Source organism: Cololabis saira, chromosome 16 (assembly GCF_033807715.1).
Source record: "Cololabis saira isolate AMF1-May2022 chromosome 16, fColSai1.1, whole genome shotgun sequence".
Taxonomy (NCBI): Eukaryota; Metazoa; Chordata; class Actinopteri; order Beloniformes; family Belonidae; genus Cololabis; species Cololabis saira.
In genome coordinates this window covers 21,902,471-22,183,988 of record NC_084602.1, presented here as the reverse complement: position 1 = coordinate 22,183,988, position 281,518 = coordinate 21,902,471, and the positions used below count along the sequence as shown (strand labels likewise).

Genomic DNA, 281,518 nt, shown 5'->3' with positions numbered 1-281,518 from the left:
GCTCCAGGCAGACAGACAGACAGACAACTACTCAGCGCGACAGTTGGATGGGTCTGCAAACTGAGACGCCTCTGTCCTTGAGACAGGCCAACTAAACGTCTGGCTACTCTTCACAGGCTCTCAGGTGTGACCGGCCTGTCTCCTGTGTACGGCAGCCAGGACGGCAGACAGACACAGGGGTGTTTCAGCAGGCCTAGAGTCGAGTGAATATCTGCTCTATCTCCCTCGTCGCACAGGCTGCATACGCTGCTGTGAGCAGCTCTAACACAAGCCAGATCTTCTTTCCTGCAGAACTATGCAGGCTTTCATTGACTTAATGCATATTTTTAGTCTGAGCGCGGGTCAAACGTTTTGCCAAAGACCTGGCTGACACATAATTTTTCCCAGCAGCTGTGGTTTCCAGCTCTTGATGACTAACTTTGCATTTGAATCAAAGAGTTCAGCGAGGCCACAAATCCATCGCATAAAGGATTTTAAGAGTAGATGAGGAAAGCTTTGATTCTCAACTTTAGTTGAACGCGTCATTCTCTCAGCACTGAGACGGTAACATCGGTGGGGTCTGAACCCCAAGAAGGAAGGCCCCGACGTTCCCCCCGGTGCACAAGCATACACACATATGCACACTCAACTCTTCCCTAAAATTGCTGATGGCTTGTTTTCATGAACTGATATTATTTCCAGATGGAGGTCATGAATAAAACCTGACGGAAACAAGTAGGGTGAAACTGGAAACTTAAAAAAACAGAAATGGAGGGGCACGGAGCTGAGTAGAAAAAACAATCATTCTCCTCCCCCGCTCATTCCCTGAGCCTTTCAAAAAGACCAGCTTGTCAATTACACGCTTAACAAACAGAGGAACACTGTACCACACATGAGCACGAGGGCAGGAGTGCAAGACGTCTTTCATCACAGTGGAAATGTGACAAACATCCATATAGTTAAAAAAAAAAGGGACCTTCATAACAGGACAAAGAAGGAAAGAAAAAGAAGCGCAGAGCCTTCAAACCTCCACACATGGTTTTGGCTAAAATGAAAAAGCAAAACAAGTTTGGGAAGGAAAGGGAATAATTTCAGATTCAACTGAGAGGACAAAGAAAACGTGCTGGGAACAACCGCAAAGCATGGTGACGATCCGCCAACCCCGGTTGATGTTAAAAATAAAGAAGAATCATTGTCATGGTGTAGATTTACACGACACACAAGAGAAAAAACGTCTAGTCTTCAAGCCTCAAACCTTCAGCACTCTCATTACATATTTACCCTTCGCTCACATGTACGCGCTAGAAGTGTCCTCCGCATCGCTGTCTTCTCACTTTGAATGAAGTGATGTCTAGCTTGGCTGAAATAAATTGTAGTGGTTGAAGTAAAACTTTAGTCAAAACCTATGGGATTTTTGGAAAGAAATTTGAATGGTAGTTTATATTTTGAAAAAGGTACATCACAAAGACCTGTGGTGCAGCATTGCTCCTGACTAGAATGTGAGCTTGAGGTTGAAACACTCGATGGTGAGTGTCTCCATCAATACCATTAAACAACCATTTTTTCCTGCTCTACAAACACAACCTGTGTGTGGTTTGAAACAGTCCTGCCTTCGTGTATGACTTCATTTGCTAGCACTAGCGGCCTAGCTGAGGCTTGATTGGCTTTTTTTACTTTATTTCTGTAGCTCAGAGACAGCAATGGAACAAATAAAGCATGTTATATGAGCTGGAGCTGATTAATGTCGATCATCAGTAACTTCCTCTGACATTACAGCAGTATATCTGGTTTAAAAACAACAAAAAAAGCCTTAGAAGAAAACACAATGTGACCAAGCAGATCAGTTACCTTTGTTGTGGTCTGCATTGGCCTGATGGGCATTCACGTGCATGCAGAGGTGCACGTGGCTGTAGGGGAGAGGATATGGACACGGTTCCCTGCGATTGCAGGCGAATGTTGTTGGTTAAACACTGGAACAAAATCCATGGTTTAATGTTTGGATGAAAAGAATCCAATCAAATGTATACTCAGTTTAAATTGGCATTATTGGGTTTTTCAAAAAAAAGATGCCCTTTTTCGCCTAAATTTTGCAAACACACCTTAAAAGGTCTGGGAAAGGAAAGCTCTGTGGGAAAATCCATATATCCATCCATTTTCAACAACTGGATGGACTGGGGAACACCTGGATCAAACCTTCACAAGTCCATCACAAGATAAAATACTTGATTAAAAAGGAGCTCCTGCGTAAAAAATCAGACACAATTTTACAATGCACATCCCTATTGGAACTTAAGAAAGCCTAAACAAAACAAAGCTGTATTCACCAATGTAAACTAAAACCCTTCCATCCACAAAGGAAGCACATATATATACAACTGAAACGCTCACCTTCTCTATATTAAACTTTATGCAGAACCTTAAAATAAGAATAATAAACAAAACCGTCCTTGGACAAAGAATAGAGGCTTGTTATCAGCATAGAGTCAAAAGGAAAGCATTGTGGTGGTATCCATGGTAAAGTGCATAAAGCACAGATAACGTTCACATACATGCATGCACACATCTGCACATCTATGTACAGCATGTACAGCATGTACTATGTACTATGTACTATGTACAGCATGTATGTGGATGAGAGATCTTACCAGCAGTAGCTGAGATGCTTCGTCACTTTCATAACTGGACCTCTACATCTGAAAACATTTACCAAGTATTGTTAAAAACAGAGATACAGTGTAAACATTCATGTCCCAGCTGCTTCTTATCTTTGCAGTTGGCATCAAATTTATAATTCGCTTTCTACTATCTGTTTTTCAATAAAACAGTAAATGTATGTTTCAACATGTTTTTCATATTTCATATTGTTTTTATTTACATAAAAATTGTTCAAATGATATTCAGATAATTGTGTTCTGTTTTTTAATGTGTATTTAACTTTACACAGCACCTCACCTTTTTCAGAAACATACATTTATGATTTATTTTCAGAATGTTTGACCATTAAAAACACATGTGAGTGTCGTATGAAGCCAAAGCATTCATTAGCTCTGTCAAACAGGCTGCCAAGACAAACCAGCCTGACGCCAGATAATTCATCCTCCAAATTGTTGCAGAGTGAAGGATGATCCACAGCTGTACGTTTTAATACACTGCAGCTTTCACCTCGGGAAACTTGAGAGATAGTTATATGAAACCTTGTTCAAAAAATGTGTTTCTTTTCCATTTTTCTCCTCGGATATATTCGAGTACGTTTTAGCAATAATTTGAAAACTATGGGGTTTTTTTCTACGCAGGGAGAGGTTAAGCCGCTGAAGGCTAGCTAGTTAGTTCCTTTATCGGACAGAAAAACAATATGGCTGCAAATGTTTTCTTGCTTAATGAATAGCAATGAAATGCACAAGATCCCCTGCAAACTATACTTTATTGATCTGAGTATAAAACTGAGTAGTTTTCTCAGTTTTTTAAGATTTCTTAGACTGCTACCATCTTACCTGTGGTAGCTTCTTCTTCACCAGGTGCAAATAATCTTCCTTTACCAATTTATTCTGGTTCTTGCTATTTCATAGAAAACTAGTCTTTGTAAATATTAAAGGGAAAAATACAACCCTGAGCAGCCAGTCCTTCTAATCAGTCTGGCAATGTTCGTGAGCTGGCTTTAGCTCATCTAAAACACTCTTCTTATCTGCATGATCAAGACTAATCAGCCTGCTTTGTCCAGACAACAAGGGGCCAACATCAGGCAAAGAAGACCCTGAGGCGTCCTTGCTGCCTTTGTCATAAAACCATAGTTTCTAGACAGGGACAAGTTCTTTCAAGTCAGTGGTAGTGGTATGGCTGAATGGTAAAAGGACTCACCACATAGATATGTGGAATTTTGTGTTGACTGTTATCGATATGATCTAGATTTTGTTTTATGAGGAATTTCTGGTCATTTTCTCCCCCTTTTTTGGTATATTCTGAAATGTATATGACCAACATTGGATAAAGCTGGGAGCTGAAATTGAATGCTACAAATCTTGACTTTCCAAAAGCAGCAGCCAGCCGCCCTGCAGATCTGCCCTTATCTCAGCCTCACCAGGTTCCTTCTGGCAGGCACAGATGGCGGCCTATTCGTGTGCAAACCAGAGGCCGAGAGGCCCATGCACTGCCTTTGTCTTACAGTAATGCCCCCAACTTCACCAGGAGAAAGGGCTGGTAAGTAAGCTCATTTACATGTATTAATTAAGGCTTATAATGAGCTCAGCATGACGGGGCATTTGAATGCATTCCTCTGGTATTGTGAATACTCCATGGAGCTCTGCAGGTTTTGCAATCTCAGCTATCCAGATGAGCTGTAGATTATAGATGTGGGGGCATGCGAGCAGATAAAGGACAAACACACACACAGAGACACACACACACACACACACACACACACACACAGGTCATTATACCAATGGAAAGTCCCCTCCCCCCACCGAAACACACACACGAAGGTGCTAATGAGAAATAAACAGGCTGTTAGCTGCAGTTACAATAAAAAATGCAAATGCTCACAAGTAGAAACATTAAGTTTATGCAAACTGTACAGTTACAAGTGAAGTATAAAAAAAACACTTAAGTGAAAAATTTTTCATTGAAAATAAAAGTTTCACCCACAAGGTGCACATAAGCCATAATGCACAAACATATAAGAACAATTACATTTCATTTGATCATCACATAAATATTTATGACCTAAACAAAAAAGCTAAGAATACAAAAACTATGTTAAAAACTGGAATGGTTTTAATGATCTTTGCCTCATGTTGATGTGTAAATGCTTCTATGGTTGTTGCCATCACATACCACACTGCGGTTTCAGTCAGAGAACCATGAAAAAAACAGTCCCAACTTCACCACATTAACATCAAAGTGTATTTGTATAAGAGCTTGTTTTCTGTTCTCGTCCTCGGGCTTCAAACACTGAACTGTGGCGACTGCTCTTATTGCTTGCTCAGGTTTAAAAATCTGTCTATGGGGACATGGCCTCGCGATGAAAGTCAACACTCATGGTGCACGGAGGCAAGGTAAAGAGGAAAAAAAACATCTTGTCGAGGGCACAAGACTCTCCCTCCTTAATTGTACCTGAAGGGAAATCCCTTTAAATAGTAGTTGGCGGAGGCAGCGAGTTGGCAGGCAGATCAAACAGTCGCCGAGCAGAAGCCGTTTAAATACATCACATTCAGTTGCACACTTCAAACAAGCTGGACGCTCCGCACGCTGCCTCTCATCACAAGCTGAGCTGCGCTCAACATGTTCTCCACGAGTGCACGGTTCCCTTCACAGTCGCAACACTTCTGCTTTACTTTCAGCCGCCGAGCCGTGTTTTGGATCTCGTTCCAATCCCCTAGTAACTTCAGATCAAATGTGGATTCATACTTCTAGAAGTCACAATGAAGGAGCTTCAGGAACTTTGGTTTTCTTCACATAAACTTCTGATGTCTCATCAGGCACCAGGTGACTAAAGCTGCTCCTGAAAGAGGCGAGAAGGCGGCCTGAAAAGCACAAAAAGAAAAAACATCCATGAGTTCGGTAACATCACTAAACAGGTAACGTGTTTTGACTCATTGTCTTTAACAACTTTGTATGTTAAAACTTTAGAAAACTTCATCAGCACATTAAAAAGCAGAAGATTATCATTATTTTATACTCTCAGTAATATTTTAGGTAGGATTTTAGGCACTTATGATGCCGGATTTTGCACAAATACTGTGCATCATCAGATAAGTTAAATCTGTGTGAATTTTCTGGTAATAAGAAACACTATTCACATGGTCAACTTCTGCTTCTACGCATAGGGTATTCTTACGAGCTCATTTAGTAGAGCAAACCTCTTAAGAGATGACGAGAGGGACCATGAAACTGCTCAACACTGACAGCTCTTCACCAGGAGCAAAATATTGCTTACATAGGGAAAAAAACAGGTCCCAGAGATCCTAAAGGCACTTAACATCTTTGCAGCATTCCACTTCTGACCTAAAAAATGCAGATCTGTGTCCCCTGGCCATAAGAATAAACATCTATGCATCAAAGGATTTGCCTCAAACAACCAATAAGTTTCTCAATTTTATATGTAAACTATGTCATACAATTATGCTAAATAATATATATATATATATATATATATATATATATATATATATATATATATATATATATATATATATATATATATATATATATCTCATGTTTTTTCGTGTGTTGGCGATAACTGTTGTTTCTTTTAAACATGGGAGATTGTAAAATAGCATTGTCATGAACATTTTTACCTACTCAGCCCAAGGAAACTAACATTAAAGCCATGATGTTTATAATAAAAAGAGTGCAGAAATATAGTCAATGGCAATTTTTAAATAAAAAAAAAAACAGCATTTTGAGCATTTTTGAAAAAGATTTAATTCAGAAACATTGTACATTGAACATGTACAAACAAGGAAGCTTTGTTTCCACTTTCCCTAGGTCAATAATTATGAGATACGGATCACGTCCCCTGGTATGAAGGTTAGTCCTTTACCGATGCAGAGGTTCGGTGCTAATGCTACCAATGCCAACATGTTGCCTTCAAGGGAAAAGACGATTATACTCGAGTTTCTAACAGTCTACACTTGTATCCTACACTATTTCACTACATAGGGGATAGCCTATCTGAAATAAGTTTGTTTTGCAAAGGCCTGCTAGTTATTCACACCATGATTGCTGGCACTGCTAACACAGTGAATATTCTCTCTTTCAAATCCACTGCACAAGTTGACATTTTTCAAGAGCACCAAGCTGCAGAATGAGCATGGAGTGGCCGGAACCATGTGACCCCGCGAGTGGTTGGGGTTACTGTTAGATGGCAGGGAAAGGTTGGCTGGAAGTCACGTGTCCAGAGTGGAGGTCAGTGGACTGTCCACACAGTCTGCAGCCACATCCCTGCCCCCCCCATGCAGCACATTTTAAACACACGTTGAGCAAACTGCACTCTGAGAACCACAGGAAGGAGAAGTTTCTCAACTACGTCAGAGATTACAGAAGTTTCCGTGGGAATGACTCCACAATGAGTGCACAGAACTGGAAATGTATAAATCAAGTAACAAAAATGTTATGATTAAATTATTTAATGATAGGGAGATGATTTAAGACGTAAGAAGTTCACTCACCCGTCCACGTTTTCTTCCCCGTCAGAGTGAAGCTGGTGCACTGGGAGTGGGTGTTGCAGATGTACGCGGCCTCTCTGGCGCTGTGGACCGACAGCACGCAGCCCTGCTGGCTGTACGACGGCCAGCAGCGGTACTCCACGTTCTCAGAGGTCCCCATGCCGCGCATCACACTGTAATCTAACCACAGAAGAGGAGATGCCACTTCAGTACACAAGCCCGCTGAGAGGTTCTCAAGCACTCTGAGGATAACACGGAAATTTAATCCTCCCTGTGGGGGGAAACTAAGCTCCACACTAGAAGACACACAAGGATAAGCTAGAAAGAAAAAAAAAAGACTGAATGTGAAAATATAACTGTATAACTGGATTCCCAATATAAAAAAATTAAATACCTTGATATTATTTCTATAATGATTAAAAGTCTTGGTGGAAAAATCAGGATAGGCTTTTGATGTTAACATTGTTAATGTTACTATGACTGCAGTTTTTTTTTTTTTTTTTCATTTTTCTGACAAACTATTACCTCACACCATACATTTTAAAAGGTATAATAAACTATTGGTATAAAAATGGCTTTAAAAAAAAACAACTCAATTTTCAACATGTTAAAATCTCATTTTTTAACAGACACAAAACAGCAGTTGAAAATCTCTTTGAAAAATGACCAATGACCAAAAAAAAAGAAGCTGTTTTTTTGTTTAAAATATGAACCAAAACCTTTAAGTCTGATTAATCCATACATGACACCAGTTTACGTTTATTCTCCCGAAAACTACTGCTCTACACTCGAGAGAAAGGGAGAAAAATAAATACACATTCACTTCCCCAACATTTGCGTTACATTCATCATTATAACTCCTTCCGTCAGACATCTAGTGGATCTGGCCTTAAATCATCTGCTACACATTAGCGGGACCCATGAGAGAGAAGCCTGCACACATACGTCTGCACACACACAACACACTCCAGAAATGGACAAAAGCTTCGTCTGTGAGCCTGTACAGACGAGGCACACGGTTACGAACTGTTAACCTTCCTAAATGGCAGGAGGCGGCCTGTTTGTGTGAGTGTGTGTGTGTGTGTGTGTGTGTGTGTGTGTGTGTGTGTGTGTGTGTGTGTGTGTGTGTGTGTGTGTGTGTGTGTGTGTGTGTGTGTGTGTGTGTGTGTGTGTGTGTGTGTGTGTGTGTGTGTGTGTGTGTGTGTGTGTGTGTGTGTGTGTGTGTGTGTGTGTGTGTGTGTGTGTGTGTGTGTGTGTGTGTGTGTGTGTGTGTGTGTGTGTGTGTGTGTGTGTGTGTGGTGGGGGGTGTATTGCTGAGAGGAAAAAGACACCAGGATTTGCCTCCTGGGTCTGTGAAGAGGGAACAAGGAGAAGGGGTGTTCAGAAGATCCTGTTAGGGGGAAAAGTCCTGTTGGGGTGTTAAGGGGATGCTGACCTCAGCTGTTGAGACAAAGACTTATGACTGTCGGGTTTCTGTGTGTAAGATGATAAAGTGGACTTCCTTTTCATATTGATATATGGAATATATAATATATCTTGAGTCATGACAACGCCTCAGTGGTCACACATGAATTTGGCTTTTTCATTTCTGCACACAACTAAAGAAGCTGGATCTTCACCACATTCAGCCTCCTCGATTGCATAACAGATGATCTCAGCTGTGGAAAAATTACATCCACATTAGTGATGATCTCCATCTGTCAGCAATTTCAAATTAGGACTTCAGGCCTTATGAGTAGCTTTCCTTTCACACTCGCACATACACACACTCCCACACTTTGGCTGTTCCATGAACCAAAGCATGAGCGGTAATCATAACCAATCCTTGGCGAAGCATGACAATCTGACTATTGTTTGTTACTTGTTTTTTCAGTTTCAGAACCCCACAAGACGACTTGACAGGAGACTTTTTTCCACCAATTTCGTGCTCTTTTATATTTAATCATTTTTGGAATGGGTCTTCAAACTCTCATTATCCCCAATTCCTACTACTATCAGCAAATAACAGACAAAATAACGCAGGGCTCCCGTCCCGGGATTTTTTCTGGCGACAACTGCTTATAACTTTTCAGCAGAACGTTAAAGTTCAACAACGATGAAACTAGGTCTCAGAACTACAGCTGGTGCAGTATCATGGCAGAGGCAAAGAACACTTGGTCTCCAGGCCTATAGGCCAACAAGCAAGTTTCTTAGCGGTGCTTAAACCCAAAAAGCACGAATGGAAGAACAGGAGGGGAAAAGATGGCTTGTTTTGTAAAAAAAATGAAAATGATTTCATGCGTCCCAAAAATCAAAGTTAGCTGTGTCTAGCAGTTCCTTCAGTGAAATAGTTGCTGAAATAGCTAACTCAATGGAGAAATGAAAAACTACTGCTGTGTTTAGCTGGCATGGGTTAGTGTAAACTAAGCCATTGGCTGAACCGACTGTCAATATTAGAAATACATTCTTTGCTGAATATAAATTCTCCTGTGGTGATACAAAACAATTCTTCACTCTTAGAGTTATCATGGGTGTGAAATCAAAGGATTGAGACCAAAACATGTTTATTTCTGCTGTAAAGTTGGAGATTTTAAGATGGGAGTCAATGGAGATTGGTCAGCTTCCACAGCCAGCCTCTAGTGGCCAGATGAGGAACTGCAACAGATCTTCCACATGGGATTCAGCCTTCGGTGGTTGGTGCTTGGTTGGAGAGTGTTACTGATTTCAGGGAGTGTTTCAACTCTTAAAGTTGCCCAAAAATTCAGGAGAAACTCGAGTTCTCCTATGACAATGTTTGTTTTTATTTTTTCGTATCTTTTTTTACGTTTTTCTGTGGGGCCTTCCCATCATTTAGTGAAGTAAATTGAGAATCGTTTTATCCAGGGAATTGCTTTTTTCTTCCCTCCTCATGCATTTTTCTTATATGTTTTAAAATGTGGAAAAAAAATATTAAACAATTTTCTGATTTAAGTCTAAAAAGAAAACAAAATACAAAATACAAAGATTTGCCCTAATTTCACATTTTATCGGTAGTCTTAACTAGGCAGTCAGTGATTCTTCCACACTACAACCCCTCTTTGGACTCCAAACTACTATTTTGACTTTTACATAAAGTGTATCTTAGGTTGCCCCCCCCCCCCCCCCTTTTTTTTTAGTTTAATCATTTATAATTACAGTTCCACATTTTGGGTAACTTACACTTCTAAAATGTACTATTTGCTGAAATAAATATCAGATCCCCGACTAGGTGACCAGTGGCTCCATGCATGAACTCAGCGACTGGACAAAGCTTTGTTAAATTCAACTAAAAACAAACAACTGAATTGAAAACAACCAGGCCGTTTCTCCACTCCTTTAATGTCTGTGTCTCAGCTAAGCTAAAAATATGTCGAAATAATAAACAGACACATTTTTTGAGCCTTATCACACGCACGCTCGGCGGCAGCAGCAGCCGACTCCTGGCACCTCCTTGTTAAGCTGGAACTTTCCTTCCCAGTGTCCGCCTCGGTAACTAGGCCTCTTTACCCTGAACCCGTGCTTAAATTCACAAAGTGCTGCTATATAAACAGTCCTGCATCTGGGGGACGGAAAAATCTCCACACAGGAACGCAGCCAGTCATTCTGTTATTAATATTTCATACGGCTGAGAGGAACGCCGGGCTGGCGAGGGGGTTGCGGCGTAATGAGTGGAGAGTTGGAGAGAAGAAAAGGGAGGGGCTGTCTGTGCTTGTGTGGGGGGAGACTACAGAAGTTTAACGGTTTTTATGCGTTTTCTGAGAGTTAAATGTCATATTTTTATATAATGACTATGCAACATTTCCACAAAAAAAGCTCTTCTAGGATCCTAAAGGGTAAAATAAATCCCAGCACTGTTTATCTTAAAAGACAACGAGTGCGTTTTCTCCATGTAGGATTAATCCCACTTTGTTGGTCTTGCCCCCTCATTCCAGCTGCCTAATAAACCTGTCAAAACAGCCTAAGCAGGAGAACCCCCCCCCCCCCCAGATATGTATGAAGACAGAGGTGCAGATTGTCTCCCTATCTCTAAAAGTGGATCAAAACACATTCTCGGCAAAGGCAGAAAGAAGAAAAGGGTCTTCAAGAGAGTTTTATGAAAAGCAGCCTTCATTCCGCGAGCTCTTACCTCTGATTATTAATGCAGGCAGGTTGTCCAGGTGTAGGCCCGACTTGTATAGCACGAGAATATGTTCAAAGGCCTCCAGAGTCTGATTGATGTTCGCTTTCAGCTCCCCTGGACACACACATTCCTTCTGGTCAAAGATTTAAGCGACTGCACACAAAGTTAGCTAATAAGGCTGATGAGTTGTTGGTTTTTTTTCTTCCTTTTTTAATGCTACACTGTTTAATCCCAGTCATGAGATGTCAAGATAACATCTTGTATTTATTGCCACATGTCAAGAAGCATCTTGTCGAGCTCATTTAAATGCAGCAGCTCAACAGAGGCATGCCATTACAAGACTGCTGTGAGGGGAATGATTTGCTTTTCTGATCTTCAATAGTTAATCATGTCAGGATGATTCCCGTCCCCACCTGTTGTGTTCATGATGCGGTCTACCAGGTGTGTGAGGCCAGGCGGGGCCTGGTGAGGCAGCAGGTAGGTGAAGAAATACCTTCAGAGACACAGAGAGACAGACAAGTCTCGTCAAATCATTCCCACTGAACATGACTTTTCTCACTCAGCTGTGACAACAAACATTAACCATAAAGCTGTCACAAATCTGAAGCACTTTAAACGAGAAACACTCCCCCCTTTCCTCAGAAACTAACAATGTAATCATCAGATTTCCATCAAACGGAACATTTCCAGCTGTATGTCTTTACCTTGATCCTTTTAGGTGTCAGCTTAGCCTCTTTTTTACCCTCATCCATCCTGCGCACATGTATCACGCCGTAAAACTGTCACTTTTTTTTTTTTTTTTTTTTACCTGTAAGCATTGTAAATATTCCTCTTCTCGTTCAGTCCATCGCAGGAGCCCCGGGACGTGCAGGGCAGGGTAAAGTTTCTGTGGGGGAACTGGAGAGTGCAGTCTGCGTCCGCCTGGCAGGCCGTCTCCTCCGTGCTGACGTCGTCCAGGTCCGTGAGCTTCAGCTCGCCAGACACGGTGACGAACTGCCGCGGCTGGAAGTCCAGGAGCCCCACGGAGCCCAGAGGAGACCGGGAGAGGAAGTGCAGGAGCCTGACCAGGTCAAGACACACCTGGAGATCCCACACGTCAAAAACCTGATTAACTGGGCTCACAAGAGAAACTAAAAGTCTTTGAAACGTAAAGGCTTAAAACAACAATCAAGTAAAATATGATTTAGAAGGCGAGGCAAGTATATTTGTATAACACAAAACAAAACCAAATAAATTAGCAATCTAAGAAACAGAAATGACTTATTGAACCCTTACATTTTCTTTTACGATTAAAACCGTTGTAAAACTTGTAGCCAAATATCAATGAGTTTTTTCAGACCTAAATGTATTCACTTTCGCCGGCGAAGGCCTAGTTATGCAGTTCTTGGACATCAAACCAGCCACAATTGCCAGCTGTTTTACGAGGTTAATTTCTTGTATTCATCAAAAATAAAAAAATAGAAATAATTAGGAAATGGGAAGGTGAAACAAAAAGCATTAGTCTGCCGCTGACAGAGCATGAAACGCTCCTGTCACATCATAAACATAGCTGCAGGGTTAGGTAATGCTCTGAGTCTCATGGACTCTTGGTGGGATCGGACTGCTGCTGCTGCAAAAAAAAAAGGGTGCCGGGTGAAACCGAACACCCCTGGATTACTGTAGCCTGCACAGATGCAACGTAGCAGAAGGGGGCCCAAGTAGCTGCAGAGGGGTATTATGAGCGGCTATTTGGGTGATGCAGCAAAATGAGACCCACAGTTGAGATGACACTTTCAGAAGACCGCTATCCTATCTGTTAATCCAAAAAGGAAAACATGCACGCTTAGACATTTCCCCCCCGCCTCCACCTCCTACCCATTTTTTCCTTTCAAACACATCCATGCGCAAAGACGGGCACATATCTGGATGACTGGAGTGAAAATTCAGCTCGGTTGACTCCCTCAGTGAGCATACCTGCGATGGGGGTTGAGCTGAAACTGTGACTGTGTGTGTGTGTGTGTGTGTGTGTGTGTGCGTGTGTGTCTGTGTGTGTGTGTGTGTGTCTGTTTTGGGGATGAGGCGACATCCCCGGCCAGAAGTGGATTAACTCCACAGCCCACCTCCATTCCAGCCAGGGCCTGATCAAACACACTAAAGGGCAGATGTCAGACCTCCAGAAGCTTCAAATGTCTGTCTGCCTCCCTCATCTTTTAACCTCTGCATGCTGGAGCATCAGCTTGCACAATTGACAAAGACTTCCATTTCCTTGTAAAGAAATCAATAAATGATAAGCTGAGGAGCAGGAGCTGGAAGGCGTACCCTGAATCTGTCCTCCCAGGGGCTCTGGAGCAGCTGGATCATCTGGAGAGGATTTCCCTGCTCCAGAATGACTGCAACTCTTCCTCCCTCTATCCCTCTTCCTCCCTGGACTCCTGCACAGTGACCCATGAGCTGTGGAGAAGAGGGGGAAAAAGAGAGAAAATTATAGTATTTGTTTTTGCAACGGTAAATAAACACAGTAAAAAATGGGCCTAAATGTTATGAGGAGGAGTGAGCTGAGTGTACAGCTTGTTCTGCCAATCTAGCTGTCTGCAGCTCTAACATGTGACAATAAAATCGCATTACATTACTGCCAACACTTGTGAAATGAATTTACCGAGTTGTCAGACAACGGCTGGTTTTGAGAAACAAACCCATCGCTTTGTTTCGAACCTTGCTCCAAAATTGCGTTGCAGTGGTTTGAGTGAATAAGCGCTCAGGGTTTCAGATGAACCCAGGGATAACCGGGAGGACAGAGGCACATTGTGTGCTCCTGCCAAACTGGACGTAAAGGTCAGAGTGGGGTCAGTGAATTTAATTTAATTACATGGGAAGGCCCTGCAGAGCCTGCTAAACCTTTCATCCAGCTGGCTGTGGTTGAGACAAAGGAAAATGTGAGCAGTGGCACATGGATTATGAAGTCTTAATAACATCCAGCAGTAGTTTCACAACTCAGAAGTCATTAAAAAAAAAAAACGCCCCATATATTCCAAAAATATACAGTAAAACGTACTGATTACAATGCTGGGGTTTGAGGCTTCTTTTTTTGAGTTACTTTGCAACTCAAAAACTTTTAAAGGAACTTTACACAGAGCAAAAAGTGAGACTCTTACCTAGGGCTGCACGATTAATCGTTAAAAAAATTGCGATCTCGATTCATGCTTGAACGCAATCTCATTTCCAAATGACGACGATTTAAAGATATTTTTTATTTTTTTTTTATGTTTATTGTTTTTATGTTCAATGTCAGCTGTTACAAAGTTGATGCCAGTCTTTTATCAGGCACCATCATGTTTTTTGTAACGTTTACCTTTTGTATCGGCAGCTTCTTAATAGCAGCAAAAGGCAATGGGGGGTTCATCCCAGCCAGAGGAATAATTTGTTGCCTCAGAACTACAGGATCTGTTACAAGTCCCCTTTCTGAAAGGGTGTTCAACTCAGGGAGGAACAAATATTGTTCAAAATTGTTATTATTGTTTAAATTATTCAAAGGTTTGTGTAAAGAAGACAAGAGATGTTTATTGTTATTATATTTTTGTTCAGCTGTTGCAAAGTTAAAGTAATAAGTGCAATAAATTTTATATTGGAAAAAAATCGTGAGAGAATCGTGATCTCAATTCTAAGCAAAAAAATCGTGATTCTCATTTTGTCCAGAATCGTGCAGCCCTACTCTTACCTCTATGACGTTTGGATGGCGCAGCTTCTGCAACAGGACCATTTCTTTCCTCAGCTTGTAGGAAACCAGCTCTCGGCAGCCCTGCGGGTCCCTAAACTCCTCCAAACACTTGCCCATGTCGATGCCCTGCTCGTTGACGAGTTTTAACGCCACGGGCTGTCCTCCAACCAGACTAACTTTGACAACCAGCTTGGTGTATCCAGATCCCAGCACCTCCAGAGCCCGCATGTTCACCAGAGACTCGCAGCCCATTTGATCCAGATGCGCGTTCCTGCTGGAGCCAAGTGTGATCTCATTCCACAAACTGTAGTCCAAAATCGAGTCTTGAAGGGAATGTCGATTTTCCTCTGACAGTCCATTTATTTCCCCATCATCATCCTCATCATCATCAGGTAAAAGCAGCGGGATCATTTCTTTTCGCCTCTCCTTGAGCTGGTAAATCAACGCCCCGCGGAGCGACGCCAACCCTTCCTCATCACCGGAGACAGTTGCGTTGGAAAAGCGTGATACGGTCGCTCCAAACTGCTGCACGCTGCTGATTAAAAGTGACACCAGGACAGAGAGAACCACGAAAGCCAGGAGGGCAGCCGCGCGTAAAGAGTTGCCCATAGCGGGCATTTCCCTTCCTCGGCACGGCCACCGCTGCCGGAGAGACGCGCTTTGCTCCTGAGGACTTTCTTTCTGCAGGAGCAAGGAGGGTCGCTCGGCTCCTCGTTTCCACCTCCTCGGGAACTCCCTCTAGAGGTGTGTCCTGTCCCTCGTAAAGCTTGAGTTATGGTTCTGCGTTAAATCGACGCCGTAGGGTACGCGGCTACGCGCACCGTACGGTGCGCGTCGCCGCGTAACCTACGGCGTCGATTTAACGCAGAACCATAAATCAGTCGTAACTTTACACCCGCCGGACAACTTTGCAGGACCTCCGATTGCCACTCAGTGCTGCCCTCAGCAGATGAAATTACAGGCTCGGATATAATTATACACTTTAAAAAAATACACGTTGCATTATTTAAACAGCTTATCCCTTATGATAATAAAAACGAGACAAATATTGATATATTTTTCTATTTTCTAGCTGTTGGCACCATCCTGTGTTAAACTAATTGATATAAACTTAATTTTAGATATGGTCTTACATAATGATAGTGTTAGTCTTTTGCTCATACATACCTATGCTTTCTTTTTGCACGTAAAAGACGAAAAATACTACGTAGCGGATTGTGGCAGTCTTACAGACTCTCCACCAGGTGACAGCAAACACCTTTAAGGTTTTGCTTGCAGAAAACGTGCGTGTTTTCACTCTTCTCAGTTTAAAATGTGTGAAGGACTGTGGCCTTAACTGAACCTATAAAAAACTCTGCAACTCAACAAAGCAAAACGCACAAAAAGACAAAACAGAAGACATAACTTTTGATATTTAATAAATGTATGTATAATACATAAAAAATAGATAAATCAGTAACTCAACAGGACACTCAATCTAACGATTGTGTCCGTTGTTTTGGGGTTTTTATCTTTAGTTAAAATATAATATTTTTTATCTTCGTATTAAAATATAAGGGAAAATACCACAGCTTAATACAAATAAAACAACAAAACAGAAATTACACCAGTAGTTACACAAGTCTATTTCACCAAAAACAACAAAATAAAACACAAAATAGCAATTTGGGAACACAACTCAATCCCACAACACATTTCAAATACTATTTGTTTTGTCTTCTGAAATGAAACATTTTTGTGTGATTTTTTAATGTTTTCTCTTACAGTAGACCAATTGTACTATTATTAGCATGTGCCTGTCTCATCTGTGCTTTAATGTAAAATGTTTCAGCATAGACTGTAGAAAAGATTGGAGGAGACATGTGATCCGTGGGTTACTGAGGTCTCTTTTTACCTAATGATAATAATAATGCTGCGTGGCGTCAAGCACATCTATCAAACTTCCAGTTTGAGGCTCAGGCAGAACTAAGAATTGTTACAGTTCCTCGACTGGCTGCTAGAGGTTGACTACAAAAGAGAGTCACTCTCCATTGACTCCCATGTTAAAATGTCCAACTTTGAGCAAAAATAAACATGGTTTATTGCGGTTCAAAAGAATGTAATTTTTTTTTGTACCACACCAGGAGAGTTTATATAAAGCAATACATTTATTTCTTAAATATATTGCTTTGTATAAACTCATCTAATGTGGTAAAAGAAAATTCACTTCCCTCCTACTTATCATGGATGTAAAAATCAAAGGATTGAGCCCAAAACAGTTCATGTAATGTGTTTATTTCTGCTGTAAAGTTGGACATTTTAACATGGGAGTCAATGAAGATTGACTGGCTTTCAGAGCCAGTGTTCTGCGGCCGGTTGAGGAACTGCAACAAATCTTACTTACCGACAGGGTTCAACCTGGAAGTTAGATGGTTGGGCCTCGGTTGGCAAGTGTTCCAACCAAATATCCAGGAAAAACTTGAGTTCTGCCATGAAAATGACATTTTTTCTTTGTTGTTTGTTTCTTTTCACATGAATATTTTTTTAATTTATTCATGTGTGACTGTACCAACATTTAGTGTTGGTAAATGGAATATTTTTTACTCCAGTGAATTTATTTTCGTCCCCCTTCATCCATTTTTCTTATATGGTTTTTAAATGGGGAAAATTTATTATTTTATTTTTCTGATTTGACTCCATAAAACAAACAAACAAAAACCGGACCTAATTTCACACATTACCGGTAATCTTAACTAGGCAGTCAGTGATTTTTCCACATAACCCCACTTTGGCCTCAAAACTTCTATTTTGCCTTTTACATAAAGCCCAGTGTGCCTTTGGTTGCCCTTACGTTTCCTCCCTCTATTTGTTTAATCATTCAAAATTACAGTTCCACATTTCTGGTAACTTAGACTTGCTTAATCTACAATTTACTACTAATTCACTAATAAAATAAGATCCACTGCAGTCAGATATTAGCATTATAACCAGTGGCTATATGCATGAACTTAGTGTCTGGACAAAGCTTTGTTAAATTCAACTAAAAACAAACAACTCAACCCAAAACAACTAGGCTTTTTTCCACCCAGTAAGGTCTCTGTTTCAGTTAAGCTAAAAATACTTTGAAATGATAAATGCACATATTTTTTTTAGCCTTAGCATTTTAACATGAGGGGCAGTAAATGACCCACTCAGCTCTCCAGCGGCCAGCCGAGGAACTGCAACTGTGTCATTCCTGCTGTGGATCCACTCGCGAGATTAGATGGTTGGTGTTTGGTTAAAACCACAAGTGACAACACAGACGCTAAAAACGGCAGTTTCAGTGGTCATGTGACGGGTTTAAACCTCTTACTGTAATGGTTTAATACAGGGTTAAAATGTAAACCTCGGTGAAGATAATGACAGTACCGCTGTCTCAATGTGTTTTCTGAAATGTGTGTTTTTGAACGCTCTAAAACTTGTTTTTTTGCTGTTTTTAATAAATGCCTAAGTTATGTTTCCTATTTGTGTCCCCACAGTCTTCCTCTTGTATCTCTGTGTGTCCCACTGGCTTTTTGTGTCGAACATCTTGAAGCAGCACTGCAGCTTTAATGAAGCGTTTTCCTTCCCATCACCATTCACAGGCAGAAATCTGCCACAGGAAATTACCATGGCTGCCACCCGAGCACCCGCCACAAGCCGAACCCTTCCCTCAGCTTCTTATTATATCTGCGCCTAAGTGTGTCTGGTATCCAGTGTGTGTGTGTGTGTGTGTGTGTGTGTGTGTGTGTGTGTGTGTGTGTGTGTGTGTGTGTGTGTGTGTGTGTGCGTGTGTGTGTGTGTGTGTGTGTGTGTGTGTGTGTGTGTGTGTGTGTGTGTGTTAGAGCCTATGCAGCCAAACAGTGTAAGTTAATCAGTGTTTGAAGTCAACAAGGCATTAGCCGTGTCAGCTGGCTCACAGGCTCCTCAGAAAACTCCAAGCTTCCCACCAACACAGCTGGCTTTCGTTGAGTTAAAGGACCTCATTTCACAAAAACACCCAAAAGGACCCACATGATCAGTTGCAGTTTAAGTAATTCAGCTTACACAATGCAGCCTCGCAGCAGAAGGCGTAACAGCCGTGTTGATACACCGTGCAAAATGTAGGCTTTTCATAATAAAAGTGTCAAAAATTGTTAGATTACTACTATTTCCCGGCTGCAAAATAGCATGTCTTGGGCTGCCTTTTAAAATCATAACATGTCTTTGTTTTCAATTCTGTGAAACTGTTGCACATGCTCAGGAACTGTAAAATAACATTAATAACTTCGAGTACCATCTGATCCCATTTTATCCAAAGTCCTTTTACTTTTAACTTCACTATTAATCACAGTTTAGTGGAGTAAAAATACGTGAGTAGTTAGATATTAATAAGAAACATCTAGGAGTGGTCTTGTGTCATGGGTTGATGGTGTCACATTTCCACCCAGGATGGATGGCATCAGTTCCAGGCTTCTCAAGTCTTGTGCAGACCAGCTGTGCAGGTTTTTGGTACATAACTTCAACCCGAGCCTGATCCTGGGAAATGTACCTCAACTATGAAAGAGCTGCTTTGTACCAGTACCAAAAATGTCACATCCAATAGAGCTCAGCAGCTATAGACTGGTGGTGTTGACATCCATCTGATGAAGACTGTGGAGAGGGTGCTTCTGGCCCATTTCTGCCCTCTGGTGGCGTCAACCAGGAAAACCTTCTGATTGCTTATCCACCTGGTATTGGGGGGAAACAGAGAGTTTTTTTTTCTCACCTGGAGAAGCCTGACAGCACTGTGAGAATATTTTTGTTGTTGTTAAATATGTACAGTAAGTGCGTTTAATACCACCCAGTGATTACCTCTCGGGCAAAAACTGGAACAGCTGAATTACCATCTTCGGCTCTAAATCCTGGATTACCTCACACAGATTGTGAGGGCAGGTGACTATATGCTTGACTGGGTGTTTTGCAGTAAAGGGGTCCCATGGTGAACAGTCTTTGCACCATTTTTCTCTACAATTTGAACACTGCAGGCCTTACGTACAATTCAACAAGATGTCATCTAGGTTTTCTGATGAGTCAGCAATCATTGGACTGACCATGGACAAGGATGGCGGGGAGTACAGAGAGCTGACCCCGGCCAAGGAAACTGTCTCCATATCAATGCAGGCAAAGATAGGAGAGTTACCGGTGCAGGAGAGTTTCTGCTCCACACCGACAGTGAACATCAGGTACAGACGTTGAGATAGTTGACCTCAAGTACCTCATGTTCAGCTCTGTTTACTCAGAGGAGGCGGTGAGAGAGAGGATGATGTTTTCCAGGCTAACATCCATGATGGACAATGACCCTTACCCCACGCAGGACGTTCTCATGACACAGAGCAGCTCCTTTTGCGACAACCTCCTTCACCGCAAGAGTATGAAGAAGAGATACATGTCTTTACTTCCTGCTGCTATCATCAGCACAGCTCCCAATAGACCAACCATTTTTCTCTTTTTTGTATATTGTATATTGTATATTTGCTCTTATTATGAAGAAATTAATAATGTTATGAAATATTATGAAATATTATGAAATATTTTTGAGATCAAGACCTCTTTCACAAGGGTGACCTGGCCAAAGAATGCAGCAGCACACGTCCACAAATAAAACACAAATAACAGCAATCACAAAATAAACATTAAAATGAGAGTGCAAACTGTTTTAGCAAATAAAGTGCAGTAGTGGTGACTTCAGTAACATGTAGAGAACAACAACTTCAGTAATAATTTAAAAAACACGGGCACAGTTTAAAAACACAGGCACTACCTAAAGGATTCTGGTTGTCGGTCTTTTAGAAAAGAGCGAAAGGTTTCAAGTGAAATAAAATCAGGCATTTTCAGTTCAAATTGGAGGATATTCCAAGCAGAGGGTGCAGAGAAACTAAAAGCTTTTTTCCCCAAGTTAGTCCGAACACGAGGAACAGCCAGGTGCAAAATGTCATTTACATATGTGCTGGGTAAAGTAAACTTAAATTAATTGATGGAGGCCATCATGATAAGAGATAAGAGATAAGATAAGATATTCCTTTATTAGTCCCACAGCGGGGAAATTTGCAGATGATGGATCAATAAAGAAAAATTAGAATACTTTTTTAAGGAAGTCACCTCCTCTGTCCCTTTTTCTAATTTGAGACTGTGAAACATGACTTTCAACTCCTCTTAAAAACATTTTCAATCCTTCGTTTTCTTGATCTAAGGCCTTTCTTCCAATAAACCATTCACTTCAGAGTGGTGGTTCCTCAGAGACAAGGGCCCACAAAATGATTCATATTTATGACCAAGGCCGGACGAAAAGTCGCCCCACTGGAAGCAAGTCAGTTTTCATTTATCTTTAAGACTTAATTTCTTTAAATGAGATGATTATATGTTACACATATAAAACAAACACGGATACAATATTCAAACTTCAAAAAAGAGCAATAAGAATTGTAAATAAAGCGGCCTTTAGAGAATCAACAAACCCACTCTTCATCAAACTGAGAACACTCAAATTCAAGGATCTGGTCGACTTCAAAACTTTACAAATCATGCACAAAGCAAATCATCATCAGTTGCCCCAAGACATCCAGAAGTTGTTTCAAATAAAAGAAAATAAACACAATCTCAGGGGAATATGCAATTTTAAAAAACAACATGTACGAACAAACATCAAAACCCATTGTGTATCAGTGAAGGGAGTCAAATTGTGGAATAACTGTAAAGTTGAAATGAAATCATGCAAATCACTAAGTAAGTTTAAACAAATCTTTAAAAACACTACTCTTAATGGATACAAAATGGAAATGGACACATGAACTGACAGCCAATGACCAAAGTGCCTTGCTCAGCTGAACCACTTTTTCTTTTCTTTTATGCTTTTCTTTTGAAGTTGTGTGAAATGAAGAAACGGTAAAAACAGAACATTAGAAGGGGTAGGACTAGAAAAGTTTTTTGAAACTTCATCCTACACCCTTTCAAACAGGAAATATTTATTTACATATAGATTTGTCTCTTTAATTTGCTTTGTTTTGCTTATGGTTTTCTTTGTTGTTCTTTGTTTTTTTGTTTTTTTCGGTATATACATTTTATGCATTCTGATTATTTTGTTTTTGTTTTAACCTGTTTGAATAAATAAATAAATGAAATGAAAAATGAAAATAAATTAAATTATTAAACTGCTGATGTCACAGAGAAGCAGCAGATTTCACCTGATATGACCTCGCCAGGCTCGGCTAGGGCTCCACTTTCTATCCTTCTCTGCTCTCAGCAGCTGGAAGACACTAATCATGATAATGATAACTGACCAGCAGATGTAGCAGCTTTCAGTTTCGGGGGCACTGGTGCAAATCCGCAGCCGCTTGGTTGCTCCAGCACCGCGGCCGGTTGGACAGCGACCAGCGAGTCCTCAGCATCACGGCGGCTCAGCCAATCAGAGCGCAGCTCGGGCCAGCTCCATCCACACAGCGCTGGAGTAACAGCCCCAGAAACAAGCCCGTACCTTTGATCCTCCTGGACTCACTTTAGACGTATAGCGGCTTAGCTGTTTGAGATTCAACATGACTTGAAATGTTGAATTAACCTTTAGAAATATTAAATGTTACAAGCGAATCGGGAGGACAATGGACGCTTGCTCGGTAATAGGAGAAAGCACGGATGCGATAGTGATGGATGATTCTCCTGCAGATGAAAGGGACATTCAGCAGGCTTGCCAGAGGTGGGTTGTTGTTTTCAGGCTGGATTTCTCGTAAGCTCACCGTGGGACATGATTTATGAAAGAAAATGAATGATATTTACAAGGCGTGTAACACGCCCGCGGGTTTTACCTTTCTCTCGCCACAGAAAATATAAATCAGTGGGACTCCGTCAAGCAGATTATGCTTGAGGTAATTTGTTAAGGTAGAAAATAGGATTTCTGATGTTGTTATTTCAACAAAACAGATAGTGAATATGTGTGTCTGTTGCACACAACAGTTGCCAGCCAGCTTAGACTTATTTTAGCGTTATCAGGTAAAATATCATATTGGTTTTTCTGTCTCGCCTTTGAAAAACGTGTGCAGCAGGTGGCACAAATCAGGGCAGCTCACACAAACTGTGCACCTGTCCGAGGTTCGGTGATCCATCCATCTATCCATTATCTATACCTGCTTACACCTGGGATCACAGGGGTCTGCTGGACCCCATCCCAGCTGGCAAAGGGGATTCTGAGATCAGTGCCCTGGTCCTGCTGGGATCCAGCTGGTTCCGTGGGTGATGGATGTCACTCTGACACTTGCTTTGTTCTCCTCAAGCTTCCCAGCCCTGGTAAAAAATGGGAAAGTACGAAAAAATGTCACATTTGTGCCTCTTGAAATAATAATAATTAAAAAAAATCCTATATATAAAAAAACAAGATATATAGAATCATATATTGTTTGTTTCCTGATTTTAATTGCATGTAAAGCACTTGAAAGGTGCTCTATAAATAAAGGTATTATTTATTATTATATAGAAAATGTATGTATGTATATATATATATATATATATATATATATATATATATATATATATATATATATATATATATATATATATATATATATATATATATATATATATATATATATATATAAATAAATATAATATATATATATATATAAATAAATATAATATATATATATATATATATATATATATATGTAGAATAAAAAAAAGTCCTGTCTTGTCTTCTTCTTGAAGGCAGACTCTTGGTATCTTTCTTAAATTTAGTAATAGTCCCAAAGCTCTGTGCTTTAAGGGAGGTTCCATACAATGTGAGCTTTTGTGTTGTTCTTCGGTGTGAATGATTGTCAGTTTAGTAAATGTTTGAAGACGTGACATTGACTTGCATTCAGATGTGTTCTGTAAAAAGGGAGATAAACAAATGGAGAGATGGTTCGGCTGACAGCCTTTAGCCTCACATATATACATTCTAGTGTTTTTTTTTCAACTTTGTTTACTGCTGACACTCACTTTTGACTGGTAATGTACAACCTCCAACAAGGTACTTTACATTTACTGAGCCTACTTCTGCTGCATTTCAACTCAGATACAAGTTGTATCGTACTTGTTGCACAACTTTATTTTAACTTTAGAAACTGAGCTTCTAGAGTAGCAGCTCATAAAATTTGGTGTTTTCACTTAATCTCCCTGACAATAACCGATGTGAATGCAATAAAACCCCAAGGTTGTAGTTTGTGGTGAGATTAAACTGCCTGAATGAGAACATTTTCAACTCTCATTGGGACTTCACACTTTATAACCTTAGACAGGCTCTTAAAAGCACTTTAAAATGTATTTTTCATCACCTCGTCTCACACACACATGGTGCACAGGGTACCGAGCTGCCACTAAGAGCAACTTCTGGTTCAGATTCCCGAGAACATTTTGGCAGAAGTGATTTGTTGAAAACCCGCTTGTCTCCCTGAGCCTCAGCTATTCTGACATCAGTGCTCTCTGCCAGAGTCTTGTTATCACTCTAGGTGACTGGAGCAGCCTGGTGACACCTTCCTGGATCTATTTCTGTCATTTTATACTGAAATATTGATGACTTCCAAGTTCCTCTCCTTGTGTGTCTTTGTCTTTTGGCTGTGGATACTAATCTCGGAGGTCAGAACATTACTCAAAAACAGTGATGTAATGGCAGATTTAAGTGACAATAGAGCCATTCACAGATGGCGTTTATCATGTCATAACAAAACAAATGGCCTTAAGTTAGCTGGCAATATTGAATCAGATACTTTTGGGTGCTACTTTTTCACTTCAGTGCCTAAATTGGCTCATCTGGTTGACAAACGTTTTTTTCTGACAGCTGACGAGCACATTGTAGGGTATTTATCACTTAAATCTTATTACAGTTTAATTGTTGCATGAAGGCAAAATTCGGATTCAGATCTTCACCGAGCTTGACGATGAATCAGCTCTGCTCATACAGAGTGAGTTACCAATCTGGCAGACTCCTCATCATCTGTGCACCTCATTGCAGTATGCAAATAAAACTGTGTGAGGTCAATCAGGCTCTGGTGAGCTTCTATTTTGCCATGGAGACAAAATGGGAAGTGCGGTTGCATCCAGACTACCATGACATAACAAGCATTTGGCAGACAAAATAGAGCCCGCAATCGAGGCATGGAGACAATATTAGACAGTCGTTGAGGCACATTTGTTAGTAATTTCAGTGAGTTTTCACATACACAAAATTACACTGTAAAACAAGCCAGTTAAATTGTGTTAATATAGGACCTTGTGGTACAGTAACATTAGAGGTTGCTTTAGGCTTTTTTTTTTACATGACACAGACAAGGAGCCAGGATTAGTCATACAAAGTCGCTTTATTTGAGCAAAAACTGAACTAAAATTGCTGCAGAGATGGGACATTACAAAAGATAAACCATGGAGTGAAGAATAACCAACAGGATGGCAATTAACTAGCAGGAGACAGTGAGAGGAAAAGGAAGACAGGGAAGGAGGGTGAAAATATACACATAAGAAAAGCACAGCACACAAGCAAGAAAAGCAAGAAAAAACATGAGAAAACCAAGATCAGAATAAAAAAAACTTTGACAGTTTTCATAAACATTGGAGCAAAGTATAGAAAGTAAATTAAAAAAGAATATTATGGTGATTTGTTAGATAGCATGGGTGTGTTGTAGCTTGCACCGTTGCACCACAGGGTGAACATGTGTGTCTACTTTGCAACGACCTTCCTCAGTCTTCATGGGCTTTCTCATTGTACTCCACTTTCCTCCCACAGTCCAAAACTCGCATGTCAACGGCCGACTCTAAATTAGCCACGGTTGTCAGTCTGTGTTAAGTCTGTAACGGATTGGCAGCCCTTCCACATGCTGGGATCGGTTCCAGCTTCTCAAAACCATAAACAGGTGTGGGTGTAAGAACTGACTGTCTGATGGTTTTACAAATCGCCTGAAACCTGTAGATGCATGAAGTCTTCCTACCACACCATAAAAAACAGATAATGATCAGAGAATCAACAAACCTGTTTCATATTTGCTTTACTGCTTATATCTGTTGTTTTTTTTTTCTTTTTTTTTCTTAAATCTCGACCAAAACAGTAAACCCTTAAACTAGCCATCCATGGAGTGGTGTTATTAGTTATCAAGTACAAAGAGAGCTTGAAAGGATATTGAAAGCATGAAAGAGAAAAAGGCTCCAGGGTTGTTATTTCTGCAGTAATTACTCATGAGTCATCATATAATCTCATGTTAACTGTCCACGAGAGCCGGCTACCCCTCTACAAGTTGATGACATGGTGCCATGATGTGAAAATAGTCTTCAAATCTCCCTCTTCTTTTCTTTTTCTTATCTTCCCCTCCTGTTTTAATTGGGCCTTCAGGGGCTACAGTGTGTTACCCACAAATCCACTCTTTACCTCATTGTTTTGCCAAAGCCGAGCCAAGAAGTGTAGTTTAGAAACTGAGACGTCAGTCAGTGTTTAGAGTTTGGGTTTAATCTTTAACTACTCGCCGTCATCCCTTATGCGAGTCATGTATTCTCTCCTGTTTTTTGCATTTACATATTTTTATATTTCTTCTCTCCCACCAGTGAGATCCCCATGGTTTCTCTGTGCCCTCCCGACAGCTCTGCTGAGGCCCAGTTGACAGTCATCCAGTCCGGAGAGGAGCTCTGTGACAGCTGCAGCAGCCTTGGCAGGCCCTCTTCCTCCTTCCAACTTTATCACCAAGTACGCCTGAACCTGCTGTGCAGCATAGACATATGGAGGCATATTAAAATAGGTGCTTGACTTGGGAGGCAGGGCCAAGTGTTATCTATCTGTCAGTCAAAACCCGAATGAAGGTTGATATACAGTCACGTAAAAAAGAAAGTAAATCTTCTTTCAGTTCCACAGTGTTATGCACCAAATATAATAACAAAGGCCCTTGCCAAGTCTTAAAACTGATTTGAAACAAACCTTGAAATCAACAATAATTTATTACATTTGTTTATTTATTTCACAAAAAAAACATCTAAAGTGCAGAATCATTCTATGGACAAAAATAGATATACCACTTCGACTTCTATAGAAATAAGAAGTACGTAGAAATCAGGGGCACGTGATTAATTGATCAGCAGCGGGTTTGATTACCCCTAAAAAAACAGAGGTCTTGGCAGTTCGCTGGCCTGGCACATTCAGGTGTGTGTTAGCGCAATGCCAAGACTAAAAAAACACATTGGCATTGATCTTAGAGGAGTAGTTGTTGAGCCCATCAATCAGGTAAGGTTTACAGCTATTCATTCTGCTGTGAGTAACATTAGTTACCAGCAGAAACCATTGAAGGCAACAACCAAACTTCACAGAAGGGAACATCTCACCCTAAGTTCACCTCGAGATCACACACACACAAAATAAAAAGATCAAAATCCCAGAACTACGGACTGTACAGGCTTCTTTTAGCATCTCATAAATCAAACCATTTCTGTAACAATGTTCTTTGGAAAGACACGTGTTGGAGTGTTATAGTTATTTACAGCCCCACATTTGATGAAAACCAAATGCAGCATATGAACGCAAACGCCTCATACCAACTGTCAGGCAAGGCGGTGGGGGGGTAATGATCTGGGCTTATTTCTCAGACACGGCGTCATCTGTTGCTTTGGATCACTGGGTTTGACTGTGTTCCAAAATACTCAGGGTAGGGTAGGGAATATGGCCGTAAAACATTGGAAAAAGAAAGCGGGTGTATTCTTTACCTCTCGTGACCGTACCACCTTTTCTATATCTGACTTTATATCTTCTTTCCTCCTCTAGGTACCACAGTCTCTCCAGGCGGGAGCCTATGATTCACCACAGCCCAGGAAATGTCCCCACTGCCGCCATCACGGGCCCGCCAAAGCGCACGTCTGCCACACCTGTCATTCAAACGCAGCCAGTCATCATGCCGAAGGAGGTGTGGTGGTGAAAGTGGGACACAGCTGCGCTTGTGGCCAACAGGCGTCGTGTCACGGGGCGGTGAGATGTCACTGGCTGCACGGGTCAAATGAAAGGGGAGCACAGAAACCCAAGCAGCGTCATGTGGTGACAGTAAGGTGTGATTTGGAGAATTGACACTTATTATTCTTTAAATGGAACTCAATTGGCTTAGCTTAGCATTCCCTGAAATGAGTGGAAAGCAGCTAACATGGATCTGCTCAGCACTCGATACGATGACATGAATTTCCTTGGATAGCCCAAACATCAGTTTGTATTTTAGTTTTTGTAAATGAGTAGTCAACAAGATGTTATATGTAGTGATGGATAGTTCTTCTGGGAGGTGGATTTTCTTCTTTTAAATGAAATCAAGCCAGCTGTGACTTAATGTTGCATAAATTAAAGGAAGGTTTCAGAGTTTAATCAACCTGAGCTCTGTGATTATATATTAAAGAGAGAAAACTTTCACCAGGGACTAAACCAATATGGATTGAAGCAGTTTTGAATAAGACTGGAGTATGTGTTTGTACCAAAACACTCCTTACCATCCAATAATAGACCTATTTTAACTTCAGAAAGTTCCTTTACATTTGTATTCATCCATTTTCCTTCTGGGATTAATTAAGTATTATTGATTTGAAGTTTGAATTGAATATATAGTCTTTTGAGGATTAATGTGGTATCACGTTCTGCACTAATCCTCACATCTACTTCACATGAGCCAAAAAAACCAAAACAAAATAACTAGCTTTATTTTGTCAGTACAATTAAAGTGTTATCCTTTTCAAGTTTGTGTAAGTTTTTGTTATCAATCAGTTTTTGTAATAGTTTAGTATTGTTGATACCATTTTCAATTTTCAGCAGGGATGGGGGACTTTACAGCGTAATTCGAAAGTAAGTACTGAAAACCCCTTTAATGTCTTATTTTATTCTATTAATCACAGTTTAATGTTATGCTGTGCCACTTACTCTTCTTGTGTTGTGGTTTCCACATGGCAGCTATTCCCAGGTGATTGTGGACTATCCATTGGCAGTCCTGATGGGCTGTGCCGTGCTGCTTCTGGCGCTCTCACTGGCAGGGTTGTTCATCGGCCCGCTGCCAGACTTCTCTGATCCTCTGCTTGTGAGTAAGCTCTCTCCCTCTCTCTCTCCCTCTCACACACGCACACACACACAAACACACACACAATAGCAATCTGTAAAATGTAATCCTAAAACATGACTTGCTGTATTTCCAGTGTCATCCTCGGTCAGATCTACAATAGAAACCTCTGTCACCACCTCAGGCTGAGTCTTAATTATTGTCTCCTTTTATGACTCATGAGCTCAGCCGTATCCATTTACTTTGGTCTGAACTCACTTTCAATAAGCCGTGCTGAAGTAGATGATCTTTGCTGTCATCTTGATTAAATAAACCATCTGAACTTTAAAATGCATGCGTAAAGACTAAACATTTATTAAGAACTCCTACTGGAAATTGCAACATGCAGACCACAAAAAAACATCACTGATGACTGCTCTACACGTATCTACATGAGAAAATAAGGTGATTATACCAAAACTGAACAATTTCTCTTTTATGGAGCAGCTTTTTTTTCCAGAACATCACTCACTAACTAAGCAAGCAAATGCAGTTTTTTTTTTTGTTTCAATAATATTTTTTAATTTTTTGGAGAATATGATGAATAAAGGCAGCTGCTTCACTGTGGCATCAATGTCAATTTTGTGCAATTACCTTTGATGTGTATTTGCTTGTGAACCTTTATCTGTGCTATCTTTCTCCAGGGTTTCGAGCCGCGGGGTACCTACATTGGGGTTCGGCTGTCCAGCTTATCTGTTCTCCAGGACAACACTGGCCCGGGGAAAGCCCTATCCACTCTACCACAGCAGCTCAGTGAAAGGTCAGCAGATTCTTAGTGTAATGAAGAGCATCTACATGGGAAAACTGCATAGATGTAGGCGTTGCTTTCAACTTGAAAGCCGGAGATAAACTCCCTCCAAAAAACAAAATTATATAATATACTGTATATATATATATATATATATATATATATATATATATATATATATATATATATATATAGGTTGTTTTTTTGTTAGACTAATATTTCTCGAAAGTACAACCAAGCCCAACAGCTGAATCTTTACAGTAGAAACTAAAGTGTTATGTCAACACGGACTTGTTAGCACTTGCAGATTTAAAGGAGATACAACAGTTTCCTGAGGTCTTGGCAGTTCGCTGGCAGGTCAAAACATAATTTCTAGCATGGTCTCTTGTACAACAACTCCTCTTTCAACCAAGACTTCACACCTCTGTCCATAGCAGTCCAACAGCCTAAAGTGAGGTGCAGCTTAATGTTACAATGCAAACGTAAATGTGGATGCCCCCGGAGTTATTACAATCTGAGAGCCTGAGAAAATACAGTACACACGGAAACTGATATTGTACACTAATTTTCTTCATCAATAGTTTGGCCATTGAGTCCTCTTTTTGGCATGATGCCCGCATCATGTATTGACTGATCAAACCCAAACCATATTTCCCTGCTCTATAAATCTTCTTTGTTTTATTGGGGTTTTAGAGGTAAATAAAAAAAAACTGCATCTATAATGATCCATTATATGATGGTCCACTTTTCTTTTCCAAACCAAAGACACAAGAAAAGCTATGATCTACATACATATGAATATGTGAAAGCAGTGGAGACTGCATCACAGCTTTATTGCATTAAATTCTATTATATATACTTAAGTATAAAATGGTGGCTTACTATCAAAAGATTGCTCCACTGAGAAAGTTCATATTGACAGTTTGTAAAAAATATTGATCTGTGTACAAAGTAGAGGATCAGCTATTCAGTTCACGTAACCTTTATGGAGATTTTAAGTGTCAGCTCTCTGAACAGCAACTGTTTCCGCTCTTCAGGCATCGTTCCAACCAACAAAAGCTTAGACGTTTTTTTCCCCGCCATTCAGTCCAACAGAGAATCAATATAAAAAGTGCCTCTTCAGCTTCGTCCACAACAAAGGCTGCAAGAAACATTTCAGTTAAGATTAATGCCAGTTGTCCTCATCAGCCAGTGTCTTATCTGTCTTTTGGTCATGTTGCATCAGACAAGGAAAATCAGGATGTGTGTGACTCAGCTTGCCACTCGGCTCTTGGCCCACGCCACAGTAATTCTCTCGCTCTGATTACTTCAACTCTCTTCCAGCAAATCTTATGGCATGCAAAGTGAGACCTCTACAGACGGCCCAGCATGAGTTGATAAATCTGGTGTTTGACCAGACAAAAAAGCACACATGTTACTCCACTACTCACGGCTGATTGAATCACTCATCTCACCAAATTTGCAACTGAGTTACTGTGGGATTTACACCACGGTGTCTAAACTAGGGTCACGCAGACTAATGCTCTTGCTTTACTACTGTGTTCTTCTCAGGAGGGTGGTTTGGTACTGGCATGCCTATGTGCAAAGCTTTCCCCCTTCAAAGTTGGTTTCTTTTCTTGCTTTCATAAGCTACCATAACAAATCAGAGCAGAGGTGGCCCTTTCTATCCTCAACAGGACCCAGAACACCTTCTCTACAAACAGCACACCTAATCTGCACAAACCTTCACCTTTGAATCCATTTTACGTATCCTTTGCCATTATAATAGATTTAAATAAAAGGATCTGCTAAATTATTAGATGCAATTTGAACAAAAACGTTTATGGTAAGCCAGATACTAGCACATTTGGAAACATCTCAATAGCTAATGTTGCATGTCTGTTAGATATAGCAATTGTTTTCTAAAGGGAATATATTTTTTTAATATGTGGAATCATATGATTTTATTCATGAGTACTTTCCCACAGTTGACTGGAGTCGAAGCGCTCAGAGTTTGGAAAATCTCAGAGGAATTTTGATCAGGAGCTAGGCAAACTGCCAAGCTGTTTTGCTAACAAAATAAAGGCTACAGAGGCTACGGTTAAAGTGAATGTTGTATTACACATATTTTACGCCAAATTGTCTAAATACTATATGTCTAATGAGACCACTTTTGCACAAAAATATTTTTAACTACATTTCTTTCCCCCACATCTCATTTTGCAACATGTATTGCAGTATAATACAATACAACATTGCAGAGGTTCTTTACTAGTATTGCTTGTAATTGGAGACTAGAGTGATGCAAGGGAAGCTTATCTAATACAGTGTCTGCTTGATTAAATGAGTAGTATAAAATCTTTAAGGCTTTAGCTGTTTCACATGGTGAAAATCCTCATGCTTAGCTTCTCATCAGAATTCCTCCCTGATTTTCCAAATTTAGTGTAATGACTTCTGTCCAATAGCGACTACTACTGAGTCCTTCATAAAAAAAGCTGAAGACCTGTCAGTGCCGAGTTTATAGTTTGTTATGTTCTCCTCAAGTGGTGAAAAATAATTGACATGTCAGCCAGGATATTTTCATGTGTTTAAAAAACAACAACTTTAGTCTCATAATGCTTTGCCAATCTGGTTTTCTTCTGGTGCTAGATCTGAGGGGGTTGTCAGCAGGGAGACTAATGGCAGTGAGGAGTCATCCAAAAGTCGTACTAAGAGGATGCTGGCTTCAGACTCGTCTCTAGACACCTTCCTCTGTGATGTTCTGGGTGAGCAAATGCTGATCAGTTCAGCTCAGCTCTTTTAAAAACACTTTTTATTCACTGCATATAAACAGTTACTTTTGATTGGAGTTTGGAGATTTCTGACCATCTCCACAACCTGATGCTTCCCTGCTGCTCATTTTGTCCTTCTATCTTCAATCCTCTGCCTCTTGTCCTTCAGATGAGCGTCTGGCCCAGCTGGTGTTTCGATCAGAAAATTCAGCCAATCTCTGGAGCCTGAAGGCGATTCACGCCATGTGTGAGATAGAGCAATCCAGGGTTTGTTTTGATCTATTCCCTCCTTACCTTTCTTTGGCTTCTTCTTGCATTTGTCCTCTTACCCGGGGGGCAAGTCCCCTGTTTTCTTAGTGTGCTGCATTTGCCCTGCTATAAAAGGTAGTCCACCAGAAATAATATCTATGACCCAGTAGGAACACAACCTATATGGACTACCTGGCCAATTTTTTGCTGGAAATTCAATATGGCCGCCTTAATATTGGCCACTTATCAAAACATAGCTTGGTGATAACCTTTGAACCAAATGGGCTAGAAATGCAAACTTGGTGTCTGTTTCATGGTTTCAGAGCATGGGAAAACCATTGGAATACTTATTTTTATGATTGGGTGTATATGGACCTTTCATTTTTAGTGACAGCTAATTGTTATGTCAAATAGTCTGCTTTTTAAGCAATGTGAACACATTTGGTCAGTTTGAGCATTCATTTCTATGTTGTCAATATGGCTGCAGTCATAATAAATAATGTATGGTAATACATTTTAGCTCAGATTGTGGGCATGACTGCAGAAAAAACTGAGAAAAAGCCTACAATGTATCTTAAAGATTAAATTTTAATTAACTAAATAAAATAAACAAGATATGCAACACACAGACTTGCGATTTGGTGTGTCTGGACCCCAAATTTCTGTATTATCTAATCTTCAACCTCATGCTTATCTTTTTGTGTCACGCATAAGTTGCATCCTACACTGTAGGACCCCAATTCTCAAAAACATTAAAAATTCTGTTTCTACCATGTTATGTGAATTAATTGCTTTTCGTGAAATGGTTTCAAACCATGGGCATGATTTCAAAATAACTTTTGTGAATCAGATTCGCTCTCAGGCCAAGTTCCAGGACCAGTGCCAGCAGCATGTGAGGGTGGAAGCTGAGGGAACGTCCAGGAGCGGCTGTTGTCCCAGCTGGTCGCTGGGGAATTACTTGGCTGTCCTTTCCAATGCTTCCTGCTGCCTCAGCCTCACCTCACAGCAAGTACTGGAGCTTTATACTCATTTTGAGAATTAACCACAAGCAAATTAAATTGAATTGCAGATTAACTTATTTTTTTTTCTAAACCTCCCTTTGTTTTGGTGTCTTAAACTATTACAAAAGGTTTAGGAAATGATTGCGGTTGGTATAAAATACACTGTTGCATAATGTTTATTTGTCTTGTTAGATCATGATGCTAAATGCAAAAATTAATTATGTTTACCTGTCGCTATAAAGCTGTGGGCTATCTTCTGCAATGTTTATTGTGTATGAGTTTGGATATATATAAATGGTTAGTACCAAATTTGGCAAACCTTTAGTTACATAAATGCATTTGATCTTGCAACAGAATCTTTTTGTTGTTTTTGTTTTGTTTGTTTTTTACCTTCTACAATATCAAGTGGGGACACTAGGCCAGACAAATTAACAACATATCACGCTGTTTGAGTTAGAAAAGTAAAAACTGCCATGTATCTGTTGAAGTGGGGTAGACCTTTTCATTTAATTTTCATATAACCTGTGGTCGCACAGCTTCACAGAGCCTGACCAGCCATTCCCATTTACTTTGAGACAATTCACTCTCATTAAAATGGGTCTGGTAGGCTACCTGTTCTACCAGAGCATCCAAGAGCCACGAGTCAAAACAACCAAGATGGCTGCAGAACTGCTAATAACTCTTTGGATACGCAAATGTTTGCTTCAAACCTGAAAACAGTCACTAACATTTCAACTCCACTACATGCATCTTGGATGTCTTGTGTTGATGGGGGTTTGGTTGTTGCTCCCTCTATCTTGCAGGCTTTTTTTCTTTGACTGGTTTTATGCCTTCACAATGCAGAAGCAGTTTCTTCTGTCTTTGGTATTGGTACTGTACTAACCCCTGAAAATCAAAGTCATATCCAGATGGACCAGACTGGCTGGCCAGGCTAAGCTTCAGGCCATTTAGGGAAGGTGTAGAAGTGGGTGAAATAATCAGAGCAACTCAGTACCGTCTCTAATTACATCATCTGTCTTTCACAACAGGTTTCTGAGTCGTTAAGCCTTCTCCGGAAGTGTGCCCCACACTATCACCAAGGGCATCTCGTGGAGACCTGTGCTGACAGACCCGAACATGGCAGCTGCTCCTCTGTTCCCTCCCGCTGCAAACAATCGCATGTGGTGTTCCAAATCCTGCACTTCCTCGTTGACAAAGACTTCCTCGGCCCACAGACTGTTGAGTACCAAATCCCAACGCTGAAGTACAGTCTTGTATTTCTGCCCATCGTCAAAGGAGAGCACATGATGGAGATATACATGAAGAGTCTTGAAAGCAGGGGCCTCAGCCACAACAATACAACCATCACTGGCATAGACTTTGGCATCAAGAAGACCGTGTTCAAATACTACCTGGCGAGAGACTCAGTATACCCTGTCCTGGCTGTTGTATCCCTTTTGTTCACTATGGCTCTCTATCTGAACTCTGTCTTCATAGTAGCATTATCTGTGCTGGCTATCACAGGTTCGCTCCTCACCTCCTACTTCTTCTACAAAGTAGCATTTCGTTTGACTTTCTTTCCCGTGATCAACCTCTCGGCAGGCCTCATTCTCCTAGGAAGCTGCTCCAATCATGTTTTTGTTTTTGCTGACTTCTGGAATCTGCAGCTATCACAAAACCCTTCAGCCTCTCTGGGGAAGAGAGTTAACAGAGCTTTGCAGGAAGTCGGTTATTTGATTTCAGCATCAGGGTTAACCTCCAGCGCAGCATTTTGCGCGGGTTATCTCAGCAGCATCCCAGCGATCAGATGTTTCTCTATATACCTAGGAACTGCCTCTTTCATCAATTCACTCTTGGCCTTGGTGTGGCTCCCTTGCTCTTTCGTCTTGCGCGATCGCCACAGAAAGATTACATCTGTGTCGTCAACAGTGCAAGCATGGAAGCCCTGCTGCTCCAAAGACACCAGTGGCTTCTGGGATTCAAGTCCACGCAAGAGATGGCTCTTCACCATAGTAAAAAAGCTGAGAGAAATAAAAAAAGGTCTCGCAGACACCTATAACTTATTATTTCTAAAAATTCTGCCTTGTGGAGTGATAAAGTTTCGGTATATCTGGGTGTGCTGGTTTGCGGTATTGGCAGCAGGGGGCGTGTACATGTCCTGTGTTGACCCAGGCATGCAGCTGCCAACTCTTGACAGCCAGGTGATTCAGCTCTTCCGCTCAAGTCATCCATTTGAGAGATACGATGCTGAATACCGTCACATGTTTATGTTTGAAAGACAAAGAAATGGAGAGGATAAGCCTGTCACATTAATGCTTGTTTGGGGAGTCAAACCAACTGATAATGGGGATCACTTCAACCCAAGAAGCAATGGCTCGTTAATTCTTGACCCTGACTTTAACATGAGCCGACCTGAAGCTCAGGTTTGGTTGAGGGATCTATGTGGAAGAGTTCAGAACCAAAGCTTTTACTCCTCTCCATCACCTGAGGATAAAGATGTCACATTAGACAATATATGTCTTGTAGAGCAGCTGTTGCGCTGGGTATCTGTCAGACGGTGCTCAGAAAGCGATGATGCTCTTAATATCTGCTGTAATAGCATCCCCTTCCCCTACCCTCCCACATTTTTTGAGAACTGCCTTAGTATGATGCTGGCCGACAGGTATGCTGAGAGCCATCTGGCACACAGGGGAGGTCTGTACTTTGGACCAGACGGCAAGGTCGCTGCCCTTGTGTTGGCCTTCAAAACCACGTACCTGTACAGCTTTAATTTCACCAAGACCAGTGTTTTTTACAGAGAAATCCTGACATGGTTTAACAAAGAAATCTCAGGAGCACCACCAGGTCTGGAGAATGGCTGGTTCATCAGTCCCCTGTCTCTTTTTGATCTACAACAGTCTTTAAGTTCTGAGACTCTGGTAGTAGCTGGCTTCTCAGTTGCTCTTACGTTTGCTTTGTTTCTGTTAACCACCTGGAATATCCCACTGAGCGTATATGCCACTGTAGCTGTAGGGGGGAGTGTGTTTGTCACCGTTGGCCTACTTGTTCTCCTTGAATGGCAGCTGAGCAGCATTGAAGCTTTGTTTATATCTTCAGCTGCGGGATTGTCTATTGATTTCATTGCGGATTATTGCATATCCTATAGCTTAGCTCCTCATTCTGAGAAAATTGGAAAAGTTGCACACTCCACGAAGAGGATGGGATGCCCTGTAGCAATAGTTTCTGGTGCATTTTTCTTCATGGGAATTGTCATGCTTCCAGCCACAGCCTTACATTTCAGAAGGCTTGGGATTTTCCTATTTTTGGTGAAATGTGTTGCATGTGGATTTGCAACGTTTTTCTTCCAATCCATGTGCTGTTTTTTTGGACCCCAGAAAAATTGTGGGACGATAACGCTACCATGTTTTTCAGAGCAGACGGACGGCACGCTTACCTCTTGTTCTGAACCCTGTTCGTCATCTGCCTCAGCTGCCAATGGGGACTTTGGCAGATCCAGGGTGAGGAGGAGTTTTGACAGAGAGGCAGGTGGTTACCTCAACCCCAACCACCATCATCAGCAGCAACAGACAGGACGAGGGGGTGGTGTGAACCCGGGGGCAGAGCAGTACGAGCTGCAGCCATTGGCTTATCGGCTAAGTGACAGCTTTGAGAACAGCACCTGCACCAGTAAACTGTCCAACCGGCCCTCTGTGCTCTCTGATGAGATTGAGTACAGTGGGGGAGATGTGGGCAAGAATAGCGTGTATAAAGAGAGTGAAGAGATGTGCAGCCATCAGATCTGCCAGCCGCCACCAGCCCTGCAGACCTCATCTCCTTATAGAGAACATATCCTACGTCCAGTAGGCCTAGTGCAAGAAGATGCAGCTAGAAGTGAGCTGCTGTGTAAAACCTGTAGGGGTCAGTCAGTTAGAGCTAAACAGTGGAGCAATACATCCTACTCCTCATCATCAAGCCTCCTCAGTCACACACTAGAGACCACTGAGCAGCCATCTCACGGCAAGGCTCAAAATATCTCAAAGGAAAGTCAGTATCACTCTGAGGGGCCCCTCTCCTCCCATTCTCAAAGCTCCTGGGAGGGTCTGGAGGACTCCTGTGAAACATGTCTCAGTGACATTGAAGCAGGGTCTTCCAACCTGCAGGAACAAGATGGGGAGGCAGAGGTTCAGCTAAAACCGGGACACCTCAATGGGAAGAGAGATACACTTCGACTCTCTCTGAAAGAAACCGTTTATGAGTCTTGCGGTAAGGACCGCACCAGTCGGAGTGAAGAAATGGTAATTTTGCCAAACAGTAAGCCTGACTTACCAGACGTTTGGATAAAGCGAGATGGACAAACAGAAGCAACATGCTGAGAAATGACGGGGGAAACTTCTGCAAACACTGTGCATTCATGTTTGAAACTTAAAGGAGCTTGAGGCAAGAATAAGAAATGAGACTCATTAGCGCCACGACGACCGTCGGGGGTACTGCAGCCAACAGCGAAGCCGGCACGGGAGAACGCGCATGCAGCGTCATTTGACGTCACATCCGCAGGACAGCCCGGGAAATTCCGGCCCGGAATTGCAGCACATTTTGCAGCACACAGCCTGTTCAAGGCAACGGAGAGATACACTAGAGGGCTCATTCTTTTTGGTTTGGAACGCTTCATCTGACATTATTACTAGAAAACTTAAAACATATACGCATTTTTTTCATAAATCCTGCCTCAAGCTCCTTTAAGTGAAATAAATATTTTACTTAATAAATGAAATAGATGTTTGTATAATACTCAAAGGAAATATAAGCCAACTGCAAATTGAACTAGTGAAAGCATGTTTGTCTAATGTTGCCGTTAAGGTTGTGTCATTGTCTTTTACAAATTAGATCACAGCATGGGCGTTTCTTTAGAAAAGGCTTAAATCAAAGCGTGAGTTCTCACTCAAGCAGAGGAGAGCGAACGCTTTCTGTTCAGCTACGACTTTCACCACCTGAAATCAAAGCTGCGGCATGTCATTAACATAGAAAGCATCTTTAATACACCTGCTGCCTCTTGAATTTACTTTGTGCCTGGGACTTTTTTAACTTCTGAGCCTGTGCACTCTGCAAAGCCTGGTTTTTAACAGCTATAGTACAGTGTACAGTGTAAACTATGCGCACCATGCTGGAACTCCCAACAAGCCTTGTTTTACTCATGGATTTGGGTCTATAGTTATCGACCGAGCCCTCCCAGTTCATAATATGGATCCTCTTGAAAAAAAGAAACAAAATGTTACAAATTTAAAAATCAACTTCAGTGGACTCTGATACAAATATTTTGAAGTCTGGCTTTCCCGTTTATCACCAACTGCTCATTTTTATCAAGGTTTCAATAAAACTGAGGAAAAAAAGATCAGTTTAGTAATCAGAAATCCATAGTTTCTGAGAATATTTGGAGTATAGTTTTAAGAATTTTTTCCAATCTAAACTCCTGAGATTGTTGGCATGAAAATACCAAATATAAATGGGACAAACTGATATAAAACTGCATTGCGCGTACCTGTATGACACATAATTTTATACACACATTTCAGTTACTTTCACATCTAGAGAAGCAAACAACTGCCATTTAACTCCTGTCAGTTTTGCACTCTGTTGTGATGTGTCCAGTTAGTTGTTTGTAACCATGCAATCAGAGGCTTACAATCAGAAGCAGGGTGTCATTTGTGGTGTCATGGCCTGCTTTTATGTTTCACTGTCAAGTTAAAAGTCATGCTCTTTAATGAAGTTTCAAAAATAATGTTTACTTACTGTATGTACAGATTTTAAGAGTGGAAAATGTTTTCTATTACAGATATAAAACATGATATATGTTTATATATGTTGGGCACATTGAGGTGTATATACTATTCCATGGTCAAGGATGTCAGAGTATACTTTAATTTTGGAATAATAGTAATAATAATAGTAATAATGAAAAAAAAATCATTTTATATTTTCCAAAAAAAGCTAATATAATATTCTGAGCTGCTGCAGCTAGCTTGGCCGCAGATATTCTCTCTCATCGAATAGGTCTGGCGCCCATCCCATCCCCCCCCACTTCCACCAGTACAATTGTAAGGAGGCGGGGGTAGGGGCGGGGTTTATGCACTTTCACAGGAGCGTCCAAATGCCACTATTCAAAACAACCAAAATGGCTGTAAAATTGCTAATAACATGGATCTACAAAGTTTTACTGCAAAACTGACAACAGTCACTCACTGCAGTTCAACAGCCAGCCTTGATAACATCTAAGTGAAACTGATGAGAGATGCATAAAAAGAAGGTAATTGCACAGACAATGTGTTGCAAGCCTCTTCTGGTTTTCTAAACCTATTTTTTTTCTTAAAGTTCTATAATATATATAATGTTGGCATCAATGCAAAAGCCTGTGGTGTTGTTTACCATACACGATGAAAACTGAAATCAAATACTTGGATTTCTTAAGTGTACCTTTTAAATGATCACTGTGCACCTACTCTGGATTATTTTGTGTAGTAAGACTGTCTCTCATGTGGACACACGGACAATATCCTATTTGGGATATGATTAAAAAGGCAACTAATACTGCCTGAACTGGATTGTCCACACATTGTCAGCAGTTTGTGTAAAAACTTAAACACCCTTTATCTTCAGACCATCCCACTGCTAAAATGTAATCACCTGGTTCTGTGCAGCTCAGTATTTATGACATGAACAGTAAGTGCCAAATGTCTTGTTTTAGAGTGAAAGTGTATGATTTGTGCAAAGTAAAAGGAGATATATTTATGGTCCGTTATGTGATGTTAAGTATGAAACTCAGAGGTTTTGAAGTGGCAGTGACGGTGGTTCAGCATGATGACCTTGATAATATCTTCATGAAAAGTGCATATGAGCAGGTTTTTTTCCATCATTGAGTGTACAGTGACTAACTGTCAATGAGTCTTCACTTTAAATCACTCAACAGAAACAACACAAAAGAAATCAATCATAGGCTTCGAGGTCACCACCACCACCATTATATACCACTGTCAGTGATGTGAACTTCTTGAAAGAATAAATAAAAAAACTCTTATTTTCCAGCAGATTGTCTCTGAATTTATTTCAAATCTTTGCTGTTATAACTGACAATGTAAGGTTTCAAGGATGGCATTAAATTCAAGCGGCCCTTCAAGTAAAATAAGAAAGCCTTCTATATTAAATGCTAACAGCAGCAAAAATGTCAAAGAATTTACTGCCACCTTCAGAGAACGTACTGAGGAACCGAGAATAGCAAAATAAAAGCATTAAAAAAAAAACATTCAAAGGATTTCTGGTCACAGACGCATCTTGGTGCAGAGAAAACAACCTCTGCATCAATACGAAGAAGACCAAGGAGATGATGGTGGACTTCAGAAGGGGCAGACCTTACCTGGACCACCAACACTTCCAGCCTGGTCAGGAAGGCACACCAGTGGCTCTACTTCCTAGGGAGGCGGAGGCGTGCTGAATTGGGGAGCTCAGTCCTGGCCTCCTTCCACAGATGTGTGGGGGAAAGTGTCCTGTACTCCTGCATCACCGTCTGGCACAACAAAGCTCTGCAGAGGGTGGTGAAAGCTGCACAGAGCGCTGTGGGACACAGCCTAGCCACCACCACGGACATTTAAAACGGGCCTCCTGCATCATGAAGGATTATTATATTTTTAGTATTCATTTATTTTTTAATTTTTATTGTATTTGTATATACTTTTTCTTTTTTGGAGGGGCTTGCTCTGGGACCAGGGAAACAAATTTCATTCTATGCCATGTCTAACATATGCTGGAATGACCATAGCAACTCCTTGAATCATTGAATCAAAGCTACTAGTCCTCTTCCTCCCAGTCCTCTTTGGCCCACACAGGTAAACAAGTGGAATATTCAAAATCAGGTCCTTTGTAGCGTAAAGCATGGAGATACATGATGAGCTCCTTCTTCGTGGGGTCCGGTCGCACCAGTTTACACTCACTACACAGGTGGTCTCGAGTCCCTGAAGGAGTTTTCTGAGCCGAGTCGGCTGCATCGCTTTGATTTCCATTTGATGTTGCTGGTGAAGGATTCTCTGGTTCTTTATTCCAGGTGTTGTTAGTGTTCACATTTACACTTTCACAGCCATGTAGCTTTTTGTCACCATCACAAGAACCTACTTGTGCCTCACAACTTCCTCCACTCTTGTCACGTTCAGAGGAGCCATCGGACTTTTCATGTGAGTCTCCGTGTTTTTTCCCCTCCTCCCTCTTTCCCTCTGTGCAGTCATCTGTGATATCAAGCAGGTGTGAGCTCTCCTGTGAACGATGCTCCTCTACCAAGGCCTGCAGCAACTCCTCATTGCACTTCTCCACAAGTCCCCTCTTACCCCTGTGAGGACCCCAGGCTGAGGAACCGTAGATGGGATCGTTGAGGATGGGGAAGCCCAAGTACTGGAGGTGAACCCTGATCTGGTGGGTCCGGCCAGTGAGGGGCAAGCAGCGGACTACGCTTGTTCTACCATTGAAGCTGAGCCGCTGGAAAACAGTTCGGCACTCCTTTCCCTTTGGGTCAACTCTGCAGAGGCCAACTCTGAAGGAAACATCCAGAATAGACTCCTCGCAGATGACTTCATCCTCAGGAAATTCACCTTCCACTCGACATACGTACTCCTTTTCAAGCTGAAGAGGAGAGAAAATGTTATTGTATTTTATCAAGCCGATAACTTTTTTTTGGTGTCACAAAAAGAACTGGACCTTCTGTGGTGTCACAATTACGTTTTCAGAAGAGATGATTTCAAGCCCTTTAGGGGACCACTGAGCAACAGTGTATTAGGAGGAGTTGACTCCGCTCAGCCCACACGCCCACCATAGCTCTGGATATACAAGTGAGAATATACAACGGAGTGTGTGTCCTACACTTCTGGTCCAAGGCCTGGGATTATTTTTGCTTTCCACAGGACATTTGCGTACTGTGTTTGGATGCATCTGAAATACGAAGCACTGACTGCGCGGTGAATTTCATGACTGAAGACAGCAATGATGATTTTTTTCTCCCATGTCCTCCGATGTGTGCGGAAAAAATAACAAAAACGCTTTCACTGTTGCCCTAACTCCATTGGCTAGGCTCTAGCAGTGGAGGAGCAGTTTGATAAGGTCAGGGTTAGGCTGACGCACGTGTGGAAAAATTTAAAATCCTCCAACTTTTAATGGAGGCAACACAATCAATGCAACGCACACTACCCACAATTCATTTTGACATCCAACGCTGCTGTCTAGGAATGGGTGATATTTTACCGTTCACGATATACCGTCAAATAAATTCCTCACGATAAGAATTTGTCATCTCGCGGTAAAAACGATAAATTCCCATTGATGACGTTTTTGTGTAAAGATGATTTATGGTTCTGTGTTAAATCCACGCACAACGTACGGGAAGGAAGGAAGGAAGGAAGGAAGGAAGGAAGGAAGGAAGGAAGGAAGGAAGGAAGGAAGGAAGGAAGGAAGGAAGGAAGGAAGGAAGGAAGGAAGGAAGGAAGGAAGGAAGGAAGGAAGGAAGGAAGGAAGGAAGGAAGGAAGGAAGGAAGGAAAAAATGAGGGAAGGAAGGAAGGAAAAAATTAAGGATGGTTCTGTGTTAAATCCACGCACAACGTACGGGAAGGAAGGAAGGAAGGAAGGAAGGAAGGAAGGAAGGAAGGAAGGAAGGAAGGAAGGAAGGAAGGAAGGAAGGAAGGAAGGAAGGAAGGAAGGAAGGAAGGAAGGAAGGAAGGAAGGAGAGAGCAGGAGGAAAGAAGGAAGGAAGGGAAAAAGAACGATAAATTCCCATTGATGACGTTTAGTAGCATTTAATATTCTTTTACAGCAGTGATTTGGCTCCAAAGACTGAATGTGGTGATAGATTTATAGTTACAAAGGTGGAGTTGAATTGGTATTTTTTTTATCGTCATTTTTATCGTTATCGGGATAAATGCCAGAAATTATCGTGATACATTTTTTAGTCCATACCGCCCATCCCTACTGCTGTCTGAATCCAGCCTTATCACAAATTTAGCTATTTTAGCTTGGCCATGCTCACGCTAAGATATGATGCTAACTAACATTACCTTCCAGTCACTCTGATCAAATCTTTCTATCAACCCTGGCTTTCGATTTCACTCCCAAATATGTGAAATGTGTACTGCTGAACCTGAAACAAGGATCAATTGGGCTTTGACTGACCAACTCTAGGAGCCTCTGATATTTTGCCAACCTATAGGCTATATTTAAAATAAGTACTAACAGAGCTGAAACGAGGACTGACGGAGCTCCAGTAAAGAACCTCCAGGATCCTCAAATAGCTGATGTGTGGTTAACAGAATCTGTCCAGCCATCCTCATTTCTGATGTTGTGACCAGAAACATTTGACACTTGTATGGAGTAACAAACCCATGCCCAGTTAAATGACTGCAACCCTGCAGTTCCCAAGGCTTCATAACTGCTGGATCCCTGCGGCGTGATGAACATAGTTGGTCAATCTGAAGGGATGAAGGCCAGGCAGGAGCCCAGAACCCAGCTGTGGTAAAGCCCCAGGAACTGCAAAGGCTGCGGTCAATTAGTTAGCCTCTTCCTTGGACTGTTTCAGGGCAACCCACGCCCAGATGCAGTGGTCTGTCACTACAGAAAACAAAACCTTCCTCAACATACCTGTCTGTCTCTCACCAACTTATCCAGCTTCTGGGATGTCTCAAGCGTCCGGGCAAACAGCAGGACTCCAGAGGTGAGCCTGTCCAGTCTGTGGACGGTATGGAGCTCAGAGATGCCCCGCTCTTTACCAAGGATGAAGATCACCGTGTTGTGGCGGAAACGACCACATGGGTGAACAGGGATGGAGGCGGGTTTGTTCACCACCAGCACTTCACCATCATCTGCAAGGATCTCTAGAGGCGTGTCAACCACAGGTGGCTCATGGCGGTGCACGGTGTTCCTCATGACGTCTTTATCCTGTGGAGAAAATAAAAACACATTTAGCTTCTCACGGACTGACATCATGATGAAGAGAAGACCATCTAAAATTAGGTTTATGTAAACAGAGAGGAAGAGACCGGACAAAGTGGTGAAAAAAGCCGGCTCTGTCCTGGGCTGCAGTCTCCATCCTGTGGAGGTGGTGGGGGAGAGGAGGATGGTGGCTAAGCTGTCATTCATCATGGACAATGTCTCCCACCCCCTTCATGAGACTGTCAGAGCCCTGGAGAGCTCCATCAGCGACCGGCTTCATCACCCGCGATGTGTCACTGAGAGGCATCGCAGGTCCTTCCTCCCCGCTGCCATCAGACTCTACAACCAGGCCTGCTCTCAGTCTACCTCATTAACATCCTACCTGCTTTTTTTTTGCACGCTTTCTTTCTCATACTGCACCACTTTTATTTTCATTCTAATGTATATAGTGTATATATTTTGTAAGTATATATTTTTTACTTTTTTACCCTTTCCCTGCATGTGTGTGTTGAGTGTACTGCTGCTGCACAAAGCGAATTTCCCCACTGAGGGAGGAATAAAGGACAATCTAATCTAAAAAAGTTTTATCCATCATATTACAAACTTCCTTTAATCTAGACCAGGGTTCGGCAACCCAAAATGTTGAAAGAGCCTTATTGGACCAAAAACAGAAAAAACTAATATGTCTGGAGCCGCAAAAAATGAGAAGTCTTGTATTAGAATGAAGGCAAATGGCGAAATGTCGAGAAAAAAGTCGAAATGTTGAGAAAAAAGTAAAAATGTTGAGAAAAAAGTCGAAATGTCGAGGAAATAGTCAAAATGTTGAGAAAAAAGTCAAAATGTCAAGATTAATATTGAAGTACAATCTCGAGAAAAAAGTCGAAATGTCGAGAAATAAGTTGAAATGTCGAGAAAAAAGTTGAAATGTCGAGATTAAAAAGGAAAGGAAAAAGGAAGAAAAAAAGAAGAAAAAAAAAAAAAAAAAAGAGAAAGAAAGAAAGACAAAAAACAAATATGTCTGGAGCCGTAAAAAATGAAAAGTCTTGTATTAGAAGGCAAATGGCAAAATGTCGAGAAAAAAGTCGAAATGTTGAGAAAAAAGTCAAAATGTCGAGAAAAAAGTCAAAATGTCGAGAAAAAAGTCAAAATGTCGAGAAAAGTCGAAATGTCGAGGAAATAGTCAAAATGCCACGATTAATGTTGAAGTACAATCTCGAGAAAAAAGTCGAAATGTTGAGAAAAAAGTCGAAATGTCGAGAAAAAAGCTGAAATGTCGAGAGAAAAAAGCTGAAATGTCGAGATTAACAATGAAAGGAAAAAGGAAGAAAAATAAGGAAAAAAGAAGAAAAAAAAACAAAATAAAAGAGAAAGAAAGACAAAAAACAAATATGTCTGGAGCCGTAAAAAATGAAAAGTCTTGTATTAGAATGAGGCAAATGGCGAAATGTCGAGAAAAAAGTCGAAATGTTGAGAAAAAGTCAAAATGTCGAGAAAAAAGTCGAAATGTCGAGAAAAAAGTCGAAATGTTGAGAAAAAAGTTGAAATGTCGAGGAAATAGTCAAAATGTCGAGAAAAAAGTCAAAATGTCAAGATTAATGTTGAAGTACAATGTCGAGAAAAAAGTTGAAATGTCGAGATTAAAAAAGGAAAAATGAAGAAAAATAAGGAAAAAGAAGAAGAAAAAAACAAGAAAAAAAGAAAGACAAAAAGGAAAAAAAATATTCCCCTCTTACAATGTATAATTGGAAGTTTAAACTTTTAGAAACGGGCATAATAAAAGATATAAATTATATTAATGAACATTATTTACAGAACTGACCCTGAGAACAAAGCTTAGGTCCTCCACAGGTGTCTCGTTCATCCTGATACGACCCTCTTTGGCAACCTTCAGATAATACTCCATAGATTGACTTCTAAACTCGTTTTTAAACACCTCCTCCAGGGTCTTCCCAATCCACCGACCTTTGCAGTGGGTTTTAAAGTCAAAGTAGTAGGGGAAGACCTTCCTTAGCCCCCCCTCAAAGTAGTAGGACGTCTCATTGAAATGCTCCTGGTTGAAGCTGACCCCCGGGTTGCGCTTCTGCGGGGGTGGGATGTATCTGTCGCCCGGACGGAGCTTCTTCCCTCCCGCTCCTCTCCGCTTCTTGCCCTTAACACTCGTCTCTGGTTCGTCAGTGTCGTGATTTTTGCGTTTATCACATTTTGTCGCCAAGTCCGACGATTTCTCTGTAGCAGCAACTGAGTTCTCCACAGATGTCTGCAGGCATCGAGGACGAGCAAGAAACGGGTGAACGCTCTTCAAAGACGAAATTATTCCAGTTGCGAGCCTTTTAAAACAAGTTTGTCCTGATAAATAAACCCGTACACCTCTCACCGTTGCAATAACATGCATTGTTGACTAGAAGACTAAAGCCTGAATTATGGTTCCGCGTTAAATCGACGCAGTACCTACGGCGTAGGCTCTGCGTCGGTGTAACGCGGGACCATAAATCATCCTGAATAACGTGGTCCTTCTCTGTACAGGTGCGTGGTGATGACGTCATTCTGTAGTCCAATATGTGTCTTGTAGTTCAAGTGGTACACCTCCCACTTCTCTGCTTTAACGCAAAGGTTTGACATATTTTTCAAATATTTATCATTTACATATCGTCATTTTGAATTTAATGCTACAGTTTTCCATTTTTTGTCACATTTTCTAATTTCTCATCTCTTCACAGAACAGTTATTTATTGCATATGCTTAGCCAGTTTGTGTGTAACTATCCGTTCCTGAACTAATAAAATGACCTGCTAAATCCTGTACAGGATCACAGAGGTCTGCTGGAGCCTATCCTAGCTCATTACAGGCAAACAGCAGCAAAATCAGAACATTGTTTATTTAGTATGCTTCATAAAAACATTTGATTACACACATAAGGCAAGGCAAGTTTATTTATATAGCACAATTCAACACAAGGTAATTCAAAGTGCTTTACATCAACATTAAAAGCGGCAAGACATAATTAGACGGTAAATAACAAATAAAATGAAATACAATTATGAGAAAAGAAGGTAAAATAATAAAAAGGACAAGTTGCTGAAAACTAAAGGCAGTAGAGTACTGCAGGCACACATCTCATTCGCGGTTTTCAGAAAGTATTTAATTTAAGAGTACGCTTAAATAACAAATAAATGAAATAAAAAATTTTTAGGCCTGATTTAAAGGAGCTGACAGTTGGAGCAGACCTCAGGTCTACAGGAAGTTTGTTCCACCGGTGAGGAGCAGAATAGCTGAACTGCCTCACCTTGCTTGGTTCTGGTTCTTGGGAACCACAACAAACCAGATCCAGATGAACCTCAGGGGTCTGGGAGCTTCATAGGAACTAACAGGTCCGGCATGTATTTTGGTCCAAGACCATTCAGGTCTTTGTAAACCAGCAGTAAGATTTTAAACTCTATCCTTTGACTCACTGGAAGCCAGTGTAGCGATTTCATGACCGGTGTAATGTGGTCCAGTTTCCTTGTGTTGACTCTGGCGGCAGCGTTTTGGATCAGCTTCAGCTGATTCAGCTGATCCTGATAGATTTCCTGTTAAGGCCTGTAAAGATGCCATTGCAATAATCCAACCTACTGAAAATGAATACATGAATACGTTTTTCCATGTCTTGTTTAGACAGAATCCCCTTCTAGCAATGTTCTTTAGGTGGTAATAGGCATATTTAGTGATAAACTTTAGATGGCTGTTGAAGTTCAGGTGTGAGTCAATAATTACACCAAGATTTCTGGCTTGATTTATAGCTGTCAATGACATGGAGCCAAGGTGATTGCTGATATTTTCCCTTTCATTTTTAGAGCATAATACAATATACGTTTCATCCACACAACCAACATGGTTATAAGTGGACATGTTCACGCTTGTTCAGACACTCATTGTTTTAGGTCTATTGGAAGACAAACAGAGCAACACCCTCCTCATGTGTTGCTAGGTATAAACTCTGGAGCCGCACCAGGTAAAGACAGAAGCTCTGTGAGATTGTAGGAAGCACTTCAGGACCTCAGAGACACAGCACCATCTCCATCTTCTGCAGGGGCAATCACACATTAATCAGAGCTCACATATAGGAGAACAAGGAAGACTATTATTTTGATAACTAATCCACTAAGATGAACCTTTTTACTTTACATACTGTGGTAATAACCTGCCACCCTTTGTTTGCAGAGTGTTGAGAATTAGCCTTAAGGTCCAGGGGAAGTTACTGTAGCCGCCTGGACGGACTAATGTTACGGGAAATGGCTGGAGGGTAATGATGCCGTTAGCTGGTGGAAAATGTATGGGACGTGAGATGAGTTTCCGTGTTCAATAAACAAGTTGAGATGAATATAAACAGCATCTCCCTTCATATTGTGTCGGAACTACGAACATAATGCCAGAGTTGGCAGAGCTACAACGCATGGAATCTTCTGTATTTGGTACAGACCGTTTGTGTGTGTTCAAATACATCAGAAATAAAACATCACAGTTCAAAGTCTTTGTTGAAACCTGGGTTTCTCAAATGTTGAGGTTTTATTATTCTCAGTGAAGGTATACAGACTACCCAAATTCCAGCGGATACAGGCCCAAAAGGAGTGAAGGTGGACATGATCATTAAAGACTCTACATAGTTGTCGGGATTTTGCTTTCTTTTACATCGTGATAATGAGTGGCCTGGTAATCAAGACAGCATCAATCCTCTTTCCTCCGATAACCACAAAGTTAAAGGGGTTGGTGGAGTGAATGCTCTGAAGCTTGCAGATGACCCAGTGACCCATATGTTCCAGTATTTTTCCTCCTTGACACGCCTGAAGAAACTTAGTGGCATGGTTCCTGAGGATTAAAGACTGGCTCTTGTACTGTATAAACAGTACTCGATTTGTAAAAAACAATCAGGGGGGATGGTGGATTTTATCATATGGGGACAGATAATTTGTGCTGATTACAAATAATATAATATATTACAAATAATAGCAGTGACCAAAACACCTGCAGAAATACTGCAGGAATGACATAGCAGCAGTTAAATGCAGCCTTCTGTAAGCTTTAAAGATCCACTGGGCTAACATCAAATACATCAAAACACAACAATAAAAAACAGTTTTCTGAACTTAATATGCCTCTGTCCTTCACAGGATAAGTAAAATGGTTCACTGCAAAAACTCAAAATTTTAACAAGAATATTTGTCTTATTTCTAGTTAAAATGTCTCATTTTAGTAAAAAATATCTCATTACACTTAGAACAAGACTCATCACTCGAAAAAACGACAATTTTCACCTGTTTCAAGTAGATTTTCACTTGAAATAAGTAGAAAAATCTGCCAGGGGAACAATATTTTTTTGCTTGTAATAAGAAGATAAGAAGATTTTCCTACTTATTTCAAGTGAAACTGTAGTTGAAACAGGTGAAAATTGTCAAATAAGTTATTTTTCTGGTGTTATTTTTCTGGTGATGACTCTAAATGTTGAAATAGCAGTAAAACCACATTAATTGAAGAAATGACATAAGGGATGGAAAAGGGGGAGTTTTTACAGGGGGGATGATTTTGACCGTTTTTATTTCAGGGGGGATGCCATCCCCCCTCATCCCCCCTCAACTCGAGTACTGTGTATAAAGAAGAGGAGACAGTCGCAACTTACCTTTGCACAATCTGACAACAACAGAACAACTGAGATAATCAGTAGGAGAAGAAATGTATGATTTAAGAGGACAACTGAGCACAGGACTCTCACGGTGGAGGACTTGGATAAGGCTGAGCTGTCTTTATCAAGCTCTGTCAGAGAGAAACATTTCCTGAAGAAGTATCCAGTCTGGAGAAAGTGGCCCATGTTAAGAAATCCAGTAACCTCCATAAGCTCTGACTGTGGTTGACTCAGTAGGTTATGGATACCAGCAGAATTGAAACACCCTGTGATACTGGAAAAGGATCTCCATATCTCAGAGCTCCTGCTTAGACACAAACATGAGGAGGTGTGACATGGTACCATAACCACATGCTGTCTAAGCTGAGGGAGAGGTACTGTGTAACTGGCGTGAGTACAGCCATAAGGAGAGTGTCATGTGTCACATGTAGTCGTCTGAATGTCCTGCCAGTTCAACAGCAGATGGCAGACTTGTCCCATGAAAGAACTGAACTGGATGAACCACTATTAACTTGTGTTGGGGTAGACGCTTCAGACCTGTTGAAGGTAAGCGTAAACGGAACATGATATAGAGGTATGGTATCATATCTTAGTTCTGCATGAGCTTCAACCCGGAAGTTAAATGGCTGGCATTAGGTCTGTACATAAAGTCCTCAATTCAACTTTGAAAGTACAAAATCTAGATGAAGAGGGTCTTGGTTACGGTGCTTTGTGAGGAGTCTTGCAACCCACACACGTCTATGCACACAGGAGGTGGAAACAAACCATGACATGTCAAACTTGTTCTGGAAGAGGTGGGTTCATGAATACTTTCCTCAGCTGCAGGAGTGTTTGGGTTAGGGTGAGATTGAAAGGAATGAAGAGGAATCTCACCGTGGGTGACCTTGAAACTCTTGGTCTATAGGAAGACAGAGTAATAAAAACCTTCACGGACTGAAAGGGATTTGTTCACCGGGTGCTGATTAAAAACAGACTAGCAGTTTGGACCACACCATTAGTTTTTGTTTCCCGACTGCAGCTGTCCTCATCAACAAGGCCCCGGTCCCCCCTCTTCCCCATCAACCACAGACTGCCCCCCCACTCCACTCTACGTTACATTAACGTAAAGACTCTATTCCTGACCTTATGCGTTACATTAACGCACATCCTAGGTCAACTTTGCACAGACTCATATCCGGCACTTTAAAACCTCATGTTGTACATTTTCTCTTTCATTATATATTTGCTCTTTGTATGGCACCAATCACCACAACAAATTCCTTGTGTGTGTTTAACAAACTTGGCATTAAACTTATTTCTGATTCTGATTCTGATTACAAATGTCTGTTTGCTGCAGGAAACTAAGGCCAGTGGAGGATTCACGATGACAGGATTTTGACTTTTACCTTTACTTTTTAGGGACATATTGGCTTTTTGGTTTGAGAAGAAAGAAGATTCCAGTGTATATTGTTCTCAGTGTTCTTTGAGTGTGTATAGTTGAATCTCCTTTTTGGTATATTTGTACCCTACTTTTAGGTCTCGTGGCCATAGGAGGGGACTTTAAGTTGTTATGAAAGACCCTTGCTCACTCACCTGTGGTCAGGTGGGAAGAGAGTCTGGATAGCGGCCATTTTTGTTGATCACTTGTATGCTCCCCTGCCTGCACCTTCTTCTAATCTAACTTAATGTGTCAGGTGGTTTGACACACATGCAATATTGTGTACACGTCTGCATCTTTGTGCATGTGTTCCCAACGCCGCTGCTGTAAATGTATCTTTATCTTTAATCCACATCAAGTAGACTTATCTGGACTCAGTGTGTACCAATCAGATGTGCAGCGTGTCACCCAAATAGACTGGACCCATTCAGACTTAACCATCACTTTAATTCCATACTGGATTTCTATTATTTTTAAATTGTTAATTATATTGTTTCTAAATGTTAGGTCTGTGTATTAAGTGCGTTATGGAGCTGCTCTGCCGTCTTATTTGTATAAAGTACTGGATTCTTGGAAGTCCCCTCCAGTAAGGTTTGGCAAATCTCTTGAATGTTTATCCCCTTATGAATAATTTGTAATGACTAAGCAGAGGTGTCTGAGGCGGGCGGTTGCCGAACTGTTCTTTTGTTTCTTGTGCACAAAAACTTCTTACAGCGCAGTCGAAGGTGGTCAACTTACAGTACACATACACTCACTTGGTCCGCTTTTTCAACCAACCTCGGGAGATCACCGACATGCTCACTGGTCAGCCCACGCCCACTCCGCTCCACCAACCACCAGCCCACCCCTGACTGACATGACCTGTGGTTTAGTGATTGACAAAGAGAGGAAGAGATAGGCCAACTGCACGCCTGTAACTTTATTTTGGGTCGTTACAATATTTTATTGTAGATTGATGTCTGTAAAGTGTTTAGCCTAACTTTTGTAAGAGAAGGAAACAAACAAGTGCTTCTCTAAAATCACTGCTGATATCTCTCTTTTTTGTCACTGTGTTAAAACATACGATACCTCAACGTGCAGACCAGAAAACTGCCATAAATAAACATCACATTTGTGGTTCAGTTAAACAAACGCCCTTGATTCAGTGTATGCACGCACGCACGCACGCACGCACGCACGCACGCACGCACGCACGCACGCACGCACGCACGCACGCACGCACGCACGCACGCACGCACGCACGCACGCACGCACGCACGCACGCACGCACGCACGCACGCACGCACGCACGCACGCACGCACGCACGCACGCACGCACGCACGCACGCACGCACGCACGCACGCACGCACGCACGCACGCACGCACGCACGCACGCACGCACGCACGCACGCACGCACGCACGCACGCACGCACGCACGCACGCACGCACGCACGCACGCACGCACGCACGCACGCACGCACGCACGCACGCACGCACGCACGCACGCACGCACGCACGCACGCACACACACACACACACACACACACACACACACACACACACACACACACACACACACACACACACACACACACACACACACACACACACACACACACACACACACACACACAGTCAGTGATGTGAACTTCTTGAAAGAATAAATAAAAAACACGTATTTTCCAGCAGACTGTCTCTGAATTTATTTCAAATATTTGCTGTTATAACAACTGACAATGTAAGGTTTCAAGGATGACATTAAATTAAAGCGGTCCTTACAGTAAAATAAGAAAGCCTTCTATATTAAATGCTAACAGCAGCAAAAATGTCAAAGAATTTACTGCCGCCTTCAGAGAACGTACTGAGGAACCGAGAATAGCAAAATAAAAGCCCTAAAAGAAAAACAGTCAAAGGATTTCTGGTCACGGACACATCAAAGCTACTCGTCCTCTTCCTCCCAGTCCTCTTTGGCCCACACAGGTAAACAAGTGGAATATTCAAAATCAGGTCCTTTGTAGCGTAAAGCATGGAGATACATGATGAGCTCCTTCTTCGTGGGGTCCGGTCGCACCAGTTTACACTCACTACACAGGTGGTCTCGAGTCCCTGAAGGAGTTTTCTGAGCCGAGTCGGCTGCATCGCTTTGATTTCCATTTGATGTTGCTGGTGAAGGATTCTCTGGTTCTTTATCCGAGGTGTTGTTAGTGTTCACATTTACACTTTCACAGCCATGTAGCTTTTTGTCACCATCACAAGAATCTACTTGTACCTCACAACTTCCTCCACTCTTGTCACGTTGAGAGGAGCCATCGGACTTTTCATGTGAGTCTCCGTGTTTTTTCCCCTCCTCCCTCTTTCCCTCTGTGCAGTCATCTGTGACATCAAGCAGGTGTGAGCTCTCCTGTGAACGATTCTCTTCTACCAAGGCCTGCAGCAACTCCTCATTGCTCTTCCCAACGACCCCCCCCTTACCCCTGTGAGGACCCCAGGCTGAGGAACCGTAGATGGGATCGTTGAGGATGGGGAAGCCCAAGTACTGGAGGTGAACCCTGATCTGGTGGGTCCGGCCAGTGAGGGGCAAGCAGCGGACTACGCTCGTTCTACCATTGAAGCTGAGCCGCTGGAAAACAGTTCGGCACTCCTTTCCCTTTGGGTCAACTCTGCAGAGGCCAATTTTAAAGGAAACAACCAGGATAGGCTCTTCGCAGATGACTTCATCCTCAGGAAATTCCCCCTCTACACGACATACGTACTCCTTTTCCAGCTGAAGAGGAGAGAAAACATTATTATACTATAGGAAGTCTATAACTTTATTTTGGTGTTGGACGGCACAAAAATAACTGGACCTTCTGTGGTGTCACCTATCGGTTTTCTGAAGAGATGATTTCAAACCTTTTTAGGGTTCTTTTGACTTCACCCAACCCTGGAACATCCACACCATAGCTCAGTTACCACAATTAAGCTATTTTAGCTTGGCCAAGCTCATACGTACCATGCTTTACCATTCTTATTAATTCTCCCAATCTGATGTACTGTATTTGAAAGGAATACCAGCCAAAACAAGGGGTGATAAAGCCTCAGTGAAGCATCTCCAGGGCCCTGAAATAGCTGATGCATGGCTATTTAGGTGTCCTGGAGGCCTTGCAGTCCCATGTCTAGGCTAAAATGCTCACCGGTGTTACTTTAAATTCACTCTGATCAAATCTTTCCATCCATCCGCCCTCATTTCTGGTACCAGCGTTGAAACATTTGAAATGAGTACTGTCAGAGTTAAAACAATGGCTGACAGAGCTTCAACTGAACACCAGTGAGACCCTGAACAAACCCAGGCTCAGTTACATGACCTCAACTTTGCAGCCCTCAAGGCTTCATAACAGCTAGATGCCAGCAGAACTATGAACAAAGTTAGTCAATCTAGGGTTGCAAAAGGATGGAAAATTTCCGGTAAATTTCCGGAAACTTTCCGGAAACTTTCCATGGGAAGTTAAGCTGGGGAATTTTTGGAAATATTCCAAATTGGAAACTTTCCATTGTAATTATGGGAATTTTTTGGGAATTAATGGGAATTTATGGGAATTAACTGGAAATTGGGGGTAATTTAAACAAACTGTATCATATCCAAACATAAATGTAAATATTTATTTTGTCATAAGCAGATATCCATGCAAAATAATACAAAAACATGACATTTCAACAGATTTATTTGAGTAGAACTTTAGTTGTTATTCTTGTATGAACAATTATTTTAATGAACAACAAAAACATGAATGTTGAGTAAATACTAACTCACCCCACTCCCCCACCCAATCAAAAAGTAAAATGACCCCAACCCCCCCCCAAATGTGTGGCTTCATTAGTCTTGTGCTTTGAGCTCAAATGTGTGGCCTCCAGGCTTCAAGAAATCACCTGTGCATGTGATGGAGGAATGCACAGTGCCTGTAGGGGGCGTGGTCTCAATAGCCCTGCAGTAAGCAATGTGCTGTGTGCATGTGATTGAGGAGTGTACTTGCATTAAATCTGGTTGTTTTAGCCAAGATTATGCTACAATATATTTCCCCCAACTATATTTAAGTTCCCTGTTAAGGGCCAACCTTCAATTCTGTAAATTTCTTATTTATTCCCGTTAATTCCCATTAATTCCCATATATTCCCGTTAATTCCCATGGAAAGTTTCCAACTTTGAAAATTCCCGGAATTTTGCAACCCTAAAGGGATGCAGGCCAACTTGGAGCTGGGCCTGGCTGGCAGGAGCTGGTTAGCCCCTTCCTCGGACCATTTCAGGCCACAGCCAGTTTCAGCAGTCTGTCATTAGAGATAACAGCACAAAACCGTCCTCAACATACCTGTCTGTCTCTCACTTTCTGGTCCAGCTTCTGGGATGTCTCAAGCGTCCGGGCAAACAGCAGGACTCCAGAGGTGAGCCTGTCCAGTCTGTGGACGGTATGGAGCTCAGAGATGCCCCGCTCTTTACCAAGGATGAAGATCACCGTGTTGTGGCGGAAACGACCACATGGGTGAACAGGGATGGAGGCGGGTTTGTTCACCACCAGCACTTCACCATCATCTGCAAGGATCTCTAGAGGCGTGTCAACCACAGGGGGCTCATGGCGGTGCACGGTGTTCCTCATGTGGTCATTATTCTGTGGACAGTGTGGGAGAGATTGATACCACGTGTGTCAGGGTTGACACCAGTAGGAACAGAAAACCAACTTAACCCTTGTGCTGTCTTTGGGTCAAAATGACCCAATTCTTCTATCCTCCTTTCCTTCCTTCCTTCTTCCTTTCCTCTTTTCCTCCTTTTTTACCCTCCTTTACTCCCTTTTCTTCCTACCTCCCCTCCCTCATTCATTCCTTTATTACCTTCTTTGCTTTTTCTTCTTTCTTTCCTTATTTTCTCCATTCCTCCCTCCCTTCTTTCTTTCCTTTCTCCCTTCCTTCCATCTTTTCTCCCTTCCTTACTTCCTTCTTTCCTCACTTCCATCTTTTCTCCCTTCTTTCCCCCTTCCATCTTTTCTCCCTTCTATCTTTTCTCCCTTCCTTCCTTCCATCTTTTCTCCCTTCTTTTCTCCCTTCCTTCCATCTTTTCTCCCTTCCTTCCTTCCTTCTTTCCTCCCTTCCATCTTTTCTCCCTTCCTTCCTTCCTTCCATCTTTCCTCCCTTCCATCTTTTCTCCCTTCCTTCCTTCCTTCCTTCCTTCCATCTTTTCTCCCTTCCTTCCTTCCTTCCATCTTTTCTCCCTTCTTTCCTCCCTTCCATCTTTTCTCCCTTCTTTCCTCCCTTCCATCTTTTCTCCCTTCCTTCCTTCCTTCCTTCCATCTTTCCTCCCTTCCTTCCTTCCTTCCATCTTTTCTCCCTTCTTTCCTCCCTTCCATCTTTTCTCCCTTCTTTCCTCCCTTCCATCTTTTCTCCCTTCTTTCCTCCCTTCCATCTTTTCTCCCTTCTTTCCTCCCTTCCATCTTTCCTCCCTTCCTTCCTTCCTTCCATCTTTTCTCCCTTCTTTCCTCCCTTCCATCTTTTCTCCCTTCTTTCCTCCCTTCCATCTTTTCTCCCTTCTTTCCTCCCTTCCATCTTTTCTCCCTTCTTTCCTCCCTTCCCCCTCCCTTGACCCAAATACAGCACAAGGGTTAAAAACGTATATGTTACTCTAACAATGAATGATTTTACTTTAAGCATTTGAAACCTGCATAATAAAATATATAAATGATATTAATGAACATTATTTCACAGAACTGACCCTGAGAACAAAGCTTAGATCCTCCACAGGTGTCTCGTTCATCCGGATGCGACCCTCCTTAGCAGCCTCCTGATAATACTCTATAGATTCAGCCCTGAACTCGTTTTTAAACACCTCCTCCAGGGTCTTCCCAATCCACCGACCTTTGCAGTAGGTTTTAAAGTCAAAGTAGTAGGGGAAGACCTTCCTTAGCCCCCCCTCAAAGTAGTAGGAGGTCTCACTGAAATGCTCCTGGTTGAAGCTGACCCCCGGGTTGCGCTTCTGCGGGGGAGGGATGTATCTGTCGCCCGGACGGAGCTTCTTCCCTCCCGCTCCTCTCCGCTTCTTGCCCTTAACACTCGTCTCTGGTTCGTCGGTGTCGTGATTTTTGCGTTTACCACATTTTGTCGCCTCTGCTGTCTGCATGCTCTCCGCGGCTGACAGCGTGGTGTTCACGTCCGCCGGTTTCTCTGCGGCAACAACTGCGTTATTATCCATACCCTGTTGTCACTACACCGACTGGGAGGACGAAAGAAGATGGTTATCTTTCTTCGAAGACGAAAAGATGCCAGTTGTGAGACTCTTCACTGCCTTTGACCAGATACATAGACAAGTGAAACTTCTTGCCCTCAGCTAGTATTGTAGGGGTCCTTCGCTGTACTGGCGCGTACCAATGACGTCAATCTGTAGTCCAATATATGCCATGTGTAGTTTTAACGGTAGACTCAAATGTTTGCCATATTTTTCACATCATACAGGAGGACTGTCTCAGAAAATTAGAATATTGTGATAAAGTCCTTTATTTTCTGTAATGCAAAAATGTCTTACATTCTGGATTCATTACAAATCAACTGAAATATTGCAAGCCTTGTATTATTTTAATATTGCTGATCATGGCTTACAGTTTAAGAAAACTCAAATATCCTATCTCAAAAAATCAGAATATTCTGGGAATCTTAATCTTAAACTGTAAACCATAATCAGCAATATTAAAATAATAAAAGGCTTGCAATATTTCAGTTGATTTGTAATTAATCCAGAATGTATGACCTTTTTGTTTTTTTAATTGCATTACAGAAAATAAAGAACTTTATCACAATATTCAAATTTTCTGAGACAGTCCTGTAAATATCGTAACTTAGAATGAAATGCACGTTTTCCATTTTCATTCACAATTTACTATTTCTTAAATTATTTTTGCATACATTTGTTTATTTTGGCATATGTTTATTTAGTTTGTTCTTGAAGTCCAGCATAATTAAAATTACCCTAACCCTTCCAATAATGATAACAGTACAGTGTTTATTTAGTGGGCTTTATTAATACATTTGATTAAACATATAACACAATATTTGAATCTTTTCAAACCTTTCAGTTATTGGCACATCTTTCCCTAGATGGTCTAAGTAAGAATTATACTTACTGTAATATATTACTTTATTTAAATTAGCTAAACTTATATTAAAATGCCATGGCTTATATTTGAGCTCATCTTTATGTTACTCAAGTTGTAACCAAAACATTCCCATCAAATTCTATAAAACTTTTAAACTCAGTTCAATTTCCAATAAACATACACAACAATACATACGGTTCTTTCCAGTAATGATAACAGTACAATGTTTATTAGTGGCTTTATTAATAAATTTGATTACACATATAACACAATATTTGAATATTTTCAAACCTTTCAGTTATTGGCACATCCTTCCCTAGTGTCAAACAGAAAATATTCTACAAATACATTAAATGATCTAAGTAAGAATTATACTTACTGTAATATATTACTTTATTCAAATTAGCTAAACTTATGTTAAAATTCCATGGCTTATATTTGAGCTCATCTTTATGTTACTCAAGTTGTTACCAAAACATTCCGATCAAATTCTATAAAACTTTTAAACTCAGTTCCATTTACAATAAATATACACAACAATACATACTGTTCCTTTTCTGTCCTTTCTAAACTAATTAGAAAATAGCACTGTGTACAAATGTTGTTTTTCATCCACCATCCACACCACCAACATGGTAATCAGTGGACAGGTTCACACTTCCTCAGCTACTCATTCTAGGTTTCTTGGAAGACAATCTGTTTAGGCAAACAGAACAAAACTCTCCTTGTGTGTTGTTAGGTATCAACTCTGTGGAGCAGCATCTGGTAAAGATTGAACCTCAGTGAGATTGTGGGGAGCTCTACGATACCTCAGAGACACAGCACCATCGCCATCTTCTGCAGGGGCAATCACACTGCAGTCAGAGCTCACCTCTGGAAGAAGGAAGGACAGCAGGTGGACATAACTCACTTTATTTATTTCTTTAGATTCAAGGCTGAGGAAGTTCTCTTACCCCGACCACTGGTGCCTCTTGTCAGTCAGGGGGACATAAATCACTCCCATTAACGCTTTCTTCAGGAAAGTTCCATCACTCTGCCGATCGTATTGTTCTAGCACCTGACTGCCACCTTCGGGGCCCACTGGGAGAACCAGACGCCCGCCTGTTTTCAGCTGTTCCAGCAGCTGGCGAAAGAGAAAACAGACGTGTTTTATTTCCACTGAGTCTGCATCGCAAAGCCTCCTTCACAGGTCAAAATATTTTAGAAAAAGGTATGTCGATAACAATCTGCATCTAAGATCAATTTTATTTCAATATCTCCTGCAGTAATAACCTGCTGTTATTTATTTGCAGACTTTAGAGAGAGAGCTATTCTATTCTAACCAGAGTAAAAGTCAGGTGTGCTCTTACAGGCTTGGGAACAGAAGCTGCTGCTGCACCAACATGAATGGCATCATACGGCGCTCCTTCCAGATAACCCTGTCTTCCATCTCCCACTGCAGATGGATGGATGACATGTATGACATGCACTATAATCTGGTTTGTCTCTGCAATTTAAACATCTGTATATGACAGTCTCTAGCCAAAAACCACTTAATTTATCACTCCTTGTAATTTATAGTATGTTTTTTGTTTTGTTTTTGTCTTTGTTTTTGTCTAGATACCTCTGTTACTTGTCCAATATATCCATTCTTTTTCAATGTTTGAATCCAAATGATTAGTTTTGTTTTGTATAAAACCTCCTGAGTTGAGGTTCATAAAAGGGTAGGCATAATAAGCCTTGGCTTCAGCCTATACCTTTTCGGTGCCATTTAAAATATTGGACTATTTTTATGTTGTATTATGTTGTATCCAAATGGACCGAAATAAAAACTCAAAATCAAAATCAAATCAAAATATGAAAGGAGGTATGACGTTGATATTTTCAGACTCACCCACAAGTTTGATGCGTCCAGAAGAAAGCAACTCAGGGTCATCGGCGTGCACATTTTTTCTTGACATTTGAACCAGTTCATCAATGTGTTCAATCCCAACTATTCTACCACTGGGTCCTGTCTACACACAATACAAAAAATGCAACTTTTGCATTAATACTAGATATTTTATGCAAACTCATGGACAAAATTTAAAGTCAGCTATAAAGTTTTAAAATAATTCTGGAAAGTTATACATATAACTTACCATTCTTGCAAAGCAGGCAGTTAGATATCCACTTCCTGAACCTACATCCAATGCAGACGCCCCTTCAGTTAGTTTGTCACTTAACAGCTCCAAAGCATGTGCATGCTGTAAGGCCAACAAGAATGTGATGAAATGTGTTTATATGCACAAGTGAAGGTTTTACAAACCAGGGCCAAATAAAATAAATATGATGAAATACAGATCTTAGTCAGGTCTTAAAAGTACTTAAATGTAACTTCAAATGAACAATGACACAGTGCTTTAAACTGTATTATAACTTATTCAACAGTATCTGTATCTACCTTTAGCATTCATATCAAATACATAATGGCAAAGTGTAGTATGTTGTTTTTTTTATCTAAGACTGCACTTAATAGATTATTTTAAAAACAGTATAACACATTTTCTGTTACTAAGGTTCAATGTTTGTTACTCACCATGTGTGGTGCACTGATGGTTGCCCTGTAGCCTGTAATAAGTAAACATAACACTGAGTGTCTCCACACATCTGGCCAAATGAAAAAAACCATCATCTAATGAAACAGTGTGTTGTAATATATCAATAGTATCGATCATATTGTTGCAATGCACAAAACTTTTAAGAGATCTGGGGTCCCTATTATTTAAAACATAGTTTTTTTTAGACACAGCGACAATTTAAACACTGTTATGAACCAAACACCCCCTCCTCTTAATGGCAGCCGTCTCACCCAGTAACACAATGCCCCCCACCTACGTAGCAAAAACTGCCTTAATTGACTTGAAGAATGCAACATTCATGAAGGCCCTATTGTGCAACCTACAGACTCCAATATGCGAGCCCCAGACACGCCAGGACAGCCCCAAAGACCACACTACATTGGATCAGAGTTGTTCTGGTGGCACAATGTAAACTTATTCACAGTCAACTAGGTGGTTTTATGATTGTTTATTGTTATTGTATGCCTTTTGTAAGCGTGATTGTATTGAGCACCTATGTTCTGCGGAGAGTCGGCATACGGATAGTCTCTAGAGTAAAGTCCTCTGTCAGTGTCCAGCATGGCATCAAACACTCTGTCGTTACGGATCACCCCATGATCTGGAAGAGAAAGGAGGTGATGGTTAACTTAAGTAGAGAGAAAATTATACATGCTGAATACAAATAATGTATATCTGTTTTCCACAAACTTCCACATGCTCATCAATAATACAACTATCTCCAAACTAAACAATGCTCTACTTCAACAATGGACACACTATTTGAAGAAGATAGACAGGTATCCACTAGTATTTTTCTTTTTAAATAACACATATACTCACAGGCCACTTTACTACAGTAGGTAAACCTCACTAGCAACAAGTTGGACCCCCTCTTGCCTTCAGAACGGCCTTAAATCTTGGTAGCATAGATTCAACAAGGTGTTATAAATGTTCCTCTGAGATTTTGCTCCATATTCATATGATAGCATCTCAGTTTGTGCAGCTTGGTCAGCTGCACATCTGTGATGCAAATTTCATCCCAAAGATCCTCTTTTGGATTGGTTCTGGAGACTGTGGAGGCCAATGGAGTACATTGTCATGTTCAAGAAACTAGTTTGGGAAGATTTTAACTTTGTGACATTCTGCATTATCCTGCTGAAAACAGCCATCAGAGGATGGGTACATTGTGGTCATAAAGAGATTGGCATGGTCAGAACCAAAACTTAGGTAGACTGTGGTATTTAAAACAATGCTTAATTGGTATTAAGTGGCCCAAAGCGTACCAAGAATACATCTTCCACGCCAGCACCAGCAGAAGCCTGAACCATTGATACAAGCCAGGATCGAGCCATGCTTTCATATTGCTTGTGCCAAATTCTTACTCTACCATCTAATTGCAGAAACTGAGACTCTTCAGACGAGGCCACATTTTTCTAATCTTCTATTTACAATTTTCTGTGCAAATTGTAACCTCAGTTTCTTGTTCTTAGCTGACCAGAGCAGCATCTGTGTGATCTTGTGCTGTTCTCTTTTTCAGACGATACTCAGTAAACCCTAGAGATGGCTGTGTGTGAAATCCCCAGTGAAGCAGTTTCTGAAATACTTAGACCAGCATGTCCAGCACCAACAACCATGCCACTTTCAAAGTGGTAGGCAAAGTGTTTATGTAATAATTGCTCGGGGGTCATGCTCTGGATCTCTGGAAAGCGCCTAGAGACAACATCTGTTGTAATAGACGCTATATAAATAAAATTGAATTGAAAGTCTCTTAAACCGCTAAAATTGCTGCCCTTTTCTGATGCTCAGTTTCAAACTTTGAACTTGAAATCACTACACTGGCTTCCAGTGAGTCAAAGGATAGAGTTTAAAATCTTACTGCTGGTCTACAAAACACTGAATGGTCTTGGACCAAAATACATGCTGGATCTGTTAGTTCCTATGAAGCTCCCAGACCCCTGAGGTTCATCTGGATCTGGTTTGTTGTGTGTCCCAAGAACCAGAACCAAGCAAGGTGAGGCAGCGTTCAGTTATTCTGCTCCTCACCGGTGGAACAAACTTCCTGTAGACCTGAGGTCTGTCAAACTGTCAGCTCCTTTAAATCAGGCCTAAAAACATTACTGTTTACTGAAGCGTACTCTTAAATTAAATACTTACCTGCTGTTCTCTACTGCCCTTACTTTCTAACAACTTGTGCTTTTTATTATTTTACCTATTTTCTTATCATTGTATCTGTTATTTACTGTTTAATTGTGTCTTGCTGCTTTTAATGTTGTAGCACTTTGAATTACCTTGTGCTGAATTGTGCTATACAAATAAACACAGACATGAGGGCATTGAGTTAAAAAGCAATGCAGCGAGGTGTACGTGTACCCAGTACTCGAGTTGAGGGGGGATGGCATCCCCCCTGAAATAAAAACGGTCAAAATCATCCCCCCTGTAAAACTGCCATCCCCCCTTTCCATCCTTTATGTCATTTCATCAATGAATGTGGTTTTACTGCTATTTCAACATTTAGAGTCATCACCAGAAAAATAACACCAGAAAAATAACTTATTTGACAATTTTCACCTGTTTCAGGTCAATTTTCACTTGAAATAAGTAGGAAAATCTGCCAGTGGGACAAGATTTATCTTCTCATTACAAGCAAAAAAAAAAATCTACTTGAAACAGGTGAAAATTGTTGTTTTTTCCAGTGATGAGTTTTGTTTTAAGTGTAATAAGATTATTTTTACTAAAATTAGACTTTTTAACTAGAAATAAGACAAATATTCTTATTTTGAGTTTTTGCAGTGATCCATTTTACTTATCCTGTGAAGGACAGAGGCATATTGATAAGTTCAGAAAACTGTTTTTTATTGTTGTGTTTTGATGTATTTGATGTAAGCCCAGTGGATATTTAAAGCTTACAGAAGGCTGCATTTAACTGCTGCTATGTCATTCCTGCAGTATTTCTGCAGGTGTTTTGGTCAGTGCTATTATTTGTAATATATTATATTATTTGTAATCAGCACAAATGATCTGTCCCCATATGATAAAATCCACCATGCCCCCTGATTTTATTTTACAACTCGAGTACTGCGTGTACCACATAAAACTACCAGGTTAGTGTATGTGACCCTGACATCAGCACAATTACCCCTCAGTCTGCCGACAAGCTCTGCGTTCGTTTTGCCGCTGGACATCCACGCCATGGTGCGGGACAGCAGCACGCCCATGGGGACCGCCACCGCTGCCAGGCGCAGCACTGCTCGCATGTCCCACACTGGAGCTTCCTGTAGCAGAACAATCAGCCACTGTAAGCCGTGGTACACAGAAGCATATATAGTAACAGTCTAAAGCCTGAATTATGGTTCTGCGTTACATCGACGCAAAGCCTACGCCGTAGGGTACGCGGAGTCGCCGCGTAACCCACGGCGTAGGCTTTGCGTCGATGTAACGCGGAACCATAAAGTAACCGCCGCGTCCTCTGTGTGTTTGCCATGTTATTCACAAAACTGTGGTTTACGGCTACGCTAGAGCGTTAACGTTACTTTTATGAATTGATAAAATCCTTATGGAGTTGTAACGGTTATTTTTATTATCTTAAAGCATACAGTCATGCATAAAATAATTTAAACTACCTCTAGGTCAGTGGTCGGTGTTTACCTTCGCAGTTGTGAGCACCGTCCCTTTAAGGTGAGTTACTTCCTGGTTCCGCCTCCCACGGCTCTTGGCCAATAAGATTCAGATCCTGCGTCTGACGAGGGGTCCCAATTATCCAATCAGCGCTCAGAACAGTTTGATTGGCAGCTGCAACGTCGAATCAAATTCACCTTCACAAGGAAGTGGGTTAAGTCATGGATACAGTTTGCTAGTGAAGCTAAACTCCAACTTTACACATCTTTGAAAATAACAGCCAAGCCGATCCAAATAATCAGACAGGTAAGATGTTAATGTTAAAGATGTTAATAATAATTTATTTTGACAATCTGTTAAAAAAGGGTATTTCAATTGTAAAGCAGTAATCCATAAAGTTGAAGACCAGCCTGCAGTGCTCGCTGATGGTTCATATGTGTAATATATTGCTTGTTTAAATCCTTGTAAAAGATCAACATGGTGATCTTAAACACTTTAACAATCGTCTTTTCTGACAGCCGTTTAGTTGAGTGACCTCGGAGGGATGATAGACGACTTCGAGGCTCCGGAGGTGCGGTCCAGCGGGGAGCTGTGGTCGGAGATCTGCCCGGCTCTGCCGGAGCTCAGAGCCGGGGCAGCTCCGGCTCTCCGCCCGGACTTCACCGACGCCTTCCGTCCAGACCCGCTCAGTGGAGGGGTGGTGAACGGACACACGCACCGGACAGACCCCAGCTCCTCCAGCGCTAAATGGGAACCGATGGAGGATTCTGAGATTTACATAGCCAGTTTAGGTACAGTATTTATATGACTTTTTAGCTTTTTTTAGGGTTGTCCCTAGGGTTCCCACCTTTTCAGATATAGAAATAAAGTTTAAAGTGCTTTAATAGCATTGAACTTGCATGACTGTACAGACAGACAACCATACTAGCAACTGAAATAGCCTCCTATGCTCCTATGCTATGTATGTCCACATCAGCCCAGATGTATAATATAGCCTACAGGTGAAGAATATGGTGTAAAAGTTAATTTATTTCAATAATTCAACTAGAATATGGTGAAAAAGTTAATTTATTTTAATAATTCAACTAGAATATGGTGTAAAAGTTAATTTATTTCAATAATTCAACTAGAATATGGTGAAAAAGTTAATTTATTTTAATAATTCAACTAGAATATGGTGTAAAACTTAATTTATTTCAATAATTCAACTTAAAAGGTAAAACTAATATATTACCTAGTCTTATTACATGCAAAGCAAGATATGTTAAACCTTTATTTGTTATAATTTTGATGATGGAACTGTTTATTGATTTCATAAAATATTCTCTAATTTATTTTTTATTTGGGGTTTTCATAAACTGAGCCATAATCACCAAAATCATAACAAATAAAGGCTTGAAATATATCACTTTGAATGTAGTGGGGAAATAATATATTTGTTTCACCTTTTAGTTAAATTTACCACGAATGACGTTTTGCAATATATTCAAATTTCTGACCTTCATCTGTATATTATCATCAATAAATTACTACAATAAATACATTACGTCAATAAATAAGAGCATAATATATGTCCGTATTGGTTCAATACGGAACGCAAGTTTTAATTCCCAATTCCCAACCCCTACCTGGAGGTGAAGCCCGAGTCCTCCCCGCTGTCTGGCACACACATATAATAATGATGACTTGGATTTATATAGCACCCTTCAAGGCACCCAGAGCGCTTTACAGAAATCATTATTCATTCATACACATCCTCACTGGTAGTAATAATAATAATAATAATAATAATAATAATAATAATAATAATAATAATAATATATAAAATATAAAGATATGGGCACAGACGCAGCAGGTCCTGTTGTCCCGCCACAAAGATTTTGCTGGCCTTAATGTTTCCTGTGTTTTATTTTGTTCATTATTGTTAAATTTAGTGTAGATGTATGTGTGACAGACGTGTCTATGGGGCGTTAATGAAAATACGGGACAAATCGCGTCCCGTTCAATACGGGACGCAACATTTTTTTCTCAAATAAAGGACAATTCCGTATTTTACGGGACGGGTGGCAACCCTAGTTGTCCCGAACAGTTTTTTTTAGCTCCAGATCTGATCCCGATCACTTGAGTTTGAGTATCTGCCGATCCTGATTTTTCTCGATCCGATCACTTTTTTTGGCTCCCGATACATTTCCGATACTTTTTCCCGATCAGATACATTTTAGCAATGAATAAAAAAAAAAAGAAAAGAGGACTAAAACTAAATTATCCCAAGCTTCTTTTATTGTCCATTGGAGAACAACATGGACATAATTTCAACAAAACTTATCAGCACTGGTGCCACAAAAGGTAAAAACATTAAATTGTAAACTAAAACAAAAAGTGCAGAATAGTGCAATAACAAAAATAAATACATTTAACTTCAAAAGAGGTAGTTGAATGACATCCAGTCAAACTCACAAACACAAGAAAATTAAAATACTTTTTGGCTTAACCTTAGTGCAACATTCTAAATGGCATGAAATGAATGGCAGCAGCTTAATGCAACATATAAAATTTCACAATTCAAACATGTGCCGGAAGTGACGCTGGCCACCGGCCGGAAGTGACGTTAAATGCAATGATATATAAAACGATTTAATATATATTAAAAACATTAATAACTAGGTATGTCCCGATACTCTTTTGGCCGATATCGATGTTTTGAAAATGCCGTGATCGGGCCAGATCGATCGGCCGCCCAATCAAAGACAATACTACAATACTACTTTTTTTCTTTTTTTTTTTTTGCCCTAAGTGGCTGGAGATCTAATAACGTATAACTTTACACCAGTGGTTGAAAAATAAACACAGTTTATGCACCCAAGACAGTACCCAAGACAGGTTTCCTTTAGGGACAATTGTTATTGTTATTCAAAAACTCCATGCATTTTAATTGTGTAAGTGAAATAAGGAGGGCTATATTGTACGGAAGAGTATTAGGGCCAGGCAGGAGAAAAATTAAAATAATATTTTAGAGGTGTTTTTTTTTTTTTTTTTCATTTTCATTATGCACTTCGAGAAAAAAGTCGAAATGTTGAGAAAAATGTCGAAATTTCAAGAATAATGTTGAAGTACAATTTTGAGAAAAAAGTCGAAATGTTGAGAAAAAAGTCAAAATTTCATGAATAAAATTGAAATGTTGAGAAAAAAGGCGAAATTTTGACTTTATTCTTGAAATTGTATTTAATCCACTAAGAGGTAACTTTAAAAAGGAAAAAAACAACGGTCATTGACCAAACATTGTAAAATATTTTATGAAAACATTTTCAATTATGCAAGTCAGAAATGGCCCCTAAAAGTTGCTCAGCTTAATATGTTTTGGCACAATAAATGAAACAAAGACACCTCCCCAGTGTTGTCAGAAGAGCTTTGGCATTTACCCATCTTCAAATTGTCTGTTCCAACTTCAATGCAGAATGTAAAGTTCTCATATTTTGTCTATGTTTTACTGCAGAGAATCGCCTGAAAAAGTTAAAAGGCCAGTCCAGTGACGTTACCTCCAGGGACATGCTGCGGTCCTTGTCTCAAGCGAAGAAAGAATGCTGGGATAGATTCCTGCATGATGCCGAAACGTCAGAGCTCTTCCAAGGTGGAGACATGGACGAGAGGTATGACAGGGTCATGAAGCACAGTCCCGGTGAGGACATTTGTGCAATAATTTAACTTATTTTAAGTAATTCCTTGCATTCTATAAAGTCAAAATAATCACATTTTTAATGAAAACTTAAGGACAAGAATTTTGGATTTTTTTTATATTTTCAAAAATCCTCAATTTGGGTTATTAGAAAGATCTTATCTTGAGATTCTTTGTCGATCCCAGTATTTTAATCACCTTCCCTTGAAATTTACAAGACAATGTGGTATTAACTTTTCTAAACAACACCTCAGAATTTCTGGAATGAGGATAGTCAAGACTTCCCTGGGAGTAATCAGCCCTTAACTATTGGTATCCCTCCGTTCCCAGCGCTATGGAGCACTTCAAGAGGTGGCTGATCCCGGAGAAGGTGGCCATCAGTGCAGAGGAGCTGGAATACCTCCTGAGGCCGTCTGAGAGTAGAGAACAAACCGGATCAAATCCATCGCAAAACGAGGATATCGCAGAGGGCGAGGCACACAACCCTGAGGAAGACGAAGCTCATATCCCAGAGAAATAAGTGTGATAAAATCAAAATGGTGAAAGAACTAATTTGTCTTTGGCTCTCTTGGGGAGACCTGTGACCCCATCCCTCCAAAGCAGTGTTTTGGTCAAGCTTATGTCATTAGCTGTCATTCTCTGTTCCCACAGCAACCCAGCGTTGCATACGTCACGTCACGTGTAATGTGTGTGTTCTTCATCCCTTCAACGTCTTCATCCCTTCAAGGTCATCGCATTCTGAAAGTATTTAATGTTATGTGAAATTAGACTCATTTGTCCTGTAGCGGTATAATGAGAATCTAACATCCACTTTTCATAAATGTTCAGATGTAAAATGATTGATCACATGCAGGGTTACGCTGTGAAGGAGAATTGCGAAGATGTGAGTAATGTATTGTGCTGCTGTGACAGAAGTTCCTGTTTAAAAGAAAAAGGAGACGTCCGAGTTAGGAATCGTTGTTCTTATTTGAAACCACATGCTGCTGTACACATGGTTCTGCATACTGGAAACGTGACCACTTTGACTGGTTCCCACTGTAGAAAAGAAAAATATAGATACGCGTATTCAAGGAAGACGCAAAACCTTTCCAGTAGCAGAACACCATCTGGGTAGTTTTCACATTTTGCATATTGTGCAGATGGTTCCATGCTGCAAACTAGGCACTACGCTTTTGTCACAAAATCAGAACATGACAGTATTATAGTATGTGATTTCAAAAAATTACTTATGATTTCTTATAGTGCACAATGTATAGCAACATATTAAGGAGCATTACCATTTTTAACATAATTTTACTTAGTTTTACCTGATTTTTCAATTAAAATACCTAAAACTGATTCAGATGCTTTGTGTGTATGTCAGCTATACCTGTAGTTTTAGGAAATGTTATACAAGTGTGTTGTCAATCTACGTTTTGAAAGCCTGTCCTGTGATTATGGCTAGTCTTGACCATAATTTAAGCATCAGAGGGCCATTTTATGGTTAAAAACATTGAGTTTACAGGTTCGGCTATGAAGGTCAGTTTTATTTGTTAGGGAATCCATCATGTAAATAAAGTTCATCATAAGTGTAGGAAGGGGTGGTACAGGTATGTTAAAAGAAAGCTTCAGTGAAGCAGTTTACACTTTAGTATCCTGCTTTATCTTTAGATGGCAGCAACGAATGTCCTAATTTATCCACGTTTTTATAAGGCAGTCTTTAACATTGCAGGCCATACAGCCAAGCCTGTAAGATGGATTTGTAATGTCCAAATCAGACATGTGTTGGTTTGTAGTCAAACTGTTACAAGACTGAAAATGAGTAATTTCATCTTTATTTACTGTAGACAGGAGAAGTTAATTCAGATATATTATATGCTTAATTCCCTATATCTTGCAGGATAAACTACCGTACTTCATTTTCTTATACATTATTAAAGCTGGGGAATTATACTTGGTTTTTGTTATGTGTTTTTTTTTAAAGCATTTTTTTTTACCTCGTTTTGCCAATTTAAAGTCAGCTTGGGAAATCTGGGGCCCAGTAAAATTCCAGTTTATTTATTGGAACGTTATGAAACTGCGCACATAGGTACCCTAAAAAACGGTTGGAGACAGAAATGCCATTTGTTGTCTCAGTTTGAGTGGCTCAGTCTCCATAAACACTCTCAATTAATAGTCACCCTTGCATTCAAACACGGACTTGGATTCATTAATCACTGCCGTCCACAGAGACTCCAGTCTCTGTTAACTCTGCTGTCGGCCAAACAAGCCATCACATGGAAATGAGAAAAACAGACATTCTTTAATTAACGTATTAAGTTCCATGAGGACTTGGGCTTTCTTCAAAATTGCTCGGTTTAATAAGGAAAACTGCAGTAGGACGATGGATGTGAGTCAAGTAAAGAAAAAGTGAATAACCTTCTCACATCCTACTGAGTTTTTCAATTAAACAAAAAAAGTGCCAACTAGCCGCCAGACTTAACTAGTTTCTCAAACTCACTGATTGTGGTTTAGACCAACCTGGCAAAAGTGCTGCTGCAGGCCAGTGGTGCTGAGGCGCTCCATCAAAATATTGTTCCTTATCTCGTAATATTTTTGCATCTCATTTTCATAGTTATATCTCCACAAGGTAAATGCACAAGTTGCAACATAATAAATAATCACATTTTGGAGTTATTACAGGCTTATTTTGTCACTGAGGATGGTGTTTTAGTGGTGCAGTGATCCAGTTCCAGCAGCTGTGCTAAGCTAGTCCAGCAGGTAGCTTTGTCAGACACAGAGCAGAGATCGGCATAAACCCTCTTATCAAACTGTGGGGATGATTTAGGTTAGTTCTCAAAATGTTGGCATATCCCTTCAAAGAATCTGGACAGGACTCTTGCAGGGTCTCTTGCATTATGATTAAAAGTGCACTGAAGTTGTCAGGTGGTTCATGTGGCAGCACATCCTGCACAGTTTTAAGGCAATCCTTAAAAGCATATCTTCTGCAATCCTTGATATGTTTATCTCATCTTTTAACTTAACTCATTTTTTTCATTCTTCAGATATGATATAATTTTCTTTGGTATTTAGAGGTGTAGTATAGGGAATTCTTTATTTAAAGGAGCATGAGGCTCCTTTTAAGACGGCCGTTGGGGGTACTGCAGCCAACAGTGAAGCCGGCACGGGAGAACGGGGAGAACGTGCATGCAGCGTCATGTGACGTCACATCCGCAGGACAGCGCGGGAAATTCGGGACCGAATTGCAGCACATTTTGCAGCACACAGCCTGTTCAAGGCAAAGGAGAGATACACTAGAGGGCTCATTCTTTTGGGTTTGGAACGCTTCATCTGACATTATTACTAGAAAACTTAAAATGTATACGGATTTTTTTCATAAATCCTGCCACAATCGGGCCTCAAGCTCCTTTAAGGCTTTTGTTTCTTTTTTTTGTTTCTTTCGTTTCACTAAAATTATTTTAAAGTTTATAAACATCAAGTCTTGCATTACAGACCTGCAACACATTCTGAAATGAAGTTGGGAAGAGATATTTTAGTGCAAGCTATGAGTTCAAATGATTTCAAATAGGTGTCATCAACTAGTGTTTTTTATTTGTCTTTCTTTCTTTGACCTACAATGATCTAAAAGTTGAAATTGCTACAATTTCGGCATTTGTTTCAAACATTTTTCCAAGTTCCTATTTAGTAGTAGTTACAGTTATTATAATAGCAAAACAGTGTTATGCAATTCAATTTAACATCACCTTTAAGCATCGCCTCATAACAAACACAATAAAGCCTTGACATCCCTCCCAAGGTGGCCTCACAACCATTTGCACCTTAAGTCAATGGACAACATCATTTCACATGATGGTCTAGAACTCAAACAGCTCATCGTGAGCTTAATGACCCGCGGGATGCCGTTGTCGTTGTGTGAATGACCCCACAGCTATTTAAAGCCTTGAACTCACCACCACTCACAAATGAAGAAGCCTTTCAGATGAGAAGAGAAACATGCTTACCAACCAAGAAAGTATTTAAAACTGTGTATTGAGAAAATCTGGAACCAAAATACAAGGTGCTATATTTTTTAACCTCATCAGGTAGAATCATATGAAGCCACGAATCTATGCATAATTAGGGGCATGGTTTTTTGATTGACAGGTGGCTATGGTGAATAGCTAGCTGTCCTCACTTTAACTACTTAGCACCTTCTAGACTTTACTTCTTAACGGTGAGAAGAAAGACTTTACATGATTGGTCATTCTTTTTCAAAGATTATATGTCTTGTTGCGTTGTTAACTGTAGTAAGAGACCTCTGTGACCAGTTTTGGGTTAGCATGGAAAAAACACCACAATCTTATCGGCTTCTAATTATTCTTCAAACAGCTGGTTTCTTCTGGTTGAGTGACGTTTGTCTCGGACCATTTCTGGACCCTTCAAAATGGCCAATAACCAACTACAATTAACCAACCAGACAGCTGACTCCACTGCACTCTGCTAGTAGTGGTTCAGTTCCCTAGGGTGCTTGGCTTGGTTGAACTAACCGCTCTCTCGTGGGTGGCTCTTGAGGGACTGAGGGTCCCAGCAGACTTACACTGTCCTCATTTCAGCTCTTGCAGAGCTTATTTCATATGTTGTTTTGAGAACAAGAACTGAAATCAGGATGTTTGGCCAAATTTTATCAGTAAAGAAACATTGGTTAGCATAAGCTAAATTCCCTAATCTAAGGCTTCCTGGCTTTGTCATTATGCCAATTTTCCCGTTTTTAGATAAATTGGGGTTAGGCGGTGTCAGTTCCTGCCAACAAGGTGCCATGCAGTAAAAAGAGGCTTCAGAAGCACAGAAAACCTGTAGGGTGACATCAATAATGTCAAACATTTTATTTTTTTTATTTATCCTTTATTTATACAGATAAAACACTTGAGTCCGAAGACTCATTTTCAAGTGTGACCTGTTCACATCCACACAGTTGCATAAAACATAAAAATGAGACATGACAAGATATGACAGGACATAACACTTGAAACTGATGGAGAGTGGAAAAGACAATACACTATAACCGTTAAATAGCTGGAAAATAGAGATATCAGGTTAGCACACTAGCCCCAGACAAAAATAAAACTTGTAGAACACAGACTAGCTTATGTGCTTTCAATGCTTAGCTGTGGCAGAGGTCATCTAGTGCAAGTACAAGATAAAGATGCACTCTCCATGTCTCTAAGCAAAAGCTTAAAACTAGCAAGGGGAATCAGGTTCGTCAACTTCAGACTCTGTTGCAAGGAGTTCCAAGCGGACGGGGCTGCAAAAGAGACATGGTCATGGCAGTGTTGTTATGTGGAGATGCTCCTCTTCTCTCATGGGAACTGCGAGACCAGTACAGCTAGAAGAAGGAATGGATACCAAAAAAAGGAAAAATAATAAAGCCTGGAGTGAAGGTTCACATTTCAAAGAAGACATTTAGCCAGAGCCAAGAAAACACAAGAGTGGCTTCAGGTAAACTTAGCCACACATCCACCCTGGATTAGTAACTTGGTCTTGTTTTGTTTATTCTTGAAAATTGCATTCAAATTGCTGAGGGGGACAAATTTAATATAATCTATTTTCAAGTCCCTGCCTGTTGCCCTCCATATTCACACTTTTAAACTTTTGGATATATGGAAGATAAATGAGTCTCAGAAAGGGAAACCTATCCTGACCTTATGGGTTTGGCATTACAGCTGTCTTGCGCGAGCTGCGACAATGGATAAATCATGTTTTCAGCTTGGGTGAAAGCTTGATTGTTAAAACAAACAAACCAAAAAACCCAACAAAAAAGAACCACTGAAACTTTTAATAACACTGTTGTCAGCAAATGACCACATTAAATGCTGAACTGTGCCTGTATAATTGAATCCACTTGACCATCCAATATTGATGTTGTGATAGCACAAATGAAAAAGTCAGTTTATATTGCTCTTGTTTTCCGTGTTTTCCCCTCCTACTCAGACTTCTCAAGGGGATGCCTCTCTAAGGCCACAGGGAACACCAACCCACACGTCTCTAGACCAATGACAATAATCTTCCCTGAGCTCTGTCGCTGTCACCTCATCAGGACTGCTCTATGAAACTCAGCGGCAGAAATGGATCATTTGACCTTTTACCAGTGAATAGTGTCTCAACGGGTCATGAAGAAATGCTGAAGGAAAAATATCTTTGAAGAAGATGGCGAATAATATTAAGAAAATGTATTACTTGGATTACTTTGTCACATAGCAGTTTTTCAGATTTTTGGGGATTCCTTTTCTGCACAGCTTCTTGTGATGGAGTCAGCAAGTGTCATATAACTGACTTCACTTTACGCTTAAAAGCTGTCTTATTTGTCAGAAGCGTGACTGGTTAATGAGTCACTAATCCTTTAGCCTGGATGTCAGGAGCTGATTGTCCTGTATTTGTTTTGCTATTCATTTTGTGAAATTTGATGTGCAACAACACCATCTACCCTCACTCAGCATCCGACATCCTTTGCAAAAAGTTTCAAAAAGACCCCTGTAGCGCATTCATGTCAACACAAAATAGGTTGTTACAGTATGTCCTTATGGTAGTGGACACGTGAGGTTGCCTGGTCTGCAGGTGACACGCTGGAAATGGTGAAAGACCAGGAAGTCTACTTTGGCTGTCACATGCTGCACAGGAGAGGTGTAAATTTATCAGACCTAGTTAAAAAAACAAACTTTTTTCACTCCTCTTGGAGGAAATCACAGCTCCACAGTCTAATAATTCCACCATAATGACCCCCAATAACCCCAAGTCCTGTCTCCATTATTGCACAGATGAAGCCAAGGAAAAAGCACCTTAGGGAACGAGCGGAGATGGGTTCTACAGAACACACTTTAATGTGTCACAGGCATAGAAAAACAAATCACACACAAAACAAATACATCTTTACATGTTTGGTAGAAAACTGTTGCTGAAATTATCACACTGGTTTTTACGTACAGTATTAGATGTAACTAAATAGCCAAGTTTTTGAATTAAAAACTTATACCATATATTTCTGAATTTACTTAAGGCGAGATATGATGAAAAAAAATAACATTTTCTCTGCTTGAGAGTGACCATTGGGTGCCTGAAGAAAAATTACAGCTTATAAACTGATGCTCTGAAGTGACAAAATCCTGTAATTTTGTTTGGGATGGCAAAGTCTGACAACAAATCATTCAGTGAGCAGTTCAGATTCATGTACATCACAGACCCAGATCAGAGGGAGTCGTCCAATCTCACATTTTAATTTCCTACCAATTTTCTGCATTTGCTGTACAACCATAGATGTAGGTTTATTTGAGTCCAAACATATTTGGACAATAACACAGTTTTTGTGATTCGTCTTGTATACAGCATCACAATGGATTTCAAATAAAATAATCCAGACTTTCAGCTTCAATATAAGACGTTTTATAAAAATATGGCATCTTAAGCGTAGTACCTCCATTTTCACAGGCTCATATATCCTTATGTATCACTGTAATTTTTAATACTTGGATGAAAATACTTTGTAGTCGATGACTGAAGTTTGGAGCACATGGATGTCAACAAATTTGTTTTGTTCGTTTTCAGAAACTGAAAAATCTGCTTTGGTGGGTTGAGATCATGTTACTGATTTTGGATATGGAAGAATAGCCTCATTCTTTGCCTTCCAAAACTCTTGAGTTGCTTTCGTTTGGGGTCATTATTCATCTGCACTTTGAAGCACCTATGAGTTTTGAGTATGGATTTATACATTCATATCGGTCAGCATTCATATTATCAATGAATACCAGTGAGCCCATTCCATGGGCAGCCACACATGCCCATGGCATAACACTGCCTCCACCATGTTTGACACATGATGTGGTGTGCTGTGAATCGTGGGCTGTTCCTTTCCTTAAAGGGGACCTATTATGAAAAACACATTTTCTCTTGCTTTAACATATATAAAGTGGTCTCCCCTCAGCCTGCCAACTCAGAGAAGGAAGAAATCAACCAAATTCTGCCGTGTCTGTACAGCCGCACGGATGAGCCGTCTAGTGTGATGTGGATCTACGAGCCGTTCAGATTTTGCTCCCATCGTAACGTAACGACTGAGCGATTTACATAGGTTGGCCTCCGATGTGTGAAACCACACCCACAACTAACTCCGCCGGCCGGAGCTTCCGCCATTTTTTCGTAGCGGTGTATCGCGTCATTCAGGCAGCCAATCAGCACACTCAGAATCCCGCATAGATAATGCAGTTAGACAATGGGAAGATAAAGACATGGCTCAGAGGCTGACTTTCTAATTTATTTAGCAAAAACAATCGAAAGCTTGTTTTTAAGACATTCAAGGCCTGTTTAAAATAGGTATTAGAAGCCATAATAGGTCCTCTTTAATTTTACTATACTACACCATATACAAGCCATACTTTTCTCTTCCCATCATTCTCACACAGGTTTATCTTGGTTTCCTCTGTCCAAAGAATCTGATTCCAGAATATGAGTCTTTTTATGAGACATTTTCTGGCAAAGTCTCGTCTTTGCTTTTCCTGAATGTTATGTGGTTTACAGTTTGTTGTAAACCCACTGTCTTAACATCAATGAAAGCATCCCTTGCTAGTAAGTTTTGACAATAAAATTGCTTTTCCACATTACCCTTGGCTTATGTCGATGTTGTGAAATGTTTTGGGGGGTTTTTTCACCAAGGAAAAGATTTTTTGATTATACAGTTTAGCCGTCTTCTGTGGTCTTTCAGGTATTTGGATGGTGGTGAGCTCATTGCTATTTTCTTTTCCTTTAAGACTGTACCACACTGTTCTTATGGCTTCATAGGTGGTTGTTGTTATACATATTTTGTGCTCAAAATATAATCTAAGTAGACCATTTTAGCTATCTTTTTGGTTTTTAAAAAGAACTTTGCTTTAATGACTTGAGATGAATTTAATGAATCATTGCTGGATCTTGTTTAATGCATCACAGTTTCACACTGTTTTGTGTGGCTCTGACAACAAGACTAGCAATTCTTAGATTAGTTTCACCATAATAAATGATTAATATGTATTGTTGAAGAAGGACCGTGGCTTGTGTCATAATAGTTCAATTTGGATTCTGCTTACTTGACACCGGTAGCCTCCTTATACTGGAAATGTGAAATCTTTTGTACTGCTACAAGTCTAACTAGTGATGGGTTAAAAAAAAGCAGAGGGCAAATTTCAGTGCGTTTCCATGTATGAATAAAGTTATTATTATTATTATTATTATTATTATTATTATTATTATTATTATTATAAGGTAAGTGAATTAAAATCATATATCTGTCAGGGTAATTTCCAATTCTACATTTTAAGTCCTGTTGGAAAAAATATGTTGATTGCATTGAATGAGGGGAAAGTCAATTTAAATGGCAATTTATATGATGAAACATGTCCTACGTGGAGCATTTTCAGGTGATTCTGGTGATTCTCTTTTTAACCTGAGGTGACTCACTCACACAATGATATCACAGAGAGAGAGAACCACAGAGAGAGGGAGAATGAGCAAATCTCTTTATTCTGAAGCGAAACGGTGAAGCTGTACAACAGCGGGACTCTGATCAAGAACAGACGCAAACAGGTGCTGGGTCGTCCTGACAACAAACTGACATCTGACATCTCTAAGAGGTACTTTTCCCCATTAATATGGATGCCAAAAATGATCATTGTTCATTTCCTTTAGATAGTTTTAAGAATAGAGCATACATTTAGCATTAATAAAGGTTTAAATCAGGTGATTTAACACTTTTATGTTTTTACCCTTTCTGTGACGGTTGTGTGAGTCGCTACAATGATCAGGGAAAGTAATTGAAGCAATGAACTCATTCAACATGGCAAATCAAAATTTCCATTTCCTGATCATAATTAGGGTATTATTCTGAGACAATTCTAATGTATTTTTTATTGAAATAATTTAGGGCTCTAAAATATGATGAACATGTAATGAAGATGTGATTCGTGTCAGTGTCTTTGATAGGTGATATTTTTCTTGTTTTTATTAAAAAATAAGAAAGAAAAGAAACGCAATGCATTGTTCTGATGTCAAACTTATAATTATATAGTTGATTCTGGTGCTAATAATATAATATCTATCTAATTTTGCAAGATAACTATAAAGGCAATTCATTATTTGTAGTTTTATTCATTCATTTGATTCTTTCTTCTGGGCTCATTCTGCAGCCACAGAGTGCAAAACAAAGCCTCACTCGTAACCATTTTCAAAGCCATGCATGATATCTCTTCGTGCAATATTGGTCAATAAGTACTTCTTATTGCTTTGACTGATTATATGTAAAGATCCTTGAAAAAAATGTTAAGATGGAAATCAACAACCATTACTTTGATTTAAGGGAAGAGGAAATGAAGCCTCAAAGAGGCTCACATGGATTGAACACATGGCTTCTAGTTGGTTACAAAAAGTGTTGCAGCAAAGATGAGATAAATAAGATGTGGAGAGGCAGGGAGAATAAAAGGCGAGAAGTAAATAGATGTTTTAAGTATTGTTGATGGGGACAAAAAAAAGCCTTACTGCAGCTTTTTAAATGGGAATGAGGAAGAGATCTGAGGTGGTCACTACAGTAATTATTCTATTCAAATGTGACTCGTTTCGTCAGTTTTCACATCTTATCACTATGCCACTTTATCTAAATTATGTGTACATTATATGAGTGATTAATTAACAATATTTAGGTAATTTAGACTGATCTCATGATAAATAGCATGTTATTCATTCTTGCCTCTTCAGATATGGACAGGGAGAAGACGTCAAACCAGTCCAGAATGAATTCCTCCGCTCTAGTCTCCGACTGTTCATCCTCTTTCTCTGCATCCTGGTGCAACTCATCTCACCTCATTTTATCGCATTCCCTTGTGTCAGTCCCTTCCTTCTCTGGCTTTGATCTTCTGCTCAATCTGAAGCTCTTTTTCATCCCTCTCTACTCTGCTGTGGTCATCATTGCCTTGTCTGGAAACATCCTTCTCCTCTTCCTCATTTGGCACAACAAAAAAAGATACACCACCACAAATTTTCTCATCAGCAACTTGGCCCTTGCTGACCTGGTAATGTGCATCTTCTGCGTCCCTCTGACGGCATCCTATGCTTTTGATAGGCGAGGATGGGTGTTTGGCTACCACATGTGCCATTTTGTTGCTGTCATGCAGTCTGCAGCTGTCTATGCAGCAGTCTTATCACTCATGGCTATAGCAGTGGATCGTTACATAGTTGTGGCTTATCCCATCCGCAAAAGAGCCGGATGTCAGTTCTGCTGGGGTCTAGTCATCCTGATCTGGCTGTCCTCACTGGGATTATCAACACCTGTAGCCCTGCACACTGTGCATCTGGACCTGCACGCCGCAGGCCTGGAAATGGCTGTGTGTGAGGAGTTTTGGGATGGTGAAGAGCAAGGCCGCCTCATTTACTCCTGTTTCATCCTGTTGTTCTCCTACTTTGTCCCGTTGGCTGCTGTCTCCATTTCCTACTGTGCTATATCCTACCACCTAAGGCAGAGGACCACATCTGGTTTGACTGCTTGTCCAGGGCTAAGATCTACACAGGCTGCCTGGAGTAGACGGAGGAAGAAGACCTTCTATCTCCTATTGGTGTCCGTTCTCTGTTTTGCCTTCTCCTGGCTCCCCTTACAGGTGAAACAAGAAATGATTGAACTGAAGCCTTTTCAGAGTTAAAATTGAGACATTTGAACATCTCTTGGTACATATTCATATCCACAAAAACTTATTGGGATTGCATGTGAACTGTTAATAAACCAGAATGGAGTGATATACAAGACATTTAGACTGTGTCTGATATCAACCCGTACTTACTTTACTGAAATTCTCACCAATCACTTTGTGGGGATGCTTTTATGTAAGGAAGGATGAAGTGGAGTCATAAGCAGATAGGACTTACGGACACTATTAGCCTTATTTTTGTTGATGGTGCGTTATTGTCAGATAGATGAAACAGAACAGAGTGCTACCACATAATGTAGCAACCATAGGTTGTACACAATTTTCCATATACAGTAAAGGACAGGTTGAATTATTTAGAGCATAACAAAGGCATAATGAAGGGGCTGGACAAAGTCCTTGTGGCGTTGCCAACAACTTTTCTAAAGAGTGTTTTTAAAAGCTCTTTTTCATCTTTTAGCACAGTGCTATATTGGTAGACGGATACTATCCAACACAGTTTAATCCAAAAGTGAGCATATGTGCAGAACAAGCAGGTAAGTAGGCCTTAGTTCAGTGACCACAAGTTAGATGCTTTAGCTTGGCTTATACTAACCAATGGTGCTAACTAATGTTCAGAGCTGGGTAGTAACGAGTTACATTTACTCCGTTACATTTACTTGAGTAAGTTTTGAGAAATTTTGTACTTTTAGGAGTAGTTTTGAATCACTATACTTTTTACTTTTACTTGAGTAGATTTGATAAGAAGAAACTGTTACTCTTACTCCGCTACATTAGGCTATATTGAGCTCGTTACTTTTTGTGGCAGGGTGGAGGAGCTGCAGCCTCTCAGGCTGACGGGACACAGGTGTGGCCCGTCAGCCTCTCCACCCTGCCAGCCTTATAAGGGAGAGGAGAAGCTGCTGCTGATACTGGTGGTCTGCTGCTGTGGGAGAAGGTGCTTGGGCACGTGTGAGTGTGTTTTGGCAAATAAAGGGTTCTGCACTAAACTCCGTGTCCTCTCTATCCTGTCGGTCGCGCCCCGTAGCACTCGCCTTGCTACACTGGTGCCCAACGTGGGGCCCGACAGGATTTTATTGATTTAATTTGCCTGAAGATGATTATTTTGTACTTTTGTCTGTTTGAATGGTTGTGTTAAAAAAAAAAAAATCAGACGTTACTCAACAGTTACTCAGTACTTGAGTAGTTTTTTCACCAAGTACTTTTTTACTTTTACTCAAGTAATTATTTGGATGACTACTTTTTACTTCTACTTGAGTCATATTATTCTGAAGTAACAGTACTTTTACTTGAGTACAATTTTTGGCTACTCTACCCACCTCTGCTAATGTTACCTTACATGTATTCTCTTAAAATCTGTCCAAACATCCTAATTTAAGATGGCGCTTATCAAAAGAACTTCTGAAATGAGAACTACAGTGAAAAGTAGCATAGTTTTCCACTTGGCTCGGGTCAATCAACCTAGCAGTTCAGGTGTCTGAGCGACGCGTCTTGTGGCCAAGCGTAGTGGAAACAGATAATGTATTGTGTTATGACATGAGAAGGGTGATTTAGATTTTGGACACAGTCTGATAATAAACTTGATATTTTATTGTAAATGTTACAAAAGCGACATATCAAATGTTGAAACTTTTTTTATTGTTTAATGAGAAATACAAGGTAATTTTCAATTTTGATGCCAGCAACATATTTAAAAAAGTTTGCAGTTTTTTAAGAAAAAAAAGCAAGACTGCTGTAGTTTATGTTATTTCAACAAAACCAAGTTTATCACTACTCACAGGTCTCGTTTAACAGCTAGTTAGCATGCAATCACTAGAAAGTATATCCCTAAATAAGACTTGTTTCTAGAACCAGGCTGACTTTTCATGCAGCTTCTAGTCTGTATGCTGTTAGGCTAATTACCTGCCACCATATTTAACAGCACAAACTTGGAAATGTCACTCTCAGCATGGATACAAGTAAACATATGACAAAGAGGCTCATATTTTCGATATGCAATACAATGAATAAAACAATGATTTATTTATTTGACATCTAAAATAACAGCTTTTATTTTACAGGTGGTGAACCTGATCCGTGATTTGGACACGGACTTTTCCATCCTGGGGAAGAAGTATGTAAATGTCATCCAGGTTTCTGCTCACCTGCTTGCCATGAGCTCCGCCTGCTACAACCCCTTCATTTATGCCTCATTGCACACCAAATTGCCGTCTTGCCTGTGTCTCCACTTCCTGTCTCGGAGGAAAGGAACAGGAAAGGACAGGGGCCAAGGGTCGAGCACCCTGACAGTGTCTCAAAGAATGCCACAGAATTACATCTCCACCGTTGGTGCCGATTTACCAGGTGCTGGCATGAATGACACTTGAACACAGCTCCATAACTCAGTTGTTTTTCAGTTCATCATACACAACGTATTTGCCACCTGGTGTTTTTTATTCAGCTGCATGAAAATCACTGATGCCAGATATGGGTCACTGTGGCTGTTTTCTCTGCAGATTTAACACAAGACATGTCAGCTTTTAAAGACAGGTGGTGAGAAAAGCACAGTCAGGTTTAAAATCCTCTAGACTCTAAAACTGGGAATTTAGCGGTCACACTGGTGATAGCTGGCCATCGTCACAAAAGGTGTATGTGTATAAACATCTATATGCTTGAAATCAAAAAGATTTAGTTGTATGTTTGATTCATTACTAAAAAATATGCTATAAAATAGGTTATAAAGTTTATAGTTTTCATCTAACTGTTGTGTAACACAATTCTTGTGCATTTGAAATATATAGACCTTTATTCATTATTCATGCAATCTAAATATTTGTGGGATACCTTAGAACAAAGTGTATTAGATTAATTATATGCGGAATAAACATCTTAATAATATATGATATTGTTGGTTATACCTTTGTGCAGTTTTATTGAAATAACGTAACTTTTTCCATTCATTTTGCCTTGGAAATAAAAACAAACCATCACTGTAATGTCGACTGAATAATGAATTTCTGTCCTTCTTGCTTATGAATCATTGAAAGCTTTTCTTTCTCTCTGCTACAGCTGTGGCATTCATTGAAAATAGTGTGTGAACAAAATTTATCATTTGTTTAAATGTCAAGTTTGAGATGGTGAATAAAAAATAATACTCGCTGCTCATTGCCGCATCTAAAAATAGCAATAACCAAATAAAACCAATAATGACAAAGTTTGCAGCCTCTCTGAACTCATTATGTGTAAAGTAAATACTGATGAAGCAGAGTGAAATAATACGGAACGTCTGACAATTTAAAATATTTCACCACATTAATTCTGACATTCTGATGACAGCTTTTGCTGTTGATAAATAATATTCTGTTAGCTGCATTTACAAGTCATACAGGCTTAATAGGGCCCTCACAAAGACACATTCATGGACAAATTTGTTGGTGCCCTTTAATTAAAGACAGAAAACCACAATGGTCACTGATAAAGCTTGACAATAGATTTTAATTTACTGAAAACTGACCAAGGAAAATCAAACATTATTTTCAACTTTGGTTCAATAGAATCATTGAAAACAACAACATAAAAACAAAAAACCTACAAATTATGGTAATTTAATATTTTGTTTTGCAACATTTGCAATCACGTGATTTCTGTAACTGTCAATGAGTCTTCTCCACCTGCACACAGGTATTTTTGGACCTTCCTCATGAGGGAACTGGTTTATTCTCAAGACTGCATATGTCCGATTTTCCCACAGATGTTCCATATGATTTCGATTAGAGCTGATCGAAGGTTACTTCAGAATGGCCCAATGTTTTCTTCTTAGCTATTATTGGCTGTTTATCCTGTTAAAGAACCCGTGACCTGCAACAGAGACCCTTTTCTGACACTGGGCAGCAAATTTTACTCCAGAATGCCTTGATGATTGGGGGTTTCAACAATCCATTACAAATTCAAGGAACCCTGCATCAGACGCACCAAAGCAGCTCCAGAACATAATAGAGCCCCCTTTATGTTTCACATTTGGTACAGTGTTCTTTCTTTTTTTTTTTGCTTACATTTCGCATCAGTGAACATATAACCTATGTGATTTGCCAAAAACCTCCAGTTTTGTCTCATTTGTCCAAAGGATTTTCTCCCAGGGATTTTGGGAGTTGTCAATATGCATTTTGACAAATTCCAGTATTATTTATTTATTTTTTTTGATTTACTGTCAACAGTAGAGTCCTTGGCCATCCACTTTGACTAAATATTAATGGAGGGTGTGAACTGACTGCAGTACTGCAATACTTAACCTTAGCATTTACCTTGTATCTCTTTGGAAGTTGTTTTGGGCTTTTGATTGTCCTTCATACCCATCTCCTCAATTTTTCATAAATCTTTCTCTTGCAGCCAAAATCCAGGGAGGTTGACAGTCCCAGAAGGAAATTTGCAACTCTTTTGGTTCACATTCAGTGTGGTGAAAACAATGGTACCAGTGGTGTAACATCATGCTGATGGGCCCCGGCGCAAATATGTTTTTATGCCCCCACCCCTGCCCTAAACTAAAGTGCACAAACATGCACACACACGTGCACAGCCACTATAAAGAACTGCTATTGTCGCTATGTAGGCTAACTGTCACGGTGTGGTAGAGTTGGACTCAGATGCAGGAGTTCCAAAAGAGTTGATTTATTGTGCCAAAAAACAAACCAAAAGCGCTGCAGAGCAGGGTTTTTTTCTTGCTGAAAACTCACGTCACGTCATTGCGTCATCATGCACTTAACATGACTGACAGGTAGCCTAGTGAGGTGATTGGACTGATCCATTCACAAAAAATCTCCTTCATGGGCCCCTGGCGGCATCAGTGCCCCGGTGCAGCTGCACTGCTTGCACCACCGATATTTACGCCTGTGGATGGTACTAAACAGCAGAGTGACTATTTTTCATAATTTGAATAGTCTGAATGACTAACTGCAAGGTTGAAGACACCTGTGATGCTTAGTTTACTTTAGTTTAAAATGTCACTATGATCCAATTGTTTTGAATCTTTTGTACAGTAGGTGTATGAACTAATTTGCCCAGGCCAGTTTTAGCAATTAATCCATGCGTGTGCTGTGGATTCAGCAAAGATGGTGGCACTACTTCATGCTCACGCTCAAACAATGTTGTTCTGAGGTCAATACATTTAATCAGACAATATGCCAGGGCAAACTATGACATTACTGTAAATGGTACAAATGGTAAAAGAGACAGTTATTGAAAGAGAGACCAGGGATCTAGTATACCTTACAAGTGATATGTTTATTGCTTATTGGTCTAATTTTATTTATTTATTAAACCTTTATTTAACCAGGTAAGTCAATTGAGAACAGTTTCTCATTTACAATGACAACCTGGGCAAGAGGCAGCACAAAGAGTCAAACACGTACAACCACAGTGAAACAAACAATCAAACACCATTTATAAAAAAAACACAACACATAAAGAATGAATGAAGAATGAAGAATGAATTATGACCAAAGGAGGTGCGGGCTTTTGTTTCCGTAGGTTCCGATTACTGGTGTTGATGTTAAGTAGTGAGCCAAGACATGAAGGGGTGCTTCCAGTAATGGTTTTGTAGATGAAGTGATACCAGTGGATTAGTCTACGGGAGTGAAGGCCAGTTGACAAGTGAGTAGAGGTTACAATGATGGGTATTAAAAGGAGCACCTGCAACAAAGCGGATGGCGGTGTGGTAGATGACGTCAAGTTTATTGAGAAGTTTTAATTACCAATCATGACTGAGTTACCTGATTTAATTGTGGTGTGATGAACAGAAGAGTCTGGGAAAGCCCCTTCATTGAATATATATATATATATATACTGTATATATATATTGAATTAAATAATGAATTATTGATAATGATCGTTATTTGGTGCTATTATAGATTCCTTCTGATTTTTGATTTTTAAGAAACATTGCATCCATACCAAATGCATCTTTCGCCTTGGATTTTTGAGATCACAGGTAATGAGTGAATATAAATGAGTGACAGAGTGACTGTGTGAGGGCATGTGGTTGTTTGCCTATATGTGGCCTTGCAATGGACTGGTGACTTGTCTAGGGTGTATTTTCTGTCTTTTCCCTGAAGAGAGCTCCAGCAGAACCCTGTGACCCCGAACAGGAGGGAAGTGGGTACAGATAAGAGATGGATTTGTTTCTATGGTACTCTTCTAAATGAGTGTAGAAGAGTATAACACACCTCCTGCTGTGGAGTCACAGCTGCACAGGAAGATGCATTGTGGGTAGAGGTTTGTAAAAGAACAAAAATAATTACTGAGTGAGCTGATAAAGCATGAAAATATAAAACGCCCGACTGAAAGGACTTGCTTTCTCTGCTTCCTCGAAGACAGAATTCAGTACATAACAGGAAGTAGCCAGAAAAACAAACCCTAACACTAACAGAAACTATTACTATATTAATTTGTTGATCTGTTCCTGTATTACAAGGATTGTTTTTGATATTTTATGAATCTAATAAAAAAAATTTAAGTAACAAGGACACTGTGCGTAGAAAAGGTTTAAAAAGGAGAAAAGCAGTGCAAAATTAGAGTTAGTCGGTTTGTTGAAAGCCTTAATGGTGTGTAATCTGAAAACCTCAAGACCTCTACGAAACACCTTCTCTCGCCACAATTCATACAGCAACTGACAAAACAGAGAGCAGCAATGTGAAACCATGTCATCACCTTTCTAACCAGTTATCACATATGCAAAGACCTCTCTGGGAAAGAAAGGCAGTTTCTGGCGCTTTATATTTTGTAGATAAACTGTATTTTATCACTTTTAACATCTGTTATTGGTGGTAATATAAGTAATATGTGGTCTGTAACTGCACAGATGAAAAGCCAACAGGTTGTAAGATACTCTAAAAGAACAGAGAAGCAAGTTCTTATCCTTGCGTTAGCATGAACAAGAACAAAGTCGTTCTGGCCAGGACATTTCATACTTGATGAGAAACTGTGGACGTCCTCACCCCTCCTGTGCAGCTCACACACTGCAACAGAAACAGCTAAATAGAGACAGAATAGTGATGACAGACTTGACACATTTTGAGTTGGTGAAGGGGGAGAATAACATGATTAAAGTGGAGGAGGAGGACAATTTAATTTTTATTTGCAGTAGCCGAGGAGATGGAAAATTTTTAATTGACACAACAAATAGAACATTTACCAAAAAAAAAAGAAGCAAACTAACATGATTTATCAATAAAACAACAATTAATAACAATCATGCTCCATGGTTTAAATCAAGGGCAGACAGTTTGGTGCTGTAGAGTTGGAAATTAATTTAATGTGGTATCAATAAATATTAAAGGATGCCAATAATGCATCAAAATTAGGTTTATAAAAGATTTAGAAATTTGCAGTTGTTGAAGTGATATTTTCCATAAATTTGTAATGTATAACATATTTGTCTATTATGGAGACATTTATTTCCTATCTTATTATAAAGTTCAATATGTTAGTCCAAAAGATTTTAGTGCCTAAGTGCAGCTGCAGACTAGATGTTGAGTTTCATCATAGCTCTTACAAAATGTACACAAAGGTTCCAAATTCCTTCATATTTCCTCATTTTGATAAACAGTATTTACAAAAGAACAATCCCAAACAACATATACATATTCACCAGTATTAGCTCATAGTCGCAACATGTATATTCATATATACATTTGTACATAATAGAAAATAATATGAAAAACATTTCCAATTGAATAAACTTGTAAGTATTTATACCTTCAGATATGACATTGTTTGATGCAAATTGTCTGAAAACGGTTACGAAGAAGCAAAACTTATTTAGTTATTTTTTTAAATGATCATAACAGTGTTTCAGATGATCTTGCTGGACATTTTGGTGATTATAATTGGGCAGTCAGAGTCAATATAGATGGTATTTGGATCAAAACATGATACAGTACATTCTCTACCTTTGAGACCAGATATGATCGTTATCACACCTCTATCATCAAAGACAATGGCATACTCCTTTGGTGGCAAAAGAAACTGATAACATTACATGAGTTGTGAAAATGTTAACAGATCATCTGAAATAAGTAGCTGACTGACAAGGAATACACCTTTATCAAACCAATTTCTATTGAAAAGCATTGTATTTGTATATTTGTTCATTATTGTTCCAGATATAATTTTATTTATGAGATGAGAAATTGCTTTTTTACTTGAATGACCAGCATCCCAACATTATATGGAAAAAAGATAACTTTAGTGGGATTCTACATTCATTGTAGCATCTTAACAAAAAGAGCAAACCATCAATATTGTTGAGAATATTTAGAGGAATAGCAATCCAGAGTGAGTCTGGATTTCTGAGGAGGTTTTTCTGTTGCATCTGTTTTTCCCTTCATCTTTCTTTTAAAAAGATGACACTTTTTTTCTTTTTACCTAATCAAAAATCAAAAATCAATTAGTCTATGCTAGAACGGTCATGGTTGAATGGCACATTTAATGACTTTACACTTTTTTTGACTAGTTATTCCAAGACATTATACTAGTTTTTTTTATTGGAATGCCATATAAAGTACATTCTGGGAATTTAATAGCTAGTAATTCACAGTTATTTATTTTAAATGTCAAACCAGAGGCATTTGAGATTAGATCTAAGATGAGAAAGTCAAGTGCTCGCTGGGAGATGACAAAGTTTCTGTTTCCCATATATACGCCTTGGATATCACTTGTTTTACTTTGAGTTGAAAATTTTTTTGTTGCTAGTATAAGCATATAAGGAAAAGCTGGGCAGCCTTGCTGGAAGCCTCTTTTAATGTAAAATCTTTGGGAGCAACCATTTATAGTTTTATAGCTGTATTGCAAAAATTTAGAAATTATATAAATCCATAATTTTCTATTGTATCAGAAACAATATAATTTACCTCTCACATTTTATAAAGTTCTAAATGTGTTAATTTCCTTTGATATTATCCAAATACAAGACCTCAATAAGCTTCTTGCTCCTTACTATTTTGTGACAGTATACCATTACTGTGCTGCAAATCAAACGTGTCCTTTTTGCAATTGTACATTTCAGGTCTCCAAACATCATTTTGTTTTCTCTTTGACATTAGGCTGCTTCAGTTTAAAGAGAAAAAAAAAACAATTGAGTTTATTACAGTATATACCACCAAACCATAGTAAAATTATCTCCAGGCATTTTGCAGAGAAGGTGAACAAGTTCAATACACTCCAGTTCAATTTAACTAAAATCTGGTTATACTCTAATCAAATCCAAAAGATTTGTTTTGGTACATTTTAAATCATATTTATTATAATTTTGCTCATAAAATGGCTTTTTTGAAATGGAGTAGAGGAAATCAAATGATTGCATCAAATTTTCCGTCTTGTGCTTGAACGGTTGGCATGTGACAGTGGAGAGGGGGAAGCCAGACTAGGGAGGGTGGTCATCTCTGGGACGCAGACATAAACACAAAAACATAAGGCACTTGCTATGGGGAAGAAAAAATAGGAGAAACCCAAAGCTAATGAGAGCAATGATATTGTAACTATGCATAGAGAGTAAAGAGAGCAGACTGAGGAAAGCACCCAGTGCATTTAGGGAGGTTCCCCCATCAGTCTAGAAGTAAAGCAGCTTATTTGAAGGGATGGCTGTCACCAAACCGTTGCCATAACTGAAAGATTTATTAAAAAGTAAAGTTTTAAGAATAATCTTAAATGTAAAAGTGCTGTCTAGCATCCTAAACCCAGACTGGGGCTGGTTCCACACGGAAGGAGCCCGATAACTGAAGACTCAAGTCTTTGAAAAAGGATATATCACTATCATGTAGAGCTTTATATGTACGGAGAAGAATTTCAAATTTCACTTTGAATTTAACACAGCTTAGTGTCCTTAAAGTTGCTAATGTATAACAGAAATAGACTGATGTTCTTTGTCTAGTTACTAAGGTTTTAGAAATATTTAAACTGGGCTGTTTCACTCTGAGGCAATGGTATTTTTATCTGGTCTACGTCCTTAAATCCACTCCTACTTTCACAATGGGTCATTGGACTTCAATCTTCAGTTTAATGACGTTAAAATCCATTTTATTTGTTCATACCTCAAGGCCAGAGTCAGCTGAGAACTAAAACAGGGTTCCCTGGTACCACAAACACACACTTTCTTTCTCTGCTGGTAACCTATTTAGTTCACCCAAAAATGGTTACAGGGGCATTTTCCCTCCGAGCTCCCTGGAAAGACCTCTGGCTCATTTGGAAAAATAAATACGGCTGCATTCTTTCCAGTAATAACCTCAGCACCAGGAGAAGGCCAACCACTCAAGCGAGGCTTACATTCTGATACTATGGCTCTAGTCTGGATTTATTTGCACTTGTAAAAGCCTGAATCAGTACGTTTTGTTCCCTCTCTTCTTTATTTTCCTCTTATTACAACAGCTTGGGGTACTATGGGGTCTTAACCCTGTAATGCCATTTGTGCACATAATGATACGTGTGAGATATGAAGATGTGTCCATGATGTAAGTGTACATCTAAGATATGAAGATGTGCATTATGTATATAGATATGAAGATGTGTGGATGAGGTGTGGCATGAGATATGAGAATGCTAGCATGGCTTTGGCGTAACACAGAAACAGAATCATTTTATATGGTCACTTAGATCAGAAAATATATTTTCCCTGATTACCAGGATTCGTCCTGCAAATGTGGCCTCCAGGAACCTTTATGTGGCGAAAAACCTTCCTGTAGTAGGGGAGGTACTTCGACTTAGTACTTAGAAAAAAGCGATAGAGACCGACGAGTTGGCTCTGGCCTTGTTATTGGTGTATGATGCTAATGAAGAGGTCCAGGTGGGGTTTTCTTTTAATCTCAGTCGCTATCACTGCAGTGCATGTTAAAAAAAACAAACAGAAACGCAAGAATCTTCACTGTCCCTTTCTGTTCACTTGTTTGTTCTTCTTTTTCTTATTTTTCATCCTCCTTTAGGCTGCAGGCCTTTCCTGAGCAGCACAGAGTGTGCAGTACCGGCTCCTTGTGGTACACAATGCATCCTGCGCTTAGTCAGGTTTTTTGTGTAGTGCTACAGTTGTGAAGACACGCTGAAGAGGATTCAGGCTTGTTAGAGTTTCCTGTCTGGCGGGTTTACCCTGAACTAATGGAAATGCACCGAACAGCTGCTTTACTGTCATCCACACTCATGTTTATATATGTTTCAGTCATTATTTGTTGCGTACTTGGTGTGAAGTATGAGTGGCGTACTTCCTCCCTCTCAGCATCAATGAATCTGTGACTGACGTGGCAGTGTGCCTAACCCTCACAACACACTAAGGGTCACAAAGACACTGCATGTGCTGTAAGGGGTTAAGTAAATGTGAATATGCACATATCAGGTTACACCTAGCTTAACATACTCTCACCGTAACTATGGCTTCTCATCAAAAATAATAAATCCATACCACAAACAACTAGATAGCCCGCATAAAACAATTCACACAATTGCAAAGAAACCCCCGAGCAGTGAACCAGCTCTCAGTGACTCTTATCCCACACAGTTGTTGCTCATACCACTTAAAACGTCACAGCCTGATTGAACATTGCCACAAGCTTCATGCATATTCAACAGTTTAGATTACCAAGGCCATATAGTTTATCCGTGTGTCTGATTTTAATGTGCTCTCTCTCCTACAATGTTAAACACAAGGCAAAACAAAAATGAGATGATATCCATTTTAATTGAAAAGACACCACTAAACTGGATTGTCCTTAATTGGACTGTATAGAAATTGTTTTAGTGTTAAGTGCCTTGAGATTACTTTTGTTGAGAATTGGTGATGTACAAATAAAGGTAACTGAATTGAGTTAAGTAAATAAATAAGTAGAGTGGCTACTTGGACTAATTTGGGTGAAAAGTGTTGATGATTCCACTAACCTTCTATGCAAGTGGCTGTAAATTAAGATACGATCAAGGGTTAAAAATCCCTCCATCCATTTTCTATACCCGCTTTATCCTTTGCAGGGTCACGGGGGTCTGCTGGAGTCTATCCCAGCTAATTTCAGGTGAGAGGCAGGTTCACCCTGGACAGGTCACCAGTCTATCACAGGGCCACTAAGGGCTCAACAACGAAGGGCAAAAAAAGAATAAAGGGTAAGTTGAGTTCATTTGATGCCCAAAAAATAACTGAGCAGAGGTTAAGCAAAAGGTAAAAATGTAGTGTGATTGCGATATTGTTTGCTGCTGTAACTTTATTTCTCATTACATTATCTTGTGATACATCTTTAAAAACCCTTTAAAAGCCACAAAAGCGCCTGTAAAAGCGCGTCCAGTTTAATAAACTTGTCCGAAGGAGCCACCGTGTGGACAACTATTATTACTACAAGTGAGATCGGACCAGCCGTTTTGAAAACCAAGCAAAGAAACATCTCAAAATCATGTTCAAACTCATATATTATTTATTACAATTAAATATTTTCTCATATTACAGAGGTCCATTTGAAACCATACAAATAATCTGTGCTGTGATTACTATTACCAAGATACAGTATTTCCAAAAATCCATGCAAAGAATTAAAAAAAAAAAAAAAAAAAAAAAAAAAAATCACAAAAGAAGAACCAATGTTCAGGTTTCTGTACACCTGGGAATTAGATAATATTCATGATTCAATACTCTCTCTTTTTGGTGCAAATGTTTCTTTGTGGTAAATCTACTTGTCCTTGTCTTCATGGAAAACTCTTGAAACGTCTAGTTAATGGGAGCAGGCACAGAGGACGTGTTAAGACATCAGTATAACATACCTTGATTAATCACAATTAGTTTGCTTGGGGATTCTTACACTGTAGAAAAAAAAAATCCAGTTTACAGAGGGCCACACTCCTCCCAAAGTCTTATTAACTGAATGATTTAACATTGACATACACCTGTTGACTCGTTTTAAAGTCAGATTTTTAACTGTTGATCAATATCATTTGATTTAACTCACAAAATGAACCTCCTGCAATCGGACAGCTTGATAGAAAGAAGTGGAGTGTATGTGAGCAACGTGAAATGATACCAACTCAAAAAAAGAACTTTAGACTCAATTACCTCTCCACCGTGCTTGTGGGGTTGACATAAATGTAACTTGTAGTTTTCTCCTCCATCTACAACAGTAGCTATAAAACATTTTTCTTTTGTTTGTTAAACCTCCTCAGTTGACCAAGAATTCGGAAACCTGATATACTCCTTCACTGTATTCCTCCTGGCACACTGTCAGTTTTCACTAGCCAATAATAAAATAATGCAAAGTATTTCGTTAGAAATTACAACTAAAGGCAGGAAATGTTCCACATACACTAACGCGTGAAAGAAAAGAAGCTCGGCTCATGTAACCACCATGGCCGTCGGGAGACATCCACATCAATTTGTATAAACATGACACTACATCCCCAGAGTGGTGATTTTAAAACTCATGTTTCAGGTTGGTTAGGAAACAAGACAGGCATATAATGCAGAAATATATTTGTCAAAAATACTGGTGGAATCAGTCGGGTTTGTTTTTCTTTTTTTGTCAATTTTGTTTGGAGCAGCTTAAATAAAGATCCATACCTTTAAATGTTTAATGAATTGTTGTTCATTTTGTCCTCAAAATGCCTAAATATGTATCCTTTATGTTATGATTCATCTGCATCTTAGTAAAACATAAGAAAATAAATTACATATATTTGGCCAACTGAGAATTGTATGAGGATGAAGTCGTCCAGAAAACCTTCTGGATCATTTACTGAAATCTTCTTGCAACTAGAAGTTATAGAAACTGATAGGAGTCACTTTAAGCACAGTTACTGTTGTTTGAGGATAAAACAACAAGTTTTCAAGGAGATGACAGACCGTTTTTGGGAAAAACAGACAACAACAAACACCCAAAAAAAAAACAACCTCTCTCGTCCCAAACTGTTTGAAAGATGAAGCGGCAACCTTTAGCTTAGCTCAGCATAGCCCGGAAGCTGAGGGAAAACTGCAAAACGCTCATTTTTCCTCTCCACCAAAACACAGACTTTTGCAGATTAAGCAAACAAAATCAGAGGTGCTTATAGCTAGGGCTGTTTCTCCTTTTTTAATTCCTTCCTGCCTTCAGTCTCATGCCAGGCCAAGCTAACGAGTTGCTTTATGGTCAGTCTATTGATACAAGACCGGTAGATCAATTTATTCTTTTACCTCTATGCCACAACTAAAAGCTCAGACTCGTCAAAATTAACATTTACTGGGACCGTTGCCTTTCATGTCAGGTAAAAATCACACAGAACACTGAAAAGCAGCACATATCAGCTCAATTACAAGCTGTATATGTCCAAGCAAAGATACACATTTGTAAATGAAAGGCTGGGAATAAGGCAGCAAGATCAAGGTCACAGGCTAATTGTTTCAATCGTTTAAATCAACAAAGCATTCATTGTTTAAAGGTGACAAGGCATAGTTACATTATCTCAAGAGAAGTGAAATGAGGAGGACATGAAGCAGGGAGAAGCCAAGGAAAATGTTGGTCCTGCAGGTTAAGCAACTATGGTCACAAAACTCTTTCAAAATATCACACTTCATATGTGTCCTAACATCTGTATACTTCAGTATCTGAGTACAATACTTAATACGCTAGTACTGGGTAAGCAACAAAAACATGGAAATGCTACTGCAAACGACTCACACATTTTCATTTTCGACAGTGCAGCAAAAGAGGAGAGAAAATTTCAACCTTGTTTCTAATCAGGAATGAATGAACTCATCGTATACTCTATTCTTAAACATTATCTCTTTAAAATAAATTATATTTTCTCGGTACAGAAATAAATACATATCTTTTTTCAAACATAGGAACAAGTCATTATCACAGATCTAAATGCTACACTGACTACACTACCCATCAGCCCATCAGTGAAGAAACAAAAAGATAAGTGGCTAAGTGATGCCGTCAGACGCTGAACCTGATTTCTTTTTTTAATGCAAATATACAATTTGCTGACTAAGGGGTCAAATCACACTTCTGGCTAACTATGCAATAGCATAATAAAATAAAAATATCCCCCTCTGTTCTCAGCTATTGAACTCCATGATTCAATGCAAAACAAATTAAACTGTGCTTTCTTTATTGAGAGCAGGTTGTCATGACAATAATCACTGCAATTCATGTCGTACAACATACAACCTAGTTTTCTCTCAAAAATTATGAGAGACCAAACCAAAAGGCCCTCCATACTTCATTGTTTGGAGTGATTATGTCTGATCATTTGAAATAAAGTCTGAGGTGGATTTGGGTTCGAGGGTGCAACTTGCGACCAATCACAAAAGGAACATTTTAAACATTTGGGAAACAAACTAATTGCCTGATAGCTGAGATTTAGGCTACATCCTCCGTAAGATGGTTTCAGCTTAAAACTAATTTTAAATACAAATAAATTAGTTGGTTGCTTTGTTAAAAAAAGAAAAACACTAGAATGGCACGATTTCCCCGCGCTGACTGTCTGGCCTGGCCACCCATCCCGGCTCTTTCCCTCCTCAATACGAAGACTTAATCTGAATTCCAGGGGACAGTACCAACGGATGCAGAACAACCCCCCCCCCCCCCCCCCGGGGACGCCGTTGGATAGGCATACTTGTGTATCAGATAAACAAAGGATGTGATGATAGCATCAACACAAGACATCCCACATGACCTGCAGTGGAGTAACTGAGGAACTGTGAATGACTCGTCAATTATGCAGTAAAACCTTGTTGATCCAAAGTGTCATTAGCAAATCTGTGGATTGTTTTGAACAGTGGCTTTACGATTCATCGCATAAAGCCTGCTCCCACCCCACTGTGATTGGTCTGGTATGTTCTGTACCGTTGGAAGTGGCCGTGGAACTGAGGGGACACCAGAGCCAGCTCTTGTGAGAGAATATACGTGATCTTAATGGGTAGAACTGGTCAGGCTACTGACTGACGACACTTCTTTTACTGAAAATCTGCTCAGCGAGAACTGCAGAAGAACGATTAGCCATTACAGAACGTGACTGGCAACTCAAAGCAGGAATTTAAAATGCTACCAGGCTCCTAGTTAACCTCGACTAACACTTCTCCATCACATTCAAAATGAAACAGGCCTGAAAACATCTCCAAAAGTCTGATTTAGACTCTTTAGACTTTAAACAGGAAAAACAAAACAGTGGATGCTAGGTACTAGCACAACTAAAGGTTAATGAAAGTTTTAAAAAGAAACAGTTATTGTGGATGAACCCTTCAATGAGGTTACGTTTAACACCTACATATCTGTATCCAGTAAGTACATAGCTGACATTAGCAACAGGTTAGCGCAGGAGCTAAGCCATCAAATTTGCCATTTTCTTTTCTTGTGCTAAGCGATGCTAACCAGCGGTAATTGGGCTTCACATTAACTGTACAGAGACCATAGTGGTTTCTAACTCAGTATTCAGTAATCTTCTTAAAAAAAAACAAACTTGAAAAAGAAACTAAGCACATGTTTCAACGTTTCCTCAACAGTTGCTAGATGCAGGCTAAATAGAGGGGATTTAACCCTTTCACGGAAAAGTCCATCAGATGGACATCTAGCATCTGCAAATTACAGAAAAACCTAATGAGATGTGATAAAGTCGTCAGAGAATAAGAAATAAACATTTCTCATCCTCTGCTCACGAGGACCAGGGTATCACGATATGCCCCAGATTTTCCTGAACTATAACGCATCATCAAGACACCTAACAAGACCGATATCTGTCAGGCGGAGTAGCTTTACTTACATGTAACATCAACTGCAGATCTATCAAATGTCACATTTCTAAGAGCTACAGTAGCATTTTCTACAGCAGACTATGTTCCAGGTTCTTCACAGAGCTGCTACAACACCAGAACCACGTATGATAAAGACCGGTTACGCTGCCGCGTCCACTCGTATACATCACGCCAGACCGTTACGTGTACTTAATAAACGTGAGGCATGTTAAGTATGAACACATGATATTAAAGCAAAAAAAACAAGCTCTCAATCCTTCATACTAGGCAGCAGGTAGCTAATTAAAATAAAAGGAGGATGACACCTAGGTAACATTACTTCACACCCTGCAGCATTATTGTGTCACATCCCGGCAGATACTACTGCAGGTTCTTGAGGAGGCGTCCGTAGCGGAAGTCGTAGACGTGTCGACAGAAAAACACCACATCTGGGTCGACGTCGTCGGGCACACAGTGGTGGGTGGGTATGGCGTTGCCAACAATGGGGGGGACCACGAGGGAAGCGGCACTGTTGGACACGCCTTCCCTGCGGCGTTTCACCAAGGCACAAAATCTGGAAAAAAAGCACAAACATGGGATGATAAAGCTCATAAAAACTGTTTTTTAATTTATGGGGAGGGAGCCTGTATAATACAAGTCCAATCACGGTCTTTGATGTCACAAGATCATGCAAATCTGAAGCACCCACTGAAAGACATATTTTGTGGCCCCAAACAAGGCGACAGGGCTGCATGATGTTACAGCTCTTGATTGCTTAGTCCAGGGGTCGGCAACCCAAAATGTTGAAAGAGCCATATTGGACCAAAAACCCAAAAAACAAATATGTCTGGAGCCACAAAAAATGAAAAGTCTTGTCTAAGCCTTAGAATGAAGGCAACACATGCTGCATGTATCTATATTATTTATAACTGGGGGAAGATGTTTTTTTTCATTATGCACTTGAAAAAAGTCAAAATGTTCAGAAAAAGTCAAAATTTCAAGACAAAAGTCAAAATTTCGTGAAAAAAGTCAAAATGTTAAGAAAAAAGTTGAGAAAAAAGTCATAATTTCGAGAAAAAAGTTGAAAGGTTGAGATTAAAAAAGGAAAAAGGAAGAAAAAAAGAGGAAAAAAGAAAAAAGGGAAAAAAAGAGAAAAAAGAAGAAAAAAAAGGAAAAAAAAGGTCAAACATTTTTGAAAAAGCTCCAGGAGCCACTAGGGCGGCGCTGGAGCCGCGGGTTGCCGACCCCCGGCTTAGTCATCTAAACCCACACATTTGCTATCACATACAGAGGACTTGAGAAATGATAAAAGCTTCATAGTTTTAAAGTTAGACAATATGGATTTTTAACCTAACCCCATAAGGATATGCAAGAAAGCCCTCAACAATTGTTTATGACTATCTTTCATTTTTAGTATGTTTGAAATTTACTTCAAAGAAGACAAACACAAAGCCCTCATTCTTACCGACAATACTGTGCCAACGTTAGGACATAGCATTTGTCTTCAATACAGGCCACACTGTTTACATCCTGGTGACGAGATGCAAAGATCTCATTCTGCAAAAAAGAGAATCCGGTTATATACAAAACAAACACGTATAAATAACACTTAACATTTCAGGTTGATCCTACGGTGGAAGCTCCAAAGACTCTCGACATCTCGTCTGACTCATCCTCGCTTCCAGATATATTTACAGGTGAAAGATGTTTTAAGGCTTCCTCTGAGGCAAAGCCTTGTTCAACACAATTTTCTAACCGAGTGATGCTCTGATGCGTTTGTTAGTTCAGCTGAGAAATGACAGACTTTGCCTGCTTTATTGTTTCTAGGCATTGGATTTCACTTGCTCCCCTGAGACGCTGCTGCGAACAGGAAGCAGACGCAGAATAACTGTTCCTCAACATGTTTGTGTATTTATGTATATGAAGACAGTCGTCGTGTTGATACAGTGAGTATTACTGACACAACTCAGTCGGACTTATTCTAGTAAAACATGAGTCTGCAATCCATTAGAATAGAGAAATAAAAGGAAAGGAAAGCTTTTAGCACTTTTAATGCTGATATCACTACTCACTAGGGCTGTTCGATTTTGCCCAAAAATAAAATCTCGATTTTTTTCTCTCAAAATCCGATTTTCGATTACGATTATTTTGTGAATTGACAAAAGGCAAAGAAATGATTTCAAATATGCTGTTTTTTTATTGAACATTTGCCCCATTGGGCTTTAAGTGCAAACTTTGCTCTTATTAAACCAAAAATGAATGAATAAAGTGGAAAACTCTGTAAAATAAGTTGAAAAAAAGTTTTAAAAAATATAATAAAATATAAAGTTTTATCTCTAAAAAAAAAATCAGCAAATCAGCACTTGCAAACATACAGTAAGTTATATTTCCAATTAAATAAAACAAGACATTTTCTAATTAAACTAAACTGGGTCTTTGCATGCTAAATAATAATGCAACCCATGAAGGAGGTAGAGGTGTGTAATGTCAGTCATTACATTTGCTATTCACATTTGCAAGTTTTTTGCAAGGAACACGAGCCGGTCTACCGCATCTGGCTTGAGGGATGCCCGGTGGTATGTTACAACGCCCCCTCCTGCACTAAAGAGCCTCTCCCATGGGGCACTTGTCGCAGGTATTGAGAGGTATTTCCATCAATCATTAATATGGTATCAATCATTAATATGTGTGCAGACAAGGTTAAAAAAAAAAAAAAAAAAAAAAAAAAAGTGAAAAATCGATTTTACGATTTTCACATTTTAACATCGTTCTAATTACATAATCGCGATTACGATTTAAAATCGATTAATCGAACAGCCCTACTATTCACAACAATTAAAAAGGAATTCTGCCTGTTGAAAGGTTGCTGATAAAAGTCTGGGTGGTCTTTTAGGGGGACTAGACTTCAAGTACAGTTTCTTACCTCACAATGCACTCTGGGGTTGCATCCCCCCTGTGTGTGTTCTGGACGGTAGTACCAAAACAAACTCATCATCAGCTCTCCTGAAGACATAAAAACAAGATGTTCAGTTTACTTTAGCTCTCAAGGCAGCTATTTCATCAATTTAGCTTCTCCCGAGGTGTTCACAATAAAACCCCACAAACCTGACTCTGGTTCCTCCCACAGAGCGGAGACCTTGGCCACGTAAGGCAGAGTCTTTTTCCTCGGCCCAGACTTCAGCAGAACAGTGTCTCTGACCCGAATCAGGTCGCCGTCCCTGTGGATTCCCTCAAAACACTTCCTCAGCACCAGACTCTCCTCTCCCTAGAACACGCAGCAGCAGGAAATAATGATTCTTCTAGAAGTCTGAGAGTGACTAAGACTGAGAGGGCTGTGGATTATGAAGCTGCCAGAGGCGTTTGTGCTGGATGACTTCTCTGCCTCGACAGACAGGTGTTTGAATTAAACTGAAAACAAGCTCTGATGAAGCCCCGAAGTGACAATGAGGCAGGTGTGATAAATCATCCTAAATTCTCCTGGGACAGTGAAGTTAAATTACACCGGTTTTAATTAAAGCAGCACCGCCTTGGCTTTGTCAAAAAAGACAGACTTTCTCTACTTACCACAATAAAAACCTCCCTCTCAAAGGGGAGGCCAACTGGCCTCCAGCCGTTGGTGGGTTTCTGCCGGCTGTTCTTTAGCTGCTTGGCAACTGTTTGCACTCCGACGTTGGCGGCGCCGAGCTTCTGCTTCTTGTCCCTGTTCAGAGGGGAGACGGGCGAACCGCCACGTGCGCTAGACCTTGACCCGCTGGGTGTTTTGGCACTCTGCGGGCACTCCTTGGCCACCTGCGGCGGAGACTGGGGCTGGCTGGGGTCGGACAGGGGAGACTGCACGTGGGGCACCGATTGGCCGGCTGGAGGCACTGTGGGAACGGGGCAGCCAGTGAGGACTCTGGGGCTGGGACAAACGGGGATGGAGGGGGGGCCATGGAGGTCGCTGAGGGCTGAAGGGTATTCATCTGAAAAATGAAAAGAAAAGGTAACTTTAATGAAGTACGATGAGCAAATAGTGTGATCAATAGTCCTTAACAATGACTCATTGAAGGAGCAAATGGACTCTCGATTAAGGTCAATTACAGCCTTTAATAGAACATCCTCACAAAAGCACCCACACAGACTAAATACCCTCCTGAAAGTGTAAAAGGTGTAAAACCCACAAGCATGCCTACGTGGTTTATGTATACTCACATTAAACACCGGGCCTGCACACTGCAGTGAATTAATGATCCAGTTATTTAGCATAATCAACTCTGCAATTCTACTTTAATTTTGTCACTTTATATTTCGTCACCGGTACATTTCAGAGACAGAAATGACACACTTTAACATGTATTATTCATTCGACAGCTTTGAAAGTTTATACTGAAGTTTTTATGAACTAAAATATGCCAAAACAATAAAATGCTTTAGAGGTTCTGAAGAAAGAGCTGGAAACTTTGTTTAATGACTCTCCTAAAAAACAGAAGCTAAGGCTGCTTCTGTAGTGAGACCTTTGAGAGAAAATCCCACTGATCATCTCCCTGAACCTGCTCTGCTGGTTCAGGGTATTTTTATTTATTTATTTTGTTTTTCTAGTGTACATTGTGCAGCTCCCAATTAAGTGCGTGTGATATTGTACATTGATGATTTTCTGTGTCTGGTGTCTTATAATCCTGTAAGGGATGGGTCTTCGGACATGACACAAAAATAAAAATCATTCATTCATTCATTCATTCATTCATTCATTCATTCATTCATTCATTCATTCATTCATTCATATACACACACACAAACATTTGAACTTAATTTGATGGGGGCATTAACTTCTGTACTTTATTTTTGTGATTATTTATAATAAACTCATGGTATATTAACAATTAAAAAATAAAGACATGTTTGATACTTTTTAATTCAATTTTCCATTAGTATTAGAAACTATTTGCCATTTCCAACTCTCTCATAATTAAAAGGTAGGGTATGTAATTCTACACAACTCCTAACCCAGAACATGTTTTGTCACATTCATTGAAAATCTCCTCACCATTCGCTGGCCACCCATCGCGTGAGTAAACTGCATAAAAAAAAACTAAACATTTTGTTTTGTTTGTTATCAAAAAGGCGTGACATCATCTAGATGTTTTTTACACTGCCTTTAAATATAAGTCAACATATTTCTGAGAAAGTTACAAATCTTTTTATTTAAATCAGTTTCATCTAAAAAATATTTAATTGGAGCCCACAACCTAAAATCGTTTTAAGTTAATAATTATTCTTACTTTCATTTCCTGCCCTGATTAACATTACAGGGCTGTCTCAGAACATTAGAATATTGTGATAAAGTTCTTTATTTTCTGTAATGCAATTAAAAAAACAAAAATGTCATACATTCTGGATTCATTACAAATCAACTGAAATATTGCAAGCCTTTTATTATTTTAATATTGCTGATTATGGCTTACAGCAAGATTCCCAGAATATTCAAATTTTTTGAGATAGGATATTTGAGTTTTCTTAAGCTGTAAGCCATGATCAGCAATATTAAAATAATAAAAGGCTTGCAATATTTCAGTTGATTTGTAATGAATCCAGAATGTATGACACTTTTGTTTTTTTTTAATTGCATTACAGAAAATCACAATATTCTAATTTTCTGAGACAGTCCTGTATATGGCATTTTTAGTTTATTCTTAATTTTCATCCTCCCTTCAATCTGACCAAAACAGGCAAGTTTAGAAGACAAAACTGAAGACTTTAGGCTTAAAAATCCAGTAAACATGTTTAGCTTCTTTCTAAATAAAATTACATCAAAGACGAAAGAACATCAGACCACAACTTAAGTTATGGATCTATAAAAGGTCTCCTCCTACTCCTCAAACCATATCTGATCTGACTCAGAGGGGAAAAAAGGAGACCAATTACATAGAGTTAAAACACACAGGAGCATCTTTTGTTGAAATTAAGTTTAGTGACCATAAAACCCCTCCACTGTTAAGCCTTTATTGCTCTGATGGGTCAGTATTAGAAGAAAATGGGTCGTTGTGGAGTTAACTACAACAACATTTTTAAATTTTGGTGGTGTCCTTCTATTCAATGAAATGGTGGAGGAATCTTGGAGGTGTAATACTAGTAAAAAGGGAAATTGGGGAACAGAAAATCAGTTCTATCCATTTAATTTATGAGATGAAAAATCTTCTATGAAATTAATAAAGGATGAATATAATTATCATTAAGTGTGCAGCTTAAAAGGGACACCCACGCCAACTATTCTCTGGGTTATTTTCAGATGCAGCGACGTATAACAATCCCTAAGACGACCTAATCTTAAATATACTATGAGTCGGACCAAGAAGTTCTCAGAATGATCCTGTGCAGAAGGAGCTTTTGGGTAAATAAATCCCTCCACTTCAGAGCCTCAACCCTGCTCTCCTCTCCATGCTGGGAGGAGCTCAAACCTCACATCTTGAGGCAAGTGAGAGGGAGGCATAAAGCTGCATTACCCAGATGAAATAAAGCCTAAGTGGTTCATATTTCCAGAGGTGCCACAAGCTCAGCAGGAAAGTTAAGAAGATGTAAGTCAAATTGAATCTGAAGACACTAAAAACAGAAGCGAGAAGAGCTCTATTCAAGCATACAATCCCCGCGCGGATGATTTCACAGCAGAAATTGTCATAATAGGAAAAGAAAAGGTGTTGCTAATAACATTAACAAAGGCTTAACAGTGTTCCGTTTGAAAGCCCCAGGACGCTCAGTCAAGGTGACAAAACACAATCACACACATGAATCCAGGAAATTCACCGTTCAAATTACTGACTATTCTCATCTGTGCTTTACAATGTCCAAATATCTTAAAGGACTAAAGACTTCCACTGATATTAAAGTTGGACCTGCTGTGGATAAGAGCAAATACTGTTGTTTGGACATCACGTTCGGGGGATTTGACAATGGACAATGCTAATGCCCTTTTTTCTTTTCTTTTTTTTTCTCCCCTGTTCTGACTCAGACTGATGTCTTCAACACAGGAACTAACTCATTATTCTCTACTTAAGCTCATTAAACTACCTTCTTTCTCAACGGCTGCCTCATTTTACACAATGCAAAGGACTACTGGCTTTAAAATAGTTGTTTTAACTTACATTTAGTTCTCTCTTATCAGAACCAAGACTAAACTGAGATGCACTACAGTGGCAGCGGTGGATGTATGGAATAAATTAGATATAGATTTGAAATTATGTAGAACTTTAACTTTATTCAAAAAAACATCCTTATATCCACTATCCACAATCCTTATATTAAATTAATGAGTGACTTGATGTTGATTTGGGTATTTATTTAATTGGTGATATGCTTTGATTTTTTAAGGATGAAGGTAACATGTAGACTGCACCTTTATTTTAAAAATCTTTTTTATTTTTTGAGGAATGTTTGTTATCCCTACAGAGGCAATTTGTTTTACGGGCAGTCTTTCTCTTACTTTTTGCTTTTATTTTATTAATTTAATTAATCTTTTTGAGGGTAGGCAAATAATAAGCTTTGCTTCAGCCTACCCCTTTTTCGGTCTAGATGTTATTTGTTTATTTGTATACTGGAAACTTCTTTGTTATGTTTTTCTTTGAACCATTGAACGTTTTCTTGTTGTCAGTTTTATTCTTGGTTTTTTATTTATTTATTTTTTTTTTTTTTGTGTCATGACCGAAAATAAACTAAACTAAAACTCTTGGAAACTTCAAAATGTCTGCTCACCTCTTTTGATGCCTTGGTTGCATTTGTTGCAGTCTGTGGGGCTGCAGGGGCACCCTCCCCTGGTGATGGCTGGAATCACGCTGGAATAAGCCGTGTAACCGTTAATCCTGCAGGACTCTCCGTAGCACGCCTCCACCGAGGTGCAGCAGTACACCGGATGGCTGATCCCTGAAGGTTGCGGCGCCGTGCTAGGGAGCAGCTTCGGCCTCTTGCTGCCCCTCGGGCATAAAGTCAGGGGTGGCAATGGTGCCGGGGAGCTGTCTGGATGGCTGAAGTGGACGTAGTAGCCTGGAAAGCAGGTGTACGAGTGAGGGCTGATGGTTATGGCTGCTGGGTGGCCCACAGAATGTGGAGACTGAAGATGGTGGTGGTGGTGGTGATGGTGGTGATGATGGTGGTGGTGAAACACTTCCGACAGCGAGCCGTCCTCCGGTTCGCTGCAGCTCTTGTCCTTCAGGAAGAGGGCCAGTCTGTGACAGTACTCCACGCATCTCTCCTGGGAGCAGCAGTAGCAGGAAGACACTTCCGCCTCCATCTGCTCCTCCTTGATTGTCTTTAATGGAAATCCCAGAGAGGACCTGCAATGGTACGGATGCTTGAGGCAGCGCTGCCCCCCTGTGGCACTTTTCCACTCTGGATCCGGAAGTTCTGTCTTACACAAAGCGCAGCAGCCTTGTGGGGTAGAGTTCGTCTGGGAGTGGACCGGATCTTTTGTGCCCTGTTTTCTGTGCTTGGGTTTCTCCTCGTGTTTAGGACGTGTTCTTTTTTTGGTCTGTGTTGCTTCTTCACACGTGGGGTTGCCATTTACGCCGTCATCGGCGTCGACCGCTGGTCCACTGGTACCACTCGGCTTAGACTCTGTCTTCTTTTGTCTTTTGGTTCCATACTGGGAGCTGGTGAGTCTGAGCAGCGTTGCGGCGGTGAGGCCCGCCTGACGCCGCGGCGTCGGAGCAAATATACTCAACCAGTCGATGTTTTGAGCCTGAGCTGCTGACTGCTTTTGTTTTTTGGGTTTTCCTTTCAGGACCGCTTTCTCTCCTGAAGAATCCTTTTTGGTTTTAGCAAGGTCTTTGCCTGGATCCTCAGCGGGAGGCTGTACTTTCTTTGAGAGATTTGTCATGAGGGAACTGTTTCTGTAGAGCAGCAAGCTGTTGACGGCCTCGGCATTGAGCGAGGCCATCCTTCTCCTGCGCGGCTCGCCGGGTAAGGCGCCAAATTGGTTCGTTTTTGGTTCCAGTGCTTGTTGAGTGGCTGCGGAAGTTCCCTTGAGTCCAGATTTGGTCTTTGTTCGACTGAAATGCAACTTCTTTTTGACTTCAATGCTCTTCTGCTTTCGAACTTTTGGCCCGTTCCTGACTTTACCAGCAGCTTCTTTCTCCTCCAGACGGGTAAGCAGGACGCAACAGGCCAGCGCTTCTTCTTTTCCTGTCGTCACTGTCTTTTTTCTATGACGGTGCAAGTCTTTCTTGTCTCTCTTTTTCTTTCCACTCAAGCCATTCTTTCCCTCCATCCCTTTCTTTGTACCACCTCGCTTATCCTGTCCTCCCTTGACCTTCTGGCGCTCCCTGCATTCCCCCGGCTGGCTCCGCTCTGCCTTCACCATGGTGTCAGCATCTGTAAGGAGATCCGCCAGAACCTTGTCATCCACGGGGCCTTTCGACGGTGCGTTTCAGCTCAGATCGGGCTTTAAGTAAGCATCATGGATCATCACCTGGGTCCATAAACTCTCTGAGGAAACACAAATTGAACATTTTAACATTAATGCAGAAGCCACATAAAACTGACACTATGTAAGAGACAGGATCCTCTGTTCCATTATTCATGACATGGTTACATAGAGTTTCCTGTCTGTTCGTAGGCCCACAGAGAATACTATATCTCACTCAACCCCTTTCCTTTACATACAAATACACCACACACACATACAAGAGGGGAAATTGAGACCAAGAACACACTATGTAATGGTTAGTTATAGATTTACTCTTGAGACCAGATATATCCCAAAGGCTTCGGTATATTTGCTGTGCTAAAGCACAAGTCCTAATAGTTAGAAGTGTTCAGTCCCATTCCTCTGAACCCATTCAGTTTTGGTGTGGACCTCACCCAGGCTCATTTGAATTATGTGACAGGAAATTATCTTCAGTGCTCCTGTTATAATTGCCATTTTGGATTTATCCCCCATTTAAAAGGCTAGAATTATTGCAGCAAAACTGTATGCCGGTCAAGTTGCAGCTTTCATTCAGATGTGTTCAGCATCTCAGGCATGCACTTTGCGGCGAGAGATTATCCAAAGAAAATGGATTCTCACAGCTGTAAATGCTCTGAAGTAGAACCTCGGGCACCATCACTACAGAGAAGATCAGAAAATGATGGAAATGTGCAACCAGCTTACCCCTAATGATGACCATTTTTGTGTTAATTTGCATATATCCAGACATTTCTGCTGCCTTGTTGAGCAAGTAGGAAGCAGCATCCAGCTGAGCAACAGGGAGAATAAGGCAGCTACTCTTATCACGTTTGGACATCTTTAATGCTCCAGAGAATTACTTTTTTGATTCAAACATGAGGTATTACTGGGAAGCTGGCTGAGGGAAACTCCACTAAGAAGCCAGGAGTGAATGGTGCTGACATTTGTGTCTTCACATGCAGCCGCTCTGAAAAAGGGCTGCAGGGCATGTGTGAATATGGCTCGAGTGAACGATGGTGCCAAATTGATCCGTCATCACTTGAAAAATTCATGAAATTGGGACGGATAAATGGAGAACCCCAAAAGAAGTTGGAAATTACAAAAAAAAAATATATATATATATATATATATATATATATTTTTTTTTTTTTTTTTTGTATCAATCAAAGAAAAAAAAACTTTTTATTAAAATTTTTATTTAAATACATGAATGACTCACACAAGCCCCCACGAGTTGTGTATTCAACTTTAAATGCCTCCAAAAAGTGGAAACGTGTGAGATATTTAGTTAACTGGGAATGATAGATGCCTAAACTCTCAGCCACATGGAAAAAACATTATTTTGATTCTCTGTGATATATGAAATCAAGAGACGATTAAAGAGCATTTGAAGACACAATAACATTACTCTGATCAGATGAGTCATAAACCGATAGTCATTTCACCAAAACTGGTGGCAGAAGCACTTGCCACATAAAAGCCTGTTCAGTTTCCATGTCAACAGGCAGATATCGAGTACACCGGAGTATCTGTGTCGACTTCAGAGTGGAATCGGCTTTATGAACCTTTGTAAGCAATTCACTCGTCCCTGCTCTCTCTAAACAATACAAAGAAACCCACCTGTCTTAGAAAACGATTTTAGACTTCCTGATGATCCAACTGTGGGTGACCTTTATACAGTGACACATGAGAAAGAGATGGATCATCCTTCTTGCTGCTCCCGTGTTACACAGTCATGCTACTTGACCTCTCACATGTGAGTCAACACGGGTCTTTTTTTACATTGTGAGACTGTTAACCTGAAAAACCTCGGAGCTTCACATTATCCATCAATAATGAGTCAAGTCCCTCATTCTGGTACCATTAATACCGACATGAGATCAAGTGGGAGACTATTCATTAAAGTTTCTATGCAGTTTCATGTGACTGCCTGACTTTTGATTGATTGTATCAGTAAAGTTGTGTGACAGATCACTGCAAAGTTTAAAGTTTAGAGTAAATTTACCACATTTTTGCCGATCGTAGACACAGACATGTGACCTTTCCCAGCCGACCACATGGAATCCTCATCAACAGATTACGTAATAGTGACATATTTTATTCTACTTGAGACAAAAGTGTATAACCTAATAAAATCCAAAGGTCGCGTTAAAACAGGCCGACTCTGCATGTCAGTGAGTGAATATTATGTAAAAACACTAAAAAGATTTCATGCACTGCACGCTGTTAGTTGTCCGTATCTTGGAGTTCAGTTTGTCAGTGTGCTTCTTTCTTCCTTTTCTTTATTCCAGTAATCATCAAAACTTCCGTCTTTTATCATTTGCAGAAGAGCACCATGCGTCCAGCACAATGTTGGCACAGTAAACTCATTAATTCACTGAGTGAACAGCAAAGTTCCTGCATCTCTACCATGATACTCTGGTATCATGTGACACCCGAGGGAAGTTTCAAAAACTCAAACCAAGAGCTGGTTCTCTTGTTCTGACTATCAGGAAGGGAAAGTGTGAAGTGTTTTCACTATTATCTGTCAGTATGCAAATCCCTGCAAAAACTTTGCAGCATACATAACATAACGACCCCTTAAGCTTTAGTACGTTGCAATAAATTACAGTTCAGATCATATGGAAGAATAAGTACGTAAACAAATGAGTTTGTGATGGGCATTTTTAAAACTATCTCATCTCCCAGTCTTACGACCCTCAATGCCGAACGGCTCGGTGAACCGTGAAATGCAATCCATGAGGGCCAAATTTAATTTCCAGATAACAAGCGGACAGAAGGAGGCTCACATTGAGTTTCTGTCAGTGGATATCAAATCAAGTTGCCCCATTTGAATGGGACAAGCAAGCCCTGTTAAAAGACAGTACTTCATTGCAGAGCATCATCATTTTGTCTGGTTAGACCATCGCCACACTGAACACAATGAGCAATAGGCAAAATTGATCTCCGGGTTTGATATTTAGTTGTGACTTTTTCATTGCCATAACGAAGTATTAACATTTGCATCGACTGGCATGCACAAGTGAATATTAAGCATATGGTTTGAAATTCCCAGTAGGCTTTTTTATGACCATATCTCATGCCCACAAGGACTATTCATGCATGTTCCACTCTGTACAACTATGGATGCTGATGCTGACACTCTCACAAAAAAATGCCTCACACTTATTATACAATAGGGCTGTAACTAACAACTATTCTGATGGTGGATATAAGTCATCGACTATTAAAATGAGTAGGTAGTCGACTAATCGGATTGTGACGCTCATAATTATTAAATGGCTCTTATTTAGCCCTTAGATTCAAAATTTTACACAAGGTTGTTTAAATTATGTGCTAAATGAAAAAACAAGAAGGGCGGACACTTCATTCAAAAATACTTCTTTTAATTAACTTATCGTTTACGGGGCGCTGTACCTTATTGCGCATGTGCAATTCTCATTAGAGACGGAAAAAAGAGAAGGATGTCCGACTCTGTTGAACAACGTTCTCAGCAGAGATAAAAAAAGAAAGGAGATGCATCACTTTGAAAAAATTTTGCAGACAATTGTTGATAATGTGATTCGTTGGCAACTATTTGTAGGAGTATACATTTTAATGGGAACGTCAACTAATCGTTGCACCCCTATTATACAAATACTTTTTCATTTAAGTTTTATGTGGTTCTTTCCCCAACTTTAACTTAAATCCACAGGTGTGTTAAGAAATTGTACCAATTTCTAAACCCTGATCTAATAATTTAGAGGGTTTAAAAAGTTACCAAATCATTCTGATGCCACACCAAATCTATTTTATTTATTTTATTTTTATTGAAAAAGTGAAAATGAAAAATGGTAATCTTATATTCCTGAATGCTTATTTTTCTGAAAACAGAAAAAAAAGAGATTGAACAAGAGACTTGGACTGTTTTGTAAAAAATAACTTAATCTCCATACCAAGAGGTAGTTAGAGAGACCCGCAGAGCTAAAAACTGCAAAGAAATTCTTTGCATAAACAATTACAAAATAAAACCTGTTGCTAGTAATATTTGAAATACAGTGTGATATAGACTGGGTAAAAATCTAGGTAGATGCAACAGTCAAAGAGTCAACCTCCATCACAGCCCCTTAAAGTCTCTACAACGGTGTCAGACCTGGCAGGGTCCACTGACCTAGCACTACTTTCATTGTTTGCCAATCACCACAAAATTAAAAGAAGACAAAAGAATCGTCATTTGAACATGACAGTCCTCTTAAATGGTATGCACATACACCAGATACCTTTTCAGTGCGATATGAAAGAAAAATAAGAACAACAAAACATTTTTGCGAGACCATACTGAAGAGAGAGATTTGATTTTGGTGGAGCACAAGCAGTTCAGAAAGGAAGTGATCGTAACTTTCGCTGTGACATTTGGGTCCAGAGGATGGGAACGACTGCAGCTTTATGAAAAAATGAAAGAGATGCTAAATTTTGCCATATGTGCATACTCAGTTAGAAACTCATCCTTCCCCTACAGCAGCATCATTAAACATGTTCAAAGAGATGTAAAATGCTTGTCCAACTGTCTAAAATGCTCTACATGACACACACTGATCTTCAGGAAACACGTAACAGAGTAACACGTTAGGTTGTGTGTGTGTTTCTGCGAGGATGGTGTATTTCTCAGCTGGCACACAGAACTGGACACCACACCTGAGCAGGTCAATGCTGAAGAAGGTCAGCATTTATGTCAGCTTCATTCATGTCACACAGCGACATAATGGACACCAATCCAATCTGGGACCACATACCGACGTGGCATAATTCTGATCTCAATTGGAATTGATGAAAGTACTTTCAAATTCACAGAGCAAAAAAGAAAATTGATAAAAAAAGAAAGGAACTGGACATAGGTGTCATCAAGAAGGTTAGAATAGAATAGAATTTTAACTTAATAGTAAGGGTTTAATAATTAATATATAATCCATTTTTAAAGGTTTTTTCTTCCCCTTTTTGCTTCCACTGAACTTTATTTATAACACGACTGAAATACAAAAGCATAAAACCCATTAGAAATACATCTCATAAAGTAACGGAGGGCTTATTTTATGCTCAGTTAAACTGTAAATGATTTTGACATTGAATTATCCTGCCAGCAGAATTGTGACATCATCAAGTTCACCGTTGTTCCATCTGCAGAAAGACAGAACCGCGTCCTCCCGTCCTCTGAAGTACGTTCTCCTGAGTCATACTTCCCAAGTATAACTACCGAGTACACAAGTCCAAACATGGTGTACTTGGAATTTAGAAATGGCTTTAAAGCAATACACAAGTGTTGTGAAAGATGAGTGGGACGGGAGTCCAAAGTTACTTTGGGTGGTTTTAGCTGATGGTATGAAAACTGCAAGAACCAGGTGATGCATCCTGAAGGCAATCAAGCATTTATTTAAATGAAAATTAAATATTATAACTCGGGAAAAAAAAAATCCTAAAACATTTACATGTAACAGCTTGCTGAAAAGCTGCCTTATTACTTTTTGTAGTTAAACCTGCAACATTTTATATCAAGCAGAGCCTTCATTTACACCAGTGCCTATTAAACTTAATGCACTGAAGCTAAAAAAAAAAGTGCAATATTTGAGCAGATATAGTACTAAAACTGCAGTATTTGGTACTTATTTAAACTCCAACCCCCAATCATCATCGTGCAAGTCATTTTGGAGGTTTTTCACCTCTGAAGATGAGCACTGATGGAAGAGTCAAATGGGAACTCTTTAAATGTTATGCAATTGAAGGTAATTGGAGCAAAAGTGACACATAAAACCTGATGGCTGGTCATTTTGCGACTCGGATTTCACTCTGCCCTTGCTGCTGATGGCGTATAACCGGGTTGCAGTTTCATCAGTGTCGGGAATCAGATAGATAGTCCATGGGCCAGAGCCCAACATTTCACTTGTCAGTACCACTCAAGGTGACAAAAATTACTTATGATTTTTGAAAAGATCCATGTCTGTAGATGATATTTTGGTATGATAACCCTTCCTGAGTGGCAGCTGTATCATAGTTATCAGCTCATGAAGTTACCCACCCCCTTCAGAAAATTACATTTTAGATGCTGCTGCATATCCTGGTTTAGACTCATGTACAGGATATCTGTCAATGTTTCACAATATTGTCTTTGGTATCATTTTAAAGGGGGGCTTTTACGCATTCATTCAAGCTAAGATGTGAATCTTTCTGACCAACATAGAGGTCACTGCAGCTCTTTAAACTATAAACAACACACATTTTTACACAATTTTTGCCTAAATAATATAGTACCTTTTATCCCTGTGTCATCTAGGAGCAAAAGAGACACAAAATACAAAAATTGGAATACTCACAGGACCATAAGGATTAAGGAAATGTATAATATACCCATACTTCTTAGCTTCAATGAATGGTATCATTTTAAAGGGGACCTTTTAAGCAAAGACAATATAGTGAAACATTGACAGATATCCTGTACATCCTGTACAGTCTAAACCAGAATATGCACCAGCATCTAAAATGTAATTTTTTGAAGGGGGTGGGTAACTTCATGAGCTGATAACTATGATACAGCTGCCACTCAGGAAGGGTTATCATACCAAAATATCATCTACAGACATGGATATTTTGTTAAATTATAAGCAAGCAGTGGCGTCAATTCAGTGGAAGCTAAGGTATGGCAAGGTTACGAGTCACAGAACTTAACTAGAGTATCAATCAACACGTCCAGCAAGTACTCATCACAGAAGTCTATGTAGCTTATCTGTGTGGTCAAGAAAATTGGAACTTTTTCAAATGCAGTCTCGCTCACTGCAAAAACTCAAAATCTTACCAGGAATATTTGTCTTATTTCTAGTTAAAATGTCTCATTTTTAGTCAAAAAATCTCATTACACTTAAAACAAGAGTCATCACCAGAAAAATAACTTATTTGACAATTTTCACCTGTTTCAAGTAAATTTTCACTTAGTAGTAATAAGTAATAAGTAGAAAAATCTGCCAGTGGGACAAGATTTATCTTCTCATTACAAGCAAAAAAATCTTGTTCCACTGGCAGATTTTTCCACTTATTTTAAGTGAAAATCTACTTGAAACAGGTGAAAATGGTTTTTGAGTCTTGTCTTAAATGTAATGAGATTTTCTTTGACTAAACATTAGACATTTTAACTAGAAATAAGACACATATTCTTGTTAAGATTTTGAGTTTTTGCAGTGTATAATAACTAGTGAAATCGATCATGTTGTTCTGATTTGCATTTGTAGTTATTCTATATGTATTAAGTAATACAAGAATCAATACAAATAGACACAGAGTAATTCCATAAATGTATTTAAAAAAAAACAAACATTTACATTTTCCCTTGATGCCAAGGTGTGGCGGCTGCCATACCTTGGCATACCCAATTGACGCCCCTGTAAGCAAGTTTTGTCACCTTGAGTGGTACTGATATGTGGTCTGGCCCATGGGCTGAGAAGAGGAGGAGGAAGAGGAGGAAGAGGAGGAGCAGGCTGCGCTGCCTCGCTGTCACACACTCACTGAGGGGAAGGACGCGCTGTAGAGCTGTCATCATGAGAGCAAAAGCCCCCAGGCTGGAGCTCTCCTGCAGGAATCTAAAGCTGCTGCGGCTCCAGATAGTGTCTATCCCCCCCCACACCCCCACCAAGTCCACTTTATGCAGGAGCCAAATCAGCAGTTCAACAATCCCACACCAGCAGCAGCAGCAGCAGCGCCATCCTCCACCAACAACACCTCCTGCTCCTCAGAGCAGCACTTACTAACACACCCACACACACCGAGCAAATCATTTCATTAAATCCAGCCTGATTTGTTGCATTGTGCAAGGGAAATAAAAATGATTCAGAAATAATGGTTAGAAATAAAGCCAACTGGGTGTTGTAGTTGGCCATGGAGGTGGACAGTGTTAATCTGACAGCATGCCGAAGCAGAAGCAGGAGTCCCTGCTGCTTATCAGAAGTAGAATAAAAACCAAAATAAAATAAAAAAAATCCTCCTCGGCGAGGACACGAGTAAGAAACCACAGCATCGATTTAACGCGGAACCATAATTCCGGGCTTTAGAAGCAGCCAACCCTCGCATCTCCAACTGTGACTGATCCGCAGCCGACATTCACCATTACCTTGCAGCGTCCCGTCGGGATTTCAGTCCGAAAAAGAAAAAGAAAAAAGGAGGAAGGATCCCTCCGGTTCGCTCCGGTGGTCAGTCGGCGGACCCGGGCAGAGATCCACGGAGCGAGCAGCCCTCGGCAGCCGGAGACATGGTGAACAAATCCGTGAGCGGTGACCTACTTCCGAAGTGGCATGCTGGAGATAATATTCATGCGCTGCCTGCGTTCACATTGGCCGCTGCACCGGGACATCCCTCCCAAACCACGGCCGCTGTAATATTCCTGCAGGGAATAAACTGTGCCGTCAGACTCTTTTCCACACTCCCGAGTGGATGTTTTCCCTCCACCGGGATGGATGTATGCGTCTGTGCTGCAATGTTTTTCAGCTATTTTTTTAATTGCAATACTTTCAACCAGCTCTAGTTTAAGTAGGTGAATCTCAACCGTCCCCCAATTAGAGATTATCTATGAGTAGTTTTTGAAAGGGAGTGGCCCCCAAGCAATAGTAAAAAAAAAAAAAAGGATAAAAGTAATTAGAATAAATGATAATAGTAAAAAAAAGAGCGTTTAACTGTATGGATGAAAAGAAATAGACCCCAACAGGTTCCTAGCAGCTGGTCATTGTAAGCTTAGAAATTAAACTTTTAAAGAATGAGATTTAAAGGGGACCTATTATGGCATCTAATACCTATTTTAAACAGGCCTTGAATGTCTTAAAAACAAGCTTTTGATTGTTTTTGCTAAATAAATTAGAAATTCAGCCTCTGAGTCATGTCTTTATCTTCCCATTCTCTAACCTCATTATCTATGCGGGATTCTGAGTGGGCGGGGCTATGATAATGAGGCACTGTGCTGATTGGCTGCCTGAATGACGCGATACACCGCTACGGAAAAATGGCGGAAGCTCTGGCTGGCGGAGTTAGTTGTGGGCGTGGTTTCACGCATCGGAGGCCAACCTCTGTAAATCGCGCCCATCGTTACGTAACGACTGGAGCAGAATCTGAACGGCTCGTAGAAGCCACATCACACTGGATGGGTCATCCAGGCGGCTGTACAGACACTGCAGAATTTGGTTACTTTCCTCCTTCTCTGAGTTGGCAGGCTGAGGGGAGACCACTTTATATATGTTAAAGCAAGAAAAAACGTGTTTTTCATAATAGGTCGCCTCTAAATATTCCAGAATTGAACATTGCAGATTACAACCATGCGATCACTAAAATGTTATCATATACTGTATGAGGTCAGGGATCTGGACCAAGGGGCTAAAATGGGCTACACTTGCTGATCTATTATAGGTCTAAAAACTCACAGTTCCTCAAATGACCCTTTTTATGCACCTAATTAGGTGAAATTATATGCAAGATCCTTTATTGTAACAAAATACTGAGGCCTTCTTCTTAAAAAGGGGACATATGATGATAAAATAACATTTTAAACCAAATATGTCCTAGACAAAACACAGCATTTCCACGCAGTGTAGATAAAGCAGGAACCAGAGACACATCTTAACACTCTTTAAGCTTTATCATCTGCTCTTCTAATGAGGAAAATAAAATTGGATTTCTTGCACGTTATTACTATAATTACTCCCTCAGATCGGACGTCTATAAAGTTTAAACTGAACCAGGGGAACACTTTGAGGGTGCATCTACTACTGTGGCATATTCACTGTTTTTTTATTGATAGTGATCCAGATCCAGCAATCTCCCGTTGCTGATGCTTCTCGTCCCCAACAAGTTTAATGAAAATCGGCTTAGTAGTTTCCATCTTCTCTTGCAGTGACAGAGGTACGATGTAAGAAATGACAAATCACTAAAACGTCGCTTTAAGTAAGCACAAAGCACTCAAGCTTCCTCGTGGTGAAAAATACACATCAATAAGTTATCTGTTACGAAGACAAAATAAGACATACGAGCGCGTCGCTGGACAGGCGACTATTCATGAATATGTTTTACTCCTCGCTAGGGATGCTGGATCTGTTTTTCTGGGAGTGGGTGCTGTTCATGAAGAGGACATTTATTTGTGATCACTTCTTGTGGCGTCCAAGCCTGAACAGTGCTGTCCCCTAAAGGCAACGCAACCCAGGTTCCATTCAAAGTGATGTGATTCATTTAGTTGTACTTGAAAACACTGCTGACATGACCATCAGAGGAGAATTAAACAAAGCCTTTTTGAAAATCCTTGAGAAAATCCTTGAGGCTACAGGTCTGATGGAGGAGTCTTTTTTTTGTTTTTAGGAAGGTTCTTGCCTGAACAACCTGACCCAAATGTATTAACGGCACCCACAATTAGAGCTGACCAAATTCTCTCCAGTGCGGAGGAAAGGAGCTTTTATGCACCGGTGGAAAGAGGCAAGGAACCTCTCTGCAGAACCCTCACACCCCGCTCACAATCCTTTGAACCGCCTCCCGGCTGGTAGCTGCTGCAGAACTCCCCCTGTCACAGTGACAGTTTCTTCCCTCAGGCCGTCACTCTTCTGAACTTTCAATGGCCACAGAGTGTCACACCTTTGTGAATATCTCCATTGTCTGTAAATATCGGTTCCGTCTTGTATATAGTGTATATGTTTTTGATTGCTGTAACCATTTTTTTGTTTTTTCATTCGTTTGCACAAACCTGGCAAATAAAGTTGATCCTGTTTTTGATTATGATTATACTTCTTTAGTCATCTCTTTTATGAAAAGAATACACTGGACCAGCATTTATAAAAAGGAAAGGGGCGATTCTGTCCCACAATTCCTTGCAGCTGCCACAGTCAAAGTGTTGCCTGATTATTTTCCTACAGTCAAACTAACAGTGATAAATGTAAATAAACATGAGGACTCCGTGGTGAGTTTGAACAGGGGGGGGTGAGCAGCCTGTGACAACATCTTCAGTTTTGGTGGATTTCTATTGAGTTTTTTAACAGTTGCAACATTACTGACAAAGTGATCAATGATCCAGTGTGAATTAATTTGATATGAAATTATTTACTTTTTTTTCTTTTTAACCTGATATTTTCCAACATGGTCAGAGAAAAGTTATCTAAAGAAAATGAGAAAAAGAAAAAACAACAACTACATGAGTCCATTCTTTATACTATATGATCCTACCACAACTCTATGCTAGAAGGATTTGGACCTGTCAGACCTACTGGATTAAACAAATAAAGGTCAAATGATGTGTTTAAAAAGATCTCTGCAATATTTTATTTTTTGTGAAAGCACGAGCTAAAGCTTTTCATTGTCTTTTTAACCTTCAGCTCATATCAACTCGTTTTCATTATAAAATAAACACCATGTAGACTCTTGAAATCTAAACGACAAGAACTGGGAAAGTTTAAAGATCTTTTACACACAATTTTCAAGATGTGAGTCTCTTCATTCCTCTGAACTTCTTGTCTGCATGTTTATATTTTTGTTCATGAATAAAATCAAGAAAGAAACCTGAAGGTTAATTTAAACCTGGCTTGAGGCTTTGGTTCAGTTGTAATGTCTTTTCAAAATAAGTGGATAAATAAAGAGAGAGGATCCACTGCTTTGTTGGTATCATTTAGCTTTCCTCAAGTGTGGAAAAAGCCTAAAACTTTACTTTTGACAGTAGTGACACACAGACAACAGCAGACTAACCAACCCGTTTTCATTTTAGGTCATCAAAGGCTCTCCTTCTCTCAAAGCTTCTGGCGTCTCCGAGTTACACACAAGGCATCCTTTGTCGCACCCTCCGCACCGATATTAGATGACGACAGCAAACATCATTCTGGACTGTTTACTTAAGAACAAGAGGCAGAGTCCTTATGAGGCAGCTGGAGGGAAACAACTTGAATAATGCTTTATTAATTCCCAAAGGGAAATTATATTGCTGCAATAAAACTGAGGGAAAAAAATAATCTCATAGAAATACACTATTTCACTAGATTTACCTGTTATATTGAGGTTTTTGATTAGTCTGTCACATCCAGGGTGTTAAATACAGGAATGGTTTTATTGTCTATCATCCCCCTGGCCCTTATGCAGAGTTTCTGCCTGAATTATCACATTGTATATGTCACTTTGTACAAGGTGCAGATCAAGTCATCATAGTGTGACTTTAGCGTTAATATAAATCTTAAAAATAATAAATATAGCCTTATTTGTACATTTAACTCAAGTGGCTTTTCTGAAGCATACATAGATCTCGCTGTCTTCATCATACCTTTGTTCTTTTTTTATCATATTACATAGAAAACAAGCAACCTCCGATGCAGTACGATGAATTGAGAACATTTAGTCAACATTGATACCAATAAGAATCCTGCTTATTGATCAATCAATTCTCTTGTCTATTCTGGATCATGTTTCAATAATGAAACAGGTGCTCTTATACAGGCCTTTAGCCTCAACACAACTGCTTTACTGTCTCAGATTATTTAAAATGTTTTCTAATTATTGTTTTGTGCCAATATATCTGAGAAATTCACAAAAAGTCAAATTGATTATCTTTGCCACAGAGCTGAAACCTCAGTTCGTACAACACTCTTTTCTTTTCTGAGAAAGAAGGTGAGCAGGCCGAGGTGTCTGGCTCCTGGTTTAATTCACAGCTGGAATAAGAAAGCCGGAAAGGAAGTGATGATCCACTAACCTTAAAAAAAATTAACTCAGCCTTGAGAAATATTCTAATGATTTATGGAAAAAAAGCTCTTCACAAAGAAGCACTCTAGGTCTTTTTCAGCACTGTAGCCATGCTGAGGACTCATAGCTCTGTTTACCCACGTATTCCCTTAACTCTCAGCAGTGATGCCTTTACAAGCTTTTTCGCAAATACATTTGCTTCTATTTGAAAGAAAAATCATGCTGTCCCTACTTACTGTCTCTGATGCATTTTGAGTAGGGAAGCTTCGGATAAGACTGTAGTACCTCATTGTGTTGAGCTCTCTGAACGAACAACAACATACTTTATACATCAACTATCAACTTCCAAACAACCATTAAAAAGGAAGATATTCTTTTAATCCACCCAAACTGGATCTTACAAATCAATTTGTAATGATACGATAGGTTCCTTTTCAAAATTGATGCAGGCAAGTTGTTTAAAGAAAAAAAAAGAAAAAAGGACATTGCTAATAAATCAGAATAAGCCATCAGGACCAGCAGCGTAAATATCGCCTAAGACAGTCACCTTTTAATCTTGAATAAATTTGAATGTGACATCTGTAGCGCTCATCAATGGCGCTCTATTCTGCAACGTTTTCTTGTGTAGTTGTTTTACCTTTGCTAATTTCTTAAACTCAAACACGATCAGCAGGGTGATCAGCAGCAAAAGTTGTGGTAGTTTTTCTCTGAAGTTTATTGTAATCTTACAAGCAGTAGAGAGAACTCCTGCCTCTCGTGTCATCGTGTATTTTTCTCTTTCCACATTTGAGTTCCCTCCTGAAGTTCATATGTGGGGAACAAAACAAAGCAAACACAAAATAAAACAAGTCAGAGCCTGTTTGTGATCGATACAGTTGAAAAGAAGCCGGTCCTGGTCAGTGGCTAATTGATCGATGCATCTTCATATAAAACATTATTATTATGTTGCACAGCGTTACCATGGCATAACGGCAACATTTCATTAAGGATTAGGATCACTGACAACTCACTAATAAGGATTACATCCATCACATAAATCCCCAGGGGAGCATCCCACTAGTTTTTACTCCATAATAATGACAGGAGAAAATGGAGGGATGTACCCCTCTTGATTAGGCTCATTTCGTGTGTCGTCTCCTCTTAATGATGCATCCAATCTAATTACCGGTATGGGCAATCGGTCAATGCTCATCTTTTATTATCTTCATCACTTCTTCATAAAATACACAAAAAATGGTTCTTAAAGTGCAAAACAAAATACACACGATAAAATTATTTTGCTGGACTTAGTGGGTGTGGAAGTTACTACATATTTTGAATATCTGCACTAAAGAGCCTTTTTTCTCCAAAAAACATTTAAAACAACAAAAAAGCTGCTATGACATCAAGTTAGCATGCAGTCAGAATTTAACCTAATTGGGGCAAATGCTGATTGTCCTCATCAATATCAGCGTTACCATGTGTAATTAACAGCGGTAAAGGAGCTGAGTGTGTTGAGTTAATGAGGCGTGAGCACCGGGGGAAAGTGGGGGAGTACAGACTGCTGAGAAGTGACCTACACTGCAATAAACACGTCTGCGGCACCGACCTGACGACTCAGTGCTTTCTAACACACGTGCATTGCACTCTGACTCGGTGTTGGTGTCAATGCTGGGATTATGGTGGAAATCTAAATTAATTCAGCAACACTTTACTTAAAACATATACCGGTGGAGATGTGGAAGTGTTTAATACAGCTTTTCCAGCAAAAGCGGTTCCAGGGCTGGTTCTAGGGCCCGTGCCGAGTTTGGAACCGGGCTTTCTGTTTCCACTGACAAAGAACTGGCTACGGGCCAGAAAAAAACGGTTCCAAGGTAGCACCAACTCTTTGCTGGGCTAGAGGAAAGAACTGCTTACGTAAGCGGAGGGGGGCGGAGTTGTCAAGACCCATGGCAATAGCGAGACGGCGACATATTAATATGGATGCAGCAAAGCAGCAGTGGTTTGTGGAGGAGACAACCTGTCTTTTAGCGACTGGTCCACGGAGGGTGCTACGTAGACCAAGTCCGTATTAGAGCTATACGTTGTTGTTGCTTCAATTTTCGTGCCAATTCGACGTAACTGACGTTAACAGTGACGTAATGACGTGGCTTCTGATGGCACCAGAGTTATGAAAAAACAAACCGGTTATCAGCTGGTTTGCAAGTTGAATGAGTTGTGAACCAGCACCAGCACTGGCCCAGAACCAGCTCTGGAACCACTTTGGTGGAAAACGGGTATAAGAGAGAAGGGAGTGGATTTTTTATCTGGATTATTCAACAGCATCTTAGAGAGCGAATGAATGCTGGAGGAGTGGAGGAAAAGTGTATAGTGCTCAGGCACGAGGGTGATGATGATCTGGGATGGAGGGGAAACTTGGTTTAGAAAACAAGTTGAAATGCGTGAGCAGCGGTATGATTTCACACCAAGGCAAAACACAAAAGATGTAGTTTTTGCTTTGAGAATGCTGATTTGGAAGTACAGGAAATCTCAGAAAGATTTAGTACCGTTTCGTTGTAGATTTAGAGAAACCGCTTAATGGAGTACGAGAGAGGATTTGTGGCACCGTACGAGGTCTATCATGGCAGGAAAGTAAGTCAGAGTGATAAAGGACACGTACGAGGGCAGCAAGATAATAGAGAGGCGTACAGTTGGAGTAACAGCGGTGGATTTCATGTTAAAAGAGGACTGCATAAACCATCGACCCTGACCTCCTTCCTGTTTGTTGTGGTCATGAATAGGTTGCATACATGCAGGATGGATAGGTTGTGGATGACACTGTGACCTGTAACAAAACTAGGGAGCAGCTGGAAGAAAAACCCGAAGAGGTAGAGTTATGGGCGAGAGAGAAGAGGAATAGAAGGTCAAGACTACAAGGGTGTAAATAAAAAAAGGACAGGCAGAATGGTGGTAATGCAAAGATCAGAGGTGAAGAAGGTCCGTGAGATTACACACTCGGGCTCAACTGTGCAGAACAATAAGGAGTGTGGAAAAAGAAAAGAGGAGAGTGCAGGTAGGGTGGAGCGGCTGATAAAGAGTGTTGGGAGTCATCTGTGCAGCTTGATGGAGTGGATCCAACTTTGCAGCGACATTTATCGGAAATAAAATGACCATTTTGTTCCTTAAAACTTAAAATATTCTCAAAATCTCAAAAGGTATTTTCATATTTTTAATCTAAATATCAGTGGAAATTAAAGTTGTTTTTCCTTGAAAAATTTTGAGCTAAAGCTTTTTTGATCCATTATGTATTTAGATATAATTTATTATTATAACACCTTCTTTGAAGGGATTTTTATGTTGATTCTCATGCTGCTTCGAGTTATTTACAGGCTTTTCTTCTCCGCTGCTATGTAAAGCACTTTGTTACATTGTTTAGAAAAGTCCTATATGAATTAACAATTTTATTATCATTATCATCTTCAATGGTTGTAATATGACATCAACTTTCCTTTGGGGTCGAATCTTTGGTAATTTAGTTAATATTCCCTCTCATCTGAGCCCCGTTCATATTTTCAACCAACTTCAAAAACATGCTTTTGATGCTCCAACAGCTCAGAATTCCCCTGTTTACCAGCACAAACGGTAACTTTGTTGCTAAGTATTTTATGAGTAGCATATGTCATTTTTACTGAGAGTGAACATTCAAACATCCAAGTTGAAGCCAATGAGGAACTAATAAAAGTTGCAGTTCCTTGACTGGGCTCCAAAAGTGACTAAATCTTCATTGACCCCCATGTTAAAATGTTCAACGTTGCAGCTGAAATAAACATATTTACAGCCTGGTTAAGAAAAAAACAGTTTTAGTCTGAATATTAATGGCTGTCATCAGTTTAGCTACTTAGTGCCTGTCACTGTCTTGACATCTCGGCATCGCTTCTGAGCAGTCGGTAGAAACAGAGCATAGTGATATATATTTTAAGGGACAATATGTTTTGCTGTTTTGTTAATTGTTATAATTGCGTGCTAAATATACACTCTTTAAGCACCCTGAGCATTGCCATTTGCCCACCTTAAATGGGTTGATACCAAGCCCTGCTGAACTGAACTAGGTGGCAGAGGGAACATAGCTTCTGTCAATAGTCGGAGAGTTTTCCGACTTTTGACCCTTCATTGCGAGTGTCTGCCAAATGAAATAACGCAGCTATTTCTACCCAGTAAAATCATACATAGGGGACACTTTCAAAGCAGGCAGCTTATTTGTGTTGGGAGCAGGAAGGAATCTCATTTGCTGTTTATGGTATAATGAAGGAACTTCAGAAGTACCACCTGTAAAGCGTTAATGCGACGCTGACGTGTGAGCCTACATTAACAGACTGGCTGTGGGTTGGCCTGGATGAGTCTGAGGACAAAGCTGCAGGCACTTGCTGGTAACCACGCATCTGCTTAGTGCAGGGATCGTTTCTGATGTGACCACCAGAATTACATTCACATCCACTGTGAACGTTTGCTGGTAGTCCTACAGCTCCTCCAGGGTCCCTCCAGGACCCTTCCAAGTGGAATCCTGCCGCGACCTGCAGTCCAACCCCAGTAGGCCTTCCCGACTGCAAACGGTCTGAATCAGCGAGGTGCAGGCTGGACAACAAGGATCCCAACACTCGCAACAACATCCTGCGCAAACAGGTAAACTCAAAGTGGAGTGCTGATCCATCCACCATCCCTGCAACTGCCCTAGCCCAGTGCTTTTCCACAGCCGAATATGCGTGCTCAAGCTGGAGCCGCACCCGCCACACCAAACTGGTTGACACAGCCCTCAACGGCACCTGCCGCATCGTCACAGGATTCCTAAAGACAACGCCAGTCCCGTGCCTCTTGCTCCCCCCTACATCAGACGATCCATCATCACGCTAGTCGAGCGAAGAGCAAAGGAGTACGATACCAGGCACACCCCTGCATGGACTCACAGCAGCCAGTTTCCAGAGCCAGTTTCCTACAGACAGTACAGACAACCAAAGAAACAGCAAGGACCAACATCTGGAAAGATGAATGGAATTAGCTCAACACACGAGCCCATGACTGGATGGAGAGAGGAATCCCCCCGACTGAATGCCTCGTCAGCGGCACCACCTCCCATGGCCAATCTGGAAGATTGACCGTGAACAGACTACGAGTGGAGCAGGAGGGATTCAAAGCACTCATGAAAGCATGGAGCTACCAGACAGAAGACACATGCAGCTGTGGAGCAGTACAGACAATGTCCCACCTACTGGACTGTTACGATGCCCCCCAGTGCAGCCCCCGGGACCTGGCGGATCAAACCCCAACAGCTGTGACCTGCGCCTGATACTGCCATAACGACATCTGAGATTGCAAAGGATTTGAAAAGAAGAAGAACAAGGATCCCAGCAGATCTCTGCCAGTCCTTGTGTCAACTCTATCAGCACTCTTTTTGGATCCTGTTTCAGTAACACCACTTCAGATGAAGGAGTTACAACAGATTTGATCAGAATGAATGGAAAGTATTATTGAACATAACAGTGGAGCATAAGCTGAGTTAAAACAGCTAACTGTTGCTGAAATAAGGTGGGCGTGTTCTAGTCGGCCTTTCAGGCCTTTCGTTCTGCCCATTTGCCATGTGCCTGCGCTGCTGTGCAGTCTGAGGAAAAAGAGGCTTCAAAACTCTTCAGAAAACCTATAGGCGATATCGCAGGGGATTTGTCCAGTTGTTCTTATACAATCTATTGTTTTCACACCACCTTGGACAATGTCTGGAGGCTGTGTGACATAAATACTTCTACAAATATCCCACGTGGAACCTGTAAAGAGTGCAAAGGGGGCGGAAAATATTGCAAATAGTATGTTGCAGAAATGTTTTTTTTAGAACATGTCGTGGACAACTTATCAAAACTGATGTCTGTTTCTGCATTTCATCAACACATCAACACTGCATGTACTTAAACAAAAGAGTTCAAAAGCAAAATACAGGCAAACTTTACAAACTTTAAAACAGCATTGGATATCAGTACACAGGGAATATTCATAACCTGCTCATTTTTTACAAGCAGACTCATCCTGACAGTTTCTGGACACCATACTAAGGAGGTGTCTGGGTAAAGTCTGCCAAGAAAACCAACCTGTCTGATGCTGCTGACATTTGTCTTTTCACAAGCAGCTCTGTCATGTACCGTCTAAGTAAGTTCAATGCTGCAGTGTGTAGCAGTGGCTTTTAGAGTTTTCCTCAAAGATATGCTCCCAGTTGTAGCAGGAACTAGATTCTACAGTAGTGAGAGTGAACGATGCAGTAATGTTTTATTAGACTTTTAACGTGGCAGCCAGACCTTTCTGATGGATGATTGTCTTTGTTTGCAGGACTGATGACTATACGATTTTATCTTATGTGATTTTAAGCAACAGCACTTCTTAATAGTTGATCCTTCAGCATGTGTTCAACAATATTTAAACCTCAGATGTCTTCAATCTATTCTGCAAGAGATATTCAACAAAGTCCTGCCCCAGAAACTCTCATCTCAGGAGGCGTTCACTGACAATAATGAATTTTTCATTGTGAAGCTAAAACGATGGGATGGGGCGGAGTGAAATACCAGTAACTGTAATACTGTATTGATCTCTCTTTCTCTCTGCTTGGCTCAACCTGGGCAGTGAGGGCTGAGATGCCGCCATAGGCCGGTCATCTTTGTGATGGCAGAACATCAGGTGCAAGGTCAACGAGAAAATATATTCATATATTCTTGGACCTTTTAATATACAGAGTTTGCAGTTTCAGCGACAGTAACAACAATGAACTGCAGCAGTCCAAAGACATGCTTGGAGGGAGAACGGCAAAGAGATCAACTGAAATGTTTGTTCAATGGTTTTCCACGGTCCTTAAACACAATTTAAGTGTTGCGAAACCACTCAAAACTGTAAAAAGATTTACTGTCCCAGCTTTTGTTGGGATGGGTCATAAAGGCCCAAATGGTTGTAACAAATAAAATTAAGTTAATGAGAGAAAAAAAATGTTGTATTGTTGTATTTCTATGTTATATAAACCAACTCGAGTGGTTCAGACTTTATTACAGGACTACAATTATGTTGTAAAGTGGGCGCTGACTAGTCAGATTATCCAAACCTGGAAGGAAGTAATCAGCTTCTGCTCCGGCCAACTGTTTTCTTTTTTTGGTGTATATGGCTTCAAGGATGGAACAAACATTTACAGCTTTGGATAAAAAGCTTTTACAACCGTGTCAAGCGGAGATGTTGGAGTGTAATCTTTGTTGCTGTCGTCCAATCAGCTGAAAACTTATGTCAAACTCTGGATGTGATTCTGGCTCGAATAGGTATGACAGGATTTCTGCACTTGTCTTTATTAAAAATGTAAATAATATCTTAAAGTTGATGATGGGCATTGAGAGTGGTCTTGGTATGGTGGTTAGAACCTGGTTCTCATTTCTGTGCTCCTGACCAGCAACAGGAGTTATACACGTTCACGAGGCACCCTGCTTCCAAGGGCCAAACACTGAAGAGCCTCCAGATGTTTGACCAATCGGAAAACACTTTAAATAACCTCAATGTTCAAGGAAGTACCATTATTTCTCATATTGTCTTGTTGTTGTAAAGTAATTATACACTCTTTGGTGTGAAGGGTGCAGTGTGAATGTAAAAGTACCCTACATAAGGCAAAAATGGCTGAAAATGCCATCATATGGCACTTTCGCACTAGGACTTACTTGGCCCGACTCGGCTCGGCGCGGCTTTACACGGCCCCACACGTGTGTTTTCGCACTGCCAGGGGAGAAGCGGGCAGGTTGGGGTGAAGCTTTTGTGACGTACTCGATTGCGCAACCGCTTTGTTCATGTCGGCGCTGATGAGAAATCAGCTGGAGCCGGGAGCGGCTGAGAGTAAAACAGCCTGTCTACATCCCTTTTTTAATTTTTTCTCGACAGCCACCAGGTTTATGAACATCTGCACCTCAGAGTTGGATCACCAAACAGACGTTTTGCGCTTCATAATAAAATCGCTGCGAGCCGCGAGTCGCTCTCGCGCTGACTCCCGCTTCCTGATTCAAACGTCTGACGGCCCCGCCCCCCGACCAATCAGAGGCGCGGAGGGTGGTGACGTCAGAAATAGTCCCTGCTCAGCCCGCAAAGAACCTGGCTGAAATGGTTACAGAAAAAAGTACCGACTTGGAGCGGCTCTACACGTCTCAGCCCTAGTGCGAAAGCGCAAAACGGGTAGAACCGAGCTGAGGTGGTACCAGTGCAAAAGCGGCATTACAGTCGCCTCCTTTTATTTCTCCTTTAAAAAAACAAACTACAATTTACGAGAAGATGCTTCAACTCCATCTTTAAAAAAATAAATAGATAAATAAATAAAAAAAATAATAAATAAAAAAATAAAATCAGCCAAATGATGACATGAAAGCAATATTACAAGACACATTAAACTCTAAAAAGTGCTAAAAATAACTTCTGGGTAGGTTATAAATACTAGTTGATAAATTGCCAAATTGACTCAAAGCCCGTAATTCCCGATGTTCCTGAAGTTCCATGCAACCTTTGGCCAACGTGTCGTCCGTTCTGAGCCTTTAATCTTGCAGCTGAAGGAAGAACATTTGAACAAGTTTCCTGTTAAAAGTTTTTGAAACTGTTTGACATTAGATGAAAAATCTTAAAAGTCCCTTATACTGTAAGTGGTGTGTTATGATGATTTTAAAGTCCTGCCTGTTTTTTATTAATTGTACATAAAGACAAAGGGGGGTTACTTGTTAAACACTAATAAAACTGCAACAGCCCTTATTTAAAATGGTAAGTGAGTACATGAGAAGATCCACTTACTGGGAATTTTATTTCGGAACAGAAATTTCCCAACAAGCAAATTAACGGTTTAAAAAACAGAACAAAGACTGTGACAGCATTTCCTAGTGTATTATTGATGGATTAACTTTTTCAAAAAAGCTGTCACAGTTTGATCTGGTTTTAACAAAACACTAACATGCTTTGGTAAAAAAAAAAAAAAAAAAAAAAAAAAAAAAAATCTGTGTAACAGCTCCCTTTCCAATCATGTTTTTACTGCTCGGTTCATGACAACCAGTTTTAGGGGTTGGAGTCAGTTAAGAGACTTTGTTCAACCTCCCTCTTCTGAGGGTTATACCTCTTCTGAGATCTGTCACACAGCTTTGCATTTCTCACTTCCAGAGCATTAATAATTAAGCATGACGCAAAGCTGGGTGGGAAAAAAACGTGAATTTGGATGAAACTACTACTCTTATCTAGGTCTGTGATGTCACACCGTCTCACTGAAATATTGTCGAATTTAAGCGCCTTCAAACAAAGTGACAAGGATGCGTTAAGTTTAAGTTTTTCATGTGGTACTCACTTCATATACGCTCTCATGAAGAGACAATTTTTTCTTTTCTATCTGTCCCCTTTAACCCTTGCAAGGCGCTGAGACGTTAAGGGATAGGCGAGGCCTCTGAGGTGCTGAGGGCCTTCGCTCCGGCGTGGGTCATTTTGACCTGAGATTTAGTGCCTCTCACGGGTTAAAGGAAGCAAAAGGCCAAAGGACCAATGGCTCCCAAGTGGCAGGGCCAGAGGGTCAGTGTCTTCAAAGGAAAATGTGTTCTTTTGTGACAAATCATACGGTTCACAAAGAGTCCACTGATGTTTCTCGAGTTGTGTCATCCCTTCCTATTGCTTCAGGAGCTTTTCATAGGACTGTTTATACCTTATTTTACTGCCTGTCTCGAGTCCTCCACTCACAAGAGGACAGCTCTAAGTGTGTAAGTTTACACCTCGTATTAAAATGCGACCCGAGTGACCACCCGATCTACATGCACATAAAATTTGCCTACATCAAACACTGTCTGCCGTGGGCATCAAAGAGGACACCACTAGTAGGTCTAGTTATCCAAAAATTTAATTTGGTGACCTGAATGGTGATATTACAGAGCCAAACACAGACACACTGTACTTCAGATCTGCCTGAGTCACATCAATAGCTGTATATGCAGCGCTCATGTCAGCGAGCCTCAGCTAAATAAAGGCACATAAACAAGGCTGTTGGACTCCCTCCCCACCGCTACTCTACTTGTGGTCATCCTGCCAAGGATGCATGTTCATATCAGGTGTAACCAGATTCACTGTTAGGTTGAACGCCTCTGTGTGATCATTAGGGATGGGCGGTATGGACTAAAAAATGTATCACAATAATTTCTGGCATTTATCCCGATAACGATAAAAATGACGATAAAAAAATACCAATTCAACTCCACCTTTATAACTATAAATCTATCACCACATTCAGTCTTTGGAGCCCCCAAAACACTGCTCTAAAAGATACTAAATACTACTAAACTCCACCAATGGGAATTTATCTATCTTTCTTTCTTTCTTTCTTTCAGGCTCATATCTTTCCTTCCTTCCTTCCTTCCTTCCTTCCTTCCTTCCTTCCTTCCTTCCTTCCTTCCTTCCTTCCTTCCTTCCTTCCTTCCTTCCTTCCTTCCTTCCTTCCTTCCTTCCTTCCTTCCTTCCTTCCTTCCTTCCTTCCTTCCTTCCTTCCTTCCTTCCTTCCTTCCTTCCTTCCTTCCTTCCTTCCTTCCTTCCTTCCTTCCTTCCTTCCTTCACATACGTTGTGCGTGGATTTAACACAGAACCATAAATCAGCTTTACACAAAAACGTCATCAACGGGAATTTATCGTTTTTACCGCGAGATGACAAATTCTTACCGTGGGGAATTTTTTTGACGGTATATCGTGAACGGTAAAATATCACCCATTCCTAGTGATCATCCAAGGTTTTCTAGTACTGTACGTGTGATGCAGCCTCCGTGTGATAAAACCTCATTCATAAAAATGCGTTTGTGTGAATATAAATGGAAGACGAACCACATGATGAAGCTGAGACAGTAACGCAGGTGAAAGTGGATATTCTGAATACGATCTGAGCCTTTTTGCAGACTGTGGTAGCATTAAATCGGCTTAATTGCACTCGTGTAAAAATCAAAACGGGACTTCAAACAGCAGTTTATCATACAAACAGCGAGGCATATTATGCTCAAAGTGAAAAGTCTGCGGCACAGCAGAGCAGGCAGCGAGCTGTTTGTGAGCTTCAGCATGTCATCTGCAGATGTACAGATGACAGTTCAGCACTACAGAGCAGATACAGGACAGGAAGTGTAATTATCTGCTTCTACTCTCTTCAAAGAGACTCCAAAAGAAGCCAGACAGCCTGACTAGCAACGAGAGAGGAGAGAGAGAGAGAGAGAGGAAAAGAGAGCAGGCTAGAGAGACACTGATGAAGACAGAATTCGAGGGGAAACCACAGAGAGGAGAGGGGAATGTCACACCTAGCATCCCATTGAGGGGGAGAAAAGTCAAACTCAGTTCAAATCAGACATGGTGATCTTTTTTTTTTTTCCTTCCTTCCACTTTCAGGTTCCTGTTTTTCTCCACCTGACAGCTCCACAGAGACGCGCAGATGTTGAACACTCACTCTCCATCGGGGCCGAGTGGCAACGAGGGTAAGGAAGAATCACAAACGTGAGGGAGGGAGGCAGCCACAAAAGGGAGAGGTGAATCACAGCAGAGGAGATGGAGGCAGATACTGTCACACGGCGAGTGGAGAGTGTGACAGATTCTTGTCATCAACGTGAACAATGACTCTCGAGGAGACGAGCCTGCGATGCTGGATTTGGCGCCTCAGCTGAGGACAGCGTGAGGAAAGGGCGGGGGTCCTGCTTCCCTCCTGCCCTCCTGCCCACCTGTCAGGGTCTTGGTAATACTTTTAGCATCTGCCAAACCGAAGGACGCTTGGTGCCATGTGCTTTTCACTGAAGGAGCCTGACGTTTGTCAGTCACACTGAGGGCTTCTGTTCCGTTTAGCCGCGGCCAAAGAGAAACATAAAATACACACAGCGGACACACATTTACACCCTGAGCAAACAATCCCAGTGTGTGTTAGATGTGAACAAGACCCTGGCTCTCAAAGCTCCACATCCACTGCAGCTGTGGGCCGGTGGACAGCTGACGGCAGTCTCTGGTCCCCCCCCCCCCCTCTCCCTCTCCACAGCGGCCCGGCCTCCCTCCTCTCCCTTCTATGTCTCATGAAAACAGACCTGCAATTTTCACAGCTGTGTCTTGGCACCACGCCAGAGCGGGTCAGGGAAACAGAGACGGAGCGAGAAGGGCTGGCTAATGGCTTTTAGAGGACTACGGGGTACGGAGCAGCATAACTAATCCTAAAAGAGGAAATGTGCTGCTCATTTGTACTGGGATTACAAAGCAGGGCGCAGAATGATCAAGAGTTCAGAAACACGGAGATGCGGAATTTGAGAAGTGGAGCGTCTGAAAAGGATGAGAACCCCATTAAATAATTAGCAGCGGATGCTGTGAAATAATTATCCCGTACTGATTATCTCATGAAGGCAAATAAGCGACAGGACCACTTAATCAATCTCTCCGTCTTTGGTGAACCATAGTCAAAGACTGAGTCCTGCAGGACGCAGCATTTACTTTTAAAGTTGTTTAGTAACGATCATTGATATTGTACCATATAATCTACAGGATTATTTATTCTTTTAAAACCAAAACCCATCTGAATTTTCCACCACTGTAGTTACCAGCAATGAGTTGGAGGAACGTTTGTTTTAAGCAGCAGAAATGTTCCAGGTTGCAATAACGCTGAGTTATTCTACAGAATATCACATTGCAATTTAACATCTTGATTTGTTTTTCTTTCTTACTTTTCTTCTCAAATTAAAACACATTCTGTTCAGCCTTCAAAAGTTTTTTGAATTTAAACTCATCCTGGCCAAATGCATGGGCCACCAAGGCAGACTTCAAGCTCAAGTGACTAAAAACTGAGGTAAAGACTAAAAAACCCTATTAAAGACCACACAATGACACGTAGACTGATGAGCACCGAGTTTCTGTGAGATAACAACATCACTCTGCGGGACTACTGTGGGACTATGTCCACAACGGGATGTTTTGGAAAAACAGAGCAGTCAGTGTTTCCAGTCAATCTGTGGGTGGCGTTTTGTTTTCCCTTTAGAGAACCTTTTTTGATTTCTGCTTTTCCCTCAAATAAACAACAGTTTCACAGATTTAAATAGCAAAATGTCAACAATAAGCCACAATGTTCAAGAGCTATTGTATTAAACAGAGTCCTGGTCTGGCCCGTCCCTTCCTCTGACCACATGTGGCTTGTATTGTCTCCTCTAGGAGGTCATTGTGTTTCTCCCTCTGCCTCTGTGGCCACGAGGCACAACAGTTCATCAAAAATAATGGGATTATGTCCAAGATTGATAACCAGCTTTTAAGCCTGTGTGTGGGCAGCGCATTTCTATTCCACTCGCTGCTATGACACGTTAACGTCTGCTGAGGAGAGCTGACGGGACACAGATCTGCCACGAACTCCACAACCCAGACCTCCATTGCCGGGCGTTTCTGCTCACAAAGCCTCACCAGCACCATTGTACCAAGGAACTCGCCGGCAAACTTGACTGATATGTTATCTGACCCTGTTATCATCCAATGCAAGGGAACTGACATTATAATAAAGTGTCCCACCCAAACAAACTAGCTGGTCCAAAGAAAAACAGCACTTCTGAAACAGTTCAGACTTTTCTTCAACCCCAGAACATCTTTGGACGTGGCTGTGTAAGGAACGCTAGCCTGGCCTGCCACATCCATCTGCATTAGTGCTCTCTCATGAAATCAGTCTGGTACTCGCTCCTTTTCACCGCCATTTCCACTGGTACATAGTGTACCGAACCAATCGTGACAGGAAGGGCGAGGATTTAATGTGAAGATCCACACAAAGGACCATTCAAAGGCCACTGTTTAAAAGCAAAAAGGAAGGAAGTTCATGGCCTCATCTTCCACGGACCAGGATCAATACTTAGATATTCATGAGAAAATAAGCAAGTGTTAGAACTTGAACTCTTCGAATTGTGCAAACTGATGACAATTTACACAACATCCCTAGTCCACTTGTACATCTCCGAAGGGAGATGCCTGTATAAAGAGTTATTTTAAATACACTTTCTGTACACTTACAAAAGGTAAAATGGCATTGGTTTGTCTCTGTATCTGTATCTCTGTATCAACACCATCACTTCAATGGAATGACATTTATGACTCTTGTCAGATGCTTAAAATCCAGCTCTTCCAGTTCAGGTTCAGACGTTCAGATTGCTCAGAGAAGTATCTATATTGTATTTATGTAAAGTTGCCACAACCCGTCCATCCTTCCATCCACCAGAATAAGCAACACAACAGTGATCTCTGCAGACTCTGACCTCATCTAAAGCGTGAGCTACACAACCAGAACTGTGTTCATTACTGACACATAAAATGTCCATTTAAAAGGTTTTAGTATATGTATTTCACAGCTTAAGTGGTACCATTTTCAATGAACATTAAATTCCCACGATAATACGTTTACTAGAGTCCTTAGGAAACTGGACCATATCACACCGGTCATGAAATCACTACACTGACTTCCAGTGAGTCAAAGGATAGAGTTTAAAATCTTACTGCTGGTCTACAAAGACCTGAATGGTCTTGGACCAAAATACATGCTGGATCTGTTAGTTCCTATGAAGCTCCCAGACCCCTGAGGTTCATCTGGATCTGGTTTGTTGTGTTTCCAAAGAACCAGAACCAAGCAAGGTGAGGCAGTTCAGTTATTCTGCTCCTCACCGGTGGAACAAACTTCCTGTAGACCTGAGGTCTGCTCCAACTGTCAGCTCCTTTAAATCAGGCCTAAAAACATTACTGTTTACTGAAGCGTACTCTTAAATTAAATACTTGCCTGCTGTATTCTACTGCCCTTACTTTTTAACAACTTGTGCTTTTTATTATTTTACCTTTCTTATCATTTTATTTCATTTATTTGGTATTTAAGCATACTCTTAAATTAAATACTCTCTGAAAACCGTGAATGAGATGTGTACCTGCGGTATTCTACTGCCCTTAGTTTTCAGCGACTTGTGCTTTTTATTATTTTACCTTCTTTTCTCATAATTTTATCTCATTTTATTTGTTATTTACTGTTTAATTGTGTCTTGCCGCTTTTAATGTCGATGTAAAGCACTTTGAATTACCTTGTGTTGAATTGTGCTATACAAATAAACTTGCCTTGCCAGTGCAGAAATGGACAAACATTAACACACCACAGTGGGATTTTTGCTGAGAACAACACATGTCTTGGAGTGGAGATCGATGACATCCAAACAAAAACTAACTTTGTTAGTCTTTTCCTTTTCTATCATTTTCACGGAGCACTAGTATACTATATATAATATATATAATATAGTTTACGATGACATTATATCCCATAACATACAAAAAACTTATATGTAATGCTACATACTCATATAGGTTTTTTATACTGGTTTTAGTCATTTTAATTAGATGACTTATAACAAACTTATATAAAACATTAAAAAAAGCATAATTCCCTTGCAAATTTTGTACACTTTACATACAGAAAACCTGCATATAATGTTACGTTTCCATATAAGAAAAGCATATGTCTTGAAAACTGACATATAATTAAAAACTACAAAGATTATATGAAACATGCATGGAAAACATAATTTGCTGTTCAATTTCCTTATAAACCACATACATTATTTTTACTTGATTCATACTTAATTCTTTTTATTATCTTGTATGAAAAGAATGCAAAAGAGGCCAATTTCAAGAGTTTATCATAGTATGGGACTTATAAGTCTTATAAGACACACAATATATGTAAAGCCTAAAGATTTACTACTATAGGTGATGTAAACTTCTTATAAGTTTTTTATATATCTTTTCCATATGGGAATTAGGCAGAAACCTCGCCGAGGCCCCGCAGCACCTGCAAACACGGGGCTCCCACAAAGTTGCCCTTATTCCCCTGAGGGCTGATCGATACCGACACAGCGGAGGATCCCGTGCGTGTCCGTCGGAACTAGGCATTATTATTATTCTCCCAAACGGAGCCCGAGCCCGTCCCGTCCTGCTCCGGACTCTCAGTTTTACGCGAAGCTTTTCTGAATCTTACCTGGAAAATAAAACTGCACGACCGACGTGTCGAGGAGGAAAGATCCGACCCGGAGGGAGAAAAAAGGTGATGCGTCAGGTGCTTTCCGCGACCGAAGGAGGAAACCCGTGTGCAGGGCGACTCATGTTCACTTGCTCGGCTGAAGAAGAAGCCCTTTCTGGCTTGTTGTTGTTGGTTTTTTGCTGTTGTTTTAATTGTCCAACTCCAAACTGCGCTGCTCCAAGTGCGACGCGTAAAAAAGAAAAATAAATATCTCCACTTCAAAGTCCAGCGTGTTGAAAACGAGGCGAGGCGAGCGGATCCCACCGCGGATCTCCTGCAAAAACTACTGCTCACTTCTGCGTGTTTTTACATAACAGCATCATCCGCTTTTTATGTTGACGCATCATGAAGCGAAAACATGGAGTTTCTTAAAGGGCCACGGCCGCGCCGTGCACATGTCAGCGGCCCCGCCGAGGCTGACAGATGGATTTATTTCACCCACTTATTCTCCTCAAGTCACACTCCTCTGACACTTCTAGGCTTAAAGCCTCAATTATGGTTCAGCGTTAAATCGACGCAGAGCCTACGCCGTACTCTACGGTGCGCGTCGCCGCGTACGCTACGCCGTAGGCTCTGCGTTGGCGTAACGCGGAACCATAAATCAGCCTTAAGCCACTTAAGACGAGGGATCTGTAATTTGTTACCATTATTCACCCCCAATTCATGCGTAGCACACAAGTCTGCCATCTATTTTTTTTCTGCCACTTCATGGAGTTGAACTTTGAACTTTGTCATTATATTATGAAATAAACTCTTTTTGTGCTTTTTTTTCTTTTTTTTTCAAAATAGAGACAAAAAAAGAGGTTAACAACACCACATTTCACATAGAAAAAGAAAAACATTACAATGACAAAAAAAAGAAAGAAAAAAGACAAGGGGGTGGGGGGAAGGGTTGGTACAGATAAAACTTTAGAGATGATGGTGCCTCTAGAGTCAGTTCAATTCCAGCTCTAAAAGAAAAATAAGTAAAATAAAATAAGCATGTGACCAACACAACAGGTCATGTTATTATTCCATTATTCTCAAGTGTTCTCTAATGACAGTCCATGGGGCAAATTGGTCATTTTCATTGTCTTTAAGGATTGAGGTTGCCTTTTCCATTGACAATAAATCCAAAAAGTCCTTCAGCCAATTGTATTTATTATAGCAGTCTGGCTTGCGAATCTTTCAATTCATAAGTATTGTCCTCTTCACAGACAGAAAAGCTAGAGCAATGATACATTGCATGATTTTTACATGTATATTTTCCACTGCACTCCCCAATAAACATAACAGGACATTGAGGAATATAAATATTCAAAATAGCTTTTAAAATGTCAATTACTTGAGACCAGAATTGTTAGACCACGGGCAGAACCATAGTTAATGCATAAGTGTACCCAGCTCACCACAGCCATGCCGGCACAGTTCAGAGACATTTGGGTTTGGGTTTTTGAGCTTAAAATAATATATTTTGGTGTGTTAAGTCATCATAAATGCAAAAAGAACCCAACCCTCTTACTTTGTTTAAAGCTGCAAAAGTCTGAAAATGTTTCTGTCAGTGAGCTGGTCATTTTTGCTGGTACTGTGACGTCACAGTCTTTATGCGTACTGTTACCCATCTGGTAACAGATGGGTAACAGTACACTAACAGTAACAGTTCAGTACAGTCATCCCGTAGCAGAACTGGATACATTCTCTGTCCTCAGCTATAGGTTTGCTGAAGAGTTGGTTTGAAGTCCAGTTTTTTAATCAGTAGAAACCGACTCGCTCTTGGAGCGCGCCCCTAGAGGCCAGTCCAGGAACTGCATTCAGGTCAGTCTCCATATATGAAAATTATACACAACCTTATGAAACTTCAGATCTTTAAATATGAGAGAAATAATAACACAAATATCAAACTTATTTCTTTAACACAACATACAAAACAGAGAATTCTGTGGGAACAGGGAAATGTTTATTTTTTGGAAATATTCTTACTACTAAAACCTACCACAGCTTGATGGCATGAATCTGAACACAGAATACGGCAGATGGGAGTCACATGTGAGGACATTGGTTTGATTTTATGTGCCTTGTTGGTTTTATTGTTGGGACTTCAGTCTTTTTAATCTGTTTTTAGTTGTATTCTATAGTTTTTTTTTGTTTGAAAATGTTAATCCTCATGTACTGCGCTTTGTTCCAGCTATGGTTGTGGTATGGTATGATAAATTATCACGCTTAATCATGTATTTGTTTTGTTTGTGAATGAGCCATCTGCCATTCCAGGGAAGGCAGTTGTCAGTTTAACAATTGAATTTTCTTTCTCAAAAACAGTGTAAACAAATTAAAATGATGACGTTTACTTGAGGTGAGTCACCGGTAAGAAAGTAGGTTCATTTTTAATCGGTGTAACAGTAAAGCTCCACCGTACATGCACATCTGTTCAATGGAAATCTCTCAACAACTGTATAAACATTCTCTTTTTTTCTTTCACCTTGTTTTTTCACCTGTAAATAACTTTCCCCTGCAAAAATAATTTAAGAAAATAAGCAGTTATAACGATTGTTTCTATTAAAATCAAATTCAGCTGGTTCCCTTAAAGTGCCCTCGCGAACAGTGACTATCAGCCTCCTGCCATGTTCTTCACCAGGGTCTGTGCTGTTGTCATGGCGATTAGCCATTGCAAGATGAGAACTGGTGCCACCTTAATGAGTACTTAGTCAAACCCACTTGCTGAGAAAGATTATGAGAAGAATCGGAGGTCACAACGCAGCAGTTTAGGTGGTTTAGAACGTCTTATTCACATTCTGATTACAGACGTAGTTATTTATTTTCATTTCTCATTCATTTTTATTCAGGAACGTTAATCTGCCAAAGACTAAAAAGATACAAAAGGAATTTAGTGAAACAGCCATTTGATAAGTGGATGTAATTTGACAGATTTTACACTGTTTAACACTTGTTTACTTTGTTCTAAATTACTTTTCATGAATATTTAAAATATACTTTTGTTTTATTTTGAACAAATATAACCAAAAAAAAAAACACTAAGAAATTAATGTAGATATTTTTACTTGTAACACTAATCTCATAACAGCTGAGGATGGGTTTTTAGATGTTTTACTTGAATCATCTCATTCCAGTTTGGTACGTTTGCCGTTTTCAGCAATGACAGTCTGCACCTGATTTATATCCTCTGAGGGGAAAATCCACGCTGAAACACAGCTCCCATGTATTATTCAAACGCACTGGGATAGCTCCATCATTGTCTGAACCGCTGTAACCTCTCTGCCTTTTCTGGAAAGAAGGCGCTCTATGTTCAACGGATCCAGAGGAGCTACGGAAACATGATTTATGTTGACAAATCTTTTCTTCAAATTTCAAAAAGCAGAAAGTAAGGCAAGATCATCCCAGATAACTATCACACATCATCAAATATGGAATTTCAAACTCTTTTTCAGAGGAACGCGTGGAAAAAATGAGAATAAAGTTAATCTTTTGGCACAGTTCAGCATTTTCATCCCAGAGAGCTGAGTCCAACACTCGGAGGAGCAGACGCAGCGTCCAAGAAGACAATCTTGTGCACATCAATCAGCTTGAGTCTCACTGACAGAGAAGAAATGACAACAGATGGATTGGAGGCACTATCATTTTAACAGCTGATGGAGAGTAGATTCAGCAGCAAGTCATAGGGAGGGATGAAAAGGAATAAGAAGGAAGTCATTCAGATTTCACCGAGTGAAAGGTTTTGGTTATAATTCAGGACATTTGAGGGGTAAATACAACATCTACACTTAACATACATGCTGTTTTAATGAAACTCCAAATGTGGTATTGTAAAAAGTGCATTTTATCCAAGCTTTATTGGCTTCACTCGGTGAGACAGCTTTTATTCTTTCAGCTGTTTGCATTCACATCTAGACATGTGTTTAATATTAATGTGATTTAAAGTACAGATTCATCTCTTAAAATGAGGGCTCTTGAATCTCAAACTGAAACAGGAAACGTCTGGAGAAACAGACATAAGAATAAATAAATAAACCCTTCCTCCAACTGATGGGAAATGATTAACATGGTTAATTTCTGAACTATTCAGAAATGAATAAGCCCTTTAAAGTGTTGAAGTTTTACTTTCTTTGTGTAAAGAAATGAATATTGACATTCATAGAAAAAAACATCAGATTTTTATTTTGTTCAGACAAAACTAAATATGTTATACTGTACATCTACATAATGATACATAAAATCAAAAGACCTTTGTGGAGAGAAACATGTTAGAGGATTCTAACAGACTGATTTTAAAGAAAGCCTAAATAAATGTCTAATGCTTAAAGACCTCATCTGCTGCTTCTTGTGCATTTTTTCAGAATAAAATAACAGTCAGGAGAAGTTCATGAGGATTTGAACTACAGTTGCTTCACATACAATCAAAAAATGCACTTAGGTGAACATTTGAGTAAAATCCCATTTTTTTTGTATGTGTGTTAATCATAGTGATTATATGGAACATTAAGGCCTGATGAGCTCTGTTTACAGTCTGAAAATTGTCAATTTTCAAATCAATTGATTCCAGTAGCAACGGTTGTGGACTTCTGGTAAGACAGGAGTGTTTTAATCAACCTCCAGCCCCCGGCCCACTGATAATGTCCAATAATTACAATCTGCCATTCAGAGGTTAAAAACAGACTGTAAATGAGACCAGTTAGTTTTACCAGGAAAAAAAAAAAGAAACAAAAAAGCCACAGGAACAAGGCCACTCAACATGGATGGACTTGAAAACAGTTTTTTGCCAGGTTAGGTTGTGTTTTCACTGTTGACTCGAGTGATTTCATGTATAACATGTTTGAATAAATAATACCAGTGAACCGTGGGAGACAGAAACATCTTCAGTACTAAGGTCCTTGGTGTGAGTAACTGTTCATCCACAGCAAACCACTCAGTCTGTCCTAGTGAACGCAATTTCTCTGTCGTGCTTATTTGAACATGGTGTTGAAAGCTCGTCCAATGATGAGCCTGCGGACTTCACTCGTGCCTGCGCCGATTTCATACAGCTTTGCATCTCGTAGAAAACGGCCCACTGGGTAATCATTGATGTAGCCGTTCCCACCTGTTGATAGTAAATACAAATGATGCATCAGCTTACAGAGTACAGTTAGTCTGCAAAAACATGTCCTGTTTCGACCTGGTATTAACATCTGTTCTACGTCCAGTCACAAGACTTAAGTGCAGGTTTAAACGCTATCAAAATGCATTGGAGGATACATTAAGATGTGATCACTGAGACCACATTCAGAGTTGGTCTGGGCCACATTCTTGTGGTGGTGTAAACACAAATAGTCCTGGGGTTCGTTTCACAAAGCGGGTTATGTTGAACCAAAGCCAGGTTATTTAACCTGAAGCAAAAGGGTGTCCAGTTGAGTCGGTTTCAGAAAGTGAGCCTGTTACCATGATAACTGACTCTGTGGTGTAAACCTGGTCAAGAGCAGGATTAGTTCAACATATTTTATTTTTAGAGACATTTAAATAATAACATGTCATATTTGTGTCAGAAAAGTATATTGAGGATCCAAATAGATTATTATGCGGTCAAATCCACCATGACTTGTTCCCGTGACACCCTGATACCTGAAGAGCGTTGGGTCTTTTATTTTTTGTCACAGTCATCTTAGAATTTTATCCTTTGTATGTTTATACTTCACACAAAATATCTTGGATTGTTTATTTTATAAGCTGATATTTATTTGAAAATGCTCGTTTTACTAACGACGTGGATACTGAACAAACCTTTTTCTACTCCATTAGAAAGTAAATGATGCAGAACTGTGGGAAAAGTGGCCCGACTCGTACACACTCCCCCGCATTTTTACTTCCTTTTAACTCTCACAAATGTATCCAATCTAGTTTATTTTTTAAGTTTTCCAGTAGCCACAAGCTCAACAAGTATTTAACATTATTTAGAAAGCGTTAACCCTGATTTCTTTTAAATAATTAGTACCCTGCCGCCACTAGTTTCAGTAAAGACATTTCCCCTTTGAATTGGCCGGTGTGCCTGGATGAACTGACAGCGCTCATATTCCTGATTTAGGATGCTTGAATGATTTTAACTTTTTGTTTTTCCATTCCTGCAAAATGTTTTTAAAGTGAATACAACCAAACCTGTTATGTTTGAGTTACCTGTCTGCTATATGTTTAACAGATATAATCTTCAACCTTTACATTTTTTTTTCTTTTGCTCCCAGTATTGCGCCTACATAACAGTGAATATTGAGATCTACATTCATTTGTATTAATGAGAAACATTTGATATATTAATATTTCTATCGCTCTGCATCGTTCTCCCTCGTCATTTCTCTTTCTGCTGCTGAAGCAGCCGTGTTGCATTTTTGTCTGAATATGTGATTTAGTAATAAATATGACTGAATTCCAGTGGACTAAATTAGAAGGCTCACTTCTGCTTACTATCCGTTGCCATAGTGAATCACGGTATCGGAGCGAAACTGATGATGGCTTTTTATAGACACAGCAAGAGAGTCAACTGAACCAGCTCTGGACACCTTTCCTGGAACTAAAAACCTCAGGGTTTCTTAACTCAGAGTTTGTTGACTTCAAGTACATTTTTTGACTCAGAGTTTGTTGAACCTCCTTTGTGAAACACTGGCGCACAGTTTCTAACTGGAAGTTTTCTGTGAAATTACTGCTCAGTTAAAATGATAAAAAAGGAGCAGAAGACAAACAATGTTTGTTTTTGTTTGGGTATTATCGATTTCCACTCCAAGAAATGTGTTGTTCTCAGCAAAAATCCACTCATTGCTGCCTCTGTGGTGTTAATGTTTGTCAATTTCTGCAATAGTAAACGTATTATCGTGGGAATTAATGTTCGCTAGTTTGAAAATGGTACCACTTAAGGTGTAAAATCCATATACAAAATCCTTTAAATGAACAGTTTATGCTTCAGTAATTATCCCAGAACTTGTACACGCTGTGTAAGTGGAAAGGACTCACTGCCCAAATCAGTTTCCCTTTCAAATTCTGACACTTCTGTTTTGATCCATCTAAAGCCTTTTGTTGACTTTCATGTTTTTGGATGCATCCTCATTACCTTTATTGCTGTATGTGCAGATAACCTGTTAAATAAAGCTGAAAAAACAAAGATATTCTGACATACAGGAAGACGTATCATCACTCCCCTCATACAAATGACTGTGTCATTAACAGACTTGTGCAGACCTGGATGAGAAGCTGATGATGACCTTTAATTACAATCAGGTGTGTTGATGCGAGGAGACATCTAAAACATGCAGGACTGTGGCTTTTTTTTTTTTTATTTATTTATTTATTTATTTATAAAGATAAAGACATGGCTCAGGGGTGAATTTCTAATTTATTTAGCAAAAAAAAATAAAAAAATCAAAGGCTTGTTTTTAAGACATTCAAGGCCTGTTTAAAATAGGTATTAGATGCCATAATAGGTCCCCTTTAATTAGCACAGGTAAAATAGGAGAAAAAAAAAGATGCTCTCTGAGCCTGTGGGCATCTAGTCATCTAGTACGTGTATTGCCATGCAAGGAATGTTTGTGTCAATCTTTTAGGTGGCTGGTGTTACCCTGAGGGAAATACTGCTGGTAGTGTTCTCTATCCATCTGACCGAGCCGACACTAAAACACGTCGTTTTTCCTACGAGCAACAGCTCACACTCCTGTTTGGCGACAGGTTAATAACAAAAATCTTCTCGAGAAGAGTGTACTAGTCTAAAAAGCACTAAAATGATCCAGGAGCTTTTTTGGAGTAAATCTCACATTGAAAAGACATTTTTAAATAAATTGTTAGTATAATATCAGTCCTTGGTTTTGGGGAGGGGTCTCCGCTCATCACTTCAGAACTGCAAATTGATTAAGAGCCATTTTCATATACGGTACCAGATTAAATATTTGAGTACAATAATTACTTGAGTAAATTCTTACATAGGTTGACTTTAAACATTTGAGAACATCTGATTCTGACAACTATTGTTTGGCTATGATTTACCGTACAACAACTGACCTTACATTAACATCCAACAACTAATATTTTCTTCTGTTGGTTGTTTCTTAATGAACGGTTTAACAGGGTTAGACAGAAACCTTAGACCCGATTTAAGCTTCACTCCTTTATCACTGCTCATTAACCAGACTTTTAGAGCAGTTACGAGACAAATACGACCTGAATTATACGTTTCCGTTACTTTAAAATATCCCATATAATCATTAACAGTTCATTACTCAAGTTACATTAAAAAGGGACAGTTTTTTTTTCTAGGCACTTACCGAGACACTGAATGCCATCCAAAGCAACCTGAGTGGCATTCTCAGCACAATACAGGATGACTCCAGCGCAGTCCTGCAACAGCAAACATGTTAAACATTGTTAAACCTTGTTAAAAATTGAGAGACTACACAGCACATTCTAATAGTCTGTAAAACTCCTGTTGAGGTCAACATTTGTAGCAAAGTTGAAATATTTTCTTATCAGGATGCTGAAGGAAAAAATTAGGGATTAAACATGATTCATTCTCACTTTGGCACTGAAGTGTCCTTTGTCACAAGCTCGGGCCACGTTGTACAGATACTGCCGGCAGGAGCTCAGCCTGGTGTACATGTCAGCCATCTTGCCTTGCATGAGCTGTGGAGCAGATTGAGTAAGTTTAGACCGTCATATTCTGCATCTGCAGGCTTCACCTCTGAAGACCTTTTCATTAAAAATGATGATGCAATATCTGGCTCTTCTGAGGTTAATGACCAAACCTGAAAGTGTCCGATCTTCTGGCCAAATGCTTCTCTGATGTGCAGGTAGGGAACAGAATTATCCAACACAGCCTGCATGATCCTGAAAAGTAATATTAACGACAGACACAATTCTTTTTTAAGTTTCTAATATTACTTTCCATTACTTGCATTTTAACATTTCAAAATTAAAACACAGACAGCCTCAAAGTTTAACTAAAACTTTAGAGCCAAGTGGTTTGAAATAAATATATGCACCAAAATCAGCAACATTGGAGGGAAAAATGTATCCATGAAAGAAAACAAAAAAGAAAACAATGGCTCCTGGTAGGACCCTAATAAGTGTCAAAACAGACGGGGCTCCTTTAAATGGAAAGGTGAGCTAATTCATAGATGTTCATAACGTTCCTCGCACCCATCTCCAGTGTCATTTCTGACTACAAATATCCACGATGACAACAGCTGCAGGCTGACCTTCCAGACTTACACTGGCAACCCACAAACCAACGGATGACGACAAGGTGACTATACGGTAGATGGTAACCGCGCTACATTTGATGAACCATTTTCCTCCCACTGTACTTGCAGTCCAAGTATATTTTCCTGCTTTTGAAACAGTCTTAAACATCTTACCCAACAGGACCTGCCGCCAGTACCAGCCTCTCCAGATCCAACCCGCTCATCATCACATACACGCCTTTGTTCAGTGGACCCAGGATGTTCTCCTCTGTAACAGAAAGGCAGAAGATAATCACCATCTTGAATGATAACTTTTCAAAAGGGTTACAAATCGCAGTTTTAGAAACCATTAGGGGTGTAACGATACACTAATCTCACGATACGGTACGATACACGATATTGAGGTCACGATAACGATACGATATTATAGCAGTATTTTTTTTAACAACCTTGAATGAGGAACATATGACTGGAAAAAAATGGTCTTTTATTTGAAAAACACAAAATACAAAACAATGCTGTGCATTTGCCCTATTGTTACAGTTTGTAATGCTTTATAACTGTTTAAGTTTTAAAGAAAAAGCCAGGCCAACCATTTTCCACAAACAGAACTAAAAGTAGATGTCAGGTTTGCTTTATGCATCTTCAGTTTCAAACAAGTACAAATATTTTGCCACAAACTGAATAGTTTCTCTCATGTATGATTTGACTTTTTTCTTTTTTCGGATGCGCGTTACTAGTCAACACAATAGATTAATATTAATATTCCAATATCGCGATACACTTTTTCACCTCCACGACACGTATTGTGATGTTTTTGTATCACGAAATTTTGTGGCACGATATATTGTTACACCCTTAGAAACCATTCACTTTCAACTCATACCTGGAACTTTGCAGTCTTCAAAAATCAGCTCGCAGGTGTTGGACCCTCTCATGCCGAGTTTGTCGAGCTTCTGTGCTGTGGAGAATCCTGGCATGCCCTGAAGAACGCAGACAAACCCAAAAATCTTGCTTTCAACACTGATGATTTATTTTTCTTTCCCTTCACTTTCTTTCATTGCGATTTCCCAAACTGCAGTGTTGATCCCCAGAAAAGAGCTCAACGTGTCACATCCACTAAACCACAAGTACACTCCAGCCCAGAGGTAGTTAAGACAGTGACAGTTATCTCGTGATTTTACTTTATATGGCACTGCAGTGGATTTGAAGTAAAACAATAATGATGTGATAAAAGTTCCAGGTTTCATTTAAGAAGTTTCATAAAAACCCAGCATTAACTTTTAGGAATCAAAGCCATTTGTCCATTAACATCCACTCATTAGGTTGTAAGCGGAGGCCCAGGCCTCCCTTTCCCTGGTTAACTCCTCTTCTTCCAGGGCGAATACCAAAGCAGGGCATTCTTGTTCTCAAAAACTGGGAACCATACATGAGTTATACTTTGCTGCAAATTCTCCAGCTGAAGACCATCAAACTGGACCCCCATCTGTCCCGTGGCTGCAAATACAAATTGTGTCCGTGAAGGTCTTGGAGAACTGAGTCCTGTCGATATTAGACCTAAAAGATTACAACTATTTTAAGCAAATTACCTACAACTGGATAAGCTCAAACTTATTTGGACAGTTAGTCTGCCTGGTGTGCTCCATTTTATCTTTACTTCAAGGCAATGAAGGAAATAAAATATCAAGTTGGCATTTGGCAGCCGTTTGGCTGCCAAGTTTACTTAGAGGCACTCAAGATCAAGATAAGTGAAGGGGAAATAAAAGCCCAACATAAATCTAAACTAGAGTGCAAAAACCTTGGATTTGGCCAAATCGGACATAGAGAAGAAAAGGAACACCAAAACACGCTACATCATGTCCCAAACACGATGATGGGAGTGTGATGGTATGTCTGCCAGTGGAATGGTTCATTGATGATGCAACGGCTACACACAACAAGTGATGAATATGTCTGCAGCCTCTGCTCAGATTCAGCCAAGTGCTACAACAATGGTTGCCAATGGATAACAACCCTAAACAACATGCAAAATCAACTCAATACTTTTTTTATTTTTATTTTTAAGGCAAAGAAATGGAATATTCAAGTTATTTGTCTGATCTTGTCCTTATAGATGGCTACAGTGAAGGTCTGGTAAAGCATCTTTAGGGAGGAAACTCAGAGTTTGGTGATATCCATTGGCTTCGAGCCTCAAGCAGCTATTAACTGCAAATTATTTTTTTTAAATCAAAGCATGAAAATATATGGTTATCTTTACAGTTATGTTGCTTTCACCTGAAGTTAAATCTGAAAGTCTAAACTTTTATCACATCCACCTAATTTTATTTCAAATCCACAGTGCTGGTGTATAAAAGGCAAAATCTTAAAAATTGTCACTGTGCCAAAACCTTCTGGACCTCACTGTAAACTACAAGGCAGGGAAGATCATGCCTGCAGACACCAGGATTTACCTTTTCAACAATAAAAGCTGTGATGCCTTTTTGATGCGCCTTCGGATCCGTCTTGGCATACACAATGAGCACGTCGGCATCTGGGCCGTTTGTGATCCAAAACTTGTTGCCATTCAGAACATAGTGGTCACCTGGATAAACAAGAGAGGATATGCAGTAAAGCCTGGAAAAAAAATAAAATAGAAAACAGAACTGAGCCTTAAGAAAGCACCTATCTGGGTCCAAAGAACCCCCTACTGTAAGGAAAAGAAAAAAGGAGACCTCAGACTGAAATCAAGAGACGAAATGTTTCTCTTCTTATCCGTCAACTTGAACAGATACACAATACAGTCTTTGGCCTCATGTATTATATACAATCACTTGAATTTACTGCAGTTCTGACTCAACACACTTTTAAGAAAACAACATTTAAAAACGTACCCCTGAGCAACAGTCTGGACAACCAGCACACTTACTGAGTCAGTTACCCGGAAGTCTAACAACATTAGTGTTATTGCCAAAATACCCACAGATGCACCTGTGCAAATGTATAATGGGAAGATAACAGATTTCAGATGACATTTCCTTAGAAGATATGTACGCAAACATGTGAATAATTTCCCCAGAGTTGATTCTTGACCCTTCACTCCTCCACGATGCAGTTCATGATTCACTATAACTCCTCTTTTCTGGGGCTGAAATGACCAACAACCGCATCAACACAAGCAACACAGATCGGCCCATGTAAATCTGAGACTGTTGACCACTGGCAGCAACAAGCTTTAAAGAGCATATTGCAGGTTGGAGACCCCTGTGAATCAATGTGTAGGAAAATAATGTAGGAACTGAATTTTCATTGAAATACGCATAAATATATACTACAGTGACCTCTGGAGTTGTTTTTGTGAGAGTATTTTACTTCCGCATCTGAAAAAGTTGAACCGGAAGTGACGTCGCATTGGGGAGCGCGGTGAATTCAACAATAGGAAAAATAATGGATCTTAATGTTAGTTGTGACACTGAAGAGGTTGTGAATGTGTATTCACACCAATATGACGGGCCACAGCCTTATAATTAAGAACCCGTTAGGCCCCCCACGTTCTTTTGATTGACAGCTGAAACTCGCTTTTTAAAAGGCTGATTTATGTGTCCGCGTTACACCAACGCAAACCCTACGGCGTGGGTTACGCAGCGACGCACCAAACGCTGCGTGCGCCGCGTACCCTACACCGTAGGCTACGCCGTCGATTTTACGCGGAACCATAAATCCGCCTTTATTCACTACAGCACCCGCCCGTGCTCCTGAAAGAAACTCCGAAAATAACTCCTAAAAGATGGGTGAGTACTTGTAATCTGTCTACGTTTGTACTTTCTAAACAGAAAACAGGCTTATTATCTTCTCTTTTTTCTGATTAAAGCATCCGAAATAGCCGGGTATTTTTAAAACCGAATACTTCCCCCCCTTCGTTTATCCACATTACATCGTTGTTAAAAAAAAAAAACCTTCCACACAGAACCGAAGATATGCGTTTTCGACCACTTTCATAAGCATTCCAAACGTGTAGATCATCTGGTCTTCCAGCCTCCGGGCCGCCTCTGTTGCGCCGCTTCCCCGGGATCCGCGCCTCCTCCTCGGGCAACGAGCTGGAGTTTCCCCGTGTCCGCCGCGGAGCTGCCGCGTTAATCGACGCAGCCCATCTGCAGCCCTGCTGCGCGTCGCCGCGTACCCTACGGCGTAGGCTCTGCGTCGGTGTAACGGTGTCAAGAGCAGAGACCATTTATTTAATAAATAGCTTGGAGGACAGATGGTGGATCATCTGTAGTTCTGGATCGCACGTTAGACGTCAGACTCAGATCAGATTTGTTGTTGTTTTGGAGCATAATGTGACGTTCGAAAAACCAAAACTCCGGTTGTCTCTGTTTACACCAGGTCTACACGCATCTACATAAACAGAGTTTTCAAAAATCTTCCCTTTGCCTGGAGTTTTTTTAAACATTCGTTTATTTGCGTTTTCATGTGGATGACAGGTCCAAACGTAGGAAAATATCTTCGGTTTAGCAGATACCCGGCTACGTGTGTACGGGGTCTGGGCAGTCAGATGGGGCAGCTGTGGAGACGTCTCCCTGGTTAACAGAGTAGGCGCAGTAGCTTATCAACTCTAACTAAATGCAGATATCTTTACTAGGATTCCTGTTTATCGCAGCATATGTCCAAAGTGATTGGTTACAAAGAGCACATTTTGCTTCAGCATAAATATACTGTAGGTTTAAACATTGGTGTTGTAATTCAAAAACGCATCTATGTGCTTTTAACCTTTTTTTATTTCAATAATGATCTGGGGCCTCATCTATAAAGCTTGCTTGCGCAGAAAAAGCGGCTGAAAGTTGCGGAAGCCGCCATCTACGCAAAGCCTCGGATCTAAAAAGAAAAAACTAACCGAAAAATCTGCGTATCCCTACGGCAACCAGGACCCTCCCGTAAGAACCTACTTAAGACACGGGGAACTGGCGACGCAGGCTGTGAGGTGGTGAAATGAAGCCAGATTCATGTCATACTCTTAATAATGTCATCACATATCACAACATATATCGGACCCCCATATATCGGGGGGATGGCTGCCGCTCCGAGCCCACTACTCCACGCCGAAGAGGAAAAAAGAAAGTGTTCTGATTAAAATAAGGAAAGTTGGACTATATAACAATTGCGTTCATAAGGATAAAGTTTTAAAAAAAATAAAAATTAAAGAAATAGTCTCTTCTCCCCGTGTGTGTCTGCCTGTCATGCACGGGTACGTGCGCTCATGTTGTTTACTTTTAAGCCGGAATTATGGTTCTGCGTCACACCAACGCAGAGCCTACGCCGTAGGGTCCGGCGTAGGTGCGCGTCGCCGCGTACCCTACGCCGTAGGCTCTGCGTTGGTATAACGCGGAACCATAAATCAGCCTAGAGCAGCTCTGAGGGGAGACGGGAGGGAGGAGAGGGAGCGGGGGCTGCCGGGCCACCGTCCCGAGTGTCTTGATGATTTGCTGAGCCTACTGTTAGTTTTTAAACTGTAAAAAGTGGGGGGGGAGAAATATTACATTTTGAAAAGTGGGGGGGACATGTCCCCCCTGTTCCCAGTGGAAATTGCGTCATGCGATCGTGGCACTAACGGGCAGCAACGACGTGCTGCCACTCACTCGCTTTATTTTATACTATTTATATACTTTTTCTACTTTTACTGTGACCACAAAATAATCTCGTTTCACTGTCCTCTCTCCACATCATCCACAACATCTAGATCTCAGATCTCAGCGAAATTCAGTGGCACGGTGGCTCGACACGTTCATTCATTCTGACGCATTCATCCCTAACAGGCTGCAGGAAGCCACTGCGCATGCTCAGTAGGCTCATCTATATGGATTTATGGGCGTGTTGAGGGCGGGATATGGGGCGGATTCAGCTGCGCAGCTTTCCAGGTGGACTGTGATTCATAAAGGGAACATTGCGTGGAAGTCTGCGTGCACGCGGTTTTATAGATCCGGATTTTTTTTTGCGCCCGCCATTTTCGGCTTTCGGGCGTACGTGCACTTTTAGTATGAATCCTACGCACTCCATTTTAAATGAGGCCCCTGGAAATATCCAACACTTAAGCAAAGTATCTTGACTTTAAAGGGAGTCATTTCGACATTTAAAGTCCCCTTTCTTTCAGAAGCTGACAGAGTTTCCACCAACAAGTGTTGCCATTCTTACTTCAAGGCAACGCAAGGCAGGTTTTTTGTATGACACAATTCAACAACAAGGTGATTCAGGGACATTAAAACAGCTCATAGTAGAAATAAAAATCATGATTTAAGTTTAAGCAAAAAGGACTAGAATAAAAGCAAAAAGTTATACAAAAACACTCAATATTTTGGTATACATCCAGACTCAAACCAGATGGGACTCCAACCCAAGTAAAGTTTACAGGACTCAAACCTGAGAGCCTCTAACCCAAACTTCAGAAGGTCCTCGTGTTGGTTTGCAAATTACAACAAAGATGGGAGACGGAAGTTACCTGTACCTCCACTCTGGACCAGAACCCTGTGATGTGCAGTCAATGGAGCACCTTTTCCTGACACCTAACCACTCAGGAGGTCACATGATTCCAGTCTGGAGTGGAGGTCTGTGGAGCTCTAAAAGTGGATATATAGTCAGGTGTGTGCACAGGCACCGCTGCCACTACCGTAATGCAGCATATATCCAGAGGTGCTGCTTGCCAACAAGCATACCAGGCAAATGATCGGGGTGCCGAGCCAGAAGGAGGCCCAGAGGGCCGATCAACTTTTTATCACAACAGAGCAGCGACAATGTGACTCCCTGTAGGGGCCCCGCCTCTAGCTCGCACTTGGGCAGCAAGCGCTGCATCTTATGTAAACAAACCTGATGAGAGGCAGTCTATCAAAATGAAGAGAAGTTATCCATCTGGCAGTGAGAAATTAAAGAAAAAAAACGTGTGGAGCAAAAACGATAAGCAGATAATACATAAACTAATTTAGCTCAGAGTACCTCAGTCTGTCACAGTAAAGACACCTGCAATTAACTTGTTTACTCAGCTAGCAGGCTAAAAAATAAAGTAGCTATGTTGGAAAAAACTCATCCTTCAGCCAAGAAATAAAACCTGTGTCCAGTTAAACTTAACTGTGAAGCTAAGAATGGTAAGTTACAGAATTAATTGATGAGATATTTAGAAAATGTCGTACTAAGGTGGTGCTTGTGTTTTATTTTGAAACAATACAAATGTGCACTATTTAAGAAAATGTTTTACTTTCACAATTTGTTTTTAAGTGTCTGATTATTTATTTATATAAGCTAGATTAGTTAGTTGGAGGGCCCCCCTGGGAATTTTTGCCAAGGGCCCAAGAGACTCTAGAACCACCTCTGTTCTTCTCAGCATTCAGGATCCGTTGGAATTACGTTGATAGTGTAAACGGTCAAAGAGTTATGGTATTTCATGCGTGTCAATATCCAGTGGCTACGGACCCCACAGAGGGAGGTAGTTGAGGAACAGGACCCTCCTGTTCTCCACCGTCTGCAGCAAGCTGCCCCTGGAAACTTCTCTGACCAATGGCGACCATGTTGAAGGCTGCACCAGGTGGCATCTTGGGATTTGATATCAAATTAGTCCAAGTAGGACTATACAAGATTTCAAATTTCAATATAAAGTGGTGTTTGAGGTTTTGACATGCAACTCCAACTGCAGCGCCCCCTACTGTTGGATTTCTGCTCCTGTTGTGTAAATGCAATGTACCAAGGTTGATGATGTTTGGACATTGCAGTCAGAGGATACTGGTCTATGAGTCTGAGTTAAAGATGGGGAGACTGGATGGTTGTAATTTAACCTGGGTCTGTGATGAAACAGCTGAATGATTTAGAATTAGGCAGACCCAAAATGACAGGGATGCATGAGTTTTGATAAGGTAATCGTTTCAGAGACCCAAATATATACTATCAAACACACACTTTCTTTCATAGCTATGTTCCTTTTGAGTGTAAAAGCTCTACTCAAAGTTGCCACAGACATCTGTGTGCAAGTGGTGAAGACTGCACAGTCATCAGCCGCTAATTTTACATAACCAACAGTTATGACAGAATGACTATCAGCAGCGACTTATTGAGCCAAACTAATCCATCAGCTGAACACCTGCAAGTGTCCAACATAAGTGTCTTTTCAGTAATTTTAGCACAAAGCACGTATGAACTAATTTTCCACAAACAACTAGCTTCGGTATCTTACCACAATGATAATAATTCAAACGTGCTCCAAATGTTGCAGCAGCTGATTTGATGTTGTGACTGACTATTCGACTGGAGGAATCCAGTGAGCAGAAAAGTGAAACAAGAACAGCATCCCATTTTACAAGGACGCAAATGTTAATAATCAATATTTTAAAAGGTGCTCCTGTGCCAAAGATATGTACGAAATGAAACCCGCTGATTTAAATTCCAGGCGTACATCACAAACATGGAGGAGTGAGTGGCTGCTTTTGTGTCCTACCTTTCTTTGTGGCTTTCAGTTTCATGGAAACAACATCAGAGCCGGCATTAGGCTCACTCATGGCCAGAGCTCCTATATGCTCCCCTGTCATCAACTGGCAACAGGTGAGACACAGATCAAACATTAACATCCATTTAGCTTTTGTTTTAGGGCTTATAAGTCACACGCAGTGTAGAAATCCAAGGTCCTGACCTTTGGCATGTACTTCTCCTTCTGTTTCGGATTGGCGTGACGCACCATCTGGTTGACGCAAAGATTCGAGTGGGCGCCGTAACTTAGAGCGATGGCTGCCGACACCCGCGACATTTCCTCCATAACAATGACGTGATCCAGGTAGCCCAGTCCTGTGCCTCCATCTTCCACTGCAAGGATCATATCACGTGAGGCGAGCATTAGTTTATGGACAGAACGCCAAACGAGCCGTTTCTTGCTTGCAATTCTGATTGTATGGAGCTCCATCTGCATTTAACGCAACAGGTGTCATACCTGGAGCAGTGATCCCCAGCAGTCCCATCTCCCCCATGGCTGTCCAATAATCCTGGGAAAGCAACAATCCAAAAGGTTACCAGAGGAGAAAACCTGCCTTTATCGTGTTGCATATGTGTTGTGGAAAGAAACCACAAACAGACAATTTTCCATTTAACACAAACATGTTATATTTTTAATATGCCATTGCGTGGTTTGAGGTAGACCTTCAGTGGTGTTTCAACTCACCTTCATTCCCGGAAACTCATTTTTCTTGTCAATCTCATCGGCATATGGTGCAAGTTTTTCAGCGCAGAATTTACGAACAGTGTGCCTCAGCTGTGAAAAGGAGAGAATAACTTAAACTCTAATAACATACACATTTCAGTAGAAAGAAGTTAATTAAGACAGTTAAGTGCTAGTGTTACGTTTGCCATTTGGATAGAGGTGAACGTCACATAAAGTGAGGTACGATGTCAAACCCCTCAGAATGCATAATCCCATCAATCTTTCTGTGTACTAACGAGAGATGTTGCTGTTACTTTACACTGAAATGCTCAAAATGAGAGGCTGCCGTTTCCAGAGGTGGCATGAATGTTGCTGCATTTAAAACACAAGCAGCTTCATTAAGTGTTTAAGTTGCCACCAGTTGAAGAGACGCGAGGACGTTATCAAGTCAAAGGGGAAGGAGAAGGAACCGGTGCAGCAAACTCTGAGGTCAGCTTTACAGGAATGCGAGAAATTCCCTAAAGAAAACTAGAAGGTCACAGCAAAAAACAGACACAATTGCCAAATTCCTTGTTCCGGATAAATATTCTGAACAGCAGTATAGTTGAATGAAGGCTCACCGCCGAAGAGACATGATAAAGGTTCGTTTTTTTTATCTCTCCCCCTTTTTATTCATCTATTTTTTTTATTTATACTGTGCAGTTTTGTTACTTAAATATTACTTAGAATAATTTTCATGTATTTGTCATTATTTTGTGTGGATTTTTTTTTTGTTAAAAAAAGAAAAAACAATAAAAAAAAAAAAAAAAAAAAAAGAGACATGATAAAGAAACTGAGTGTCATTCAAGGTTAGTAGAACAAAAAGCTTTTTCTAAAATAAGTCTGACGCGTGATCATTGCTGGGTATTGGCTTATAAGCCCAGTTATTGGTATCAGAAAGGGGAAAAATAAAATGTTTGATGGGATAATACTAATGACTCTAAAAAGCATTGTGTTAATTTTCTAAAAGTAGCCAAATCTGTAGTAAGATGACCCCCCAACATTAAAGAAACTGCAACAAATTACAGTTGACTCTTGCACCTGTTGATCAGGCCGACTTGCCACATCCTATTGTCTTAATGTTTTTCAATGTTATTGTATTTATATTTATTGTACATATTTATTGTATTGTTATTATGCAATTTTATATAACTTTTTTTATTTTTTTATTTTTTAGCACTCCCCTTCCCCTCAAAGTGCTTATGCTCTTTGTTCAGGCTGCATTTGTAAATAAAAATGTGTTCTTAAATACCTTGCCTGGGTAAATAAAGGCAAAATGAAAAAAAAAAAAAAAAAAAAAAAAAAAAACACAAAAAAAAAACCACCAGATCCACTGCAGAGATCAATGTTTCAATTTGTTATATTAACTAGATGTGCATAAATAGAAACAAGCTCTATTGGAAATCAACACACTTGTACCTTGGAGTGGACAATTATTAGTATTGACTTTACTTTTTTTTTTTTATTTTTATTTATGGGTTTGTTATTATATACATATATTTTGGAGTGAATAATTATGTTGTTTTCTCTTGTCTTATTTGCTTAATACTTAAGTATAATGTGTACAAATGTTTTATGCAGCTGAAAAGGGAAAAAGAAAGAAGAAAATGTATGTGGTGTATTGTTGTTGAAAACTAAATAAAAATTAAGTTCCAAAAAAAAAAAAACTGTACATCTATTACCAGGACACGTTGAGACTTTTATGAACAATTTGAGCAAAAAAATTGCATAGATTATGAACCCGAGATATTAAATTATCTTTTTCTTAAAATAAAAAAAAATAAAAAATAAATCAATCACACTTCATTTCATGAACTGTCTTTACAGGTACATCTAACTCCATAAAGGAGTCAGATCATGTGACAGAGCCTTTTATCCAATCAAAGACTGTGTATGAACTCCACCCCCGGTCAAGTGCAGGTCCAGTCTCCACAGTACCACTGTTTCTGCCAACAACAATCACAATAAACTTGAGCAGTCTTGACAGAAATACACGACTCCTCCACGCTGCTCTAGCTGTCAATGACAAGCTTTTAACCTTCAAAATAAACCAATGCGGTTGTTTACTTAATATCCAAGTAGGGTTTTTTTCAGTGTTCTATTAGTGCCTAGGTAAACATAAAAAAAAATGAATTTTGTTATTAAAAAAAGGGTAGTTTATCCAATAAGTTACTTTGAAAACAGATTATAAAGTAGCAGTGGACGTCAATATCTGAAGGCTGATTTATGGTTCTGCGCACCAACGCAGAGGCTACGCGGCGACGCGCACCGTACGGTGCGTGTCGCCGCGTACCCTACGGCGTAGCCTCTGCGTTGGTGTTAGTTCAGGCTTGACTGCTCCTGTTATGTCACCACGTCATGTTAAATAACTTTGTCTCTGGGAGTCATTGAACACGTGGGAACACAAAAGCAGAGGTAAAAGACTTTGTAGATGTTTTATCCACATTGGTGAGTGTGTTAGCAGCTGGGGCTAGCTGACCTGGACCTGCTCATCAGTGAGTCCGTTCACCACGTCGTCCACCGGGATGGCGGCCCCGGCGCAGCCTCTCCTCCCCGCCGGGCTGAACAACCTGGAGCCGACGCGAAGGCTGTTTCTGACCGCAAACATAGTGGCGTTTTTGTTTCAAAACGGGGAGAAATAATAACCCTTGAGCTGAGATGACTGGTAGTCCACCAGAGACTGTCTCTGAAGAGCAGGACGCTTCACTCTGACGCTTTTTCACAGCACCAAAAACCTGATTCACGCTCCTTCTCCCTTCATATTAGCGCCGTGTAATCAGCTGTGTTCCCTGCAGCGCCACCAGGTGGTAGTGTCGCCAACCGTCCCTTGAAAAACGGAATCGTCCCGTATTTATAAACTTAGTACGCGCCCAGTATGGAGCTGAAAAGCGACGCACTTTGTCCCGTATTACTGTGAGAATCAAACAATACAGGACTGTCTCAGAAAATTATAATATTGTGATATAGTTCTTTATTTTCTGTAATGCAATTAAAAAAACAAAAATGTCATACATTCTGGATTCATTACAAATCAACTGAAATATTGCAAACCTTTTATTATTTTAATATTGCTGATTATGGTTTACAGTTTAAGATTAAGATTCCCAGAATATTCTAATTTTTTTAGATAGGATATTTGAGTTTTCTTAAGCTGTAAGCCATGATCAGCAATATTAAAATAATAAAAGGCTTGCAATATTTCAGTTGATTTGTAATGAATCCAGAGTGTATGACATTTTTGTTTTTGTAATTGCATTACAGAAAATCACAATATTCTAATTTTCTGAGACAGTCCTGTAGTCATACAATGCCAATTGAAAATGGCATTGAGCTGCTGAGTTCATAAGTAATTTTTTTTTTTTGTTTTACTACAACTGTAGCCTACAGTCATGGCCTTTGAGGCACAAATAAGTTTAAAAGTTTTCTACACCATCCTTGCCAATATTCAAAAAACATTTAAAGAACTTTCTTATTGTTTCATCTTTGTAGTGTTTATTATTTAATCTGAGTAACATTTTCTTTTGTGTGTTTTGTTTTTTTACTCCCCCTTGTGTAGCTTTTGTTTTGTTTTTTATTCATATATGGAAAGGATTCTATAAAAGCCACCAGGCTTCTTCCTTTTCTTGCATGTTATTTCAATGTTTTTTCATTTTTTGTTCAATTTGTCTGATATTGCTAAATAAATAAACCTAAATAAACCTAAACCTAAACCTAAACCTATACAGACTTTTCTGATTGCACTAAAAATGCGCACTATTACAGAATGGATGTTGTGCTTTCTTTCTATTGTTTTATATTGATTTATACAATTTTAAGTTAAGCAGGACAGGTTTCTGTTTAAGAAAGATACTTATTTTATTCAGTTCATTTTGTTATTTTGTATTAAAGTGAATTGCTAGATAATAATTTGTTTTCCATGTGTTCATGGCATTCAAAAATATGCACCCAATTCAGGTTTGAGTCAAATAGTTAAAAAATCGTTTCACTCACAAAAAAGGGGCTAAAAAAAAATTCACCATGCCAGGAAGCGTGAAGGCAATCGGGTTTGCCGATGAGGTGTCCCTTATTTATTTTTCAGGGAGTTGGCAACCCTGCCAGGTGGACACAAATGTAAATCAACTTATAAGGGCGTGAAAAGTATAATACAACAGGAGCGTTATAAAGAATGACGATAATGCTTAAAAAATACATTAAAAAGAAGCAAAGAATATTAAAGTAAATGTGCAATAGATAAAGTCAAATAAAAAATAAAAATAAAGCATGTTATTTACAAACTTATGGGCTTATTAATTGATGTACATTGGATATAGTTTTAAATAATGAATTGTCTCCCCCAAATGAGCAATGTCCTTAACTAGAATATAATAGAATATATTCATCCTGGGGGCACGGTGGCGCAGCTGGCAGTGCAGACGTCTCACAGCTAGAAGACTGTGGTGTTCAATTCCCGCCGGAAGGGAAGCAGATGAATATATTACTCACCATCTCCCAACTCCTGAGCAATACCCAGGACTGACTTAGGTAGGAGCAGTGGGTGATCAAAATGGGGAAAAATCAGGGATACAAAGAATATATTCATCTGATAAAGCTAGATGTATTTCTTTATTTCCTGTTTTCACAGAAAACAAAATGTTTTCAACCCCTGCCTCTTGTGGATAAGATAAGAATCTGGGGTGGGATTTCAGTGAGGCAGTGGAACACACCTGGTTCTCATTCAGTGGAACCACTGGGACCTTTACCTTGGACCACCAGAGTAGTATGCCACCTCTCTCCCAGAGCTCCAATTAGGAAGAGGTGACGTCCTGGTACTAAGAGCCCTAGAAGTGGCCTGTGGTTGTTGTTAAAGCAGCAGCTGAATGACTACAGACAGAAACAGGAGACCAGGCAGTCTGGCGCACCAGGAGGGAGAGCACTGGAAACCAAAGGCTGAACTGGTTCCTACTGCTCCGCCTCAGAACCTTGACATTCTCTCTGTTGCTATGAGGTTAGTCAACATCAACAGAGAGAGAATGCCACTTTCTCTACTTTATTAGTATGACTCATGATTCCCTAAATCTTAATCATGCACATCTAATTCAGTTGGATTGTTACTCTTTTATCATGCTTATAGTACAGCGCTGCAATAACATTTTATAGTCTATACCTTACTGTAAATCATGATATTGTCACACTGTCTGAGCTCCTTGAGGGAGGAAACTTGTATTGGTCAAATATACAGTAGTTACTTACATTTCAATGCATTATTCAAATTTAACTGATGTACGTGATATGGGAGCATACTTCTTGAGATGTGTTGTGAACTTTGTTTCTTTTTACATTTTATGTAAGTACTAGTAAATCACTTTCTACGTACAGAATTTGATTAGAGGAAAAGTTTCCATTAATATAGCCTTTATCTCCCATTAGATTTAAAATAAAATATTAATAAATAAAACAAACAAAGTTTGTTCCCAAAACAGAAATCAGCATCAAAGTCAAATTCATTTTGAAAATGGATTGTGTGACTCATAAGATCTTAAAGCTGGTGGAGGATAGTTTTACTGCAGATATGTCACCTACTGTAACCAGCCAGACCTTTATCCATCTGAGTCTGTGAATGTATCCCCACATTCATTGTTTAAATATAATATCCTGTGGATGTAATCTGAACAAGGCAGGTGTTGTTTATGATGTTAACTGTTAATAAGTGCATTATTTTCAGTCTTAAGGAAAGGCTTATCATCATTTACAACTAAAAGAATGTATCTTGATGCACTGAGTTTTCCACTGTGAGCTCATTTATCTTACAAATTCATTCAATACTGATGTCTTGTTTCCATTGGAGAAGGAGGAGGAGGACGGGGAGACTCATGAAATATGAAAACTGAATGCCATATACAGTAATCACATCTCTAATGGAGTTTTAAACCACTAGTGGCGCTATGGAGTCATTTTTAGTTGAACATTCCTCTTCTACATGTATATACCACATATTACTATACATTAATACTAATGTGATTAAATGGCATCGCATATAAATAGCAACCTGCTTTGGGTGTAATTTATGAATTGTGCAAAAAATAAGTTCCCGTGTCAGTTTTTAGGGTAAAACAAAAATAAAATTAAAAAAAAAAACACAATCACACAAGATAAGTTCAGTAATAACACACACCACTACAACATGACATCTTTACTTCAATTTAAGTTAAAACATAAGGCCAGTTTGTCCACACATATAAAAAAGCTTTGTGGGTATGCCCATTCGTCCAGGGTGTAAAGGTTTATCACGAGAAGCTGCACGACAGGAATCTTTGTAATGCGTTGCACGTGTTTATCATTCATTGTTTTGTTCATTTTCCCTACCTGTGCCAAATCTTGCTTCAGGATTAAGAGGGATATGTGGCTCCTCCACCGAGTGTCACTGGGACAGAAGCATGTTTACCATTTACCTTGAACTGATTGCTACAAAGTGCTCCTTTGTCTGTGCCTGTCTGTTTATTTTTGAAGACATGATCACCGTTGCTTTATCTTGTTGTCTGAACTTCCCCCAAGAGTTGCTATTGCTCAGGGCTAACGTTGGTGTAGCTGCAGTTCCAGGGCTTTGTGCCACCAAAGCTTTTTGTCTGTGTTTTCTCAAGTTGAGCTGTGTGTTTGCAAGTAGATGACAAGGCTTATGTTTGCACTGCCATGAGATCTGCTCAAAGTGCATATAAGAGAAAGAACCTTGTATTGTCACTGGTTCTGTGTGGCACTGTAACCCTGCTATGGTGAGATACCAATTACCATATAGTACATGTATAGTGCATGTATAGTACATGTTTAGTACATGTACAGGTGTTGGATTAAAAAAATAAAATGAAAAGGGGGATATTTGAAACCCTGTATTTCAGCCACAATTTTGACATAATCAAACTTATATGAATGCAAACCAGACGTCCTTGCTTGATGTAAAATCTGTAAAAGGCTTCTTCAGTATACATCTATATGTGTGACTTTTTAGATTTCCAGAGAGGATAAAGTAGTTGGAATCTGAATAGTTGGGCTCTGGTGATTAAAAAAAAGCAACAAAAAAAGCTGAGTTGTTGAATTTTCTGAGAAAACCTGTATCTGATGTCAAGATGGAAAAATCAAAGAAACAAGGACAAACTATCGCTAGGAAACATGACTCAGGATGGAAAGCATAGTGAGGTTGACTGCTGAGAATACATGTTGTGTCAAGAAATATAAAGGAGCAGCCGCAAGAAATGATTAGACCATTATCTCGCCAAACCAAAACAGTTTCAAGAGACTCAGTGCAGCTGGATTCAAAGGCTGCGGTGATTCAAAAGAAAAGGTTCCATTAATATACCCTTTCTTTGCCATTAGATATCAAATAAAATCAAATCATTTAAAAATAAACAACTAATGTAAAAAGTTTGTTCCCAAAACAGAAATCAGCATCAAAGTCAGATTCATTTTGAAAATGGATCCCATGACTCATAAGTAGATGTTAAAGCCGGTGGAGGAGTTTTACTGCAGATATGTCACCTGTAACCAGCCGGACCTTTATCCATCTGAGCCTGTGAATAGGTTCACATCGTTCTATAATACATCCATGGTTCACATGCATAGTTTAAATATAATATCCTGTGGATGTAATCTGAACAAGGCAGGTGTTGTTTATGTTGTAAACTGTTAATAAGTGCATTAGTTTCAGTCTTGAGGAAATTGGCTAATTGTCTTTTACAACTAAAAACATTATCTTGTTGCACTGATTTTTCCATGTGAGTTCATTTTTTTATAAGTTAATTTAATTCTGATGTCTTGTTTCCATTTATTACAACACAGTAAGACTGATGTGGGGACAGTTATGTAAGCGAACAGGCTCGTGGCCACAAGCCCTCCTAAAAGCCCCTTTTAAATAGATGAACATAAAATTGAGTGTCATCTGAACAAAGTTTCAGTGGATGGATACAAGCAGTGGAAAAATCTGACCTTTTTTTGGCAACGCACTTAATAGAATAAATGTCATTCATTTGCAGAAATTTGATCAAGGAGCTTTTTAGTGCAGAGCCTGAAACATTTCTTTGTATACTTTTCAGGTCACACACTCTCGGGCTATTAGTTGCTTCTTGTTTTTTGACCTTTTCATTATTTCCAGGTTGAAAAAAAAAGAAAGAAAAAATAAAACCAAAGACCACGAGACTCGGCTTGCTTGCCCTACTTCCTGTCGAAATAGTGAAGAAAAACCCACGAAACGAGGCGACACTTCAGCCGGTGTTGGTGGAGACGGGAGTGGAAACGCAGGGCGAGGGTTTCTAGTCAGTTTAAAACAATTACCGCGTCAGCTGCTTTTAATGTTCGGGGGCAGGAAGCGCGAGGAAGCAACGCGGAAGATAATAAACGGCGTGCAGTTGCGCGCTAGAGCGAGCGCGTAAAGGCTGATTTATGGTTCCGCGTTACACCGACGCAGAGCCATTCCCCCCAAAGTCAAGGAAACTCATTTGAAATTGATTAATAAAATGTATCCAACTGCTGAATTCTTGAGACATAGATTTAAATTTGAAGTTGACCCTTGTGTTTTTTGCAATGAATCGGAAGAATCACTTGATCACATGTTTTTATTGGTCCTGTCTCAAAAAATGTTGGCATGAAATTAGAAATTGGCTATCTTTAAAAATGAATGACATTCCAAATTTAGAAATCGTTAACATTATTTTTTATATAGATACTATTGACAAATCAGTGTCCTTCTTGGTCAATGTCATTCTCTTACTGGCTAAATACCACATACATTGTTGTAAGTGGAGAAAAATGAAGCCCTCTTTTTTTTTATAAATGATTTCAAAAGTTTTTTTGTTTCTTTAAAAAATATTAAGTCAAATAACTCTTTTTAACTCAAATCTTTTATTTTAAGTCTCTTTCTGAAATGTCGATGCTATTTGCTTTAAAAAGCCTTACTGTTCCTTTGTATTAACTTTACTTGTCTATGATGCCTTTCGTTTTAGCTACTTTTATTATTGACTCACTTGTCTTTTAATTACTTTTATATTGACATACTTTTATATGTCAAGAAGAAGGGTATACACTGTATATATGTATTATTGTTGTTATTATTATTATTGTTATTGCTACTATTATTCTTTTATATATATTGCAAGAAGGGGCCGGACTAGATAAGCATTTGCTTCTTCCTGTCCCTTCTTGAACAAAACTGGTTGTGCTTTATTATTGTTGTTGATGTATGGTGTTTTTTTTTTATTGTTTTGTTCAAGATGAATAAAGATCAAATCAAATCAAATCAAATATCTTATTTTTGTTTATATGTCTCTTGTTCATAAAACCTCCAAGATGTACTTTTTTCTTATTATATTTCCTCTACTAGCAGTTTTGTATAAAGTGTGTTTTTCTTGTTTAAAAAATTGTGTTCAATAAAACAAAAAAAAAAAAAGTTACACCAACGCAACAGTGCGCGTCGCCGCGTACCCTACGCCGTAGTCTCTGCGTCGCTTTAACGCGGAACCATAATTCAGGCTTAATTCAGGCTTATAACCCGCTGCGAGGCGCCGCGCCGCCACTGAAAGGGCTTCCCTCGCCGAGGCTCGGAGCACCGCCGCTCCCGGGGAGGCTTCCACCGCCCAAACTCCACCAACACCCCGCAGAGAGGAGCAGGACTGGGGGGCCATAGTTGAAGTCGATAAACCGGGCTGCGTTTGAACTTTCCGAAAGTGAAATGATGAGATTTGTGAGTCTTTGAGAGCGGAGCTGCGCCTCCTCCACACACCTGGACCCCCGCGATGCCCAAAGAGGGCAGGAGGAGATCCTCTAAGGACTTCCAGGGGCGCAGGGCGGTGGGGAAGGACGCCCCGGCCCCGGCCCCGGCCCTGGCCCCGGCCCCGGCCGGGATGGAGGCTTCTTCCTGCCGGGTCCCGCAGGTCACCATCACCCCGGAGGGCGGCGGCTGCCCGCGGGAGATCCGGCAGGAGGACTGGGACGACGACGCCGTGAACGGCTCCCTGCGCAGGAAGATGTCCAGCTCCTCCATCTCCTCCACCGGCTCCTCCGCCGTGGAGTCCGAGGACGACCTGCTGAGCGACGGCGAGAGCAAAGGCATCGTCACGCTGGAGCAGTACGTGGACGCCGGGGAGGTGAGTCCCAGCGGGCTGGACCATTATTATTATTATTATTATTATTATAGGCAAGGCAAGTTTATTTATGTAGAGCAATTCAACACAAGGTAATACAAAGTGCTTTACATCAAAATTAAAAGTAGCAGGTCACAATTAGGCAGTAAATAACAAATACAATGACATAAAATTATGAGAAAAGAAGGTAAAATAATAAAAAGCACAAGTTGCTGGTTTAAGAGTACGCTTAAATAACAAATAAATGAAATAAAATGGTAAGAAAAGAGGTAAAATAATAAAAAGCACAAGTTGTCTTTTCTCCTCTACACCAGTAGTACAATCTATACATCTAAACTGTCTGTCCTGTCCATCCTCGAAAGGCAAGGCAAGTTTATTTGTATAGCACAATTCAACACAAGGTAATTCAAAGTGCTTTACATCAACATTAAAAGCGGCAAGACACAATTAAACAGTAAATAACAAATAAAATAAGAGGTAAAATAATAAAAAGCACAAGTTGTTAAAAAGTAAGGGCAGTAGAGTACAGCAGGTAAGTATTTAATTTAAGAGTACACTTCAGTAAACAGTAATGTTTTTAACCCTGATTTAAATGAGCTGACAGTTGGAGCAGACCTCAGGTCTACAGGAAGTTTGTTCCACCGGTGAGGAGCAGAATAACTGAACGCTGCCTCACCTTGATTGGTTCTGGTTCTTGGGAACCACAACAAACCAGATCCAGATGAACCTCAGGGGTCTGGGAGCTTCATAGGGAACTAACAGATCAAGCATGTATTTTGGTCCAAGACCATTCAGGTCTTTGTAGACCAGCAGTAAGATTTTAAACTCTATCCTTTGACTCACTGGAAGCCAGTGTAGTGATTTCATGACCGGTGTAATATGGTCCAGTTTCCTGGTGTTTGTAAGGACTCTGGCCTCTTATATGTAAAGACTCTTATTATTATTTCCTTTACTAACCAGGAGCAGCACGTATTGTTCATATTCAGAGCTCGATCCGCCGCGTGTCTTTGTAAATGTGTTATTACACAGTAACAGGAGAGTGTTTGATGTTTAGAAAACGAAATGCAACAGCAATCTACTTCCAATAACACAGTTTCACTGCAGGGACCAGACGATTACACCGCGATTACACCCCAAAAACAATTATGTTGATCTTCAAGTGACTTTAAACAAGCCTTCCAGTAAATGCTTCTCATGGGAAACTTCCACATTTCAGAAGTTATTTTGGGATCCTTTCTGGGCTCATGAGTGATGGGAGCTCTGGAAGACTTCACTTGTGATGATGTTCCCATCACAGAGGCCTTATCTTTTTTTTTCTTCCCTTCCTACAGTTAAAGTTAATATCCTTTTATCCATTTTTATACCCACTTCATCCTGTTTGGGGGTGAGTTGGTGGGATGGGGGTGGGGGGGGGGCTGGAGCTTATCCCAGGATGAGATGAGGCGAGAAGCGAGATACACTTCAGGTTGAAGCTGAAGGGGGGAAAAAAAGGAGAAGGAGAAAAAGAAATGTTTAAACAATCTTGGAGAGCCTCCTTGAGAGTGCAGGATGGAGATCAGGAAATTTCCCTTTGAGAAATGATGTTATCTCCCCTTGTTTTTAATGGGTTATCAGAGCCTTTCACTTCACCTTAATGATCCCAGGCGCCGCGTGAAGTGGAAACTGGCAGCACGATAACTGTGTTGTGCAGTGCATTGTTATTGACTGCTCTGTCAGAGCTGCATATCATCTTGTTTATTGATTTTCATCCATGAGGTTATCTACCCAGCCTCTTTGTGTGTGCCGAGTGAATAACCAAGTGCTAAAAGCAAATCAGCTGCACGTGGGACTGAATGACAAGTTATTGAACGTTATGTTTTGGAGCTGTTAGCTCTGACCTTTAACACTGCACGTCCCTCCTTCAGCTCACAGTTGAAGGACTGGCCTTTAATTGAATCGCAGCTGAGTGTGAACATTTGTTTACCTGTGACATTCCTGGTGGATTAATCTTGTATCTGGTGATAAAATATTAGGGTTTAAGCAGAAAAGATCATGCTCTCTGCAGGTGTCAGTGTCCTCGATGATTGAGTCTGAACACAGTGAGTCATCTATCTGTTTCTGTTCTGCTCTTAACAGAATAATCTGCTTTTTGTAGGAACTATTACCACATTTAACTCCAACTGTCACGGATCAAGCGTTTGTGTGTTTAATGCTCTGACCACTTCTCTAGGCCTTTTCCAAACAAGGGCCGTCGCTGTCCTTTTCCTTTTAAACAATCCCAACACATCAGCTCTTATGTTTAGGTGTTCACATGTAAAAGAGCCAGTTTTTTAAAATGGACATAGTCCAGGCCATCGGAGCTTCACCCTGAAGGTGCCCCCCAACAAAAAAGAGCCCATTTGAAGTTGCTTTTATCGATTTATTAAAGCAAGATCAAATGATCAAATTCGTCTGACATGTTAGCTGTGAAAATAGTCACTTTTATGCTGCTGTCCCTTCAACCCACTGAAAAACACCACCCACACACACACACACACACACACACACACACACACACACACACACACACACACACACACACACACACACACACACACACACACACCACCCACACACACACACAGCAGAGGCTAACTTGTCATTGTGTAATAATGTTTTTGTGGTTTGGTATCCAATTTTGTCCGAGGCCTTTGACATTTAACACGAAACCATTTCAGGAAGTCCGTAACACTTGAGTCAGTACGTACTGTAGCTTTTGCTTGTCTGCACCTTAATGTAGACGCTGCATAACACTGAGGAATTCCCAGCAGATTGCGTCTAAAGATGTTTGGAGTGAGCGGAACAGATTGAGAACATGCTGGCATGTGGAAGAACAGGCTCTCTGCCACAACAAGATTAATTTGGGAACATTGCTGTACTCTTCATTCAATTATCCCTTCAAGACTTGGACATCGATCCTACTTATTGTTGTCCACCTTCTGCAAAACCGTCACATGGAGTTCAATTTTTAGCCGGCTGTGTTTTTGCAGCGTTGCTATTGACGATTCTGTCGAGACCAGCATGTTGTTGACTCACTCACAGAGAAGGCCTGGAGTTTCAAAGTAAAGGGGCCGTCTGACGGCGCAGAATACAAACCTGTGGGGCGTTGAAGAAACCGAGAAGAGAAGCAAGCATCACTTTAATCCTGCAGCTCTAATCCTTTTAACTCCACAAAACATTTGAACACTCGTTCACTCAAGTATGGGGAGAAATACTTTACCACTACACATTTGTTTGTTAACTGTAGGGAGACTTGCTGTCAGGAGATGCTGCATCAAAGAGGCAAGCAAATAAAATGCTCATGTTAGGGATTCAACTCTATCAGCTGGTCTCACAGAACAGGAGTGTTGAGGGGATATTCCAGCAACTGAGCAAATCTGTGTGGGAGAATGTTGTTGACTGATTTAACTTGTGTCTCTGTGCGTGAAGGGTCGACCTCTGTACTGGGAACTAAACTCCTCATCTGTATGCACATCATGCATGCATCGGAACCAGCACCATTGTAATGTTACAGTTCACTGAGGTCAGTTTACCTCACGATGAGCACTTTTTTGATGCTTGAAGTAGATTTAGCTGATTATACTTTTGTAAAATATTCTACAGTTACAGTAAAACAATCCTGGGTCTATTGTTAGAGTGTAAGGCGCATACACTTTCATTAGGGAACAAAACAATGTGAATCAAAGAAGTTTTAAGTGAGAACAAAATATGCATTTGCAGCAAAATGGCAATTAATGTTAAAACTTGGGGAAGTAAACCTTTGTCGAAAGATATTGGGTTTTTTTGCAGCCTCTGATAAGACTCAAAAATGTCAATCCACCTAATTAAACGATAGTGTGAACAGGCTTACTACAGACAAACCAATGTCATTTTAACTTTGTACATGTACAGAAAGTGTATTAAAAGGACTGTTTGTTAATCTAGATATTCATCTGGTCATTATAAGTTATAAGTCACACAAACTACTCTCAAATAGAGGTGCGCTGCCATTTTCTTTGTCATTTCCAATTTCGGATTCTCTCGTTGGCCTGACCTGCCGAGGCCAATATTGGGGGATCAGATTTTTGTTTAGAACTAAATTCAGCTGTGTTCATTCATTTAATCAACAATCAAAAATAGCAGAGGCTGCGGGGTGCGTGCCAGCTTTTTTTTTAAGCCTCTCAAGGTTTTTTTTAGCTTCATGACATTGAGCATGTTGGTTTAAGTTTGTTGTCTTAAAACCTTTTGGTAGTTTCTACTCCACAACGTATTTCACAAATGACTTTCTCTGCTATTGTGGAAAACTTCCACAACATGCTCTCCAATGATGTGCTTACTGGGGGGGCGGGGGGTAAATTAGCTGAGATCGAACATAAATACATAACAGATTCAAGGCTGTTAACATCGGGAATGTCAGTATCAGATGATTTCAGTAACCAATAATGACTGATATCAGCCAGAGCGATCAAACATAAATAAAGTTATGTATCTCTACTGTCAATAGATGTGACAGGAGCAGAGTTCATGACCTTTGTTTAGAAAGAACCACATCAACACTGAGATGTTCTTGACAAAACAGAAAAGCATTAGAAGCAGAGGCCACTAACTTTTCTGTTTTGCGTCTGTTGACAGTAGTTTGACCGATATCGGTGGTCAATTTGTACAGACTTACAAGAACAAGGACATGTCTGTATAAACAATCCTTTTTGTACATTTTCGGTACACTTTTTAAAGTTAAAATTGCATTGGTGGTCTGTAGCGACCCTAACCAGACCATCCACTAAGTGGAAGTACATTTTTGAGTCCTGTAAGATGAAACTAGCAATTTATTTTGACATAAGTCGATTGCCCCAAAAATCTAACTTTAAATGCCTTTTTGTTTAAAATGCATATTCTCTTCTACTGTAACTCAAAACCACTTTGATTCATTACCATCTCATTACCATATAATAATAAATCTATGGCTGTTTTAACTTTTTTAAAGAAGAGATAATAATAAAAGACTTCTGCAAGTTTGTTTTTGTTTCCCTGGTGCCTTTGTTTTGCTGAGCTGCAGCGTCTTCACTGCATGACGTCAGATTCCAGCGAGCCGTGTCCATAAACGTGTAACAGTGAGCAGAGCCGGTCTCAAGTTCTAACACGACAGTGGAAGATATTTGGTCTTCCTGAAAATAGAGAGTGGGGGTGGAGGTATGTGATCACAGGCTTTCCTTTTTGTTCTTTTTTCTTTGTGAAGAAGAAGAAAAAAAACTACTCGGTTGAATTTCATGAAACTTGGTAGAAAGGTGGAAAGTGGCCAGAGGAAGCAGCCGTTCATGTGTGAGATCAGGCCTTGGCCTCGGCAGAGGATGTGCTCTCTACTTCCATGTGTTATCAGTAAAACCTTTGGAGGGTTGCCATTAAGGTCAGTGCAGCATGGGGTAAATAATCCTGAGCTTCAAAACCAGACTTTGACTGAGATGTAATCATTGCTCAAAGAATTGCATGGTCGTAATGTTTATATCCAAACTCAGATTCAGATCTTTTCCGGTCTCCCCTGTCTGTATTACTACATCAAATCTGAAATAATCACTATTCAACACTTAACATGCTGATAAAGCTCAAGAAAGCTGCTGTCAGAGGACGACATGAACTGTTGAGGTGAATCTGAACATTGGACCAATGAAAGCCTTCACAATGTGATATCAGAAAAGTGGCTGCTGCTGAGTTCTGCTATTTGTGAGGATGGTCAACTATGAGAACGGCAAGCTTAGAATCAGAGTTCTTGTTTCATATCCTTTTTCATTCGTGAACAGAAAAAGAAAAAAAAAGACCCTTTAAAGTCTCAGACCAAAGAGTTAGACTTAGTTTTACTTATGATTGTATTTGAGAAGATCATGTGGAAGTTTAACGGCACGTGTGCTACACGAGTTTTGTCCACTGCAAATGTGAAGCTCTAAGTGAGTCTCGGTGAAATGTGCGAGCTGTCCTTGTGTTTTCTGTGTGTGTGCCGGTTTGTGTGTGATCAAAAGATCATTTACTCCTCAGTTATATCTTTTAAAGTGGTCAGAATGTAATGCAGACTTCTGTTTACTGCAGTTAGCCGTATGTCACATCAGACTTTGCAAACAAGTGAGTGGGAGGTGCAAATCTAAAAACGAGTGTGGTGTCACTAGATTGTTTTGTTGCTAAACATTCAGATTTTTTCTCCTCCATGGTCAGAATTTCACAAAAGATGACAAACTACACAAGTACAACCGCATATTTCTGCATATTCCAAGAGATAAAAAAAGTATTAATCTATTAAGAAAAAGGTTTTCTCTGTGAGTGAAAGAGGCCAGCCCATCACTACACATCGCTAAAGATGCTGAAGGGAGATGCCGAATAAAGATATGAGTTTCCACAGAAAGAACATTTAAACTGACCTAGATTGAAGGTTTCTCACAGTGGAAAATTATAGCCCTGGCATCAGATTTAGTGGGCAGAAGTGCTTATGCGATCAGATCTCCCCTTTGAGATACAGCAGAGTGGACCAGTGCCAGTTTCCAGCTCCTCTTCACTTTATCAGATCTTTTACATGATGACAGGCACAAAAACTAATCTAAAAAAAGAAAAGTACTGACACAAACACACAGCTAACTTTGTATATGTTTCAAATGATTATGTTTAGATTTTTAATATAGATTGTGTTCATTTCTGTTTGTTTTATTTTTTCTCTTGCATGTCTTCAAACAGAGCAAATCTTGGTGGAAGCTAAAGACGTACGTCCGCTGGCCTTTCAACGCCGTCCAGAGGAGAAAACTGAGCTGGGTTCAGTTAGCGGGACACAAAGGTGTGACGCGTTCAGATCCTGTCACAGACTTATCAGACAAACCACTCACAGTCACTGCTGCAGGTTCCTGAAGTGAAAGAAAGAAAAGCCAGGGTCAGATGTCAGAAATGATGAAGTTTATCGTGTGCACTTGAAAATAATGAGTTACACAATATTGATGGAAATAGCAAAATCTTGAAAAATACTTAATTTAACCCCAAGTTTGAAATAAATACACTTAGATTAAATTTCTATCAAATCTAGCACTTATCTGTTGCTTGTCAACATGAAAGATTATTTACACTATGGCTACTTGAAATAAATCCTTTCTTTTTCATGGTTTTATTTATGTTTAACCAGTTTTAATGTGTTTAGTGTGTTCATCAAAACTGCCCTCTGATCACACTATCCAAGTTGTTTTTTTTTGTTTTATAAAGCAATTATTCCATCTATTAAATATTGGCATTAAAATCTTGTATTTGGAGTAATTAAATAGGAAAAGAAATTTAGGTATTCAAAAATATTAATTCTTTATGATTCGTAGGGTTTTTTTGTCTGGAGGAACCGCATTTTAAAATGTACAAGACCAGGATTTCTTCAGTATATACCTACGTTTTTGTATTTTCTAATTTTTTAAGATTATCTATGATTTTAATCAGGGATTCATTAAATCCATAAACAGTTTCCTTCTGAGAGTAGTTTTTGGGATTCGCTACATGACGTCACAAAGCTTTTGAGTGTCGGTGCGTGGAAAAATAAGTAATTCATAGTAATTTTTCCTCTTTTTTCTTTGGAACAAGTTTACTTTAATTTTGTTTGACAGTTTTATTAAAAACTGGCTACTGAGACCGATTAAAACCCACAAGGGTTTTAATCCCTTAATCCCGTAAGGGTGATTGTTGTCATGGATGACTGAAGTTAAAAGCGCTTTTATTTTCCTTGATTTATTCCATTAAATTATTTATCTTGACCTGGCGTCATGCCGCTGGAATTCCCATCCATTTCCCAACGTCTCCTGAGTCCTCGCATTTGTTCTTTGGCAGTGTAACAAAGTTTTTGTGAGTAACTGACATGTGTCTTTATCTCACATCAGGCAACTTCAAAGCGGCAGACGAGGGCACCATTCTGAAGAAGTTCTCAGAGAACGAGGTGCAGTGTTTTGAAAAGCTGAGCGATGATTCACTGTTCACGTTTATTCCTGGATACCACGGCGTTGTGGAAAAAGACGGAGAAGCTTTCCTGCACATGACCGACCTGCTGACAAGCTTTGACCTTCCTAATGTGATGGACTGCAAGATGGGAGTGAGGTAAGGAAGTGAAATTCCTAGACCAGGGGTCGGCAACCCGCAGCTCTAGAGCCGCATGCGGCTCTTTAGCGCCGCCCTAGTGGCTCCCTGGAGCTTTTTTTCCTTTTTTTCTCTTTTTTTCTTCTTTTATTTCTGTTTTTCTTCTTTTTTTTTCCTTTTTTTCTCTTTTTTCCTTCCTTTTTCCTTTCCTTTTTAATCTCGACATTTCAACTTTTTTCTCGACATTTCGACCTTTTTCTCAAGATTGTACTTTAACATTAATCTTGACATTTCGACTTTTTTCTCGAGATTTCGGCTTTTTTCTCGAAGTGCATAATGAAAAAAAAAATGTTTCCCCCAGTTATAACTAATATAGATACATGCAGCATGTGTTGCCTTCATTCTAAGGCTTATACAAGACTTTTTTGCGGCTCCAGACATATTTGTTTTTTGTGTTTTTGGTCCAATATGGCTCTTTCAACATTTTGGGTTGCCGACCCCTGTCCTATACCCTTCGCTTAGTTTATTTTATACGTTTATCGTTTCTCTGGAGACATTAGGAGCAGTAGGGTTTTAAACTGAGGTCTACCTTTTTTCTTGTTAATTTCTGTACTTGTTTGATGTTTGGCATTTATTTTCTGTGGAAACTGACATATGTGAGAAGTGTAAATATGATGTATGAGCTGCCTGACGTTGTTTGACTCTATAAGGGAACACCTGTTGTAACTGCAGCCTGTTCTCTTGGCTTCCTGCCACACTGTTTCATGTGTACAAGTACACGTATACATATATGCATGGATGCACTCGTGCATGTGTACATGCACATGCTTGTGCCTGCAGGTACAGGCGCTAGCAGCTTTAATGAACAAGCAGGTGACCTCACACTCACATTCATGGAGCCCTGACGCATGCACTAACCTCACAGGCGCTGGCCGTGACACTCAAACCAATCATCTTATTTTCTATTCGTTGTGTTTGTGTTTTTGTTTATGAGGTTGTTCTCTCACTTTCACGCACACACACAAACTTTGGTGCACTTAGGGTGTCCCTGGAGACTCCCCTTTGTCAAAAACACTCAACCACAGAGTTGCAAAACCACTAACTTGCATAAACACACACTCAGGCTTTTACACAGTTAAGAGTCGCACGCAGGAGTCTCCTTTCAGCTTCCCCTCTGAAGCAGAGAGGAAGTGCAGCTAACAAGTCGAAACCAAAATTGACATCTGTTTGCACATAACTGTCTGGTATGAATATGTCAACTGGTACTGTTGAACAGAAATACAGAGTAATACTGTGTGCTGTTCTTCGCACACTTATCTCATCTAAATGATCAGTGTCATTAACAGCAGTAAAAGAAAAAAACATTTGTGTGAAACTGAAAGAGCTGTGTTTAAAAAAAACAAAATAGTAGCAATGTAAACTTTCCCTCTGTTAAAGGACGTATCTGGAGGAGGAGCTTGTGCGAGCGAGGACGCGACCCAAGCCGAGGGAGGACCTGTACAAGAAAATGTTGGAGGTGGACGGCAACGGGCCGACGCCCCAGGAACACTGCCTGCGCGGCGTCACCAAGCCTCGCTACATGCAGTGGAGGGAGACGCTGAGCTCCACCAACACGCTGGGCTTCAGGGTCGAGGGGATCAAGGTTATTAACATGTTTTGATTTGATTTGATTTAATTTGATTTATTTTATTTTTGTCATGTCTTTTTTAGCAACAGATGGCTTCCGTCTAGGCTTTCTACGAGAAAGATTTGCTCATCTGGGTTCTCATAGGATTCCCCGATACGTGTCTTTATGTCAGGAGTGGATTTGTTTCGTTTAGCTCCCTGGACTTGTCCATTCCATGGAATTAGCTGGAGGCTGACTGCAGCCGAGATGCAAAAGCATGTCATGGTCTGCCGGTGGAGGTTGACTCCACCAGAGCGTGACTGCAAATGTCATAACAAAAAGTCCTGACAAGTCCCAACAATGGGATGTCTGAATTTTTCGTTTTAATGATTTAACCAAGGAGCTAATTTTTTTTTGAAAGTGGGTAATTGTGTGTGAACTGAGTGATTAGGAGAAAATGATCAATTTGAAGATCAGTGTGAAATGCTGATGAAACTGTGCTCTGTAACGAGTCTGCTGCAGATCTTTGAGACAGATTTTATGATGAAACCTCGGCAGCATGTCTTAGACCGAGGTCTGCGGTGCACAGTCCTCACCCTGCGTCCTTCTCCTCCCCAGAAACACGACGGAACATGTCGGACTGACTTCAAGAAAACCCGATCGAAGCAGGATGTCATCCAGGTTTTTAAGGACTTCGTCAGAGGGGATGTCAACATCATAGTACGTGGCAGTCAGTCAGCTATTACATGAACATGCCCTGCATATTTATTCAATACCGGCAGACACAAACCAACACGTTTTATGAGCTTTCACATCCGCGTTGAGTGTTTAGACAGAGCTTTGTTGTCTCTGCCCTCATACTTGAAAAAGGTCAGGCTTTCCTTAATGGCAAATACAAAAGATTTACTCATGGATTCAGGTACATTCATTCATCGCCCTTTTCTGTGCATTTTTCTTTTCTCTCTTGAAATGCAGGAGTCATATTTGAGCAGGCTGGCAGAGATCCGACAAGCCCTGAATACGTCTGACTTCTTCAAGCAACATGAGGTGATGTTTGATACACCCTAGTGAAATGTTAATAAACCTACAATGGTATGAACTTGTTCAGGTCAGGTAGCGTGTACGGTGTGACGTTTTTGTTAAACGTTGAAAGCACGATTAAACATGCTCACAAGCAGGTTATATTATTCTTGCAGACACATTCATAACTTGCTGTTACTTGTTTGTTCAACAAGAGCCACCCTTTTGATTTCCTGTAATAATATCCGTCAATTGCAGTCAAAGTGAGCAGCTTCCAGAGTTATCCGAGAGGACAAAACAGGCCGGAGCTTAAAGGGTTAAACCGTTATTTTAATTGAACGTTGCATCATATTAGCCGCCAGCAATATTTCCATCCAACTCAGCTGTTAAAGTTAGGAGGATGACTGCTCATGTATTCCTACCTCCTGGTGGTTAAAACCCAACATTTAAAACACTGTTATTGTTATTGAACTACTGATGAATTCATTCAATAATTAATAGTGGAATGAGTTGGTATGGCTGGCTAGGCTTTAGATCAGTTCCCCTGTTATTTACTGTTTCGAGTTACGACACAGGTCATTAAACCGATTCACGGGGTTCCTTTAAAATATTAAAGATGTGCTCTTCAGCTCAGGTTTAGAAAAAAATCTGACGTCTCTACAGCACTTGATCAAAACACTCCTACATTCACTTGCAGGTCACTATTCATTTTTTCCCACTTTTATAACTTTTATTATAATTTTTTTCAACTTTTATTTTTATTATTTTGTATTTTATTTGGTATTTCTTTTTATTTCGTTCCCGGTTCAGAATCCAACAGAATCTAACAGACATAAATGCAAGTCAGTACAGCCTGACATGCAGCCCAGAAATGAGGAAAAAGCTTTCACAGTCCTAACCAGCTGTAACTCCAGTGATGTCACACGCTGGAATTGTTAGGTTATATTTATTAAAGCTAAACAAACAAAGGTTGAAGAAATAATTATAATGGGTTAAAAAAGGTTTTGTGTGCAGCTGGTTTTCTGTTGCTTATTTTGTTAGAGATCCCAGCTGATTTGAGATTTCCTCCCATCAGTGAAGGATAACCTGAACCTGGTAAATGATAGGTTATAATAAAGCACCAAGAAATCTGGCCCAGTATAATGTTTTTTCCCATGTAAGTATGTCTGTATGAGTTCATTTAAGGATGAATAAAAAGACCAATTATGACCGTCTGTCTTCTCCTCAGGTCATAGGCAGCTCCCTCCTCTTTATCCACGACCACACAGGCAAAGCTCAGGTCTGGATAATTGACTTTGGGAAGACGACGGCGTTACCAGAGGGCCAGACGTTACAGCATGACGTTCCCTGGCAGGAGGGCAACCGGGAGGACGGTTACCTTTTGGGCTTGCAGAGCCTGGTCGACACACTGGAGGCTGTAAGAGATGAAGAGACCCTGGAGGAGGCTTGTTCAATAACACCGGAAAACAGCGAAACTACAGAAACACACGGCCAGGGACCTTTGACTTAGACGCGGTGGAAGTAACTCAACTATTTTAATGGACTCCACAAATATACCTTAGGGGGTCGTTTCATGTACCTTGTTTTACTTTGGTTAATCCACAAGAAAAGAAACGTGCTCGTAGATGAACCAGATTGATAAATAAAGAAAGGTCTGGTGTCGCGAAGGAAAAGCCAAAGAGGTTCCACCCCCGCCGCAAACCCGGGCTCAAGCTGCCGTTTTTAGTGCTATTTAATACTCGTACTTAGTGCTGACACTGACACAGAAGACACGATGGACAGAAGAGACTGGACGATTGTGCAAATGCACTGACACTAATTCAGCTTCCTACGAAGTGAAGAGAAGTGAAAGTGTGTGTGTGTGTGTGTGTGTGTGTGTGTGTGTGTGTGTGTGTGTGTGTGTGTGTGTGTGTGTGTGTGTGTGTGTGTGTGTGTGTGTGTGTGGGGCAGGGGGTTCTGCATTTTCTGTTTCAGGGACAAGATGTCAGAAGACCAGAGTTAAATCACGGGGAGAGCCAGCAGGCTCACACCTCCGCCGTTACTGTCAGAATGGAGATAGTTCAGTATAATAACTGACAGACGTCAGGGTTGTCCAACTACGACGTGATAATACATCCCAGTAGAGCACCGCACACTCCGTGACCTGCAGACTGTAGTACGTGTGCCTCAGTTTCGGTTAACTTTCTTCATGTGTATAGAAACATTTTGCTTTTTATTGATTTTTTAACCTGTAATCAAACTTGTAATGAATACGTCAACACTGCGCGGTAGCACATCCTCTACGTCGTTATAAAAGCTCTGAATGTGATGAATGTTGAGATTAAGAGAATCGACATGTTTATGAAATTAAAATGGAGACGTGCAGTTTGTTTTGTTTTCAGCAGTGAAACACTATCTCTGGAGTTCAGTTCTTCACATCTTCCTGTCTCTGAGAACAAAATCTCCTGTAACTGATAAAACACACAAACAGCCATTCAGATATGGTGGTTTATTTGGAGCATAGCTAGGTGAAAGAGTAAAAGAGTGAACGTTGTATTGAATATCTTTGCACTTTTGGTTGAGTCACCCTTAACTTAGACTTAGACAAAAGCACACGAAAGAGAATAATTGAAGATGGTATGAAATGAAATCCTCCATAATTTAGGACGTGTGCTGTAAAATGTGATGATACAAGAGTCATTTGATTTTCTCTGTAAAAAAGATTCTTATTAACTTGGATTTCTAAATAAATCTTCAATTGCCACATAAACATTTTGGTTTACGGCTCAAAAGCAGCTTCAGTAGCTCCGCCTATGATTTGGTCTCGTTCTTGGTCAGTTTCTCGTTTTCTCTTGCATCATTACTTTCTTGGCTGTGTAAGTTGTTTCTTAGATCTTTGTAAGGGCCGAGGCGTACTTGTCTCTCAGGCTCCACTCACAACCCCTGCAGCGCTGGTATCACGCCTCACTGCGCTGTGCATGACGTGTTAAGATGTAGTAACAGAGGCGTATGAACGCAGGTTGATGGAACTGGCAGTATGAGACGTGTGCACGATGCTGCACCTGGGGTAGAAGCAACAACGCATGGCAAACATTTTCATAGAGGAAAGAATTGTTCACAATGGGAGCAAGCTGGGGTGACGGAGGTGTGCGGTAGCTCCCTTTCCTCAGAGGATGAAACAAAACTTGGGTTTGTGAAAGATGGACTGTTGCTTGAGTATTGTGTAAAAAAAAACAACAACAAAGCAACCTCCTGTTGGGTCACATGCCACTCTCCCCAGGAGGCACAGAGCAGAAAAGTACATCTCACATGGATCCGATCACCCTGATCCCCAGTGACCCCCAGGACACCTGGTGTCAGGAGCACCGTGCACCTGGGCATGCCCACAGCAAACCCCCCACCACAACAAAACAGGCCCCCAAAGCACCAGCACTAGCAGCTCTCAGGGACGACCCATCCCAACCCACCGGGAGCCGGGTGAACAACAGGGGGAACAACAGGGGGAACAGTGGGGAAGGAGAGCAGGAGGAAAAACAAGAAGACCCAGGACTATCACGACTGCCCCCAATCACTCCACGAGGCAGGTTGGTGCCAAACTCACAGGGAGTGCGAGTTCTACCAAACAGTCATAGGTGGATGCAGAAAGGATAGAAAGCACAGCTTATGAACAAACTGAAGACCTTCTGAAAAAGGAACAGAAAGTTTGGCAGAGGTCATGTGGCCTGGCCACGTATTGATATGAATCAATACATTTGGGACACCCTTTCACTTTGATCGGCAACTTTGAGGAGCAAGAGTCGGCTGAGACCAAAGATGGCCTCACAGAAGATGAAACTGAAGAGCTGAGACCGACTCTGTGGAAGATGGCTAAGTTCATCATCGTCCACATCTCAACATTTGTATAATAAAGAGGGATTGATTGGCGTCTATAGAGCAAAATTCAAGTATGTTTTATCATTAATAAAAAAATGTAAATCTTTGTTGTGCGAGTTGACTGACTCAACTACAAAAGTTCAACTGACTAAATAAAAATACCTTCAAAACATTCATTCTGAAGAGATATCCACATTTTCCATGTCTTCTGTGTATCAGAGCTCAAAGCGCCCCCTCGTGGCTGGACACGGGCACTGCACGCACTACGTCAGCAGATGCGCAGCAGCGCTTTCAAATGGCAGTAATGAACTACCAAATCCAAGAACAGCTCATGCTTGCTGAGTAAATATTGGGGCACTTTGGGAGAGAATCCATCATGATCAGAGGAAGCTTGAACAAACCCGGACAGCTGGAAACAGGAAGGTTTTTTCTTCTTCTAGATTTTCTTCACTGACCAACACCTTTATCTCTACAAAAATGTGCCACATGAAAAATGAGCCCCAGAAAACGTTATGAGTGAAGCATGTTTGCTATTGTGTTAAAAATCCCCTTTTCTTATTTAATTACAGGTAACTGCAGTTAATTGTTCAGAGGAAACCAATGAGACTTTTCATTTTTGCTGATTATGTTGATAAATTTGTTTCATGACCCACTGAACATTTTTCAACAGGGGACAGATCCGGACTGCAGGGATGCCAGTCAATATAAACTCAACATGTGAAGCCACGTTGTTTTAAACCATGTAGAATGACATATTAAGAAAAGAATTTCCTTTATAGAAGAATTTAAAATAAAAAAGTTAACTGATGAATTAGCAAATCACACATCCAAATAATTGTTGCCCTTTTCAGATCTTCATAACTGCTTCCAGGAAAGGTATCCTTAAAAATAAAAGAAGTCGAGATAGGGTTTTTAATACATATTCGCATTTGGAACAAAACACAAATAAGATGAATATATGTGGATTTATTTGGGGCAGATTTAAATGAAAGAACAGGACAGTATATTGCATTTAACGTAGTTGCATCTTCATTTGAGGCGTCCTCAGGTTACATTAAAATGCAGAACAAAATATAAGAGAGACTGAATTAAAATGCTCAAGAACGTATACATCGAAATAAGACAAAGGTTATTTTTTTCATTGTAAAAATATACCAGAATCAAAAGTGGTTTAGGAGCCATTTGGTAATCTGAAAGATGTTATTTTCAAGTCGAGTTGGACAATAAGACACTAATATCAGCAGGCCTGAGCGTAAAAAAAGTAACACTTACAGAACTCAAAGGTTAAAGGAACTGTTCTTTCAACAGACAATCCAACAATACATTTACATGTTTACGTTCAAAATAAAGTCACATCGCTGACAACTACTACATAATCTAATCATAAAAAAAGAAATATATATATCAAAACATAAATACTGAATACAGTTGTCCACATCTTATTTACGATTATTTAAAACCACTCAATGGAGCGAAACCACTTGTGACCACATGGGTGCTGCTGCTGATTTGAGACACAGCAAAGGGCTCCTCTCGTGGGACAAGGTGTTATATATTATATATTATAATATATATATATATATATATATATATATATATATATATATATATATATTATATATTATATATATATTATATGACATGCTGGCCCATCCCCAGTCATTAGGACAGTTTTATCGCTGGCTCTTTTGTCAACACATTAGAGCTACACGCCCCCGTGTGGTCAGAAATGGCATTGCTACAATACAGCTGCTCAAGGACAACTCACCTGCAGCAGTTCTTTTATTTCAAAGCTGAATAACTCCTCCTGCTGGGTAAACATGGGTACTACCAGCACAATTTTTTTTTAAATGGCAGTGATCAACTATAAGTACAGATTTAACATCAACAGAAAAAATGCAAATGTGCAAATATATATATAAACCCAACAAAAAAACAAAAAAGGACAAATGCAATGTGTTAGTCCAGTGTATGGAGGTGATTACAAAAATAGTGAATATTTTCACAGCAAAAAGGTCATCAAATACAATTTACCAACAAGTCCACAAGACCCCCTGCAGGCCAAGCAAATCCCCTTCAGCTCAATGTAAAGTTACAGAGAGTGTCACAGCAATGCACTTTAGTGTAAAGCCAAATCTGTGTAGGTTTGGGGACATATTCTCTTCAAAAGCGTGTCACTTTGTGTCTAAAACATTAAGCCAGAGATTGTATGCATCGAAAGAACCATACCAAGTAGAAATAGATAAACAGATTTGGTAGTATGCGTGTCTGCTTTTTTGCTGAACATGGGATTGACCTATGGACGATATTGAACATGAGTCTACAGGCAGAAGCCAATCTTCTAAGAACAAGCCGTTGTGTAAAGCACATAAGGAAACAAGAAAGATGAAAAACTGTCTCTCTCTCAGTGTTAACAGAGTACTGACGTGGTTAACCCAGGGCCCTAGACACATTCAGTTCCAGGGTGAAGCAGCTATCCGGACCCTGAACAGAAGAAACTAAAAGCACCTCTGAAGTTATAGAAAAAATACAACAAACAAACCAAAACAAAAAAAAAATCAATATTTAACATGCTGGAAAATACCTATTGCAGTCTTTTGGGAGGGCATATTTTCACATTCTATGGGTATAACTAATTTAAATATGTATTCCAGTGTAAAATACTCATCCAATACACAATGTACACGGAAATTTAAACTTCTCTGACATCCTTATTCCAGTGTCTCAATGCTTTGGGCATCTAGTGGTCTAGTGATTGAATACTAAGAATCTAATTATCCTACTGTCAAAGCTTGCTCGAAAGAAAAAACAACAAAAGAACCAATATATATATATATATATATATATATATATATATATATATATATATATATATATATATATATATATATATATATATATATATATATATATATATATATATATATATATATATATATATATATATATATATATATATATTTGAAGGGTAAAAAATATAGGGTAAAAAATGAAAATAGTCCATCTCCAGCAGTTATTTCTGGCAGAGTCATCACCAGCAGTGTGGACATCTCAAAGGTGCGGGGCTATATGTTGCTCAGTATTTCAGCATCAGTGTTGAGCTACCATTGTACCAGGAGCGCAGGACGGGGCCTTGAGTACAGCATCCGCTCTCTGTATCACACCACAGAGAACGTGTGTGTTCGAATGTGGTTTCCAGCATGTTAGAAGCTAAAATAAAAAGATCTTGTGGCTCTTCAACCATAGCACATCTCTCATGGTCATGTCAATTTATTTTTCAAACATAGAGTCTTATTCTGTTAGTGACGGGGCTCCAGATGGTGTTTTAATTTGAGTGAGAATCCCTGTTTAATAGTAAGCTGTTTCCTACATGTGGGCAACACTGAGGTCTTCAGACAAAGAAAAGCCAGAGTCTCGGTCGCGTGTGGGCTTCTCCAGTTTGGTGTGTCTCCTCACGTCCTCGTGCCCGTAGCTGGCGTGGCGCTTCAGAAGTAGCTTGGGCACAGAGGACGAAGAGGCCTGGAGGCCTAGTGTCAGACCCAGGCTAGTCCCTGGAGAGACACAGCTGGCGTTTGTAGTGGCTTCTGGAGCTTTGGGCACAACCAAGGGCAGGCTCTCTGCCTCGTAGCTCTGCTCGTCGTAGGCATAGTTGACGTTGCCACACGGAAAACTCTGGAGCTTAGCCAGGTCCACACCAGCTTTTGCGGCGCCACCTGCTGGGCTTTTTTGAGCGGGCATGCTTGGGGCAGCCTGAGCCTGACAGGCAGGAGATGGAGTGGAGCTGAGGTAGGTACTGCTGGTGCTGTCACAAGCGACACCGTTGTTCTCTGACGCTGGGCTGCAGCTCTGTGAGTTGGAGCTGGAGCTCGACAGCGGCATGGACTGAGTGTGAGCCAGTGCTTTCTTCCCCCTGAAGCTTTCCAAGAACCAGGATCCGTATGTTGGGTTCCAAAGGTTCTTAGTCTTGTTCTTCATCTTCTGGCTCCCAGAGGAGGAGCTGTTTCTGGAGCAGGGCCGGTGGTGAGGAGGCTCAGGGTGGAGGCAGTTACCTCCTGTGGACGAACCCGGGGCAGGAATGGTCTCCGCCCAGGACGGCTCCAGCACCTGACATGACGCCACTTCATGGTGGACAGGTTGGGTCCTCTGCAGCAGGAGACGGGGTTTGGTAGGCTGTGGGGGAAGGGTAGGGGGACCGAAGCTCATGGGAGAGAAGCCCATCTGGGAGGGTAAATCCTGGCAAACTGGGCGTGCCAGGAGTGGAGTGAGGCTGGAGGAAGCAGGGAGTGAAGGACGCATCCCTTTGCCTCCATCGTCCTCTGTGTTGGGGCTGTATTCTACAGGTAGGGGTGTGTTTACCACATCGGGGTCCTGATAAAGAGAAATGAGACGTGCAGACATTAGTACTACAAGAAAATGAGGAACAAAAGGAAAGAAGAACTATTCGGCACATGTATTTTATATCATTTGCAGAAGAAGCAGACCTGAGTGCAGTAGTTAATTCTCTCCAAGATTGTGGGGAAGTTGGGCCGGTGTTCAGGACAATGCTGCCAACACTGGGTCATGAGCCGGTAACTGAAGTGCAACAGAAGCAAACTGATAAGCTGCACCATAAAACTTTTGCTGTCACAACTATAAATCCTGCCTGACAAGCCAAAGAAACGTTAAAGCAGGCAAAGCAGCCCAAGTCTCGGTTGAATCATTTCAAATTTCCCCTGACAGTACTCACACAGGCCCCGGGCAGCCTTTGGGAGGATCCATTCTACCTCCGCTGGTGACAAACTCTAGGACCTCCTGGTTAGTTTTACAGGGATACGGCATGTAACCCAGGGAGAGGATTTCCCAGAGCAGGACTCCAAATGACCTGTAGGGGGAGACACAGCTCACCAGCTGAAGCCACTGTGTTGTTTTGAATGTCAATCTGCAATAAAGGATTTCATACTGCGAGAGAAGATACTGTTCACAACGCAAACAAACCAATAAGAAACATAACTGGATGAAAGGAAAGGGTAAATAAGAAAATGGTAAAATTCATCTCATTTAAATTAAACTACAATACTACATAAAAAAATAAATGTTTGCCACATGCAGTGTTATTGCTTCACATGATTCTTTTTTAAACCAGGAAATTGCCTGAAGTTTATTTGTGGACCCCAAGAATCTGAGTCTTTGTTGTCAAATTGTTGCTGGTTTTCTACATATTTTCAATATTTTCACTAACAATAACATAACTCTCCACAAATGACAATAATATGTTTGGATTTTTCTTCATTTTGCTACAGCGTGAAATAACTCGCTGTGTTGCGATCACCACATAGAGGCTTTTAAATCAGCTGCAATCTACTGCTGGGATATTTTTCAGCACTCAAGAGCAAATGCATATGGAAAAAAAACAAACAAAATAAGAAAAAACCCAGTGCAAGCCTGTTTTCAATTTGAACTCTCAACATCTGGTATTAGTTATTTATCTTCCCAAAAATGGTTATGCTGTTTGACTAATGTAAGGTGTGTGCCAACAATTAGCAACAACGCTTCATGCTCCGCAACACTTGCAAATTTGCATCACTTTTAAATAATTTATTCTTTAACAAGGTGTCTCCTTTTTGGTGGGTTATTACTGGTTACGTTACAAGAATTTATACCAGGTGTCAGTTTTGCAGGTGAAGACTCCCTCCATGAAGGCTTCTGGCGGCATCCACTTGACGGGTAACATGGCACGACCCCCTTTCCTATAGTAGCTGGCTCTGGAAAAGACATGAGACATTTATTATATTCAGAAATAAAATAAAAAGTGTGAATACCATGATCTTATGAAATAAATAAGGATTTGGCTCTTTGAAACAAAACTAGACGGCTATTCATCCCCTCCAACAATCACCACGTCAAACCAGTTTTGGCTTTCATCTATATATAATACCAATACCAGAAGTGAAATTTAATGACGCATATCACTGCATATCACCATGTCTGCCTTCATAAACACACATTCAGTATACAAACCTGTAAATGTCTCGAGCCATGCCAAAGTCTCCGATCTTAGCCACCCTGTCCGGTCCAGGGCAGGTAAGGAGGCAATTTCTTGCAGCAATGTCTCTGAAAAACATTAAATACGATAAAAAAATTTGCCGAATGATGACACGAAATCCTTAACTCACCAAATTCAGTTACTATTTGATTTGTTAAAGCAGCACAAATGAACGTTTGACATTATTTGCTGGATGGATCTCACTATACGTGTAGAAGTCACATTGGTTTTACGACACAATCTCATCCTCGATAACGCTTGCATCTTTTCTTCCGTCATTACTTTCTTAAATCTTAGTTGCTTTTGCCATTATATCCACTGTAACTCGCTGAGCTAGCTTCATCATTGTTGATGTGTGAAATAGTCCCAGAAAGTGACAGGCACTTTTCTCAAGGAGCCCACAATTCAGTTTGGCATAGTCAATGGCTGAGGATAATTCCAATGCATACATGTGAAGTGGGTTAAGAATCCACTATTTCATCAAATGAAAGTGACATTTTTATGTCCACAAAAATGCTTTGTGCTACTTTGAGGTCAATGTTTGTTGTTTTGTAAAAATCAGCTTTTTTCCATGTATATAGAGGCAGTACAGCAATTAGGATGGCACCAAAAAGCTTCCAAATGTCTGATTTAATGTGTAACAGACCTCGAAAGTATAAGTGAAAAAACAAACTAACAATTTTTTTTAAATTTCGTCTCACACAAGCTGCCATGTTTCTGTTGCAGCTTAACAGACAAACCTTTTGACATACAGCTCAACCTTGCTAATGTGCTTGAAAAAAAAACAACATTTTTTTATGCCGTTGACCTGAATTTTCCCTTCGAACTCAACCTGAACTGTCAGCTCTAACAGCTGGATGCAAGTCTCAACCTGTGTATGAACTGGTTCTCCTCCAGGTAACAACAGCCATTGGCGATGTCTCTGGCCATCTGCAGCAGCTCGTGCATGGTGAGTGACGAGCTCTGGCCCTGGACACAGCACAGATCAGTTCAGCGGGGCACACAAACACACAAAGCTCAGACACACATGTACATAATAAGTTGGAGCACAGACGTACAGCTCTTGGCCTGTTCTGTCTCAGAAAGGTTTTCATGTCTCCCCCGGTCATCAGCTCCAACAAGATGAAGCGTGGCAGGATATTCAGGCTGGCGCCGATGCAGTGCACAATATTCTCGTGGTTGAATTTGCTGCGGGGACAAAAGGTGAACAAAGACAAATGTGCTTTAATGAGGGCTTGGGAGACCTTATTTGAAACCAGATAGGAGAAGAAAAAACAAAAAGAGAGACTATTTACACATGTGTGCATACTTTTGGTGCAGCAGACCCCTCAGTTGTCATGCCATGTGCTGAGCACGGAGCAGCAGAATGAACGATCGCAGCTTCACTTATGAAGCAAACTAACTGGGTGGGACACACTGAGGTCACGAACAGAACGAGGCTTGTGACTAGAACTGATTTGTGATGACATCAACTACTGCAACGTTTCATTTAATGTTCTTTTTCCCATCTATCTATCCATCCATCTATCTATCTATACACGCTGCTTCACCAAAAGTGAAAGAGGTTGTGAAACAAACATGCATGTGGTGACACTGCGAGGCCACTGTGGTGTTTGTTAACTGTGCTGCACCTCATAATCAGCGCCTCCATCAAGAAATCCATTTCATCCTGTTCAGAGCAGATTTCCGGAAGGGTCTGTGGAGCAGAATTTAAAAAAAAAAAATTAAGGAAAAGAAAAAGAGGTTTGAAAGAGTTTAAGCTATTGTCAAGGGGAACTAAGAGGTCTATGCACCTATTCAGATAACCCAGAGCTACAGGAGCAACTGGACGCTCATTGGATGAAGACCAGTGCTGAAGATGACTACCTTACTTTTTAGTTTGTTTATTCTTTTACCTGGTATGACCGGGGGATAACCGGGACAAATGGATCTACTCAGTACTCGAGTTGTAAAAAAAAAAAAATCAGGGGGGATGGTGGATTTTATCATATGGGGACAGATCATTTGTGCTCATTACAAATAATATAATATATTACAAATAATAGCACTGACCAAAACACCTGCAGGAATGACATAGCAGCAGTTAAATGCAGCCTTCTGTAAGCTTTAAATATCCACTGGGCTTACATCTAATACATCAAAACACAAAAATAAAAAACAGTTTTCTGAACTTATCAATATGACTCTGTCCTTCACAGTAAAATGGTTCACTGCAAAAACTCAAAATAAGAATATTTGTCCTATTTCTAGTTAAAATGTCTCATTTTAGTAAAAAACCTTATTACACTTAAAACAAGACTCATCACTGGAAAAAACAAAAATTTTCACATGTTTCAAGTAGATTTTCTCTTGAAATAAGTAGAAAAATCTGCCAGGGGAACAATATTTTTTTTGCTTGTAATGAGAAGATAAATCTTCTTTCAAGTGAAAATTTACTTGAAACAGGTGAAAATTGTCAAATAAGTTATTTTTCTGGTGTTATTTTTCTGGTGATGACTCTAAATGTTGAAATAGCAGTAAAACCACATTCATTGATGAAATGACATAAGGGATGGAAAGGGGGGATGGCAGTTTTACAGGGGGGATGATTTTTACTGTTTTTATTTCAGGGGGGGATGCCATCCCCCCTCATCCCCCCTCAACTCCAGTACTGGATCTACTGCTGACTGAGTTTATCAAAATTAATCGAACTGACAAAACAACAGTGTCTTCAAGAACCAAGAAAGGGACATCCAGTTGTCCTGATTCAAACATTTGAAAACTGCTATTTGAAAAGCTCAGGCTTTAAGTGTGACTTGTCTCCACTGGGCCTTGCAGAGTGTGAGCTGACCTTTATGGCCACCTGCAAAGGACTTCCATCTGTACTCATCCCCAAAACTTGTCCTTCGTAGACTTCGCCGAAGGCACCGTGACCGAGAGCCCTATCAAAATAAAAGTAAAACATCCAACATTTGAAATGGAATTGAAAGGAAAGCGCTGTCAATTTTCAAAATGTCATCTTCTTATGTCATACGGCACCGGAGAAGTGTGATGTTCTTGCGTGGCACTTCCTTCAGATCGCCAAAGGACGCAGCCTTGCCGGCAAAGCAGTAGTTGGGATTGTAGTCCGTCATGATGGTGGAGGAGTGGATCTTGCTCAGCTTGTACTCTGGACTCTGCAGACGCCCCCTCACTGCATGCAGGTCGTTCTTCCTGCGGTACCACACTATGGACAAAGAGAAGAGCCGGGAAGTTTTATTTCACAGTATAAGAATTCTTCCACACAACAACAACAACAAAAAAATCACAACCCCGTTGGTAAAGAGGATCCCACACCTGCATGCAAGTGGCAGAGGCAACATCCCGAAGTGTAGGAGCGCTAACACAAGGAGGGATCAAGCGGCATCTCAGTAGTGACACACAAAAAAAAACCTAAATTCACTGATATTGATTTTCTCCCTGAAGAATACTCCTCTGATTTCGCATTGCACTCCTCTACAGTACTGGTGGGTTCACACTTAACTGTTCAAACATAAAAGCCTGGCCCAATGTTTCACATGTGGGAAGGCCTCTCCTTGGTTACTGCTCCTAGACTGTCTGTGCCAGGGAGTTTGGACTCACCCGCCATGGAGGCAGCCCACGGCCCCGATGCAGGTTGGTAGTCTGCCAGGGAGGGGGGGTGGCGTGCAGGTAAGAGGTGCCGTCGAGCCATCGCCCGGTGCAGGTGCTAGGGACTCAGGGGGGGCAGGGTTGGGATAAGGGAAGTGTTGCGGAGGAGAAGGAGGAGGAAGAGGAGGAGGAGGAGGAGGAGGGTGTGGAGGAGATGGGGAGGGGGGCGCCCAGGGCACAGACTACCTCCCTGCATGGGGGAGAGCTCAGGTGAAGAGACACCATTAAGCTGACGGGTGTGTGAGTGTGTTTTGCTGTGGTTTAAACAGCCACTGATAAAAAAAGAAGGCTTGATAAATCCGAATGTCTTTGTATCTTTTTTTTTTTTTTTTTTTTTTTTAGGTAAGCAAATATTAGCACACACGTGTCATTTTTGGTTTATTTACTTGAATGAACACACATTTACACATAATACAGTTAATGAAAAAAGTAAAACTAAATAGCTGTTGCTTTTATTAAACCATCTCATCTGCACTTTGATAATAAAGAGGGTACAGTGCTTCAATGTACCTTTTTAGTATTTAATATATCTTAAGCTTTTAAACAAACATTCTTTTACATTCTATAAACTCATCATTACTGTTTATTTTTCTCTCTTAAAAACTTCAGAACAGAAAAACAGAGATGTGTGTGTGTATTTTTTCTGTCTGCCTTTAAAGGCCATTTGTCCAATTACTAAAAACTGCTAACCTGCCTGACACTAACCTTTGCTAAGACTCCAACCTTTGCCTTTTCCCTTCCAGCTCCTTCCCTATCGTTCTCGCTGTTTTTTTAAACAAATATGACCATGCTACTACAAATATCACCTAAAAAGATGTAGCCCACCTGTAGAATTCAACCTTGGCTATCATTTACAATGAAAGCTTGAAGGAACTTAACATATTTGTATATAAAAAGGTATTACACCTTATATTCAAAGTTAAGGTACAAGAAGGAAGTACACGCCAAACAGAGCAGGGTATGATGACTTAGGGAGCATGTACAAAGACCATTTCATCTTTCATTTGAGTCACATGCAAATCCATAACCAGGATAAGTTGTCTTGCTTTAAATTCTTAACGTCATAAGTGCAATAAATCTGTCTCTCCATTATCCCCAGGTCATTGGCATGAGTCCCTCTGTATTTGCTACAGCCGTGAAATTAACTTTACCTTGCTCATACTTCACTGTCATGATGTGACATGTTCAAACTGGTTTTTCATCAGTTGTATTCATTTCATAATATTTTCCTTGTAGGGAAATATTGGATGAATTAGTTCAGTCTTCAAAAACCCAAAAAACAAAATGCTTTAGTCATGCCGGGTTTTCTTGTCAGACTGGGTTCAAAGACCAAAGAGCTCAAAGTCTACCTGATATTTGACAGGAAGTCAGTGCAACACATATTTCTCAAGAGGCCCCTTATGCTCTTAAACGGTGTAGATACATCATAAGTTACTGTAGGAGAGGAAGCATCTGAAGTGTCCTGCAGATGACCTTTACTTGATCTTCCGCGAGGTTGCGGAAAAGATGACAATTAGAGAACCCTGCAACCTTAAAAAAGCACCTGTCTGAGGATGAGTGTGAGCATGTCCTGTCTCAGATTATGTGAGAAAAGTTGCAAAGGTTCAAACAAATATTAGCTGCATTATCCCTTACTGACCTATATTTCTGCAACATGAATGTTAATTCTGACAACACAACTGTATTTTATGTTAAAAGAAACATTAAGGGATTAAAGCAACCTTCACTTAGGGTCCAAGACAACATGACAATGTTAATTGGCTGCACACGCGTTTTCAACACTTCTTTGATTCATGTTATTTTGGTAACTGAGAAAAAGTTTACACTCCTTACCAGACCTAAGGCTGCTTTAATAAGTCAACATTTAACAGAAACAATATATTCTGAATAGCATGTTTTGAGTTAATTTTAAATTTTTGCTCCGAATTATCATGATAAGAAGTTATGAAGATGATACATGCTGGTTGTTGCAGTTAAATAAAAAATATACAAAATGGTTAATTGTTAAGTCCCTAATTACTCCTATTTCAAGTGGTTTCCTGACATCAGAAACATCAGCAAACTTTTTCACATCTGACTATCTAAACTTCTCAGATTGGTGAAATCCATCAACCGACAGGGAAAATTAGAATTTTCATTCAGAAGCAGACAGCTTCTTTTCTGGGCCAGCCATCCTCATTCTTCTTCAACACAAAGAATTTGTCTGATCGTCTAAATTTTACCAAGATTTCCATGTGGTAGTACCAATGGACATGGACGACACTGGCTCTGGACGCCATTGGACAGCTACTGTATGAATCCCTGCATAAAGCCGGCCACCGACACACGTGCAATTGGCCCGGTACGTTCTGTACCGGCGGGAAACAGCTGTGAATGGGTGGGGTTATCAGCCCCATGTAACCAGTGAGAAGTTTGATGAATGTGTATGGCTGGCCTATGCCCTAAATACTGTGTTTTGGGTAAATAGCACTTATCTATTACACTGTGGAATTATTTACTATTCTTACAATAGAAAAGGAGTACTTTTGAGTTTTACTAACTCCTGATTGTCACTGCTGTGATTAAAAAAAAACTCCTCCTGCCATTGTGATCTTCACTTCCGTTGAATCAACATTCTTTTCCTTTCTTGTCTTTAACATGAGTGACTCATAACGGCTGATATTTACTGTAATATAGTCTCTCTGATCCGTTTGCAGGTAGGAAGGAGAAACTGCAGTTGAATGTCAAAAGCTTGTTTTTTTTTTTTTTGAGTTTTGAGGTTAAAGATATATATATAGAGAGATGTTTACAGTGCATCTCGACTAATTCATGCTTCAGCAAGAGCAGTCGTTATACTGTAGGCACTAAACCAGGCAAATAAACAGTGTGGTATTTATTAATCATCTCCATTATATCACCTCTCATTAGTTCATCTTTTTCAACCCTCCGTGGACTCATCGTTACTGTATTTACTCACAGCCAGAGAAAAGCGAGTCACCTGACAAGAGTGCCGTAGTGGAAGCGTCCAGATTGTGCTCACAACAGCAACGTGTATTTCAGAGCCGTATAACTTTCCCAACAGCTCCTTTAATGATCTGGTGCGCAGCCAGCAAACAGCATTTAAACGCTCATCAACATAGTTTTTTTTTGTTGTTTTTTCTTTTGTTTTTAAGTCTGTAGTTAGTAACATCTGGAGGTACAAAGTACATATCCAGCCGTGGTCACAGCCGGTGGAAGGTGGAGGGAACAGACTCTGCACAGAACTGGAGGACTCTCTTACTGAGCACAACGCCGGCGCAGACCAGCACGATGCCGCTCGCGATGGTGGACACGACGACGGCCAGGATCAGCGACGTGGACAGCTGGCCCTGCGGTTCTGGCCCCGGGGGAGGTCCTGGGAACGGGAGGAGACGACAAAAGGAGCTCACAGTGTGCGTTTGGGTGATTCAGACTTTGAGGTTAAACTTGTGGTACACAGTGGCGGCGCCGTGAGCCATCACCTACCGAGGACACTGATGCACGTGACATTGTCGCTGCTGAGAAATCCATCATCATGACACAGACAGATGATGAGGTGAGTGTCCTCCTCCCGTTTGCAGCTCTCCGTCTGACAGTGGCTGCAGTTCAGCTCCACCTTGATCTCACACTCGCCATGACCATCCACAGCTGGAAGAGACAAGGTAAATACACGTGATTGAATTAAAACAAACAGAAACAGCATGCTCACGGGACCCGTATGGATGGCAAAAAGGGTGGAAAAAACTAAACAAAAACTGTTCCATGTGTGACTATTGCCCACGTCAGTAAAAAGCAGCATTACAATGTTTGTTATGTGGGCTGAATTTATGCTGTAAACCCTATTTATCCCCATTAGTGTTGCCCATCCAGACATTTGCCATTCACGGTTCAGTTGAGACCTACAAAGACAGCCCACCATGTGGGTCGTATTTACTAAATCCTATAGGGACTCGTAGCCAAATCACAGACTCATTTCAGAACCACTCAAGTGTAACCCATGTGGCCCACGTATGCAGGTATTTTGAAGCAGAATACTCCAAGAAGATCTGGTGACTGAATATTCTTTCCTTTTTGTCTGTATGCAGTGTTATCTTTGCTGCACAGTTAAACCCTGTTGTTTAAAAAGCTTGTTCCTGCGAGGCATGGACGGGAACCTGAATCTGAGACCAACACTCTTGTGAGATATGAACTGACTCAACCAAACTCTGACTCTGACTTTGAGTCAAAAACAACAACAAATAACGTTTATGAACACAGAATGATGACAGATTCACCATGTTCAAAGCATTTTAAAGCTAATATTAAGCCTCTGTTTTTAACACACGGCTGTGTTGTCGTAAATAAGTACTGATGGAGTTGTTCAGAAGCAGACAAGGTGGCAGCAACCAGGTAAAGATGCCGGTACAAACTAGGGCTGGGGATCGATTCAAATGTCAAGAATCGATTCGATTCCGATTCTTAAGATTCAGAATCGATTATCAAGATTTGATTCGATCCGATTCGATTCGATTCCGATATTGATTTGGGTTAGTGTTATTAGAACTGTTTTTTGAGCTGTTGCATGAATTATATGACTGTAGTTATGCAAAATATTACTACTAGTATTATATTGAGATTCAACAGCAAGTATTGGCAGCTGATGATGCTGTAAGGACCAATCAGCTCCCAGAATGCTGATAGAACTGCTTTCAGAAACATCGTGGGCCAGAATTACCAAACAGATCCAGGGCAGCAAACAGACGGATTAAATCGTTTTTAATTTTTCCCACATTCCGTTTTTATTTGTTCCATTTTCAGTCTATTTTGGTTTTTAATTTTTGAGAATTTGGTTTTTAGCATTTTTTGCAAATGTAACCCCAAGACAATGTAGAAAGTAATGAAATATAGACAATCTATACAATTATAACCTAACACTTTAATGTTTTCATACCTTTAAGCATAATTAAAGGCAAAAACATGGCACCAGTTATTCTCGTGTCCAACAAAACATTACTTTTTTGGAGATAAACAAAAAAATAACCAAAAGTTGTAATGTAATGATGAAAAAAACCCCCCACATAAATAATAAAAAAAAAAATAAAAATTACCCCCCCCCCCAAAAAAATAAATAAATCGATCTTTAGACAAATGAATCGATTCTTAGGAATTAATATGAGAATCGATTTAGAATTGGGAAATCGATTTTTTCAACACAGGCCTAGTACAAACCACTCTTTTATACACTTTTTGTACACTTCCAAAGTTAAAACTACCTCTGTTTGTCTACAGGAATCCTGTTCTTACGATCACGTTGATACGATGACAATTTTGAGTCTTGTGAGAGGCTAAAAATAGTAATTTATTTCAACATAACACTAATTGCCATTTTGATGCAAACACATATTCTTACTCAAAATGGCTCGGGTTCATGATCCCTGACAAACATTTAAACTGCTTAACATAAGGTTGTTTTAAGTAAGTAAAAGTATTTTAGTAAAATGGTGAAAAGGGCTGTGTGTGAATATTTTTTATTTGTGGGTACTTTTATCACATTCGAAGTGCTTTACATGTCAGTGGTTGGCTTGTCTTGGTACTTTTCTGGTGAATTTAAAAAGCAACAATACATTTACAATAACATCCGAAACTAATGACAGATGGAACAACACTGCTTGTTTTTGTCTTTTCGTGCCATTTAAAAGAAATCACCAGCATCACCCTTTCAGCTCTTAGTACTCTGCAAGCTAATGTGGTAAATTACTTATTTGTGTGTCCGTGTAAAACATGTATTTTTTTTGTGAGTGTGTGATAAAATTGTTCAGAAATGCTTTTAATCGCATTACGTGACTCTCCACCATGTGACGTGGGTGTCATATTTGTTCTATTATAAAAAATTAAACTCTAAATTCTGACCAAAACAAAGCTCCATTGTTTGTTTACACACATATCAAAAAGTGTGTCATAATAAAACTTAACTGAAAGGCAGGAAAACAACTTAACCACATGACAGAAAAACGCAGAGGCTTTCAAAGTGAATTATCATGATAATATCTCTTTTCTTCAGATTGTTGTCTCGAATCTGTCTCATGTTGCAGATGCAGTCAGTGTGTTTGAGAGTGATGACTGAGCAGAGCTCACTGACACAACAACATCTTTCACATGAAAATGAAGGTCTGTCTGTCGGCGCCGAGGGCAACAGGCTGCATGAGGCTGCGAATTAGCAAACGTCTTCCTGTCCCTCCCACACGAGTAATGAGGATCAGATGCTTACCGGGATCACCAATATGTGTGTGTACACATATTGGTGACACATATATACATATATATATATATATATATATATATATATATATATATATATATATATATATATATATATGTTTTTTTTCCTGTTATATCATAAGTAATTACTGATGAGCCATTTCCACTGGAGCCAGTACAGTATATGTGCATGTCAGACTGTTTTACAACGATACGCTACGTCTCAGATCATGAGCCACTCCAAGTCATAATTCTTTCTTTCTGTTTGAATTAATCTTTTGTTTCATCTGTCACAAGAACACTGTTCCAAAAGGTGTCTGGCTTTGCAGGATGTCTTAAAGTTTAATCTGCCTTCTGCCCCGTTGAGGTTTAATGGTTTTCTCCTTCTGCTGAACCCTGAGTATCTGCACTGGGAAGTCTTCTCTTTACTGCAGACTTCAATATTGAAATGCTAACCTTCTGGAGAGCGATCTTCACTTGGCTTAGAGTTGTAACGGTTGTTTTTCTTATTCTTTATGATGGAAAGGATCCTGGGATAATCCGCGGCTCTGTCCTTCTGTGTACATGGCGGTTTTATGTTACTGGGGTGTGTGTTTGTATATTACATCCCCAGAATGTAACAGAATGTTGATTTGCCTGCTCCTCGTGTTCCTGCGAGCTCTCTGATGGATTATTTAGTTAAGCTTGGCCTGTTTCACTCACTCTTGGACCCCCTCTGACTTTGTCGTTACATTGATGTGGTGCGACCGTGTCAGTCTCACCTGCCAGAGGATGCAGGAAAAGGTCTCCCATCGGGTGGATGAACGAAACTCCGTTTTCCCCGTCGGCTGTGATGTCGTCCATCAGCGCAGCGTCACCACCTGATAAAAGAAAAAAAATTACTATTCTATCACTCGCTGCTGTAAATACTCTGAAAACCTTTTAAATCATGGATGTTTTTGCTTATGCGTTTGTTTTCACTGCTATTAGCAGTTTTTTTTTTTTTTTTAATTGTTCCATATTATCACTTCAGACAGCCTTTCCAGCTTTAATAAGACTTTATTTTTTGATAAGGATTATACTTGTCTTGACCCTGAGCCGACCTTCTACTAAAGCAACTATAGGCTGACCGATAAGAGTCCTCCCACAATGCACTGGGCTCTTTCCTCATTTTGCTCTCTTTACCCTCCAAGGATGTATAAACCAATGTTGCTGTACTATGTACTTCCTTTTTGGTCTCGTGGAAAATATTTGCGTGGCAATGGCTGTGTGAGTGGGACAGGTCGCCCTGCAAGGCTTGGAGATCCCCCCCAGGATCTGATGTGCTATAAAATGGGCCGCTAACCCACGAATGTCTATGAAGTCTGACAAAATCTCTGATATTTCCCAGCAAGGCCTTTGATCATCTGTAGGCTCACAGTCAGACTGCTAGCATTAAAAATAAAATGAGTAGCATCATTACTATTATTTTTATTTATTTATTTTTTTTCCCTTTTTTTTTTTTCTCTTCTTTTCTTTCTTTATATTGTATTTGGTTGTTTTTTCTTGTCTCTGGGTCTGTTGTAAGTGCTGGGTTGGGGATGGGAATGTGGGAGGGATATAAAAAGATGGGAAAAATGAATGGATGGAAGTATTCCCAGTTATTTTGCTTTACTGTTGTATAATGTGAAACTATTTCCAATAAAAAAATCATTAAAAAAAAAAAAAAGGCTTGGAGATCCGTCCCCAGATCTGCCATGTGTTGACGTGTCAAGGACACAGAACACCAGGGGCGTGCTACATACTGTATATAGAGGGCATTTGTAAAATACAAAGTCCTCCTTTTGTACTTTCTTGAATGAGAAAAACATTATAAAGCCCTTTGTAGGACCAGACTAGGTTAAATGTGAACTATAGAAGCGCAGACCCTGCAGATCTCTTATCCGTCCTCTCACCCCTCCAACCAGACAAACAGGTTTTTTTCCTTTCTTCTGTCACCTTGTACTTGCTAAGGACAGAGGAGTGTATTCTGTGTCCATAATTTGGCATTATGTAACCTTACATTTCATATAATTGAAATAATAAACTGGATTATTGTTAATTTGGAATACAGTTGGATTACACTCACGCTAAATTAAGTGTATTTCATTTGACACTACACTGAACTTGTTTACTCTCTCTCTAAAGTGCCCTTAGATGATTTTTGTTTTTAACATTGTAACACATACAGTAAATAAAATGAATTGTACTAAAATTTAATCCAATTTGGTATTGTTTGCTTGCAAACACATGTCCGTTTTTTCCACCACTTTGGACAGTTTTCCTTGTTATATACAAGAAAAAAAAAAGATTTCCCCTCTATTACAGAAAGCGGAAAGTACATTTACTAGATTGAGACTGAAGTGATCCCAGAACTAAACAGTTCTGTCTCACTGACTCTTACAGGCTAGTTATTTGACTGATATTTGGCATCAGGTCTAGTATAAATTAAGTTGTAACAGGAAGGTCAGTTCTCTCCCTCTATTTCTGTTCCTCTGGAGTAAATTCCTGCAGTTTTATTCTCTTGTTCGATTAAATTTCCCCCGTTGTCAGTTTCTTGGACACTGTACTCATCTAATGATCTCTTTTGCTTGATTTTTCTGAGTTCTAAGGCTTTCTAACACGCCAGTGTTAAATAAATAAATTACTGTAATAGATAAATACTAGGAAAAATAAATGACAGTATTAGTACATGTGATCCCCGACAAACTGGCAAGAAAATTGTACATGAATGTGACATCATGAATAATCTTCCAGTGTTTAATATTCATCATTTTCGAGGCTTGATTGCTCCATTAGTTTGACTTACAGCTGTGCCTTGTTAGCTGCAGTTTCATCGCTGAATTAAAGACCAGCAGAAAATACATATGCATAGTGCAGTGCAGCTAATTCTCTGGCATCATTACAGCGGGGAAACACACGCACACACGCACACACACACACACACACACACACACACACACTTTGCTTGGGAAACCACCCTGCCAGCTCCGTCAACAAAATCAGTTCCAGTGTCTGAGCTAAATATTGGGCAGGTCCTGGATGAAGGAAACCGTGCTGGGAGACCACTGGGATACCCGCTAATGTCTTGACAGTCAATATAACTGAAAGTGCCCCTCAACTCGACAGTGCATGTCGATGATAATTCAAAAGCAAACTGGACTCAGCTCTTGATTAGATTGCTGTGATAAAATCATCGCATTCACTTTAATGATGACTTCATTCAATAGAAGTCCTTTATTTTTTCTGTAAATAAATGAATTTGAATGCTTTCTGTGTAAAGTGCCTCGACATGACCTTGCTGTGAATCTGTGCTATACCGGAGAAGTGAACTGAACTGAGTTGAATTTAATTAAAAAAAATCTTGTTAAACATGATGGCCGACATAGTAATTCCCAATAAAAGCAAAAAGTTTAACCCCTTAAAGGAGCTTGAGGCAAGAATAAGAAATGAGACTCATTAGCGCCACGACGACCGTCGGGGGTACTGCAGCCAACAGCGAAGCCGGCACGGGAGAACGTGCATGCAGCGTCATGTGACGTCACATCCGCAGGGCAGCGCGGGAAATTCGGGCCCAGAATTGCAGCGCATTTTGCAGCACACAGCCTGTTCAAGGCAATGGAGAGATACGCTAGAGGGCTCATTCTTTTTGGTTTGGAACGCTTCATCTGACATTATTACTAGAAAACTTAAAACATATACGCATTTTTTTCATAAATCCTGCCTCAAGCTCCTTTAAATGACATTCATATCATGTTTCTAGTTTCTACATAAACATTTTTAGAGGATACTTTAAATATCAGTCTGAAAGCTTCAGTTTTAAACAGGTATTTAAACAAGGCCTCCTGAATGTGTTAAGAAGTCTAGTGGAGGTTCAAATGGATGAGGAGGGTTTTTGTTGGTCTGTTTGTGTTTTTCCATTTTTTTCCCCTTTTGTAGGTACTTAAAAGTGGCTGACAAAAAGTTCTTACCTCTGTATCCTCCTCCACCACCTCCGGCTGTGCAGGCTCCACCTCCACCTCCAAACCCCCCAAAGGTGGACCAGCTGAGCTTGGACCTAGCGAGGGGGCAAGGAGACCCCCCCACTGCACCTTCCACTAGGGACCTGCCAGCAGTCAGCTGAGGACTGGTACCGTCTTTCCAGCCACCACCTCCACCTGCGGGACAGCAGAGCACATCATACATTACTTGGGACTAGTTCTTGTGCCTGATCTGCAGGCAAAGTCCATTCACACAGAAGCTGAAGCATCTTGATTTTTTGTACCAAAGGAACCCTGGCCATTAGTGTCCACAGCAAGATGTTCAATGATTTCAATGTTTTCTTTTTAAGAATATTTTTATGTCTGTGCAAGAGCAAAAACATCAACAAAGACAATCCCTGTCATTGAGGTAATGGTCAGCGTTTGTCCAACTCAATGAGCAGCAGTCAGTTCGAACGCGCTTACTGCTAATTTATCAGACTGAAAAAGCAGCAGATAAATGAGCGTGAGCTGCGTGTCTGTCTGTTCACCTGACAAATCAGACTCCAGGATCTATTGATAAGTCCCTTGAAAAGGCAAGATTTTCAAATAACAAAGAAGCTCAGTCTTGCTGAGACTATGACTAATAAGGAAGGCGCTCTCCTTAAACACATCACAGATACACAGAGAAGAGGAGGGAAATGTTAGCACAAAGCGTCAGATTTTTCCACCAGTTTTTCATTCTTTGTGTCTGTTTATTGGTGGTAGTGGGTGGATATGACAGGGTCAACAGCAAAGTTTCAACCATTCAGGCTTTCATCTTATTTTTATCAAAAGACAAAAATTATCAGGTCGTCCATTTACACACTGGTGTCACGTACAGACAAACTGTAGCCTTTAATTTTATTTATAAAGCCATATTTCTCCTTGTAAGTGTGCCACAGTGCAGTCGGCTGTGAAGTCTGAGTTTAGACTGCAGGTCAGATTGTATAAACAGAGAATCTTTTGACAGGCAATTCAAGGAACAAAGAGAGACCTGTCTGCCATTTACAGTATGTCGTGATTCAAAAGGTCACTTCTTGTCAGGAAACAGAAAAAAAAGTGAGCCAGACACATACCATTTTCCACAGGCCAAGCAAACTGTGCTGTGTAAGGGTTCAAATGCATGCCAAGCCTGTGTTGTGTGTGTGAACGCAGAACAAACAAAACCTTTATCCAAGAAAATATCAAATGCAAGACAAATCTGCCTTTTGCTGAGGCCACACGCACAAAATACACAACACTGGTGATAAACTGCCACTCACTGTGTCTCCTTATGTGATCAGTAGAGATAAAACTAAGATGCATGATTAAAATCAGGGGAATAGGTGCAAATCCATAGTGCAGATGAAAGCAGCAATCTATTAAACAGCATTAAATAAGGCAAAGAGCTTTAAGTGTTTGTATCAAGTGAAATATTAGTTCAGTTTTTTTAATCCACCATAGTCCTAATTTAGTTCAGGACGTTTCCATGGGTTTAAACTCAAAAAACGTGCACTGCATTTTAACCTTTCACATTAAATGAGTTATATTATGCATTTAATCTTCATATCGAGCATGTATGCAAGTAATTAAAGGCATGGTAAGTGATTTCTGGAAGCAAAATTGTTTTCCTCTAACTGTTCTGGATCCCACCGAACTGCTGACTCTGGCTTAAAAAATGTTTCATGCTCTAACAAAAAAATGCTTCAATTTACAATTCAAATAAAACACCACGCACAGACAGATTCCTAACACATCAAGCATTTTCCATGATCATATTTAACTTATGATCTTTTTCTTATGCTTGACGGGCATATACTTGAATGTCTGATGAGACAGACAGTTAAAAACAACCTCAGCATGAAAAAGCCCTGTAACCTTGTTCGGGGGCTCTTGGGTCTGCAAATATCTGTATGTCATTCAGTGAGCTTTTCAGATCTGCATGTTTCTGCAGCAGAACCAGCTCATGGTAGAATTATGCAAAGATTTATCAGATATAAATTCAAATAATGCTGCATTCGCTGTACCACTGGAGAAGGAAATCAAACTTTTTTTGTTGCTGCTCTTTTGCTCTGCTTGAGGAATCATGGCTGAACTGCAGACATGGAACATAAATGTATAATACTACTACTACTACTACTACTAATAATAATAATAATAATATAATTTCAAGGAGGCTCTTTCTGCTCCGATTGACCAGTAAAAACCAAGATTTGGCAGCTAGCCACTTTTAAGGAAATATCAGTTTTATTTCAGATTATTCTTCAGAATACTTCAGAAAGATTAATAGGAAGCTAAAAAGAAAGTTATTCTAAAGGAAAAAAAAAATCAAACCAAAACCCATAAACAACTGCTTCTTTATCAGTGACAGTAGAGTCATTCTGATGGAATTTCTTACTCTTCACAGGCTTCTTTGGTAGAAACAAAAACTGATTTACTGTCTCGTAGGAAATGAACTGTCAAGAAGAAAAGGATTTGAACTGATGTGACATGGTGACATCAGTTGCTGATAAAAGTCAGATGAAATATTTTACCAGCATGCATTGCTTGAAGACATCACATCAAGTTTGTGCTGTGAAGCACAACCAAATACAAGCACATCTTTTGCTTCAGTGAGCAATAGCTCTGTCAGATACGAGCACCAAACAAATCCCTGTTCAATATTAGATGTTTGGACCAGAAACAGAACAAACAGAAACTCCTGCAGTAGCCCCCTTTTTATTTTTGGCTGATGCTTCATTGGATCAGCCAGAAGGACGCAGAATTGAAAGGAATACTGACAGGTAATGGTCAACTGTGTTAAGTTTGGGCTTTTACTCCAGAAGTATAATGAAATGACTCAATATGGGTGTATCAGTCTGAATCTAGTGGTCACAATTTCTGATTTATTTTTCTAAGCATTCCAACCCAGCTCAAGCCTTTGGAGTTACGATGGTGACGTTACTCAGATTAGTATCTTGAAAACAGTAAATTCCTTGGTCTTCAGTTTCTCAGGTGTGCATTAAAAATAGTGTGTTTGGAGATTATGTGGAATTATGGTGAAGTGGGAGACAGATGCTTGCTTGGTTGCAGCTTTGTTTGAGGAAGATCCAAACTAGCAACTGGGCAGGCATGAAAAATGTTTATTAAATGTTGATGTAGACAAGGAATGAAAGAATTTCTGGACCTCAAACAAAGCTTTTATGGCAGTTCAGGAGCTATGTTTAATTCCATTTGGCAGTAACATTTGGCTTTTAACTTCAGAGACCTTTTACTTGTACAAACTCTAAGTAACACAAGCAAGGGAAATCTCTAAATTGTATGCTGAGAATACAGACATGGACAAATTTGTTGGCACCTTTACAGCTCATTGTAGAAATGCTTCATACCTCCTGAAAAATGACAGCCTTAAAAGGGATTTTCTCATCAATACCTAAATGACTGATGTATGAACCAATAAATGTATGAAAAATAAATGATCCTTCATTGTAAGATTAGTCTAAAAAGCCCGGTCAGATTTGTTGCTACCTCTACAAAATATAATAAATCACTGCATCACAATTATATTTCAATCTAATTGTTTGACCTTAATTAGAATCACTCATTGATAATTTAGTATCATTAAGTGCATAACACTGAACATGGACCAGTGTATACAAAAGAAGAAAAAATAATACATTATAGTTAGTAGTAAGTTATAAAAACCATTTCCAAGTAACTTCATGTTCTTGCGACAACAACTGTTATGAGACACCCATGGGATTTCTCCACGGGACTGTAGCCAACCTCCCAGGACAACGACCACAAACCACAGAAATAAAACGCAATCCCAAGTTGACCAGAAGCATAATGCAGACGAAGAGCCAAACAAAACATTCATGGACAATAAAACTGAAAGGGCAAGGAGCATCATGGTCCGATTGCACTATCCGTTGCATTTTGAACAACAATAGGGTCCACAGAATAAGACCCAAGAGGACTCCACTATTAAAATCTTGAAATCAACACTGGAAAGCCACAGACTTTCTGGCAGAATATCCTTTGGATTGATGAGACAAAACTCAGGCTTTTTGGCAGGCAATTTCAGCTCAGACAGAAAAATGACCTACTGTGAAACATTAGTGGGACTTGGTCTGGTGAAACCAGGATGTGGGACTTTCGAATGACAAGTAAGCTGAGACTTTGTTGTCCAGGTGAAAATTTGATCTCCAAAGGATCAAAACATCATAGGACAAAAAATAAATCCAAGTGTCAGGAAGCTCAGCAGTCGCAGGTCAAGGGTCTCCCAAAAAGATAATGTCAAAAATAAAGCTTAAGTCACCAAAAAGACTAAAAAAAACCCAAACATTAAACTGCTTTGAATTGCCTTCAATGAGCTCTGACGTGTATCCCATTTTTATAGAAACATCTGAAAAATGCAAAACTCTTTAGAGCAGTCTGATTTATGTTAGAACATGAAAAACACAGATATGGATGTCATTAACATTCATCAGTTTCAAGTTACTTCAGAGATACATTAGTTGTGGGTTCTTTTTTAATGAAAGGGTTCCATCATATATGTACGTATGATCTGAAGATCATAGGAAACAAAACACCAAACACAATCAGTACCGTGTTGGGGGTAGTTATGTTACACTACCTGCTATGCCAGTTTGGCCGTTGGTGCCGTAAGCTGTGGTATTAGTTTCATACTGCTCCCGTGGTATCTGGTCCAGACTGGATTCTGGGTCCTCCATGTAGGCATTTCCTCCTCCACCAGCTGCGATCAGCAAGGGAACCAACTCCCCATTCTCCATCTGACAAAACCACATTAGATTGATCTCTGCTGCAAGTGAATACATTTGTTTTGTACATTTCTGTCGCACTAGTGGCCGCTGGTTGCATTAGTGCTGGTACTTTTACTTTTTTATCTTTTCCTTATTTTCTACAGTTTTCGTCTCTTGAAACAGGTCTTTAAAATATTTTTCCACATGGTTTTGGATGCCATGCAGCCTAAATGATTTCTTCTGGAATTTCTGGAACTTTTTAACATCTGTTTTCATGAGTAACCATGCCAATAAGAGAGCTGTTTACGTGTGAGAACAGCTGTTTGAGCTTTCCAAAGCCCAATTAATGCCCCGAAAGGAGACCACAAATCCCCGAGGGGTTAAAGAGAAGATGTCACGCAGACTTATCACCCACCACTTCCCTACATTTGGACACACTAAGACACTGTGGCGATTCAGTCTGTGGTGCTATGTGAGGAGGTCCAGAAAAAAAACGGATTTATGCCTCCACAACTGTTTGGATTATGTACTATTTGACAGATAGACATAAATTTGAAAGGCTGTGTGTCTGAGCAGGTAGTCAACAGCCCGGGAGCACCACAGGGGACCATACTCCCAACCACTTTTCCCTCCATTTTATACATTTCAGACTTCCTGTCAGAATCCTGTCAACACCAGAAACACTGGATGTCTTTGGAGGCTGATGACAGGAATCTGTTAGGTCTCTTTGTGGCAGAGTGTAAGAACAGTCCCCTCATCTTGAAGCAAACACATTTCTATCAAAACATCTCCTGTCACCTTAAAGATATATGTGGCTCCTCCTCCACCACCTCCTCCACCAGCCCACTCTCCACCAGCTCCAATGCCATGGTTATCTTCAATCACAGACAACTCTCCCAGGCAGATCTTCTGGGTGATGGCGGTTCTCTGGCAAAGGGCAATAAGAGGAAAATGATGGTCTCACACAAATACAGAAAAAAAAACAAGTCCAACAAACTAGAGAACTTGGGCTGGGCGATTTTGGACAAAAATAAAATCCAGATTTTTTTCTCTGAAAACCCAATTTTCGATTTCGATTTGGATTTTTTTGGTAAAACTACAAAAGACAATGGAATAAATTGTTTCAAATATTTTATCTTTATTTTTAGAAAGAAAAATAGCAAACAAATTTCCCTATTGGGAATAAAGCGCAATTGAAAGATACTGTAAAACCTCCTTGAGTTTAGTAAAGTGACAACATTTACAATTTTCTTGACCAAACAAAGATGACTAAACTAGCTCTGTCTGTAATGCAGCCAGCTGCAAAAAAGGAAAATAGATTTTCCGATTTTCCTTTATTTAACATCGATTGTGATTAATAAATCCGATTTAGATTTGAAATCGATTAATCGCACAGCCCTATAGACAACTAGGTCACGCTCTAGTCGCCCCTCTACGTGGCAAGGGGTTTTCCTCCCGGACATCATACACGTCATCCGGTTCTTCCAGCCTGTCTTTGCATTCCACCTACTCACCCCCGGGCATGCGTCTTCTCCCTGATGGCCCACCAAGATGTAAAGTATCTCTCCTTTCTCAAGTGGAAATATGGCCGATATAAACACCCCATGGTTGCGTTCGTAGTTGTTTTTGGCTCCTTTCCCTCCTGCAGCCCCGTATGCTGAGATCCTTGGGGAGATCATTGACACATGAAGGGATTAAAGTCAGTGACTGAAAGAAATTGCTGTTATATTGTGGTTACACGGTATTTCTTATGCAAGGTTGAGAGACTGCAGTTTATTTGAGATAATAAATGTACAAATGATATCTCTTGATGTGATACAAATCAGGGAAAACAGTTAAATGCGGTCTTAAAAATATTTCCACCATTAAACTTTTTTTCTTTTTTAAGAAACTCTTGATGCTGAGCTCAGTTAAGTAGAATTTAGCCAGAGCGATTCAACATTTCTAAATAAATCTTTTGAGTTAGGCCATCAGTTTTGCATCACCTCATCTCAAGATGTGAGGATGATGTTGAGAGCTTGATAAATTGTGCAGAGATGTCTGAAATGCTTGAAGTCTTGATCTGGCAGGACACAAAACAGTTACACCGAATGTGGCTGTAGGAATTGTAGCTGTAAACTGTGACCACGCACATGTTCGACAGTCACTTCAGGATCAGAAAGACCTATCAAAAGTTTTAGCTCCAAAGCACGTTTGCATAAATGTGTACAGGCATGAAGAATGAGGATTTCTGAGGACCTTAGAAAAAGACATGTTCATCGTATCTAAAGAGTATGGACTGCAGCTGTGAACATTATCAGCTACGATTATGTCTAAACTGAGGAAATTTACGATCAATGTTAAGCTCCACACAAATGTTTGACCAGCAAAAATCACTCCTAGAGATTCATGTGTAACGCTCTGTTAGGTGACAGAAGAAACAAGTTCTGAACTGACCACATGCAGATCACATGGTAAATCCAAGAATAGTTTTGTCACAAATTGGGCCAGGATATAAATTTTAAAAGAGGAGTCTTATGTTTGAAGAAATTAAAAGACTACATACAGACAAAAGAATCTCATCCTGGGCCAGCTGCACCAGGAATGTAGTGCTCATAAATGGGAAGCTCGGTCAACCAGATGAACTATGCAGCAACCCTTGATATGAATCTCAATAAGAAACGATGCACAAGCCTTTCCAAACTGAGTTTTCCTTTCGAATGGGCAGGTCAAAGTGCTGACGTTAATTCTACAGGATTCATGTGAAAAGACGTAAGCGAGCAGTTTATGTGAGGAAACTCAAGATCCCAGGGATGAAGCACTCCTGTCGGGAGGAAGAGGCTTAAAATTCCTCCATGCTGATGTGCAGGACTGATAACGAGTTATTGCCAATGTGTAGTTTTTTCTGTACAATGGGGATCACACCAGACACTGAACAGAAAGGTTAACTCCTGTCACTCACGGACGTGCAGTTTTCCTTCCTGAATAAATAACCAACTATAGTATTTTGGTATCACTCTTTAAATGGGTCCTCTCCATATACTTATGTGGAAAAATCAGTTTCATGTTATTTAGGATTTTTTTTTTGCAATGGTTTTCCCAACTTTCATCCTTAATTTAAAAAAAAAAGCTTGACACAATACATGCCTCTCAGAAGAAGATGTATCAGATTATATTTACAAAGGACCATATAAGATTATGTATGTTACTAAAAAGTAATATTATAGCAGCCTAGACCAGGACAAAGGTAGAAACAATACAAATTTTTGCTAAGATGTAGATTATTTGAAAGACTGAAATCAGTTAGATTTCCGGACTTCCCTTAATCACATGAGGTTATACACCACAAACAAATACGCCATGTAAGCGTTGTATCTGATAAAATTATACAATGAAAGGTTAAATACAAGATTTATTGGTGGTATTTTATAACTGCATATTAGGTGCATCAGGCACTGAGGCTGTTTTTAAAACCCCACATACAAGATTGGAATAATGTTCCTAACTATGTATTTCTGCACTTACACCAATTAGTTTGAGTGCAAGAGTGTTTGACATTTCTGTCTTCAGAAATTACACTGCAAGCACTGAGGTGGTGCATCCAAAACGGTCAGTGTGCAACGTTGGACACATCAAGCGCTCAGTTTTAGTTGATGCAGTGCAAATGGTGGCACACTCGTTTGTTGTGTTTTTGGGAAAAAAAGAGGATGATGGTCGACTGATAGTGCAGCTTTAACAGAGAAGCTCATGAAAAAGGGGAGGTATTACAGACATAACAAGGAAAATTGGTTAACTTTGTTTGGAATTTATGGTCACAACAAGACGGTGACATGGTGGGAACTAGGCATGGGACGATATGAAAATTTCATATCACGATATTAGTGGACAAAAATATCACGATTACGATATTATCACGATATTAGCGTGTCGCTTATAAAATTCTTAAAATGCAAGGAAAAACACTAACCGTGGATCCACTGGTTCCTTCAGAACATTTATTCTCAAATCATTCTCAACACAGTGACACTTGAGGTAGAGAACAAATAGTGTACTGTAAATGTTATGCATTACAAAGTGTAAACTATAGTACCGGTACCGGTACTTATTTGAACTTTCTTTTTTTGTAAGAAAATACTTCCCTGAGAGTCGAAAGAAATAAGTGACAAATAGAAATAAAGTGACAAAGTAGAGCCAAATGCACACTGATTGTATTACTCTCTGAAACTTTAACAGTGGCTGGCTGCCTGCTACTTAGTACGGCTCTCTGGAAAAATAATAAAATAAAGGCACTGCCCTGTAGTATACAAAACAAAAGCTGCATGGCCAACACAAAGATTGAGTGAAAATAAAGTGCCACAGTAGTCAAATGCACACGGATTGTACTACTCTCTGAAAAAATATTAAATAAATAATAATAATAAATAATATTAATAAAATACATGAAAAAAAATAACACTGGCTTCTACCTGGCTGGTAGCCTTGTGTGACAAAAAAAAAAAAAAATTAAAAAATTAAAAAAATTAAAAAAATTGGCGATAATTACAGTACCCCACAATAACGTTATCACGGCCGTTTTTTATCGCGATATACGATAATATCGTATATCGCCCCATGCCTAGTGGGAACTTGTTTGAACCCAAAGAAGAAGGTTCCCTATTGTAATTTTCAGTAAGAAAACAACAGTTATGGTATGCATGATGTAAACTGCACAGTCAATATTCCCAGTGTGCAACTGGCCAGTCTACCTTACATATATCCCAACAGAATGCAACTACAGCCAAAGCCTGTCAGAATGGTCACATGATTAGTATCTCTTTCTACCATAGTGTTATTGTTTTTAAATTGGAAAATTATGTACTAAAAATTTGTTCCCAACCAGTATGTAGTATTGTATACTACATTGTAAGTGCAGTAAGTCTATAGCTGAAAAGAATCAACTACTCACTTTTAATAAGCATCAAAATTGATTTTCTTTGTTCTTTTCACAGGATTTAAAGAAAACAGGACAAGTGTAGATGTCCACCAGCTCTTAAAGATGGATGAAGATGGAGGGCTCAGTTGTTTCCTCGGTCACTTACACGTATCGGTTGGTTGCAGGCACCTTCCACATTTGGACTCCTTTTAAGGGGCCGTCTTTCATCAAAGTCACACTGATATTTTTGTTCCTGTAGTTGCTGTCACACTGGGCTTGGGTCGGGCCTTGGGGTCCACTGGCGCCACATGAATTAAACAACCATTTCATCAGAGAAACATCTATAAAAAGGGAAAGATAAAAGGAAAACACACATGGCGCACAGATTATGAGAGTCACCATCTGGGGTTGCCAGGATCAACCAATTAGTTTGAGGAAAGGACAACATAGACACGGTGCTTCCAGCGGCTGGAAATAATTGTATTTTATAGTGCTTTGCTCTGAACTTTACAAAGGTCTCCAACGATTAACTCACCCTAAATAGTCAGGTTGTAAGCATTTGATCTTTTTCAGTCTATTCACCTGCTTGGCATCCGCTGCCAGTATCTCACTAAAATACAGTTTATTACCAGTTATTGTTACTGGTAATGAAAAAATACCCACTAATCTTAAGTTTAAAGCGCAGAAAGCAGTTCTGATCAATGTGAGGTGTGGAGTGATTTTAATATAGCTACCAAGCATCTCAGACCTGGAAATGAAATTTAACAGAAATGATCAAGTGGTAACAAAGTACTGTGAATACTTGCTGATCTACAAATTTCGTTATATTCTTTGAATAAGATGGAGAGTAAAACCTGAACCACTTTAAGACATTAAGAGGGTTTTTATTTGAATTTTTTTTTTTATTGAAAAAGTTGAAACTTACGATAAAAAAAACAAAACACAAATTCATTTCAATGGACAAATGGCACCTAAGGTTTTAATTCAACAAAAAACTCTGATGAACCTTTACCCATCAAGTCTAGTATCCTAGTAAGTATCAAGTGTATGTCAGTTTTACATGTTAAAGTGATTGAATGGTTTACGAATATCATGCTTCAGGAACGGACAAGGTGTGCATGGTCACCCGTAGCCTTAATATACCTGAGACCGACGGCTCTGGAAGCGGGCTCAAGAAGTCCAAGTCAGCCATTTGCAGAAGAGAGTTGAGATCTGAGGATAGGCCGGCAGCCAAGGTAGTAAAAGGAGAGAAGGAGAAGGGAAAAAAATAAGTCATAATCACTAATCTGCGTTTAACTGAGTTATAGACCAAGTAAAACAAAAAAAAAGAAGAATTAAATAAAAGGAAATGAGGATAAACATGGGATGTTTTTACCAAACTAATTTCTGAGGAAGGGAAATAAACAAACCCATATGTCTGCCTTGGTCCTCATCTGCTTTTGCATGCACACACCAGAAATTGTTCATTTAGGGGTGGTAATGTTTATGAGACAATCTCGACCAAGGCCTTCCCTCAAAACCAATCTGGTATGTTACAATTTGATTAAGTAATGAGAGTGGCCAATGTTCTGAGCATTAAAAGCTCTCCAATGCAACACAATACCAGATCAGATTCAGGTCATAAATGCAACAGGAAAAACATTATTTAAAGTTTATTAAAGTGACTGTGGGATCCTGAATTCATTTCCAATATCAGTTGGAAAACATTCCACTCTCGCCACACCGAAGCCGAGCCTCCCTGAAGGTTTCAAACTGCCTCTGCTTAAACTAAATAAAACGCCTTTCACATCCGTGCATTAACTCAAGTACAAAATTGGCTTGGTAAAAGTCCTCTTCCACAACTGCGAGAATTAATCTCCAAGATGCAACAATACACAAAACCACACACACACACACACACACACACACACACACACACACACACACACACACACACACACACACACACACACACACACACACACACACACACACACACACACACACACACACACACACAGAGGAATGTTGGCATACACTATTGTCATATTGCGGTAGTGGATTTGCAGCAAATCATTTAGCCCTGGTTACCCTCCTGTCACAGCCAATCACTGACACACGGCATCAGGCGAATGACAGCAGACCGCTGCAGCGAGTAGCCAGGACTCCATGTTCTTCTTCAATCTCCATTCACAGAGAGTTTGATCTCATCAAGTGCAGAGATTGTTTTGAACTTCAGCTGTTTGCCTTCAAGAGCATTTTATTTGCAGCGACCCAACACGATCAAGGCATAAAAACGTCAGTCTCTTTGAGACGCGTGTGCCTGCGTACCTGTGATGAAGCAAGCCGCTCCAATGGCGATGTTATCGAGAGCGATGTCCGCCCTGGAGCCTTGTTCCCACACGGCTGTCACTTTTACGTGGAACCTGGGAAAATGCAGACATCCATCAGGGAACTGCAGGACTTGTGTTCAAGAGAAAGCAACAGAGTTAAACTTGTATTAGAGAGCAAAGCTGCTGATTTTATCAGATAAAGCTAATTTGCTTTTTTAGAGCAGCAAAACTAACAGGACAAACTAAACTCCTTGAACTATAAGTCATTAAAAAAAGTTACAAAGGGACATAATGTTTTTATAATTTAAAAGACTGAGGGAAAATGTCATGATAAAAATACATTTGAATAAAAAATACTAAAGAAAAAAGTCAGAAAAAGGGGGATGGCTGAAGTCCCCACATATCACCACGGGGATGTTTGTACTACGTCACAGAGAGGACCAGCAGATGAGACATGTGAACAACGTGGAAAGAAATTCACAGCCAACAGTTGGCTATTCACAGTGCACCAACCCTCCTTCACAGTAACATGTTAAGGTCTACAGCATTAGTTTTTAACAAGCGCTGCAACCAGTCTTGTGTTACTCTTGCTGCTCTGTCTATAGTTATTACTTCACATATTGTCTGAAACAGAAAGAACACGTAATACTGCACTGCAAATATTTCCCCTGTCTCCTTGTCAACTCAAGCTTGTCTATTTCACTTTCAAATGATTTCACACTCTCAAAGACGATCAGAGGAAGAAATGATTTAAACGTCCCTTTCTTGTCGCTCTGTTTCTTTCTCTTCCCCACATCCCTGACGTCTCCTCTTTTACTTGTCTGTTTAGGAGCGCTAAAGCTGAAAACATTCTTCTTGTTTGTTCACACGTGCCAGAAGTAACAGCAGAAATCCTTTAAGCGACACAGCATCCAAAACAAACAAACAAAAAAACTAAATCTCAAAAAGGCTGCACTTGAAGACTGATTCAACATCAGGAAGGAATAATGTAAATGCTTCTCTATAATGAACAATTTTGTCTTCCAGTGGTATTAAAGTTAATTTTAAAGATATGCTGATTACAGGCCATTTTCAGTTCATAACCCTGTTAAAGTTAATTTATTTCACAGATTAATATTCTTGATAGTATTTTGAAAACCAAAATATGACAAAACTATTACTGTACAGATTTGTCTTATGGTGGGTTTCACATGGGTTTTCCCCATTTACTACTTTACTCTAGCCTCAATTTTCTACTTAATATATAATATTACCCAGATGTACAGATGTTCCCAGATGTTGTCAGCATCAGACTCTTGCCTGGGAACTCCTTTGACATTATGATATAGTGCTGACTCATTACCAGTGTGTGGTAAGTACCTAACTATCTGCCCATCCATTAGCTTCAGTTTATCTGAGTTTGGGTTGCGGGAGCAGCCTAAGCAGGGGAATACCGAGGCTTCCTTAAGCCTGTGTGATGTAATCTCTCCAGTGCCTCCACCTCTGCTGGTTGAATATACCCAAAACACATGTCCAGGAGGAGGTATCATCATAACCCCATGCCCAAACTTCAACTACTGTAGCTGCTGTACCCTGCCACTGTTTTTCACTTGCAATTTTGTCTTTAATATTTGTTCAGGGGTCATTTTCTGGCACCTAAAGACAATTTGTGTTGTAATACATGCTATATAAACAAACTAGAATTGTATCAAATAGGTCATCTCTATGTGGAGGAGCAGAGTATCTACTCAAACATCTCATCCCATCTCTAGAGGAGGGTTCAACCATCCTCCAGAGGGCACTCTTTGCAGCCACTTGCAGACATGATTTCATTATTTTATTCCCTACCCACAATTCGTGACCAGAGGTAGGTGATATACTGTATCTTGATCTCCTTAGTATCACTGAGACCACACCTGATTCTTCAGATATGACACCTCAGATCCAGAGGTGGACAGAGTACTCGACCCCAGTACTTGAGTAAGAGTACAAATACTACTGGTCAAAATTTACTCCGTTACAAGTAAAAGTAGCTCAGTCAAAATATTACTCGAGTAAGAGTAGAAAAGTACTAGCTTTTAAAGGTACTTAAGTATCCAAAAGTAAATGCTTTTAAATTTACTTTAAGTAAAAGTAAGAGTAAGAGTAAGAGTAAATTTCTTATTTTCCACATCAGTAAATTACTATATTTTTTCTAAATTGATTTAAGGATCTTTTAACTCTTGTTTCTGAGAATTCAATGTTGAGTTGTTGAAAGCAGAGAGGTAGTTCTGCTTCGGCAGACACAATAAACATTTGAAAAGAAATGTCTGTGGTTTGTCTGTGCCCTCGTTTTTTACTCGGTCGAACTCAAACATTGAGTTAAGATACGGCCAAGGATTTTGTGAAAGTCCCTGCTCCGAGTCCGGCTCATTATCAGACTCAGACGACTCAGCGGATTGTCTTTCTTCTCCTGACGCAGGCGTAGCCATTGTTGCGGCTCTGTCTTGACTTGTTGCGGCTCTGTCTTGACAAACGCAAGCTACTTTGGCGGTATCGTTTTGAGGAGGCTTGACGTATTTCCGCTTTACGTACATCCCAGTGGAGAGCGTGCACTGTGATAGGTCTCCTCCTTTGACAAAAACAGCTTGTGTCCAATAGGATTTTAGGGAAGAAGAAAAAAGAGCAGACCTGAAAGTAACGAGTACTTTTCAGCCTTCCTAGAAATTTACTCGAGTAAAAGTAAAATATTTGTCTTAGAAATGTATTCAAGTAAGAGTAATAAGTACCAAAGAAATCTAATACTCAAGTAAAGTACAAATCCTCTGGATATGTACTTAAGTACAGTACTCAAGTAAATTTACTCCGTTACTGTCCACCACTGCTCAGATCTATGGTTTCCAGTTACGTACCCCTGATGAAGGCCGGTCAGCTCCAGAGCAACAGCCTCCCAGTCATCCGTCCACTGACTATGTCTCTCCCAGACGAGCGGGGCGGTGGTGCTCCCATTTTCTTCAATAGCTACGTGCAAAGACCCATTAAAAACTCCATACATGTACAGCGAGAAACGCATCTACACAAACAAAGAGACAGGAGAGCTGAGCTTTAGATGGGGACATTTAACAAGATTAGGAACAAACACAACTGACCTACAAAATCAAAACAAGCTTTGATTAAATTATTTAACTTTTGCATTTGTGTGTAAGTGACCTGGCATGCAGCGGTAGAGATTGGACGAGGGAAAGAAGAGCTCTGTATGGACGCTACTTGCTGGGGATTACTCTCTTTAACCTGCAGAAACAAGAAACGCCCTGGGGGCACACAACAAATATGACAAAGCAGAACCTTCAGTAGATCCTGTGACCCATATAATAGAAATCGTCATAAAATCTTAAATTATACTCTTTGTTTTTTTTATTGCACAAGGTACTCAACACGAACCAAGTATAACAATTAAAAGCAGAAAAGCCAGAGCACTTTCAGCACATATTGATTCTGCACCTGGATTTAAACAATCCTGGTGAAGTCCTTACGGTCAAGTGATGTAACTTCATATAATATAATAATCTCAGAAGGCTCTACTATCATAAGTTAGGGATAGAAAGAACAATAAATTAAAATCCCTGACATTTGATGTGTTTGCATAGCAAGAATATAAGGTTTTAAAAGGAAATTAGAGAATTATTCAAACCGCAATTCAATAACTCAACATAATAAAAGTAGATCCACTTGAGGAATACACACCAGAGTCATAGATAATAAAATTAGGTTGTAAATCACATGCTGTGCAAACAGACGCACATAAACACACCAACCTGGAGTCCGCTGCAGGGTGACACCCTGCATGTCTTTTTTTTCTAGAAGGTCATCTCCAGCAACCCTCCTCCAGCCCGAGTGCTGGTTGGATGCAGACCAGCCACATGAATCCCAATCAAATGAGCAGTATGAGCCATAGGGAAGATCATCTGGCAGGGAAGCACATTGTTATCATAGTTCAGTGACACAGACACCACAGCTGCCATGAAGCCCATCTTCTAACCAGATGATTCCTCTTCTTTTATACATTTTGAATAAATTGGTCGGGAGCAAATAATACGCTTTAAGGTCCTTTCTTTTTTTTCTGTGTACTTTCTTCATTCTCTGTACTTTGAATGCAGAATAAAGAAGACATGTAGAACGTATTAGAATGTAAAACAAGGTTAAAATTGTGCTATATGTAAGATCAGACCATTGAACTTAATCACGCAAGTCTGGGCTAAAATGTCCTCTGTTAGTTCAGCCAGCGTCACCATTTACAGTGATGGACTCGGCAGGATCCACTGACATGGCTAACTACCACTTCAAACCATTAGGTGGTGGTAGTGCACCACTTTCAGATTTTGGCAACTGCCAATAAATAGGAGAGGAATACGTTGGTAAACAAGAAAAATAAAGCTACAGATGAGCATTTTAAGGAGCTGTGATGGCAACTGCATTTCTATTTGCATAGACTGCAATAATGGGGGTCATACGAGACAACAACTCAAATGGGACACTGTGTTGGCTAAACAAGATCATCTCCTGCCTACAGCATATCCAATCAATACCATTACAGCTAAGTTTCAGCCCTGTTAAGGTTCTGAAAGGTGTCACTGCTATACTATTCTGATAATGTAAACGTACCAATGATTGAGGCTCTTAACAGAAACTAACCTGTAGGAACCAATCTCTGAGTTGAACTTTGACCCTTAAAACAATTTACATTGATAATATAATATTTTGTCAGTATATGTCAGTAATAACTTGTACAATTGGGATATAGAGAGAACTTCCCATCAAGACTAAAACCATTTGAAACCCTTGTCCATTACTACCATAAATTTGGGGTCTATCACCTTCAAATAGCCAGTTGAAGAAAACTTCAATACTGGTTTTATTTTTCAATCATAAAATTTGCCTCTTATGACCTGAAGTTGGTTCTGCATATACTTCACTTCACAAAAACACTTCTAAGAGAGATTTGCTGCTTTTTCACAAATATATGGAACAATTTCAGGTGTGGACCTTGTTGTTTTGGTGGACTCGGGTTGTTCCTGTTTTACCTTTGTGCTGTCATGGAAAAGACAAAGCTCCTAGTAGACAATGATTTCCTTTGTGGTGGATTGAAACAAGAAATTGTCCAGTGAGGCTATTGTTCTGTATTGCTTCTACATTCTTTATCTTTGCGAGGAACTTAAAAAACACTGCACAAAAGCCAGAATGCATTGACTGAACGCCTAAAGTCCTCAACTTTGCATGAGATGAGATTAATGCAGATACATAATTATGTGCTGTCAGTCTTCCCCATTCTAAGAGAGTTTATAAAGGTTCTTGATCGTGTTTTTCTGTGTACTGAGCAGCAAATAAAATAAAGTTTAAACAAATAATAAAATTGCTCTTTCATTTCCGTTCTAGTCACAAGAAAACTACTTTGCATCCAATCAAAAAAGGTTGACTTGAACTTTAAACTGATGAATGTCTGAGCATTGTCTCTCTATTGTTGACCAAATTGCCCCACTTATAATCAGGAAACAGAAATCTAATAATGCCCCTGAGGTCAATGATCACATTTGAGCAAATTGAAGATTATACCTAATTTGAACGTCAATGAGCGGATGGAATGGATATCAAATAATCAGATATGATATCTACAGTAGTTAATAATACACATAGACACAACATAAGTGTAAAACAAGCACTTTTGAGACTCAATACAATAAATTCTTCGTACATATGCAGCTACAACAGTTTAATTGTTGTCTGTGGAATGAACTAAGAGACATGCTGACTTGTTTCTAAGAGTAACATTGAACAATTTAAACTGATGTGGGTTGGTGTGGAAGGTTGTACGTGAGTGTTTGGACTTGTTGAAAATGCAAGCCAGTCGGGGCACGGTGGCGCAGCAGGTAGTGCAGCCGTCTCACAGCAAGAAGGTCCTGGGTTCGATTCCCGCCGGGGACGCTGTGGGCGCTGAAGTGCGTGTTAGTTCCCCCATGACTTCAGCGCCCACACCCTGGGTGGGGTTGGTGAAAGGGCCTTTCTGTGTGGAGTTTGCATGTTCTCCCCGTGTTCCCCTGGGTAGCTAATGGGAGCTACCCTCACAAAAACATGCACACAGTCCTGGGCTATACATGCCCCCTCTGGCCAACCGGGGCGCCAGATGGGGGGGGGAAAGTTCCGGCCGGAATAACGTGATCCTTCCACGCGCTACGTCCGGCCAGAGAAGCCCCACCCTGTCTGGTGAAAAGATGCGGCCTGCTCACTCCTCAGGTTAAGGAGGAGACCTGAGCTCAGTGCAGGGCCCTCCCGGGGTTGGTAGAGGATGGCAATGCCCAGGACTGTTAGGTAGGAGCACTGGGTGGTAAAATGGGGAAAAAACCGGGATAAAAATATTGAAAAAAAAAAAAAAGAAAATGCAAGCCAGTCTTAGTTTGGGTAACACTGCAAAAAGGTAAAATCTTGTTTTTGTTTCTGGACCAATGAACCGAGAAAAATCATGTTAAAGTGTGAACTTTAAAGAAAGTTTGGAATCGTTTAAATGAAATTCTGTTAGCTGCTTCGTGATGCTTGTTACTTACAGCTCAGATAACTTTACTAACTTGTGCTTGGTTTTTAATGTTCTAACTAGCCTGGCCAGCCAACCTCATACTTTTCTGCTCCGTTACAAATAATCTGGTTCCTCAGGATTCAAGATTGATTTTCCGGTATAATTTAAAACGGATACAGAGGAAACTGCCTCTGGATGCCATTTGATAGATATGCAACAAATCAGAGACACAAAGCCTTAGACTCAGGGCACAACAAAAGACCAAAGCAGCTCAGGCTCAGGTTGTAGTATGACTACTACTGGATACATTGAGATAACACAAACCACATGTTGAGTCGAGCTGTATATCTTAAAGACTAACTGATTAGCAAGGGTCTTCACTGGGCAACCACAGCCATTATTTACCTGTTTTAAATGTATTTTTATGACCACGCTTAACAGATATATCTTATTCATGGATTCACGCATTGAAAATATTACACGCCACCACTGTGAACAAGCTCCTTCCCTCAGGACCACTAAATAGCCCTGACAACATTGATTTAATTACTGACTGAAGCGAAACCTTTTGATTCTGTGTGCACAAATGTTTTTTTTGCACAGATTGATTGATTTTTTTTCTTTAAAGACAAGCTTGTTGCATTACAATTTGAAGTGGCAGCAAATGAAAAGAACTGACTGTCTGACAGCACATTTTTCTGCTGAACATTTTTCAATGCATTAATAAGCTAAAGTAAGTACAAATTTCTAGGTAATGAAGAAAAACAAACAGAATATTAAAACAAATTGAAGCAAGGACGAGAACATACGCAATGACTCAAATTTTTTTAAATGATTTTGTAGAGGGTGGAGAAGTGATATATTAGAGAAAAAGAAACAATTTACAGTGGATTTCAATTTCATGCAGCTAATGTAGAGGATTTACAGCTTCCTGACAACTCCACTCTGATTTAGGGCTGCTGCAATGTACTGCCTCACATACTGTAACTCTTCACCAACAAGACCCAAAGAGCTCAATGCTCTTACAATCAGTCAAGTGGATCTCATTAAGAGCCCTCGTCACCATAGACTCTACTGTGACATTCTGGGATTTTAGGAAGAAAATTGAAAAACTCACCACATAGTAAGCCCTCGTCTTCTCCTAGAGGACAATCTGTGTGGAAGTTGCACACTTGGCTCCGGTCAATGCAGCCACCCGAGTTTTCACAGTGGAAAGATTCTTCACAGGCCCAGTTCAGGTTGAGGGCCTCATCATCTGCATCATAGCAATCACACAACACTTAAAACATTACACAACAGAGGAATCGCGTCATGTGTAGCCCTGGGGGTTGGTGAGGTAAAATTGACTTAAAATGACACAACATATAGGCCTAATTTATGACCAACAATAACATGTTTTTAATAATATGATCACTGCAATCAGGCTACCTCATTTGTTTCAAGAAAAACTGAAAAAATGCAGTGCAAAAAAGACCTGCTGCTACCTTAGTTTACTTTAGAAAACACATATTTCTGCTGTAGTATTTTATTACTGTTGTTCTGACAAGATTCTAACCAAGTTGCATAGAAATATTCTCAGTAGAGGGATAATCTTTGCATCTTGGAGCAGTTGTGCAGATGACCTCTCTTTTGTTTATTTCATTAAGACATGGAATTAAAACTTAAAATGAGCTTTAATTTATAGACATGTAGATGCATAATTTATGAGCCCCATAAAATATGCATCTCTAAAATTCACGCCTTTCTACAGAGTGGTTTCTAGTATTTCAGGTATAAGGAAATGCGATCCAGACCCATGTGGTTACATGTGGAAACACTTGGCACTTTTAAGTGACACAATTGAATGAGCCCTTAGAGAAAAGCTTGTGAAATAAACATTTCATGTGGGATAATATTCTTGGTACAAGGTTAAGCGATACATTTTAGAGGTCCTGGATAACAAATGCCCGACAGCTGAAAATTGGGTTCAATGAAAATAAAAAGAAACTTACAAAACAGGAATGGCATCTTCAAAGGGACGAAATCTTTTTACAGAAGCGATTATTTTAGAGAAAGGGAAAGAGCCTATTTTTATTTTATTTATTATCATTACTACTACTTTTTTTTTTTTGGGGGGGGGGGGGGGGGGGGGGGGCGACATTTTCCACATATTGATCTTAAAAAAGGGTTTTATGTCAGATCCCCTACCGGGCGCAACTTTTTCCATTTATCCAGGCTGGGGTAAATGGAGAGGGTTGTATGGCTGATCCAATGGGGACAATGTGGAGTTCAGTTTTCTGCCCAAAGACACTTCAGCAGATGACGGGGCTGGGAATTGATCTATGATGTTCTGACTGAAGGGGTCCTCTGTCTACCCAGTATCAAATTGGAGCAGCATATATTATTAGCCTAAAGTTTGGGCAAAAATAGTGTTTAAACTGCAACAATTTGATAATATACAGAGAGAAATCTATTCAGTGCTCTGTTGCATGTACAGCATAAACTGAAAGAAAATGGAAAAAAATAGTATTTCTGAATGCATTATCACACAAAAAGCACAGCTAATGTCCTCAATCTGGTTCGATATCAGGTTTTCAACATCTGGGCTGAATGGAAACTTTTAATCATAGCCGTCGAACACTCAAGGAATTTACCCAATTCACAGTTTATGAAGACCAGAGAGTCCAAAGCCACACTGGCTCTGCCGTCAGCCGTGCAGGAAGTGTAGAACAGGGTCACCTGAAAGGGTTCATCCATCTGGCCAATCACAGTCTCTAGAACCTCCCACTCAGCCCTGCATTAATAATAAAAAATCGTTTTAAAAATCGCTTATAAGAATTTCTCATGAGTTTATGATTCATCATTACCACCAATGTGTTTGTCCAGAAAACAGCACTCTTTAATTTGCTGGCAAGATGTTTTTGCTGTCACAAAGCAACAAAAACGAACCCACAAAACTTTCACAGTTAAAAAAAACATCAAAAAACCCTCTGTAATTTATTTTAATCAGCATTTATAATTGAAACACTGCAGCTCAGCTCAAATTTGTAACCGAACCTGACTTTTCCATAAAGCACCTGCTAATTTGTAGTTTGTTATCTTTTATGGCATATACCTGATACTGGAGCAACACACACATACATACACACACACACACACACACACACACACACACACAGACACACGCACACACAGACATCTGTACATGTGAGAAGTCACACAGAGATTCATCATGCACTGGGGGGCAACTGCGCCGTACGTCTGCTGGTTTCTATACTATATGAATGGTGGGCTTTCTAAATTAAAAGATGTTATGCCTCGTAATGGAATTGCTCAGTCCATCTAATAAAGGCAAAGTACAAACTTATTGCACATGCACAGCCATCCCTCTTGTGTCCCCACCAATTACATATAAATTATTCTTCAGCCTACATCTACGGACTACAATCCTTTTTGCTCTTGTAAAGATGAATGTACCTCAGCTTTAGATCAATAGGAAAATACTGTATCTGATTGTTATTTCCTAAATAAGTCTCAGGGGAGTGCACCACCACGGTAACAAGTCTATTCATACTGTCTCATGTTGACTTTAGTAGTACCACATAAAGTAAGAAAAAGCCATTAACTTCTCTCCCCTTGCTCTGTCTGACAGCTTGTTAACTTTCATTGTAGTGAATTTAATGTCTATTTACCGTACAAGCTAGACTTTAATTTAACAAAATCTTCAGCTGTTAGACACCCATAGTTTATTTTTTATTTTACACTATAATAAATTGACATCTTGTGCATAAACGCTGCATAAATGGTAGGCACGTTTACAGATTTAGATAGCTGTTCTGCAAAAAAGACCTGCTGCGAGGCTAAAGAAGTGTGTTTTTGCTGACCTTTGGCCATTTGGTCTCCTGTGGTTGAGAACCCTTGAGTGATTAGCTAAATGGGACAGAACTGGCTCGATCAGGACCGTGAGGTTTCCCAGCGCCGGCCTGGTCTCATACAAGGCCACCTGCAATATGCACTCCTTGTTGCTGCCAGGCAAGACTGGACTGGTCAAGTGGTATTCACATTTCCCAGAAGAATCAGCAGCAGGTGGGGAGCTCAGCAGAAGGAAGTGGCCTAGGGTAATAAAACAGAGTGGACATTTCACACTTGACAGTTTTATAGCAGCCTCATAATATTATCCATCACATACATCATTTGAGGAATACTTTAAAATGGAGATAAATCTCATACTTTTCATTCCACCAAAGACAAATTTAAAGTACATTTTGCGTGAAAAGAAACTCAAAACAGAAATAAAAAAAAACGAGTGATTCAGTGAATGTTATTGCCCTGATACAATCATTAAGCCCTTCTGTTAGTCTTACCATCAGAGCTTCCAACAGAGTGGTCTGTTGTAGGCAGCATCCCAGCCTTTCTGTCCCCCAGTTGCTGTGGTGACACGACTGACCAGTCACTACGAGCGTTGCTGCGTGATAAAGTCCAGAGGCACGACGACTCAAAATCACAGGAGGTAACTGTGACACAGACATCAACAGTTTAGTCTTTTATATCCAAAACAAATAAACTGACAGTGGTTTATACAGTGAACAAGCCGTAGTGTTTGTTTTCTCCTTAAATGAGAGTATCAAAGCAACAAAGAAAACAACTTTTTCACGTTAAATTTCATAGTTTCATTTCTAGTTCATTTGTCATATATTAGTCTGAAAAACCCAGGTGTTCTGGAATTACGCTAGGTAACTTTGCGGTCAACATGGCATGGGTGCTGCAGAAACGACCAGGTCAGACGATGTGAAGAAGAGAAAAGGAGAAAGCGACCAGTGCTGAATTAGCCACCTACTTTTAAGACTAGTAAATAATGTCTTATTATCAGCTTGTGGTTTATTGTTTTGATGTGACACTGAAGTTTTCTACATCTGTAAATCTGTAATTTTGTCTTTGTCTTGTCTTGCCCAATTTATCGATTGGTAAACATCTTGTTAACTTGCTACATTCCATTTGGATTGATGTCTGAACTGATGTACATGCAAAAACCACTAAAAAAATAATCTCCAGTGTTGCTTTAGACATGCCAAAGCTTGACTTTAATGTACGGTTTGTTGAAATGTACATTAATTTAGTGTTTTCAGCAAGTGCCTGCAGTAAAATAATTTTGTGCAAAACATCTTAATCCATATACCTTCCCTGCTCTACCCAGCTGGCCTTTGGCACGAGGGTCCCCCTTATGAACCAGGTCCTCAAGGTTTCTTTCGTCCTTGAGGGGAGTTTTTCTTTGTATTCAATTAACTTGAATTTAATACTAACAAAGCATTTATCTTTTAAAACTGATTTTGTTTAAACAAAAGATTACAGAAATCAACAAACAACCTTACCATTATCAAAAAAAATGCCAAAATTGATCGACAACTATGCATTCAGCAATGTCTATGTACGATGTTTTTCATTTGTCTATTCTGGAGTTCAGAATAGACAAATGAAAAACATCGTACATAGACATTCCTTTTTTCATTTGTCTATTCTGGAGTTCACGGTGCACGGTGGCTTAGTGGTTAGCACTGTTGCCTCACAGCAAGAAGGTCCCCGGTTCGACTCCCAGGCCCGGCAGGGGCCTTTCTGTGTGGAGTTTGCATGTTCTCCCCGTGCTTGCGTGGGTTCTCTCCGGGTACTCCGGCTTCCTCCCACAGTCCAAAAACATGCATATTTAGGTTAATCGGTGATTCTAAATTGCCCGTAGGTGTGAGTGTGATTGTGAGCATGGTTTGTGTGTCTATATGTGGCCCTGCGATGGACTGGTGACCTGTCCAGGGTGTAACCCCTGCCTCTCACCTAAAATAAGCTGGGATAGGCTCCAGCAGACCCCCGTGACCCCGCAAGGGATAAAGCGGGTAAGATAATGAATGAATGAATGAATATTCTGGAGTTCATTTTTCTTCACATGGACACAAACCATGGCAAAAGTTACGCATAAGGTGTAGAGTAACCCTATGAATGTCTTCAATTAGTAGTTTCCATTACATTGTTATACCAAAAGGCTACCTTTTAATGTTTTTTTTTTAACGTTTGCAAAAGCTAAAACACTGTCATTTACTGTCAGTGATCATCGTCACTGTTGTTAACCAAGAAATGGAGAAAGAAGTTGTGTCTTCTAACACAAAGCCAATGTTATCAAAAGGTGAACTCCAACCAAAACACGTACAATAAACCTAACAAGCAGTTTATATGTTTCTAGTTATTTTATTGTAATATCATCTTATCATTTAGATTCTGTTTTCCTTCCTGTGTCTACCTTTTCCACATCTGTTCGGAGTTTTGTTGATTACTCTTCACCTCTGATCTGTTCCTGGTTCTCATCAGTCATTAATCACCCCCGGGATGCAGTATAAGCTCCGCGATTTTGTTTTGTTTTTGTTTTTGTCTTGGTTTTCAATGGCCTGATCGTAGGTGTTCTTGTTAGCAGCACGGCATGTTTTTCAGCCCCTCCATCACTCTGTTGTGTGTCTATTTTTTGTTTTTGTATTGCTCTACTTCCCACCCTACCACTGCAGTACTGTATGTCCAAGCTTTGTAGGAGTAAGATAAATTCCATTTTATATACATCTAGTCCTTGTGATTTTTTTTCTTGGGTCCACCTTTTACTTACAGTAAATGTGAGTTATTTTGGTGCTGTGTTTTTTATAAACACATTCTGAGTAAAGTCATGACAGTAAAGCTTTTACCACTTTGTAATGCTGCCATTGTTCACACTTAAAAGGTGTTCTCGCACTAAGAACACAAATAAATGAAATGTTTAATCTGTTATTTTATTCTGTTCGTCACGCAAACACACCTTAAGGTGTTTAACATTATAGGTTTTTCTTGCTTCATTTTCTGTTTAAGCTCCTAACACCTGGTGCAATTATTGTTCCTGTTGCTTTGGACCCCTGTTAAGAACATTATGTTAAAGGCAAAACAATTGTGTGACGTCCACATATGTGAACACCAAGTCTTAGGAGCTTACAACTCCTCCACAGACTCTTTATTGCACACAGATCAGGACTGCAGGCAGACCAGTTTGGTACCCATACCCTCTTCTTCTTTAAATCCTGAAAATGTAATGACAAAAAAATGCAAACACAGCATCTAAGAAAAAAAACAACAACCAAAAAACCCCTTCATCTTAGCAATGTTAAAATTGGTTTAAAATTGTTTCAACACAATGTCCACTACAGACTTTTCATGTCTTTGGCCCAGTGGGTTACGGTAAGGGCCTAAACCTCTAACAAATTTAATTGCAGGCCAAAATCTGTTTAAGCGGCCAACAGACAGAACCTTTGTATAAAAAAGACTGAGTCACTGAGTTTGTATGTGGGGGTAGAGTGGGTGGGGGTTGGCTGATTAACATGGCGGGAATGGAGGAGACGTTCAAGACATCATGTGATTACTGAAGAGGAAACCGCCACTACAGCCAATGAAGCAAACTGCCATAGGGGATTAAGTTCAGAAATATGAAGCGTATCACCAAATCCTTATTTCACTGAAGCCCAGTTTCATTGCTTTAAACTAACTAAAAATAACCCTCTTCTGATCACGAATGACGTTTGTCTTCTAAACTGTTTTTGTGGTGTCAGCATACTGCCTTTGAACCACTCAGATCTTTTAATTTCACAGTCTAAGAGAAGTAAATTTGCCTTTGATGGTTACAGTTTGTAGTTTTATGTTCCTCACAAATGAAGTTATGATGGTTGATTGCTAGTAAGTAAATATTTAATGTATATGGATAGTATTGCCAATATTCAAACAGCTCAGCCAGCATGTCCATGTGGGTACCATCTGGATTAAAAGTGGACTACTTGAGTAGAGCCTGGATTTCGACTTTAAATGGGCAAATGTAAATAACAAATACGATTTGGGTCCCCTAGGTTTGAGGATTATGGGCCCCTAATGGAAAGCTTACAGTATATGAGCCAAATGTATGGGTGTGTAATGAAAGTGTAATGAATACACTTAGACATAGACCAACAGACGGGCACACATAAGAAATGTGACCAGCTGGAATCCAGGTAGATCCCAGTGACAGACCATGAGCAAGCACAGGCAGGGCCACCATGGAGCATGATGACAAACCAACATGAGACCAATTTTACACCCAACTGTTAGACCCACATGTGAATGCTGGCTGGGAGATAATCATAGAAAGTTTAAACACTTATTTATCATTTCGAAACATAACTGAGACCATAATTCTTACTTTGGCTGTCACTTCCCAGGTAAGATGGAAACAGCGGCTCTGAGAAGTCCTCTTCCACAAATCTTTCAGAGAGAATATGGCAGGTGCTGCACGCTGAGGAGAAGGACAGACAGACTTCAGTTACCACTGTCTGCATCCATGCAGTATTTCACATGTTTCAACATTTTCAATCACCCTCTTTGTCAATATGATTGCCTGTCGAGGCAAAAATACCCAGGGTAAGCACAAACCTTTGGAGTGACATGGTCACCTGCAAATGGAAGAAGGTCACAGCAGTGCATGATAAGGTCCTCAGGAACATCAAACCACCATTTGCTTGTCATTTTATTTGAAAAATATTGTTGTTTTCTCTCACATATGGATTTTCCATACACGTGTACTGTGTATTCTGTAACCGATCTACTCTGGTCGAGGGCTAATATGAGTTGAAAGGAGTAAAACGTGTTTCTTTTTGAAAATGCACTTTAAAGGCTCACTTTGTGATATGCCATAACTGCAAAAAAACAAACAAACAAACAACAACAACAACAACAACAGCAACTACAACAAAAAGCCTCCAAAGACCAAGACCTCCAAGCAAATGCTTTGTCTGGAGAGTGGGTCGTCCAAGAACAAATTCCCAAAATATCATCTCTCATGGCTTATTATTGACAAAACCTGTCACAATTTTAAATTGGATAAAAGATCAGGGTAAAAGAATTGTTGTTGTTTTTCTCTTTCAGAAAGCAACACTTTTGTTGTGATCATGTCTTCAATTTATATAACTTAATGTTTTGGAATTATTAACAATCAGAAGTGGTCAACAATCTCCAGTAACACATTTCTTTGTTGCAACATTCTCACAACACAACTCTTTCAACATGTTGCGAGGGCGGTCATCAAACTCTCAGGGCATTCAGTGTAGTCAAGAGGATGTGAAAGCAATTTATCAATTGTCTACTTTAAAAGAGCCTTTAAATGAAATGGGATTTATTAACATTTAAATCCACATACATCACAAAAGCCTTTAGTTTTAGCTGTTTAGAAACCCACTTGGCACGCAATAACTTGAGCACCTCTTGTCCTATTACTTCTTACAAAAAGTTTAATTAAGGTATTTTTTGCTTAAGAAAAGTTTTACATATACATATACCTTATATATTTTGCCCACTGAATAAAATGGCTTTGAAGTAGCAGTGTAGGAGTCTTTGTTGGTGCAAAAGCTTCATCTGACGCTCGTTTTATATCATGCAATATCTAGTTGTCTCGATTAAAAAATGACCAGTGTGAATAAATCTTGACGATATCTTTAACTGAGAAACTCAAAGAGAGAGGTTCAAAGATGGTCTTTGTAAGGGTTTTTAGCAAGAGTCAAATTTCTAACAATAGAAATGTAGTACGACCCTCCAATGACCCTCCTAGCTGCTACAATGTACACCAAATAACCATTGAAAATGAACAGAAGAATGGAACAATGTGTCCATCAATGCAGCACTGGTATTATTACTCAAAATTCCAAAACAATCCTGAACAGTTTAGCAAAAATAAGAGCAAATCCAAGCAAATTGGTTGGATTGTGGCACAGAGAGCATGATGTACAGTCTACAGCTGGTATGACAGCGCAAAGAATGATGTACAGAAACTGCTACACCATCAGACACCAGGAGGTACAACTGCAAAATTACTGGCAAGAAACATGGTTGTTCATGGCTGTCAGAGCCATCAGTTTCAGTGGCAGAGTTCAAGTCCTCAACAGGACCTCATGGGGAAAAGGATCTAACAGATCCTTTGAAGATTGCCATTTCATGTCTTGTCAGTCTGTGCAACTTAAAGTGCTGCTTAAAGTGTCATGCCAAGAATGTTAATTTGAGCCAGATAAATGCCTGTACTAACTCTGAAGAAAACTTCCGGCTTCTCGACAGTTGATGTGAATCAACTGAATCTGTTGCAAACATATTCAGCTTCAAGAGCAGCTGTGGGTTATATTCAGGATGCTGCGCTAGGACGGCTCAATTGTGGAATAAAACAAAACAAAAACTGTGATTTTGGACAAAGTTGAAATCAGGATTATGTACACCAACGATCCAGCGACTTTTGAAGCATGTTAAATTTATAAAACTTAACACCAAAAATGTTTAAAATTCCAATGTAAACGTAGACAGTGGTCCAAATAAAACTTCAGATTAAATAAAAATGAATGAAGCCAACAGAGCAAAAGCAAAGAGCTGCTGAAACACAATGAATCCATTTGATGTTTTTGGCAAGAAACACCAGCGTGACCTTGATACTGGGGACTCACTCATCTATGGACACATGGAGGATATAATATGTGGCAAAATCTTTTTTTTTTAAACTTTAAATGACATTACTTTGGGGATCTCTGGGAGCCCAGTGTGGTAAAACAGGTTGAGAGTTGTTCTACAAAAGAAACCAGTGATGCAGTGAAGTTTTAGTCGTGATGACTCAGCAACTGTATTGAGAACATCTGGTGGAAATGTTCTTTCGTTATTTAAAAAAAGAAGACCATTTGCTTCAGGTGAGCTAGCATGTACTGTAGAGCTTCAGCATCACACCTGCGTATATGGATGCACACTTTGCTCGAGTGTACGTCACACTTATCTACAGATCATTGGTGATTTGTCATGAATTGTGGCTGATCGTAACTTTGTGAGCTGTCAGTTTTGTGGCGGCTGTGCTCCATTTTATGCCAGTCATTTGTTTCTATTTTGTTATCGAGTTGCGCAACAATGTTTTATTGAGGTGGTTTATAACCAAGTGCATTCTTGAATATCTCCTGAATCATTTGGTGAGAACACTGCAGCAGCTGTGTCTGTGCTGTGGAGTATAAATGTGCAATGTGTCTGAAGCAATTCAGTGATCAAAAATGATTTGTTTTGATTAGTTAACTTTTGCCCTGAAGTAAAGTTACATATTTAGGAGTGTGGTCAGTAGAAACCATTTACTTATGCTTTGATGCTTCATTTTGTAATTGCAGTTACCATATGTCAGTGACCTTTTGGTTTGCGGCTGCTGCACTCTAAGCTTGTTTTCCTCAGATTCTTCTTAAACTTAAACTTTATTTATTTGTATAGCGCCAAATCATACAATATAAAATGCAACACATGGTGCTTTACATGCAGAATAAAATAACAATAAAAAAACACAATTTAAAACATTCCATACGACCCCACCCCCCACGCGTACACACACACTCACACTCATATACCTGTGCACACACTCACACGCCCACACCCACACCCACACACACACACACACAATAAGTGGACTGGTGACATGGCTTAGCACTAACGATCCAGGTGAGGAAAACACTACCTATGGGTGGCCGTCCACACCGAGAGGCATCACCGACCACGACCACCAGAAGCATCCCCACAGAGACCCCCCCAACCCGGACAGACCAGGGCAGACCCCACACAGAAGGTGGAGCCCCCCCCCAGCTACCCAGGCCTGAGGGATCCCCATGACGACACCCCCATGGGCGGAGCAGGCACACCTCCCAGTGTGGACGACCCCCCTGAGGAAACACTGGAGCTAAAAACTAAAAGATTAAAAGAAAGTAAAAAATGCCTAAAAGTGTAAAATTTTAGAGAAATATATATAAAACTTAAGATGAATAATAAATAACATAAAGTAAAAAGTCATTAAAATGGATTAAAGTTTTAGAGATGATAAAAGAGCTAAAGAAGTACACACAATACATAGCTAAAAACACTAGGTAAATGAGATCAGATAAAAGCCAAACTAAAAAGGTGTGTCTTGAGCCTCCTTTTAAAAATATCAACATTCTCTGCGGCCCTGAGGTTCTCTGGCAGGCTGTTCCATAAAGAGGGGCCATAATGGCTGAATGCAGCCTCACCGTGGGTTTTGGTCGCGGTTCGGGGAATGGTTAAAAGGCCGGTACCAGAGGACCTCAGGGTCCGTGAGGGTTGATACAGTAAAAGCAGATCAGATAAATAAGATGGCCCAAGACCGTTAAGACACTTAAAAACCAGTAAAAGAACCTTAAAATCAATCCTGAAACGGACGGGGAGCCAATGCAGCGATTTTAAAACAGGTGTAATGTGCTCCCGCCCTCTGGTCCTCGTCAGCACGCGAGCGGCTGAGTTCTGTAATAGCTGTAAGTTCTTAATACTCTTTTTAGGAAGACCAGAGAGCAGGGCATTACAATAATCTAAACGACTAGAGATAAAAGCATGCATCAGCACCTCCGTGCTGGCCTGAGAGAGAAACGGGCGGACTCTGGCTATGTTCTTAAGATGGTAAAAACCTATTTTCGTGATATTCTTTATGTGTGGAATAAAAGTGAGCTCAGAGTCAAAAATAACACCCAGGTTCTTTACACGTTGCGAAGGTTTAAAATCTTGTAGTTTTGGTAAAAGTTTCTCTCTCCGGCCTTCAGGACCAATAACTAAAACCTCTGTTTTGTCCTGGTTGAGCTGTAGGAAATTATCTGCCATCCATGACTTAATATCTAAAATACAGTTAAAAAGGGCATCAAGTGGCCCTGTGTCATCAGGAGACACGGCGATGTACAGCTGTGTGTCGTCAGCGTAGCTGTGGAAGCTGATGCCGTGTCTCCTGATGACGTCCCCCAAGGGAAGCATGTAAAGGTTAAAAAGAAGCGGACCTAAAATTGACCCTTGGGGGACCCCACACTTAATTTCATGCATTCTGGAGGAACATGTATCCAAACTTACAAAGAAAGATCGATCTGTGAGATAGGAGCGGAACCAGTTAAAAACAGTACCAGAGAGGCCCACCAGGTGCTTCAGTCTGTTTAATAAAATGTGATGGTCTACTGTATCGAAGGCGGCACTAAGATCCAGTAGAACCAAGACTGTCAGTTTGCGGTTATCTAAATTGCACCTGATGTCATTTAAAATCTTTAAAAGGGCTGTCTCGGTGCTGTGGTTCATCCTAAAGCCAGACTGAAATTTCTCTGAAATATTGTTTCTTATTAAAAAATAATTTACTTGGTTAAAAACCAGCTTTTCTAAAATCTTACTTAAAAAGGGTAAGTTGGATACAGGTCTGTAGTTATTAAAAATGCTGTGATCTAAATTACTCTTCTTCAGAAGGGGCTTCACCACCGCCATTTTAAATTTTCATCTTCTTTTATTGTATTGTAATAAATATTACCAGATTCTCCATGAATCCTTTTGAGCGTAGGAGGTTTTATGAGTCTTTCCTTCTCAGATGCAAGAGTCAATGGGTGATACAAGAGCTTTGGTCAGTGTGTTTACATGAAATTAGAAAAAAAGAAAATTATTGTATTAGTATGACTGAAAATGTGGGTTAAAAGTGCATGAGAAATTGAACTCAACTAATGTAGCTGGGAGTTGGACCAATCCTTGCATGTAAATATTAAATTGGACCAAAGAACTGGACAACCAGCCTGTCATGTCACCTGTTAGGTTTTCTGAATAGTCTTTTTTCCCTCCAAATCTCTGAATGCATCTCTCTTTCAGGACATGACTCCATCAAACCCCAGTTGCAAAAGTGGGCAAATGATCAGAACGAGGAAGCCTGAAGGCTGCCTGGAACATGTCGACCTTAGCTTAGTTACTACAAGTTAGTTATAGACAGGTCTCTGCACCATGTACTTCTTAGCTTGAGCTAAGCCAGGCTAAGCCGTTTGGTTCTGCCCATCCTCATTTCTTATGTCTGTACCATATAAAAAACTTTAAACAAGAACTGCTGGAGCTGAAACAAAGACTGGGTTAGGTCCAGTCCAGCACCGCCAGGACCCACTGCTTGGCTAACTGACCACAGCCTTGGAGATCCTGAGGCGCCGCCAGAGCTCTGACGCATGCTGAGCTGTGATACTGATTAGCATTACTTGACATTGTTTTTGATTAAATCTGTCTATCCAGCCTTATTTCTGATCTTACCAACAATTTTTTTTTCTTTATGTCATTTAACCTGATAATTTACATAAAATGATCCTCACATGCAGTTGTCTTGTTTAATCTTGGTAGGGAAACCAAAAGCAGTATTTGTACCAGCCTGTAAATATGTTTATTTCTGCCTTTAATTTGAACATGAGGGTGGATGACAATGTAGCCAGCCTCTCTCGTCATTCAAAGAACCGCACATTTTGGCACTTCCTGGATTGTGTTACTTGAGCAAAGCAGAAAAAAAGCCAATATAGAGAGGAAAAACAAGGCTAAAGCATACATAAGTTTCTAAATGTACATAGCTTTACGTCTGTACAGCAATTTTAATTGACTACAACTGAGACGTGTTGATATATTGCTGCATTCAAAGGCAACCTGGATCCTGGAATTTCTGATATCAGGCTGGGGAAAATTCAAACAGATGCGTATTCAATTAAGCTTTCTTAACCTCAGACTTCCACTTTTTTCATTTATTACTCTCTAAAGTGCATCTTACAAATCAAACATAAAATATTTTACATTTTTCTTGACCTAATAATTGATTAATCAAAGTTTATTTACAGTATATAGTTTATCATATTCTTCACTAAAGTGAAATATATATTAACTACTGACAATCATGTTCTTTTGTTCGTATCAAGATAAGCAGGTAACCAGCCATAGTTTTCTCCCAGCATTGCATTTTAAAAATGCAGAAGTTTGGCATATGTGGACAGACCTTACAGGTTCTTTTTCTTTGAAATGTTTGAAACAAAAGAATGAAATTTAAAATGTAATTTCTGACTGCATTTAAGCAATAGGCTATGTCATCTTTAACATTATGCCTTTGGGGAAATGATGTCATCTTGCTTTGCAATGCAAAGGATAAAAAAAGACCAGAACCAAAACATTTGCATGCCACTGTAAATACATGTATATAAATAGATGGAGACTACTGAAGCAACCTTAAGAGAAGGTTTTATGTGTGAGAAATTGTCAGGACATGGTTTCCCTTGAACACGCTGAAGAGGGTGGGGGTTAAGCACTATTCACGTGACATGCTAACTAGCATGACCAGCGGACAATGACAGAAATGAACGCATTTCATCGTGTCACTGCAACTTAAACCCGGCCCTGGTCTCTGAACAGTCACATCACTGTTTTTTAGTGCCTGTAAGGCAAGGTCAGGCATGTCAAGCAGTACAAATTGAATGATTGAAAATACTCTTTATAAAAATCAGTTAGTGATGCTGATAATAAGGAGGTGAGGGGTCATGTAGCTGAATGGCAGCCAAGCTATTTATTGGTAATTATGGAATAAAAGCTGCTATGGATAGATTCCTGAAAATGGAAAGCGGAAAATTTCAGCTATCCATATAACAGAGGGGGAAAAAATTTAGATTTAGATTTAAACATGAAATGAAAGTTTTGGGAAATCCCCACAAGAATACAAACTTCCTTTAAAGTAATTTTCTTTTTGACTTTTGCAGTATGGATTAAATACAAATAAATTATAAGAAATTGGGGGTGTGTGAAAACAACACTCGTATATTCTCTTTTATGAAAAAAGAGGACATTGTCTGCTTCATCATCACCCAACTGAGCCACCACTTTCTTTGATCCACGATGCCTACTGCACCATAATCCACAGGCTTACGAACCAAGCGTCAATGTTGTTAGAGCTGAAAGCAAAGAATGTCTTTGGTGAGTTTTTATGGATGAATACTTTAGACCGTAGAGGTTGGAAGCTGCTGCTACTACCAGTTTAGATAATAAATTCAGTTTTGAACTGAAGTAGATCCTGAGCAACTCTGGAAAGTTGTCTTATCTGATTATGTTTTTGAAAAAGAAAAAGCAACAAAGACTCTGAAGTTAACATTAATTTCCTCTACATCTTCCCACTATCTCTTTTTTTTCTGTGCCCTCTGAGGTTTTGTTCTTACTGCTACGAAAGATTGCTTGGTTTGTTTGAAAAGCTATATGGAAAACTCTGACAGCTGTCAGTTCAAGGGGCAATGAAGTTGAAGTGTGCGAAGATCTTAGAGCTAAATTCGGATGAAAAAGCCAACAGATATGTGATGTTGTGTAATTAATGCATTCTCGCTATTATTTTCAACGGTTTCACAATGAAATTTATCACATCAAATCTTAATATGCTCATACAAGTGGCATTCAGTCACAAACATGGTTTTTCTTTGCGAACATTAATTAGAAGACTATGTCATGCTTACATTACTTATTTACACTCGGCCTCTAGCCTCTAACCCTCTCTTCATGCGCCACACATCAACAGCACCGACAATGCTCCTCCCTTCATTAAACCAATAATATTTCGCCACAGTCACTACATCTGAGGTAATCATTTCATGTCTGCCATTGTTTAACATTTCCCTGTTCCCCAGCTCCAAAGGTCTCTGGGCTGTGATTTTACACAACTGATGACAAGCATGAATGGTCTCATCTGTTCGGTGTTTCCACTAAGAGGAAATATCATTTGTGAAAACTCAGAAAATATTCTCAGAGTTCAAAGTAACACAGTGCTGGTTTTGGACAGTCAGCAGTCCATGCCTGTGAAATATCAAAAGTACTGAAAGGAAAACCAGCTGTCTGACAAATTTACAAAGCTGCAACCATGTAGTTTTGGTCATTTTAGAGGTGTTAAACAACTCTAAGGTGTGTAAAAAAACTGTAGTGCTACATACAATATAAGCTGGAAGAAAGTGGTTCACAACAATTCTAGCGCTTCCTTTATTTTGTACAGTATGTTGATATCATCACTTTAAAGCTAGCCTTTTAAAGTCTGGCATATGAAATAATACACAAAAAACCCAGAAAATCCTATTTTTTTTTATTTGAAGTCTTTGTTATGCACCATTGCCCATAAAGTTGGAATAAAACTTTTTTTTCCGATGAAATGATAGTAAATCAAAGGAACATTTCTGAAAAACAAAATTATTTCAACTTTATAAGCAACACTGTGTTTTGAAATAAAAAACACCCCAAACTTTGTCTTTAACAGCTTCTGAATTATGATTTCTTTTATATGATTATGAAACACTAGGTCACTAGGTGGTAACATGATGATGAGAGCTGCGACATCATCTGGGCGTAAGCAGTGCAAACAGTGGTGATGATTAACGGCTGTTTGAATCAGTTTTTGCATCAAGAGTTAAAGAATCTGACTTTTTCTTTGTAACTTGGCACTTAAATCATTCCTTTGTATGGTGGATTTATTTGCTGTTTTGCTGAAGGTACTGATACGTCACGGAAAAAAAGACAAATAAATAAAAAGAGATATGCTTTAAAGGTAGGGTAAGAAATATGTGATTTCTAATTCAGAACACTATTTGTCACATTCAGTGAGTATCTCCTCACCATCTGCTCGTTGATTATCACATTAATATACTGTTATAAATACACACAACCCTGGGTCTGTTAATAGGCCACAATCAACCTGCTCTACATGCCATAACAAACACTCTAGCCATTGCTATCGGGGGGAGGGAGCATGCTTCTGTAAATGAGGTGGGAGCGGCTGGGGAGAGGTTGACAGGGTGTACTCTCCGGATGAACCAGAGCACTAGAGAGGGAGGTGCTTGATTTGTGTGTTTTCTTGATTTTTCTTTTTTGCTACATCATGCAGAACTTGCTTACCCTACCTTTAACAAAACAATAGTGAGTGGAGAAAATGTTATTTTATTTATTTATTTAGATAAAGGAAAACAAGGACCAGCAACTGTTTTGTCTGCAGAAAGCGTGACTTAAAACGTTGGGTGGATGTAAGAAAAAGAATATACAATTTTTAAAACACAAAATTTAAACTTAACAATCCAAAGCCACACCTTCAAAGCCAATGAACATGTTATGCCTGTTCAATAAAAGCTAATGTTCCAATGGCTTTGCCTGAGTCCTACACAACGATTGGATGGTGCTTTTAGAAGCCTGTCAACATCCAGAGGTGATTCATATTTTTAGTTTTAACATGAGGCCATTTAATTAATCATTTGCTATCAGTATATAAAGAGGTTTTCAGGCAATATTGCACCAAATGCTTAAGAAAAAGAACTCCTACCCACAGCAAAGAAACTCGAAAAGTGCAACTATAAATGACACCACACAGCACCCCAGGGTTTGTGGGGTTTAAAGAAACCTTTTGTGTGTTTAACAAAGAGTTTCTTTAAACCCCCTTTATCTGATATTGTCTATATTTATCGGAAAAATGTACACAGTTAACATTCATGGAGTATTATCCCAACAACCCCACCACTGGATGTAAAAGAACTCACAAGGAAGAGGGATTGGGAAGCACAATGTTCAAAGCAGATGCTAGATTCGAGCATAAGCTCTTCATAATGATGTTTCCTCCATTTGACTTAAATCAAAAAGTGTCTTTATGGGATTCATCTCAGTAGATGAGAATGCCTCTGTAGCCCAAAACAGAGCTGATTACTCTGAAGGATGTTATCGTTAATTAGCATATGGAGCTAATATTATGTATTTTTCATGATCAAAAATCGTTTAACCAAACAAATGTTTTCTTGTCATTTCATACAGAACTGCACTGTATCATACTCTCATCAAATCATCAAATGATGTCTGCATAAATATGTTAATAGCCACATCCATCTTATTTAATTTTAAGTTTTTAATCGTAATTAAATACAGTTTTGATTAAATATACTGTGGCAGGGTGCAGGATTGGGGCATGGTCTGCAGGGGAGAGAGGGAGTGCGGGGGAGTGGCGCACAGGTGACGCGGCTGCCTGGAACAGCTGATGGTGCACAGGTGTGTCTAATCACTCTCTGTGTATTTCAGTGTGCGGGCTCTGGACACGGCAGAGGACGGAAGCAGAGCGGAGCTCGAGGGCAGCTCTGCTGAAGTTGCTGGTGCACGTGTGCCTCTGAAAGAAGAAAATAAAAACGTTTTCTGCACAGATCCGTGTATCCGCTGTCCTATCTGTTACCCTGTAGCAGCGAGGCGTGCTACATATACATTTCAAAACCTGAATAGCATAGACATTGAACATGCCTGACTGATTGAAATCCCCTTGTTAGTGTTTTGTTTAATGCAAATTACTTTTTAAAATGAGTGCTGTATCTTACAGAATATTGTTAACATTTTCTCACAAGCAGCAACACCTGCAGCACATTCATTTAATAAGAGGTACAATTGTACATCGTCATTGTTGTTGTGCTTTAATGATGTGTTTGTGATATTAAACGTTCACATCATCAGCATTTTTTCCAGCTTACCGTTTTGCTTTTTCCAGCTGTGTTGCCTTCGGCCTGCTATAAATCTTAAGCGCAGGATTGTACTTCTTTTTTTGTTTATTTGAAGTAAAAGTAAGTCCAGAACTATTATTCTGATAAAATAGTCTGGAAATGTTTTACTTGCTGAAAAAGTAGAGGTAGATACAAGCTCAGATGAAAAAAACTTATAAAACATATATTTGTATTCAACAACAATTTGTAATTGTTTTATGTGTGAGTATTTTGGAGAAATGTTAGCCCTCTCTTATCTAAAATGTTGCTTCACTTCATAAAGAGTTGAAACTGTAGTCCCGGATGTCAAATATTGTTTCAGAAGATTTTTTTTTTCTTTTTTTCAGATGCAACTTTATGAAACTCAGCTGCCAAGTGCCAACTACAACATTTTAAATTCAACTTGGGCCTCTACACTCTAGCTCTTATTAGGTCTTAAGCACGAGGGTGCGAGGACGCTACTGAAATTGCGCTGTTTATTATTATTCTTATCATTATTATTTTTTCACAATGAAACTGTTTTTTTTCTGAGCTTTGCCATACTCCAAAACTCACCAAATTTTGCAAAACCCATCAGGTCTGGTGAAAAATTTGATATTTTAATAGTGCCTCAAATGGACATGAAAGAAAATGTTTCAATAGCTTCAACTTGAAAAGAAAAAAAGAAAAAAAAAAGGCCTAAATGCACGAATTGCTAGGTTTATGTAGATCGGCGACCTGCATGGAAAAGTCTCAAGGACCCGCATTCTTAAATGTACAGGAAGTCCACCATTTTGAATTGAAATTGTGATTTTCATCTGATCAACTTCATTTTGGTCAGTTTCATCTAAGGACTTTGCTGAAATTAAATTGTGAAGCTTTTAAGTTTTCATTCAAGACTCGCTTGCGACGTTATGGCGAAATTCGATCATTTCCCCACCAGGATTCAACTTGCTATTACTCAGTCTTGCATTGTCCCAGAAGCCTCAGCGGTTCTGTGTATGATCAGAGTCCAGCTCTAAACAGATCCATATACTGTACAGTAGTAATATTTAGTCGAACTCATAGCACACCCTAGTGGCAACAGGAAGGGACTCTCTTGACATTTCAATGTGGCTGTTCTGACATGATCTTCAAAGGTCAAACCTGGTCAAATCGATGCTTAAGAGGTTGATGAAGCTAATCATGAGATACAATTGAGTTCTCATCAAAGGAACTTCCCATGATGACGCGGAAAATTTCGATGCCTCGCTATGCGTGGAAAACTTGTTCTAACTTGCCCATGCGTTGTCCAATCTGAACCAATATTCATGCGTCTGATGACGCTTCCATGCTGAACAAGTGGATATGACAATCTTGGATGAACTCCATAGCGCCACCTTCTGATGAGAGAAAAATGTTTTTTTTTCCAGACTATGTCCTGTTATTACACCATACTTCCTCAGATCAGCCTGAGATTCGTACTGAATGTACCCAAAATGGTTCTCATGCAACACATAAAGTTTCAGGGATGGACGTCTAATGGCGCCTTTGTCATTCGCAGTGAAACAGGAAGTGGATGGTTTTGCCACATGTGTATGAAAAAAATTCATATAAAATCACCCGTTTGTGCCTGGGAGGGGAGATTCAAGGATCAGATCTCTTTCACAAAGGCAATATTTTTATACACTGCAACATAGTGTCTTATAAGGAGTTTATCACTGTATATTTTTGAAAATATGAAATCATAACTAATGGGAATATTTTTGTGCCATACTTTTTCCGATCAAATTCAAACTCACCACAAACACTGTTGACCCTGAATTCATTATACCCCATGAGTTTCATTCAGATTGGTCAAACAGTATACAGTGACATTTATGACATCTAATTTTTTAGTCAGTGTCACCAAAATAAGAGAAAATATATATTTGTGTCAGAATGACTCCATTATACCCCACACTGCCCTACCACATCCATGATGACATCTGGGTAACATTTGTATGCATAATGGATAATGCACCACTGTCCAATGTGCTTTAACTCAGTGGTATCCTCTTTTTGATTCTGTTTGGATCTACATCACAACGTTCTTAACATCTCCTTGCCGTTTCGGTTCCACTTACAACAATTCATTACTAAAATTAAATTCAGACCATTTCCTTACAATCACTTATTATAATTGAATAGAAAAAGGTTAAGAGTTACTTTGTAAAAAATAGGATGCTGATCATGATCAAAAGGACTGCTAATACCAATCATAATAAAAATCATTGTATTAAGGTATAAGTCAGGGTTCCCTCTATTGTCTCCAAGTAATTCTCCTGTCTCCAAAATTCTGCAGCAAAACTTACTGGTAAAAAAAGTATCAGCACATATCCCCTGTACTTGCTTCCCCTCCCGGGTTCAAGGAGGTGTTTATTAAGGTTTAAATAAAACAAATGAAGCCCTAAAGAACACCAAAATCCCAACCTGAAAACAAGAACATAATGATTAACAGAAACAACCAAAAAGCAACGAAGGCTTTCTCCATACCCAAAGCCACACATTTCACTGAAAGGTACTGGATGTTCTTACACCAAACTACAACTGGCATACCTACATTTATAAAGTAGCCCAGATGATAATCCCTAACCAGCCACAGCTAGGGCAGTTTACCTGGCTGCAGCACTCAAAGAACACACACAATACGACCCATGGGACATATTAACCTTTGTTGACCTGCCATGTTCCTTCAGACCACAAGCTCCACAGATTGTGTCCTTCTAACTATCCCCAGATCACAAAGGTGACACAGGGAGACCGGGATCAGATGCAGAACATTTCAGACACATCTTAATATATCTCCTTGAAACGTTTTTGAAGGGAATTTGGTATTGTCTGATGAATATATTACAGTCTTTCAAACTAGTGTCTGCAGACTTTACCCGTGTCTTTTGGGTCAGTCATTTTTAACTTTTTATTTTATTTTCTATTTACGTATTATTTACGAGGCATTATTTAGCCAAGACCTTCTTTGAAGGGAATTTGACCTGGAAAGCGGTAGCATCTTGTGGGATTTGAGGGCCCGACCAGCGCTGCTAGCAGCTTTCATTTCTTTTTTACAATCTATATAATATTTGAACTTGGTATACAGGGCTGTCTCAGAAAATTAGAATATTGTGATATAGTTCTTTATTTTCTGTAATGCAATTAAAAAAACAAAAATGTCATACATTCTGGATTCAATACAAATCAACTGAAATATTGCAAGCCTTTTATTATTTTAATATGGCTGATTATGGTTTACAGTTTAAGATTAAGATTCCCAGAATATTAAACATTTTTTGAGATAGGATATTTGAGTTTTCTTAAGCTGTAAGCCATGATCAGCAATATTAAAATAATAAAAGGCTTGCAATATTTCAGTTGATTGATTTGTAATGAATCCAGAATGTATGACATTTTTGTTTTCGTAATTGCATTACAGAAAATCACAATATTCTAATTTTCTGAGACAGTCTTGTAAACTTGCAGGTATTTTCACAGCTGAGAAGATTGTTAACTGTCTTATAATGTCTTTCACTTCTGAATAATCTTTCTTGTTGTAGAACTGTGGACTCCACACTGTTTGGAACTGGACAAATAACCCTTCCCAGATGTATGGGCAGTTTCTCTAAGATCATTAGTGGTATCTTTTATTCCTTGGTATTGTGTTCTGATGCAAAAATCTTCAAACAGAGCACATATTATTTTGATAACGTTTCATTTTTTCATAATCTTTCAGCAATATGCAGCTGAATCAGGTGGCTCTCAGCCGAAGCACAACAAACTTCTAAAAGGAAAGAAAGAAAAACAACAGTTCTGTAGCATCTGATTTTTAAAAAACAGACTGAATGAACTAGATTCTGAATTAATCATGTTTGACATTACAGAAGGTTTGTTTAGTTTTTTTAATACCATTTGTGACTATAAGAGTAAATTTTTTAATCCAAACACATAGTTAAGTTGTCTTTTACAGAAGTCAGTGATTCATGACTGCCATCTAAATCCACTCTCTGAATGTCTACCTCTTCAACCCCGTAACACAGAGATAAAATGCTTCCATCATATAATAGAGGAAAATAAATGACCTTTTCTGCAGACCCATCTTATGCCAGAGCATACAGTAACATTTAATATTCATTAAAACATACTGGTTCTCAATTACAGTGATAACCAATTTCAGGAGCAGATATTTCTTAATGTCCTTATGACTGAATAACAACTCTCTTACAGGCTTCTGTTAGAGACATGTCTATTATACTATTACTATAATAGTACTATTAGTACTCCTCTAAATAAATAAACAAAACCTCTGTACTGAAATTACCAGATACTACTCAATTTGTTAACTGTATAAAAAGTTCACTAAAATAATTCCATGTCCTTGTTTCTGCATTTGATGCTTTATAACTTTCATCTGCCTTTTGCAAACTCCAGACACATATGTTTGTCTCTGCTCTGACACATGTCAAGGTAAGCTGTTGCGTAACAAAGGTATTTAACGTGCCGAGGTAAACTGTGAACTTCCAAAATTACTAATGGAAATAAGAGCAGGGTTTGGGGCCTTTTTTTTCTGGTTATTTTTTTCCTTTTTTAAGAAATCTAGAACATCTTATTGAGCCTTTAGGCCATCTACCATCCAGTACTGTGTGTTGCTATAAAAGTGCAGAGGGTTATGGCTTCCTCATTGTTAAAACAGGCAAAACTATGCCTTAAAAAAGATCAACCCTTTAATTCAATAATCGTTTTTTTGTATTATAAGTTCAAATTTGTGCTACATTGGGATAGAAATCTAAAAAGCGAAGAGGCATAAACAATACATGGAGCCTAACTGTCGCCCTGACATAATAGCTTTTGTAAAGGATATACATGATGCATAGCCAACATCCCTTGAGACTTATGGCCGTAAAGCCCGTAGCTGTTTTCTGTAACATGCACCTGAGAAAACAGTTTTAGTCAAGAACAGCTGCCAAATTATGACATAAAGTTACAGTAAATGGGTTCTATTGGGAAAAATCTTTCGAGAATTTGAATTACACTAAGTCCCTACAACCTTGTTGCCAAACCAGAGTAGGACCTGAAGTATCAAGGAATAAAAACTGGTAAAGAAAATAATGACAGCAAGTGAAGTATGGATGTTATCAAAATTCAAATTTGACATCCCACACATAGGGAAAAAGCTGCAACAAATTTATTCCAAGTGGTCCATTCATTTTAAGTAAATGTCTATATTTTCTTAAAATTATTAGATTTGATTTTAATGAAATAATGAAATAATTCAGTTTACTAGTTTCTTTTATTTCATTAAACAATTATAATCTCATTGGTATTTAGCACACTATATAAAGCAATAAATATCTTCCGCCTCCATTATTTTATAGAATATAAAGAAAGGGTGTTAAACTAAAACAAAGTCTAATAGAAAATTACTTGACACATTTCGATGCTGTCTTCATGCATTTATAACAGTTAATCAATATGATTAAAAACGCTCATCATATTCCCATTATTGTATTGCAACAATAACAGATTCATAGTTATTAAGTACACCATTACCTATTTTGAACTCATAAGGTGCGTGAACATATCCTTTTCCTCAGGTTGCAGTTTTCACTGGATCTAATTTACCTCTCAAATATTAGGAAAGGGCTTAATCGATTTGTTACAGCATTCATGGCTTAAAAAGACATCTTTATCCTTCTGACATTTTTCAACCCTGTCCTCTCTTCGATTTTTAAAACAATAAAGCCTTAAAGATCATATATTTTAGAAAAAAGTGAAAACCAAATGTGGCTACAAAAAAAAGGGGGGCTACACAAGCTTGGCTTATTGAGAGGATGGCCTGGCGAAATATTCTCTTCTTTTAAAGATAACAACGCGGCTGAAGTTTACAAAATTGCATCTGAATAAAGCCAAATATCTTTGGACAGACAAGACCAACGTGATGATGGAAAAACGAACACGATACATCAGCACAAACAACTCATACTAACTATCAAGACACTTGGGTGCAGTGGTGATGATTCGGAGTCTCAGGACCTTGACACCTTGCTGCCATTGAGTATCAATAAACTCCTCTGTATAGCAAAGTATTCTTGGGTCAAATGTGAGGTGATCTGCCTGACACTGAAAGATTTGGCCAAACCTGGTCATGCAGTGGAGCAATGATCCCCAAGCACACCACTGTGCAAAAGAATGCCTGAAAAAGGAAGAAAATAAGGTGTTGCACAATCAAAGTCCAGGCCAGACCTCAAATATCTTCTTTCTCAGGAGACCTTAAAAGAGCTGCACATAAATAAATACCTGCAAACTTCACTGAACTAATGCAACTTTGCCAAAAGGTATTGGCTCAAAATGTCCTCAACAGTGTTTTTCTGTATGACTGATGTCATACAGAAAATTATTGCTTATATGTGCAATTTCAAGAAAAACATATTAAAAAAACACTGAAATTAAGTGTTCATAAGAATTCATGTGTAAGAAAATGTAATTGAATTTCTATATAAGTCACAATAACAAAGATAATCTTCTTGAGTTGATAACACACAATAATACAGTACATGAAGGATTCACAGTGCTGGCGGGAAAAGGACGTAAACTCATACATAAATTACTTAGATGAAAGATATTTAGAGTCTGTAGTTAGTTTGCATACTTGGAATCCCATTAATGAAATTAGTTTGGACTTGAGGATCAGAGCCAGATGAATCGATAACAGACACTCAAACATCTTAAGTTTGTTTAAGTTTATGATTGAATGTTATCCCTTTATGCTTTTCTATTATTAGGATTTAAATGAAGCTCACATCAGTTTATGGCAAATTAATGCAGAAAACCAATTACCGTAACACTAAAGGGTTTCATGACACTAGTACTGTATACTGTGTCCTTATTTACACCTAGTTTTACAAATACTGTGTGTTAATAGTACAGTTAATACAGGTACAGGTTTACATGTTTACAGTAGACAAGTCAGTGCTACACATTTGGTATTAAATTAATAATGTATGCAGAAAAAACAGCACATAATAGAATTGAAGAAGGGTCAGTGTACTTTTTTTCTCTCACATAATTAGATAACTGAGGTAAATGAGTAATATACAAATATTCTCTTTCTCAGTTTTTAAATATGTATAACCAGTCTAAACCATTTAAGTAGAAATGTGATACTTTTCTGTGTTTTCTGACTTATCCATTATGTTTTTAAATTGAATGATTTATCATTTGGACATGAGATGGGACTCATAAAGACTACTCCTATGCACTAAATACTTGGTTTTCAGGGTGATGCAGATGCTCCATTCTGGAGAGTTATATTCTGACATCATAGATGACAGAATGGTCATTTTCTCCAGGCAATTCAGACAATCACATGACAAGAAGCTTCAGCGGCTGCTTCAAGCACTAGTTTATGGCTGCACAGCAAGAATCTAGTATGTTTTCATTCCGGCGGTTCTCAACTTTTTCTTACTTAGTATATTTATTTTATTTCCATTACATCTCCATAGAATTGTGTTTTAGTTGTGAGGAAAACTTGGCTGACCATTGTCCCATGGATGCACTTTTTTTTTTCCTGTCCAAAAACATGTTTGTTTTGTGGGACCTAATAGAGGACTGTTTTAGGAACAAGGTCCAGCTATTGGACCTTTCAACCCTGCCGGAATTACAGAAAGTAATCCTCCAGAAATTCAACTAATCTGAAAACACTCGAGACAAATGTGCTAACTTTCAGTAAGAGCTTCTCCTGGCGATTCACAGTCTCTGTTGTACTGTAAAGGTAGCAGAGATGAATGTCAAATGGCTGAAAATGAGTGCTTTAGCTCTTCATCTGTGTCCCAGTAAATGGAGGCCAAGATGTTCATTCTTCATTGAATTAAAAGCTATTTAATGCCAGACTTGTCATGTCCAAACTAAAATATGCACACCCCGACACTTAAGTGTCTGCATGCATCGGGATGCACATCTAAAGGCCCATTCATGTGCAGTGAATCAGGCTTGTGACATTAGAGAATTAAGCCCCATAACTTAATTTGAGATTTAATTGGAGGCAGCTGGGCTTTGTTTAGTTGGTACAATGTAAGCAAAAAAAAGCTTTCGTAGACGCTTTCGTATCGTAGCTATCTTTCCTGGTTTTTCCTGTTTATTATGTATTATGAGGTTTACAAGACACTCACACACAATCTAATAAGTGCATAAACTCAAGGTGACTCGGGACAGATTGGATGACATAAAAACAGATCATGTGATTCTGATGAGAAATGCACAACTAAACTTCTGGTGATGGCGAAAGGCTTTCACTTCTTTAATATAACATCTTCTTTCATTACATTTTCAGACTGAATCCATCTCTGTTGACTTCCATGTTAAAATGTCCAACTTTAGCGCAGAAATAAACATATTTACAGCCTGGTTAAAAAAAAACCTTTTGGTCTCGACTGTTTGATTTCACTGCCCATGAAAAACTCTGATGGGGGTGAATTTTTTTGTACCACACCAGGACAATTTACATAAAGCAATACATTTATTTCTAATATGATTGATTGACAGTGGGCTCAGCCAACCGGTATCGCTTTTGCACTTAGCGAAGCAACCAGCCGTTTGTATGAACTTAGTGTTATCTAGTTTTGATTTCACCACTGAGAACATGTTAAACAGTATAATCTGCTGCAAACGTTTTTGTTGGGGATCTGCTGAAGGATCTGTTAGTTAAAGCTAACTTTGATTGAGATACAGGGGCCGCATTCCCGTCGGCTTCCTGAGCAACATGGCTGTGCGTCGTACGATGAAATATGGGCATTCAAGACCGCTCTTTAAACCAGGATGAGCCACAGTTGGATGGATGGATGGATGGATGCATGGATGGATGGATGGAACCAACAGGAGGGATGGGTGGACGAATCATTTATATGTATCTTGAATAGCTCACAAGAATAAATGGCCAGACAACAGTTTATCACCCTAAAAGTCCCCACTTAAATTTTGAATTAGAGGTGAGATGCCTTTATGAAGCAAGGAAATAAGTCCAGAGGAATTCAGAAGGCCCAAGAGCCCTTCATCACAATGTAAGGCACTAATTATATCAGCTGATAGTGTCTGCACCGGGTTGGCCTGGCGTCAGCCAGGATAACGAGCTGGTATCTGAAGATACTAAGGCAACCTTTTTCATCTATAATCACAAATTCCAACTCCCACTCAGTCTGAATGGGCGAGTGAGCTTCTGAAAAGCATGCATCACTCTCAGTTCAGAACTGAGGCATAAATTACGCCAATAAAAAACTCCCTGTGACCAACCAAAGGCACCATCTCTTTTATGACTCACTGCTTTAGTTAAATGGATTCTGTTTTCCACTCATTTCAGATAGATTCCTTTTGACAGATTGTTAAAGTGGTATTTCCCGCAATATGGACAAAATTAAAATACAAGGAGAAATATATAAAATCTCTTTGGATTAATAAATATTGTTTGTTTGTTGCTTGCTCTGTGAGCCCTATAACTTCTTAAAAGCCCCTGTGATTAGCTTATTAGAAAAGGAGAGGATAAAATCAGTCTGGCTCCTGACTGTTGCTTGCTCATTTTCGGCCTCAAAATGATTCTGGCATTTTATTATTCTTACTGAATATGCACCTTCTTTGTTTTAACTCAGAATCAAGGCACAACTGTGTTTAACGTCTTCTCATTCAGCTGTGACGAATTCCACCCAACTTATTCTATGCCATAACAGCCAAAACTGTGAATGGCAGTTGACCAGTTATTGAAAAACTAACATAACAACTTCTTTATAAAGCAGAGCATTCACTTGTGCATCTAACATGATTAAATATATGTTTTTGTTTATCTAATCAGAACTTAAACTATTTTAAATGGATATTATTTCTTCGCAAGAGCCAGTTTTGGATACACATTGACAGCATGGCAAGGTCTCCACGGTCAGCTGTTACCAAAAACCCAATGCCCATGGCCCGTTTGAAGGTGCTGATCCCAGCCATAGGAGGTTAAGGCTCCTCTTGATCTGCCACATGAAGAGGAGTCAGTTGAGGTGGTTTTCTCCACAGGAGTTAATAAAATGTTGCTTCTCCCCCAGGCATGACTTGGCTAAAGATACTCTAATTACCCCGGACAGCATAGGTTTTCTTTTGAATATGCAAACCCCTCCACCACAATAAAGTGGTGATTCAAGGATCTGCCACATCAAGATAAGCCAACTGAGGTGGTTCAGGCATCTAGTTAAGATTCTTGACGGACAGCTCTTTGGTGAGGTGTCCAACTGGGGAAAAGTGGATCCTGGACACCCTGGAAACACCTTAGTGTCCTCCTGGAACAGCTCTTGGAGCTGGCCCGGGAGAAGGAGGTCTGTGCCTGTCTGCTTCCACAACTTCCCTCCCACAATCAAAACCTGGATAAGCAGAAGTTAAAACAGCACAAAGAAACTTTGGCAATTTTTAGCACAACACGTACCCTGGAGGCATGGAGGTTATATTGCTTTTACGGCGCTGACCAAAACTTCCTTGATTGGTTTCTTACTCGGTCACTCCCTCATCTTCTCTTCCATCACTACTTTCTTGAGGGTTTTCATCACCTGTGCTATGATGTCCACTGTAACTTTGTGAGCTATTTTATTGTTCCTTTTTCCTCCAGTGACATAGTGCTGAAACTGATATGCAGTTGTCGCAAGAGACACAAGACTTTAGACAGGACTCCAAAGTTACTCAGGCTGTTTTTGTCCACAACAGGGACAGAAGATACCACTTCATAACAGGAAGAATATACTCCTTACAATGAAATTAAAGCTGTTATTTTTAACATTAAAAAGTACTTCGAACTGCTTTAATTGATAAATTAATGGATGGATTGGTGTTGCATCCTTATTGTTATGTTTATTGAAATCAGAGTAATAATAATATGGGTTTTATTTCTAAACAGTTTTTAGATTTATTTCAGTTTGTTTACATATTTCAGTTCAGCTTTGGTTAGTTTAACAGGCAGATCAGTAGTTTTAGTTTTGAAAAATTGGTTAGTTTAAGTTTCATTTTAGTCCGACTTTCACTTTTTCAAGTATTGACATACAGATATTGACAAAATAATCTATGATGAAAGAAGAATCAAAAGTGCCATATAGTACAAAAATTACTTTTTTCTTCGCTTTGAGCAATTAGAATTAGAAAAAATCAAAAGTTAATTTTACCTGCAATTCTACTCTGTTTCAGTTAGTTTTGCATTGTTAATTTTAGTGTGTATTTAGTTCTCATTTTATAAAAATCTGTAGTTTTCATTTTTATTTTGGATGACAGGATAATTTTTTCCCTTTTTTTCAGTTTTAGTTTCCGTAACTATAGTAACTATGATTACAATCAACAAGGAGAAAAATAGCAAAACACCAAAATGGCAATAATCGCATATCTTCGTGCTGAATCCTGCTTGGCAGGGGGACAGACACATTTACTGGCATGATGACTTATATCTCAAAACTTTTAGTGAATACATAATTCTATCCACATACAAATTAGAGATAAAAAGACACGCCATCTGCCTTTCTCCTCAGAAGCGCAGCTCATCATACGGTTTCATTTGACCTGATGAAACCCAGCTTTAAAAACCTGACAGAAGTGACATGCTAACATAGTGCGCTTTAGTCTCTTAACACTGATCTACTGGGCGAATTCCAGGTACAGCTCTATCAGTCATGGTCACCTTCTTCAGTAACCCATTTATCCAGATAATTGTGATTCACCAAGGGGTTGGAGCTTGTTATGCTCTGTATAGTGTGACACGATACTCTGAGCGCCAAATATTTAATGTGAAAAAAACTCAACAGCAGCATCTCCTTCCAGACTAAACACCCTTAGGATTTTGCCCGTTATTAACTCTGGTATTTCATATATATTACAACCAGCTGTACATATGTAAAAAAACGCCACTTTTTTTCTTTGTCTTTCTGTCCCACAGTCTGGGTCTTAAGTTGTTGTTTTTTTAAGTGTAGTTTTTTATCATCAAAAATCTTTGATTCCTAAAATGTATTTTATACTTTTTTTGTACTTTTTTTTCTGATCTTGACGGACCCAAAATATTTATCACATCAATCTTTTTCCGCGAGAACTATTAATTTTTTATTTATATATATTATATTATATTTATATATATATATTTTTTATATATATATATATATATATATATATATATATACATATATATATATATATATATATATATATATATATATATATATATATATATATATATATATATATATATATATATATATATTTATTTAAAAAAAGGCTAATAAGTTGTCCTTGGCAGTAAGAGGCACAGCTGGCAGGTCACGTGTCTGCTATCCAAACAAGAGAGTGACACCCCTGAGGCTCAGCTTTGATCCGTCTTTGTGTGGGCTATGGAAACATAATTTCGCTCTTAATGCACCTGAGCAGCGGATATTTCACTCTCGCACACAAACTTTAGTGAAGGACACAAAAGGAACCTCTCTCTGTTGTCTCTGAACCAGACTGTTTCTGGTTCAGGCAGAGCCGGATTAAATAAATGGACCACACTAGGCAGCCTGTGATTTTTGGGCCCCCCTCCATCGATGTTATTTATGAAATCTTAAACTTACCAAAGTTACTAATAAAACTTAATTCACATTTTACATAGCAAAGTCATAGTCAAGTTGGTTCTTTGTATTCCAAAATAAGTCATGTGTTGTATATTAAGTCTATCAGACTATTTTTAGATTTTTATTATTTATACGTTATTACAATGCTCTATTAAATGCTATTAAATTATCCTTATCTTATCGATTGTGAGCATTTTGCAGAAAATCTTAATTAAATGTGTTGATTAAATTGAATAGTTAAATAAGAAGTAAAATCTACAAAGACCAATACAATTTGCAGTAAGACAAAGTGTGCTGTAGTATGTACCGTATGTCTGTATGTGTATATGTATGTATGTATGTGTATGCGTATGCAGAGCCGTTTGAGAGATTTGCGAGGCCCTGTGTGAAATAGCCAGGGGGGCCCTCGCGCGTGAGCGTAGCGAGGGCGCGCGAAATTTTTGGGTTTTTCGGGTCGGATCGGGTGTCTATATGCGCAATTTTAACTCTCCAATTAGCAAAATACTGGATACCTTCCCCTGCCTCATCATCATCTCTTACCTCGACGTGGGGCCCCACGGCTGCTTGAGACCCGGGCGGATCGGTGATTTTTGTAACAAATTTATCAAACGTGCCTTTCAGAGAGGCATTAAACTCTTCCATTTTCTTTTGTTTTTTTTCTTTTTTCATCCCCTGATGGAAATTTCCTGAATCTGTCTCGTTCTCTCGACATTGTGTGACAGTTTGTTCCAACTCCACCGTCTGGATCAGACTAGCTTGTGTCCGCGCTTGGTCTGATCAGTTGTATTGAACAACAGACACGCGTCATCATTGCACATATATTTATTGATATGCACAGACTAGTACACATTTAGGTCTGTAATGGAACGTGACTGTTGATATTTATAAGGAAAAAAAAAAAAAAATTGGGGAAAAAAAAAAACGGCCCATAGCGCCAGGCACCCTTGGGGCGCCAGGCCCCTTGGGGCGCCAGGCCCCCAAGGGGTCGCACGGTTCGCACATCCCTTGCGGCGGCCCTGTGCGTATGTATGCGTATATATATATGTATGTATACTAAATATAGTAATAATGCACATATATATATATATATATATATATATATATATATATATATATATATATATGCCTTAGGTTTTTACCGGCATGTTATCAACCATTAATATGTGTGCAGACAAAAAAAAAAAAAAAAAAAAAAAAAAAAATTTTGTCCCTCTGTCTGGGCCCCCCCCCTGTCGGGCCCTAGGCACGTGCCTAGTCTGCCTTTGCGTTAATCCGGCTCTGGGTTCAGGGGCTGGAGAAGAAGGAGAGCTCGGGGGTTAGGGTGGGTGGGGGTGCTATCCCTAAACATGATGTTGTCATGCTATCTGCCATTATACAACAGATGGTTTGCAGGGGAAAAGCATGCAAGTAAGACATGTTGGAAAACAGCTTAAAAGAGCGAACTCATTCCCAAAACAAAGCAACACCACATTTGACTAAGATAATTTAATCATCAAATCTCATTGATTACCATGACTTAGCCAAATTAGTTTTGTCTTCACCAAGATCCTCTTCAAAGTAGGGTCAGTTTCTTTTATTATAGTTTGATTCATACATTTATACCATTTAAAGGTACACTATGTAACAATACCACTCCAGACCAAATAGGGGCAGAATATCATCAGAAAATTCATGTGTCAGCCCCTGACATAAAACAGAGCCAAACACCTTCCACATTCCCTTCACAACAGCAAATGTAGAAACACAGTACAGGGGCGCCATTGTGCGACATTATAACTTTAGTGAACATTTTTGCATTTATTATCAAAATATTTTGGCCTAGTTACCAATCTATTAATAGAGCAAACATGGCCAGTTTTACATCATAATTCATTACTTTATTTCCCAAAAGTTACCTCCATCAGGGGAAATCAACACCAATTTTGACCCCCATAAGCCCATTTTTTTACTGGACAGAGTTCTTGTGAAGCAGTCTATCTGCCCTCAGCACTCATGGCTTATCTGACATACAACTTGGCAAGGGTCACACTCTTAACGATCCATCAGGGACTCAGTCACCCAACTTGTCTCCACAACAGTTCTGTCAACAAAACACATGTGGGAAATAAGGAGTAACTACACGCAACACGCGAGCTGTTTATTTGAAAATGGATCAAGGGAAGAAACAGCAGTGCAAGCTGTTTGTGCTATGATTTGTACAGAACACAAACAAAAAAAGACAAGACAATAAACATGGGTAAAGGGATGGATTAGCACATGCTGGCAGCAGAGTGTGCTACGGAGAGCAGGGCGTTAGCTAGAAATCATTTGTAATGAAAAAGTAGTTACGTGTTTGAACTATCATACGGTGCTTTGTGTTTTGTTGAAAGTTAGCACTCTTCTCTGCCCTGAAAGATTCCTTTCCTCATGTTAACGTCAGTTACGCATTGCCTGTAGCTCAAATGGGCTTTCCAAGATGGCTTCAGATAATTTGCATGCTATGATATCCAGAGATGTCTCACTGGTGATTGTCTTTGAGTTCTACATACATAAAGATCAAGTGGTTATGGTCAATTCCCAACTGATTTTTTTGAGCTCAGTCTAATGTGGGGCTTTTCAGCCAAAGCGGTTCCATTCCTAGTTTGGTGTTAGTGCCAGACTTAGCACCAGTTATTTGTTGTTTTTTTATGTTTGCTTAAAATATTTTTATCCCCTATTCTTTCCAATTTTTTCACCCATTGCTTCTACCTAAGGCATTGCTCACCCTCTGCCAACCCCGAGAGGGCGCCCCGGGTGGCCAGAGGTGGCAGTGTGTAGCCCAGGACTGCTGCATGTTTTTGTGAGGGTAGCTCACATTAGCTACCCAAGGGAACACGGGGAGAACATGCAAACTCCACACAGAAAGGCCCTTTCGCCAACCCCACCCAGGGTTCAGGTGCTGAAGTCATGGGGGGAAATTAACACGCCATCAGCACCCACAGCGTCCCCGGTGAGAATTGAAGGGGACCTTCTAGCTGTGAGGCGGCTGCACTGCCAGCTGCGCCACTGTGCCCCCAGTTCTTTGGTTTTCAACCACCGGTTGCAAGGAATTGATTGAGACCAACCTCATATGCAACCAGTGATTAAAGAAACTCTGTCAGTTTACAACATATATTATACCAGGAAAGTTCTGGATGCATTCTTACTAATTTAATCATGCAATCAAAAATACATGTACTGACGTACTGTACAGCAAACATGTGACTATAAAAAGATTTATTTTCATCCTGAATCGTAAAGACTATTGATGTTGATGAGGGAAACTGGCATGAAGTCAATTCAGGACTCCAAACACAATTTTCAGGGTCAGGATCATCCTCCATTAGTTGCGTTTCCATTACACTTTTTCACAAAAGAAAAGTGAAATAAAGTTACAGCTGTAGAGATCGATGTTACAATTGAATGGTGTTTTTTTTTTTGATGAGCGTAACTCTCCTGGTTCTTTGATGACTTTAGATTGACCGGCTACATCACATGCCAGAGATATGTCCATGTGGAAAAAATGTTAACATACACATCTGCACTAAATTGGACTATCAACACATCTGAAAAACTACCTCATGAAAGCATAAGAAGGTTTTTGCAATATTTGGCAGTTTTTTGGAAATAGAGACATTTCTATTACAAGTTTTTCTTTGCAGTATTTAGGTTTTGTGCTCTTTTTGCATATTTCCTGCTTGTTCATTGGTAATAAATGACGTACAGGGTCCTGGCTCTCTGGTGCTCTCCAGCCAGTGAAAAAGCAAGTCAGTTCTTTGTAGAACCTGTTTGGAACTGGCCCTTGCACCAGTCTAGCACCGGCACCGATTCTGAGCTGGTGAAAAAGCCCAAATGGTCTACCCAGGTGGCGCTCTCAGCATGATTGACACGCAAGTAGAAATATCACCTCAGCCAGAGTCATATCCTGTTCATAATCTGCAACGTTCAGGTCTTGGCATTAACTCCTGTGTCCCAGATAAAAGAGAAAGTTTTAAATGTATTCATTTTCACATTATGCAAGTATTTTTAAGCGGCTCTTCTGTCAGCAGAGCACATTGTTCAACGTGGCGATCAAAATGTTGGAGTAGAGTTTATGTTTGTGTAGAATATAAAAACATTCACTCCTGAAAGTCAAAGTGAATCACAGCACTGACAAACTGTGATCTATGGTGCATGCTGACTACAGTAATTTGATGCAAAACCTGCTGAGAAGTGCAGGTCAGATCCATCTTCTAACATTCAAGGAGACACATGGTCTCAGAGATGGTCAATTTATTATTGATGCTAGAAGTTGGAGACATGTACATACACATGTCCATGTTTTAAATAATGGTGTGAACCATCACTTTTACTGATAGATGAATGACATATTCAAATCAAACACAGAGTACTTATCAGTTCAATTCATTTATACAGTGCCAAATCATGACAAATACCATCTCAACACACTTCAAGAACACAATACTGCATGTGAGGTGCTAATACATATAAAGTTAATGGAAGGATGTTGATAAATACGCTTTTGCATCTGCCAATGCAGGGTGTGTATCTGTGTGAGCTGAATATTTCTCAACATAAGGAATCCATTTGCATGATGTTTTGTTTTACGACAGCGTTGAGATTGTTTTCACACTAAGAGTTAATATCATTGGTAAAATCCATGAGGGAATTTTGAAGGAACCAACTTAAAAGTAGCATTCGCTGCCTCAGTCAGCTACCTGGATGCGGCCGGGCATACAGTAGTCATGGATAGTCGTACATGGCTCTACTCTTGTCTTCATGTCTGCTTAGTGAAGTGTTTTTTTCTTCCCTTTTTAATTATTTAACTAATTTGGTATAAATATTCAGCTTTAATTACAAAATGGTCAGTACAGAAAGCTTTAATATTCATTTAATTGGAAATTAATAAAATAAAAGAGAGGCATCATTCTGCTGAAAAATAAAAGTGAAGGTGAACTACTTTAGCTCTAACTACTCCAAATGAAATCAAAATAAATATTATTCTTTATCGCAAAATACATTTTCTGCCACAAATGAAGGTACAATCTATCTTACATTTAACTACATCAAAACTAAATCAATTAGAAAAGACTATTAACAAAATTGACAAGACAAGCTGCTCTGAATGGGGTATGTCACATCTAGAGCCTCATCATATCCCAGTAGTGAGGCTTTATTGCTCCGAAAATGTTGAATTAAAGTTTCACATAGGATCAATCTTGTTAAACTGACTACATGGTCGTCTTTGTGCGTCCACAGGAGGTACAAGGCAGAAGCAGAGATTGTCTTTCCCATCTGTATTTCTCGAAATGTGATATTTTTTAGTTTATGGTACATCTGGAAGTTAACCCAAATCAGAAAAGCAAATTTGCATTTTGCAGTCAAGTGTCTGAGAAACAGAGATTAATACCACTCGTGTGTTCTTTTTCACCATGAAAGAATGCTAACAAAGAGGAGGCTCAGACTGCAGCTCTGACTGACATGAACCACAGAGGGAGAAACCTATTTAATATTTCATTAAAAACACTTGTATCAATCGTAGGTCATTGTCAATGCAGAAATTTTCATGCAGACTGTGCAAAGGGAGTATTTGCTGATTCTGAATAAAACACATAATAACCAGATTTATATGACTTTTTTTTAATTAGTAATTCATATTGGGTGAGAATGTAAGATGCTGTCTTTTCAGTGCCTTAAGGTTAACACTGAAACCTACAAGGTGGAATAAAGATAAATGGCTGATTTAGCTCTGACAATTGCATTCACTTTTCATGCCATTATTGATATATTTTTTGAAAAGTATTTTTTTTATTTATTTATTTTTTGCAGGAACTCTCTTTGAATACTTTATCCTGGGAACTATTTCCTAGCCCGATACACTAGAAACAAAAGACTTACTGGTTCATTCTGTGCAGTAAAAGACTAAAATCGCTGCCTTTTGTGCGCCAAAAAACAATTTTCAGTTGTGGTTCTTTTCCTGAGCATCGAAACTAAACAATGACTGAAAAAGTGTTTTTTGCAGAACCTTATTTTAAGTTTATACCTGAATTTTTGGAAATTAATTATCAATACATTATTTGATCTTGTCAATGTTAACCTTTTGTTAAAAATAAAGGAGCATCGCTAACTTAAAACAACTATAGGGTTTATTACTGGATACAAAGGATGATTGTAAACTTTAATTCAGGACTAAATGACTCTGATTGCTGCCATCTTGTTAAAACTCCGTCATATTCGGCTACTGAATGTTGCACCAAATGCCAATGACAAAAAAAAGCACAAGTCAACATAATATGAACTGTGTGACCTTCACTAGTTTGTACAGACTTCTAACAAGAAGTGCCATCCAGAAGGAGGTGCCAGGTAAGGCACTGCCTGTACGAACAGCCTTTTTAATACACCTTCTGTACACTTACTTTGGTTTGTCTGATCGGACCGTGTCCATTCTTTCACTTAAGTGGAATGACATTTTTGTGTCTTCTTGGAAGCTTAAAACAGCAATCTATTGTCATGTGGGTTGATTGCTTCAAGTACCAATATTAATTGCCATTTTGCTCCAAACACATATCTTCTCCCTTAAAACTTAGCGTTGTTTTCTCTCTGGAATAATACTTCAACATGTGATCTCTTGGCAGGCATTCACAAAAGCCTGGTTTAAAAGAACTCTAATTCTTTTGCTCAGAAAGTTCAGTTCATTTTGAATCCGCAATAAAACTCTGATGCAGATCTAAGAAATGAACTCTGGTGCGCCTAAAAACGGTGGTCTCTGTCAACTTCAAGTTAACTAAATGCAAGAAGCGGACTACAACGCAATACAATGTGGAAAATGGAAACGGAAGCTGTGCTGCATTACCCAGTAGATCAGCGAGGTTTCTTCAGTACTTCAGTACTTCTTGATAGAGCGCCACCACAGGCAAGGAGGGAAATACGTTACTCAAATGTTTTGGCTCATTTAACAGCATGCCATGTGAAAGCAAACTCGGACCAGTTGAATGTAGATCACACAATCAAATACGTCACAGCAGCTTCGCTCCAACCCGCCTACTTCTCCAGATGCTGAATTGTTATGGAAAAGAAACTTGGCCGAGTTGAGTCGAGCCAAGTAGGTACTAGTGTAAAAGCGCCATTGGATTGTTTCAGGTACTCCTTTTTTGAAATGTCATGCAAATTTGCATTCGTCTTTATTACAGTGCTGCATCGTCAGTGTCATTTTTGATGCAATTAAAAATTCAAAAAGACAAAGACACGCCAAATAACAACAAATGCGAGATGCTCAGCAACAAATATTGGTCTAGGCCACCCCTTCATCTAACTATGTTGTGCTTTTCCCACATCTCTGAAAGCAGCATTGTCTTTCAGGGGCCGTAGAGTATGTGGCACAATGATGATTAATACAGTCACAATTTATTTTTGACCAATCCATGCAGTGTTCCTACATTACATTTTTAGAATCATATCGGCTCACTTAGAACTTGGACAGAGATGACATCAAAACTGACACCAGGTAGCAAGTAACAGCTTTCGACAATCAATATGAAAAAAGTGCTGGTGAATTGGCACCATGCAGTGACAAGAAAAAAAAGTCCCTTTTGGCTTCGTCGGTTCATCTCTGAGTCAGAATGAACATTTGTGCCAAATTAGAAACAATTCCCTCCAGGCCTTCCTGACGTACTCTGTTCACAAGATGGGGATGGATAAACGGATGTAGAGGAAATGAAAAATAAGTCACAGACTTACGGTCAGAGGAAGCAAAACTGAACTTTTGAAAAGCATATTGTTTTCCCCATAATATCACAGTGAAAAGGCCCCACTCACTCAGACATGATGTTGCCATATTTTCCACCAAAATGTCTACGAAAGACACAAATCAAAAGGACTTTACACTTTATATCTACACTGTCGGTTTTGCCAAAAATGACAAAGGTCTCCTGGAGACTATTCTAGCTGTCTTCAGCCAAAATGCACCCTGGACACGCTGCCAGTCCATTATGCGTTTTGTACAAAACAGATTTAGTCTATTGTTTATTGGAAAATTAACATTATTTTATCTAAGGGAAGTGCAGTCATACTAAATTTGCACATCATCATAAAAATCAAACAATATGATATCAAAACCACTTTAGTTAAGCTCAAGGAAATAATACGAGCACACACCACTCCATAAATACAGAGTATTTGGGTTAATTTTGCCAAACCTATCAGTCACTGTGATGAGTACATAAAAGAAATAAGAAAATAAACGACAATGAAGGAATCCTTGACATTCCACAATGGAGATTCCACCCTGCATCCTTTTGTTTAACTCTGACATTTTAAGAGACACAATGGTCACCACCAGGTTCACTGAGGCATCCTACTGACACATGACGTCTTTTGACAGTTTGAACTAAAAGAAAAAACAAAATAGCCTTCAGTCCATGTCTTCCTCTTTATATTAAAATAACGTTGTGTTACAAAGCAGGAGTTAAAAGATACGTAAAGGATATCTAGGTAGAGATGTGAGGCAAGGAAGTGATCATTAAAAAGCACTTTTTGCCTCCCAGGAATCAAATACAATGACAGCTATGACATTTACCATCCACTGTGACAGGTGAACAAAGAAGTTCATTTCCAACCCTGCTCTCTGCGCGTCACGATCAGGGGAGAAAACATCATTCCAAAACAAAAAATCACTTAGTTACTCTTCCGATAAATAACAAAGTCCACCCAGTAGATAACATCAAACATTGTGAAATATACTTTCCTCAAAACACAAACCATTAATTTACTAACATAAATGGAGTTATGTCAGAAGTCACTACTGTGTTTTTCTGGCTAATGTGCAGTCATACAGTCCATGTGAATAAAAGTGCATGTGGATATAAAGGGATCAGCACAAAAAGGGAAAGCGTGTTTTACTCATTACCAGCAGATACATGATATTGAAAGAAAATAGATGATGTGCAGTCTGTTTTTTTGTAGACTGGTCCATTGTGCACATTTTGTGACTTTAAACATAAACTCCCGGAAAGGAGAGAGTATACCTTAACAGGTCTGTTTGTTGGAACTGGAAAACTGTCTTTCACTATATGCTCCAGCTTAAATACAGCTCGGGGACGGAGGGAGATCTGACTCAGTGCTGTGAATTTTGGCAAAGCTCACCCTGGGCACTCTCAAGTCACAGGGATTGACTGCAGTAAGAGCCACTTACGCTGATGTTGACTTCAAAGGCAGAGGGGAGGGGCTCCTGCATGTGTCTCCTGCTTGATAGAGTGAAAGGTGGTGTTTCTGAAGCAAAGTGGAGTAAGCTATCTACCGCCCTCTTTAGGCTTTCACTGACTGGCCGTGGAGATCCTGTAGAATACAGCCTGTATTTACAAGTCAAAGCTGTGGCACCATGTGAAAAACACAGTTCTAGAATGAAAACCTTGCTTTTTGATCAACATAGGTGGATTATTAAAATATGAGTGCGTGTGTGTGTGTGTGTGTGTGTGTGTGTGTGTGTGTGTGTGTGTGTGTGTGTGTGTGTGTGTGTGTGTGTGTGTGTGTGTGTGTGTGTGTGTGTGTGTGTGTGTGTGTGTGGTATCACACTGATGCCACAGTAAAGAGCCTTCTCTAAGATACAAGTGAGCACATCACAATAACTATGTCCTCATGACACACATGCCTCTACGGGTTACCAACAGTCAAGCCATTCATGTAGCTATAACGCATGAAATGATAAATCATAAATAACTACAACCTTCAAAACAGCCAACAGCTTTTAGTTTTCTTCTGTCATTTTCAGGTGCAGAATTTACTAACTTCACATTAAAACCCACGTCTCATTTAAGTTCAAACAGCCACAACAAGGACTATGTGTCAAGTATAACCTACTGAATGTTATTAGAGCAGTTGCAGGAAAGGTTGCTGGTGCAGTGTAAATGAATGTAAATCACATTCCTTCAAGTGTGCCTCAAGTGAATATGGCAACTCCACTGACGTCGTTCACTGGCGTGGATGTGGGAACATCTTTGGGCGTGTGCGTGGCAAGTCGGCTGAGAAATGGAGATGGTCACTGGCTCTCCAGGGGATTAAATCAAGCCGCAACAGGCTTAGGGCTGATTTATGGTTCCGCGTTACACCAACGCAGAGCCTACGGCGTAGGGTACGCGGATACACGCACCGTACAGTGCGCGTCGCCGCGTACCCTACGCCGTTACGCCGTAACCCTACGGCGTAGGCTCTGCGTAGATTTAACGCAGAACCATAATTCAGGCTTTAGTGTGAACGCGGGACAGAGCTGACATGTCCCCGAGTGTCAGAATATCACAGTTAATTACTGAAACTCAGGCTTTTTAAAATGAGTCCACAAAACCACTTCAAAAAAACATGCAATAATAGTAAAAGGACCAATAGTAAAAAAAAAGTTTGAGCGCAAATAAATGTTCCGTCTTGCAGTAAAACACCACATAAAGTCAAAGTGAATGACTCATTTACTTACTCATTAGAATTACGATGGACAGATAAGTGTGTTTTTTCATAAAATCCATGGCTCTCTTCTCTCCGGCGGGACAACCACGGCCAGCTGTTGGATTTGGCTCATTTACGCCCTCTTGAATCCGTCGAGTGCTCCGTCTAAAGCGGCTGGTGAAGCTCCAGTCGGACCCCCGCGCTCCTCCGGACAGTGGAGTTATTTCTGCAAGTTGCGCACTGTTACTGTGTTCAGTGATGCTGATGCTGCTGCTGCAGCTGCCGGTGACGACAGCCTGCTCAAACCCTCCTCCCTGTGCCCGCTCTGTGTCGCTGGATGTTAATCACTCCCATGGACCGCTCCAGGCTCAAACGCTCCTCATAATATACAGCCTACAGTATATAAATGCTATAATAACAATTATTTTACCTACACAGGTGATGGGAGAATCGTAAAAGAAAATTGAAAAGGCCTTAGAAAAAGCTTGTTTAACTTTTATTACATTCCAGAGATTTATAACCCTGAAATATATCATGTTTTTCAACTTTATTTCACTCGTTAATGTGCAGTCCTGTGCAAAAAATGGTAACCCCTCTTTTAAGCATACATTGCTGTCTCTGTGTGTAAAATCATAATGGAATTCATACATTAGGCATATATAATCTCAGATGAACAATAAAACTTCTTAAAGAAAAAACAAAAACTTAAACAAAAAAATCTTAAAGAAAATACATAATAATGATCATAATAATAATGGGAAATACTAAAACAACCCTAAGTCTGTTTTACATGGTAAGGAGTATAAACTTTCATTAGGGATAACAGTGACGTGGATAAAAAGGCGGTTTTGATGAAGAACTGAATATTTGTTTGCAACAAAATGACAATCACTGTTAACCAATAATAACAATTAATTGCTATTTTAAGCTTCTGACAAGACTCAAAGTTATCATTTCCCTTAGATGATATTGTGGATTGGGCTCATAGAGAAAAACTGAGATAATTGTAACTTTTTGTAACTAAAGTGCACAGATAATGTATGAAAAAGCTGTAGAGATCCACCTGCTGTCACTTTGTTGTGAGTTTTTACAAATCAACAATGGAATGTTGTGCAAACTAATGTCAAAAGATGCAGGAGGAGGAGGGTTCATGGTTTTCTGCTTCTTTTGCTGAATATTCTGTTCTCACCCAAAACTGCTTTGAGTAAGTAAGTTTACTATATTCATCATCTTATAACAGGCCTACGGTGGATTTTTTGTATGTAGTAACTGCAGCAGACGTGGCTCATCATCAGGTGTGTAGATCTCTATGCACACACATACTGTACACAACAAATAATAATTAAAAAAAACACAGGATGATAATTTTTTGTATGTGATTTTACACCCATGTCTGATTTTCAGGCTCACAACAAATTCCAAGAAAGCTTAGGATGGTAAAGCATTGACCTCTTTCTGATAATGTCAATCTTCCTCACGCCCCATATGAGGCGGTCTGCCCTTCCTCACTCCCCATAAAGTGCCTCTTTGATTACATTGCAAAGATGCACTGGAGAGCCCCTGTTCATTCCACCTCCATACTCAGCTGTACATTCACAGCAATCCCACAAAACTACAATATTCCCTCCCCAGTGTTTGCCTCCACAAAGCATTATGGTGCTCCGCAATCTGAAAGCTGTCCCTTTGCTCGACTTCTCAGTCCATAGTCAGCAACAAGTCCCTAATGTTGCTTGATTCAGTTCAATGAACACCAATAATAACGTTGCTCCTTTGGGACAGACACAGCTGTGCTGGCCTCAATTTCCTTTTTTGCTGCTGACCTTTGGGGTGCTACCCCAGCTACAGGAGGGAGACCCACTCTCGGTTTCAGCAGATGGAGCCTCCTCAATGTTCCTGAGCATGGCAACAGGGTTTGGTGATTAGTTTGTGTTGAGTGACAAAGTTTTGCAATACGTCCAGTCCAGCTGGTCTCTCCCCCTCCAAGCGCTGTGGTTGAGAACCTATTAGTTCTCGCAAAATAGACGCTATATAAATAAAACTGAATTGAACTGAAAATTGAATTAGTTCCTTTTTTTCTGTTGCGTGGCTAGCTTGCTTGTCACTTGGCCAGGGATTCTGACAGCTGCCGCTGTCAAATGGCACTTCTGGACCGTCTCTCACCCATGGACTGATTTCCTTCTAAACACAACCTTTGCAGCCGTCTTCATACTCCTGTAATACTTTTCAGTGTTGCCAATTCACACAGCACTCATTTCACACCCATCACACCTTTGAGGGAGACAAGCTGTGGAACGAAATGTTTCATCGCTATGTGTCCGTGTCAGTCACACAGCTCAGCACGAGGGAATAAAGTCACTACAGATGTGGAACAAACTGGCTGCGTAGATAATGCTATTGACTGTGCCAGTTGTATGTTTCAGGTTTTATTTTAGTCCCTTCTTCCCGTTAACACAAAATGTGGAACAGTAAAGGGGTTGTCATGGTTGCATTATCCATCCATCCATCCATTATCCATACCCGCTTATTCTAATGCAGGATCAGAAGGGTCGGCTGGAGCTTATCCCAGCTCTCTCTGAATGAAAGGCGGAGGTGCACACTGGACACGTCTGGTTGCATTATTTCATTTAAAAATTGGCCACATATTGTCTATTGGGGGCAGGTCAGAACTGCAGGCAGGCCAGTTCAGTATCTGCACCCTCCTCTTCCTCACCATGCATATGTACATTACAGGAAAATATGTTGTGAAGACGGGATGTTGACCTAAGATCCGAATGTACATTTCTCCATAAAAGCTGCCATTACAGAGGTGCAATTTATTTAGGCCAAGAGCACAGGGCCTCTGCGTTTAACTTTACAGGCCCCGACAGAAGGCGATTGAGGTATTCCAATGAAGGCTTGTCGAGAACGGATAACATATAAAAATGTTTTCTGCCCTCAATTCAAGGGCAAATGTATGTGATGTACATGAGATCCTGTAGTTTGCAGTGGCATAATGATTCTTGAATTAATTTTTCTTTTCTTCTTTAATCTCTTAAAATACATTGTTTCTGTTATTGTATAGGGGAACACGTAAAAAAATTATAAAACAGAAAAGTACAATTGTAAACATTATTGTTTTTATAGTGGTTATCATATACATATTTTCTATGTAGAATCATAAGCAACTACAGCGGGTTTTTAACAGTATTATTTTTTAATTTTGTTTATGTTGCATTCTTTGAAGGGTTTCGTGTTGTGTTTGAAGACTAATTTTTCTTTCCCTTTTCTGTGATTTCGTATCATGTGAAAGTTTGATCAATATTTCTGCAGGCATGAATGTTTAAACACTTGAAAGATAAACTGATCTTCAAAAGGATAAAGATAAAATGGTCTTTTCATCAGTTCAATACGCTATATATATGTTGAGTTATAAAAATAAAGGCTCACTATGCCATAGTTTGGACGTCCCAAGAGATTTGAGATCTCATGCAACTTTCAGCATCATTTCAGGGCTTAATTAGCTTTCATGGCCATAGCTTGTTAATGCTGGAAAAGACCAGATGACTCATAGTTGGAGTTATCTGTACGAGTGTCATAGACCTCACAGTTTCTGTTTTAGAAATAGGATAGGAGCAAGAGGATACTCAACACACTATGGGGCAGTAAGAAAACTAGCAGGTGTTTATAACAGTTTGACATTTACAAATTGCAGCTTTAAAGAATGACTGAGGTTGAGGAGACCAAGAAATCCTCTGAGAACTGCTGAAAGCATTGCCTCAAAGGTTAATCAGAGGTTTTTAGCTGCAGAGGACTTTCAGGAAGAAAGAATAGACCTTTATTTCTGTTTTAGGGTTTAGAAGCAATAGTGTCTGGTGGATCCAAAAGGGAGAAACAAAAGAATAAAAGGTTTGGTTTGTGTTATTGACAGATTTGAGGTGGGGGATTCAGCTTCAAGATAGAAGTGGTAACTGAGAGGTAAGATGCTTGGCTTGTGATGTAGGAAAAGAGGAGCAAATTTGAGGAGCTTTTGGATTGAGGTAAGAACTGAAGGGCGAGGCTGGCTGTAATGCTGGAGCTTAGATGCTGGAAGGGGGGGTGCACAGGCAAAGTCAAAAAAGGCACAGAATGATTGCAAGCCACCACAATTTGTCCCTCACTGGGAAAATTAAATGACTGCAGCAGCACGGGAAGAGATATAATACAAAACAGCCATTTTAAAGAAGTTCAAAATGTATTGAGATGTTGTAAAAAATATACAAAATATTATGGGACTGTTTAAAGCTTGTCCAATAGCCTCCGTCTGTGTCCCACTAACTTTTCAGGGTGGCACTCCACGACAAAGCTGATACATTTGTCAGATAGAAATATTGCCGCTCCAACAGACAACTCCACAGTCAAAAAGTCCCCCCCTTGTACTCCAAAAATCCAGAGTTTCCTCTGCAGATTTGTGGTAAATTAAAATCTGACAAACCTTTAATAAATTTAGAAAAAGTCATGTGGACTAACTAAGTTAAAAAGTAACTTTGTGAAGGCAATGAGCAGGGGTATGTGCAAAATTTCATGGAAAGTGCACCTCACCAGCTGTTCGGCAGGGCAGTGGGTTGTTAATACTTTTATTGCAGCAAGTGGCACACGCAACATTTCACGCTGGAGAGAAGAATGGATTCAGTTAAATTCTGGAAACATGCTCACCTTGTTAAAATAAAATAAACAAAAAACAAAAAAGGGTAATGAAAAAAATAAAGGGAGTGGGTTCAATAACAGGATTAACCAACAGGACCATTAATGAAACTTTCCTGGAGAGCTGATTCATGGTCTTCGAGGTTGTCAGACCCAAACAATCATGAAAACCTTTGTTTACCTTTAGCATCAAGAACAAGAGTAAATCCAAAAAAACAGGGCTGCTCTTTTCTGCTAAAAATAACTGTCATGAGCTTACTTACTTACTTACTTACTTACTTACTTACTTACTTACTTACTTACTTACTTAAGGGTAAACAAGCTAAAATAAATCACAGAAATGTCCTTTTTATGTTAAAGAATTGTCAAATGTCTTCCCATGGCTGTGGCTCAGAAGGTTGACAAGCCAGCTTTAGTCAGGATCTTAGAAGGTCAGGGGTTCCATCCAAAGGGTCCTTGGGCAAGGCTCTGAACCTGTCTTCAATGTTTACGTCGATTTATTTGATAGAAAAAAAGCACCATAGAGACTCATTAAATGAAAGTGTTTGAATCTGTTTAAACTAAGAAACTGTGTGATTGTGAGAAAGTGGCTGGTGGTGTAAAAGTGATCTGAAAACTAGACTAGAAGAAAAGAAACAAAAAGAAGAGGCTACGTCCAAACAGACCACCAATATTAATCAGTGATTGTGGTTGAGTGCAGGATTTTATTTCATGTGACCAACATTTTATGGCAAGACAACAATTATTCCCAATGTTGCTTTGATAAAGATTACTGATTACAGCATGAACTTGTTTCATCTTTAAAAAGTGAAATATCAACACATACCAACAAGTACTTAAAGAGTCTTGGTGACCTGGAGATGTTATACTGTTACATCATTACACACTGACATGTTTTAATTTTTCCAGTCATTGTCCAATCACTTCTGGACCAAACTGCAGTTCAGAAAATTACATCCGAAAAGCTTTTGACAATACGTAAAATGTGAACAAAAAAAGAAATGCAGTAATTTTTACAATAAGGTTGAGCTGTATTTCTTTGCAGACCATAAGTTTTATCTTGACTTGTCTTCTTTTATATTTACTGTAGCCACTAACACCACTAACTAAGACATGGTGAACCCGTCTCTCAATGTGAGGCTACATTGCTTTTTGTTTCTGTTCATTAAAGTCAAATTAAGTCTCATTTGTATAGCTTTTGGCTAACTCAACTTTTAATCTATGATGAGACTAAAATTATTAATTTTGATCAACCTTTATGTTTTGAGGAATAAGAGAGAAGGTTGCAGGCATCAGAAGACTAACCCAGCTGTGAGGTATGAGGGTGGTAGTATCATGGTGCAGGGTTGTTTTACAGCTGGATTTAATGATGCATGTAACCAAATAGACAACATAGAGGGAAAAAAAAGATTATGCAGGTATGCTGAAGCAATATTTAAACACATCAGCCTGAAAGTTAAAACCTGGGTGTGGTAAATAACCCCACTTAAACAACAAAGTGAAGGTATTGAAGAGGCCATCACTAATCCTGGACCTTAATCTGGTAGAAAATGTGTGTGAAGCACTGACAAAGCATGTGCAGACAAGACAGCCCCAGAAAGTAAATACTAAACAAGTGTATGTAAAATAATAATAAAACAAAATATATATGAATCTCTCTATTGTCTCTTTCCTCTTGGAAAAAATAGATGGTTAAAATCATTTTAGTTTTAAGTCCTTCTACATGAGGCCTGAGAACTTGAGGGTATGACACAGTGGGTTTGCTGGACAGAGATCCCTGATGTTGTTAATGGAATCTGCTGGAGCCACTTTCCCAGTTCAGAGGTCACAGGTCTGAGTGGTCCGGTCTCCTCTGGCATTACTGCAACCTTCTTGTTCCTTCTTCTTTATTTTACCTGTTGCTTGTGTTGCTACAGCTATCAGCGCTGCTTTCTTATAGATGTCTGCTTGGTCAGCCATCACCAGTTTATCAATCAACCAGCAGCTTTGCAGATGTGTGATTCATTTGCAGCCTAGATGTGGAGTGGTGCTGAAGGTCTCCTGCTCTGGCGGGAGCTAGGACGGCACCAACCAGACCATCAAGTTGGAAGTGGAACCCCCATACGTGCCCCAGTACCGCCCCCTGGAGCCCCCACCCCACCCCATACCACAACAGCCGCCCCATGCCCAGCGGCGTGCAGGAATAATAACCACCCCGGCCCCCGCTAAAGCAGACCGCAGGAGTACATGGAGACCTCACCAACCACAGACACATCTAATGTAGGGGGGGCAAGCTCCAGCAGCACCAACCCATCCCCCGTCCCAGGCAGACCATGGCCGACAGGGAGAGCATGAAAACATCCCAAGATAGGCAGGAAAGAAAATGTATGAGCATGATACTAATAATGAGGTTTTTGACCCTACCCCCAGCTTCATGGATATACCTGTAGATCAGGATTATCAAGCCGAGAAAAAATATGCTACTTGTACCCAAGGGAATCAGTAGTAAAAGTAAAAGTTAGCACAAGTAATTGAAATAATTGTTGTTTAGTTTGGTTTCGGGTTGTTTTTTTTTGGTTTGTTTAGAAATGGTCAAATCTGATGTTATTATAACAGATCAGCTGCAGGGTGAAATATATATCATATAATTCAAAGATGTAGTAAATTTGTTTCAGATTTTGTGAAAATAGGACGTTTGGTTTTAAATTGAGGCAGATATTTTTCCATTGATATGAAATTGATGAATTCCTTTTTCCCAGAGCGTAATACTGGTGGAGTTTTTGGTTTTCCGGTTCATGAGAATTGTTTTCTTGACAATGATTAGGGCAATAGAGAGGTCCAATATCTTTTGAATGGTTTGACATAGAGAGTCATGGGTGGTGTCATCGTACTAGGTATTGAGTCCTTGACGTTCATTGGTGCAAATTAGCCCCGCCCCTTCTTCTGATTGGCCGATATGTGAGTCCTTCACCTTTATTGCTTGCAAAATGCAATAATGTACACAAATGTGCAGCAGCCCGCCGTGGCACTCTTGAAATTTCTGCGAGGAAATTGTCTAGTATTGGAGTTGTTATCCAGTGTTATTGCACAGAGATCTCCCAAGAGACAGAGCGAGTGTGACAGTGGGATGCGATAATCCAGAAGTTGGGAGAGAATGTTTGTGACGCTGTGCCAGAAAGTTTTAACTTGTACAGTCCCATATAGCATGCAAGTGTACGTAAATATTTGCGAGCACTGTGTGCAGATTTTTGTGTATTTAAACCCTGTAAACGGAACTCTGTGAATTACTTTGTATTGTATACATACAAATTTGCATTGGAGGTAGACATGAATATGTTTTTACAAATTTGGGGCCAGAAATCAGCATTGGAGTTAAACTCTAAATCTTGTTCCCATTTAGTTGATGGGACAGATATTATTTGGTTATTCATAGAAATTAATTTGCGAATTTTGGATCAAATTTTACAGTGACTAGAAATTTGTGTTAATTCTAAAATTAACAGCGGAAGATTGAGGTAGGGTGTTACTCTTTTTATTTTTGCCCGAATAGTTGATTTGCCTGAATATCTGAAGATATTCTACAAACTGATTTCCTCCAATACCATACTTCTGTACCAGGTGAGAGAAAGGAACCAGAGTTCGCAGACTATTCAATCTAATTCATTATTCATTGCAAACAAATGTTCCAAGAGCCATATTTTCATTGGATGCTGAAAAAGCATTTGATAAAGTCAACTGGGAATTTCTGTTGAAAGCACTCAAAAAATTTGGCTTCGTTGAATCATTTATTCATTCGATAAAGATTCTCTACACATCACCCATGGCACCACAAATGGATTAATATCACAGCTATTTTACGCTACATAGGGGTACAAGGCAAGGATGTCCACTGTCCCCATCTTTATTTGCCATCTTTATAGAACCACTGGCAGAAGCCATACAGCAAAATAATAACATTTTAGGAATTAAGACTGGAGATACAACCCATATAATCAGTTTATATGCTGATGACATCATTCTGTACTTAAAACTCCATCAACATCAGTTACCCAAACCATCAACCTTATTAATTCCTTCTCTGGTATTTCAGTATTAACTGGTTTTAAATCCACCATACTGCCACTGAACACTAGCGGTTCGGATGTAACAATTGACACTGCACCCGTCTCAATCAATACAGGCAATATTAAATATTTGGGAATTAGCACCTCTCCTAAGCTGTTGGAGTCAATTGACCTTAACTACACCCTACAGTACTTTTAAAAACAATAGAAGGAAACCTAAAACCTTGGAAGAATTTACCAATAAACCTTATTGGCAGAGTAAAGATGACGTGCTTCCCATGGTAAATTCTCAATTATCCCCATCAGGCATCCAGCCTCCTGGTTAAAATCTCTAGACTCAATGGCCACACACTATTGGAAAAACAAAAAAGCCAGAATTAAATTATCCACGCTACAAAAAACTAAATTAAATGGTGGTTTGGAAGCCCCAAACTTCCTTCATTACTTTCTTGCAAATAAACTCCAATATGTTTATAAATGGATGAAACTAAATCAATGTGACTGTTCTTGGATAGAGTTAGTAGAGTTTTGTAAAGAAATCAGTACCTCAGATTTACCATGTATAAGCCGTTCTATTACTCCATCCCTGCTTCAAAAACCCAATAATAGCTACAACTCGACAGCCTGGTGGGACTTTTACTAAATTGTTAGCATCATTTTCTAATTTGACACGCAGAGGCAGTATTTTTATTCCACATCGGTTGATACTGCCATCTGGATTTAAAAGTCACCTAATTATTTGTCTCGAAAAAGAATTTGGATGGCCAGCCAGATTAATGTGTATGTGTTTAATGCAGGCAAAATCAGATGACTGTAGCTAAGTACTGTATGTTCAATCTTTCTCATTTGATCAGCCTGAAGAACAATGATGTGTGGTTTTTCTTGTCATTCCACTTAATTCTTTTTTTTTTGTAATCCCTCTGGCCATTTCAGAGAAGTAGCCACCAGCCCGCAAAATGACAAAAACTGACAGAAACAACTTTTTTTTTCTTTTCCAAACATGCTTTGGCATCTTTACAGATTTAACCCACATTCATAATATGTAAAACCATTTTGCATTGGCTTGGGAATCAACGCAGAGGCTTTGGCAACTTCTCTAAAGCTGCTGAGGGTTAAATGTATTCGTTCAGGATACATCACAGTCAGCTGCACATGCAACAATTTGAACATCTCAATAATTTCTACTTGAGGAGAGTGGCACAAATAAAGTGGTGCAGCTGTACATCTGGTTAATTTTATACGGCTTGAAAATGGAATTTTGAGGCCAGACCTTCTACATTAAATCAGACTTAAACGGTTAAGAAACTTTTCGCTGCGAGTCATGATTATTCAGACATCTAATATTTATGAAGTTGTTCCTGTGTTCAACAACATTTATGCAGCTGATGACATGAGTTGGATAAAGTTGCTCTAAAAAGGCTTTGATCCTCATGATAAACTACAAACCTTAAGATGTCAGATAGTAAGATGAATTTAGTCAGTGTATTATTAATATTATTATATTTATTTATATTGGACTATGTCTAGAAACCAATGCTTTCATTTTGGAGATTGGAAAGAGGAAAAAACTAATGAGAATGACTTTTAAAACAGCAGTAAATTCAAGATTTATTGAGCCATGTGTTTCATATTTGCTTGGCACATGTAATCCCCTCAAGGTTTACGTTGAATTAAGCCTCTCTCGCTCTCTTGATCCATCATTTTATAATCATAGTCTTTTTCAGAGATGTACTGCTTTGATTGATCGGGCAGCAACTTAAGGTGTCCATCTCATGTCTGAATGTGACCACATGTCAAAGTTTTTTTTTTTTAAGAAAACCTTACTTAAACCACGATATTTTCACCGAGATCAAGGATCTCTTATCGAGCTGCAAGGGGCTCATATACTGAGGCTACAGTCCTCCTGCAGCGGTCGCAGGGTCGAATCCCGGCCTGCGCACCTTTGCTGCATGTCATCCCCATTCTCTAGCTCTACCCCCTTCCTGTCTGTAACTTGAATAAAGGGCCACTAAAAATCTATAAAAAAAAGTATCTCTTATCCAATGTGTCTTCAAAAGTATCAGCTTTCTGATATCAAAAAATACTTCAATTTCTGCAGTCCTAAAACTGAATTCATGCATTGGGGGTCACACATTTACTGTAAGTGCCCCCCACCCCAAAACAATACTGAGAGCGGGGGACTGAGAGCCGGACGAGATCTCAGGAACAAAGCCTGTAGGTTCCTGAGCTGCCCTGAGCAAAGAAGGAACATAACTATTGTCAATAAGAATTGACCAGAAATGGAGCCGACAATGGGAGAAGGTCAACTATCCAACACAAGCAAACAAACAGTCATGAGTTAAAAATCTAGGATTAGTGCTAAATCTTAGAGCCCCATGATAAACTGTATCCCATTCATGGTAGCAGTAAGAGGATGCAAGCATGTAAATTATATCACCATAATCCAAGACAGATACAGAAGTGGCAGCTGCAAGCTTTTTCTTGGCTTTACATGAAGAACATGATTTAATTCTGTAATTTAAATGTGATTTTCTCTTCAGTTTTTGCACTCGATGACAGATATGAGGTGTAAAAGTTAAAGAATGATCTATTGCCATTTTAAAGTCTTTATAGGGAGATACACTATCAACCTCAGAACCCTGAATAGTTGGTTGGGATAGGTACTTCAATGGAGAACATAGAAAGCTTCATTTAGATAGCAGTCAAAACAGGTCTAAACCCCCACAAACTGCACTGAAGAATATCAAAGGTAGTTTGCAGCTCCCTGGGAGCCTGACTGGATGTGGATGCAGCGCTATATATATCACACCATCATGAGCATTTCAAATCATCTTCAAAGGGTTTAAGTCAAGACTTTTAGATATACAATAGCAAATAAAAATGGTCCTAAAACTGATCCTTTGGAATCCGTCTCATGACTTTTCAACCATAATCAATCAAATATAACTTTTCATATGACCACATTCATAAAAGTAAAGAATCTTACAAATCGTTGACCCTTGTCATTATTTATAGAACCACATTTAGCATCAACAGCTAATAGAAGTAATCGCTTTCTATATGACATTATCAGTCATTCATTTTCTTTGGAACATTTTTGCTGCTTCACTTCATTGAGGTTTTTAGGCATTTGGTTATCCACAGCTTTCTTAAGGTCCCACAATAACGTTTCAACAGGATGAGGTCTGGTCTTTGACTCGAACATTACAACACATTGATTATTTTACTTTTCAGACTTTCTGTTGAAGACTTATTGATAGCTTGGGATCATTGTTCTGCTGCGCTCGGTTTCAGCCGAGCTTCAGCTGTGGGACAGATGGCCTCACCTTTGAATCCAGAATACTTTGGCACACGGAGGAGTTTGTGATGATATCAACAATTACAGAAAGGTGCACAGGTCCTGCGGCTGCCAGACAAGCCCAAACCATCATCCCTCCACCACCATGCTTCAGAATATTTAAGTCTGTCTTTGGTTTTCTCCAAATGTAGTGCTGTGCATTAAGGCCAAGGATCTCCACTTTGGTCTTGTCAATCCAATTATTCATTTTGTAAGTTGTCCTGTCATGTTCTTTATAGAAAGAAGAGCCAACCACTTCCAAGCAAGCCATTGCACTGTCATGAACTTTACGTTTAACATGATGACTGAGGCCTGCAGAGTCTGAGATGTTGCTCTGGGGTGTTTTCCACAGCCTGACCTATGGAGGAACTGGCTGGAAAATCCTCTCCTGGGAAGGCTGTCAGCTTTACCAATTGTTTTTACACTTAATTTTAGTAATCTTTCTATCTGTGGAACGATGGATTGTAGAAAGTTTCAAAACAGCCTTTTAACCCTTTCAAACCTGATGAATAAGGACAACTGCCTCTTTGAGGTGGTCATTGCTGATGAATAACAGACAAACTTGCATTAACAACTACTTTCATTGAGGTGGTAACACTTAACCAAGACTAACCAAAAGTGATGAATGTCTAAATTCCATCACAATAGCTGAAGCCATGAATGCTGGATATCGTGTGTCTGAAAAGGGCTTAAGACTGCCTAACAGAGAGATGTATTGACAGATATTGTCATGCACCATTGAGCACAATGTTTACCTCACAGTCAGCAGGAAATGAATTCCTCTTGATGTTTAATGTAATAACAGCGAGATACGCAGCTGTCCGGATCTTTCTCAGTGTGGTTTCCTCATCTTCAGTACGTGTGTATGTCTTATCATCTCCAATCTGGAACTCTTCTCCCATTTTATGGGTCTCAAACACTGAGGTCAAATCTTCACATACCAAAAGGATGCATTTAAAAGGGAAAGACATTTGGCACAACTTTTCTAAAACAACATTTGTTTAAGAATCATTGAACAGACAAAAAAAGCAGAAAAGTAAGAACATCAGCTCTCATTTGAGTCTAATATTTTATCAGTTTGAAACTTCTGGACATGTTGACAAAGTGGTTAATACCAAACAGATAAGATTATCTGCCCATCAGAGGAACCGCACATAAGGTTGATTTGTGAACTTTAGCTCAAGGTCAGCTAAATAACTAAAATAAGGACATGAGAGTAGCTGAATGTGAGTGTCTGACGGACAGATAAAGATAAATATTTTAAAAGAAGCAGAATTTTCAATAGAACGTAAAAAATTGTAAAATTGTGTTTGACTTTGCTCTAGGTGGTACAGGATGTCTTGTATGGAGAGGTAAAGGCCTCCGACTGGATACCTCTTCCTTTCCTCTGACAACATGTCAAACATCCTGGGGCACATTTTACAATTGTTAGAAGCAACATGGTTGACTTTTATTGAGAACAAACACTGCAGCCACGGTCACAGAAAAGTGTGTGAGGGGGATCATAAATACTGAAAGAGCAAATGTTGCAGATCTGGCTGAAGAGATGCGTTGAGCTATATGATCAGAAATAGAACAAAATGGAGAGTAGCGGGAAACCCCAGAAAGTTTAAAAGAAGTGACATCTGGAAGAAAATTAAGAAATTACTTATGCAAGTACAGAGAAACAAAGAAGTATTTTGTTTGTAGCCTGGTGGCAATAGAGTTGTGATTCAAATAAAAAAACTCACAAGTCACAAGTCCACAAATGCAGCATCATTAAACACGCTGCAAATAGAGAAACGATGCAAAGCACAAAACGATATAAAACAAGAAACCATCTTCAAAAGAAAAACGCTTCACTACAACCGGAAGTGCTCCAAACCTGCAGGGGGCGCAGCTGACTGAACCACAGTGTTTACATCCATGGTTTAAACATACAGAGGGAACGGTAATGTGATTTTTATCTGACTATATTTATATACGATGTTTATATCACTGTACAACGCTGTACATTACGAGACGTTTCTTTATTATATTTTAACGTTACAGTCAGCTGTTCGGTGTCTCTCTACATCCCGTGTGTCTGTCCATTGAGCTGTTACGCCGAGAGCGCCCCCTGCAGGTTTGGAGCACTTCCGATTTTAACGTTGGTAGATTCTTAAGGTGATAGTAGGCTGAATTTGTTATTGCACATTGCACTTTATTCTTTAACAAATTTTATAATAATTTCGTGTCTCTTTGTGAGGTCATTATGAATACACCTACTTCAGACCAGCATTGTCTGTGCAGTTTGGGTTTAGCTGTCATACAGCTGCAAAGATGTTCTTTTGAGAACTGCATGTTATTTTGTCTTAAGAGCACCCAACTCTGCTGTGAAAAAGTGCTGTACTGGCGACTCTCTGTGGCACTCCTGCAGAGAAACCTGAGATGTACCTTTTGACCCTTTTGCATGCAAAAGATAATTAAATAATTCACTAAATTGAGCCATATTGCCGAGTTGTTATTTTAGAGTGCTATTTTATTATTTCAGTCTTATTTGGGTATTGCAGTCCCCTAATTGTTAAATGTGTTTACACAAAGGTATTAGATACTTTTTTCCACAACAGTATCACTATAGGCTACATAATGTACGTTGGGGAATTTCATTTTATTTTATTATTTTTCTCCTTTTTTAAAACTGTAAAAAACTTTTTTGTAATTATGTGGGTGGAGTAGCAGTCACATAAATTCATGCATCAAAAGATTCATAAAAAGGGTTAACTTATATAAATTATTTGAGATATTCACCCAGTTTTAAGGTGAAGTTGTGAACCGTATGCAGACCCCATGTTAGTGAGTTTAGAAGATTTGCCTTTTAAAGGGGACCTATTAAGAAAAACACGTTTTTTCTTGTTTTAACATATATAAAGTGGTCTCCCCTCACCCTGCCAACACAGGAAAGATGAAATCCCATCAATTTCTGCAGGGTCTGTACCCCCGCCCTGCTGAATCTTCCAGTGTCATGTGACTTCTACGAGCCGTTCAGATTTGTGCATTTTCGTTACGTAAGCAAAATGCAAACCACGCCCTCGGTCTCCTCCGCTGCTGAAACCACGCCCACCACTCTCTCCGCCGGCTGGAGCTTCAGCCATTGTTCAGCAGCGGTGGCTGCTGAACAGCAAGGGACAGTTAAAATGAGGTTTTGCATCAACATTTACCCTCATAAAAGCGTAATATTAGTTAAAGGGTAAAATTAGTTCCAACAGCACGGGCCCGGCAACTGCACACGAGTCAGCAGTAAGTGACGTTGTAGCAGGGCGAGTGCTACGGGGGCCCGACCGACAGGATAGAGGAGGACACAGAGTTTTGTGCAGAACCCTTTTATTACAGCATACACCAGAGACACCAACACGCGTGCTCCTGCACCTTCTCCCACAGCATCAGGCTCAGTCTGACCCAGCTGCAGTCTCCCAGTCCTCCTTATCAAGGCTGGCAGGGTGGAGAGGCTGATGGGACACACCTGTGTCCCGTCAGCCTGAGTGGCTGCAGCTACTCCACCCTGCCACAGACGTTATTTTTTTATGTTATTTATATTTGTCTACAAGTATTTAGCTTAGCTCCGGAGCTCCGGAGCACCGGAGGCCACACACCGGACCGGACCGGTGAGGAGCCCCGGGCCACGGTGGCTCTATTAGTACCGTAATACATTTTTCTTCTGTTCATAGTTTCAGATCTTCCAAGCAATGCACCTGAAGCTGTTCAACGACACCTTCAGAAGATGCACGGTCCTTCCTTGAGCAAACAATAGTGCATAAATGTTATTTATATACAACTTATGTTTTATTTTTTTAACAATAAAGTTGCCATTTGTGAAAATTCAGTGTTGTGATTTCTTGTAACATGAAATGATGAGGAATCTGAGTAACTGTGGTGTACCTGTTTAGAATTAAAAATGAATCTTCCTGTGTGAATTAGTGTGAAGACGAGGTGACTAATGCCGCCGTTCCATTTGTCCTCGGAAGTCGGAATTTCCCAGTTCCCAGTCGGAATTTTCAACTGGAACGCCCCTCCATGTGGAATTTCCTACTGGGAAAGTGGGAGAAGCTTCACCACCCCCGAGTTACCATTCCAAGATGGCTGCCATTCCCAGTTCCCAGTTCTGATTTCCGAGGTAAATGGAACGCGGCATTAAGGCTGATTTATGGTTCTGCGTTACACCTACGGCGTAGGGTACGCGTCGATTTAACGCAGAACCGTAAATCAGGCTTTAAGATCTGTGTAACTTAATGAGAGCGTCCGACTATCGCGTCGAGCTGCGTGACATCGGACGCTCTCTGTCCACACTGAAACCGTTAAACCCGCGGCCAGTTAGGACAGTCCAATTAATTTATTTTGTCGCAGAAGCTTCTCGCATGGGACACAGTTTGTGTACGACGCAGCCGGCTGCTCTGGCCGGAGCGAGGCTTATTCTCCTCCCCTCCTACACGTCATTCAGGGAGCCAATCAGCGCTCATTATCATAGCCTCCCCTCCCCTTAGAATGAAGCACAGAAAAAGGGGTTAGAAGCGGTAAAACTAGATACATGGCCCACAGGCTGAATTTCTGATTTATGTAGAAAAAAAAGCTTTAGATTGTTTTTAAGACATTCAAGGCCTGTTTAAAATATACATTAAATGCCATAATATGTACCCTTTAAGCCCCTTTCACATAGAGGGCGCACAGCGGCAGCTGCCGCCGGCTTTCCCATTCATTGTGTTGCCGCCGCGCAACAGGGCGCAAGGGTCTGCCGCCGAGCTCTGCAGCACGCAACAGGGCGCATACCGCCGAGTTTGCGCGGCGGCAAAGGGCGCAAGAGGGCGCAAGCTGCCGCTGCGAATTGAAAATTTTTTTATCTCACCGTGCGCCCTGTGACGACATCTCGGCGGTGTCCAATAGGAGAGAAAGTGGTGGAGGGTGAAAAAAAACTTGCAGGTTGTAGATCAGAGACGATCAACATGGAGGAAAGAATTATCTTGGCTGTGAGTCTATGAGGAGCTGTGGGATGCAAGACTGCAGGCCTATCGTGACATCAATAAAAAGGGACAAAGAGAAATCTCCCAGAATTTGGACACGTGTGTTTAAAACAAATATGTACGCGATGTGCGCGCTGCTCTGCGCCGAGTCTGCGCCCACCCTGGCGGTGTGCGCGGCGCAAACCGCGTTTTATGTGAAAGCCGCTTTACACTTGGATACATTCCAAACTCACTATTTACCCTTGCTGTGGCCAAGCTAACTATGGTTAGTATTCATGTTATCATCTTCTGCTTAAGAAAGAAAATCTGTGTATATTTTCTCCCGTGTTGCACTTTTCCTTGAAATTATGCATATTTTGCCTCCTTTCTAACATGAACCAGATAGGAAAAAATATATACTTTTAGGGTATGTTTACTGTTTTTGGTTAAGTCATGCCCCTGAATCTGGCCTGCTACAGTTACATCTGGCTGCAGCCTCTCGAGCAAAGAGATCTCGATTTCTGACCTCAGCAGGGAATATTTTTACAAGTAATTCCAGAGACCTGACCACCCAAAAAGGAGAAAAATGTAGCTTTACTTTTAAGAGTACAGAATTTTAGCTTTAACATAAATACGTAAATGCTCTTCTCTTGTGGATCAATTAAAAGAAAGACTTGTGTATTTGTAGAAGCACACGTAGTCCCATTTTGCAGCCATACTGCCATCCAGTTTGTATTTGTATATTATATGCTGCAGAAGGATGCTTTAGCAACAATGAATCTGCATAAAGTAATCCATTACTAAGCATGAGGGTGTGCACTTTAAAGCATTAGAATAGGTGTGTATTTATTATATGTAGGTCTAGAAGGAAATCCAGACTAACTGACAGGTATGGCCGCTATTTTCAAATAATGTACACTTTCAATTTAGAATAATTTCCTCCTTCTTCTTAATATGCAGGTCTCATTTCCAAGATAAATTTTTACTAATTAAGTGGTAGTGTAGTGGCTAAGATCCCCCCTCCCCCCAAAAAAGTCTTAATCTTTCATTCAGTTTTAAACATATAACATCTATTGTGTCTAGATTACAATTTTTAAAGTTAATTAACCATGTTAAAGATGTTGTTGAGCTTCATACTGACACTACTGCCATTTACATCTTGCACTCACAAAAAAGGGGCAATCAACAGTTATAGCTTATTTTTCTGCTGCAGAACATAATGCTTTTCTTAACCATGTGTCATTTTGCAGCTCAGTGATCCAACGCAAAGTGAATTGGCTGATATAATGATTGGGCTGATAGACTACGCTGAATTGTCAATTTTCATAATTTATTATAGTGATATCACGTAATCCCAAGTAACTCCATTTCACCAATGTGAGTCAGGAAAAACATGTCCTTTTTTTCAGTCTATGCCGTCTTACATACTTTTATTTTCAGACAATGGAGTTCCCTTTAACGCTGATCACATTCATACAGTATATTCTCATTCTCTCTATTCTCTCCTTGTTGATATTGTTAACACATACTGTAATATAGTAATCTAGTCCAAAGACAGTGTTCATTTATTGGGTATCCAAAAGAAATATCATTGTTCGAGAAAAACATTTTTTAATTTGTACTTTCAGGAAGGTGCATTTTTCAGATAGCAGGTTTCGCGTTTCAGTCATTGTCATGTGTTATTTTGGTTTCTATTTCTAGACAAGCTTGACAACCATGACAGAAATTGACTCCATTAAGATATCTTAAACAGGTCTCACTGAACAATATGGTCTGACAAATTTGAAAGGATTTGCTTTCATTTGTGCTGCATTTTCATGTTCAATTATCACTCTGAAAGTTAACAAATGTTGGGTTTGGAAAATATATATTTTACTAGAATTAAATCAAATTTTACTTCCATCAGAGTGTCAGATGGCAGATTTTCATCAGACATCACTTTTGAATCATAGGTCAAGAGAATGGTTAACAAAAAACATGGACAATGGACAAATAAGTGGTACCCCTAGAAAAGATGAGAACTAATTTGATCATAGTGACATGTTAAACTAAAGTGTGTCCTGTAATGAACATCACCGGTGTCTTCAATCTTGCAATCGTTTTTTTAAGGAGTCTGTTGAACCACAATTCAAGAACAGTGATGAGGACCAATTCATCAATGTGCATAAATATACACATGCAAAGTTAAATTACCTCAAGTTTGTCTGTACTCTATACACACCATCATTAATACACAAAGACATCTTTTAGCCTTGTTAGGCTATAGCAATGTATTGTTGGTGTGTTTTGTTTCACATTGTTTTGGCTGTAACAAAAGTATAAACTCTATACTGTGTGTGTGTGTGTGTGTGTGTGTGTGTGTGTGTGTGTGTGTGTGTGTGTGTGTGTGTGTGTGTGTGTGTGTGTGTGTGTGTGTGTGTGTGTGTGTGTGTGTGTGTGTGTGTGTGTGTGTGTGTTGGGAATGTTCCTTTAACACAGATGTACTGTACTTCAAATTGAGCGTAATTCCAGTATTAAGCAAGACTGAGGTCAAAACAATAGATACAAACTCAGAAAACACATCAAATAAAAAAGAACAAAATGAAATGAGAATAATAAAGCTTGTAAACATGTAGGTATTGTGTAATCTACTTACACAGGCCGAGGAGGAAAAAACACCTGGGTTTTTACTTTGTAGGTGGCTGAAATTAATATCAACAGGATATTTCTTTTACTACTTGTGTGCAGCATTGTTTTAAAATGCATTTTTTTACCTGAGGTTTAATCAGCTGACTTTCCGGGAATAACATGCAAAAGAGTGTTAAAGGTGACCTATTATGGCATTTAATGTATATTCTAAACAGGCCTTGAATGTCTTAAAAACAATCTAAAGCTTGTTTTTTCTACATAAATCATAAATCCAGCCTGTGGGCCCTGTCACTAGTTTTACCGCTTCTAACCTCTTTTTCTGCGCTTCATTTTTAGGGAAGGGGGGGGTATGATAATGAGGCTCTGTGCTGATTGGCTCCCTGAATGACGTGTAGCAGGGGAGGAGCATAAACCTCGCTCCGCCAGAGCAGCCCGAGCCTGTAAATTATCACAACACTGAATTTTCACAAATGGAAACTTTATTGTTAAAAAAATAAAATATGAGTTGTATATAAATAACCATTTGTGCACTATTTAAGCCGGATCTACCCGGCGGATGCTGAACGCTGGCCCCGGAGCCACGCCGGGCGCCCGGGAGCAGCGCTGCTGTAGCATCGCGCATCACTGCGGCTTTAACGGGGGAATCTGACCGGTTCCGACCGGCCGGGACCGCAGAAACCGGCCTGGACTGGTAGCAGGGACTCCCGGGGACCGACCAGCGGAATTTCAGCCGGATCTGCCCGGCCGATTCTGCGCGCTGGCGCCGCAACCCCACAGCGGCGCACAGATCGGCTCCGGGGCGCATCCGCGGCGCATCGCCCGTTACCGGGGATCAAACCGACAGATTTGCCTGAAAATCTCGGAGGATGAAGCTGGTCCAGCCTGGGACGGACCCCCGAGGACCCAGCTCCCAAACCACCCGGGAACCTGGATGATTTAACCCGGATCCGCTCCGCCGCAGCGCCGCGTCCGACTGGCTCAATGAAAGGACCACTCCAGCCTGCGGAGAGAGCTGGTTGTGGGCGTGGTTTCAGCAGCGGAGGCTGAACCTATGGAAATCTGCTCCTGTCGTTACGTAACGACAGGAGCAGATTCTAATCGGCTCAAAAAAAACCACGTGACACTGGGGGACTCTGTCCGGCGGGGGTCAGACACCTTGCAGAAATTCATGGTATTTTGTCTCCCCTGTGCTGGCAGGGGGAGGGGAGACCACTTTATATATGTTAAAACAAGAAAAAACGTGTTTTTCATAATAGGTCCCCTTTAAGGCTGAGTTATGGTTCTGCGTCAAAACGACGTCGACGCATACGACACGCCGTCACTGACGCCGTCACTGACGCCGTCACTGACGCCGTCACTGCGCACCTCCCAAAAATTGTAACTACGCGTTGAGGCGACGCAGACCACACGCAGATGAGAGGGCTGTGATTGGTTCGCTTGGTAGCAACGCATTTCCGGTTTCCGGTTTGAAGCAGTCGTGAACTTTCAGTGCGCTTTTCTTCGTGTAGGCTATGTGTGATTTTTTTTTGTTTTGGTTTTTTGCACAATAGTTGTCCTTATCTCTTTCATTCACTGTGACCGGAAAAGTCGGATAAACCATTCAGGAAAAGATCGCGACCTAGCGGTCGCGGGGGGTATTACACCGCGGAGAAATGGAGTGACGGAGAAGTCCGAAGGGTTCACGACGGCGTCACAGTGACGGCGTAGGCAAGGCGTCGATTTGACGCAGAACCATAATTCAGGCTTTATACATGTATCTGACTCCTGATATTTGCTTGAAACTTCAAAAACTCTCTGTAAAAGATATGCTTGGGATGGAGGGATTTGGTGTTGATACATCTGGAATCAATCTTGGCATTGATATAATTTGGTGAAAGAGCCAGGTCAATCTGAGGGCCATCTGCAACTGTAAGAAACACCCAAATCCAAATCCGGGGACTCCATGTGTCATGGTGATAAACTCAGATTTTTACTCACCCCTGTAAGTAGCATAAGTCTTATATTTGAAATAAGATTTGTAAACAGTACCTGAAAACTCCCGACCCACTTTTCAGCATCAAAGCCTGAACTCAAGCTCTGCCAGAAATTCTGTTTTACATAAAACAGCACTCAGATTAATATCTTTTAAAAGTGCTATAAGGATTTCTGAAGCCAGACTGAACACATTTAAATGTCTATTTGCATTTAAGACATTTTTCCAGGTGACTCAATACAGCTTTACCAATATTGTTTCAAATAGCAAAAGATTATTGGTACATATATTTATTCAATATGGAAGAATACAAGCGGTTTTCTTGAGAAGGGGCTTGACAGTGGTAATGTTCAAAAGAGATTTGAAAAAAGTGTTGACAGGAGTGCAGGCTTGACAATTTTCACCACATCTGTTTCCAGACAAGTAAAACAGTTTTAAAGAAGCCGGTTGGCAGGGTGTTTAAACATCATGCTGATGAATGTGGATTGTTAATGAGCTCCTCCGGGTTTTGGCCCTCATAACAATAAATGTTGACAGTCTAATCAAGCTGTTGCTGTGGGGCTATAGTACTATTAGGGCTCCACTGTTTAACGTCAGTTATTTAATGACAGGTCTGATGTCTTGTTTGGATTTCTTTTTGTATTTTTTACATTCATAAAACATTCAAACTCATTGCATTTACTCTGAGATATAAATTGACAAGTTAAACATGCCAGGGGATTAGCGGTTTTCTTCAAGTGCTTGTCTGATCTTCTTATAACAAAGTTTTAAAGTGTGAATACACCCTTTCAAAGATATGGCAGTGACAGTATTGCAGAAAGAGTCACAGGGTGAAGTGGGATTGGGTTCTTGAGCGGATTTACGCCAATCTCAGCTGTTTTCGCCATGTTCAGCTCTAAGATGTGCTAGTTGTATCAGGATACATTGTAGTTTGATTCTAGTTGAACTGAGTTGTCAGTCTCTCAACTGTAGA

General features: G+C 39.8%; 11 protein-coding genes across 13 annotated transcripts; 4 read left to right on the top strand and 7 right to left on the bottom strand.

Annotated features, from left to right (window-relative positions):
• Positions 1–4,511: 4,511 nt before the first annotated feature.
• On the bottom strand, positions 4,512–15,646 carry pkdccb (protein kinase domain containing, cytoplasmic b). The gene is made up of 7 exons (XM_061743925.1): positions 14,951–15,646; positions 13,555–13,686; positions 12,065–12,336; positions 11,670–11,749; positions 11,263–11,370; positions 7,143–7,319; positions 4,512–5,495 (listed from the first exon to the last, which is right to left on the bottom strand). The coding sequence occupies exons 1-7, from the start codon at positions 15,566–15,568 to the stop codon at positions 5,389–5,391; spliced, it is 1,494 nt and encodes a 497-aa protein (XP_061599909.1). The 5' UTR covers positions 15,569–15,646; the 3' UTR covers positions 4,512–5,388.
• A 6,773-nt stretch (positions 15,647–22,419) lies between these two features.
• On the top strand, positions 22,420–40,772 carry disp2 (dispatched RND transporter family member 2). 2 transcript variants are annotated; one of them, XM_061743646.1, is made up of 10 exons: positions 22,420–22,655; positions 26,519–26,657; positions 27,723–28,000; positions 28,746–28,775; positions 28,881–29,004; positions 29,667–29,782; positions 32,399–32,514; positions 32,690–32,787; positions 33,620–33,778; positions 34,799–40,772. In XM_061743646.1, the coding sequence occupies exons 1-10, from the start codon at positions 22,561–22,563 to the stop codon at positions 38,099–38,101; spliced, it is 4,458 nt and encodes a 1,485-aa protein (XP_061599630.1). In that variant the 5' UTR covers positions 22,420–22,560; the 3' UTR covers positions 38,102–40,772. The 2 variants fall into 2 exon arrangements, with proteins under 2 accessions (XP_061599630.1, XP_061599629.1); XM_061743645.1 differs by having other exon boundaries at positions 28,743–28,775.
• A 601-nt stretch (positions 40,773–41,373) lies between these two features.
• Positions 41,374–47,135, bottom strand: LOC133462412 (pseudouridylate synthase RPUSD2-like). Its single transcript, XM_061743647.1, has 3 exons — positions 46,499–47,135; positions 44,389–44,685; positions 41,374–42,386 (listed from the first exon to the last, which is right to left on the bottom strand). The coding sequence occupies exons 1-3, from the start codon at positions 47,069–47,071 to the stop codon at positions 41,565–41,567; spliced, it is 1,692 nt and encodes a 563-aa protein (XP_061599631.1). The 5' UTR covers positions 47,072–47,135; the 3' UTR covers positions 41,374–41,564.
• Positions 47,136–53,416: 6,281 nt separating this feature from the next.
• Positions 53,417–58,084, bottom strand: rpusd2 (RNA pseudouridine synthase domain containing 2). The gene is made up of 3 exons (XM_061743454.1): positions 57,465–58,084; positions 56,074–56,370; positions 53,417–54,494 (listed from the first exon to the last, which is right to left on the bottom strand). The coding sequence occupies exons 1-3, from the start codon at positions 57,939–57,941 to the stop codon at positions 53,670–53,672; spliced, it is 1,599 nt and encodes a 532-aa protein (XP_061599438.1). The 5' UTR covers positions 57,942–58,084; the 3' UTR covers positions 53,417–53,669.
• Positions 58,085–59,455: 1,371 nt separating this feature from the next.
• pcmtl (l-isoaspartyl protein carboxyl methyltransferase, like) lies at positions 59,456–65,127 on the bottom strand. Its single transcript, XM_061743145.1, has 9 exons — positions 65,064–65,127; positions 64,555–64,690; positions 61,933–62,037; positions 61,397–61,428; positions 60,960–61,064; positions 60,713–60,833; positions 60,189–60,274; positions 59,793–59,962; positions 59,456–59,676 (listed from the first exon to the last, which is right to left on the bottom strand). The coding sequence occupies exons 2-9, from the start codon at positions 64,670–64,672 to the stop codon at positions 59,640–59,642; spliced, it is 774 nt and encodes a 257-aa protein (XP_061599129.1). The 5' UTR covers positions 64,673–64,690; positions 65,064–65,127; the 3' UTR covers positions 59,456–59,639.
• A 401-nt stretch (positions 65,128–65,528) lies between these two features.
• Positions 65,529–70,638, top strand: ccdc32 (coiled-coil domain containing 32). The gene is made up of 3 exons (XM_061743961.1): positions 65,529–65,824; positions 68,527–68,680; positions 69,037–70,638. Exons 1-3 carry the CDS (start codon positions 65,578–65,580, stop codon positions 69,224–69,226), a joined length of 591 nt encoding a protein of 196 aa, XP_061599945.1. The 5' UTR covers positions 65,529–65,577; the 3' UTR covers positions 69,227–70,638.
• An 8,795-nt stretch (positions 70,639–79,433) lies between these two features.
• On the top strand, positions 79,434–82,738 carry prlh2r (prolactin releasing hormone 2 receptor). Its single transcript, XM_061743285.1, has 2 exons — positions 79,434–80,327; positions 82,433–82,738. Exons 1-2 carry the CDS (start codon positions 79,434–79,436, stop codon positions 82,736–82,738), a joined length of 1,200 nt encoding a protein of 399 aa, XP_061599269.1.
• Positions 82,739–95,924: 13,186 nt separating this feature from the next.
• Positions 95,925–135,526, bottom strand: bahd1 (bromo adjacent homology domain containing 1). Of its 2 annotated transcripts, none has more exons than XM_061743147.1 (7): positions 135,192–135,526; positions 104,791–106,518; positions 100,633–101,030; positions 100,174–100,333; positions 99,992–100,071; positions 98,534–98,625; positions 95,925–97,642 (listed from the first exon to the last, which is right to left on the bottom strand). In XM_061743147.1, exons 2-7 carry the CDS (start codon positions 106,391–106,393, stop codon positions 97,450–97,452), a joined length of 2,526 nt encoding a protein of 841 aa, XP_061599131.1. In that variant the 5' UTR covers positions 106,394–106,518; positions 135,192–135,526; the 3' UTR covers positions 95,925–97,449. The 2 variants fall into 2 exon arrangements, with proteins under 2 accessions (XP_061599131.1, XP_061599132.1); XM_061743148.1 differs by lacking the exon at positions 135,192–135,526 and adding an exon at positions 114,606–114,771.
• A 4,349-nt stretch (positions 135,527–139,875) lies between these two features.
• ivd (isovaleryl-CoA dehydrogenase) lies at positions 139,876–156,319 on the bottom strand. The gene is made up of 12 exons (XM_061743863.1): positions 156,070–156,319; positions 153,573–153,662; positions 153,345–153,396; positions 153,051–153,220; positions 152,859–152,952; positions 146,863–146,993; positions 145,299–145,395; positions 144,587–144,680; positions 143,975–144,056; positions 143,748–143,852; positions 143,498–143,570; positions 139,876–140,301 (listed from the first exon to the last, which is right to left on the bottom strand). Exons 1-12 carry the CDS (start codon positions 156,196–156,198, stop codon positions 140,168–140,170), a joined length of 1,251 nt encoding a protein of 416 aa, XP_061599847.1. The 5' UTR covers positions 156,199–156,319; the 3' UTR covers positions 139,876–140,167.
• A 6,785-nt stretch (positions 156,320–163,104) lies between these two features.
• itpka (inositol-trisphosphate 3-kinase A) lies at positions 163,105–177,584 on the top strand. Its single transcript, XM_061743797.1, has 7 exons — positions 163,105–163,696; positions 170,405–170,501; positions 171,574–171,787; positions 173,204–173,408; positions 173,991–174,092; positions 174,348–174,419; positions 175,621–177,584. The coding sequence occupies exons 1-7, from the start codon at positions 163,346–163,348 to the stop codon at positions 175,900–175,902; spliced, it is 1,323 nt and encodes a 440-aa protein (XP_061599781.1). The 5' UTR covers positions 163,105–163,345; the 3' UTR covers positions 175,903–177,584.
• A 3,628-nt stretch (positions 177,585–181,212) lies between these two features.
• ltk (leukocyte receptor tyrosine kinase) lies at positions 181,213–259,180 on the bottom strand. The gene is made up of 29 exons (XM_061743705.1): positions 258,986–259,180; positions 224,800–224,892; positions 220,940–221,089; positions 220,460–220,688; positions 219,230–219,369; positions 217,714–217,851; positions 213,847–213,996; positions 213,242–213,342; positions 212,944–213,104; positions 210,072–210,166; positions 208,905–208,973; positions 207,928–208,102; positions 204,385–204,535; positions 203,669–203,797; positions 202,744–202,900; positions 198,117–198,302; positions 194,910–195,008; positions 191,398–191,559; positions 191,174–191,287; positions 187,285–187,471; positions 187,097–187,187; positions 185,898–185,962; positions 185,325–185,454; positions 185,138–185,235; positions 184,242–184,334; positions 183,884–183,985; positions 182,971–183,105; positions 182,726–182,816; positions 181,213–182,612 (listed from the first exon to the last, which is right to left on the bottom strand). The coding sequence occupies exons 1-29, from the start codon at positions 259,032–259,034 to the stop codon at positions 181,611–181,613; spliced, it is 4,542 nt and encodes a 1,513-aa protein (XP_061599689.1). The 5' UTR covers positions 259,035–259,180; the 3' UTR covers positions 181,213–181,610.
• Between the last annotated feature and the right edge of the window lie 22,338 nt (positions 259,181–281,518).

Coding starts and splice junctions, on each gene's coding strand:
- pkdccb (XM_061743925.1), bottom strand. CDS start 15,568: ATGCCCGCTATGGGCAACTCTTTACGCGCGGCTGCCCTCCTGGCTTTC. Junction 11,371..11,669: donor CCGCATCATGAACACAACAG/GTGGGGACGGGA, acceptor GTGTGTGTCCAG/GGGAGCTGAAAGCGAACATC. Junction 7,320..11,262: donor GCCTGCATTAATAATCAGAG/GTAAGAGCTCGC, acceptor TTCTGTGGTTAG/ATTACAGTGTGATGCGCGGC.
- disp2 (XM_061743645.1), top strand. CDS start 22,561: ATGGACGCTTGCTCGGTAATAGGAGAAAGCACGGATGCGATAGTGATG. Junction 26,658..27,722: donor CCTTCCAACTTTATCACCAA/GTACGCCTGAAC, acceptor TTCCTCCTCTAG/GTACCACAGTCTCTCCAGGC. Junction 32,515..32,689: donor CTTCCTCTGTGATGTTCTGG/GTGAGCAAATGC, acceptor CTTGTCCTTCAG/ATGAGCGTCTGGCCCAGCTG.
- LOC133462412 (XM_061743647.1), bottom strand. CDS start 47,071: ATGCATGTTATTGCAACGGTGAGAGGTGTACGGGTTTATTTATCAGGA. Junction 44,686..46,498: donor ACCTAAGCTTTGTTCTCAGG/GTCAGTTCTGTA, acceptor TTTTCTCCACAG/GATAAAGACGTCATGAGGAA. Junction 42,387..44,388: donor AGTTGGTGAGAGACAGACAG/GTATGTTGAGGA, acceptor TCTCCTCTTCAG/CTTGAAAAGGAGTACGTATG.
- rpusd2 (XM_061743454.1), bottom strand. CDS start 57,941: ATGGATAATAACGCAGTTGTTGCCGCAGAGAAACCGGCGGACGTGAAC. Junction 56,371..57,464: donor ATCTAAGCTTTGTTCTCAGG/GTCAGTTCTGTG, acceptor CACTGTCCACAG/AATAATGACCACATGAGGAA. Junction 54,495..56,073: donor AGAAAGTGAGAGACAGACAG/GTATGTTGAGGA, acceptor TCTCCTCTTCAG/CTGGAAAAGGAGTACGTATG.
- pcmtl (XM_061743145.1), bottom strand. CDS start 64,672: ATGCGAGCAGTGCTGCGCCTGGCAGCGGTGGCGGTCCCCATGGGCGTG. Junction 62,038..64,554: donor GCTTGTCGGCAGACTGAGGG/GTAATTGTGCTG, acceptor TTTCTCTTCCAG/ATCATGGGGTGATCCGTAAC. Junction 59,677..59,792: donor AAGAGGCACCAGTGGTCGGG/GTAAGAGAACTT, acceptor TTGCCCCTGCAG/AAGATGGCGATGGTGCTGTG.
- ccdc32 (XM_061743961.1), top strand. CDS start 65,578: ATGATAGACGACTTCGAGGCTCCGGAGGTGCGGTCCAGCGGGGAGCTG. Junction 65,825..68,526: donor GATTTACATAGCCAGTTTAG/GTACAGTATTTA, acceptor GTTTTACTGCAG/AGAATCGCCTGAAAAAGTTA. Junction 68,681..69,036: donor GGTGGAGACATGGACGAGAG/GTATGACAGGGT, acceptor CTCCGTTCCCAG/CGCTATGGAGCACTTCAAGA.
- prlh2r (XM_061743285.1), top strand. CDS start 79,434: ATGGACAGGGAGAAGACGTCAAACCAGTCCAGAATGAATTCCTCCGCT. Junction 80,328..82,432: donor TCTCCTGGCTCCCCTTACAG/GTGAAACAAGAA, acceptor TTTATTTTACAG/GTGGTGAACCTGATCCGTGA.
- bahd1 (XM_061743147.1), bottom strand. CDS start 106,393: ATGGTGAAGGCAGAGCGGAGCCAGCCGGGGGAATGCAGGGAGCGCCAG. Junction 100,334..100,632: donor AGAGGGAGGTTTTTATTGTG/GTAAGTAGAGAA, acceptor TGCGTGTTCTAG/GGAGAGGAGAGTCTGGTGCT. Junction 98,626..99,991: donor ACCCCAGAGTGCATTGTGAG/GTAAGAAACTGT, acceptor TCTTTTTTGCAG/AATGAGATCTTTGCATCTCG.
- ivd (XM_061743863.1), bottom strand. CDS start 156,198: ATGTTTGCGGTCAGAAACAGCCTTCGCGTCGGCTCCAGGTTGTTCAGC. Junction 153,397..153,572: donor ATGAGTTTCCGGGAATGAAG/GTGAGTTGAAAC, acceptor TTGCTTTCCCAG/GATTATTGGACAGCCATGGG. Junction 143,853..143,974: donor AGAAGATCGGACACTTTCAG/GTTTGGTCATTA, acceptor TCTGCTCCACAG/CTCATGCAAGGCAAGATGGC.
- itpka (XM_061743797.1), top strand. CDS start 163,346: ATGCCCAAAGAGGGCAGGAGGAGATCCTCTAAGGACTTCCAGGGGCGC. Junction 163,697..170,404: donor AGTACGTGGACGCCGGGGAG/GTGAGTCCCAGC, acceptor GTCTTCAAACAG/AGCAAATCTTGGTGGAAGCT. Junction 174,420..175,620: donor ACTTCTTCAAGCAACATGAG/GTGATGTTTGAT, acceptor TCTTCTCCTCAG/GTCATAGGCAGCTCCCTCCT.
- ltk (XM_061743705.1), bottom strand. CDS start 259,034: ATGGATTTTATGAAAAAACACACTTATCTGTCCATCGTAATTCTAATG. Junction 187,188..187,284: donor AAGAACATCACACTTCTCCG/GTGCCGTATGAC, acceptor TTATTTTGATAG/GGCTCTCGGTCACGGTGCCT. Junction 185,236..185,324: donor GACAGAACAGGCCAAGAGCT/GTACGTCTGTGC, acceptor TGCTGTGTCCAG/GGCCAGAGCTCGTCACTCAC.